Source organism: Meriones unguiculatus, chromosome 3, assembly GCF_030254825.1.
Source record: "Meriones unguiculatus strain TT.TT164.6M chromosome 3, Bangor_MerUng_6.1, whole genome shotgun sequence".
Lineage (NCBI taxonomy): Eukaryota > Metazoa > Chordata > Mammalia > Rodentia > Muridae > Meriones > Meriones unguiculatus.
Genome location: NC_083351.1, coordinates 126,392,316 through 126,617,324, shown reverse-complemented (window position 1 = coordinate 126,617,324; position 225,009 = coordinate 126,392,316). Strand labels below are relative to the sequence as shown.

Sequence of the window (225,009 nt, the reverse complement as noted above, 5' to 3'; positions counted from 1 at the left end):
TCGTGCCCTCACTGGGGCAGGCATGCGCTGCTGACACCGGGATCCTCCACCTTTCCTGGCTGGCTCTCTCTCCTGAGAGAGAGACAGACAGAGATAGAGAGAGAGAGATCGATCGAGAAAGAGAGCACCATTTCTTTCCCGTCCATCCCCCAAAAGAAAACCCTCGCATTTTCAGCTCGTCTGTGGTGTCCGATTTCCAGGGAATCCAGACCGAGCATAGTAGAGTTAAAAGATTATTAAAATTTGTATCTTCACCCTGAGATAAACTGATTCAAAAAACTGGGAGAGTGATTTTGGAAGGCGTTTGTAAGTAACCCTAAATACGAATCCGAAGCGGCGTTTGAGAGTTCCTCACCCCGTTCATCCTTTCTCAAGTTCGCAAAATACACTCAGGCTCCAGATTGCCCCAGCTTGGCTTCTGCCAGGATCACTTTAAAGTCATTTCTATGTGCTGTCCAAAAAGAGCCTTGTAGTAATTAATCTTCAATTTCAGCTGGATGGGGTTTGGAATCACCTAGTATGGGAGACACACCTCTTTCAGAAAAGATTAAGGAGGAAAGACACACCCTAAATGTGGGTAACACTCTCCCTGAGGCCTCAGACTGAAGGGAAGGAGAGAGCCAGCCGAGCACCCTTCTCTCTCCACTTCCTGACCGTGGAAACCAATGAGAGGACACTTCACCCTTCTGCAGCCCTGCCTTGCCCACATGGTGGACGGTAAGTGCTTCCGTCAGGGTTCTATTGCTGCGAAGAGACTCCCTGGCCAGGGCAACTCTTAAAGGAAAACGAACCTTTAGCTGGAGCTGGCTTACAGTTCGGAGGTTTAGTCCGACATCGTGGAATACAGGTAGACTTGGTGCCAGTGAAGTAGCTGAGAGTTCTACATCTGGATCCATAGGCGGAAGGAAGAGAAAGACACTGGGCCAGGCACTGAGCATTGAAATCCCAATGTCCACCCCATGGACACACTTCCTCCAACAAAGACCACGTGTCCTAAAGGTGTCATTCGCTATGACTCTATGGGGGCCATTCTGGTTTTTTGTTTTGTTTTGTTTTTTTGATACAGGGTTTCTCTGTGCAGCCTTGACTGTCCTGGATTTGCTATGTAGACCAGGCTAGCCTTGAACTCACAGCGATCTGCCTGCCTCTGCCTCTCTCTCTCAAGCTGTGGGGCTAAACATACCTTTTTTTCCTTCAGATTTTTTAATTAGATATTTTGTCACAACAATGAGAAAAATATCTAATGTCGATCTCATAGGACGCCAGATGGGAGTCACCCTCTGACCCCAATTGATTAGGCTTCCTCTACATCCTTTCTCATTAGCATCCTACTATCCCACCACCCACGCCTGAGTCCCAAGAACTAGGGTCTACTCTTTATCTTCTGTGTCCAGCGAGACACAGAGCTTCAGGAAAACAAGGACTCTTGCCTGATTTGCTTTTATATCTTTGCATAAAGTGGTATTTGAAGCTATTACTAATATACTTGATAATGGAAGAGTCAGCAGGTCACGTGTCTGTAGGAATGTGTTAAATCTGTAGGCTGCCACTGTTTTTAATTACTATTTCAAATGCCGTAACAGATTCAATGAACTGAAGGACTAGCTCAGCTATATCTATTATACTCCCCAAAACATAGGTTACTGCTGAATTTAGATTCACTGAAGTGATCATTGGCAAGGTCAAGACGATCACAATAGTGGTCCAAGCTGGGATTTCTGGAAACAGATGGTAGGACGGGGTATATCTTACCACTTGTCCCTTAAGGACTGGTATCCATGAAAGGAAGAGGCAGCAAAACTGAGCAAAGAAAATGGTTGCATGTGATACAGGCTTGGCAAAGCTTGGAGCAAGCAGAGAAGGCTCTGGGTAAATGCTTCACCTGTCGTCTCCCTTTAGACAAAGTGGCAGACCTTTTAACAAGACCCCCTCAGACTCATCACTGTGCGAGGCTCCTCACGCCAGGGGAGGCATAGTCTTGTGAAAGATGAGTGCAACCGCAGCAGACTTGGTAGTGACAGATAGCTGGCTGTCAGCATACCCCTCTCACTTACTTAAGAGGATCGGCTAAGTTGTACAACCTTAAATAAGATTCTGCGCCTGGCAAGAGGTCTCAAGATCTTTTATTTCTAAAATATGAAATTATATACTTAGAGTTAAAATTAATTGTAACAAAATTCCTAATTTTAAAAGTATGGATATATGAGGTATGCACATATGTGTACATGGGTTCAGGTATATGAGCAGGCCAGAGATGTTTGATCCCCATGGAACTGGATTATAGGCAGAATTATAGGGTATGACTCTACCACTAAGGGTAGGTGTGGGAACCGAGCTTGGGTCATCTGTAAGAGCAGCAAGTACTCTTAACTACTGAGCCTTTTTTCTGGTCCCCAAATTAGTTTTAAAAGGAAATCAGAATGTATTTTGTTTACATATTAAGCTCAAAAATGTATTTCTCCTACATATTCTTCCTCCTTTTTTCTCAATAAGTATGGTCCTCCTATATCCTCTGCTCACTTTGGGTAGATCTGTCAATGATTAAATGATTGTGTCTGATGAAAACCACTGGTGTTTATGATTCCACAATGGCAGCTTGGTATTCAGCTTCTGGTCTGGGCGTGGTACAGAACAGTGAAGGCTGTGGCAAACTATAGAACACAAACCCTGGGCACAGGAGTAAGTTGCTAATTGTTGTAGATATTTTCCATTCAGCTCTCCAGATGCCCCATTCCAGCCTTCTTGCTGCTGTACTGTGCCCTTTGAGCCTAACCTTTATCAGCTCCCTCCAGAGGCTCACATGACTTCTAGCTTCCAGTTTCATGTGGCCCACAGGCAATGGCTACAGAGCTACAGAGAGGAAGGTTTCTTCAGAACCATTTTGGGGGAGTCACCTTAGATGGTTGTGCCCTCACCTCCCTGAAATTCCAACTCTCTCAGACAGACCTTTCCACAAAGTACTGGCTCTCTGATTTCATCTCTTCCCTCTCACCTGGCTCCTTCAGGATTGAAGGCACACCCAGTGTCAGCTGCAGGAGATTTCTCTTTATTTGGTAGTTTCCACTCACTGCCTCCACATTTGTAAACAAGCCCTTTGTTGTTTCCTTTGACTTCTTGGTTAACCATTTGTTCTCCACCTAAACCCTAAGGATACATGACTCAATTCCAATGGCTTATGAGTCTCCCATGTCACCAAGCTTTTCTAGATTCTAGATTTCCATGCATTTTAGTCATGCCAGAAGTAATTATAGACAAATGGGTGTTAAAAAGTAAAAGTGTGGGAACTGCGATGAGGGCTCAGGGGTTACAAGCACTTACTGTTTTTGCCAAGGGCCCAACTTCAGCTCCAAGCATCTGTAACTCCAGTTCTGTGGGACCTGACACCTTCTGGCCTTTCTCAGTATCTGAACTCACATGCACATGCACACACACACACACACACACACACACACAATTAAAAATAAGAAAATCTGTTTTAGAAAGTACATTTAGTGCGCTCACATTCTTCAATGTCCAAGACATTGCAAATACTATGATTTAAAACCAAATAGAATTCACAAGCCTTTAATCCCATTGCTCAGACGCAGAGGCAGAGGTGAATCTCTGTGAGTTTAAGGCCAGCCGGGTTTATGTAGTGAGTTGCAGTATACCTAGGAACTGAGAGACAGTGTCTCTGTGAGTTCAGACATGCTCTACTGAACATAATACTCAGAAGCTAATGGGCAGGTTCTTAACAAAAAAGACAGGTTCTATGACACCAGTATCAACTCATTCACCTCAGTTCCTGGAAATGGGACTTTGAGACATTGTGATATTTTTTCAAACGCTTTCAGATAAGTTAGCAAGTTTTATTTAGACATGTAAACCACATCATCTTTTTTAACCAACTGATCTTACATATGTAATCAGTTAGGAAGTATTGCTCTATCATGTCCCTAACAGCACTTCTTAAAGCAACCCTTTCTAAAGTCAGGATGGAATTCAGTTATAATAGTTCGGTGAATACAATGCACTTGCTGAGCCTCGCCCTAAGTGGGAGCAGCTATGTTAAGTGAGCCACTGCTGCCTCCTACACACCTCAGGGGACCAGAATTTTCTCATTTTTAATATGTAAAAATCTCAAAGAGATGTGCTAAACTGTAGTGGTTACCTAACCTCCAAGATATAAATAAATATGCAATGCCAGAAAACCAGACCACACAGTAACAATAGGCACAGAAAGCTTGTTGTACATTCATTTAGAAGAGAAACAACAGGGAAAAATTATCTTTTCTTTGGAGAAATAGACATTAGGAAGAAATCTTGAGATGTGTTGGTTATTTTCCTTGTTGTGAAAAAAAAAAAAAATCTAACAGGCCAGGCAGTGGTGGTGCACGCCTTTAATCCTAGCACTCAGGAGGCAGAGGTAGGTGGACCTCTGATTTCAAGGTCATCTGGTCTATAAGTTCTAGTGAGTGAGCAGAGCAAGTTCTAGGACAGCCAGAGCTACACAGAAATTTTTGAAAAACTCTTGAAAAACAAACAAACAAAAGAATAAAAATAACCTAAAAAAACCAAAAAAAAAAAAAGGAAAAGAAAAAATATCCAACGAGAGTAACTTAAGGAAAAAAAGATGTATTTAGACTTGTTGTGGAGTGTTCACCAGAGAAGACTGCTTGGACATGGGTTTAAGCCAATAGAAAATCCCTACAGGAGGTGTGCAGCTACACTGAATGTTCAGGATCAGTGTTAGCACCTTTCTCAGGGTGAGCTCTTAAGCACAAAAACCATGTTGTGGGTTGACATACTTCAGCTAACAAAAACAATTATCCAGAAATGGAACTACAGAAGCCAGAAAGCAAGGTTGGTACATTTAGACACTTTTTCAGAACTAGAAACGTTGACAGATTAGGTGTTTGTTTTCATTTTGACAAGTGGTGCTGTCTATGTGTTGAATTTTATGGCCTGAATGGAACTTTTATCGTGGAGTTGGTTATGCTCTGCTGTGGGGACCTGTTACAGACTCACAGTTTGAGGGTGTAATCTGTCATGATAAGACAGTCATGGCACAGTGGCATGCAATAGTTAGTTGTTCACACTGAATCCATGACCAAGAGCAGATGAATGCTATTGTCTCCTAAAATTACCCCTGCCAAACTAAATAGCCTATTACTTTTAAATTCAGCCTTACTCAAGTTCTGAGGAAATGCAAAGAATTAAATCGAATTCTTTAGCAGAATATAATGAGTGAACCTTAGTCCAGTTCCTGAGAGAGTTCTTGTTCAACAGCTGTAATCAAGAAGCAGAAAGCTCACTTTCTCTCCTTTTTTATTCAGTCTGAGAGCCCAGCCTGTGGAATGATGCCAAATTTAGGGTCCATCATCCCACCTCAGCTAATTCAGTAGAGTCACTCCCTCACAGATTTTATATCTGGTCAATATAACGATCAATGGTAAGCATTTAGTCAGTATTTTAGTTCAAGTTGCTATGATAAAACACCATTGACTGAATATTATGTATGCCATAAATTACTCTCTCTCTCTCTTTCTCTCTTTCTCTGACTACTCCTCATAAAGTAATCTCTAATCCTCTTTGTCAAGCTCTACCTTCATGACCTAGTCATCTCTCAAAGGCCCCCATTTCCAAAAGCCATCCCATTTAGGATTCTAGTTCTGCATCAGAATTTGGAGGGCAACACTCAAACCATACCATAGAAGCAGAGTTTCATGCAGGAATTAATTAATTAATTAATGGTGTGACTGACTGCTTGAGAGAGTGCTCTCAGGAACAATTTCCAAGGATCAGGAAATGGAGGACACGGGGGAAAGTTGAACAAAAACATGAGTTCAGCTGCCACTCAGCATCAGCTTCCTCCTGGAGCAACAACAGCACTGACTACGGCAGCCTGAGCTCGCGGAGCTGGGTCTTTGCTCCATCTCAGCCACCAGCTGGTAGAGGTTCTCCTCTCCAACCTCAGTTCCCGTGGATTGCTCGGCCTGTGTTGCTCCTTTGGACTCAAAATACAGCTCCTGAACATCTGCAGGTACAACAGACTTAGAAGCCAAATCATGCAGCCACCGAGGCATGAGTTCCCCTGCCAGGGACATCACAGGGAGGACAAGGATAATTGCCAGGAATAGATCTGCAAATTTCTGCAAGGATAGTGATTCACTCAGAATAAAACCGGTCATAAAAGTGTGTGTTTCATGAACCAGACTCTACAGCCATCCTTCTCCACATCACCTGGCTTGGCTAGATCCTGTCAGCATCCCTAATAATTTCAGCTGCAACATCACCTCAGTAACAAAAATTTGGACTGAGTCAGTTTCGGGAGCACTCTCAATTGAACACTTCATTCACCCTTGCATAGGCCCCAAATCCTGTTTCTTGAATTACTCTTAAGGCACAAGCCTCAACAGCATGTGGTTTTGTAATTTCTGCACTCAGAGGGCTGAGGCAGGGAAATTAAGAGTTTGAGGACAACCTCAGATACCTAGTAAAACCCTAACTTAAGAAACAAAAGGTCCAAAAGCAAACCATAAAGTAATAAAAAAATGCACACACAAGCAAAAGCAAGCAAACAGCCAAATGCAAAAGCTGAGTGTGGAGGGGAAGTGCCTACTGTGCCAGCTACTCAAGCTGAGGCAAGGGGGCCGTTCAAGCTCAGAAACAGGCAACATGGCAGCCGAGGCAATGTGGCAAAAGCCTATCTCAAAACATAACACAGTTACAAAAAGAGAGAGTGAGAGAACCAAACAAATAAACAGTAGCGAGTGTAAAGGGCAATTGTATTGGAGGCTTATTGCCTTCTTCTGCTAACCTAGGCCTAGTGCTAGAAGCTTCTGGCCTCAGTACAATCTAATCCATGCCTAGAATGTTTTCATCTTCTGAGACTTACTGTTTAATAAGCTCACTCTTTCCTGTTCTTACTGTGCTCTGGGCAGACTTGTTCAATTCAGCTGTTTTGGCTCAAACTCTTCTCCCAGCTTAATTTATGCAGTCTGGCTTCTTTCTTGGCCACTGAGTTGCTCTGCTTGGCCTCAAACTAACTCCAGCAACCTGCTCTTATCTATTGGCTCCTTCTGGTTCATTTGGTCTTCACCTGAGTTCTCTCTTTGCAACCTGTCTCTATTACTGTTCCAGTAAAACTGCTTCTCCTCTCTCTCTGCATTGGCCCTTAAGTAACTTTCCTTTCCTCTACTCCACAGAATTGGGAAAACCCTATTCTGTCAAGTCTTTCTTTGATTTGTCACCATTTCTGCCACTCAGTTAAAGCATCACTTTCAAACATGGATACTTCCTTCTACAATCTTTACTGACATTGTTTGGGATTAAAGGCCTGTACCACCATACTTGGATCTAAGCTTTTCTTTACCTGAAGCTTGCTCTATACCAGGCTGGCCTTGAACTCAGACCTGCTTGCCTCTGTCTCCTGAATTAAAGACATGTTTGTATTCCAGCTGGGTCACACAAACCTAGCAGGTTGTATGATATCATCTCTTGCCAGATCAGCCATGTTCTGAATTAAAATTCCTCTATAAGCAAAACCCTATGGAAGTGTCAGGCAGATGAGTATTGTCCAATGACCTTGAGAAATCAAGTGAGCTGCAACTAACCATTTTACTTTCCACCTTTGGCCCCAGAGGATTCCAAACTCTGCTCCCCTCTCCCCTGCCTTTTGTGAGATCAGTTATGCCTTTAAAAGAAAAGCTTATGGACCCTGCGGTGGTTTTAATAAATATCTATAGGATCATATGCTTGAATGCTTGGTCCCTAGTTGGTGGAACTGTTTGGGCAAGATTAGGGAAGCATGGCCTTATTAAAAGAAGTATGTCACTGGGCTTGGGCTTGCAGGTTTCAAAAGCCCACACTATTCACAGTAAGCTCTCTCTTTCTGTTTCTCCTCTTCCTTCTCCTCTTCTCTCCCTATCTCTTTCATGCTATAGATCAAATGTAAGCTCTCAGCTGCTGTTCCAGGACTGTGCTCTCCGCCATGATTGTCATGGACTCTAACCCTCTGAAAGTGTGAGCCTCAATTAAATCTTTTCTTATAAGTTGTCTTGGTCACGGTGCCTCTTCACAGCAGTAGAAATGTAAGTAAGGTTGTCTCATATCTTGAATTATTAGGATTTTGTTGTTTTCTTTTTGTTTATTTTGGTTTTGTTTTGTTTTGGTTTTAATAGCAGAAAGTCTTTTAGATAACCTTCACACCAAAGAACACAACTTGGAAGCCTGAATAGCTCCTTCTGGGAGCTTATCTTACAGGTGTTTAACATGCAACTCTGATAAGACCATGAGCGTTCATCACAGTCTGTCTGCCCATATAGAACTAATCCCATTTTAGAATAAGATCCAAGCCTGGACTTCTTACACTCATTGTTTTGATACTTTTATATCTGTTTTCATGGAATTAGTTAATATTTATGGACCTTTTTTTAAAGCAGCAATTGTCACTTCAAAAATATTTTTAAACTGACTTTTATTTTCCAAGGAAATAAAATAAAGGGCAATTTTCAAACAAATCAAGCCCCACCAGGAGTAAAAATTGTAAGGCAAAAAAACAATTATTTATGAAAGACATTTTTAAAAAGGGCAGGACTCTACCACAAGAATATAGCAAATTGTGATCTGTGAGCTTTGTATTCATCAAAGAACCTGGGTTTTTTTTGTTTTTTTCACTTCAAGACTTGAAAAAATTTTAAATAGCCCTCATATTTTTTTTTTAAAAAAGGTATTTTAGAGCTTATTCCATAATATAAGATAAGTTAGGTAGGCAAGGAACTTGGTACAAAATGACTACAGAAACTGCAGCTGTAGCCTGGCCCCTTTGTTTCCTGATCATCAGACTGTGCTTTTGTGGTTTAACTCCTTGAAGCAGCTTTTAGGCTCTTCCCATTATATCAGAAACGAAGGTCCTGATGAATGTCCCCAACAGCCACACCTGCACAGTCTCATTTTCAAAAAACATTGACTGCATTATAATATTTACACCATGGTTAAAACTCTCCCCTGGCCGCATAGACTTTTTAAGAGGATCATGGAAATAAATACCCTAAAAGAGTTCTGGTGTGCTATGGTGTTAGAAGAGAAAAGCGGCATTTCCCTCGTGAATATTATACCAAGCTCATAAATATTCATAAAATGTATTTAAAATCTCTATCAGGATACACTGTGAGCTGCTAGCTCCCTCCCTCCATTCCCACACCTGAGTGAACCTTCTCAGATCTCCCTCTGGAGTGGAGTATACTATCCTTTGCTTTGTTAAATAAACTTCTGCTTAAGGTGTCTGTGTCTCTGCTGATTTCTTTCCTTCAAGATGATGAGAAGCAACAGCACAAACAACAAAATAAACGGAAATGGTTGGTCCAGCAGATAAAGGCACTTGTCACCAAATCTGACCACCTCAGTTCAAAAAGAAAAGGAGATAAGAACCACACAGAAACCTTCACCTGGAAACAGCACCCATCTTGGTATTATCAAAGTGGCATTACTTCTCATAATATTACTAAAGCAAAGTTGAGCCAGACATTTTTTGATGACTTAGCCCCACCTTCCTGGTTGGGCTGACATGTCTTAGTTTGGGTTTCTATCATTGTGAAGAGACACTATGAACACGGCAACTCTTACAAAGGAAATCACTTCATTGAGGGTGGCTTACAGTTCAGAGGTTTAGCCCACTATCATCATGGCGAAGTGCAGGCAGACATGGTGCTGGAGAGGGGCTGAGAGTTCTACATCTGTATCCCTGAGCAACAGGGAGGAAGAGTGAACCACTGTGCTAAGGTTGAGCTTTTGAAACCTCAAAGCCCACCCCAGGTGATACACTTCCTCCAACAAGGCCACACCTCCTAATTGGGCTATTTTCATTCAACCCACAGTACACGAAACTCATGATGTGTGTGGCTTACCAGCACACCGCTGTGCCCTGCAAAGAGTTGATTTTAATCAGACACTGAGATGAGAAGGGCAGCTACGGATTCTGTTGCCTCAACCTTTCTTCTCCCAATAACTCTAAATTCTGTCTTCTATCCTTGTGGGCAGACAAGAAGATAGAAAGTATGTCTCCTCCTGAATATGATGTACATTTTATAACCTTGAGGAGAAATGGTGGCATCCAGCCAATGGTGGAAACTAAGCAGGTATATAACCACCCCTGTAAAGACTGGTAAAGATGTCACTGTAAAGATGACATTAGTCATCTGAGCAACTTCGACGGTTAACCTTAATTTTCCACGAACTCAGAATCAGTATGAAACGGAGCTTCTGTGAGAGACTGTGTACATCTATGAGCCTGTGGGTGTGCCTGAGGAGTTTCTAGATTGGATTCATTTAAGTGAAAAAGCACACGATAGGTGTAGGCAGTTTCATGAACTGGGTCCTGGATGGAATGCAATGGAGAGGGGGAACTGACAGAGGCAAGGGCTGACCTGTTCCTCAACTGCAGGTGAGAAGTGACCACCTGACTCCAGCTCCAGCACTGCCACCCACCCCCTGCCCTCCGCCTTTGAACTGTGAGAAAAAAAAAAAGCCTTCCTTCCTAACTTGCTTTGGTTGGGATATATTCACCACAGCTGTGAGAAGATTAGTGACTGCAGCATCCTATCACTCTTTCTTAGCACCACAACTGCTCTAGGTTTGGCAATAAAACACCAGTTAAGGCTGTGTATAGAAAAGAGTTCCAAGAATAGGCCTGAGAGCACTGCGTGCTGGTGGGGAAGGTGACTTGGGGCTGGCGCTGGGGTTTTGATTTGGAGAGAGTTGTAGAACCCTTTTCCAGAAGCATCACTTACTATGCCCACATCCACTGTATGAGCAATATGATTTATGAGCATTTGTTACCCTCTGGAGGTTTGGAATTTTGGTATGGCAAGGACAAATAGAAATAGTCCTTAATAAAGAAATCTTGGAGACTGAGCTTTTAGCAAACTTTCCTACTGAACTTCTTTTCACATGTGTCATCACAAAGCATTGCTGGGGGCCTGGCACATAACTCCAATTCCATAGGATTCTTTACAGTGCAGATTTCATCCAGAGGGAAGAGGGATGAACGTGAGCATTCACCCCTCATTTTATGCACATTTTCTGGAAGTTTCAGACAACCTCGGTTCTTAAGTACCCCAGCGATCAGAATACAGTTGATCACATTCATATGCAAGAAAGGCTAGAAAGCCGGGTGTGGTGGTGCATACCTTTAGTCCCCGCACTCATGAGGAAGAGGCAGGTGGATCTCTGTGAGTTCAAGCCCAGCCTGGTCTACAAAGTGAGTCCAGAACAAGCAGGGTTATTACACAGAGAAACCCTGTCTCAAAAAAAACAAACAAACCGAACCAAAAACAACAACAACAAAAGGCTGGTAAATACAGTGTCACATAAACTTAGCTAAAAGGGAAACATCTGTTATTGCCAGGTTATTGGCTATTGGAGCTCATTTTTGCATTTGAGATGAGCAATTACTACAGATCTCATTAAGATGATATAAACTGAGGACCAGGTCTGAAATATTTAAGTACGATTCACTACTATGAGTCTTTGAACAGCAGGAGATTAACAGGGAAGCCTGCTCACTGCTTCACTGGAAACAAGAAACCAAGGGCAGGTATACCATACCTTGAGCACTTGGAGATGCAGGCAAGAAGCCTCAGGAGTTCAAGGCCATCCTTAGCTATATAGGGAATTTGAGGGAGTAAGGGGAGAGCTTAGGTGGGAGGAGGAAGCTAGTGGAGTACACGTACCATGTTCACGTGGGGGCTCCTGTTCATGAGTTCTCCTCCCCTGCTCTTCACTCTCATATTATCCTGGAGGTTGGTTTATTTCTCCATTAGAGAAATTCGCCCTACTCTCCCCTTACTTATAGGCAAATTCTACAAGCCATTTCTTCTGTTGATGCTTAGCCTTGCATTTTTCTCTTCCTGTTTCACAAAATCTGAGGTTGATCAGCTATCTAACCCTTCCCTCAAAACAATGAAAGAACATAACTATGATTACTGACTCCTGTATAAGGTACAGTGTGGTGTTTTGAGTGAGAATGTTCCCCCCACACACACACACACCATAGGCTAATATATGTGTTTGTTTGGTCTGGAATTGGTGGAACAGTTGGGGAAGGATTTCGAGGTGTGGCTCATTGAAAGAGGTATGTCGTTGGCAGTGGGCTTGGAGGTTTCAAAGTTTCCCAGTTAGCTCTGTCTGTATTGTGGTTGTTGTCTTAACATGTAATCCTCCACCTTCTGCTCCAGTGCCTGCCTGTCTGCTGCCATGTTTTCCACCATGGCAGTCATGGACTCACCCTCTGAAACTATAACCATGCCCCAAGTAGATGCTTTTTTTAAAAAAAGTTGTCTTGGTCAGGTGTCTTTCACAGCAACAGAAAAGTAACTAAGATGCTATGATTATCTGGAATTGCATTTCTGTTCTTTTAATTTCTAAAATTAAAAAATATTAAGCAAAAACTGTGTGTCTAAATTTCCCAACATGTTTTTTTTTATCAGTTTCTTTGCTAGTCTTTCTTGCTTGTATTTTGTGCTATCCATCCAAAGATCTTTCTTCTTTACATTTTATTTGCTGAGGTGTGGCAGCAACCCTATCTTTTAATTATTTAGATGTTTATTTTCCCAAGAATGGATTTTTTAATATAATCCTTTAGTCATCATTGTGTATGTGGGTGGGTTCCTGTGAGGACAATGCATGTGTGGGTACATGAACCAGGCATAGAGCGGGGTATCAGAGCACATCTGTGTGTTGTTGGCTCTCTCCTTCACCCACATGTAGGTTCTGGTAACTGAACTAAGGCCCCCAGGTTTGTACAGCAAGTCCTTGACAATCATCTCATGGGCCTCAAAGACATGAGTGGTGGTTGTTTTGTTTAACATTTAAAGATATTTTCCCTTTGTCTCCTCACTCTTCTTTTTTTCTTCTGAGAAAACTACAATGATTCTAATTGTACATTCTGTGGATTCTTTATCTCTTCTTTCAACTTCTCTAAGATGTTTGATGATCTGTAATTTCACTTTAAGGTACTAGGTATAGTATTTCATTATAGTTATCCTGATTGGCTTATATTACTCTTCCCATGTTTATTAAATTGTGTCTTTCATATGTCTAAGCAAACATAACATGTAGTCTCTTAAGGTACCACATTTTGTTTGTTGAATTTGTCTTTTTCCTAGGTAACCCAGCCTGCCTTTGGACTGAAGGTATTCCTCCTGCATAGCATCAAAAGTTCTGGGATTGCTCGATGAGTCATCCCGTCTAGCTCTGCATTTTCTTTGTTCTTAGTATTTTCCCTGTCAATGCTCAGTGTTCCCATACTCACACCAGCTCTTTTCATTCTTTGCATTAATGATTTTCATTATTTTTAATTTTTTACTTATACAACTTACATTTAGAAGAATTCTAACATACAGCTCTGTAAATGTAACAAAAGCAGTCCTATCACCACCACTGTGAACAAAATCCAGAGCATTTCATTTCTCTTAAAATAGATGCCGTGCTGTAGTTGGTTCCTCTTCTCAACGGCTAGTCCTACCTTCCCAGAATGTCAATAAATAAAATCATAACTAGATATCAATTATTTCACTTAGAAGAATGTATTTGAAATTTGTACATATTGATTTATGATTTACTAATGCAGTCCTCTCTAATGATGAATAGTTTTCAATTGAACACTATCTATTTGCCAATCAAAGGATTATTGGGCTATTTCTAAATTTTGTTGGCTTATTTGGCAATTACAAATAAAGCCACTGTAGACATCCACACAGAGAATTTTTGTTGAAAGTTAAGCTATGGTTTCACTTGGGCAAACATCTAGGCACAGTGTTGCCTGATTTTATGTAAAAAATGTGTAACTACAAGAAACAAACCAACTGGTTTCCCAAGTCACCAGATCATTTTCTATCCCTATCCAACTAATGATGTAAGAGACTTCTAGCTACTCCACACAGTCACCATTACTTAAATCATTGTATTAAGCATGCAGTGGTAGCTTAGGACGCTTTAATGAGCATTTTTCAATTAACTCATTTTATTGTCTAATTGCTGGCGTACTTATTTTCTATAGATTTTTTTCTCTTTTAAACAATTAAGCATTGAGCATTCTCTAGTTATCTTGTATACAAGTACTTTATCAAACATATGATTACAAATATTTTCCCAGGCTGGGAATATAGCTCAAATCATGTGATGTCCCAGGCTCAATCTCCAGTACTACAAAGAAGACACACCACAAAGGACCTCAATATTTTCTTTAGGTCTTTGGCTACTTCTTTATTACAGCAGTGTCCTTCCTAAGGATATTCTGCCTACTGATAAAATCACTCAGTTTTTCATTTTTTTCCTGTACTGATCATTCTTCTGATATCATGTCTCAGAAATGCTTATCATAGGCAACATCATGAAGATTTTTTCTACTGTTTCCTTCTGGACATTCACAGCTTTAGGTTTATGATCCATTTTGACTGAGTTTTTGTGTAAGCTTTGAGGTATAGATCAAGATCCATTGATTATGGGTGAAAATCCAGTCAAGCCAGCACTGCTTGTTAATAAGGCTCTTCTCTTTACAATGGTTTGCTCCATCATATTCATCAAAGCTTATAATTTTTTGAGTTTTTTATTTCCATGCTAATAATTTTATATGCTTTTTCGTCCTCTAAAATTGTCTGGTAGCTTTAAATAAGTCTTGAAATCAGAAATTGCGATGTCTCTAAATTTGTTTTTCCTCTGCACTGTGCTTGCTATTGTGGGACCTTTTTCTTGATGTGATATGAGAGTCATTTGATCTTGAAAGCAAGCGTTAGCATTATCTGTCTTTCAATGAATTGACTCATTTAATATAGTCAAAATCACTGGCATGAAATTAATATTTCCTTCCCTGCTTTTAGTATTTATTATGTGATAAAACCTTTTGTTTCATTGCTGTTGTTTTTAACTGGTAACTTCTCTATTTTCTTTATCAGTCTGATGAGATTTATCAATTTTAGGGGTTTTTTTCCAGAAAGTTTTTTTGTTTTGTTTTGTTTTGTTTTTTAATTTGTGAATGGGGCCGAATGGGGATAAGCCTGTGAGGGCAGGCGCCTCTGGAGCTCCCAACAGTCAGGTCCCCGTGGAGCTGGGCTTCCTGGAAGCAGTGGGGTAGCCACTGTGGGTGTGGCACAGTGCAGGGCTCCTAAAAGTGGAACCATCTCTCCAACCCTAGTGAAACAGATTTTGATTTTACTGTTTTCCACTGTTTTTTTTTTCTCAATTTATGCACTTACTTTTATTATTAACTTCGTTCTGCTTGGTTTTGATTCAGTTTTCTGTTCTTTCACTGAGACAGAACCATAAACCATTGATTTTAGACCTTTCTTCTTTTAAAAAGAGAAAGCACTGAATTGATTATATAATGCTTAGAGCCGTTCCATCAGCTTTGGTATGCTATTTTTTATTTATATTTAATTCCAAATATGCTCTAGTCTGCCCATTGGTTTCTATTTTATGTGTTATTTGAGTGCTGGTTGCTGTTTAATTTCTAATATCTGGAAATTTATCAGGCTTTAAAACTAATTTTGATTGCTAATTTAATTTTGTTATTATAGGGCATACACACATGCTTCTTATTATTTTAATTTGTTAGTTTGTTTTATAGTCCAGCTTACTCTCTACCTTGGAGAACAATGTATGGGTGTTTGAAAGGAATGTGCAGTCATTCTCTGCCAAATTGCCCTCTGAATGTCATTTAGTCATGTGGTTGATGATGTTGTTAATGTTTTCTATGTCCTGGGTAATAGTTTTCTATTGCTGTGATAGAGCACCTTGACAAAGGCAACTTATAAAAGAAAACATTTACAGTTTTACAGTTCCAAAGGGTTAGAGTCCATGGCTGTAGACTGCAGGCTTGGAGGCAGGAACAGCGGACAGCTTACATCTGGAACGTGCAGGAAGAAGGAAGAGAGCAACGGGCTTTGAAGCCTCAATGTCTGCCCCTGGGACACACCTCCTCTGCTAAGACCACACCTCCTAAACCTTCTCAAATAGTTCCACCAACTTGGGACCAAGCATTCAAACATATGAGTCTATAGAGACCATTGTTTTTTCATTCACACTATCACACTTTGACTGATTTTTAAGATTCTTTTTATGAATTACTGACAAAAAGAAGTTGATGTTTTCAACTATATTAAATATTTGTCCTTACTTCTTTGCAGTTTTATTATTTTGTGATTTGGAAAATTTTGTTATTGCACATACATTAAGACTGACTTTGTCTCAGTAGTGAACTGATCATCTTATTGACATACCACTTCTCTATGTCCCGCACTATTGTCCTTCTGAATCCTGTCTGATATTAATACAGTCATGTCAGCCTTCATTTGATTAGGGGTCACAGTGTATCTATCTCCTTCTGTTTACGTGTTTACAAACATGAGTTACTTATAAGTATAGATAAGGCCATGGTAGTAATTCAACACAGGCATACTACATGCACTGGTCAGACCCTGCTTCTCTCGATCTTCCTTCCTAATCTCCAGTAAGCACTATTCTACATTTAAAATGAAATTAGAGGGCTGGAGAGTTGGCTCTTAACAGCACTTGCTGCCCAATTATAAGTGCACACTCTCACACAGACATATACATGCAAACACACACATAGTAAAATTCAATTAAAATGTCAGATGATTGTGGTGTGCACCTTTAATCCCAGCACTCAGGAGGGAGAGGATGAGTTTAAGGGCCGCCTGTTCTATGGAAAGCGAGTTCTGGAACAGCCAAGGTTACACAAAGAAACCCTGTCTTGAAAAAAAAATTAAGACAAATTAAATTGAAATAAAAAACAAACCATATCGTTCCCACATAGATAAGTCATTGAACATTGCTTTCTTAGAACAGATTCTTTCTTTGAACATGGCAATTTACCTCATCTCCCCACAACATGCCATGACATTAGATATAAAAATCCATCAAACAAAGATAATAGTAAACCATGCCAAGTGTCCCAGAGCCTTGCCCAAAGCCTGTTAAATTCTAAACCTAAGTAGCTAAGCAAGAAACTCCACGTGCAGATTTCTGAGTCTCTTGCATAGTAGAGGTTTCCCAGTCCTGGTACTCTGCTCATCAAATGTAAAGGTTTCATAGAGCTCAACCTCAGTCATTTTAGTTCCTAGCCAGAAAGACTTCTGATGTGTTAGTTTTCACAACTTTGTGCTACGTTAAAAAAAAACAAATTCCCAGGCAGAAGACAGAGGGAATGTGGAGTACTTTGTTTCTTTTATCTCAAGGTCACAGCATCATGCGTGCATTGTCCAAACCTAAGAACAGTTGCTTTACCTTTCTTTCTAGAACAACAATTATGCACTGTGGGGAGGAAAGTCCAACGCTCACTCCTCCATCAAGGGTGGAGCCAAAAAACAAAACAAAACAACAACAAAAAAAAACCAGTTCATTGTACAATGAGTTCTTTATATCGTTTCTGATAGTCACTGCCTAAAGCCAACTATCACTCGACTTTAAGTGTAAATTTTTTTTCCAAAAATAATAGAGTTTTTCCAGTTCCCTGTGGTTTTCATAATATAAATTATTCTTTATCGGATCACTATTTTGATGATTCAAGTTTTCAGTACATGCCAGAATTTTCTCCCGAAAGAACTTGTAGTTGCGCTGATGGAGGGCAGGGGGCACTACCAACCTGGGTTCACGTTGGTCGGTCTCCTAATTCTGAGCACAAGGATAATTCTGCCTCTTCTACCCAGCATACTACTTTAGTCTGACCTCCAAGACGCCAAAGCCAACGGTGTTTACTCTCTAGATCGTCCACTCACCACTTTTCCTCTTTTCTATCTGTGACTGCTCTTTATTCTGAGATCAGTGTACTGTGCCCCCTATTCCCTGCTGAGATCAACCTCAGGCTTTTGGTTCTTCTAGAAAGCACTGTACCACTGAGCCGTGTATCTTGAATCCCTTATTTTGGTTTTATGTTTTGCTTTGTTCTGTTTTGTGTGGGTGGAGGAATTTTGAGAGGTTTTGAAGCTTCCTTCCTCCAAGAAAGACAGAGTGGTATTCTGCAGTTTACCTGATGCTTGGTGAGCATGCTACATCGGCATAAAGTATCCCAGTGGAGGGAAGAATTAGGAATTCTACAGATCACAAGAATTCCCAGAGAAGCCTTCGATTTTAGCATATGCCTATACACTAAGTTAAGCGAATCTAAGGAGAATGATATTAAAGCATCATTCACAAAATGTATATGGTCTAAATAGTCGTACACAGCCAGATGCAGTAGCCCGTGCCCGTAATCCCAGCACTGAGGACGCTGGGAAAGAAGGACTGCAGATACAAAGGCAGCCTGGGCTACATAGAACACATATATAAATCAAGAAACTATGTATATAAGTAACAGAATAATGAAAGCAAACACAGAGCTTCCAGACTCTGGCAGATCTGATGGTTCTGATTTTAGCATTTTAAAAGCTTCCTTATAAGAAAACAAAAATGACGATGCAATTAGAGGTAATGTCTAAAAACTGAAATTATTACCATTACGTGAAATAGAAATTTACACGCACTAACCACTATTGCTCAACTCTTAAATATAAATTGTCCCATGAAATGTTAGCCAATGATGCTACAAAGCTACCTGATTAGTAAAATATTTTTAAAAATTAGCAAATTATGAGTATACTATCCATATATTTTTAGTGATGTTACCAGTTGCACAATATTGAATTCAGTACTTTTCAAACAGAAAAAAAATTTTTTTCTAGCCTGAATACATGGTACTTTCTGCTACAGTTTAAAAAAAAATAGGTAAAACAAGCACACAAACAAAAGATCTGTTGATGAAGCTAAAGCTCAGCTCCATTGGTAAACCAGGGCAGAACATTTATAGCAATTATGGAATTTTTTTTTTCATGCAGTTGGCAAGAAGCTTAGGTGCTTCAAAACATGCCATCTTATGGTGTCAGTGAAATTCTCTTCAGAACCAAAATATCTAAGTAATTCTTCCTCTCAGTCCCATGTCACCAAAGCAAAAAATGTTTCCAAGAACAAGTATCCTTATCAGCTGATAACTTCCTTCATAAGAGCAATGCTCCATGGAAGTCAATAAAGCGCTTCCTGTAAATGAAATTTTAAAAGAACAAGATTCAAACAAGCACAGAGATGGCTTAGCCTCTGATCATTTTGTAGAACAAGACTTTCACTACAGTTTAGTTTCTTCAGTTTGAGATGAGAAGGGGAGTGACTATAAAAATACTTGTGCCAACCAAACATTTGGAGTTTGCTCTCCTGTGATGGCTAGTGGCTTCCCAAAGCATGCTACCTATGAGATTGTTAAAATTTACTCTTTCCCTTCTGGACAAATGTGGTAACAGTAACGAAGCACATTATTACTATCAACAGAGACTTGGGTTAAAGGCTGTGATTTTCTTTTTCTAAAAACGATTAAATGTAAGTATGTCACAATTTTTTATATTTCACTCTTAGAAATGATGGAAATAGAATCTTCCTATCTGGTAATGTCTTTTAGATGAATTGTTCTGAAACCATGTTGTTACTTTTCACTGAAATTTTCTAAATGTTCTCTCTTCTAGTTTCCTGGGGAAACTGGTCAAAACAAAAAAAGATGGACATTTATTAGTGAACTTACTTTTTCAAAATCTTGATATAAGTTCTGATGGAACTGGAAAACAGGGTTTTGAGTTTAAAAACTGTAGGCAATAGAATGGTTCTCTGCTATTAGCTTTAATTGTTGTGAGATTTTGTTTCTATTAAATTTCACTTTTAGAACCAGAATTTTGAATCACTTTATGACAAGGTTCAACAAGAAAAATATAGAAAAATATTAGCCATATTTTGGCCCAATTGCTATTATCTCTACCACTAGTAAAGCAGTAAGTTTTAATATTTTTTATTTCATTTGTTTTATTTATAACTTAATAAAAAGGTACATATGTATGTATTGTGATATGTATATGAATGTTTTTCTTTTTAATGACAATGATAAAAAACAATTTTGACATGTTCAGTGCTCATCAAATTAGTATTATAAACAAGTGTTTGTGATTTGACTTTAAAATAATAGCCAAGAAAAGTTCTCTAGTTTACCCTACAAGAGATTATCCAAGGAAAAATTTGTTTTAAAATAAAGTGAGAAAAACAAAGAAAAATAGCACTCAGATTTCTATCAACCCCCCCCCAACCACTAATGAAATCACAGTGAGGTTGGCATGGCAGCACACGCCTGTAATCCCAGCACTCAGGGAGGCAGAGGCAGGCAGATCTCTGTGAGTTCGAGCCCAGCCTGGTCTACAGAGTGAGCTACAGAACAGCCAGGAATACATTGAAACCCTGTCTCAAAAACAAAACAAACAAACAAACAAAACAAAACAAAAAACAAAAGAAGAAATCACAATGTATATGCTTCCAGATGATGGTATGAATGTACAGATATTTCTCTTTCAATTTCTCTTTCATTAACATAGGTTTATTCTTCATTTAAAACTGTTTTGTGAGAAAAACAAAGAAAAATAGCACTCAGATTTCTATCAACCCCCCCCCAACCACTAATGAAATCACAGTGAGGTTGTGGGGGATCTTTATGTCTTACAGAATTGCTTAAAATAAAATTTAAATAATTATTTTTGGTCAGAATAAATGTAAAAGGAACCCTCAAAGTGCTTAAATACTCCTTAAATCTAACTTCATTTTGATGGATCTTCACCGTCCACTCGGAGAACGGTGGTACCACTGGTCTGACCGTCTCCATGGTCTTGTCATTTTAACAGCCTTTATCTATATATAAAATGTGAGGCTTGACAACAAAGAGAAGTTACCAAGACAGTCTCGCCAAACTGTGGTTTTCAGTTGGTTTTCTCTCCATATGGCCTATGTAGCAGAGCAGATAGATTAAAGGGAACCAAGAGTTTGGCAAGGAGGCTTTTGTTTCTGTTCAGCATTATAACTGTGCCTCAAACTGATCAAACACAGTTTTAGAATTGTTAACTGTGTGTAAGAGGAGAGAGAACTGAACCCAGACAGTGACTGGCAATGAAGTCACGGCATCTTCAAAACCACGTAAGCTGTCATTCAGAGGTGTGGTCTTGGACTCCACCTAACAGAACATTTTTTATCAATGACTAATATTAGGGAAAAAAAAAAAAAACAACCATTCATTGACACAGTAAATGAAACCTAACTGGGAAATGAGAACTAAGAAGAGGAAGAACTCATATTCACAGTGGCTGGATTAGAGGCAAAATAAAATTACAGAAGTAGTAAGAAGTAAACAAAGTGAGTAAGTCTTTGGGGTGAGTTAAAACAAACAAGGGGGAAAAACAAGTCTCAAGGGAAACTTTTAACAAGTATCACAGAAAAAAATAAGTAGCTTATGTTCGGGGGTCAGTTATGATTGATATTGTTTAAAAATCAAACATATTATTGTATAATGTATTTCTTATTGTAATTCACCTAAACTCCTCATTCCTATTTGAATGTCATTGCAAACATTAAGACTTTGTTCTTTTGATCAGGAAGCTATCCACTTTAAGAGCAAATGTGAAGAACCTAGCTCACCTAAATGTCTGAAATAGGAGCCAAAGGAACGAAATAGTATCATTGCTAGATTAAAAATCTTATGTGTGTGTGCACGTGGGTATGTGTGTCTACTTGTTTCCCCTCCTCAAAGAGATGGAGTAAGTAAATAGTGGTCTTTAGATAAGAACACAGAGTCATGATGATAAAAGGTTCAGAAGTTCCCTAATTCAAAGTCCATCGGCTGCACTCACTCTCAGGAAAGACTGGAACTTAAAACATTTTAGGAAAGAATTTAAATAGGTGAGGATAAACAATAGCATCAAAAGGATCATTTGAAAATCTGGTAAAAAAAAAAAACTCATGGGCAGGTTTCTACTCTATCGTATTTATTGATGGTGACTTGTGGCAGGATGAAAGATAAACTTTTTAAAGTCCTGGCCAGACCTCAAGCTTTGTGGTTATCATCTGAGGCAGGAAATAGAGCAAATGACTTCCACTGAGACTTAAAGCTATAAAAAAAAAAGGAAGCAAGTTTGTTATTTACCAAAGCTGTACTGACAGTGTCAGGAAATATTTCTTCAAAGCGCTGTAGTTGTGTTGGATCCTTAGATCTTACTGCAATAGCAGGAGCAGACGCCAGAATGCAGACCTCATCCTGAGGGACCAGGGACATGTAGACGTGGGGTGGCACCCGAAGAACTCAGGGATCCACGTTTATTTTCCTAGTGTTTTTACTTTTTCTACCATTGTCATAGGTCAACTATCACTTAGGAGGTGCAGGTGACAAGCGAGAACAGAAAGTGCAGGAGGGAGATAGTGGTTAACGTTCAGATACACACCTTGGATTGTTTTCCACGTACATGTCTATAAAAGTATTTTATAATGGGTCTTTTGAACTTTATATGTACTCAGACATTTACAAATACATGAATCTTGTAGTAGCTTAGTATCATAACCTGTTAATATACTGGATCAACATAGTCACTTTAAATGGCTACTACATTTATTTAATTTCTACCTTTGGGCTTTTAAGTTTGCAACTGTTCACTATTATGAACAAGGGGAGTATCTCCAATATTTCTTGTGTTTTTGTGTTTCTAGAGAAGTTTTGGTTTGCTTTTTTTTTTTTTCATTAAAACATTACATTCAGCTTCAGAGGAGCTGAAGGTGTTTATTCCAAGAGATACTTGTCTTTGTTTGACATTTGTAGCAAAAGAGAAGTGGTTAAAGGCAAGACCTCCCCCAACCCCCCTTCAACAACCTTTAAGTTTGGAATGGAGAAATGAGGAATTGGAGGAGACAAAATACCCTGCCCTTAAAGTAATCTGGTTTAAAAGAGTTGCCGGGTGAAGGGCCAAAAGAGTGCGTAAAGCACAGAAACCCGCAGAACCCATAACCGCGCGCATTAACAACAAAAACAAAACATCTCTCCACCTCTGCATGAGCCAGTGATGCAGGAGTCAGAGCGAGCCAGGACGAGGCGCCCAACCTCCTCCCCGGCTCCGGGCGGAGAGGAAACCCTCCCGTGGCCTCACGGCGCTGACACGCGCCGGGGACGAGTCCCGCGCGGGGACGACCGCCCCGCTCGCCCCGCTGCTGCACTGGTCGCACGGCCGAGGCCGGCGGACCCGCAGCCAACCCCCGCCCGCCCCCGGCAGCCTCCCGGCCCAGAGCGGCTAAGCCCGAGCTCAGGCGCGAAGCCGCTTAGCTCTACAGCCCGAGCGTGGGCGCAAAGCAAACTTCGCTACGTGTCCAGCCGGAGCACCGCCGTCCCGGGAGCGGATCGGAGCGCCATTCCTAACTGTGCGCGGCGCGGCGCGCCCCCGCCCCTCTCCACCCTTAATAAAAAATAATTTTAGCCGATGAGTAAGGGCGCGGGCTTCCCGGCCACGCGGGGCGGCTCAGCAGGTGGCCAGCCGCCCGCGGCCCGGGCTCCGTCAATGGGGATCCCCCGTGGGAAACGCGCCTCCCGCCGCGCCCGCGCCCCGCGTGCGGCCCGCCCCGGCCGGGTCCGCGCCGACCAGCCTCCGCGCCGAGGGGCGGGGGCGCTGCCGCGGGGCGGGTGGGGGGGGGGCGGAGGGCGGGGAAGGAGGGACGGGAGCGGCGCCCGGGGAGGGGAAGGGGTTCTCGCGCGATTGGGCGAGGTTTCCGGTGTTGTGACTGAAACCCGTCAATATGGCGGCGATCGGCCGCGGCCGCTCGCTCAAGAACCTCCGAATACGAGGTAAAGCCCGCCGCCGCCGTCGCTGGCCGCGCCGGGGGAGCGCCGCGGCGGCGCTCGGCCTTCCCCCGGGGCTTGGGTCTGGGGGGAAGCGAGGTGGAGTCGGGGCGCCGCCGGCCCGCGATGGTTCCTGACTGGGCTTGTGTGTTTGTCTCGCGCAGGGCGGAATGACAGCGGCGAGGAGAACGTCCCGCTGGACCTGACCCGAGGTAACGCGGGGCGCCGCCGGGCAGGCGGGAGCGCGAGCGGGGCCGGGGGCCCAGCGGGGCAGCGAGGGCCGAGCCCATCCCCCGGCCCCGCGCCCGCGTCCCCGGGCCGAGCCCCCTCCGGGCCTCGGGCGGCTGCGGGAGCGCGGGAGCGCGGGAGCGCGGGGCGGACCCGGGGGCAGCCCGCGACCCGGCTCTCCCGATCCCCGCGGGAGCGTGTTTGCGCGCACCCTCCGCTCCCGGGCCTCCGAATTCCGGGGGCGGACGAGGGGGTGTGGGAGGAGAGGTAGACGTTGTTGTTTAGGCGACTGGAGGATGTTTGAGGGAAGGGCGACCACATCCTGCTCCCCCCACCCCCCACCCGCAGCAGATGCTGGACCTGCCGGGTTCTTGTGGACAGCGTGACCGTTTCGCTCTGCCCGCTCGGCCCTCCGGGGTCCCCCGCAGCTTTGAGAAGCCGGCGGGGAATCGGGGGGCGGTGATTGCCGCGCAGGGTCTGGGTTCTGCGGCGTGACCCTGCCGCTTCCCTCTCCCGGGCCCCGCTGGGTCTGTAGTTGGCTAGAGACCGCCTCCTCACCCTGCCGCAGGTTCATTGTGTACCTTCTGCAGTGGAGATGGGTTTGTTTACACCTTCTCAGCAGGGCCTGCCCGGGCTGTGTTTTTAAGAACTGTCCGCCTAACGATCGCTATGTCTTCGCTCACCGGTCACCGTACTGGTGTTTATTGCAGAATATCTCGCCGAAGCGTTAGTGGTTATGTGCAGGATTCCTTTCTTTTCCTCCATAAACAGGATTTGGTCTACAGATTCCTACAGTCATACTCCACAGCGCTGTAGTTTATAGAGCTGTAACTAACCAGTTCTGCTGTACGTAATCACTTCTTGAGATCAGTGAAACGCCTTAGAAAGTTAAAAAAAAGAAACAGTCGTAAACATTCTACATGACCTGAGTTTGTTTTTTTTTTTTACCGTAGATTGGGCTCAGTGTAATGACCGTCATATAAAGTATTTGGTGGATGTGGAATTTTGCTGACCCATCTCTGTATTTACAGCACGATTCATTCTCAGTTTTGTTTCAGTTTTTGTATTGTAAGAATCCTGTTTAGACTGAAAGGCCAGTTTTAATTTAGATACATGAGTACATGTTTGTTATTGAGTATTTGGTTCTGATAGTTTAGGGAGTTGTTTTGAGTAAACCTTTTCAAAGGCAGCAGCTTTTAAAAGAAATGGTAATTAATTAAATAGTGATTTGGAACATTTTCTTCAAAAGCTAGGTTTTAGAAACTGTATAGAAAATGGTCAGGCTTTTAACTTTTATCTGTCAGCTTAATAAAACATAGACATGAGAAATTTATACGAAGTACGTAAAGCAAGTGCTTTAATGAGGATCATAGTATAGACCTGAGATTTGCCATTGCATTTTTCTAACCATGTCGTAGGTCAGTGATTTAATTTGTATACAAGTAATTGTGAGAAAAGAGCACTTAGGTGAACTTGAACCTGGTATCTACAGTAAAAACGTGTTTGGATGTGGTGGTGGAAATAAATTGTAATTGTATAGTATGTGACTTTATTAAGCTGTTTTATATACTTGTGTGGTTTCTGTCAAAATTTGGGATTATAGAAAAACTCATACAAGTTTATTTGAAACTTGACTCACTTTAGTCTTAGTTCAGGAAGACAAATCTTTGTGTATTATTGAAAATAATCAGTTCTCTGAGTCTTTAGTAAACACCTCTGTAATAAAAGTAGCTGTTTCTGGGATTATATAAAATGATCAGAACATGTTATTTTACTTGCCCTGATAAAATGTACTAGAGTTCCAGATAAGTTTACGCAGCCATTTGAAGCTAATTGCAGAAGCAATGCACAGCAAGAGAAGTTACATGGTAACTGTAGCTCTAATTCAGAAAGAAGTCTAGCAGAAAAAAACGTTAGGAGTTAGAGTCATTATGTAGTGAAACAGTTGATTAGAGAAAATGGGATTTTGACAAACATTTCATTGTTTAAAGGCTTGTGAATCACACGTGAAGAACGTTCATGAGGAATTAAACTTGAGTAATAATTGGAGACCCAAGGGGCAGTCTGGGTTGCAGTGAAGGACAGCTGCATATGGATTCGATTACAGTACGGAAAAAGATAAAGTTTGAGCAACCAGATTTTTGTTGTGCTTATTTGCTCTTACTCGGGTTGTTGTGAGAAGGTCATTGTGTAGGTGGACAACCATGCTCCTTCTACATAGAGGTTATGGTCAAAGTAACCCCTAAAAGAAACATCCATGTGTATAAGAGTACTGACTGTAAAGTCAGATAATTCTGGATTGTAATCTCAGGGGCAATGACAGTTGGGGCATTTGGGACAAGTTATTTGACTTTGCTTAACTCCTGGTTTCTCTAACTGAAAACAAACAAACAAACAAAAACAACCTAATTTTAAAGTATTAGAATGTGAAAGGTAAATGAAGGTGGTTCTTAATTACTCAGTATAAAATCTTATCATTTATATGCAATGTTTAGTGTTAGTTGCTTCCCTACATTGGGAAATTGGATTCTTTAAATCCTGTTGAGAGTGATTATGTGTGTGTGGGCGGTGCATGTGTGTGTGCGTGTGCATGCCAGAGGACGACCTCGAGTACTGCAACTCAGGAGCATACCCTTTTGGGACAGCAATCACTTTGTTTTAAAATCACTCAGTGGCCTGGACCTTACCAATTAGGCTAGACTGGCTAGCCAGTGGACCGAGGCATCTCCTTGTCTTTAGCTCCTCAGTGCTGGGATCAAAGTTTATGCCCCTACTACATCCAGCTATTTCACAAGGGCTCTGGGTATTGAACTCAGGTCCTTATGCTTTCAGCAAGCACTTTTCTGACTGAGGTATTTTCCCAAGCTCCAAATTACTGTTTAGACTATTACAAATTTACTCAAGGAATCAGAGTTCGTTTTGAGATAGTCTACTTTATTGACTAGGTATGTCTGAAGTGGAGTATGTAGTAATAGTTTGTTTTTGAAAAAAAAATTTATTTCATTTAAAAGATTACCAACTGAGGAAGGTGGCCCATGCTCGTAGTGCTAGCACTTAGGAGGTTGAGACAGAATTATGAATTGGAGGCCAGCCTGGGCTACATGAAACCTGTCTCAAAAAAAAAAAAAAAAAAAAAAAAAAGATTGCTAACTAACTTTAACCAAAAGTACAGCTTGTTGTATGTACTTAGGGTAAGGGTGACATATTTTGTGAATCTTAGAATTTTTCTCCCTGACATCAGAAAGTTTTTGGTTTCAATGATTCACTTGCATTATGAATCTCCTGAGGCCCAGGAGAGTCTGGTTTTGGTACTGGTGATATTGCTTTGGCTCATAGAGAATGCCAGTGTTAAAAATTGTTGATGGATTAATTTTGACCTAGGAGCCCATTTAATAAATCTTAGAGTTAATTTATTAGTAATTATTGCTTTCAATTTTGTTCAGAAGCCTGCTCTACTTAATTTGTGTAAGTCCCCAATTTGCCACTGACACCGTTAAATAATCCCTATATTTCACACCAAATGTGTTTAAAAAAATACAAACACCTAAATGCTTCTTTTAGCTACTTCCGTAACAAGCAGGGACTTTTCTTTCTTTCTTTCTTTCTTTCTTTCTTTCTTTCTTTCTTTCTTTCTTTCTTTCTTTCTTTCTTTCTTCCTTCCTTCCTTCCTTCCTTCCTTTCTTCCTTTCTTCCTTTCTTTCTTCCTTTCTTTCCCCCCCTTTCTCTCTTTCTCTCTCTCTCTTTCTTTCTTATAGTACATACCTTTCTGGTACTGACGCAGGCTTGAAAAGACACAATATTCTTCCAGGGTAAGCCTCTGTTAGTGTATGTTAAAATTGTATTTCCAGAAAATGGACATTTCTGTATTAGATATTTGTTAGAATGTAATTTGTTAAAGCTGCTGCTAAGTTTTTCAATTTTTAATTATTGAATCCCTTTATTTTTCCATTAGTAAGAATGAAATGTTGATTGCCCAGCTTGCTGCTTAGTATTTAGAAGAGCAGTAGGGTTATCTGAAATAGTACAAATTTGAACATTTTTTTGTTTTCTGATTTCTCTTAGTTAGGAGGTTACTCATTTGTTTAATTGCTCACTTCATTTAAACCAAACATTGACAGAAATCTATTATCTATATCAGAAACTAAATTAAATGCTGGAGGAGTAGGAGTGAGAAAGATGTTGTTCCTTTTAAGTTTATTGGAGCTGAATAAAGAAGTGATTGTGGTATGAAACAATAAGTAATCAGACTGTTCAAGGAACAGAATTAGTGCAGCAGCAGCCAGAGGAGAATATGATTATCTGCTGGGTTGGTGATAAAAAGCTTCTGAAAGGGCTAGGCTTCTCATAAAAACTGGTAACATGGAAGGAAATGTGGCCTGAGTAGAGACTAAAACACATATTTGGAAAGGGAAAGTCAGTAGCTAGAAGAGCTATTCTAATACAGTCTGAGAAGTCATGAAAGTTAGATGGGGGTTCCAGCCACAGAAATGGAATCAGAGATATATTAGAACGAGAAATCAGCTGATTTGCTGTCTCCCATTGAAAACCAACTTTAATTCTGTTAACTTGTCTGTCTCTCGTAACGGAGACAGTCTTGCTGTGTATCCCTAGCTGTTTTGGTACTGACTGTGTGGCCCAGGCTTGCTTTGAACGTGGAATAATCCTGCTTTGGTCTCAGTGCTGGGGTTATAATCATGTATTATTAGTTCACCCAACTTCCTTCCTTGCTTTTTTTCTTTCTTGAGAATGTGGATACTGACAAATCTGAATTCTGCATTCCTCTTCACTTTAGACTCACTTGTCTCACTGGAGTCAGGCTGAAAAGCAGTTCCTTCCCAGGACTGACTCGATCCTCCTGACGAGGTTTCGTTCAAGGAGCCTTTGTACAACTCTTTCCTTTCTTTTAGTTTCTTCCAGCCTGTTGGCTCGGTTTCCACACGCTTAGCAAACGTTTGCAGTGGATAGGTTACTAGAGTTGGCATGGGCCAAGACTGAGAGTAGAAAGAGATAAAGATTGGAAAGGGCTTCTATGAAGACATTAAGCAGATGAGGATATCTTTATTCTGCAGCTGCCTTCACTACAGTGGCTCTCTCCCTCCAGTGAAAATGCTTTCTTCATTGATGTGAATAGTCTCTCATGAAACTCACTGTCATTTGAAGTTCTACATTGTACTTTTGCTATAACTACTATTTTAATAGTGTTGGCCAGGCAGTAAATTATTTCAGTTTACAGTTTGCCATTCTTGTTCCTATTCAAGGAATAACAGCTTTGAAATTCTAAAGCAACAAGACTTAGAGAGATGTACTTCAGTATCACAGGGCCAGTGAGTGCTGTGTATCTAATACTCATTTTAAAGTTAGAATGTGTAATACTTGGCACCTGGAAGTTTATCTACTTTCTGCTTTCTGGGTACTACCAATATCTTGTGTTGATCAAACTACAGACCCACTCTTCATCCATTTTGTTGATAAACTCCCCCAGGTTACCTCTGAAATATCTACTTGATAGTCTGTTCCCATCATCATTGATGCTGTTCATTCACATTCTCACTATCCCTGTTGAGTAACAAAAAGACTGCATTTCTGCTTTTACCTCTTTATTTTATTTTATTTATTTTATTTTATTTCTGCTGTACTACTACAGGATCATTTTATTGTAAATCGGTATTTGATCTTGCCATTCACATGAAAATAAATAGCAGCAAAACAAGGCTTACTTTTGCTTACAGAATAAAGTCCAAATTCCTTAGCTTGGCATCCAAGGCTGTTTATAATTTATTTACATATTTTCTTCTGTGCTTCTACAGCTGTATTGGTCAAGATACACCTGCCTGTTTTTGCATAGCTCATGTGTGTAGCACACTTCTTCATATACAGAGCACTTCTCATAGGAGTTTAGTGTTCTTTATTCCTGTTCTCTCTCCTTGGAAACTGTGTACCTATTTGAGAGTAATTGCTTGTGTCAGAGAAGAATGCTGTTCCTTACGTGTGGCGTGCCTTCTCATATGTACTTAAGTAGTTGTTTCCTTTAGCTAGGAATGCATTCTCCGTACTCTTTAATCAATAAAAATCCCAATTCTCTAAAGCTACAGGCTAGAACTGAAGTGCCTTACACATGCTAGCCCAGAAGTCTATCAGTGAGCTTGTTTCCAGCCCCTGAAGCAGTTTTTTGAATGAAAGAATGGAGAAAGAAATGAGCAAAAGAATAGTATAGTATTAAAGAGCATAGAGTAAAACAATGCTTTGAAGTTTGCAGTCCTGTGGGACTCTGTAAAATAGAGAAGTCTTTCTGATGGGGAAGTTGCGAATTCAGTGTTGGATTTCAAATTTCATGTGATTGCTGGTACCAGCTACATAGAAGTACTAAATGGAGTGGATGTCTAGTACTTGTTACTCTGAGTCTATGATTTGAGTACTTTGTAGGGAAGGAGGGAGGGAAAGAGAGTGTGTGTATTGGGATTGAATATAGGACCTTATGCATGCTAGGCGTGTTCACTACTACTGAACTGTATCCTCATCTCCTAACTGGAGAGTTAAAGACTTGAGCATCCCAAGATAGTATAAGATTGCATATCACGTATAAGACTCTTAAGGAAGAGGCCAACAGGTGAAAAATGAAGGCTATATTCTGAGAGCTTTCTTAGTTGAAGAGGCTGGAAGTGGAGTCTGCAGAAGTTACTTCTACTGTTACTGTGGGGATGATTGGAGTAGGCTGTTTAACCTCTGGGCTTGAGCTGCCTTACCTCTATGATGCATAATGCTTTCTGTGTACAGCACTTTCACCTTCCATCTTTGTGATTCTCAGATAATCGCTACTGGCTATTGAAAGGTTAAAAAGAAAGCACTCAGAACCTTGTTAAAATCATGGTGAGATGTAGTCCCATAAATAATAATGAATACGTGTTGGAGTGGTGGTGTTTCATAGCACTTTGAATGTACGTTACAGTCAAGTGATCCATCTGCTGTGACTTGCTACCTTGCCTCCCAGGTCTCATGCTATAGAAAATAGAGCTGTGAAAAGCACAGTGGGGCAAGAGAGTGCTTCGCATGCCTATGCCTTAGCACTGTCTAATTACAATGTACTCTCACCTGTACTTAGAAAGGTGATGATAGGAGAGCGCTAAATACATAATCCTAATACTTATTTTTATGTGTAGTTTGGACAGATTACATGTTCTTTTTCTCTCTAGTAGGGTTTTGTTTGTTTGTATTTTTATTTCCTAACAAAATCAGAGTAGTGAGGATAGCAAACAGGTTAAAATGTTTAGCAGATAACCAATCTATGAATGAGTGAGAGGTAACTGTTAAGCTTTTTGGATCATTCGTTGTTTTAATAACATTATACTTTTTTGTTAGTGTGGCCATGTTAAACAAAGTTGACCCCTGTACAGTGAGTGACATATAGAATTACGCGATGCCAAAGTAAATGCAAATAATATGTACCAGCTAAAAATAACATTCATATGTTCAGTGTAATGGGATTGACAAAGACTCCAAACATGAGTACATTCTTTGTGTCCATCTAGACTCATGCACTGTGCTGTGTAGCTAATAATGATGAAATTGATATAAAATAACATCGAGGAAAATACAATACTTTAAAGAGACTTTTTAACAAAATAACTTGGATTTTAAGACTTTCCCCTTAAATGTTGAAAACTGATTGTATTTCATACTTACTTTCAAAGTAAGTAATACTGGACTGGATTGTGAGATTTGAAGCATATTGTGAAATAAGTGCATACTTGTGAGATGAGTATGCAATTGCGCATATTTCAGGCCCAGTCATTAATGATTTTTCTCCTGTTACTATGTAGTGTATATGACCTTCCTCTTCACTAGTATGTTATTGACAAAGGGTACTGTGCAAGTTGAGGGGGTTCTGTAAATTGAGCAAACAATTCTCAATACCTGGAAACTGAAAATAAGAGACTCAAGTAGAGTGGCTAGCACTTTTGTTATTTTTTACGCCGAATATTTAAGCATATAACCTAATAATGGGATGATTTGAAATTAATATCCTGAAGGCCTGGAGAAATTGCTCAGTGGATCAGAGCACTTGATGACAAGCCTGATGGTCCAAGTTCCGTCCTTGGAACCTGCATGAAGGAAGAAGAGGGCTGACTCCAACAATTCTCTGCTCTCCACACGTGCTGTAGCATGTACGCGCATACACCCCAACACACAAAATCAGTAAATGAATACATGTAAGAAACATTTATCTTGAAAGTGTTTCGTTGCCAAGTCCCGAGATCCTGATTAGCCCTATGAAATGATAAATAATACTCAGTAGAATCACTGCTATGTTGGGGTTGCAAAACAAGATTTGAGATGTCACTTGTAGGGATTTTAATAATCTTGCTCTGAATTCAGTTCAATTTTATGTGTTTCTCAGAATGAATAAAGAGTGAAGAGGCACAGGAGCTGTAAACAAAGGAGATTGCCAAGTCACTCAGTTACTTAAAAGGAGCAGTTTGCCAGAGAAAAGGATATTTAACTGCTTTAAATGTGGGCATGTATATGTTTTTTCAGCAGCTACATAGATCTCACATCTTGAAATAGTAGTGCTAATTATTTCCGTGCTTGGTTCATCCCTGGTGTACTAAAACTTTTAATTGCCCTGTTTTTTTTATCCACTCACAATCCTCTAATGTACTCCTAACATTGTCCCATCCCCACCACCTGCCTCCTGCTAGAGGGGAGGGAAAAAGTCAAGAGTCGAGTGGAGAAGACTTGAGTGGTGGAAACATGTTTTGGGTGGCGTGAGCTCCAACATTGTGCTGTGTTTCTGTTTGTGGCCAAAGGGAATAGAATATTGTGGACCTTAGTAGTCCACATATCTGTTGTAAGAATTTGTTCTGTTTTGTTTTTATCACCTTTGTCTCCTCTGTGATACTGGTTTAACTCCATGGTGATGGAGTGTCTGAGTACTGAATCTGTGATACTGTTTGCTGAGAATGGCCTGTGGTTTTATTACGAGACTGCTACTGGTGGTGTTTGTAAATGGTACAAAGGAAGTCAGGTGACTGCTCATGCTAAACAACTTTCATATGCTATATCGAATTCTTATATACAATTTTAGTTATGTTTGATAAGTTAAATCTAAGATCACTTTCCTGTTAAAATGGCTGTTACTGTATGTACTTGTCACCCCTTTTTGTCCTTCTTATAGGGGGATTTAGCATTAGCTGTTAATGTTTCAGCCTTGTTTTCTTCCTAGCAAAAAGACAGAAATTACTTGAAAAAAGAAAATCTGATTTTCAGAAGGAAACAGATGTTGAAAGCTTGGGTTATAACATTTAAATTTGCTATCGTTTTTTTCTAATGGTTTTATTTATTTTTTAATTCTGTGTTTGATTATTTAGGAATATTTTACATACATCAGTAATTGTTTTCATATTAGAAAAGTGCCACAGAGAAAAGGTATAATTTCTTTTTTCTATTTTGAGATGGGAGCTAACCTCAGACTTGGACTTCTGTAATATGGTGGCCCAATATCCATCTTCATGTACTTTTGCCACATGTTGGAGCACCGAGTGTAATAATTAGCCATTTAAACTATTTAATATTTATACCAATAAAGACACAGGAGGCATAAATTGAGGTAAAAACCTGCTAGCTCAGCAGGGTAATTTTATTTTCTGATCTATATACAAAATATTTACAAGCCTGATTGTACAGCTAAACTGCTAGCTCTTTAAAAAGCTCTTTCTATTTGTGTCCTTTTACCTAGCTAGTCTACCTTTCTATTGAGCTCCTGCAGACCCGTGAGAGCTCCTTAACTCTTTCCTAGAACACAGTTTTTCCTGTGTCTTGCCAGATGTTTTTGTTTTGTTACTACAAGCTCAGAGAGAAAATCCCAGTATCCTACCCAGAGCTCCTGCCATGAGGGCTCTTATAAGCCAGAAAGAGAGCTCTCAGAGGCCCAGGTGCTATAAAATGTCTCTAGCTCATCACTGTCATGGTTGGGGTGTGCCAAGTCAGTAGGGGCTGAACCATTTCATCTTTATGGTTTGTGGGGGGGCGTAGCACGGGGCCACCCAGCTGACTTTGCCTTGGGTCATAAAGACCACAAGACCTCTCCTTTAGCAGTCTAGTCTAAGGAGGCCTTCAGAGGCACACCCAAACTGCATCTTTTCAAGACATCCATAACTGCATCTGACATCTATTTAAGCTTTTATAGTTTGTTAACAATTAGGTTTTCTATGTATAATAATCAAATATCCTGCAGCAGACTTCTGTCTTAGCTTCCAGCAGTGCTGGGATACAGGTATGTGCGACTCCCCACCTTTACATTGTAAACAAATGATAATTTGTTATGAAATGTATGCTTGGGGTATTGGCATACACCTGGGTTGAAGGAAGTATGTTTTATCTATGAATTTAATGTTTAATTAGTTTTCGTGGTGTAGGAACTTGAACCCAGGGTCTTGTTCATGGTAGGCAAGCATTCAAATACTGAGCTACATGTCCACTGTTCTTTTTTTTTTTTTAAGTGTGCATATTTTAATAACAATAAACACGTTCATACATACTAATTTCATTGCACAGTCTTATAAGATATAGATGACTTACATAATGCCAGCTAGTCATAATATGTAGGGTATATGCTGAAACCATTATGAACTGATGAGGGGAACTTCTATCAGAAAAGTGATTGCAAAACAAGGAAAATGAAGATATAGTTCACTGGTTGAGTACTAGGTACTCTTGCAAAGGACATGGGAGTGCTTAGTCACGAGGGAGTGACACTGTTGGAAAGGATTAGAAGAATTAGGAGGTGTGGCTATGTTGGAAAAATTGTGTTGCTGGGAATGGGCTTTAAGGTTTCAAAGGCCCATATCACCCAGTCTGTCTGTCTGTCAACTCCCTTTCCTCCTCCCTTCCTCTCTTGCTGACTATGGATCAGGATGTAGGTCTCATCTACTGTTACAGCACCATGCCTGTCTGCTTCCTGCTGTGATGTTAATGAACTAAACCTCCAGAACTGTAAGCAAGTCCCAGTTAAATGCCTTTTTTTTTTTTTTTTTTTTTTGGTAAGTATTACCTTGGTCATGGTGTCCCTTTACAGCACTAAACAGACTGAGATGTCAAGAACACATCAATACATGATGTTGAATATCATCAACAAGTCTTGATGATAGTCACTTTGATGAATGTAGGGGCAAAGAACCTTTTCTTTCCCTTTGGGAGGTTTAATAATTGAGTGTTGTGAAATTCACAGCCTGACTTGGTGGCACATACCTTTAATCCCAGCACACAGCAGGTTGTAGGCCAGCCTGGGCAACAGAGTGATACCCTGTCTCAAAAGTTAAAACAAACGGACAAGAGACAGATTATCAGGGAGAAAAGACATTCAAAGTCCTGCAAGAATAGTATTTCTAGAGAGGAGTAGCTGGCAAGGCGTCGTAGGATATGTACCCTGTGCAGGAGGGACAGGAGGTGGGTGTAGACACTTCTACAGTAGAGCACATCCTTACAAGGGAGGGAGGCAGACAGTACTCTATGCAAGTTTTCCTGGGCCCTGAGTGTGACGTGTCGGTGTTGGGCTTCCTTCCTGCCTGTTTTTATAGTTCTCTGCTGCAGTCCTCCTTGAGATAGCTGAAGGGTTGTCCTGCACGATTAGGCCTTTAAGATAGGCCAACACCAGAGAAAATCAAAACACTTCACTCATTTGCTGCGAGTCAGGTGCTTTCAACCCAAATCTAAAGCTGCATAGTTTGGAGTAGCATTTTCTGATCCTCCACAGATTTTATTTGATTAAAGTGCTTTGAGTTCCTGGTATATTCTGGTTATAGTCCACTTACTGCCTCATAACATAATTTGAAATAGGTGAAGTATATGTTGATTAGAGTTTCTGTGAGTGAATATGAACCATGGGGATATATGTAGACAGGTCATAAGGTAAAAACTAGGACTCCCAGACAAAATAAAGTCTCCTCTGCTGACTTCACAGTATGGAGAAGAGCATCTTTTGTGTGTATGTGGAGCTAGGCAGGTGAAAATTTGACTCATGATTCCACCTCGAATAAGGTTGGACAAGTTTTTCTTTTCTTTTTTAACTTGTAGTTTTTCTTGACAATTTATTCATTATATATCCCAATTGAAGGCCTCTCCTTCAACTCCCCCAGCCTCACCCTCCTTCTGCCCCTTGTCCCCTTCCCTTAGTCCACTGAAATAAGGAATTTATTGCCACCTGCCCATAGCTTGTTAAGTCTCATCAGGACTGCTTGGATCCTCTTCCTCCATGGCCTGGCAAGGCTGCATCATCAGGAGTGAGTGATCAGAGAGCAGTCAGCTGAGTTCATGGTAGAGGCAGCTCCTGCTCCCCTCACTCAGAGATCCACATGGAGACTGAGCTGCCAGTCGACCACATCTGAGCAGGGGGACTAGGTCCTCTCCATGCATGGTCCTCCGTTGGAGCATCAATCTCTGCAGGACCCCCTGGCTCAAATCTTTTAGTTTTGTTGGTCTTCATGTGGGGCTCTTGTCCCCTCCATGTGCCTCTAATTCTACCCCTCTCTTCCTGCATAAGACTTCCTGTGCTCTGCCCAAAGTTTGGCCCTGATTCTCAGCATAAACATACTTCTACATTAACATTGGTGTCTGAGACTTATTTGAGGAGTAAACTCTATGTAAAATACTGTAGTTTTGGGCATATAAATATTAGTAAATAGACTGTAAATTTTCTTATTGAATAGTTAATAAAAGAAAAAGAGATGGCCATTTCTGGGAAAAAATCAAATGGCGTCATTTCAGTTTTGGAAAGGTTTAATAAACCGAATCAAGAGAAAATAAGCTGTGAATAATGTCATGAGACACAACTGAAAGAGGACCAATAGGATAGAGAAGTAGCTCTCCTGTTTCAATGGATTTTTAATTTAATAAGACTTTTAACAGGTTTTAGCCCATTAACATAACTCAATAGATGAGCCTATGCATGCATGCACGCACACACTTTTACATGACTGTAAAGAAAAAGGATCAGATTGCCTAGAAAATTGAACAATTTGAATTTCATCATATCCTAATCAAATTGGTAGGTGAATTACCAAAATCACCTTAGTATTTCCACAGAGAAAAAAGGAAAGATAATAAACATTATTTGATCTTCAGGTCAGTAGCACCCTCGTGTGGCACTGGTTGTAGTACACTCCTGTCATTCTAGCATTGAGACAGGAAGATTATACATATCAGGTCAACCTGGGCTACATAGTAATATCCTGACTCTCTCCCAAGTGGTGTTTCTTTGGAGATCTCAATATATGCTAGCATGCTAGATTTATAGCATTTGGTTGTAATTGATCATCAAAATTGAGAAGTTGTTAAGGCGCTTCCCCTTATTACATGATTAAATGTTTTATCCCGTTCTCCTTCTTGAGGTCTCAAAGAAACCCCAGTGTTCATTCCAGGAAGTCATGAAGTGATGTCCCATTTGTCTCACCTAGTAGCTTGGGCTGGCTTTAGACTTGTGACCACCCAAGGGCATGGATTACAGGTTAATCAAGCCTGGTATTTTTGTTTGTTTGTTTTTTATGATTTCTAATAGACATATTAGAACTTTATGAAAATGAAAGTGCCTAAAGTCAGATTGGTAGTTAACACCCGATCTTATATTCTGTTCATTTATTCTCTTGTTTCTTCCTTTGCCTTTCATTGGTTTCTGTTCCACTTTTGCTATTTTTCATTTTTCTGGTGTTTCTGGTAGAATATTTACAAGAGATAGATTGCATTTTTCATTAGCTATATTTGACAGTTTTTATCAAAAAAATTTAAATTGTTAAAGTCCTTTTAAATTTGTTTTATGTAGATCTTCATTAATTCTCCACAAGTTGGTGGTTAAAATTTCGCTAGCTACCATTTGATACCTGTCCCACCATATTAGAGCCAAATATTTCATAGATAATTGCTTAAACATTTGAGGCATTATGGCAAGGCATGGTCAACTTAGTTTTCTAGAATAAAGAAAATTTTCTTTATTTCATCATGTAAAAGCAATAGATGTAATGTGCAATGCTACAAAATATTGGACTCCACTATAGGTGAGTTTTTAATTAAATGCATATCTAAATGTTATAATTCTGCCATGTCTGTTTCCCTCTCTTTTCTCTTTTCCCTCTTCCCTCTCCCCCCTCTTCCCTTTCTCTCTTTCCCTCCCTCCCTCCCTTGTTCCTTTCCTCTTTCTCTCCCTTCCTTCTTCAGTCTTCTTCCTCCTCTGTCCTTTCCCCCCTCCCTCCTCTTTCTTCTCTTTTTTCCCAAGATAGAGTTTTTTTTTCTGTGTACAGTCCTGGAACTCACTCTGTAGACCAGACTGGCCTCAAACTCAGAGATCCACCTGTCTCTGCCCCTGTGTTCTGGGATTAAAGGTGTGTGCCACCATGCAGCGCAGGTGTTAAGAACTGTTGGACTTTCCTAATGATGGAAGCAGTAACCTTGAAAGACCCCTGCTGCTTGTGACTCTGTAATGCTTTGAGCAAGTGTAAGTGCAGTGTAGATCAGCAGCACCCAAAGGGCAGTTGTTCTTAGAGATGAATTTTAAGTGATAGATGCTGTTAAGAGTGATACCCTGCAGTAAATCTATTTTTAACCAGCACTGTCTTGTTTCAAGAGATGGCACTGTTTGTTCTGGTGTGCAGTTAGCATGTCTCCCTTCCCCCACCTGCTGTCATTGAGTTCTTGGGGCTTATTGTCCAACATAATCAGAACTTGGTCCAGAACAATACACCTGACACCTTATCCTGAGTACACACGACTGTACTTTTACATAAACTTATTTGGTAATTGTTCTTGAGATAGGTCTCATGTAGCCCAGGCTGGCCTCCAGTTCACAATCCTGTCTCAGCCTCCTAAGTGTTGGCACTACTGGCATGGACCACCTTGCTCAGCCTTGCCTTTTTAATATTAATATTAAAATTGTTGATTGTTTTAATACTGTTGATTGTTTTCTTCCCCCTTCCCTCCCTTCGCCTCCTTTACTTTTTCTTGTCTCTTCTTACCTCTGCTATCCTATCACTTTTCTTTTTTTCTTTGTTTCTTTTTGTTTGGCTAGGAATGAACCTAGGACTTAACTTATGGTAAGCAGATGTTCTGTTATAACACATGTTTTTCATAGGCATTGTCATTGGTGACATTATAGTATATACTTATTGTTTGTCTTCCTGCAGTGTGAGTTTTGTGAGCATACGTATTTTGCTCTGCTTATTATTGTATTGACAACTGGAAGAGCTCTGGCATGCTAATATCCCTAATTTATTCACTAAGTAAGTGACCATCAGGTTATGTTTCAGTTTGAGAGCTTCAGAGCAGTTTTGCATTGTTTCCAGCATCTTAACTGTGTAGGCAAGTACACCAAAATTATTCTAAAGTCTTTCATATTTCTCATCTGGGTTAAGAACAGTACTTTAATTGGGCCAAATCATATGCCCTAGAGCCATCATAACCTTGTGTCCTGTCCTTATTCCACAAATCAAATCTTCAGTGGGATGGTGGTACAGTTTCTATTTCTGAAGTCCATGTAAAGTCTGATGTTTCACGTCCGCCGCTGTAACTGCTTTTTTGTTAGGTAGTTCCATGGCCTTTCTAACTACTCTCGCGAAGCTCTGTCTTTTCCTAGTCTGTTCTCTCTGTTGTAACCAGCACGTTTCCTGAAAGTCAGTAGTGACTTCCCAGACAGGGCTGAGTTCTTACTTTTGGGAGTCCATAACAATAATTACCTTATCATATATTTTAATTATGTCTGTCTTACGTAATCAAAATTAGCAAATATTGATTGACATTTACTATATACTGGATACTGATCTTTTACAGTTCCTAAATCAGTGATGATAGCATGGGTCCCTGTTCTTGAGGTACACAAACTATAAACAGGTGAACGTGGAATTTTCGGTATTGTTAAATGCTGTTAAGTCATAGTTTGGTATGTGAAAGAATGTTGACTGGGGCAACAGGGATTCAGAGAAATGTTCTCCGGCTGTAGTATTTAGGAGACAACACAGGTCAGCTGGAAATCTTCCAACTAGAAGAACCGACTAGTACAAATGCCCAGAGATAGTGAAGAACCGGAATGTCTGGTGCATGATGAATGAGAGAAAGAGCAGAGGAATGTGAAATTAGAGAAGAGAGGCAGACAAGTATTAACTTGGATAAGATGATACAATTGAGGGAGTCATGTGACCTGACTCAGAAAGATCACTGTTTGAAATGTACTTGCCCTTGGAACAAACTCTGGATAACACGTATCGCTAAATCATTACTGATTGAATTAATTAATCCTTTCATTTTAGACACAAGTCAGGCAAGATTTTTTAGTTTGAATCATTTGAGACTTCACATTGTCTTTCAAGAAAACAAATGAAAATGACTTTGGAATGATGGTTGCAGTAGTAAGCAATGGATTTGTAAACCTGTGTATTTTAATATTTTTAGTTACCAAGAAATATCTGAAACATTAATTTCAGTGAAATTTTTCTGTTGTAGGTAGTGCTGCATTTATTCATTCACTCATTCATTTATTCAGGTAGCTATTGTGTAGAATACTATAGGATGCCAGCTTCTGGTTGAGATAATGCTGACCATACTTTTTTTTTTCTCATTTACTAGTTTTTGTTTATTTAAATGTACATGGATGAATGGCTTCTTACAGTAATCAATGGCTCCTTTTCTTTTTTAATTAAGTTTTTATTTTTTTATATTAATTACAGTTTATTCACTTTGTATCCCAGCTGTAGCCCCCTCTCTTATTCCCTCCCAATCCCACCCTTACTCCTTCATCTCCTCCCATTCCCCTTTCCAAGTCCACTGGTAAAGAAGATTAAGTGTTATATAATTGTTTATTAAAGTAATGTTGAAAGGCTAGTCGGGTTAGATTGACAAAGCAGGGGCCTTGAAGTGCATTGGCTAGCTCTCTTTCCCCTTCTGTAAACACACACACACAAACACACACACAAGCATACATGCATATGCATACGCATGCGTGCACACATACCCGTAAAGTCTGATTCTATTCATGTGATCCCTTTTGCTGTGTCGCTGTTTCTAGTTACTTTCATCTCGATGTTAAAACTAGCCTTGGGAATATAGTAAAATAGGCCCAGTAGAAGTCGGTGAAATTAATGCTTTTGTTCTCTTAAACAGTTTTATTCTGAGTAAAGCTCTGAATATTTTTCCTTCTGCTGGCAGTCTTGGCTGCACAGCCGCTGCCCACCTTGGACCTGTCCTGCACCCACTGTGCACTGCTGTACTTGGAATACAGCTGTTTTCCTGGAGCCCAAGCAGAATGTGTCACACACAATGGTTGAAGAAAATCCTTCTTTCATTTTTACATATTTTATTTATGTATTTTTGTGGCAGAAAGAAGTTCCAGAGCTGTAATGTGGTAGCTCATGATCACGTTACAACCTTAGAAACCCCAAATCTCTGAAAATTATTATTTTTTTTCTCTGTCAATAACCTGATAAAACTATACCTGGCTCAAACTGATCAGTTTTGAGTCTGACTGGAATTTTATTATTAATGTTGCTATCCCATAGTGTATCTAGTTACATGTTTTACCTAAAACAGAAAATTATAACTTGTGAGTAAGCAGGGCTGTCCCTAATAATATTTTGGAATACTCTGATAAACTATATTTTAAAATAGGAAATTAATTTTTAAACCTTTCTAATCATTAAAATTCAGTTGAGAGATTACAGCCAACATGAAGTATGGGAAACAAATGTAGTGTCAGAATGTATACATGTAAAAATGTTAACAGTGTTTCTTAGCTACTTTTTTATTGCTGTCATAAAGTACCATGACCAAAGTAACTTAGAAGGAAGGATTTATTTGGAGCTTGTGGTTCCAGAAGGATAGGGGTCTATCACCATCATGGTAGGGAATGTGGCAGCAGGCAGGGCAGCATGGGCCTTGGAGTAGCAGCAGAGACTTCACATCTTGATTCACAAACGGGAAGCAGAGAGAGCCAACTGGGAGTGCAGGTGGCTTTTGTGACCTCAAAGCTCTTCCCCAGTGAGACATCCTCTGCAAGGCCATATCTCCTATGACTGTTAATATAATACCACCAACTAGGGATCAGGTATTCAAATGCTTGAGATTATGGGAGCCATCTCATTTAAACCACCTCACAGTATCATGTTCTAACCTCTTATTCTTGGAAGATATATGTAAATAGATCATACTGATTTTACTTATAACAGTCCAAAGCTTTTGGCTTCTTAAAAGTTCGGATTTTTTATAATTAATCCGTTAAGTTGTTAGGAATGTCCAAGTGAAATGTAGGAACGGAAAAACAGTAATTGAAAAGTAAAGTGGATGGACTTGCATTCATACTATACAAAATAATTTTGAAGTAACACTTTCGTTTTTAAACTGACTTAAGACTGTCATGAAAAGGCTTAATTTAACATTTTTCCTTGTGCTTGGGGCTTGAGATATTTTTTTTTTGTGTGATAATTTTGAGCATGCTATATCTTTTTTGATGTGTGTTAGTAATTATACTTAACCAAAAGAAATCAAGTGAATACTGAATAGAAAAGTATCTACAAGGCAAAAACTTAGAATATGAAGAGAAGACATAGTTATGGCACAAGCTGACTTAACGGTGATTAATACATACATAGTAAGGTGTGTCAATGGTGCTTACAAACCACATGCATAGATCTAAGTAGACCGGAGTCTAGAATTTCCAGTAGGTCATATTATATAAGGAAAAAAATTTTGGAAAGCTCTTTTGTTCTTTTAAGATGAATTATTTTGATCATAGCAGTTTTATTAACATTGATAGATCCTGCAATTTTAATACCTGAGGTACATTTCTTTAATTGAAAATTCAGTTTAGGAGATGAACTGAGAGAAGCAATAGGTGTGGAGAGAACTTCAGGAAAGATGTATGTGAGCAGCATGAGCAGTACAACAAAGTCACAGTAGTGAAAAGCCAGGGGGAAGCAAGCACACAGCCTTTGGTTAGGTAGATGATGTGGTCAGGGTCCTTCAGTAGGTGGACAGAGGGCGTGGGCTGCTGAGATTCAGGAGCTGAGAGGAAGAGAAGCCATTCAGTTGTGTCTGAGGAGAGCAAAAGAGACTGAAGATCTGTGACAAAGTATGAAAGTGAGATTAAATTAGGAGTTAATGCATGGAAATAGTAGACTGTAGCATGGTGATAACATTTCGTTAGGTTTGAAACCATACCCAGATGAAGTAAACTGTGTAGCTGAGGTGTATGTATCTCTAGCCTGTTCTTAGATTAGAGAGGGGTGCACCCCTCTATATTCATACATGCCACTCTTCAGACTCATGATCTGAATGGCAGCCTTGTTCCACAGAGAAAAACAAATGTGAAAGTAGGTGTGTATGTATGCAAGATGTGCACACAGCTGCTAAGGTATTCTAGAGGATTTAGAATCAGTTTCATTAGGTGTAGAATTAATCTCATTATTGGGGTGTGTATCACAGCTAATTGTTCTTGCTGTTAGACACAGATGTTCTATTCTTGTGTGTGGTTCATCTAAATAATGAGTTACTTCAAAGGCAAACAACTTTTCTCTTATAATAAAAGGTTCCTAATTAGAGGACTGTGGATGCCTAATTACCCTGCAGTTATCATTATAAGATATAATAGGTTGACACAGAAATGATAGCAGGACATGCAGTAATTGTAATCTTTAAGCAAAATTGCATCTATTTTTTCATATTTTCTTGAAAAAAATTATTAAAACCAGCGTGTTTGCTCAACCATGTTTGTAGCAGCTTTATTCATAATAGCCAGAACCTGGAAACAACCCAGATGTCCATCTATGGAGATAAAGAAATTGTGGTACTTTTACGCAATGGAATACTACTCAGCAATTAACAACAAGAAAATCATGAAATTTGCAGGCAAATGGTGGGATCTAGAAAAGATCATCCTGAGTGAAGTATCCCAGGAGAAAGAGACACACAGTATATACTCACTTATAAGTGGGTACAAGACCTATAAGATAGGATAAACATACTAAAATCTGTACACCTAAAGAAGATAAACAAGAAAGAGGACTCTGGGTAAGATGATCAACTTTCACTTACACAAATGGGATGGACACTGGATGTAGGAGAAAACAAGAAACAGGACAGGAGCCTACCATAGAGGGCCTCTGAAAGACTATCCAGCAGTGTATCAAAGCAAATGCTGAGACTCATAACCAAACCTTCAGCAGAGTACAAGGAATCATATGAAAGAAGGGGGAGTTAGTAAGACCTGGAGAGGACAGGAGCTCCACAAGGACCAAATATATCTGGGCATAGGGGTCTTTTGTGAGACTGGATCAAGGATACATGCCAAGGACCATACATGCCAAGGACCATGTATGGATATAACCTAGAAGCCCTGCTTGGATGTAGCCCACGGTAGCTCAGTATCCGAGTGGGTACCCTAGTAAGGGGAACAGGGACTATTTCTGACATGAACTCAGTGGCTGGCTCTTTGCCTCCCCCCTCCCCACTGAGGGAGGAGCAGCCCTGCTAGGCCACAGAGGAGGACTTTGCAGCCAGGCCTGAAGATACCTGATAAGCTAGGGTCAGATGAAAGGGGAGGAGGTCCTCCCCTAGCAGTGGACTTGGAACGGGGTAGAGAGAAGATGAGGGAGAGAGAGGGTGGGGTTGGGAGGGAATGAGGGAATTGGATACAGCTGGGATACAAAGTTAATTAACTAATATTTTAAAAAAATTAAAAAAAAAAACAGTGTGTTGCCAACATTTCTCTGAATGACAGCAATTTCTGTAGCCTGAAAATTGGCCTTTGTAAATTTCTTAGTATCTCCTTGTGCACAAAGTTAAAAGTAAAATTCTTGGTGCATTCGGTTCAATTCTGTTTCAGTTGTCTTTATTTTGTTTTAAAACTGGGTCTCATGTAGTCCTCCGTGGTTGGAACTTACTATGTAGCCATGGTTGATCTTAAACACCTACACCTTCTTTCCCAAGGACTGGAATTATAGGCATATCATAGCAATCTCTAGAAATACAAAAAAGAAAGAAAAAGACTAAGGCTTTTTGCCTGTTACCACCAGAATACAATACCATACATACATGCCATTTCTCATTAAGATTGAGTGGTTAGTGGTGTTAACCCATTATATTTTTAGCTGTTTCTTATTTCCTTGTTTGTTTGCGTTTTGGGATGAGGTGGTCTTTGTTTTGCCCATGATGTTTCTTTGTAGACAGTTTCAGTGTGTAACTTAAGCCACCCTGCAGCCCACTGTGTGGCTTCTGAATTGTGATCAGTTAGTCTTCCTTCCTTTGTCTCCCAAGTGCTGCAATTACAGGTGTGTGGGATGAAAAGAAGGAATGAAAGTCAGAAACTTTGAAAAGGGGCAAAAAGCACAACTCTGGTCATTTGAAGGTGAAAGATCTGTTAAGTGAAGAAGTGGAAAATACGTTAACGGACTAGAATCATTCAGTTGCATCTAACTTTTTTTTTTTTTTTACTCTTTAGAGCCATTGTATTCCAGCTTGTTCTGCATTTAACTAAAATAATTACTGTTTTTAAAGAGTTATAGATTGAGGAGATAAAAGGAGATGTAATTAGAAAATTGGTTTAGGATTCTGGTCAGCCTCCAACTAGTGAAAAAACACCTTATTAATAATTTAATTAGAAGGAGCCCATGGATGTATAGAGCTTTGCATGGTACCTTTAGCATTAGAGACACTGGGAGGCATTAAAGTGTTCTTGGGTTTGTTTGTTTAAGATTTATTTATTTGTACAATATTCTGCCTGCACACCAGAAGAGGGCACCAGATCTCGTTATAGATGATTGTGAGCCACCATGTGGTTACTGGGAATTGAACTCAGGACCTTTGAAAGAACAGCCAGTGCTCTTAACACTCCAAGCTATCTCTCCAGCCCATTAAAACTTTCTCAAGTCTTTGCTACCTTGTGCACTATTACTGCGTTACCTTCCTTCATAAACTGCTTCCCACAGCCCTGTTCTTTGACTGGCTTGCTTCATAGGGCATAAAATATGCATATATGAGCAGATATAAATAGTGGTCAGAGCCACCAGTGCCACGAGTTCTTTTACCAACAACAACCTTGTTTTATAAAAAATATTTAATGTATTCCTATTTCCTCTTCCCTTTCCTCATTCCATGTGTCTTTCCGTTTGACATTTTCTTTTGTCTTAACTTTCCCCTCTTTCAGCAGGGTGTCTGTAACCCAGGCATTTCTCATTATGTAACGAGGATTGCAGTTTACATGTGTGAGTCACTATGCTCAGCTGTTCTGTAACATAGAATAATTCTTGAAAACCTACGATGTGGTTGCGACTCTACTTGGCGATGATGTAGTGTTAAATAAGATGTTATTGACCTTGTGAAATGGGCCTTTCTAAAATCTTGTCATATGTGTAAATATAACCATTTACACACACAGATAATGGTCTAGTACATACAGCAACCCATCTAAAAGAACATTGAGAAATTAAAGACAAGGATAAACTGTAAGATAGTAGATTAAAAATTGTATCTGGAAAGTGTTGTTGATGCTGCTGAATGTAGTCAAGGATACCGTTACTGTCAGCACTGTGCTCACCCTGTTCAGCAGCATTACATTTATCTTAGTTTATTATAGTTTATTCTCCTAACAGATGAAGTTTCCTTAGAGGTTTATTTGAGACTTTATTATATAATTACTATTTTAGATAGATTTATTAATATAATTGCTGTATTAATAGAAGGAGCTGTTTCTTCCTTGCTAAACAGTGAGTTCAAGGCATTCACACTAAATAGAGAAAAAAATATAATTTTCCAATATTCATATAGCATTGTGATTTTATTTTACTGTTTCTGTATGAGCTGTATAATCACTAATAAAGCTTTGAAAGTAAATTGTTTCTCCTTTAAATATGATCAAATCTTGGATCATGAAAGTAATGCATCAAAGAACTCTATAATAAAATCCATCACTTTAAACAGACATGGATGAAACATTTGCTTGGGCTAACCACATAATTTTCATATGATTGGTCCATAAAAGTTGTTATTGCTAAGCAAATAACTTTTAATTATAGTTAGTATTTATTGAATTGCTGTTATTATTTTCACTGTAGATAAAAGTTAAGTGATTTAACCAAGACTACATTGTTTGTGAGTACATAAGCTAGATTTGAGTGTAGTTAATTTTTATTCCAAAGTTCATTTAAAAGTAAGACTAGCATGGTTAATTGCAGCAAGTTATAATGGAATGTAAAACAACTTAAACATTAAATGTTTACTCATTGAGCAAATAAATGATTGTACAAATGAGTGACTGTTTTATTATCGTTTTCTCCCAATGGTTTTGTGTAACTTTTCATACAGTGTGTGTGTGTGTGTGTGTGTGTGTGTGTGTGTGTGTGTGTACAGAACCAAGGATAACTGAATTGTTTGTTTTGGTTTTGCTAGTTTAATTTTATTTTTTTTAGGTATAGATTGAGCTTTCCTAATCTGGAAATTTGAAATGGAAATTACTACGTCTGACCTCACGTGACAGATTCTGGTTAGAATACAGGTAGTGGAATATGATTATCTTTATGCTGAGTTAATAAGGTGTGATGACAAGTGAATTTCATGTTTACATCAGAGCTCTCCTGCCAAAAAGATCCCATTTTTATTCATTCAAATATTCTAGAAACTGAAGACATGTGGAATACAGGCCACTTTGAGTCCCAGGTACTTCAGATGAGGATATTCAGTCTGGGATTTATTTATGGTACAGAAAGAACTTTATGCTACAATTAGTACAAAGCAGAATGTACCTGTCATACTTGGGGTTTCTAGTGTGTGATAAAACACCATAGAGAGCTGAGAGCGAAGTGCTGCTTACTGGCTGCTCAGTCTGCTCTTTTCTGCTAGCGAGGACCACCTGCCTAGGGGTAGCCCCCATCCACTGAGCTGGGCCCTCCGTATCAGTCATCAGTCAAAGTGTTCCAGCAGGCTTGTCCACAGGCTAACCTGATGGAAGGCATTTTCTCAATTGAAATCCTTTTCTCAAATGACTCTAGATGCTGTCAATCTGACTTCAGACTAGCCCGCACAGTAGTTATTTCAAGTATATCCTTAAATTTGATTTTTGTACGCTCCACCAGATTAGATAAAAATTTCCATTCCTACCCAAACCTTTTCACCTGTTTTCTGTTGATTATTTTATCTTCTAGCAGTCACTGTATAAGTCCTCCCACTATTATATTACTTTAATCCATGCTTTAGCCACATATAAATGGAGCAACACAGTGTGTACTTTGGCTTCCTGTAAGAATTTGAATCTCATCAATATTATTCTAGGTGTTTTGTTTTTGTTGATTAGTGTTTCAGTGTCTAACATACAACTCAATAGTGGAACTTTTGGATCAAGTTATAGTAGTTTTACCAGTAGCTCTCTAACAGGAATTAGTTTTTTATACAGCACCCCCCCCTTCTCCTCCAGTGTATGAGGCTCCTTTCTCTCCAGCATTTGGTGGTGCCAGACTTCTTAATTTTTGCCCTCTTGTAAGTGAATTTAATTTTATGTCTCTTCAGTTTTTGTTTTTGCTCAGTGGTTGGTTGGGGCTCCTGTCATGCTGGGAGCAGCTCTTCCCCAGCTAGTCTAATCAGACTCACATGCCAGTGTGGATATGTGTGTGGGTATGATGCAGACCTTCACATTTGTACAGTCAAGCTCTGCTGCTCCTCTACGTCTTTAACTTAGTTAGAATGGCAACTAAAATTAGTTACCACAGCAACTTTTAGTAATTTTTGTATCCTCTTTTGTAGTGGAAGTTTTGGTTTCTTTAAAAACTCAGTTATGTTATATAAAAAGGTTTTTGTTTTTATCCTAAGTGTGGGATATGGGATTGCCTTAGTTGCTCCACAGCTGATAATTGCCTCATACAGCTCGGAGAGGGGTGTGATCTTTGCCAGCTGGAAATAGTCGTAATTCTGAGAACTCTGAGAGGGTATAAATACCAGAGCCCAGAGAGAGAAAAAGGAGGCTTTGGGGAGACGGTTGGAGGAGGAAAGAATGCTGCTGGTTGGACTCTGGATATCCTGACAACTGAGATTGTTATTTTCCCAAAGAACCCAGCAACCCTAAATAGCAGGAACTAAATATAAAGAGGTCTATGTCTCCTTCCTTTCTAACCTTTCTCTCCTACCAAGGGTCGGGTGGAGGGTTGGAAGGGAAGTAGAGGCATTAAGAAACCCCAAATAAAGTAGCTTAAAAGTAGTGCCTACCCTCTTGTTGTTTCTGAAGTTTTTTCTTTGCCAAAAGTTACTTTTATATTCAGAAGTATTCTACAAAGTAAACATCAACATAAATAAACATGATTTATAGTGACAAAAATATGTGATACTCTGGCCAAAGCTGTGTGTGTATACTGTGATTCCTCTATAGCACAATAAAATATATAGCACATATTTATTATATTTAGGTATGTTTGGTTCTTTTTTTTTTGAGACGGGTTTTCTGTGTAACACCTTGGCTGTCCTGGACTCAACTTGGACTCACTTTGTAGATCAGGCTGTTCTCAAACTCACAAGAGATCCACCTGCCTCTGCCTCCCCAGGTGCTGGTATTACAGGTGTGTGTGACTGTACCTCGCTCCATATTTAGTTTTTTAAAACTACCTTTTCTCTTTTTTACTTATAAAAACAATGTGAAAAAGCTGGACATGTACTTAGAAGCTGAGATTGGAGGATTGCTAATTTGAGGCCAGCTTTGGGCTAAATAGTGATACTGTTAGCAAAAGCAGACGAGACAGAAGCAGGAGGATTACCTTGAGTTCAAGGATATCCAGGGATGCCTTTCAAGATCCTGTCTAAAAAGCAAAACAAAAATGGGCATGCAGTTATGTTGTTCTCTTCACAGGCATGTAATATATATTAAGTTTTAAAAAATCATTTATATCCTCTTACTTTCACTGTGTGGCCCGTGCAGCTTTGAATTCCTGATCTGTTGTTAGACATCTCTGATTACAGGTGTTTTGCGTTTACCCCAAATCTGTCTGTTAAGATATAGTCTAGTGAATGAAATGTTTGTATCCATCACCAATTTGTATGTTTAAATTCTAGTCCCTGGTAGGAGAAGGGACTTTACTCATTTACTCAGGCCTTAAGCTTGAGACATCCAGAGCCATGAGAATAAACCTACTAGTCTGTATCCTGTTTCATAGCAGTCTGGATTAAACACAAACCTTTATTCATTTACATGGTTTCTATAGTTTCTTAGTACAATAATAGAATCAAGTGTATACAAATGACTGTATGATCTCTAAAGTCTAAGCTACTTTGGCCTTTACTGAGACTTTTACAGAAAAAGTTTACCACATCTCAATGTAACACAGAAAGAAGAGACAAGCAATTTCTCCTTTCATTACCAAGGGAACTTTGGCCCAATATATATCAGAGTTTCCCGATTGCAACATTGTAGCACGTGAGTGTTAGATAGTATCTCGGTGTCAGAAAAGGGCTTCTTAATGTTTTGAGTTTGCCTAGGAAGTAATATGATGTGTAATGGAAATGTGTTTTCAGCAGCTGTTTACAAAGAAACTGAATTTGTTTAGTTTGAGGCCCTTCTTGTCAGCCTTTTCAGCTCTTACGTGGAAATTATGTGTTTGAGAGACTTGCCTCTGTACATGCTATGTCCCCAGTGCCCAAGAAAGAACCTAAAGAAAATGAACGCTTGGTTGATTCTTGTTGAGTGAGTAAACTCAGAGATTTTGCTTTTAACAACGGATTGTATTTTTTAAATGTCAACAGTTTCAACCTAGGAAGTTGGTGAAGACTCTAAAGCAATCTCCTAAGTCTTAACCTTGTAAGTTAATGCATGTAGGAGTAACATCTTATCACCTGAGGAATTCTTTGGTTTCTAAGGTTTGTTTTTTGTTTGTTTGTTTGTTTGTTTTGTTTTGTTTTTTGTTTTTTTAATGGACTTGATTCTGCAAACTGCATAGGTTCTAAATTTTATTATTTTAAGGGTTATTAATGACATTTTATGAACTTCTCAAATATTGTTACATCATTAACATGTTTCCTCTCTCATTCTGTGTAGATACAATTTCCAACAACAGAGTGGTATTACAAAGTCGCAACAGTGACTTACATTAGGCCTTCATAATTATTTTTTAAGGATCTGATTTTTCTAAATGCCAAGCTTTCATTCTACTTTTAAGGTAGATTGTAAGCCACTAATGTAGACCTTTACCAGCCCACTTAAAACGAAGTTGAATTTCATTCATATAGAACTTGCATTTTACAAAGATGAAGATAGAAAAGAAGAGGATGGTTTCAGCAGGTGTCAGCTTCAAAGCAAAGGGAAATTAAAACTAACAGGTTTTGGTACTGTGCTTTCTGGCCAGTCAGCACTGTCATGGCCAACCCAGGTATTGCAGTGAAGTTAAGTAGAATAGAAGGTAAATGCAGAACAGGACAGTTTCATTTCATAAGGAAAACACTAATTACAAAAAATAGTTGAAGTCTTTTTAAAAATCTCAAACGAAGTTATAATGGCTCTTAAAATATTAGCAAAATTGTAATTTTAAAGATTCTGCTTTTGTTTTAATATTTAACACAATGCTGAAAATATTAGTAGCTGGAGAAATTCTCTGTTGTTTTCAGGGGATTGATAAAGTATTGATTGTGATTGATAATGCAGAACCCAATATGGCTATTGACACCCTCTTGTAAACAAGTGATAGGTTTTTCTATTATAGACTTTCAGTGGAGTTTTGTTATTATGTGCACACTTGGCTGTTTATGCTGTAGCACATACATGGAGATCAGAAAACAGGTTGGTGAAATTTGTTTTCTCCAACCTTTACATGGCTTTGGGGATCAAACTGAGGTCGTCATCAGGCTTGTATGAGTTGCCTGCTGAGCCGTCTTGCAGGCCTCTTTCAGGGGTATTGAGCAATTTAATTATGATATGCCTTTGTATAGTTTCCATGTTCACTCTGCTTGGAATCTTGGACTTCTGACTTACTGTTTTTATTACATTGGTAATACTCAGCAGTACTTTGGGTCACATAGTGTGTTTTAACCTGACTGAAGGGAAGGGTGTTCGTCGCTAATTGCATATAGCCTTCTATTCCTAAGCCATGGCTTGTTTCCTTACACCCATGCCATGCTTGTTGCTCTGCTGAATGTCCCACACAACACTTTTGCAAGATCTTCAGAGTACTCTTTTTGGTCAGTGTCCGGCTTCTGTAGTATCCGTGGTCTCTTTGGACTTTTAGCTTTGTGTCTTTAACTTAGTATGTTGGATTTTCCCTCCCCATTACAGTGCCAGTGTTTAAGGCAGTTAGTACAAGTATAGGGGATGCACGCGTGCTTTTCATTTTCCAGGTGCCATTCTTTACTGCGTAAGTTCACTGTTGTAAAAACTATACCTACAAATGTTTTATCTAAGATTTTGATTAATTAAATCTGGACGCTATAGTTGGTCTTTGTTGCGACCTAATAACACAAAATAAAAGTTGTGATTTATGATTTCATGGTTGAATAACCCTCAGTGATACTCAGTGTTGGGCTATAGGCATATGTGAACGCAGTGGGAATGTGAAGGGAGTTGAACCTAGAAGTCAGCTAACCGTGTGTATTTGGAATGAAGGACTAGACTGTAAACTGAGAATCAGTATTGTGGAAGTTTGAATCCGCATATTTTTATGTGTTTGATAATGATAATACTCTTACATTTATGTTAAATTGTTTTGTATTTTCTACCAGAACCTTCTGATAACTTAAGAGAGATTCTCCAAAATGTGGCCAAATTGCAAGGAGTATCAAATATGAGAAAGCTGGGCCATCTGAATAACTTCACTAAAGTAAGTAGCTTGAAACTATACTCTCACATTCTTTTACTCAACTTAGTAAATATTTCCTACTGATCATTAAGAAGAAATTTTTAAATGTTTACTTATTATTGATATATTTCTGTTTTTTTCTCATTGCTTTCATCCTGTTTTAAGTTTCTGAGGATTCTTGCTATGTTGTCGAGGCTGGTTTCAGGATCCCTGAGCGTTTGCTATCTTCCTGAGGAATTGGAACTGTAGTTTCACATCACTATGCATACCTGTCAAATGCTTTTAAATAATAGGAATATGTATCTGTTGTAGAAAATTAGTTAGGTTCAGAAAGGAAGGTAGAAGGAAGTCACTGAGAAGCCTATAATCCAATCTTCTATTGGCACATTTATGTAGGCAACATACAAATATTAATCTGTTAGTGTTTTAGAAAATATACATAATTCTCAGAGATCTGTTTGTATTTCCTTTCCCTTACTCTTATTGCTTATTTCTGTCATCTTTATCTAAATTAGAGCCCAAGTGAAATGCATTTTCTGATTTTATTTCATTTAATTAAATATCAATCTTATTTTGGTGATGTTCATGAAACTAAAAAAAAGCCCAACTTGCCTAAGTTAAACTGTTAAAAACCATTTTATTAGGCTTAGAAATGCTCTCATAACTGGCTTTGGACACCTCAGTATGTAGCTCTACTTGTCTTGGTGTAGCTTGAAAACTAGGGCTAATTGTAATGATGTCTCTGACAACTATTAACAACTCTGGCACCAGCCTTAGTCTAAAGCAATCTAAAACAGTGCACTGTCTAATAGAAATAGATGTGAACTCTATAGAAGAAGCATGTGAGCTTAATTTTTATAGCTTTCCTACAGCTATCTTAAAATAAAATGTCAAATGTAAAACGTTAAATATCATTTAACTCTTTATACAAGTTAAATGAGTATTTTAATAATAGATGCCTCAGTTCATGCTAGCTATGTTTCTGGTCTTCATAGCCAACTGTAGCTGACACTGCCAGTGGATGCTACCAAGATGGGACCCTTTTTTTTTTTTTTTTAAACCTGTGTCTAGGCTTTGTCTCCTCCCTCTCCTTTTCTTCCCTGGCTTTATCTAAATTTCTTTCAGAACATTTCCCCAAGTCTCTATCTGGTCTATGCTTCTTAGTCTGTATTCTCAAATTCTCTTCTCCCTTTCTTACTCTCTTTGAGCTGCCTCCACTCCCATTCCCTGTCCTTCCCTTGTACCCCATTGTTCCCTTCTCTCCTTCCTAATTGTTTGCTTTATGTCATTTCTTCCTGCATGTAGACTGTGCAGTGACTTCTATAATGAAGTCCCAAGACTCTGTATTTCATATTTTAAAACATGTTAAAAATAACTTTTGCCTATTCTTCTCATCTTGGAGCCAGATTCTTGATTGCTGTCTTCAGGTTCTTGTGGGTTGGAAAACCAGATGGTCAGACTTGGTAGAAAATGTCTACAATAAGAAGGATTAAGTCCTGAGTTACATTCTAAAAATCTGTCACATAAATAAACTTATTAACTTTAGACTTGATAAAATGTCCTTTGACTATTTACTGATATGGGAGAAAGCATGAAGCTTTGTTTCATTCAGTCAGCCCCAACTAACTAGCAAAGCAGTCCTGGGGAAATCTCACAGTAGTGTTAGCATCTTTAGATGTAGGGTAGTGCTGGCTGTAAAACAGCTCTGTAGCAGAGTGCATGGCTTGTTTTTAGGAGCTTGTTTTATTTTTATTTATACTTTTTACCTTTTTGCTAGTTTTTCCACTTTTTGTTGTTGTTTGTTTGTTTTTTTTCAAGAGAGGGTTTCTCTGTGTAGCGTTGGCTGTCCTAGACTCACTTTGTAGACCATGCTGGCCTTGAACTCACAGCAATCTGCCTTCCTCTGTCTCCCTGTCATACCTGGCTTCCACTAACTCTTAGGGAGATAAGCCTACTTAATGGTTGTGTGGTAGACTGTAGATCAGGGTTTTTCAGTATTAATATTCTTAACAGAGTAGGAAGGCTGATCCTTGTTTCTGGCTCTACTTACTATACGACAGGAACATTTACTTAATACACCCCAGTTGTGATAAGAAAAATGTCCCCAGGAAGCCAACTGTTCCCTGGGAGATAAAATGTCCCTATGTAAGAACCACTGCTGCTCCAAGTAAATGTGTGCTCATTTTGTTATAATATTCACTCATTTACCAAGCTCTTGCACATACTGAATGTTATTGTAATAGTAAGCCTCTGAAATCCATATTGTTAGAAAGCTGGTGTAAAAGTGTTTATTGAGCTGGCGTATCCGTAAAATCTATATGTACATGTTCTTAGTGTAATTTACAGATTCTTAAAAATCTCTTAAGAATAGGTTGATTGGCTGAGAAAATGAAAAGGTAAAAATTATAATGCTAGAAGGCTAAAAGCTAGTTGGACGTTTTTTTGTTTGCACTAGAACACACACATACACACATACACACTGAACTTTAGCTGTTACTTCTAAGCTAGAGGGTACTATCCCTTTAAACTAAGCTTCTCAAACCCATGAAGTATTTTGTGGATTTCTACTTTCCTACTTCCCTTTAACCCAAAGTCTATCTCGTACCAGATTTTTAATCATCATATTTTAAATTGGTAAGATTTTTCATTTTAAGCATGGGCTTTTGTTACAACCAGCTTTTGCTTTACTATCAAGTATAACTCTAGCCATTGGTGAACTTCTTTCCTGTGCATCCTCATAAACCATGAAGAGAGCAAGCTAGTGATCATTTACTCATATGATTGCCACACACCATGCTTGCCCTCTGACATCATCTCACTAGATACAGCAGTGTGTCTAGCAGACTGATGATGAATACAAATTTGGTGTTCTATTTTTACGATAGACCACATGTTCACAGTCAAATGACCTGCCTTCGAAAGATGATATTTTAGGCCCTTCCCATTTTAAAGCTCTGAAAACATCTGTATTTCCTTTTTTTTTTAATTAAGGGATGTATGTGTGAGGTAATTATAAAATGTGAAAATGGTATAGAAGAATTTTACAATAAAAAGTGAAATTCTTCTCTCATTTGCTGCCCTCCCCCTCCAAAGCTCTCTAGCAGAGGTTACAGATAGAAGATACCCTTTTTTTGGTAACAAATGTGTGAATGTGTTTATGTGAGGGTTTATGTTATAGGAATTAAATGAATTAAATAGTGTTTTATAAAGTGCCCAGTTTATTTATAATTTATTATGTATATACAAAGTATTTTTAGATGACTTTAAGATATAAATGTCTACCGGCACTCAGGGAGGCAGAGGCATGCAGACTGCTGTGAGTTTGAGACCAGCCTGGTTTACAAAGCAAGTCTAAGGTGGCCTAGGCTACACAGAGAAACCTTGTCTTGAAAATAACAAAAAAGATGTAAACGTGTGTAAATACAGGTTTGTATGTGCCTGTATATATACATATATATTTATTTGCAGCTAGCATTTTTCATATTGCAGGATACCACAGAATGTTTTCTTTTTCTAAGTATACTGTTGTTTTTTTTTTATCTTCACCTCTGTGTTTTCTGTGTATGTGAACATTATCTTCTAAAGAGTTAGGCTTAGTGGTGTAGTCTATAATCCCAGCTACTTTAAAGGCTGAGGCAAAAGGACCTAGGGCTAGTGAGATGCCTCAGTGATAAAAGCATTGCTGCCAAGCCTAATGGCCTGAGTTCAATCCTAGGAACCATAGTATAAGGAGAGAACTGAATTCTACAAGTTGTCCTCTGACCTACACACTCACTGGTGGTGCACGTGTGTATACATACACACATAGTATAAATTAAACAAGACATATACATGTAATTCAAATTGAAGAGCCCCTTAGTCAGATCCTGTCTCACAAAGTTAGAGTGGGGAAGAAGTGATGGGTAATATAGCTCTTGCCTAGCATGTAAGGCTCTGGTCCAGTCCTGCAAAACAATAAATAAGGGCTAGAAGGATTGTCTTCGTTACCATCTGTTGCTGTGATAAATGCTGCGACCAAGGCAAGTTACAGAAGGAAGAACTTTGGCAGGTGGGGGGTTGGGGGAGCTAGGGTGAGTTCAGGTTACAGAGGGAGATGAATCTACCCTTCTGTAGGGACATGAGTGTATTTTCTGGCAGGGCAGCATGGCAACAGCAGACATGTTGACTGGAGTAGCAGCTGAGAGCCCCCATCTCAAACTGCTCACTCTAAATGGTGAGGCTTTTGAAACCTCAGAGTCCACCAGCAGTGACAGACTTCCTCTAGCAAGGCTCCTAATCCTTTTCAAACAACCATCAATTGGGGACCAAATATTCAGATGCCCAAGATTTGTGGGGGCCATCTGATTCAAACCACCACAGATGGCTCAGTGTTCAAGATCACCGGCTGTTCTTCTGGAGGACTCAAGTTTGACTTCCAGCACCCACAGGTCAGAAGCTTACAACCTCCTGTTACTCCAGTTCCTTGGATCAAATATCCGCTTGTGGCTTCTGCAGGCACCGGGCATGTACATGGTGTGTGCGTGTGTGTGTGTGTGTGTGTGTGTGTGTATTCATAAACTGTTCTCATACATTAAACAAATAAATGCCTTTGATGACAATTCTATGTGTGATAATTTTTTTTAATGTGGGTTATTCTGTGTTCCTTGCTATAAATAGGGCAAATATTTATTCAACCTTAGTTCTGGATTATTATACTTTAAAAAATTGGCTATGCTAATAAGGAAACTGTATTCAGGGCTGGAGAAATGGCTGTGTTAAGAATGTGTGCTGCTCTTCGATGGAACCCAGGTTTAGTTCCCAACACTGATGCTAGCGACGTCCTCTACCTCCAGCTCCAAAGTAGCTGAGGCTTCCGGCCTCTGCCGTCACCTGTGCATATTCACATGCAGTACGTACACCTTCATGTAATTAGAAGTAACAAAAATAAAATTGTAAATCAAAAAGATATTTAAAGGAAAAGTTAACATTCCTTGGAGATGATTTGCAAGTCTGTTTTCACTTTTTCAGAAGTAGTCCTTTGTGCGTAGCGATTATGTGAGGAGGTCATATTAATGAGACATAACAAACAGGTTGGTGCACTGGTGATGGTATTGGATATTTTAGGCTGGTAAATCAGTGACATGGAATTCTTACCTTTTTTGAAGATTTATGTAACGTTTACTTTCCTTATATAACAATTGACAGATTTATGACAGGACTATAAACTTCTAATCAAAATTAACTTACTTTATTATAAGTAGGTAGCAAATTTAACAAAGTAACGATTAAAGTTATTCTCTTATATAATTATGAAGATGAAATGTCGGTTCCTAATTTCAGGCAAAACAATTCATGTTGAAAATTCGTCACTGATTCTCCTTTTTTTCTCTCTCTCTTTTTGTTTTAGATTTACTTGTGTGTATGAATATTTGCATGAATATGTGTACGTGTACCATGTACCTGCACATAACCAGAAGGGGGACATCAAATCCCCCAGAACTGGACTTATGGACAGTTTTGAGCTGCTATGTTGGTGTGAATTGAATTTAGGTCTGCTAGAGCACAACCAGTGCTCTTAACTTCTGAGTCTTTCTCCAGCTCTACTGAACTCCCCATCCATTGTTCAGGGCTGACCATTTGTTACTGGAAAAACAATTGCTGTGCTCTTCCCTGGCCAGCTATTTCTCTGCCTTGTAGCAGTCCTTAGTGTACAGTTCTTTGTCTAGGGATGGGGCCTCCTGAGCTTTCTTTTTCCCTCCAAAGCATATCTGTGGGTGTCCTTGTTCAAGTCATATTTAGGCAACCATATTTGTTAGCCTTCCTGGGTGTAGTTTCTTTGGCATTCCTAAGAGAAACAATCTTACAGCAAACTGCCTGTTCATTTAGCTCTTAGAATTTTCCACCTCTGTGCCTTGGGTGCAGGAGATGTGCTGTAGATGTGTCTGTTGGGACAGGTCTCCATAACTGCATTTGATCCCTTGTGGTTTTCTGTGTGGTCTGCATTTGTAGCCAAGAGCAGTCCTTGATGAAGGGGCAGTTATTTAGTATTAAACTAGTAGCATAGGTGTAATCCTTATAAATTTATAAATCTACAAAAAGAGATTTTTCTAAATTTTGCCAACTATTTTTAGTTTATATCCTTTTCAGCAATAACTCTTACATGATATTATCATGTTTAAAAAAGAAGTCTTTGCACAATTGATTTTAAATGGAATTTTTATGTCTTTTCATGTTTTAGAAAACAATATTGTATTTGTCAGTTTTATTTATTTCTTCAGTAAATTTCTTGTATATTTTCTTTACTACTTTTTTACTTTACAGTTTTCTCCATTTTATAAGCATCTATATCAACTTGCCAGGTGAAACTAGAGTTCTCAATTTTGTCCTCTCTAAATGTTTGAAATTCTAATCCTTGGGAGATTAAAGTAGAAGTATATTTGGCGATTGGGGCTATCAGAAAAGGTGTGGGTGGATCTAATGCAGTATGATTGCTGTCCTCAGAAGACATGAGGACACAGATGTGTCCTCTTAAACTATGCAGAGGAAAGACCATGTAAAGATGTAAACACAGCATCTACAAGCTAATGAGAAAGCCTTTTCAGGCAACGCTTCTGCCCACATCATCTGAGTTTAGGGCCTATAAATCATGAGAAAGTAACCTTTTTTTGTTGTGTATGTTTAGGTACCCTTGCAAACTATAAAGGAGTCTTTGTTTTTTTGTTTTGTTTTGTTTTGTTTTATTATATTTGCTGTAATTTCTCTTCTCTCTCTGTCTTTCTCTTTTTTTTTCTTTCTTGAAAATAGAGTCTCATATAGACCAAGGTGGCCTCTGGATCCTGCTTTGTAGTGCCTATGAAGACTTCTGGCCTCTGCCTCCCCAGTACTGGGATTCCAGATAGGCTACCACTATGTCCACCTCTTGTAAATAATGTTGACTGATTTGTTACTTTCACTTTTATATTAGCTTTTCAAGGTACAAAATATTTTCCTGTGGCCTTAAAAACATAAAACAAAACAAACCCCCAAAACTTACTGTTTTTAAGTATTTGTGTATTTAAAAATCACTCTTCTTTAGTTTTAAGTTCTTACAAAACAAAAAAATTATAGAAAAGTGTTCTTATTCTTTTGAAAGCGTGAAACTTCTGTCCACCATATATCAAAATTAAGGGTTTTAATATTGTTTTTTCTTTTTTTTTGTTTTTTTTGGGTTTTAATATTGTAATACCTGAAAATAGCTATTCTATTACTATCCTCACCTATTCTGTCTCACTTGAGACAAGTGAGAAATCTCACTTGGGAGTCTACACCAGCCTGTCTTCTCTAAAGAAATTGTGAGGGTGTTTTGCGCATTTGCTCTCAAAAGGATAGCAAACTTGCCAGTTTGCTCTTAGGGTCTGTTCTTTTCCGGTGACAGATACCAGCATTACCTAGGATTTCACTCTTTGGCCTCAAAGTGTGAAAGATTAATGACACTTTGGGTACCTTTTTGCAGTGTTAGTATAAAAGAGTTTACTTTCTCTTTAATCCATTTCTGTTAGTCCCAATATATGAGAAAGTTTTATTTAACCTTTGAATAGAAACTAGTTTTCTAATTTTATACTTAAATTAGAACCACATGTCACCTGTGTAGGTGGCTTGTAGCCCAGTGCTCTCAATAAAAACAACTAGAAACAAACAAACAAACAAACAAAAAACCTACTAGTGGTACACACCTTTAATCACAGCACTCAGAGGCAAACAGATCTCTATGAGTTCAAGACCAGCCTGGTCTGCAGAGTGAGTTCCAGGATAGTCAGGGCTACACAGAAACCCTGTTTCTGAAAACAAGCAAACAAAAAGCTAGAAGGTGGTGCCCTACACCTTTAATTCCCATCAATAAAGAGAGTTTCAGGACAGCTAAGGCGACACAGAGAAACCTTGTTAGAAAAGGCTTTCCTGCAAAAAACAAACAGCAAAAACAAAGTGACAAACAACTGGAGAGGCTTATTGAAGACAGCAAGCTGCTTGACCATCAAGAAATACAAAGCATTTGCATGTGGTGACGCATGCCTTTATTCTCAGGACTGGGAGCTAGAGGCAGGTGGATCTCTGTAAGTTCAAGGCCCAGCCTGGTCTACAAAGCAAGTCCAGGACAGCCAATGCTACAGAGAAACCCCGTCTTGAAAAGAAAGAGAGAGAGAAAGGAAGAAAGAGAGAAAGAAAAGACAAAGTGAGGGTTAAGAGTAAATGAAGTCAGAGTACTGTAAGATTCCAACATGGAGGACCTGGGGAAGAAATCACATCTGTCAGATTCATCAGTAATACTTGGAAACACAGTGGCAAGCATTAAGAGCAGTGAATTAGACAGTACTGTTGAGGGAGAGAGAAATAGAATAAGCGACAGTATTTCAAAAAGGGTAAGAGTTAAATCTAAAATTGTAGTTAACTAAAAGTAAGATGAAAGCTCTCTCTCTCCCTCTGGCTGTTTCTCTCTGACTTTTTCTGTTTCCTTTGCTTTTTCTTGGGCTCCCTTCCTTTTCCCCCCTTTCATAATAAACTTCTTTCCTATTTAAAAAAAAAAGTAAGATAGAGATAATGCAGCATATTTTTGTTATAAAATTATATACTTTTCAGAAATTTATTAAAGAAAAATGTCCTAAGTTGAGCCTAAAATTTTATATATAAATAAATATGTAAATCTAAACTCATGCAAAGTATTTTATGTTTCCTCTAACAGCTTCTTTGTGATATTGGCCACAGTGAAGAAAAACTGGGCTTTAATTATGAAGACATCATAATTTGGTAAGTCTAGTTCAGTCTTTCCTTTCATCCCCTATTTTAGTGATTTCTACTGTAACAATTTAAGTTGGAAGTAGAGTAGCAAGCAGCACCACATAGAAACGGTGGTTGGCTGAAAGAAAAATTCAGTATCAGTGACTGTTATTTCAGTTGAGCATTTGTGATTGCTGCATACAAATAATTAGAGCTTATGCTCAAAAATACCTCTACTTCTTTAAAGGTTAAAATTGCATATTAAATTTTCTGACTGCATTTCTCTCATTCTTTCCAGGAACAAATATGAAGCAACAAACTAGATTTTTACCTAAGAAAGAAAGAATGTACCTGTTCCAAACTTGATTGCTAATAGGTTATTGATCAAGCAGTTAAGATTAATATAGTGATGTGTGTCTGCTACTATTAAATGTCTTGTTTAACTAAAGTAATCATGATTTAGGATATAAGGAAGCACAGATCCAAATAAGGGATACATTACATTATAGAAACATATCTAAAGATACAGTTTGAAAAGATAATGTGAATTCTCCTTCCATTTATACAATATGCCAGAACATGTATAAAACTCAACATTGGCTGGATAAGTAAGACTGTTTGAAGGAAGCACAGAAGACATCACCAATTGAAATTCTTTACTTTGTAGTGTTTTTGTTGTTTGTTTTTATAGAAGTAATTGTACATAAGTGAAAGTTTGGGATACCTCAGCCAAGAAAAAACTTGGTATGGGAGACTATCCTGAAGGATGAAAAATCTGAAATGCTCCAAAATTTGAGACTTTGTTAGAGTCCTTTCAAGTGTTCCAAAAGTTTGGGATTCTAGATTCTCAGATAAGAGATACTCGGTTTGGCCTAGTCTTTAAAGTAGCCTCAGTCTAAAAGTACAAAGAATCAGAAACACTTCTCATTCCAAGCATTTTAGATGAGGGCTAGGTAAACTGCATTGAAATTTTTATGTCTTGAAACTCATGTAACCAAACTTTCTTTGTCTTCATACAGTTTGCGCTTAGCTTTATTAAATGAAGCAAAAGAAGTGAGAGCAGCAGGGTTGCGAGCACTGCGATATCTCATCCAGGATTCCAGTATTCTGCAGAAGGTGTTAAAATTGAAAGTGGACTATTTAATAGCTAGGTAACTTTCCCAGAGTTGCTTATGTTACGCATGCTTTTAAAGTTTTGTGTTGAGTTTAGCATATAATAAAAACGTATATGGGTTTTTGGTAACACTTGATAATTTTTGCAAACATACATGATACATGACTAAGGCTGTTTTTAGCATAACAGCAAGGCTCTATTATACTTTCAGGCAATTGTAAAATAGTTTTCTCCTTTTAAACTAGTTTCTTGTCCTTGCATTTTACATTACATAGTAACATAAAATCAACATACATAAGTATACATTATTTCTTTTCTCGTTATTTGTAAGGTTCTCCCATGTTTTTTTTTTTTTTTTCTTTTTTCTGTGAAGTATTTGGTTTTAGGAATTAGAGCACAATATTATCTATTCATTTAGAATAGTTTTTCAGTGTTGAGCTATTTTGAACCAATCTGCCCTGAAATTTTTGTGTAAGTCTGTGAGGTTCTCATTTCTTCTAAATGTGTATACAGATAGAAATGTTGGAACATGATGCATGTGTGTTTAGCCTTGGAGATATTGCTGTATGTTTTTGTTTGTTTGTTTGTTTGTTTGTTTGTTTGTTTGTTTTTAGAAGTGTCACTTCTGAGGTCTTGACCAGGTTGTGGAGTTTATTCATATTCACTAAATTTGGAGCTTTGGTTGTTGTTGTGAGTTTATTTATTTGTTCATGTTGTTGTATTTTTTTGCTTTGACAGGGTCCAGGCTGGCTTCAAACTTAATGATTTTCCTTCCTCAACCTCCTGGGTGCTAGGGTTTTAGACATGCACTGTCATCATTGGCTTAGATTTTATAATGGTATCAGTAATTAATGTCATTTTTTTCCCTGTCTTTAGCTGCTGATATATAGAAAACAGGTCGTATTTTCTTCTTTCATAGCAGTCTTGGTAAAGTCACTGTACAGTGTTACTAGTTTATGGGTTCTGTTGGGCTTCCTATGCACATAAGTATTAACAGTAAATGATTCGTCCTTTCCAGTACTTTTTTTTTTATTGCAAGGTAACTTTATTATAATCAATAATGTTAGTTTACAGAAAAAAATTAACACAGTGGTTCCCCCTACAGTAACTGTCTGGGAATTTTTTTAATTAAATTTTTATTTTTTAATATTAATTACAGTTTATTCACTTTGTATCCTAGCTGTAGCTCTCTCCCTTCCAAACCTCATCCTCCCTCCCTCATCTCCTCCCATTCCCTTCTCTTAAGTCCACTGACAGGGGAGGTCCTCCTCCCCTTCCATCTGACTGCTAGCTTATCTGGCTGCATTGTTGTCCTCTGTGGCCTGGCAAGGCTGCTCCTCCCTCTGGGGTGGGGGGTCAAAGAGCCAGCCACTGAGTTCATGTCAGAGACAGTCCCTGTTGCCCTTACTAGGGAACCCACTTGGATACTGAGCTGCCATGGGCTACATCTGTGCAGGAGTTCTAGTCCATACATAGTCCTTGGTTGTAGTATCAGTCTCAGAAAAGACCCCTGGGCCCAGATTTTTTGGTTCTGTTGCTCTCCTTGTGGATCTCCTGTCCTCTCCAGGTCCCACTATCTACTCCCCCTTCTTTCATAGGATTCCCTGCACTCTCTTTTCCAGTACTACTTTTATGCTTCTTAATATTGCTTTCCTACTCTGCTGAGAACTATACTGATGGCTTGTCATTTTTATGTAAGCTGAAAGCACTGGCATTAATTTTTCAGTTCCACTAATATATTTTTCTGGTTTGGGCATCAGGAGCATATTTTATGAAACAACTAAGTTGTTGCCTTCTTTATTCTTTGAAAGATATTTTGTAAATCTTGTAAAGTGGGTTAGTGTTTTCCCCTATATGATTAAAATAGACCAGAGAACCTTACAGGGTTAGTTTTTTGTTTTTTTTTTTAAATTGTGGCTGACCTCTGTTGGTGGGGACAGCACCGTGCAGACACTCAGTTTTCTGTATTGGCTGTTTGGAACTCACTGAGGCTAGATTTGAGCTCGGCCTTTGGTGATTTTGAAAGATCTGTCTTAGCACAGCCTCTCTCTTGAGTGCTGCTCTTGTCTGCTCCTGTAGCGTCAGCTTTTCTCTTGCTGCACATTTCCTGTCATTGCTTTTCTCAGTGTTTGTAAATTCAAGCTTGTCATCTTTCCATATATAGTGCTTCTGTCACATCTGTTCTTTGTATTTTTCTTTTCTGGTGTTTTTTTTTTTTTGTTAGGTTTGTGTTTTCAAGACAAGGTCTCAAGTAGCTCATGCTGGACTTGCTTCCTGACCCTTGTCACTTCTAACTGTCCTGCTCTGCTGAGTCTGCCATTGTTACTGCCAATCAGAACAGTATAATAAACCTTCTGCACTTTTCTGCTTTTGTTTGTTGTTACGACTTAACGCCTTACATGCTTCTTAATTCTACCAAGGGTTAATTACTTGCTCCAGTAAGTGTTTACAGGTGAGAGTCTGCTTACCAGGTTTTGCACCTCATACTTCCTTGGATTGCTATTTAATTGATGAATCTCTTACTGTTTTTTTTGTTGTTGTTGTTGTACATGCCTACAAAAGGCGAATTTTTTCATCTTTTATTTGTTCATAAACATTTTCATTTTGATTTAATATTTGAAGGTTAGTTTGCCACTAGGAATGCTTATTTTTTTAAAAGAAATACTTATTAATAAACTATATATATGAGTATTTTGTCTGCATGTATGTCTATGCACCATATCTGCCTGGTGCCTAAAGAGGTTAGAAGAAGGTACCAGATCCTCTAGAACTTTAGTTACCGATGGCTGTGAACCACCATGTGACAGGTGCTAGGAACTGAACCTGAGTCCTGTGTAAGAACAGCAACAGCTCTTGAGCCATCTCTCCAGTCCCATCTACTAGTTACTATTCAGTGTGTGAATGTTGGTGTCTTCTGGCTGTTTCTTACTGTCAGTCAATACTTTCTCTTCCTTCTCTCTTTTTGTACTCTACCATCACCATAGGAAAGCTGCTGGGTTTTGCGTGTTATATTTTACCCTTCCAAGGCACTCTGTCTGTACTACACTGATCATCTTTGTGTGTGTGTTTAGATTTTTAAAATCTTTTACAATTTATTCATTATATATCTCCATTGAAGCTCCCTCCCTGTTCTCCCCATCTCCTTCCCCCTAGTCCGCTGAAAGGTGGAGTTTTCCTCTGCCGTCTACCCATAGCTTATCAAGTCTAATCAGGATTGCCTGGATCCTCTTCCTCTGTGTCCTTTCCAGGCCACATCACCAGGGGAAAGTGATCAAAGAACAGGTAATCAAGTTCATGACAGAGCCATCCCCTGCTTCCCTTACTCAGGAACCCATATGGAGACTAAGATGACAATCTGCTACATTGGAGTAGTAGGGGGTCTAGGTCCTTTTCATGCATGGTTCTTGGTTGGTACGTCAGTCTCTGCAGGACCTCTGGGCTCATGTTTTTTAGCTTTGTTGAGCTCCTTGTGGGGCTTCTGGCCTCTTTGTGTCCTTCTGTCCACCACCACCCCATAAGACTGTGCTCTGCCAAAGTTTGACTGTGAATCTCACCCTCTATAATAGGCTCGGATCCTGTTTGCTCTCTTCCACCACTTCTGCTGTCTATCCTGTTTGCCATTCAGAATGAGATTTGAGCATCCTCCCTAGAGTCCTCCTTGTTGTTTAGCTTCTTTAGGTCTCTAGCTTTTAGTATGGCTGTCCTATATTATATGCCTAATATCCGCTTATGAGTGAATATATACCATACCTGTCTTTGTTTCACCTCACTCAGGATGGTCCATCCATTTTCCTGGAAATTTCATTATTTCCTTGTTTTTAAAAGCTGAGCACTATTCCATTGTGTAAATGTGCCCCAATTTCTGTATCCTTTTTCTGTTGAGGAACATCTAGGTTGTTTCCAGGTTCTGGCTATTACAAATGAAGCTGCTATGAGTAAATGTCATCGCTAAATGGTGGGGCACCTTTGGTTATATACTCAGTAGTGCCATTCCTAATTTTCTGAGAAAGCACCAGATTGATTTCCAGAGTGGTTGTACAAGTTTGCACTCCCACCAGCAGTGGAGGAGGGTTCCCCTTTCTCCACATCCTCTCCAGCATGAGTCACTTGAGTTTTTGATCTTAGCTATTCTGATGGGTATAAGGTGTAACCTCAGGGTCATTTTGATTTGCATTTCCCAAATGACTAAGGACATTGAGCATTTCATTAAGTGTTTCTCTGCTATTTAATATTCCTCTGTTGAGAATTCCCTGTTTAGCTCTGTACCTCATTTTTAATTGGGTTACTTGTTTTGTTGGTGTTTAACTTCTTCAGTTCTTTTTTTTTTCACCTTTTAAAAATTGATTTATATTTTTATAAATTACAGTTTATTCACTTTGTAGCCCCACTGTAGCCCCCTCCCTCATCCCCTCCCAATCCCTCCTCCCTCTCTCATCTTCTCCCATGCCACTCCCAAGTCCACTGATAGGGGAGGTCCTCCTTCCCTTCCATCTGACCCTAGCCTATCAGGTCTCATCAGGACTATCTACATTGTCCTCCTCTGTGGCCTGGTAAGGCTGTACTCCCCTCGGGGGGGGGGGGGGGTTGACCAAATGCCAGCCACTGAGTTCATGTCAGAGACAGTTTCTGTTCTCATTACTAGGGAACCCACCTGGAGACTGAGCTGCCCTGGGCTACATCAGGTTATCTCCATTCATGGTCCTTGATTGGAGTATCAGTCTATGAAAAGACCCCTGTGCCCAGAATTTTTTGATCTGTTGCTCTCTTTTTGGAGCTCCTGTCATCTCCAGGTCTTCCTATCTCCACTTTCTTTCATAAGATTCCCTGCACTCTGCCCAAAGTTTGGCTATAAGTCCCAGCATCTGTTTTGATACCTTGCTGGTTAAAGTCTTTCAGCAGGCCTCTTTGGTAGGCTCCTGTCATGTTGCCTGTTTTCTCCCTCTTGCGATGTCCATCCCCTTTGCCTTTCTGCATGAGGATTTTACCCAGAATCCTCCTCCTTGCTTAGCTTCATTAGGTATACAGATTTTAGTATGATAATCCTATATTATATGTCTAATATCTACTTATAAGTGAGTATATACCAAGTGTGTCTTTCTGCTTCTGGGATAACTCATTCAGGGTGATCTTTTCTAGTTCCCACCATTTGCCTGCAAATTTCATCATTCCCTTGTTTTTAACACTGAGTAGTATTTCACTGTGTAAATCTGCCATGGTTTCTTTTTTAATTTTTACTTTTTTATATTAATTTCAGTTTATTTATTTTGTATCCCAGGTGTAGCCCCCTCACTCATTCCCTCCTAATCTCACCCTCCATCCCTCATTTTCTCCTTGCCCCTCTCTTAAGTCCAATGATAGGGGAGGTCCTCCTCCCTTTCCATCTGACCCTAGCTTATCAGGTCTCATCAGGACTGGCTGCAGTGTCCTCCTCTGTGGCCTAGCAAGGCTACTCCTTCCTCAGGGGGTGGGAGGTCAAAGAGCCAGCCACTGAGTTCATGTCAGAGACAGTCCCTGTTCCCTTTACTTGGGAAACCTACTTGGATACTGAGCTGCCATGGGTTACGTCTGACCAGGGGTTCTAGGTTATATCCATGCATGGTCCTTGGTTGGAGAATCAGTCTCAGAAAGACCCCTGTGCTCATATATATTTGGTCCTTGTGGTGCTCCTGTCCTCTCCAGGTCTTAGTAATTCCCCCTTCTTTTATAAGATTCCCTGCACTCTGCCCAAGGTTTGGTTATGAGTCTCAGCATCTGCTTCGATACACTGCTAGGTAGAGTCTTTCAGATGCCCTCTGCGGTAGGCTCCTGTCCTATTTCTTGTTTTCTCCTACTTCCAATGTTGATCCCATTTGTCTTTCTAAGTGAAGGTTGATCCTCTTACTCCAGGTCCTCCTCCTCGTTTAGCTTCTTTAGGTATACAGATTTTAGTATGTTTATCCTATCTTATAGGTCTAGTATCCACTTATAAGTGAGTATATACTGTGTGTGTCCTTCTGCTTCTGGGATGCCTCACTCAGGATGATCTTTTCTAGTTCCCATCATTTGCCTGCAAATATCATGGTTTACTTGTTTTTAATTGCTGCGTAGTATTCCATTGTGTAAAAGTACCACAATTTCTCCATCCATTCCTCTGTTGAGGGACATCTGGGTTGTTTTCAGAATATGTCTATTACAGATAAAGCCCCTACGACCATGGTTGATCAAATGTCCTGGTTGTATATTTGAGCCTCTTTTGGATATATGTCTTGGAGTGCTATAGCTGGATCTTGAGGAAGCGCTTCTGCTACAAAGATAAACACTACATCAGAATAAGGGGCTAGCAAAGGGTTTTTTTTATGATTAATAATTTTTTAACTTTTATTAATTACACTTTATTTACTTTGTATCCCCCCATAAGCCCCTCCTCCCCTCCCAATCCTACCCTTCCTCCCCCTTCTTCATGCCTGCCCCTCCCCAAGTCCACTGATAGGGGAGGTCCTCCTCTCTTTCCTTCTGATCTTAGTCTATCAGATGTCATCAGGAAGGGCTGCATTGTCATCTTCTGGGGCCTGGTAAGGCTGCTCCCCCCTCAGGGGGAGGTGATCAAAAAGCAGGCCAATCAGATTATGTCAGAGGCAGTCCCTCTTCCCATTACTATGGAACCCACTTGGCACTAAACTGCTGTGGCTGCATCTGTGCAGGGGTTCTAGGTTATCTCCATGAATGATACTTGGTTGGAGTATGAGTCTCAGGGAAGATACCTGTGTTCAAATTTTCTGGTTCTGTTGCTCTCCTTCTGGGGTCCCTGTCCTCTCCAGATCTTACTATTTCCCACTTCTTACATAAGATTTCATGCACTCTGCCCAACAGTTGGCCATAAGTCTCAGCGTTTGCTTTGATAGTCTGCAGGGCAGAGACTTTCAGAGGCCCCCCCGTGGCAGGTTCCTAACTTGTTTCCTGTTTTCTTCTTCTTCTTCTGATGTCCATCCTCTTTGCCTTTCAGGATGGGGATTGACCGTTTTAGTCAGGGTCCTCTCTCTTGATTAGTTTCTTTAGATGTACAGATTTTAGTAGGTTTATCCTATATTATATGTCTATATGAGTGAGCATATACTGTGTGTGTCTTTCTGCTTCTGGGACAGCTCCCTCAGGATGATCCTTTCCAGATCCCACCATTTACCTGCAAATTTCATGATTTCCTTATTTTTCATTGCTGAGTAATACTCCCTTGTGTAGATGTACCACAATTTCTGTATCTATTCTTCAGTTAAGGGGCATCTGGGCTGTTTCCAGCTTCTGGCTATTACAAATAAGGCTGCTACAAACATGGTTGAGCAAATGTCCTTATTGTGTACTTGAGCCTCTTTTGGATATATGCCTAGGAGTGCTATAGCTGGATCTTGAGGAAGCGCTATTCCTAGTTGTCTGAGAAAGCGCCAGATTGATTTCCAGAGTGGTTGTACAAGTTTACATTCCCACCAGCAGTGGAGGAGGGTTCCCCTTTCTCCACAACCTCTCCAGCATGTGTTGTCACTTGAGTTTTTGATCTTGGCCATTCTGATGGGTGTAAGGTGAAATCTCAGGGTGGTTTTGATTTGCATTTCCCTAATGGCTAATGACGTTGAACATTTCTTTAAGTGTTTCTCTAGCAAAGTGTTTTTCAAGCAAACGGACCAAGAAAACAATCTGGGGTAGCTATATTAATATTGAATAAAATTGACTTTCAACCAAAATAAGTTAAAGATGAGGAGGGGCATTTCAGTCTCATCAAAGGAAAAATCCATCAGGAGGACATCATGATCCTGAACATCTATGCCCGGAATACAAGAGCACCTGCATTGGTAAACAGAACATTATTAAAGCTCAAGTCACACAGTGATCCCAACACCTTAATAGTGGGAGACTTCAACACTCCACTCTCACCAAGGCACAGGTCATCTAAACAGAAGCTAAATAGGGAAATAGTGACACTTAAGGAGGTACTCTAAGTCAAATGGACTTAAACTTCTACAGAACTTTTCACCCAAACTCAAAAGAATATACCTTCTTTTCAGCTCCTCATAGAACCTTCTGAGAAATTGACCATATAGTTGGGCACAAAGGAAGCCTCAATAGATACAAGAAGATGGACATAATTCCTTGTGACCTGTCAGACGATCATGGCCTAAAAGTAGACCTCAACAGCAACAGAAATAACAAAAGGCAACATACACATGTAGGAAGCTAAACAACTATTTACTCAATGACAGCTGGGTCAGGGAAGAAATGAAAAAAGAATTTAGAGACTTCTTAAAATTCAATGAAAATGAAGGCACAACTTACCCAAACCTGTGGGACAGTGAAAGCAGTGCTAAGAGGAAAGTTCACAGCACTAAGTGCCTCCAGAAAGAAGTTGGAGACATCTCATACAAGCGTGTCCCAAAAGCCCTGGGTAAAAAAGAAGCAGACGAGTACTCAAACTCAGAGCTGAAATCAATGAATTAGATACAAAGAAAACAATTCAAAGAATCAGTGAGACTAAGAGCTGGTTCCTCCAGAATATCAATAAGATAGACAAACCCTTAGCTAAACTTCTTCAGTTCTTTATATATTTTCTGGATATTAACCCTTTGTCAGATACAGGGTTGGTGAAGATCCTTTCCCAGTCTGTAGCCTGTTGTTTTGTTCTGATGACAGTATCCTTTGCTTTACAGAAGCTTTTCAGTTTCCTAACGTGCCATTTATTGATTGTTGAACTTAGAGTCTGTGCTGTTGGTATTCTGTTCCGGAAGTTGGCTCCTGCCAATGAGTCCAGGCTCTTCCTCACTTTTTCTTCCAACAGATTTAGTTTATGTTGAGGTCTTTGATGTACGTGGACTTTAATTTTGTGCACAGTGATTGATACGGGTTTATTTGCATTTTTCTACATGTGGACATTCAGTTTGATCAGCACCATTTGTTGAAGATGTTGTCTTTTTTTTCCATTGTATGGTTTTGGCATACAGATCAGGTGTCTGTAGGTATGTGAGTTTATTTCTGTGTCTTCAATTCAATTCCATTGATCCACCATTTTGTTTCTGTGCTAGTACCATACAGTTTTTATTGCTGTTCCTCTATATTACAGCTTGAGATCAGGGATACCTCTAGAAGATCTTTTATTGTAGAAGATTGTTCCAGCTATTTTGTTTTTATTTGTTGTTGTTGTTTATTTGTTTTTCCATATGAAGTTGAGAATTTTTCAAGTTTTGTAAAGAATTGTGTTGGTAATTTAATGGCAATTACATTCAATCTGTAGTTTTATTTTGCTAGAATGGCCTGTTTATCTACGTTAATCCTACCACCTATGGGCATGGGAGATCTTTCCATCTTCTGGTATCTTCTTCAATTTCTTTCTTTAGAGTCTTGAAGTTTTCTCTTACAAGTCTTTCAATTGCTTGGTTAAAGTTACACCAAGATTATAATTTTTTTTTTCTTTTATTTCTTCTTCTTTTTTTAAATTTTTATTATTGGTTACATTTTATTAAGTGTATCCCAGCTGTATCCCACCTTCCCTCCCTCATCTCCTCTCTGCCCCTTTCCAAGTCCACTGATAGGGGAGGACCTCCTCCCCTTTCATCTGACCCTGTTTTATCAGGTATCTTAAGGACTGGCTGCAAAGTCTTCCTCTATGGCCTAGCAGGGTTTTTTTTTTTTTTTTTTTTTGTTTGTTTTTTGTTTTGTTTTGTTTTGTTTTGTTTTTTGTGGCTATTGTGAAAGGTGTTTCCCCAATTTCTTTCTCAGCCCTTTTGTCTTTTGTATACAGGAGGGCTACTGGTTTTTTCTGGATTTAATTTTGTATCTAGCCACTTTGTTGAAGGTGGTTATCAGCTGTAGGAGTTCTCTGGTAGAATTTTTGGGTTACTCATGTATACTATCATATCATCCGCAAATAGTGATAATTTGACTTCTTCCTTTCCAATTTGTATCCCCTTGATCTCCTTTAACGAAAGGTCTTATTGCTCTAGCCAGGAATTCAAGTGCTATGTTGAAGAGATATGGAAAGAGTGGGCAGCCTTGCCTTATACCTGATTTCAATGAAATTAATTTAAGTTTCTCTCCATTTAGTTTGATGTTGGCTACAGTCTTGCTGAATATTGCCTTTACTATGTTTCAGTATGTGCCTTGTGTCCCTGATCTCTCTAAGACTTTAAACATGAATGGGTGTTGGATCTTATCAAGTGCTTTTGAGCATCTAAGGAGATGATCATGTGTGTATGTGTGTGTGTGTTCTTTCAGTTTGTTTGTATGGTGGATTACATTGATGGATTTCTGTATATTGAACCTGCAGAGGGATGAAGCCTACTTGGTCATAGTGGATGATATCTCTGTTGTCTTCCTGGATTCATTTTGAGAGTATTTTATTGAGTATTTTTGTATCAATGTTCATAAGAGAAAATAGTCTGAAATTTTCTTTTTTTGTTGTGTCTTTGTGAGGTTTAGGTGTCTAGGTGACTGGCTTCATAGAATGAGTTTGGTAGTGTTCCTTCTGTTTCTATTTTGTGGAACAGTTTGAAGAGTATTGGTGTTAGCTCTTCTTTGAAGGGATGGTAGAATTCTGCCCTGAAACCATTTGGCTTTGGGCATTTTTGGGCTTTTGATCATTGCCTATTTTTCCTTAGGGGATGCAGGACTATTTAATTTATTTACCTGATTTTGATTCAGCCTTGGTTAAGTGGAATCAATAAAAAAAATGTCCATTTCATTTAGATTTGCAAATTTTGTAGCATATAGGCTTTTGAAGTAAGACCTAATGATTGTCAGGATTTTTTTCAGTGTCTGTTATGTCCCCCCTTTACAGTTGTGATTTTGTTGATTTGGATAGTGTTTCTCTGCCTTTTAGTCTTTTGGCAAAGGGTTTGTCTTATTTTGTTGACTTTCTCAAAGAATGAGCTCTTGGTTTTGTTTATTCTTTGAATTGTTCTCTGTTTCTAATTTATTGATTTCAGCCCTGAGTTTGATTATTTCCAGCAGTCCACATTTCTCTTGTGTGTCTGCTTCTTTGTTCCCTATGGCTATTAAATGAGCTGTTAAGTTGTTTGTATGAGATGTTTCTTTCTCTTTTTTTTTTTTTTTTTTTTTTTTTATGAATGCACTAAGTGCTATGCACTTTCCTCTTAGCACTGCTTTCATTGTGTCCCATAAATTTAGGTATCTTGTGCCTTCATTTGCATTGAAATCTAAGAAGCCTTCAGTTTTTTTTATTTCTACTCTGACCTGGCTGTCATTGAATAGAGAGTTGTTGAGTTTCCATGTGTGTGTATGCTTTTTGTCATTTTTTGTTGTTGTTGTTGAGGTCTAGCTTTAGTCCATGGTGGTCTGATAGGATATTAGGGATTATTTCAGTCTTATTTTATTTGTTGATTCTTGCTTCGTGACCAACTATATGGTCTATTTTGGAGAAGGTTCCTTGAAGTGCTGATAAGAAGGTAAATTCTTTTGTGTTTGGGTGAAAAGTTTTGTAGATGTCTTTTAGGTCCATTTGATTCATGACATCTGTTAGTGTCATTGTTTCTTTGTTTCTTATCTGTTTGGTTGACTTACCCTTTGATGAGAATGGGGTGTTAAAGTCTCCCACTATTAATATGTGAGGATCTATGTGTGGTTTATGTTTTATTAATGTTTCTTTTACAGATGTGGGTGCCCTTGTATTTGGGGCGTAGATGTTCAGAATTGAGATGTCTTTTTGGTGGAATTTTTTGTTGATGAGTATGAAGTGACCTTCTCCATCTCTGGATTAATTTTTGGTTAAAAGTCTATTTTATTAGATATTAGAATGGCTACTCCTGCTTGGTTCTTGGGTCCGTTAGCTTGCAAAATCATCTTTTAGCCCTTTATGCTCAGGTAATATCTGTCTTTATGACTGAGGTTTGTTTCTTTTATGCAGCAGGATATTGGGTTTTGTTCATACATCCATTCTGTTTGTGTCTTTTTATTGGAGAGTTGAGTCCTTTGACCTTGAGAGATTAGTGACCAATGTCTGTTATATCCTTTTATTTTGATGTTTGTTGTGGCAGTGTGTTTGTGTACTTGGCTACTTTTAGTTTTGCTGTGGTGAGGTTTTTGGTTTTTTATTTCCTGTGTTTTTAGGTATTCTTAGCCGTCTTGGGTTGCTTTTTTTTTTTTTTTTCTAGTATCTTCTGTAAGGCTGGATTTGTGGTTATGTACTATTTAAGTTTGTGATTGTTATTGAAGATCTTGTTTTCTCAATCTATGATGGTTGAGAGTTTTGCTGGGTATAATACTCTGGGCTGACATCTATGTTCTCTTAGGGTCTTCATGATACCTGTCCGTCCAGGCCCTTCTGGTTTCATAGTCTCTGTTGAGAAGTCAGGTGTGATTCTGATGGGTTTGCCATTAAATGTTACTTGGCCTTTTTCCCTTGCAGCTTTTAGTATTTTTTCCTTTGTTCTGTGTATTTAGTGTTTTGATTATTATGTGATGGGAGGATTTTCTTTTCTAGTCTAATCTGTTAGGTGTTCTGTAGGCCTCTTTTATACTTGTAGGCCTCTTCTTTAAATTGGGGAAATTTTCTTCTGTGATTTTGTTGAAAATAATTTCTGGGTCTTAGAGACAGGAATCTGCTTTTTCCTCTATTCCTGTTATTCTTAGGTTTCGCCTTTTCATATTGTCTTTGATTTCTTAGATGGTTTGTGCCAGCAATTTTTTACATTTAACATTTCTTTTAACATTTTCTTTGACTGATGCATTGATTTCTTCCATTTCCATTCCATTTCTTCAACACCTGAGATTCTTTCTTCCATCTCTTGTAGTCTGTTAGATATGCTTACCTCTGTAGTTCCTGTTTTCTTTCCTAAGTTCTTCCTCTCCATGGTTTCCTCTGTTTGTGTTTTCTTTAATGTTTCCATTTCCATCTTCAGATCTTTGAACCATTTTGTTGAATTCATTTACCTGTTTATTTGTATTTTCCTGCTTTTCCTTCAATTCCTTCATCTGTTTGTTTGAACTTTCCTCTATTTCTTTCAGTAATTTAATTATTTCCTCTCTAAAGGCCACAAACTGTTTGACTTTATCTCCCTGTATTTCTTTATGTATTTTATTAATTTCCTCCATTATCATCTTCATAAACATAGATTTAAGGTCATCTTCTTGAATTTTACTTATGTTAGGGATCCAGGACTGGTTGAGCTTATATAACTGGGTTCTGGAGATGCCATACTGCTTTGGCTTTTGTTGATGTGCTTTTATGCTGGCCTTTACCGGCTGTCTCAGGTGTTGGCTGTTAGTTTCACGTGCCTGCTGGAGTCATGGGGATGGCAGGGTGGTGGGGCAAATCCCCTTGGTAGGAAGATGGTTGCTCCTGAAGGAGGCCTCCTCAGTTTTTTGGGTATGGTCACTGCATGACCGGTGCTTCTCAGTGAATTATCATAGCTCTTCTCAGGTGTATATCCTGTGGGCTAACTGGGCTCTTTCAGAGCCGGGGTTTTCCTCTGACCAGAGGAGATAGCTGCCCTGCCACTGGCTTTCTTGCTCTAAATTTAGTGAGCTGCTTCTGCTCATACATTGTTTTTGCTGGGCACAGGCCTCTTGAAGAACCAGGGAACCCTGAGGTTTGGTCTGTTTCACTAGGGAGACAGATTGAACTTTGGAGCAGCATCTGGGCCTGATCCCATGGGTCCCAGGGTTTTTGTAGGTCTGAGGTTGGAGGTGATTAGTGGCCAGTAAGCATAGCACAGAGGAGTGTGGCTGGAGACTAGAGCCCCCGAGCCTGTGGGAACTCCGGAAATTTTCCTGGGATTAGCAAGGTGTCCTAAGGTTAGACCTGATGTTTCTGTGGGGTTTCCTTACAACTAGGAAAACCAGTCTCTGGTGTTTGGGGCTCACAGTTCTGTCTGGGACGGTGAGTAGTGCTCACAGGCATGTGGCTCTGGGCTGATGACTGGATGTCTGCTGGAACCTGGGAACTTTCCTGGGGGTTGGCTGTGTGACCTGAGATCGGAACCAATTGCTTCCTCCACTATGGAATTTCCTCTCACCTGGGGAACAATCGATGGGGCCTACAGTTTGGTCTGTTGGTTGCTATGCAGTCACTGCTGACCTGCTAATCAGACAGAGTGTGCTCTTGGCGCCACCATTTTGGATCCTCCCATCTACACTGATCATAGTGCCACCCATGTGTATGGCATCCTTATTGTATTTTTTAACCTTTGGTGGGTTTGGTTTTGTTTTGATCATCATAGTTAAAGGCTTACTGTTTACTTCTTTTATTCCAGTCTATTCTGCTTGTAAGTCAGTCAGTCTCTTTAATATTTTATTTCAGTTATTGCCTTATGAATTATATTACTCCTTAAAAAATTGTTTCTGCTTTATTTCTCTTTATTGTCATGAACACAGGCCAGTTATTTTTGAAGTCTGACAGTTCTTTATGTAAATCTGTATTCTTTTTTCTGTTCTAATTTTCTTCTGATTTGAAGGTCTTCAGACTTTTGTTTGGGTATTTGTTTTAAATCATGGCTTATCACTAGTTATGTACAAACATTTGTGTTTAAAATTGCCAGCAATGGGTCATGTTATCATTTTTCTTTGAAGAGAGAGTTATTCAAGAGTCTTGCCATATTGCACTAGTTTTGATTTTGCTGATGTCCAAGGAAGTAGCAATTTGGGGTCTGAAGCTAAAAGTGTGGCCATTTAGCAGATCCTCTTTGGCCAGCTCTGGCCCAAGCATCTTTCTTAGTCAGTTCTGTATTGCTGCATCTCTGTCCTGTGCTTCTCAGAGTAGGCTTCTTGAACCCCATTCCTGCCTTTGCACAGCATAGATCCTGACCAGTGTTCGGTGAGAACATTGTATGCAGATTTTTTTTTAACTCACATTCCTTTGGTTACTTACCTGCCTTGAGGTTAAATCACTTTCCAGTCATGCAGGACTCTCACTGCCCTACTGCTGGGGCTGACAGACGTTCCCAGTACAAATGGCTGATTGAAGGTGGAGCTCCTTTTCCTTGTCTTGTCAGGTTTTTCTCCATTTTTCTTTGAGTAGTAGTTGTCTGAAGGAAAATTTTCAATGTTTATAGTTGGTTTTGGCATGAGGATTGGTTATTATCCAAGCTTCTTGGTAATAGCCAGAAATGCAAATTTCATCTGCATGATTGTGTTACGTGTGAGAGTGTTTGCCGAACTCGAACCTCAAGCAGACACTGTATCTCTTTCCTATTTTTTATTTACATTTAGACAAAACAGAAATGTTTTTGAATAGTAGCTTACTTCACTATAAAATATTGGTTAAAATACTAAACTGCCTAACAAACATTTTTGAAAAGCAATTTTGTTACTACGTAAAACGAATACTCTTTTTTCAAATTTTACACTTACAATTTATAAGAAAATATCAACTAAGTGAAATTTTTATCAAATGTTATTGAAAATAATTCTAAATATAAATTATTTAGTAAAATAAAATTTTATTTGGTTTGGGTTTTGGTTTTTCCAGATAGGGTTTCTCTGTGTAGCCTTGGTTGTCCTGGACTTGCTTTGTAAAGCAGGCTGGCCTCGAACCCACAGAGATCCACTTTCGCCTCTGCCTCCCTGAATGGTGGGATTTCCATTGCCCTCAGCTTGTTTTGTTTGTGGGTTTTTGTTGTTGTTGTTTGTTATGTTTTGTTTTGAGCCAGGATTTCACTGTGTAGCTCTGGTGGTCCTGGAACTCATTATATAGTGGGGTAGCTTCTATATAATGATCCACCTGCACCTACTTCCCAAGTGCTGAGATTAAAGGCGAATCAGTATGCCTAGTTAAAGTACAATATTCCATTGAATAAGAGTCATTGTAGATAGAATTTCAACTTTGATTAAAATCACAAACTAAAACAACCTGGAGATACTCCCTTTATAGTCTATGTACAGTGCTGAGATTTTTTGTTTCGTGTTTTATCATGTTGGTGAAACCTTCTGTATGTCTTTGGTCCTTTGATTATTTCCATGTTGTGTTTCTTTCTTTGTAGATGTGTCACCCTTTTTTTCCTTGCAATTTTAACTGATATTTAAATATTTGTGGTTACTAGAAAAGCATTACTACTGTTTCTTGAAGTTTTAATACTCTGTTGGATTATTCTGTAAGGTATTGTTACACAGGATTTCCCAATGACTAATGCTTTATATGTTATTAGGTGCATTGACATACAGCAGAGCAACGAGGTGGAGAGGACACAAGCCCTTCGCTTGGTCAGAAAGGTACGCTCTGCAGGAGAGAGAGGAGAGTGCTTCCATCTTAAATGCTTCTGTATTTAGATTGCTGGAGAATGTTTTCATTCAAATTTAAAGAATGAATTTTTATTAAACATTTTAATTTTGTTGTGAAGTTTTATGAAGTAAGTAGATGGCTGAAGCGTGAATATTTGTGTAATCAGTCTATGTGACTTGAGGATAGCTAGAACATGATTCTTAAAAAATGATGATGTTGAGTATTTTTGTCTGTAGTGGACATGTGTTACGGTTTGTTATTAGAGAATGGACTTTTTGCTCCCAGCCATCTTCATCTTTCTGTAATGTGTGGTTCGTCCTAGCTAATAGGATAATCAAATGGATGTTAAAACACATGCTCACTGCTTTCAAGACAAATTTGGACATAGCCCATGGGCACTTGTGATTAACAGTTCCAGCTGGTGGCTTTACTGTTTAAACTGAGAAACGGATTTGATTAAAGGGGATCCACAAAGCTTCTGGGTTTCTTCCACAGAAGTTACTGTCAGCTGTTGTTGATGTGATAGCCTCATAACTAACCAAGAGTGTGGAGGGAAAGTAGATTTGACTGGAACACATTCTAAGACTAGTGTTGTGTCTGTCCCTTTGAGGGAAGCTAATTCATAAAATTAATGTGTATGTTTGTGGGTGTGAAAGTGTCTAATATTACTGATGCTTTAAAACCGGGGTTTTTTATGTGGCTCTAGCTGGGTGAAATACACTATGTAGCCCAGGTTGGCCTCAAACTTGATCCTCCTGCCTCAGCCTCCATAATGCTAGAATTGCAGGCATATACCACTAGACCCAACTTTAAATTATTTAATTGTTGAATTTATTTACTGGTTTTTTTTCAATGTTTAAAAACATTGCATTTCTAGATAGTGGAGTGCAGAGTTAGTATACGGATTTGTTTCCTCCTTTTCCTCTTTTTTTTTTTTTTTCCAGTTGTCTGCCTTAATAGTTCAGTAAGGGTCCCCACGTTCATCATAGTAAAGAATAAGGAAAGGGAGTGGTTTCTTTAAAGAAGATTGAAATTCCAGTGAAAGTGATATTGGGGGATGGGCATGGAAACTTGTTTTAAGAAAACTGTTAGTTCAGGACTGTAATTCAGCCTTTCATATTTAAATTTTAAAATGTTTATACTTTGTTTGTTCATAAATTCTTCCTAATGCTATGAATACTCATGACAAGAAACAAAAATTTGTTCTCACAGAACTCTTTGGTGTTGGGGTTATATTTTAAACATATCTTGCATTAAAAACTAATATGTATTAATATGCTAAAAATACTAACACCTTTGGAAAAAAAAAAACCTAGGCCAGGTGTGGTGGTGGAAACCTGTAATCCCAGCACTCAGGGAGGTAGAGGTAGGCAGATCTCTGTGAGTTTGAGGCCAGTGTGGTCGAAACCCTGTCGGGGGGGGAGGGGGGGAGGAGACACTTTGGGGGAACTGAAGACATAGCTTAGTCAGTCAAACGTCTACTGTGCAGGTATGAAGCCCTGAGTTTGAATCCCCCACGACAGGTGCAGTGTAGCCCATTTCTAACAACTGTGAAGGGTCCCTAGAATATTTTTAGAGGTTCTGCAAGCCTGTCATTATTTTTTAAGTAACAGAAAGTTATTTTGCTTTTTTTTTTTTGTCTCTGCTTGCTTTTACTTATTCTGTATACATTCAAGCTTTCCAATGGTTTCTCTGTATGGGACAGCACAGTGTAGTGACGTAGAAGCAAATATAACATAGCTATCTTTTATTAAACTTAAGTTTTTTTAAAAAGTGTAAAACAATAGCACTCTCCTCACTATTTTTCTCTCTTGGAAAATACAGGGCCAAGTTATTAATTTTAATTTATTATTTTTATTATTAATTTTTATTATTTTTTTAAGTTAGTGCATTTATTTACGGTGTGTGTGTTGGGGAGGAGGGACATGTGCCAGTTTAGCCGAGTCGGTGAATTCCTGGTCCAGTGAGAGACCCTGTCTCAGACATAAGATGGAGTGGAACTGAGGAAGGCATCCAATGTTGACTTCTGGTTTCGATACACTGGGACATGTGCACACATACACACACCTACACACTCACTCCAGAAAATACTTTACTTTTCAACATGCAATGTTAACATTATTATATTCATATGAAATTTTTTATTCTTAAAGTAGGAATTAATATTACCAGGGTTGTTTTCTTTGTACCTATAAGAATTTCATTCGGTGGAACCACATGCCCTTGATATTACACAAGATAGTGGGAAAGCCAGAGTGAGAATCCAGTGTCCAGATTTCCAAAGCTACATTGGCTAATGAATGTTAAGTATAACCTGCCTATTGTTGGAGTACTTTTTAACTATTTTATTTTCTTTTTTTAATGCCTCTATCCCAAGCCCTACTTCTGGGCTCTACCTGTTAGCATACTTTTTAAACTATTTTATTTGGGTTTCTCAAAACTTCTTCCTTTCTTCCATCACCACCCCAACCCCTTCCAACACCCCAGTACTGGGTAGAAGAGGAAGGAGGTTAGTGGGGAAAGGGCGTAGTTATCTTAGGCTACTTCCTGCTGGTTAGGGCCCTTGAGTCCCTCGTGGAAAGCGCAGTCTTTGTTTCACGATATCGACAACTTCTCTTCAAACTGTATCAACAGCCATCAGGAGCAGCAGTAGCCTTCCTTCTGCAAGCCTCTTTCTCTCCCTGGACCCTGACATTTATTCCCTCTCCAGAGTCCTCAGAGTTAAACTATCTGCAGCTGGCAAAGAGCGCTCCTCAGAGCCTGCACCAAGCATATAGTTAGCTGCTGTGGACAATCTGAATCATATCTCACACCTGGGATTAAAACAAAAACATGTTTGCGTCCACAACATTTCTCTCTTTGTTTTAAAAAAATGGCTTTTTTTTTTTTTTTTTTTTTTTAATATGAATGAGACTTGTTGTTGCTTTTTTAAAAGGAGATGATTAAGGAACCAAACTCTTTTTGGATAACTCTTGTCTGTTCTTGTCTGGAATGGCTAGTACTTTTCTTTCACTGTTGAGCCTTGAGCTAGGACTCCAAAGCTGTTTCCTGACAGCAAGAAGTTACCTTTTTATGTCCCTCTTGGACATGGATTCAGTAGTCAAGTGACCTTTTTATTACAGCATCTACAAACTTTAAGAAACTTAAACATTCTTGCTGAGAATCCAGTACTGCCAGAAACGACTTACTTGCTTCTCTGGCGGAACATGCCATATTTTCCAGATTTAACACACCAGCCATTTTGAGCTCTGAAGCTTTTAGTAGCTTGGTCACAGTTTCTTTTCAAGTGATGAAGCACCGAGCATTTTGATATCAAAGGTTTTTGGTGGCTACTGGGAAAGTGAATAGTGGTAATCTCATTACCAGAGGCTGCTCCTCTGGCAGCTTAGTTCGCCCAAGATTAACTTTTTTTTTCTTGAAACAGGCTGTTTCTCTTTAAACCTTTTGCCCTGCACAGCCTTCTGCTCCTCCCAGCTCCACAGCCTACCTGGAGGCTGTGGGAACGTGATTCAGAAAGTTCTTGGGCAGGGTGGCAATATTGGGAAACTCCTGCTCTCAGTTACCAGATCTGAACTCTTTTTTTTTTCTCTCTCTCTCTCTCCCTTTTCCAGCAGCGATATTCGTTTCCCAATTGCTTCCATCTCCACCTGCAAACTCTCTAGTTGCACAGCCTACTCTGCAATCCTTTGAAAAGTGAGAGAATTCAGTGACACTTCTGATTTTCTTACTCATCCACTTTTTGTTTCTTACATCCCTCCATATTCACTCGCAACTTTTCCAGTTGTTCAGCCATTCCCACAACCCTATTTAAAATGGAAGACAAAGAAGCAAAACCAGAAAATCCTTTGTGGGATCAAAGCGGGAGAGAGCCCAGCAGCAGTAGCCACAGTAAACCTTTTCCTCATATCATGAAACAGTATATACATTTCTCCATACCCTCTGTCTCCTCTAGGTCATTAAAAACCAGACTTTCCATTATTCTAAGCCCCACATTGGGCACCATTTGTTGGCAAATTTTTTAACTATTTTATTTTCATTTCTTAATGCCTCTATTCCAAGCTCCAGGTAGGGAATCACTTGTTGGTGTACTTTTTTTCAGTATTTTATTTTGTTTTCTTAATGCCTCTTTCTCCCTTTTCTACCCCAATCCCTTCCATCACCACAGTACCTGGTAGGAGAGAAAGGAGTTAGTGGGGATAGGGAGTAGAGTTCTCTTTGCCTGTTCCTTGCTGGTTAGGGCCATCGGTTTCCTTGTGGAAAGTCCAGTCTTTGTTTCAGGATATCTCCAACTTCTTCTCATCCAGCTGCATAAGTAGCAGTCAAGAGCAGCAGGGGGAGTACCTGCAGCTTTCTTTTTTCTTGGCGCTCCCGATTCTCTCTTGGCCCTGACATTTGTTCCTTCTCCAGGGTCCTCATATTTGAATTATCTACAGCTGGCAAATGGCTCCTCTCGAGCCTGCACTAGGCAGGCTCTGGTGAACAATCAGAATCAGACCCATATCCCACACCTGGGATAAAAACAAAAGCATGTTTACATCCACAGCAGCCTACCTTGGGTCTGCCAGCCATTTCTGTTCAAACTGTCATTTTATGACATCATTCATGCGGGCAGAGAACTACCATTATCTCAGTTATTGCTTGCTTCTCATTTAATTTCCTCTTCCTTCTACTCTTGATTCAACCTTCCAACCACAGCACAAATTTCAGATGTTGTGGAACTGCTTTGTGTCACTTGTGCATATAATTGCATCTTAATCTTTGCTTTATATGTCCGTTCCTGCCAGAAAAGATGATTGTAATAGTGTCCACAAAGCATAAACATTTTATGTTTTTTCTTTTATTAAGTATTCATACATGAGTGAGGAGAGCATCCTTTGATCTCATTGACTTTAAGAATTTCTTGGCATTTATCTCCCTGGAAAATAAATTATGATTTCATTTATAAACATTTAATTTTATGTATTTGGTCCATAATATAATCTATTGAATAAATAAGTATGTGTTTAGCATATTAATTTTTAGAGTAGAATTTCTTACTGTACTTGAAATTGTTGGAACTTTTTTATTGTTTATATCTTCATTTTCCATATAAGAAGTCTCATTCAAAAAGAAGATTGATTTGGCAAAGTTAACTACTTTATTAATTAGTAGTCTATTAATTGGGAAAGCTAAATTGTCTTAGTCAACTCAGAATCTATTACATAAATTTTATTTGTACAATTTTTAAAAATTTATTAAACTTATTTTTTTTATTATGCATATATAGGGCAGGTGATATTTTTTTTTTCAATGCAGTTTATTCAGAAACCTTGAACAATCCTCGGACCCTGGGGAAAGCCAGCCCACAGCTTAAATAGCCTCTGGGTAGCCAACCCAGGCGTGCCACGTGGGCAATGCAGATAGGTCCACATACATGGAAGCAAGCCAGATCCTCAGCCTTAGCCAAATTTGGAATTGTTCGTGACAGAGAGCACTCACCATCGGGAAGGTGGAAGGCGGAAACCAGCTCCATCTTTAAGGCATAGCATTCCGCAGCTCTCTACAGTTCCCCCTTTTTGTTTTAGATGCATCAGGCAAGAGTAGAGGTCTGATCTCTGATATTAGAAATAAATTGGGACTTTGTACCGATGTTCGTTTAGGTGTCATCCACCCAAAGAGCATCAGACCAGTGGGGCATCAACCCGCATGCAACCAGACATGCTCTTCTCTGGGTCCAAAGCGGCTGACCCTGAGTGCAGTGCTTAGCCTCGCATCCTGAGCATAACATTTTAGCTTTTTATGGTATCCAACCATGCTTGGGGAGAATGTCTGGGCAGGTGATATTTGCACATGGTTGCAGATGCAGAAGCCAGAGGTGCTGGATCCCCTAGCTGGTTGCAAATTTGGCTTCTCTGGAAGAGGATCTGTACTCCTAACTCCTAATCCATCTTCCAGTCCTGTGGTGGACATTTTCTCATGAGCACAAAAACTGTGAACACCATACTAATACCCTAGTGAATTAAAATCTAAGAGGTTAGATTCCTCCTTCCCAAGAAGATCACTTTCTTCTACCCTGCTACATTCATCCTCCTTTATTTGATTAGTAGAAAGAATTGATTAAGAAACAGTTATGAAACCTTTCTTAGAGTTTGGTGATTGGAAATAAATTATTTTATGATTGTGAAATTGTATTATTTAATTTCACTTGACCCATGTATTATTACTGCTGCTTAAATGATATAAGCCACCTGTGGTACGGTCAGGCTGTCCAGCACAGTTTATTCCTTTGATCCTCCTATACTTTACCTGGTGTCTTTCTTTAGTCATCTTTTATTCTGTGTCAGACACTAATCTTAACTCTTCCAATAGCTTTCTAACTCCAGTAACATCTAGGAGAAGTTACTTTTCTCCCTTTCAAATAAAACCTCCTGTCCTGCTTTACGGTGTTATTTTGAAATAGGTGACCGACCAGATAGTCTATCTTAAACAATAGTTTGTCACCTGCTTTATTTTCTTCCTGCTTTCTGCATCAGAGGTAGACACTTTTGACCTATTTCCAGAGTTTCAGTTATTTTATCGCCAATTTGACCTTGACATGAGGTTCATTCAAAATTTTATCACGAAGTGTATATACGGTCTACCTTAGAATTGTTTAAATATCAAGAAAATATTCTGGATTAGCCAGTCTGCCTTCTGGCATAGCAACAAGTAACAGTAGCTAAGGGAGGAGCAGAGGTAAGTGGTGATGGAGCAGCACAGTTGTCTATTCACCACTGCTCATGTCACTGAGCAATGTTGTGTGCACTGAGGAGCTGTTTAAGATGCCACTTTTATTCTGGAGGAACTTAAAATCTTAGAAATGGGAAGTCTTGTTTATCAGTTAGTTTAGTTTTAGATTATTAGAAGAAAAAAAACCAGAACCATCCCCGTAGTAAGTATTGTTAATATTTATTAGTTACAGTAATAGAAATCCATATATATACAAAGCTGAATGTTAAAATTGGTGCCTCAATCTTACAAGAGCTTTGTGCCCTTAACTACCTCCCTCTCAACAAACTAAATTTTAAAATGTGCTAAGAATTAAATTACTTATTTTCTGATTCTTCTCTGTTACAGATGATTACTGTGAATGCTTCCTTGTTTCCTAGTTCTTTGGCCAACTCGCTGATCGCAGTTGGAAATGATGGACTTCAAGAAAGAGACAGAATGGTTCGGGCATGCATTGCCATTATCTGTGAACTAGGTCAGAATTTTCTTTGAATAATGGAGTGATTTATAAAGTACATGTAATATTTCCTAATGTTTTTTTATTGCTACAAAAATATGAAAGTACTCATTTGTGATAGAAAAGTAGATGTGTCATTTATCAAATAATTCAAATTCATATATGTTTTCAAATTTCATGATATTCCAATAATAATAAAATCTAAAGTCTAGCCTTCTGACATTGATGATACGGTATCTTGAGATGGTTTAAAGATAATAGTCTACAGTGCACAAAATGAATTCTAATAAACCTTCATTTTTAGGGATCAGAGATTAGAGTGAAAAAAAGTGAGAATAAAAACATGTATCTTGGCACTGGGTGAAAAGAAGACTTTGAATTATCAAATGAATCAGACAGAGATTTTAGTAGACAGAGTTTATTATATGGAATTTTAAAAATGCTTGTTGGCAGAGCAATAAGCAAAATAACAAATGTTAAGTAAAATAGTAAAAACAAATAATTTTCAAATACCTACATGGCTAATTAGCTACATTTTTTAAAACGCATTTATTATCAATTTAACCTCATTTATTATCAATGAAATATAATTTTAAGTACCAAGAAAATGATGGTTGGAATCTTCTTTTTTTTTTTTGTGGTGTTCCCAAAATGTAGAAATTATGGAGATCATATTTCGTCTTGTAGTGATAAATAATAAAGTTTGAGTTAAAAATGAAGAGCCATTGTACTCCTGAAGACTCAGTGTATTGTCCATAGTACCTATTGTGAAAGCAGGATCAGAAATATAATTATGAAAATTGCAAAAAAAATTTAATACACCAGTGTCTGGAACTAGAAAAGTATATTGATTTATGTGTATTATAAAGTGAAGCAAAATGTAAGTGGGTAACCAAACCAGAGTAGGAAAGAAGAGAAATACTCAATTCTATGATAAGCAGGGTGAAAACAATGGTATAGTTAAAATTTGTTATTAGGTAACAAGACAGATTGCTCAGCCTTAATTTATATTAGTTGGAAGAAGAAAATATTTACTCTTAATTCCTTAATAAGGGAGAAAAATGTAATAGGAGTTCTTTTAACTAGAAGATGTTTTAACCTATATGCTTAAAAACTCAATGAAATAAATGGGTCTTTAAAATAAATACTAAAATCCAATTGCATGAAAGTATTACACATGGTAGATCAAAAACCACAGGAGTGATTGCAAACATTGAGGAAATTATGGTTCTAAAAAGGCTTATTAACGTACCTTTGTGAAATAATAAAGAAGCAAGTAATTACATCCAGAAATATATTTAGATAATTAGAAGGCTACTTTTTTGGTATTCTAGAATGGAAATCATACACATTTTACAGAAAAAAAAATTTTTTTTGCTGCATGCCAATGCCTGGAATACCTGAACAGCTATACTTAGAGTAATGTAATGTGTAGTTACACAGTGCTGCTGAAGACAGAAGGAACTAATCTTACAGGTTGCTCATGCTCAACAGAGGAACCAGAACATTTAGGGAAAAAGTAATGGAAGAGGGGGGAACTTCTATTAAATCAACACTTAGTGTTCACTTCTTAATATGGCTGTGCATGATGTGTGTACACATTCATGTGACGGCCGGAGGTCGACATTCCATATTTCCTCTGTCAGTTTGCACCTTATGTTTTGAGACAATACTCTTACATTGTTTAAAATGTTTAACCACATTGGTGAAGTAGGAAATGAAGTTTCAGTATTGGAAAACAGTTAGTTGTCACTATAAACATACATAGAGAGAACTGAATCAAGTGAAGACAATGACCTAAATGGTTGCAACTGCGAAATCGTGAAAATTTGAATTTGGTATAGTTGAGCACTAATAATCAGACTAGAATAAATAAGCGTAAGAAGTATGTAGGAAAGATAGATGAAGTATATAGGGAAAGTGTCTAAGTCAAATTGAGTTTCAGGAGGAGAGAACTAATCCAATTCAGAGAATAAGAACAGTGAGTACAGCGGAGGGAGCACTTTGAAACTTTGTGGACAGTGAGGTTCTGAATGGAGCCTGCTTGGGCAGTTGGTGGAACTGTCCAGACATCACTCATCTGTAAGGTCTGTACATTGCGCCTCTATGTGATTCTACCTAATTTCAGAAAACCTAATTCTGAAATCATCCAGGAGACTAAACATGACAGAAGAAACCAGGAAACGTTTTGGGAGAAAAAAGTGGAGGAGAAAGGAAACTTTGTCTTTCGTATTTTAAAAACTTAGTATTATTCATTATTTTTAGAAAAACTTAAAAACAAGTTACAGATCCTATGTTGAAAAACATGTTGGCATATCATTACATATAAAAATCAAAGCTGAGCATGATAACATGTAACTGTCATCTCAGAAACTCTTGGGAGACAGACAGCGAGATACCAAATTCAAAGGCAGCTTGCAAATAGAGCTCTGCCTCCCCCCCCCAAAAAAAAGAAAGAAAAAAAATATAAAAATCAATTTGAGAAACATGCTGGGATAGTTAATAAAATATTCATGAGGGAAAATTGAGATTATAATCTCAATGATACCATTTATCTTAAAAAATTTTAACTTCATGACAGAGTGACATGTATCATTAAGATGCATACATGTCAGGCGTGGTGATAGACACCTGTTATCCCAGCACTCAGGACACAGACAGAACAGAGCATCTGAGGCCTGCCTGAACTCTGTGCTGACTTCTGGGCCCTGTTTCAAAACAGAAGTTCCACAACAAAATCCACAAATTACATGCAAGGAACAGTTTTGGTCTTCAGAGTAAGAAAGAAATTTTTCATTTTAAAGTTATAGAAGCTCTTGTGTGTGTTTCTGTGTGTGTTTGCATGATTGTGTGCATCTTCATAAAATTACACTATTTGAAGCAAAATTGAAAATGACAAATTCTATAAAATACTTGAAAAAAAGACCATATGGCTAATGTCTTCACAGTATAATGAACCCTGAAATTATTTGAAGAAAAAATATCCAGTAAAATATGTTCAAAAAATATGACAAAATTGTTCAAAGGCATTTTAAACTCAGGCTTTGGGAAAAGATCGTAAGTGATATTAAATTTAAATAAAGATACTAAGGCAGATATAACTTGCTATCTTTTACTTGTAAATATAGTTAATTAGAAAGTTTCAAATCCAAAGGGGAACTTAAGATTTAAGATAAAAGGAGGTTTTAAATACTCAGTACTCTGAATATAATTAGTTTTTCTTTCATTTTAGCACTTCAGAACCCAGAGGTGGTAGCCCTTCGAGGCGGACTAAACACCATCCTGAAAAATGTGATTGATTGCCAATTAAGTCGAATAAATGAGGCCCTCATTACTACAATTTTGCACCTTCTTAATCATCCAAAGACCCGACAGTATGTGCGAGCCGATGTAGAATTAGAGGTAGGCACTTTTTAGTTTGTTTTAATTTAAAATTTAATTAAAAATATTTTTATTTAATGTGTATGAGTGTTTAACCTTCATGTATGTCTGTGTACCATACATGTGCAGTTCCCACAGAGGCTAGAAGAGGGCGTCGGAACCCAAAGAACTGGAGTTACGGATGGTTGTTAAGATAATCATGTGGGTGCTGGGGATCGAACTTTGGTCCTCTGGAAGAGCAGCCAATGCTTTTAACAATGGATCCTTCTCTCTAGCCCTAATATACAAATTTAAATACATAACCTTACTTAGAAATTTTGAAATAGGCTCAAATGCTACATTAATTGTATAAACTAGTTTAGTTTGTTTTTCTTGTTCCTTAGAGTTACTTGATTGAGACTAAATTATAAATGTTATTCTGAAGAACATTTCAGCACTATGCATAATAGTTCCCCTAAGACATTTCTTGAACAAACTTAAAAGGTGAATAAGATTACACCAAGACCTGTGCCTATGTAAGAAATTCACTATAATATTGTCTATCTTCAGCTAGCAATACTAAGATTCTCTTAAAAATTTAAGGACTGGGGGCTGAAAAGATGGTTCAGAGGGTAAAGCTCTTACTGTAAATGACAACCTGAGTTTTATCCTGGAACCTCATAAATGCTAGGTGTAGTTCAATTCTGTGATCTCAGCATTTTTGGAAAAGCACAAGAATTGGCTGGAAGCTCCAGTGGGAACCTCAGAGGCAGAAACAGCAGAGGGATTCTGTCTCAGTAATAAAGTGGAAGAGAACAGACTCCCCAAAGGGTGGCCTCCGGCTTCCACATGCACCCTGTGACATGTGAGCACCCATACTTAACAAATATCACTCACACACTAAATTAATAACAAATAACAACAATGAAGAATCAAACACCTTGCACTATCTTTAATTGAACATGCATGTATCGTTTAAGAAAATGTCACGTATATTTTTTTTTTACTAATTGAGGTAGAGTGTTTTATAGTTAATTTGAAGTAGTAAGATCACTATATACTCCTTACTACTGGGTGGTACTAACTGAGGCTGGTGGCACATGACTGTAATCCCAGCTTTCATGAGACAGAGGAGGAGTAATGGGTGTTGGGAGGCCAGCCAGGGCTGCTAGTGAGACTGTGTCAGACAGCACAGTTATCACACTGTTAATCTTATCAGTTTGTTTTGGGAAACGAACTACATTGTCTATTGAAGATAGCATCCAAAATAAGTTTAACTCAAGGATTTAAGTACTAAATTATAAATTATCTAGGATTTAAGATGTTTAAGGAGCCTTAAATGTGGTAGTTGTGATTTTATTAGGATTTCTTTTTCTTTTTTTTTTTCTTTTTTTTTTTTTTTGGCGTGTGTGTGTGTGTGTGTGTGTGTGTGTGTGTGTGTGTGGTGGGTCTTATGTTTTCTGGGCTAGTCTCCAGATTGTAGGCTCGTACCTCACTCTATCATGTAGGTGGGATTATAGGCAGCACCAACAATCTTGGCATTAGGACTATTTTTAAGAACATTGCAGATATTACAGTTTTCATCAGACTATTATTACTAACAAATGTAATAAGTACAGTAGTTTCTTAGTGATTTTTTTAACGCATTGTTTATTAGACTCCTGTGCCAGCAACATTCTTAGCTTTGATTTTTATCAAGTAGAATGATTAATATCAAAACTGAAGATTTTTATATGAAAAGTCAAGAGATAGGAAAAGAAGGTAGGCGCATAGGCTTTTTATTCCTGTGCATTATAAAGCAAACTAGCAGCCCTTTATGTAAATGAAAATAGCCTGCAAAGACTATGGTAGATTTTTAAGTAAACTACGGTAGTATGTGCTTACAGCCATAAACATCTCTCTGTTTTAAGATGTCACCCCAGCGGCACCAAAGCCTGAGAGGAGGGTGACTTTAGGCTGTACAGGTTCTGTCTGCGTGCTGGAGTGTAGCTCATTGCGGAGAGCGCCAGTGTAGTACACTAGAGTAGTATCAATTCATCCTGTGGCCTTGCTAACTTCATGGCTTTAGGCAAGTCTCCTTTAGACTTAGATTTTTCATAGGTAAAGTGAAGGTCATGGTTTTCAAAGTTAGAATTATTTTGAAAGTTAAATGCTCTAATAACAACTCTTCTCTCCCCCTCTCCCACCTCCCTGCCTTGATTATTTTTTGAGACAAGGTGTCCTGGCTGTCCTGGATTTGCTTTGTAGACTGGGCTGGCCATGAACTCACAGCAGTCTACCTGCCTCTGCCTCCCTAGTGCTAGGATTAAAGGCGTGCAATACCACACCTGGCCTAACAGATCTTAACAATAGTGACTGCAGTACTTGGCAACCATACAAGCTAACCCGTAGTTGCATGCATTCCCCTCTATTCTACTCTACCTAAAAATGTGTTGCGTAATTCTTCACATTTAATAAATGCTGGCTTCCTTGGCTGTTTATCACTGTCTTCATCATCATATCTTCATTGTGGAGTCAGTTAAGAGAATGTAATTTTTTATTACACCATACCAATTTGTTTTCATTCTAAACGAATATCTTTTTTTTTTCCATAAAGAACTGTTTGTGGTGTGTTTATCTTTGCTGCCAGACATCACTTTCCTTCTGCTAAAAATAGATGTGTGATAAAGTTTTGTGTCTCGATTTTTATTTTACCCTGGTATTCATTTGTAGTGAATTTATACAAGTCATTGTGTAACCGCTTACTCTCCCCCCACCCCCGATAATTTACTGCTAGGGGTGTGTTGTAGGGAAAACTCACAAGTTCCCTCATGATTAGAAAAATTGAGAGCTTTTTTTGGGGGGGAGGGTAGTGCTAAAATAACAAACTGGATACTTTTTAACTAATCTCTTTGACATTTACCAGGTTCTTAAAGTTGTCTAAATGGATAAAGGTCTCAGTTTAAACATACAAAACATAGTATTTAAAATTCTTGGCATGGTGGGTACCTTTTAATCCTAGCACTTGGGAGGCAGAGACAGGCATATCTCTCTGAGTTCAAGACCATGCTGTTCTATATAGTTAATTCCATGGCAATATAGTGAGACATCAGTGGACTAGGGGAGGGGCATACAGGGAGAAGAGGAAGGAAGGGTGAGGGTGGAAGGAAATGTGAGAGGGGACCCAGCTGGATTACAAATTGAATAAATTGTAATAAATGATAATAATAAAAAATTAAAAAAAAAGAAATTTGGGACTAGAAAGATGGCTTAGTGGTTAAGGCCAGTCTCTGAGCGTCCAGAGTACCCCAGTTTGAATCCCAGCACCACCCATGTCAGACAGCTCACAGTCGCCTCTAACTTCAGCTCCAGGGATATCCACCTCTTCTAGTCTCTCTGGACATGTGCACCATGTGCATTTAATACACATAATTTAAAATAATAAAAGGAAATCTTATTAAAAGTCTTATTCTCACTGCTAAGGAGACAGAAACCATCTAAGTTGTATTTAAAAACACTGGCAGAACATACTAGGATATCAGAACAGACAGGTATACTCAGTGTTACTATAACTGTATTGGAACTTCTGGCTGACACAGTCATTGTAGTCAAATGGATACCTGCTTTCATTTACCTTCATAGAAGAGAGATGAACCACTTCTGGTGGAAGATAACATTTTGTAAAATGACTGTCAGACTTTCAGTGAGAAATTTCTAATCGTGGGCTGGCTAGTGGGTTTGGTGTATACAGTGCTTAGTGTAAGCACAAGGACCCGAGTTGGCATCTCCAGCACCCACATGAACAAATGGGGTATGGTGAAATGTGCAGAACAAGACAGACGGATCCTGGGGGCTCATCGGACGCCTTCAATCTAGCCTCCACATTTGTCTCTAGGTTCATTGAGAGGCTGTCTCAGAAAGTGAAGGAAAGTGCTTGTACAGGCAAATCAGCCCCCAACACACATGTGCACACATATGATTCTGTTCATGCAAAAAGACATGATCATAGCTATAAGTGAAAATATGAAGAATTTTATTAGATAAGTAGACATACAAAATGAATAATGGAATTTCTAGTGTGCAAAAAAGTATATCTAGAATTCAGAATTCTATGAAATTAAAATGTCATTGTGGATAAGGAGCTACCACTGAAAGAAGAGTCAATAAAAAGACCAGAGTAAATTACAGATGGGGGTGAGGAGCACATAGGACACAGCACATGGAAGAAAGCAGCTTTAGTCCTTGGAAATAAGAGATTAGCAAAAATCTAGAGAAACAATGGCTAAAATTTAGTTTTTAGATTTAACTGTATTTTGCAAAGAATAAGAACATGAAATAAGTTGTTAGGCACTCCATTGTAAGAATTCTAAATCCAGATCACTTAATTCTTAAGAACAACTTGAAAAGAAAAAAAAAAACAAAACAACAGGAAGACACACTACTTTTAAAAAACCAGGTCTGACAGTTATTTCCCAGTGGAAGAAATGGAATCCAGGTATAATTTTTAGGAATCATAGTGAATGCTGAAGGAAGATGGCTGTCAACCCATTCCAGAAATACCTTTATGCCTGTGTCTGCTTTGTTTTAGATGCACGTTATACCTGAATTTATGAATTAAAAATTTAGTTTGTATTTAAAATCATGTATTCTCTGAATGATTTTGAAGAACAAATATATGAAACAGTCAATCTACTTAAAGATACAGAAATGGAATTAATTTTGTGTTACAGAAAGAATGCTTTTATAATAAAAATTCTTTGTGTTTCTCTTTATTTTTCTTATTAGCGAATTTTAGCACCCTATACTGATTTCCACTACAGACACAGTCCAGATACAGCTGAAGGACAGCTCAAGTAAGCACCATGAATTCCTGTCAGGGTGGGGGTAATCTGTGTGCTTACAGTACTCACTGTTCACACTGTACAGAGCCTATTCTGTGGCTTACACTGTGCATCTCTCCCAGTTACGTAGTACAAAAAAAAGAAAGAAAGTTTTGAGAAATTTAAAAGTTAATTTGTGATTTTCTAACCAATATGTTATTGGATTTCTCTTCTTTTTATTTTTACTTTAGAATGTTATCCCTGGCTAGCCAGGAACCTGTTCTGTAGCCCAGTCTGACCTTGAGCCTATAGCCGCTCTCCTGTCTCTTTCTCTTTAGCGCTGAGATTGTAGGTGTGCACTCAAACCTGGCTTACAGTGTCAGTTTAAAATTGAAGATCAGTTTATACTAAAAGCCTAATAATTTTATTTAAAGTAGATCTGTTTTTTTTCAAAATATCTTGTTTTGATTTCAAATGTAAATACTTAACATTGATGATAGATTTTTTTCCTGATATATTATCAGTAAAAAACTCATTTCAGTTTAAATTTGTGTCTTTACAAATTTCCTGTTCCCACTCTGCAACAGAGAAGACAGAGAAGCACGATTTCTAGCCAGTAAAATGGGAATCATTGCGACATTCCGCTCATGGGCAGGTATGTTCTGTCTATTGCTAAGTGACATAAAAACTAAACCTTACTTGGTTTTTCAAGTGTTTAATTGTTGTAGCATCTAATTTAAATATGATGTAGTTTTCCGTTATGGTATTATAACCAAGGAGATTTCCACAAAATTACTAATAGACAGTGAAGAAAATGTATAGTAAGTAGAATACTGTATTCTGTATATACATAATCATTACATTTGCAAGTCAACTGTGTTAAAAACCTGGACTTTTTTTCTTCACAATTTATTGATTATATATCCTGATTGAAGCCTCCTTCCTCAACTCCCTCAGTCCCACCCTTCCTCCCACTTCCCTTCTTCCCCTTGCCCTAGTCCACTGAAAGGGGGAGTTCTCTACTATTGCCATCTGCCTATAGCATGGTTAAGTCTCATCAGGACTGCTTGGATCCTCTTCCTCTGTAGTCTGGCAAGGCTGCATCATCAGGGCTGAGTGATCAGAGAGTAGTCAGCTCAGTTCAGGATAGAGGCAGCCCCTGCTCCTCTCACTCAGAGATCCACATGGAGACTGAGCTGCCAATCAGCTACATCTGAGCAGGGGGTCTAGATCCTCTCCATGCATGGTGTTCTGTTGGTACATCAGTCTCTGCAGGACCCCCTGGGCTCAGATCTTTTAGTTTTGTTGGTCTCCTTGTGGGGCCCCTGTCGTCGTCGTCCCCCCCCCCCCCCCATGTGCCTCTAATCTCACTCCTCTCTTCCTCTATAAGACTCCCTGAGCTCTACCCAAAGTTTGGCTGTGAGTCTCAGCATCTGCCCTGATCCCCTCTTGGGTGAATACTTTCAGAGGACGCTCCATCATAGGCTCCCATCTTGTTTCCTCTCTTCCACTGCTTCTGGAGTCTATCCCGTTTGCCATTCGAATTAGATTTAAGCATCCTCCCTACGGTCCTCCTTAGTGTTTAGCTTCTTTAGGTCTGTAGATGGCTAAAATCCCCTTATAAGTGAATATATACCATGTCTGTCTTTCTGTTTCTGGGTTACCTCACTCAGGATGATCCATTCATTTACCTGCAAATTTCATAATTTCCTTGTTTTTAATTGCTGAGTAGTATTCCATTGTGTAGATGTACCACAACTTCTGTATCCATTCCTCTGTTGAGGGACATCTAGGTTGTTTCCAGATTCTGGCTATTACAAATAAAGCTGCTATGAACATAGTTGAGCAAATGTCCTTAATGAATGGTGGGGCATCTTTTAGGTATATGTCCAGGAATGATAGAGCTGGATCTTGAAAACCTAGATATTTTAAGAAAAATCCAGCATGATCTACCATTCTTCCCCTAAGATTTCCAAAGTAAAAGGTAAAACTTGTAGGTTTTATGTATTGCTGAAGCTTGTTTCTTAAAAATGGTGGTGTGATGGCATAAATAGTATGTTAAGCAGGGGGTTAGGAGTCTCAGACTTCTTTGTAATTTTTTTTTAATTTAGTTTATTTGTTTTGCACCAGGGCTTTATGCATGATAAGCCAGAGCTTACTCTGAAGCCATGTATCCAGCTCACCAGATTTCCTAAGTATAGGGATTATACATGCTTCATCTTTCTGTGGAGTAAATACTTAGTTTCATGCTATTACTGCAGAGAGAGCTTAGAAAGGAAGTTAGCCATAAGCAGAACAAAGAAACTTACTTAAACATAGCTGTGTACTTAAGTAAGCCTACCTTACACATATCCTTTCCATATAGGTACTTATCCTAGAATGTTCCAGTATGCTTCCTCTGCCCTTTTGGTACTGCAGTAAAAACCCTGCCCTGTCTATTTCACTTACCTTCATGTACAACCGAAGGTTATATGTGGACCTAAGAGTAAATATAACAGTTTGTATAGTTGTTGTAACTCATTTTCTGTTCCCACTTGTGGAGTTGGAAGTGTTCAGGAACATGGCATCAGCATCATGTGGTGAGAAAGCTAGCCTGCTAGCTCCAATCTTTCCTTTCATAGTATTAGCTTGGGGATTTGTTACGATGCCTCATCTGGTCCCAGTCACCTCCCTGAGACCATCAATGTGCATTTGGCGACCTTGTTTCTGACATACAATCATTGAGGTCCCCAAAGCTGAAAGTGTAGAGCTGTGCATCACTAACCCCCTTGTCTTCTAACATGGATACAACTTAGGTCATCCTGGCAAGTTCAACCACCTTCACCCGCACTCCAAGATGAAAACACACTGTGCCGTGTTTTAACACCAAGATATCCTGACTGCTCCCTCTGCCTTTCTTATAGCCTCCACTTACTGTCGCTGTGTCTCTCGTGAAAGTGTACCTCATACACTGTTACTAACTCCTTTTTCCTGATGCCTTATATAGTGATTTGTGACTAGAAACTAAGATGCTTTCTACCCTCTACTGAACTAGAAAAAAAATAATAGCATTTCAGTGAGAACCTTGAAAATACTGTTGTAACAGAAGTGGTTTCCTAAATAGTGTTTAGATTCTGTGGCACTATTTATGAATCACAGGCAGCTTTACTACAACAGCTGTCAAGTTCCATGTCATTAATAGAGCGGCAGCTTCAGTAGCACAGATTTTCCACAAGTGTCAAGAATCTTTTAACTGTGTTAGCACAGGGGATGATTTGTATCCTGTATCATAGCCTCTGATTCCTCATTCTACTGTCAGATATCAAAGTTTAAGTAGTGCATTGCAGGGACTTGAGCACTTAGTTCTTCTTACTGTGATTAACTTGAATTTTCATTCTAAGTTCAAAGAGATTATTTGTATGGCACCTATATAGCCATACAATTGATCATCCTTAATATGAAACCCAAAATGCTACAATATCTGAGGGTTTTTGAGTGGTGTCATAAAATAGACTTTATACGTGACCTCCTGTGACTCATAACGCAAGAACATTGAATTTAGTCCCCAGGATATGTATATATGAAACATAAATGAATTTATACTGGGTCCATATATGAGTTGTCCCATGACATAAATGTAGGATTCTGAAGTTGGAGAAAAAAAAATCAGGATCTGAAACACATATCTAAGGATGTTTGATAATGATACTCAGCCGTTGGAGTGGTGACAGGAGTTTCAGAGTCCTGTGTGATATTCAAAAACATTTTTCCTAGCATTTTAATACAAAGCATTTCAGAGGAAGAATTTTTAAAGCCATGTGGTGGTTAGCATGTACTCCCACTGTGTAGATTTTGTTATCCATCTCCACTGTCAGTCTCTCTCTGGGTCATCGTCATTCCAAGTTTCTAATGTACCATGAAGAAGCTTGCAGATGCCAGCATTGTTTAGTCCTGAAGGAGGTGCTCATGCACAGTGTTTGTTGTTGCGCTTTTGCTGTTCGCTATTTTAGTGTAGTGTAAAAGTCTTTCACTTACACAATTTACATTTCATCATAATCAATAATATTGCACATCGTGTGCTTGCTTGCACCTGTTCACTTTTTGGTTTTTCGAGACATTTCTTTGTATAGCCTTGGCTATCCTAGACTTTGTAGACCAAGCTGACCTTGAACTCACAGCTGAGTGCTGGGACTAAAGGCTTGCACCACCAGGACCAGCTTATTTATATATTTTTTGTGACTTCAAATTTTAGTATTTTCAAAGTTCTATAACTTAAGCTCTCTGATAGGTGGATTTTATTTATAATCTCTCTTATTTTCAATTGTGCATTTAGGAGATTTTAGAACTAAATTTGACAGTGCCATGTATTTTTTTTTCACTGTTGTCTAAGTATGGTAGGGAAAATACCGTTGTTTTTTTCTTTCAGGTTTTTACTTCCTGAGAGGTATTCATTTATAGCCACCTTGGTATTCATATTAAATAGAAGTTGATAATAAATTTAGATGATGAAATTAATGGCAATTTTCAATTACCAGGAAAATTCTGACATGTTGTGTTCTTTACTTATAGGATATCAATTACAATAACCAAATGGTTTGACTTGGAAAAATCAGATTTTTTTTATTCTGACACATTATTGTAGAATTTCTTTGTGTAAATTTTGTTTTAACTTTTATCCTTCTTAGGTATTATTAATTTATGCAAACCTGGAAACTCTGGAATCCAGTCTCTAATTGGAGTACTTTGCATACCAAATATGGAAATAAGGGTAGGTAATAGTTACTCAATTCTTAGATGCCTGGACCTTTACAAGTCACATGAGTAGCTGAAGAGTGGGCTCATTAGTAAGCTTGTCTCCTGCTCTGGCAGTGGACTCAGGCCAAGCTCCCAGTAAGTATGTCTTAGCTCACTGCAGTTTCAAGGGAATCCAATGCCTCCAGTTTCTGTAGTCATCTGTACTCACATGAACGCAAATACAAGCATACACACAAATGCACAGGTTTTTCTAGTAATGATTTCAGGTGACGTTTTTTTCTTCAATTTGGTAATTTTTAGTTTAGAGCGTTTTTTCAGTACGTGAATACTTAATAGTAATATATAAACTACCTAAAACACTGTTAGGAGTGACCATTTCATTAAAACTTGAGTTAAAATATAAATTAAATTATAGTTTATTATACAATGCAAGTAAAACAGAAGGCTATTTTTATATTGAAAGAGTCAAACATGGAAATACATTTACCAAAAAGTAGTTGTTATATTTAATCTAATCATGTTTTGTAGTTTATATATATTTTCGATACCATGTTATCACATTTTTATCTTGAAGATGGTGGTTTTCATTAAAACTGTTACTTATGTGAGATATCTTAGCTATATTTCTAAATTGTTATAATTAAGAAATTTATATTAAATAGCTAAACCAAAATGAATGGAGAAAAATATTGAGGTTTTTTTTCCTTAAATATATTTTTTTTAATTTTGTTTCTCCTTTTTACTTTAAATGAACTGTACCTGTAATTGGAAAAACAGTTTGAAATCATTGACTAGGTGTTCCCTGCTTAAAGTGCAAAGTAAAAAGCACTAGGTCATGGAAAAGGGAGGGTATGCTTCTAAACTGAACAAAAGGAGCAGTTTTGTTGACTCTGGATGTGTTGAAAATCAAACCTTGGAATGTTGGCAAGAAGTTTGCCACTGGGACACACCACTGGCCCAAACTTGGAAAGAACTGAAATCTGTTTCCAAATTTGCACAATGGATATAAGGAAAGATTTTTAAAAATATTAAGTGACATACATGTTAAATATTTATCCCTTCCCTAGTATAGTCATGATAGAATGTGCTCGCTATAGGTATGCCTTCATAATTTTGCTATTTTGTAAGCATCATCTTAAAGACTTTTTTGTAGACATAAGTGAACTGTATTTGTTGTTTCAGCGAGGTCTGCTTGAAGTGCTCTATGATATATTTCGTCTCCCTCTACCTGTTGTGACAGATGAGTTCATAGAAGCCCTGCTCAGTGTAGGTAAGTATGTTCTGAAGTGCCCTGGAAGATGTTGCTTACATTTTTAAGTGACTTCATGCAAACAGGTTACCACAAAGTGAAATGCAAATTGAACATTTTCTTTTCTTTCTGGTAATGAGAGGATTGTCTGATTCATAGTTAAAACTATGCATTTTTTGTAAACAATTGTGTTGGTGTAGCATGTGGGTGTGTTGGTATGCTTACTCCCTTATGCTTCTGTCATAGCACCCACACCACATGACAAGTATCTGCATTAGAGAGGCATTCCTCATGACAGGCCCAGGCAGTCACCCTTGCCAGTCGTGACACAATCTCTACCACTCCCCAAGTGGATTATTTTAGAAACCGCTTGTAGGCTGGATAGGTGACAGTCTGACGTTCATCTGTTTCAGTACTGCCCAATCTGGTAACTACCTGATTTTAACTCTCGTAGATCCAGGAAGGTTCCAGGACAGTTGGAGGCTTTCAGATGGCTTTGTGGCAGCTGAGGCAAAAACTATTCTTCCCCATCGTGCTAGATCCAGGTAGACTTCAGAGATAAAAATGACTGCCATTTATTACTTTTCCTTTTATGTTATGTGACACATTTAAATTGTTTCTGTGCTTTTATTTCCAGACCAGATCTCATGGACAATTATTTGGCACTGATACTCTCTGCATTTATTCGTAATGGGCTTTTAGAGGTAATATTTTCAAACCTTTATTTTATACTGTCTGTTCCTAAGATTCTTAGAAAAAACAGATCTGATGCAGGAATGTGTTCATATGCACTGCTGTGCAACAGTGATGCTTCTTCTTGCCTTCCTAGGGCTTGGTTGAAGTGATAACCAACAGTGACGACCACATCTCAGTTAGGGCGACCATCCTTTTAGGAGAGCTCTTACATATGGTAAGTAAAATGACTTTTGCTTATGCTGTTGGAACTTGTAAGATTTAAATGATAAAACAGGTTAAGTGAGTGGTGTTGCTTTAGGATAGCTCAGACAATATGCTTTCATTTTACCAAAGCCTTTTCTACCTATTCCTGATAGAGATCTGTGTGTCTCTATATTAACTGCTTTTGTAAATGTAACAAGTGTGGAAAATATAAAATACTGAATGATGTATTTTTTTGAGCCGCTTATGAGGTAGGCATTTTGATCCTGTGAATCTTGATTTCACTCAGAAAGGCATTCTACTAAAGAAAGCAAGAAATAAAAAATGTAAAACCATGAATTTTATTTTAGTCTTCTAGGAATGTACTCCATTCATTGTAGTGACTCCTTGACCTTCATAAAGTTTTTTTATAAAAATTATGAATATAGTTGTCTTTCCTGAATGTTAGTGATTTTTATAAACTGATAGTCTTAGGTTCACAGAATGAGACTGAGGATAGGTCTCCGGTAACTCCATGATTTTAAGACCTTTCTAATGACTGGAAACCAGCAGCCATGGAAGGTCTTTGACCTTTCTGTACTTAGTAAACTAAGGGAATTCTGCATTGTAGAAATTTATGCTTGTTTGTCACTACAAGTTGATAAAATATTAAATAAAAGTTACTTAAATCTTGTTTAGGAAGAATTAATTTTTTGGCACATTTTTTCATACACATCAGTGGCTTGCTTTTGTTGGAACGAGGTGGCTTCCTTTTTCCCCCTTAAGTGTTTCTGGTTGGGCATTGGTGGCATGTGACTTTAATCTTAGTCCTAGCACTTAGGAAGCAGAGGCAAGTGGATCTCTGAGTTTGAGGACAGCCTGGTCTATGTAGTGAATGTTAGAACAGCCAGGGCTACATAATAGATACTGTCTCAAAAACCAAAACTCAGAATCCTTTCTCCTTCCCATCTCTTTTCTCCCAACATAGTCACTGAGCTGTGCATGTGACATCAAGAATTAACAATATACAGAGTTTGTCTTTTTTATCAATAACTTAGTCTCTTGTTCCAATTTCACTGAGCTGACCTGTAAAATCATTAAACAATACTGCAAGTTTTCAGATCAGATGAGCTGTGTGTTAGTTCTCAAGAAACCATTTTCTATAAAGACGCAGGTATTCCTTTCTTTTGTATGAAGGATTCTTTTGATAGAAATTTAATCATTTTCCTCAAGCTCAGGAATTCTGTGATTCTCATGAAAGATAAAAGCTGGCCAGATTAAAGGGTAGCGGTATTCACTACTTTTTAATAATATCTTCTATCTTTAATATTGAATAAATGTACTTATTGGTAGGAAGCTGGTTGAGTAGTGAAATTTTGCCTGGCATCAGGCAATTTAAGGATTGCTGCTCTGTGGGATCAGTGTGTTGTGAGAAGGGAGATACAGTGCAGCCTCAGTACTTTTCTCAAATACAGCGCCTTGCTACATAATTCTCCAGGTCACTTAAGTGAGTATGGTGCCTTTTAGAAGCTATATGTAATAATAACAGATAAATGAAAATCTGTTTTATTAATTTTTGAAAAAAAATAAAGTATATGGATGTATCTTTATATTCATATGTGCAATAGTGCCATGGTGAATCGGGGGTCAGGGGCCAACTTTGGAAGAGTTGATTGTCTTTTTCTACTATGAAGGTCCTGGGATAAAACTCAGGCCCTCGTGTTTAGTGACAAATTCTCTGTTCTGCAGAGCCATCTCACTGGATCCAGCCTATCTTTCTTATTGAAATCCAGTGGGATTAAAAATTATAATTATATGTAGACAAATGATTAAGTTAACTTCATACATACTATATTATGTCTGTAAATGACTGTATTTGTTTCTAAAAATCTCATAAAACATCATATTCCATATAGGCAAACACAATTCTTCCTCATTCGCATAGCCATCATTTGCACTGCTTGCCGACCCTTATGAATATGGCTGCGTCCTTTGATATTCCCAAAGAAAAGAGACTGTAAGTATTAGAACCTTAGCTAAGTGTGCTTGATGTATTTACTGTCTGCTTAGATAACTTTCTCTGTAAGCAGGGAGAGAAAACAAGCAGTATGGACAGGTTGTGCTTGGAATTCCCTTTGGAAACCTCGAGGAGGGAAAGTTATAGTTCTCAAAATAGTAATAATTTGTATTTGAGGCTATAAAGTGTTAGTAAATGGTAGATTTACGTTATTTTTTCTCATGTTTCTGAGCAGAGCTTTACTGTATGACTGAAATGGCAAGTTTCTATCATTGTTTTAATTTGTTTGCTTTCGTGATCTGGAAAAAGTTATATATCTCAAACACATTTTCTTTCCCCTTGATAATGTAAGAGAAATGCAGTTCACTAGCTCTTTGGAACCATGAACTTTTCTTTAAAGTACACATTCTTCAAAAGTTTGTTTAACATTAGTAATACAAATGTTCACAGATGGGCCTAACTGTCAATAACAATTGCTCCTTTTAATTTTCGCAGTAAATAGACTGGAGACAATATTGTTCAGCAGAGGCATTAGCAGAACATCATGGCTCCGGTTGTAGGCTTACAATATAATGTAGCTTTCAGTTTTATCCTAGTGAATGCTTTCTTAAAACCTGGTACTGTTCACATTCTGCTTCTTCGCCTATGACCCAGTGGATTCTGACAGGGAGAAGTGAAGCAGAGTGGCCAGGAGTAGAAGACACCTCAGGCAGCTGTGAGCTTGAACAGACTCTCAGGAGAGTCTTCAGTGAGACAGTGCATTTAATGGGGGAACAAAGCTACTTAAACCTTGGGGGTGGGTAGCGATATTTGGGATAAGTGTACATCATTGGCCAGGGCCAAGGTGCTAGGGTTGCTTCATTGGCACAAGGAGGAATTTCAGGTGCTTGCTGGACATAGCCTTACAAGGGCAGAGGACCTGTCTACGAGGCTGTGCGACCTCTGGGGGCAAAGGTGGGGCGACAGGGTTACATGGGTCAGGACACACATGTGCAGGGCAAGGGGGAAGATTTCTGGGGTTCAGACACACCTCAACCCCACTCTTGCTCCTAGCCAGCTTCTCCCAGGCCCATAGCTCCCCTGCCCCACAACCTAGTAGTTTTAAACTCTGTCAAATTAAGGTCACAGGTCTTAGAGATCATTAGGAATTAAAAATTATGCTTAAAATAACTGAAATAGTAGTACTCAATTTTTTTTCATTTTTTATTTTCTAAGTTGTCTTTACTGATTAAATATTTGCCAATCTAACTGCATCTTAAGGGTTTTAATTATCAGAGGCTCTAAAGTTGAGTGGGTTGCTGCTAAATTCTTGAATACTATAGTTTTACGTATAACAAAGAAGTAATTAAAATAATTTTAAAAGATTCTAACTATGGTTATCAATACAGAAGATGGAGACAATTCACTTGATACTAGGATCATTGAGTATATTGATGGACAGTGAAGTTTTATTCGAACTTCATATAAACAAAAATCATATTTAACTAGAGTAAAGACTTACATATGAAGAATAAAACCTTTAAAACTTTAATAAGAAAACTGTGTTCTTGGCTTTATGTAAATACGTGTTTGTGTATCTGATTGTGTAGAGGGGAGAGGAGGTGCACTTGGCATACATGGAGAAGCCAGAGATTGAAGTCAGATGTCTTCTATTTCTCTCTACCTCACTTTATGAGCACAGGAGCTCAACTCACCCTTCTGGTTAGGCTGGCTAAGCAGCCAATAGTTCTCAAACTTGAGACTTGGTAGACCTCACCTCAAACACTGGGATTACAGGTGCACACTGCGTTGCGAACATTTTATAGGTACTAGGCCATCAGGTACCTCTCATGCTGGCAAAGCACATGCCTTATCCACTCAGTTGTCTCCCTAGTGCTGCAGAAGGAATTTTCAAAACCCATACAAAAAATGGACCTACCGTAGAAAAAAACGTACATAAAATGGACCTACCGTAGAAAAACCCATACACAAAACGGAACCATAGAAAAAAGACCAGGAAGTCAAAGCTTAAACCAGAATAGGTTTCTTCGAAATCAGCAGTGTTGTTGATGTGTTGTCATTATGCTCCCATGCTTAACTAAATATTTCTCTTTGCTTGGTAATCTCCACTCTTGAATTATGTAAGCTTAAGTAACTTAGCAGCCATTACTTGAAAAGTGTGATAGCGTTGCTACAGTATTGATTTTTCTTTCCTCATTAGGCGAGCCAGTGCGGCCCTGAACTGTTTAAAACGCTTCCATGAAATGAAGAAACGAGGACCTAAGCCTTATAGCCTTCATTTAGATCACATTATTCAGAAAGCAATTGCAACACACCAGAAACGGGATCAATATCTCCGAGTTCAGAAAGATATATTTGTTCTTAAGGTATTGACATGAAAAATGAACATAGTTTAATTTAGTTTTCCAATCTCAGCAGCTGTATTGTAGTGTAGTTGTCTGCGTGTTCAGTTTTATTCAGGCAGATAAGTTCACAAATGACTAGTTTTACCATGAAGAGGAATTCCTGGAGCTGGGTTTAGGTGTATGTTAGGGTAGAATGTGTTGCAGGCTAAGTGTGTGGAGACCAGAGAAAAACATTGTGCTGTTTCTCAGACAACACGTACCTGAGTTCTTTGTTTTTGCTTTTGAGACAGGGTCTGTCACTGACCAAACACAGTGGCTAGGCCCAGCCCAGCATTCTCCTTATATCTTTCACAGTGCTGGGATAACAAGTGTGTGTCATCAGTCTTAGTATGTGTAGTAGGTTCTGGGACTTGAGCTCAAGTCCTTATTCTTGTAAGGCAAGTGCTTTATTAACTGAACCATCACTCACCCTAGTTTTTGTTTTCTTTTAACTAACTTTTTGAAAATAATTACTGAGGACCAATTAGTTTTCTGATGTAAACATAGATTGCCTAATTATCCTTATTATCTGGTGATTTTAGGATACAGAGGAAGCTCTTTTAATAAACCTTAGGGATAGTCAAGTCCTTCAACATAAAGAGAATCTTGAATGGAATTGGAATCTCATTGGGACCATTCTTAAGGTATGATAGAGTACTTCATATTTCATGGATATTGCCAAATGTCTTCATTTTATTATTATTATTAAATTATACTTGTATGCTTAGGAATTGTCAAATGTACTTATATAATATAACATTGTGTTTTCCTAGTGGCCAAATGTAAATCTGAGAAACTATAAAGATGAACAGTTGCACAGGTATGTAAATTTGAAGAACCGAAATTTATATTATGGCTAAAAGTAATCAATTTTTTAAAGGTGCATACATTTTATGTGCAGTCTTATAATCAGAATGCATCAGCTAATTTTTGTGTTACTTGTTCTGCTTCTAGCTTTGATCTTTATGATAAGTTATTTACTTTGGGGTAGTATTATCTATGTTGTGGTGCTAACCCTGACACAAGAATGGAATTAAGAAAGGTGTGTGTTTTTATTAGACCTCTTCTGATTATACCCAAATCATCCTCTGAGGGTTATCGCTTCTTCCTAAGTCCATAACCCCACTGTCTATAAAGCCTGTTGGCATCACAGCACACAGAGCACAGAAAGTATGTGTTCTCTCCTGGACCTGTGTGCTTTTACTTAAGTAATTGAGCAACCACTGTTAGCAATCTCCTTGGATGAGAAGGCCTTACAGAGTCTTAGACAATCCCTTATCACTAACATTTATTATGCTGTTGTTATATTTAATGATTTGTAACTTAGTGTTTATATCAGGTTTTGAGAAATATATGGAACAGACATGTTATAGTGAAATTAAGAAGCATGGTACAGTTGATATTCTTTTAGAATAAAAGGCTTTCTTCTAAAAAAAAAAAAAAAGGCTTTCTTCTTAATAAATTAGGTTTGTAACTCCTGCAGTAGCTACCTCTCCAGGTTGTGTTGTAGTGCATGAAATTAAGCTTAACTGTAGTGAGCAAGCACAACATTGGAAGTTACTAACATATGTTCATACATTGAGTTAAATAGATGTCTGTAAAGGCTTCCTTTTGTCTCTGCAGCATTACAGTCTACACATCTCTCTGCTGTGTGGAGTTTTATGTTGTTGGGGGGTGAGATGAGGGTTTTTTGTTTTGTTCCTTTTGGTATTTGAGACAAGATCTTGCTATGTAGCCCAGGCTAGCCTGAAACCCATTTTGTGGCCTAACCTGGCTTTGAGCTACTGCTCTTTCTGCCTTTACTTCCTGAGTGCAGAGGACTTAAAATACGTGCTCCATGCCTGGCCACATCTGCACTGTCCCTACTAGGGCTTATTATAAAATTCTTACTCAACCATAAAGTGCTGTGAAATATACTAACATGCTTACTAAGTTTCCTAACCTATGCTCAAGATTCTTAATAATTGTTTAGTTTTCTGCTTTATTACTAATTTCATCTTGATTTTAGGTTTGTACGCAGACTTCTTTATTTTTACAAGCCCAGCAGTAAGCTGTATGCCAGTCTGGATTTGGACTTTGCCAAGTCCAAGCAGCTCACAGTTGTGGGTTGTCAATTTACAGAATTTCTTCTTGAGTCTGAAGAGGTAAGCCTTCCAAAGATGTTTACAGTGAGTATTTTTTTGTTGAGTCTGCCCCCCCCTCTCTTTCTCTCTCTCTCTTTCTGTTTTGTTTTGTTTTGTTTTTAAGACCGGTTATGCTATGTAGCTCTGGCTGGCCTGGAATTTATTTAGTATGCCACACTGGCTTAGAGGCAATGATCTGTCTGCCTAGAGTGCTGGGATTAAAGTGTATGCCACCATATCAGCCTTTATGGTTTACTTTCATTTCCTAGCTGTTATCAGCTCTGTTTGAAATATAACCTTAGACCTGTATTAGAATCCTGACTTAGTCCCTACTTATAGTTAGGAAATTTTAGGGAATTACCTGCCCTCTATGTAGCCTAATTTACTCTCAGATAAGATGGGAAAATGGAAAATAAAGAGTATCTCCAGATGAGTTTTTTTTTTTCTTTTATTGAAAGGGATTAAAGTTCATACTCAGTGATCCTGTCTGTTATTAGTGAGGTAACATCACTAAGTTTTTTTTTTATGGTTATTAAAGGTGATTTTTAATTACAGGATGGGCAGGGATACTTAGAAGATCTCGTGAAAGATATTGTTCAGTGGCTCAATGCTTCATCTGGGATGAAACCTGAAAGAAGTCTTCAGAATAATGGTTTGCTGACCACCCTTAGTCAACACTACTTTTTATTTATTGGAACACTGTCTTGTCATCCCCATGGTGTCAAAATGCTGGAAAAATGCAGTGTCTTTCAGTGGTGAGCATTCTCCAATTCTGTTGCAGTGTAAACCTAAGCTTTAATTTCAATGAGTCCAGATACACAATATGCTTTTTAGTCTTATATACGTGTGTTTGGTAAATAATCTTTATCAGAAAGATTTGTTTATATAGGATTTTAAAAATGTATGTTGAATTATTTTCACATGCCCATCCCTTAAAATAGTAGTCATCCATGCTAATGGATTCATTAATGCATTTATTACATGACAGGTAACTGGTATATCTTAACAGATTGTCTGCTTTGAATGTGCATAATTTTTTACATCATATTTTTTGCATCATATTTCAATAAAGCTGGCGAAAAACATTACTGAGTTAATGAATGAACACAGTAATTTAAAATAATTCTTATTTTCTAGTCTCCTTAATCTTTGCTCCTTGAAAAACCAAGATCACCTGCTGAAGCTCACCGTTTCTAGCCTGGATTATAGCAGGGATGGGTTAGCTCGGGTCATTCTTTCAAAGATCCTCACAGCAGCTACTGACGTGAGTACAACACAGAAGACAAAGCTTACTTTATAACCAATCCATTTCAATGCTTGGGAGACTGTAGATTGAGTCACAGTAAATTTTAGGCTAATAAGCTTTAAACTAAGGTGGAAATTGAGTTAACTTAACTTTTAGTGTCTATATGTATCTGGCAGGGGACATTCTTTGATCACAAAGGTGCTTTTTCCAGGGTCCATCATACTCCACATATGTTGACCCCTGTGGTTTCCCCAAGTACAAGAAATTTGATGCATAATTTATGGTAGTTGGGGATTGCATTCACATGTTCTCTTCGGTAAACATTTCTAAATGTTAGTCGCTGAGGAATTCCATATAAAAGTTAAAAGGATGAGGCTGCTAGTCAGAAGGAGTATGTTCATACGCGATACTAACTAACCCTCAATTCCTGTCCTTCTGGTCAGATAGAAGGGCGTTGGCAAAATGATAGCAGGTAGGCTCTCTATGATGACTTTTAATGTGTTTCTTTATCTCTACAGGCCTGCAGGCTGTATGCAACAAAACACTTAAGGGTTTTATTGAGAGCTAATGTTGAATTCTTCAACAATTGGGGAATTGAGTTGCTAGTAACTCAGCTACATGATAAAAACAAAACAATTTCTTCCGAAGCTCTGGACATCCTTGATGAAGCTTGTGAAGACAAGGTAAAGTTGAGTTTTATTGTTGTGATAATGAAACACCACATTTTATTAAAATACTACATTTTAATTGACAGTATTCTAAAAGCACAGTGTGCACAGTGTTTTGGAGTAGAGAATACACTATCTTTGCATAATTGTTAACTTGATCATCCTTTAGGCCAATCTTCATGCTCTTATTCAGATGAAACCAGCCTTATCCCACCTTGGAGACAAGGGCTTGCTTCTCCTCCTGAGGTAAGTATTAAGTACATTATCCTGTGGTGATGTTCTATGTTGTGCCTCTTGGTCATGTATGTTAGTCAGATCCAAATCTGACTAGGCAGTGTGAATTGACATTAAACTTCTGAACCATGACTATTTTAGAATTGAGCTGTTGCTTATTTTGTTTGTATGCTTGTGGTTAGTATTTGTCTTACGCTTTTCATGAAGTTTTCCTTGTTTTTATCGGGTTCAGTCTTTTTGCAAATATTGTGAAAGTTTATCTGCAATTGAAAAAAAGTGGGAAGTCAAGGACAGTTTTGTTACAGTTTAAAAGAAAAAAAACCCCAAGGCAGACAAACTCAGTTGCCCAGAGGAAGCCAGGGGAGGAGAAGAGGACAAAAGGCCATGCCCTTGGCTGGCATGGAGGTCAGACGCATGGCAGACAAGCAGCCACATGGTGGGGAGGGAAGCTTTAGAGAAAGTAGGGAAGCCCAGAATGTTGTAGGCCATCCCAACGTTTTAAGGAAGATGTGCTTATTAAAGAGATGGAAGAAGGGGAAGTTGGGCTTTTCTGAATTGGGTAGACATAAAAGCTACGTGGTTGCAGGGCTGTGGTCCTGAGACCCAGTGATGTATCAGGGCAATAGCTGATCTGGCTTCTTGGAGCTGAATGGGGCAATCAGGTGTGGTGGTCAGGGTGTCCCTCCAGAATGCCTATCCAAAAAAGGTTCCAAAACTGTCAGTGGTGTTATTTTTACAACTGTCAGATGCAGTCTGATGGAAGTCCTTGTGTTTGAAATTTTAATAAATTGTAGTTAACGTTTTTATTATAGATAAGTTCTGTTTGTTTATTAAGCATATTCTCTGTATTATTTTTAGATAATTTTTTGGACTAATGTTCACCTATGATTGTTGTAATTTACAGATTTCTCTCCATTCCAAAAGGATTTTCCTACCTGAATGAAAGAGGTTATGTAGCGAAACAATTGGAAAAATGGCATAAGGTAACTTCTTATTAGATAATAAGATTTAATTTGTATACTTTTTTTCCTAGACATTTAGACCAGCCTGCTCTACATGAGACCCTATCTACAAAAACAAACAAAATCATTCATATGTAATCCTAAATTATATTAATTTTATATTGATGTGCATTATCTACTTCCTGTTATTTTTAATGTTACGTTTATGGGTCTTTTTAATTTGTTTATGTTATGTGATCATACATGTCATGGACATCAGGAGACAAGGTGTGGAAACTGGTCCTCTCCTTCCATCCTGTAGATCTTAGACTCAAGCTCAGACCATTTGGAAGAGGGGGAAGAAGGGGTCAAGAACAGTTTTTTCTCACGTGGTATAATCATATGGGCTTGTTGGCGCTAAACGTGTTGGTTCATAATGTTGAGTCTTTCTTGGGGGCTACTTTCATGGATTTGTCATTTATAGCTCCTGACAAGGGCAGTGTTTCCCATCTTCTCTCTGCTTTATGCATCTCCTAGTATCTGTAGGTCCACACTTGAGATGAAGGAGTATGTGTCCTTGTTTTCCATCTGTCCTCTGCCTGCCTCTTTCATCTCCTAGTAGTACATGCCCACACTGGGATGGAGGAATGTGTCTCCTTGCCCTTCTACATCAATATTTTTGGAACAGATCTTCAAGATAACCCTTATCAGAAATTCGGTACATTTGCTAGTATTTTTCAGTTTTTATTGATAAGAGATCACTGACTATATATCCCCCCATCTGGTATAAGGATAATAACTAATCCTGTAAAAAGTTCAAATACTTGTCTTATTGAATTTTTTTGTTCTGACATTTTTTTTGACACATAACTGACTTTATTCTAGGGCATGACAGCAGGAAACGAATGAATGAATGAATGAATGAATGAATGAATGAATGAATGAATGAAACAAACAAGCCAGCCAGTCGGGTGTGGTGGCACAGGTCTTTAATCCCTGTACCCGGAAGACAGGAAGCCAGATTATCTTGAGTTTGGGGCCAGCCTGGTCTACACAGTATGACGCTGTCTAGGGGGAAAATTTTTTTAAGTGTAATAGGCACAGTCCCTTTGCTGGAAGAGTCGTTTCCTTAATCCAAGTGACCTGACACTGTCCCGTCACCTGAGGGGCTGGATCCAAACCTGGTAATCTCCAGGACCCGGCTGGTGGTCCAGGAGAGGAGCTGGGAGAATTCAGAGGCCCCATGCCAGCAGATGCCTGGTCCCCATGCTGCCCCATCCCTCTACAGAGCAGAGCCCAGGTTCTGGAGCAGCCAGGGGTGTCCCTTGCGCCTCTCTCACCTGGGAGGTGCAACAGCTGCACACGCATCCCCATCCTGCACCAGCAGTGCTTGTTTTGACATTTTTATTTGAAGCGAGTATAGTGATAATATTTAATTAAATCTTTGTTACTATTGTAGAGTAAATGTAAAACCTAATGACTAGGAAGAGCTTCCAGTGTACTTGGAGGCCACTAAAAGTGACTGATGTAAGTCTATTAGGTTAAAATGCAAACAGGTTTCTCCACCCTGTACTGTCTTCTCTGAAGAGGCTGTTCTTTTACAGTTTGTTTGCATGAACTTGAATGTTGTATATATATCTATGATTTAAAATACAAAGGAATTTTTGTGGTACATCTACACAATGGAATATTGCTCAGCAATAAAAAAAAACAAGGAAATCATGAAATTTGCAGGTAAATGGTGGGAACTGGAAAAGATCCTCCTGAGTTAGGTATCCCAGAAGCAGAAAGACACACATGATATATACTCACTCATAAGTGGATATTAGACATATAATATAGGATAAACATACTAAAATCTGTACACCTAAGGAAGCTAATCAAAAAAGGAGGATTCTGGCTAAGATGCTCAATCCCCATTCAGAAAAGCAAAGGGGATGGACATCAGAAGAAGGAGAAGACAGGGAACAGGACAGGAGCCTACCACAGAGGGTCTCTGAAAGCTTCTACTCTGCAGGGTACCAAAACAGATCCTAAGATTCATAGCCAAACTTTGGGCAGAGTGTGGGGAATCTTATGAAAGAAGAAGGATATAGAAAGACCCGAGGGGACAGGAGCTCCACAAGGAGAGCAACAGAACCAAAAAATCTGGGCACAGGGATCTTTTCTGAGACTGATACTCCAGCCAAAGACATGGAAATGGCCTGGAACCCTTGCACAGATGTAGTCTATGGCAGTTCAGTGTCCAAGTGTGTTCATAGTAATGGGGACAGGGACTGTCTGTGACAGAAACTGATTTGCCTGCTCTTTGATCATCTCCCCCTGAGGGGGGAGCAGCCTTACCAGGCCCCAGAGGAAGACAATACAGCCACTCCTGATGAGACCTGATAGACTAGGACCAGAGGGAAGGGGAGGAGGACCTCCCTTATCAGTGGACTGGGGGAGGAGCCCCAGTGGAGAAGAGGGAAGAAAAGTGGAATTGGGAGGGGGGAGGGAGGGAGGGAACTACAGGGGAGATAAAAAGTGAATAAACTATAATTGATGAAAAGAAAAAATACAGTGGATTCAAATGTAAGTAAAGCTTATTTTTAATTTAATAATTAATCTTAAAGAATTTTCCAGAGAGGTATATTTAGATCTACCTCTTCTTTTAAACATTTAGTTATGTGTGTTTATGTTTTAAGCAGAGATATGTATGTACATACATAGATACATACACGCCTACTCGCACACACACACACACACACACACACATATGAATATGCTATGACTCCTTGTAGGAGTCATTTATATGCTTTTACCAATCTATAGATTGAACTGGTAGTCTGATTTGGCAGCAAGTATTTTACCTGTTGAGCTATCTCACTGGCTACTACCTCATTATTTTAATCACTGTATAATTTTGCCAGTACTATTACTAACATATATTTAGATTATGCCCAACGCAACCTAATTTTTAAATGATATTTGCTTAATACTCTTCTTTGCTTGTAGGAGCCTGCACTGTGTTCATCACATCATTGTATTGACATTTACTATAAATGGAAAAAAAGTAAAGAGGAGAATGTAGAATACAAAACAGTTCATGAGAAAGGCTAACAGTTGTTTTAAATTTTTGCTTTTGCCTCATAATATGTGCAAGTGTTATTTTTCCTGAATTAACTAATGTTTTCACTTTTTTCTACATAAGTTTGCAAATGTGGGGAACATAGGTGCAAAGCAATATATTCAAAAGGAATGGATAAAAAATAAATAGTATGTGATAGCTAAAAAAAAATACTATTATATCTAGTTATGAAAAGATTTGTATTTCATAGTTCTGAAAGTATATAAATTAGATTAAGTTCTTAAAATATATTAAGACAAAAAGAAATTAGAATTTAATTGCTAGTATATACTGCTGAGTTGCCTTCCAAATTGGGTTTACCAAGTTTTGCTGACAGCTTGAAATGGAAAGCTTTTGTAATAGAGATAGTATGGAAGACTCAGCCTAAAACATTAAGATAGAATTTTTTTCCAAGAGTACGTATGAAATAAATTTTGATTTTGATTTAAGTCAGTATAATATTTCGTTTAAAAATATTGAAATTGTTTCCCACTTCTTTCGTAAGATTCCCTGCACTTTACCCAAAGGTTGCCCATAAGTCTCAGCATCTGCATTGATAGTCTGCAGGGCAGAGCCTTTCAGAGGTCCTCTGTGTCAGGCTCCTGACTTGTTTCCTCTTTTCTTCTTCTGATGTCCATCCTCTTTGCATTTCTTGATAGGAATTGAGTATTTTAGCAGGAGTCCTCCATCTTGATTAGTTTCTTGATTAGTTTCTTTAGGTGTACAGATTTTAGTAGGTTTATCCTATATTATATGTCTATATGAGTGAGTATTTACCGTGTGCATCTTTCTGCTTCTGGGATAGCTCACTGGAGAGGACAGGAACTCCACAAGGAGAGCCACAGAACCAAAAAAATCTGTGCACAGGGGTCTTTCCTGAGACTGATACTTCAACCAAGGACTATGCATGAAGATAACCTAAGACCCCTGCACAGATGTAGCCCATGGCAGTTCAGTATCCAAGTGGGTTCCATTGTAATAGGAACAGGGACTGTCTCTGACATGAACTGATTGGCCTGCTCTTTAATTACCTCCCCCTGAGGGGGAAGCAGCATTACCAGGCCACAGAAGAAGACATTGCAGCCACTCCTGATGAGACCTAATTCACTAGGGTCAAAGGAAGGAAAAGAAGACCTCCCCTATCAGTGGACTTGGGGAGGGGCATGCATGCAGAGGGTAGAGGAAGGGAGGGATTGGGACTGGAGGAGGGAGGGAACCACAGGGGAGATACAAAGTGAATAAAGTGTAATTAATAAAAAATTTTAAAAAATTAAAAAATACTGAAATTATAAATTCAGTTAATTTTCTTTTTAAAATTTATACTGAATATCTTCAGAGTTTAATGTTAAGAAGGCAACTTTTTAAATTAAATTTTATTTTATATTAATTACAGTTTATTCACTTTGTATCCCAGCTGTAGCCCCCTCCCTCATGCTCTCCCAATTCCATCTTCCCTCCCTCATCTCCTCCTACGCCCCTTTCCAAGTCCACTGATAGGGGAGGTCCTCCTCCCCTTCCATCTGACCTTAGCTTATCAGGTCTCATCAAGACTGGCTGCATTGTCTTCCTCTGCCACCTGGTTAGGCTGCTCCTTGGTCAGGGGGACGAGCTCAAAGAGCTAGCCACTGAGTTCATGTCAGAGACAGTCCTTGTTCCCCTTCCTAGGGCACGCACTTGGATACTGAGTCTATGGGCTACATCTGAGCAGGGGTTCTAGATTATATCCATCAATGGTCCTTGGTTGGAGTATCAGTCTCTTTTATAAAAGACTCCTGTGCCCAGATATTTTGGTTCTGTTGCTCTCCTTGTGGAGCTCCTGTCCTCTCCGGGTCTTATTATCTCCCCTTCTTTCTTAAGTTTCCCTGCACTCTGCCCAAAGTTTGTTTATGAGTCTCAGTATCTACTTTAATACATTGCTGGGTAGAGTCTTTCAGAGGCCCTCTGTAGTAGGCTCCTGTCCTATTTCCTGTTTTCTCCTTCTTCCAATGTCTGTCCTGTTTGCCTTTCTGAGTAAGGATTGATCATCTTAACCCAGGGTCCTCTTCTAGTTCAGCAAGAAAGCAGCTTTTTAATGGAAATGAGATTCAGATACAACAGAAACAATTATTTGTTCACTTATTTGGAAAGAGGGAGAAGCTAAGCAGAACAGTTTTAGATGGGGGATGACATTTGCCTTCATGACTCATGCTTTTCCTTGTCCAAAAACTCATGAATATAGTTCTGTTTTTTTCATTTGTATGCCTCTAAGATTTGCTAAATATCTTAGATGATGTGGTGACAGTCATTACGAAAATATATAGAATTAAAACAACACTATCTTCTAGGAATATAATTCAAAGTATGTTGACTTGATTGAGGAACAACTTAATGAAGCACTAACTACATACAGGAAGCCTATTGATGGTGATAACTACGTTCGTCGAAGTAATCAAAGGTATGGTCCAGTCAGTGGATCCATGTACTACTACCTTAAATGCCAAATTTAAAATCAGCTTTAGTAGAATATTTTTTTTTAAATGGATTTGAGGACTTCTGTACTCTGATACAGGAAAAATCGTGGCAGAGCAATGCTTGCTCCAAGTTTCCAGTGGGATACATTGCATGTAAACATGCTTCGCCTGGGCACACTCTATGATCTCAACCCAGTTTGCTTTCTAGCTCCTGCTATGTCACTGTTCAACTTGGAGACCTGAAAAATGACTAGTTTTTCAGAGCAGTCCTCCTTGTTTCATACCTTTATAGTTTTGTTAGGAATTATATCCAGCTTATTAATAGTTATTTACTAACTTTTAAGTATACTATTAACTTCCTCAGTCATCTTTTATCTTACTAGATTACAGCGACCTCATGTCTATTTGCCAGTACACCTTTATGGACAATTGGTACACCACAAAACAGGCTGCCATTTACTGGAAGTACAGGTAAAAACATAATTTGCATTTTAAATTGTAAAAAGAGTAAAAGAACAATCTTTTTTTTTTAAGATTTTTTTCAATATATATGTATGAGTGCTCTGTGTACATGACTACCTGCATGCCAGAGAGGGCATCAAATCACATTATAACGACATGAGCTATCATGTCATTAATGGAAACTGATCTTAGGACCTCTGGAAGAGCAGCCAGTGTTATTAACTGCTGAGCCATCTCTTTAACCCCTTAAAAGAAGAATCTTAATAGTGCTGAAATAATTATCTTTGCCAAGGTTTCTCAAAAGCTGTTTTGTAACTGACTTAGCCAGTGTATTGTTTGGTGTCATAATTGTATATTATGAAAAATCTAAACACTAATTTTAAGGCGATGTTTATTTTCTAATTAAAAGAAACAAGGTCCAGACGGGGCCCAGTGGGTACTAAGACACCTGTTGTCTAGCTTGATAATTCAGTTTGATCCCCAAGAGCCATGTTGTAGAAGGTAAGGTCCAACTTGTGTGGGTTTTCCTCTGACATCTACAAGTGTGCTGTCGTGCGCGCACACACACACACACACAAAATGTTTTAAAAAATGTAATTATGACTTACAATACTAGGTACCAAGTACTTCAGTAAGTACTTCATATGTGAAAGATTCACTGACTCATGAGACCTTGAGACAGATGTGTTATCCCTTAGAGATTAGAAATTCAAGGCATGGAACTTTTGAATGGCTGGTTGGTTGTGCAGTGATGGTGTGAATCTATTTTCATGACTTACTGAAGAAATTATAATCACATGTGAAAAAAAAACTCAGTTTCTTTTTTATTTGCATTGGAGGCTGAGCTGAACGTAATGAAGATTAGTTAGTGACAAGTCCAGAACATGAGCTGAGAACCCAAGCACTAACGTGGCTCCTCAAAAAGCTGTCTGTGGGGGCTGGAGAGATGGCTCAGTAGTTAAGAGAAGAACACTGGCTGTTCTTCCAAAGGACCTGGGTTAAATTCCCAGCACCCACATGGCAACTCACAACTGTTTGTAAAATTCCAGTTTCAGAAGTTCTAATGCCCTCACACATACAAGCAGGCAGAATACCAATACACATTTTTTTTTTTTAAAGCTATCTGTGAAGTCACTCTTGGAGTTCCCAATGTGCAGAAATGGCCAAAGCACACCTTTGGTTGCTTTGTGCCAAGGGATAGGAAAAAACCTGAGAAGCAGAATACATTGTTACTCTCGTGGTACTTCTCTTTTCCAGAGTATCATCACGGAACTGTGTCACAATGTTCGCACTCCAGACCTAGATAAATGGGAAGAAATTAAAAAGCTGAAAGCCTCTCTTTGGGCCTTGGTTTGTAATAAACATTTTTGGTCTTTGCAGAGTTTATGGATTTTGTCTTTTAAATTTCTCCCACTGATACTAAGTAAATTAAAATTTTACTTTAAAGTTATTCTGAGATTAATATTTAAAGACCAGGACTATTCCTACCAATTTAAAGATTATTTTTATGCCAAAGAAATAGATGGTTAAACTATTAGTCTTGTGCCCTTTATTTTTCTTCTAAAATAAATAGATAATTTGCTTACTCCTAGCACACCTTATTTAAGGTTTTGTGTTTTTCTTGCATGGACTTTTTTTTTTCCTTCTCTCATAGTTAGATTTAAATTTGTTTGTTGATAGTTTTTAAAGTTTCTTCAAAATATTAGTCTCATAAGTATTTGATATTGCTTCTTTCAGGGAAATATTGGCTCATCGAATTGGGGCCTTAACTTGCTACAGGAAGAAAATGTGATTCCAGATATACTAAAACTTGCAAAACAGTGTGAGGTTCTTTCCATCAGAGGGTATGTTACATACATACATATTCTTTCTAGTGAATATATTTTTATTCACAAAGTAGTTCATGATTTGTAATTCTTCATTTAAATGGGCTTGCTAGGGTCTTGCTGTACTTCCTTCATTTTGTTTTAATTATTTTTATTACGGAGACATATTTTTCATTGTGGTTCACCTATTCCTAAGTAGATTTAATGTATTGCTTTTTAAAAGGCAATTTTAAATGCCTTTTCAAGGAAAATGTAAATACCCATATAGCATATTATTTTATAGTTGTTTAGGAAATCTCACTTTGGAGTTATAAACTGTTTTTACTACATTGTTTTACATACAGGACCTGTGTATATGTTCTTGGGCTCATAGCTAAAACCAAGCAAGGCTGTGATATTCTGAAATGCCACAGCTGGGATTCTGTGAGGCACAGTCGCAAGCATCTGTGGCCAGTGGTTCCTGATGATGTGGAACAGCTCTGCAATGAGCTCTCCTCTGTCCCAAGCACCCTCAGCTTGAACTCTGAGTCTACCAGCTCCAGACATAACAGTGAAAGTGAGTCTGCACCATCAAGTGAGTGCTGTGATGGGATCACACGAAGTTCATCAATGTTGGCATTTCTGTTTGTGATTTCAGAGCTTAACTGTTTACATTTCTTTTTAGTTTGTGGGCTCTTGCGGGACAAACAGAGCCCTATATGACCTGGAACTTGCTAGTCAAGGATGATTTTATATTCCCGATCTGCCTGCCTCCATCTCTTGATTTCTGGGATTATAGGCGTGTATCCACACCCAAGCCCGATGTTATGGTTTTCAAAGATGACTTGATGGTTATACCCTATTGAAGGCTGCATAACTTTTCACAATAGCCACCAGCCTAACTCATCCTCTCCCTAGCTCTTGGGAACTGTGTGCTAAGAGGTGGTGATAAATATATACCAGAGAAAACCAGCTCTGTTTAGGTTTCAGAACAGACAGACCAAGCAGGGTTTACCTACCTTCATTTACTTAATCCTTTTCCTCCTTTCTCATACGTATACATAATTGAACTAGAGTATATTTGTTAAGAGAGTCATAGCTCTTATTATGCCTTGCTTTTCTTCTAAAACAAATAGGTTGTTTGCCTACTCTTGCTACGCCTTATTTAAAGTTTTTTTGTTTTTTTTTTTTTTCCGTGCACGGACTTTTTATTTCTCCTTTAGTACCAGTGAGGAAAGAAAGAAAAGGAGAGAGGCTAGGTCTGCATGTACACCATAAAATAATCTGCTTTAATTAATCAATCTAAAAATTATATTTATAATCTTCATTTGGTGTTAAAATGGTGTGGGAGCCACAGGTGTAGCTAAATAGTAGAGCACTCTTCTGTTCCATGAAGTCCAGAACTGGGGAGGAAAAAGGAAATGGGTGGAACTGTTAAAAGATAAGATATCAGAAATAAATGATGTGTAAAACAGATAATGGATTCAAAATCTGTACTGGGTGCTATCAATTTTACACAGTTGAAAGCGTATTTCTTTAAGATATTATAGGCAGGTATGGTGACACATACATTAATCCCAGCACTTGGTGGGCAGAGGCAGGTGGATATCCATGAGTTGTAGGCTATCCTGGTCTACAAAGTTAGTTGTAAGACAGTCAGGACTGTTACACAAAGAAACCCTGTCTCAAAACAACAACAAAGATGATAATACAGAGTAGTCCTGATTTCACAAGCTTATAATTGCAGCTTCTCAGGAGACTCATGCCAGAGGATCAAAAGGCCTGTCTGACTACAGGATAAGTCCAAGCCTAACTTGGGCAACTATATGAAGTTTGTGTTCAGTCACCAGTGAGGAAAGGAGAGAGATTGGGTCTACAAGTTCACCTTTCTAATGCTAGCACTTAAGCCTGAGGTCAGAAGACTGTTGAAAGGTTAACACTAGTTGTACTCATAATGAACTCAAGGCCAGCCTAAGCTTTAGTGTCACCTCAAAAAAACACAAAAGATAATCTAACATTTATTGAACATTTCACCCCAAGTCCATGATGCCCTGAATGATAAGTTCTACTAATATTTATATTCCACGAAGAAATAAGAAAAAATTCTTGCCCATTACACTTCTCCATACTCTCTATTACACGGTGAAACTTTTGAGTTGGAGAGAGTCCATGTGAAAAAGTACATCTTAGTGTTGACAAAATATACAAAGCCAATGTAATCTGCAAGTTCATTTAGGATTTTACTTTCTTTTCAAAATATATTTAAAGTTCTTAATGATTATTCAACAGAACAGTTAAAATAGAATAAATTTAACAGGTACCATTAGACAGACACCTGGGTTCAATAATCTGTTAGAATTAGACAGTAAGATGATTGTCTTAGCACATCAGGCAAAATGGACAGTAAACATAATGGGTTTAACTATGAAGCCTCTATGTATGCCTTTGTTTTCTATATGTGCAGCTAACCTTTCGCATCTGCAAGACATCCCAGAAGCCCGCCTGTGTACCAAAATCCATTGATGCTCAAACCTTTCGCATTAAGTGACATGGCTTTGTATTTAACTTATTTTAAAACTTCCTAAATACTTTGTATCATCTTTAGGTCCTTTAGAATGTAATCTGAATGCTCAGTAACAAGTTTTATCCTTAAGTGCTTAAGAAATAATAGCAAGAAAAAATATATGTATATATTTAATATTAGTACCTTTTCATGAATATTTTTGGTCTCTTGTTAGTTGAACCCATGTATGCATAACTCATTGATGTGGAGAGCTGCAGTATATTTTAAGTTTAGAAATTCATTGTAAGATGAGTGTCCTGCCACTGTAATGTGAAGAATAAGCCATGCTGGTTCTATCTTGACAGAATGAGCATCCATGTTCAAGCGTCCTGCTTTTCCTTTAGTTTTATGCTGACTATTTAGAAACACCAAAAGAAACTCCATATATGCTGTACCAGGGTGAGTCTGTAGTTTTTCCTCAGGAATGACAGGTCCTCACCGTGGTACAATTTACAATTTTATTCATATCCTAACCTGAGCTTCAGAAAAGCACTTTTATTTCTTAATTCCCCCCAGATGTCTGCTTAAAAGATGTGTTAGCACTTAGCGGTGTGGTAGATTCTTCATGTTTGCTTGCTTTGATTGCTGCTTCTTCAATCATAGGCATGTTCATACTGGAGGATGACCGGTTCGGTAGCAGCTCGACTAGTACATTTTTTCTTGACATCAGTGAAGATGCCGAGCCAGCATTTTATGACCGACCTGGACCCATAAAGGATAAAAATTCATTTCCTTTTTTTGCTTCTAGCAAACTTGTAAAGAATCGTATCTTAAATTCACTTACTTTGCCTAATAAAAAACACCGCAGTAGCAGTGATCCAAAAGGTGGAAAACTGTCATCTGAAAATAAGACAAGCAACCGGCGAATCAGAACACTTACAGAGCCCAGTGTTGACTTTAATCACAGTGATGACTTCACACCTATCTCCACAGCACAGAAATCATTACAGCTTGAAACTTCCTTTGTTGGGAATAAGCACCTTGAAGACACTGGCAGCACGCCAAGTATTGGAGAGAATGACCTGAAATTCCCCAAGAGTTTTGGTACAGAGAATCACAGAGAAAACACAAGCCGAGAAAGGTTGGTTGTAGAAAACTCAACAAGCTCACACATGAAGATCCGCAGCCAAAGCTTTAACACAGACACTACAACAAGTGGCATAAGTTCAATGAGCTCGAGCCCCTCCCGGGAGACAGTTGGGGTAGACGCTACAACTATGGACACAGACTGTGGAAGTATGAGTACTGTGGTAAGTACTAAAACTGTTAAGACAGGCCACTACTTGACACCACAGTCTAACCATCTGTCTCTCTCCAAATCGAACTCAGTGTCCCTGGTGCCACCAGGTTCTTCTCATACACTTCCTAGAAGAGCACAGTCCCTTAAAGCGCCCTCCATTGCAACAATAAAAAGTCTAGCAGATTGCAACTTTAGCTACACAAGTTCTAGAGATGCCTTTGGCTATGCTACATTGAAAAGATTACAGCAGCAAAGAATGCATCCATCCTTATCTCACTCTGAAGCTTTGGCGTCGCCAGCAAAAGATGTGCTGTTCACTGATACCATCACCATGAAGGCCAACAGTTTTGAGTCCAGACTAACACCAAGCAGGTGAGCAGTACATGCTTAAAAATGAATGAAAGTGGTTCAGTTTTAACAGATTGAAAGACAAGACAGCAGTCAGGTCCACAGAAACCAAGTCTGAGAACTGACCCATTTACCACAGTAGGCTGTGAGCTCCTTGTTACCTGATATGATTTGAAATGGATTCTTGCAGCTGCGAGGGGGGAAATAAACTCCATTAGGACCTGAAAATAAACATGTTTTGCAAGGTTACACAAGTCACAACAAGCTTTTTTTAATTTATTTCTCGCTTCTGCAAGGATCGATTTTAAAAAGAAGCATGTCGGGGGAATCAGGAGCTTAAGACCTACAATAACAAACAACCTTTTCAGGTAGGTCAATTTAAAGCTCCAAAAGTTGACCTCTTACTATTTTTTCAAATAACTGAAATATTCAGTTAATTATTTTAATTTGTTTTAAGTACATGTAATTATTAAATAGGAACCTAATGAACACTAAAAGAATTCCTGGGTCCTCAAGACTAAACAAGAGTTTCTATTTATATATTAAATATTCCATATTTAGATTATATCAAACTTTTAATAGTATACAGTTCAGGTTTGTTATTTATAAAAGTACATTTTGAAATTTGATTGTTGTAAAAAGTTCCCCACCTGGTTTGTTGAAGTTCTTATAGATCACTTATATCCATTTAAAGATGTATATCCTTTGAAACAGATTACTAGGTGTCAAGTAGTTGGTCCACTATCTGGTAAAAAGTAAATGCTCCTTTGCAGGATATCAGAATTGGGAGGTACTTATGTAATCCATCAGTGCATCACATCTTAATTTTTAGCAACATTTTTAATAATGAAGGTCCTGGTAGCAGATAGGGGATTTTCTTCCCCTCTTTAAAAATGGTACAATAATAGTTGTTGTAACTAGAAGTCACTGACCCTGTCCATCTCGTGAATCTAGAACAGTGCCACAAGCCGTGGATGCAGGGCTACAGCCACGCAACACAGAGCTGGTGTGTTAGGTTGTCTAGGCCTCCATAAGCTCAGCTGCTGGAGGCTAGGCTAGACCAGTTATTTTAAACTTGGAAAATTTTTCCTTCTAAGCAGAAAAAAACAGAACAGTTTAAAATGGAGCTTCAGATGATTGAAATAGAATGAGAAAATGAAACACCCCCATAATTTCCCTGACTCCAGTAATCCTTGAAGAATTTTGTAGAATCAAAGAGATACAGCTATACCATTTGAAAAACATTGACCTCTTTCATAAAATTCATACATTTAAGAAATGAATGTTTATTTTGCAAACTAGGAATTGTTTTTTTCCTCTATATTCTTAGTGGCTACTATTTCAAACACACATTTCTTGATGTGTATGTTGTGTGAAGTAATTCTTTGATTTGTATATGTACATTTTATAAGACTTGGCTTTCTAGCCAATAATATGGGACTCTAGTGTCTCATATATTTAAGGGTGTATACAGATGAGCAGTGTATCTGCTGTATGAGTGGCAATCTGTATGGCAGATTTTATTTTCTGGAGATGTCCATGTGCCATTCTGTCGGAATCATTTGTGAAGAGTGCTCTCTAGAGAAAGACTAGTATTCTGTGAGATATCCTTTGTAATATTTACACATGATAGGGTTTTACTATGGTATGTGTAACTTCTGTGTTCCACAAATCTTGTGGGGTAATAAAAGCATTAATTAGCACATTAGATTGATAATCAACTAATCTCACTTTTGTAAAGATATTACTTGCTATTAGGACATACATCTTTAGTTATATAATATAGCAAGTCCAACATCTCTGCTCCCTGCAAATGCAGTCTTTGAGCTGCACCTATCTGCAGGTTAGTTTGTTATTACTTCTGCATATTGGTATGTTCTGTTTGCCCACCTTTTCAGCTTTACTTGGGGGGAACATAACAGATGTTCTTTTGGTGACATTCAGAGTTACTGGTAACCTGTTTATTGGCCAGTAGCAGCTAATGTTAAAGTGCTATGTGTTCCCAGTAGATTGAGATGGCACAGCTTGCTGTTTGATTACCTATTTTGACATTAGTATAAATTAGAGATGTTGTTGTTATTGTTTTTAATATACTTACAAGTACAAATCAAAAAGGCTAATGCAAGGTTTTTTGTGATGTTATAGGTTTATGAAAGCTTTAAGTTATGCATCATTAGATAAAGAAGATTTATTAAGTCCTATTAATCAAAATACCCTGCAGCGATCCTCCTCGGTTAGGTCCATGGTATCCAGTGCTACATATGGAGGCTCTGATGACTACATTGGACTTGCTCTTCCAGTAGACATCAATGATATATTCCAGGTATCATCCACAGTGCTACTGTTTCCTATGGGCTGACTTCTTGTTTTTTGTTGTTTTGTTTTTTTAATGTTCTGCAACTGCTTATTAGAAACTGTAATTTGTAGTGGATGCACTTATAGGAACGATGAAGGTTTTTGAGATTTTTTTCTCATCAAAAATGTGTTAAGATGAGAACTCCATGTTCTCAGCTTTTCTGTACTCTTAATCTGTCTTCTGTGCTCCTGTTTAAGAGTCTCTGGTCTCTAGAATATTAGCCTTTTCTGACCCTAATAAATGAACATCTTGTTTGACTTATCTGTAGTCTATAGAAGTTCAATAAATTCCTAATCATCTTTTTTAGACTCATGTAATGTCTTGTTATTTAGTCTTTGATCCTTTTTCTCAGAGCAGCCACATGTGTCCATAAACAGTAGCCCTGCTCCTGTGAGATAATACACAATTTCTAGTGCGATGTAATAGTACTGAAAAATACGTATTTTCTTAGATGACTAAGTATTATTTCTTCAATCTGTTTTTCTTTGTATGTGTAGTAGAAGTGTGTATGGTATGGGTGCATATGTGTGTGTCATCCACACACCTGCAGAAACCAGAGAAGCTTGTCCATCATCCTGCTTTAAGACTCTTGAGACGGGATTGCTTCTTGAGTCTGTAGCGAGGCTGGCAGCCAGCAAGTCCCAGCAATCATTCTGTGTCCGTCCCTCACAGCCTTGTTTTGTCAGCACACCCACACGGCATTGCCTAGCATTGTATGTGGATGGTGGAGGTTGAAACTCCTGTTCTCAGGCTTGTATAACAAGCACTCTCAACCTGCTGAGGCGTCCGCAGCCCTTAGTACTTTAGAGAAACACTAAATTATTTGAATACTCTCTTAATTTTGCCAAGAACATGGTTAAGAGAGAGATTAGTTATTTGATTATGTTTTGGTAACTTTAATCTTCTTTCGTAAACTTTGCCTTATAGATTTGTATGCTATAGTAATTCTACTTCTGTTGCATTTACCTGAAATTTTAAATATTCATAAGATGAATTTCTTTGTATGATGAAACTATGATTTGTATTCATTTTAGGTAAAGGATATTCCTTACTTTCAATCAAAGCATGTACCTCCACCAGATGACCGAGGAACAAGAATGTTCTCCCATGATGGAGGAGGTACTGTGAGCTTTTTGCTCTCCTGAAACGCCTTACCTTAAAAATGGAATTCTCTTTTTAGTGAGATAAACTAAACATTAGGTGCCTGAAACTTTGGGGTTTATTTAAACACTAAACTGAAGTAATTCAATCAACTAAAAATTAAAGCATGCTTTTTTTAAGAAAATATTTTTCTGCTGAGGGTCCCAGTCCCTCAAGTTGGTAAAACCCAGAATAGTTCTTTTTTTGTTTTAAGTTCAAAATAAATGTTGAAAAAAATGAAGGAGGGTGAGGATTTGCGTATGAGCTATTGCGCTCGGAACTGTTTCTTTGTGGTGAATATGTGCATGAAGCACGGATGGATCTGCTTTCTCATCTCGTTTAACATACACCTCCTAGAATTACTGATTTTGTTTAGGCAAGTATCAGCGTTAACTGAATATTGCGTTAATAATAATCCATTTTTCATTTGTATTTTTTATTTTAGAACCTTATATTGAAATAAAGTATGTGTGCTGTTTTAATTTTTGTAACTTAAATTATTCTGTTTTCCTAATTAAAATTAGATGTAGGGTCATAGAGTGTCCTACATATCTTTAAAAAGTGCTATTTTAAGACATCATGAGAAAGATGCCAATGGTGTCTTTATCGGACTGTGTTTTATTTACTTAAACATGCAGGTCTACCCTCTGGACCCGGTGGTCTTGTAAAGAACTCTTTTCACTTGCTGCGGCAGCAGATGAGTCTCACAGAAATAATGAACTCCGTCCATTCGGATGCTTCTCTCTTTTTAGAAAGCACAGAAGACACTGGACTGCAGGAGCACACAGACGACAATTGTCTTTACTGTGTCTGCATTGAAATCCTGGGCTTCCAGCCCAGTAACCAGCTAAGTTCAATATGTAGTCACTCAGGTGAGTGACAGTGTTCCTTGAGTAGACTCTGCCCCATTCTCAAGCCGTCCAGCATCCTCCCTCTCACTACCTGCGACATAGCTGTCCTTCATCAGCTTCCTGTTGCACTTAGTATTTCAGCCTCTGATTTTCAATTCCTCCACTTTCTCTAATAATAGTGATTAAGATTAACCTGTTTTTAATTCTTTACTGACTCTGTAGCCCAACACATAAGAGTGCTCTGTTGTTTTCATCATTCTCATTTCTTAAAATTGGTAGAACATGCCTAAGTTTTTAGCACCTGCCTCATCTTAAGTGTCATGTCTGAGAAGTATCTGGATTCCTAAGCCAGGTGTGGAAGCTCCTTCCGTTTTGTACTTCACTGCCCTTTATACATAGATTATAATTACTCAGTTATAGCTGGGCATGGTGGCTCATGCCTGTATTCTCAGCACTTGGGGAGGCAGAGGCAGGCAGAGCTCTGTGAGTTCGAGGACAGTCTGGTCTATAAAGCGAGCCCAGGACAGCCCAGGCTACACAGAGAAACCCTGTTTCCAAATAACAAACAAACAAACAAACAAAAAATGATTCAGTTGTTTTCTCACCTTCCCATGGTGACTTTCGTAGGACTGTGATCTGTTGTCTCCTCATTTTCTTGTCTCTGATAGTAGCTGCAGTCTTGTACACTCAATATACATTTATTAGAGAGGAATGAAGTGGACACAAGTGGTCAGTTCAATATCAATCACCCACATGTGTATATATTAACAGTTTCAGTTTGTGTTTAAAGTGCTCGTATGTATGCCTTTTCTTGGTAAATACTACTTAGCTGCCCTCAGAAGTCTGATGATGACAGAGTTCTCTGGATGACTCTGCTTAGGTTCTACCTAGGATGCCATAACTTCCCAGCTTGTGACTTTGGCAGCTGGTGGTGCTGGGAAATTCTAGTCAGCGCTGTGCTTCCTGTGATTTGCCACACATAGGTTGAGATTGTGCATTGAAACCGATTCATCCTTTTAGTATTTCAATGTCCTAATCTGGGCCTGAATTTGCTAGATCCCTAAATTAGGCTTTTTTACACTCTGAACCCTTCAGGGCCTCTGTATGCGGGGATGGGTTTTTGTTTTTATAAACTTATGATCATTTTCTGGGCATTTGTAAAATGTTAGATGTACTACTCACCATAGAAAAGAGGCCATTTAGCTGGGTGGTGGTGGCAAACGCCTTTAATCCTAGCACTGAGGAAGAGAAGCAGGTGAATCTTTAAGTTACGGACAGCCTAGTTTCCAGAATGAATGCCCGGACAGCCAGGGATGCGAAGTGAAACCCTGTCTCAAAAAACAAAAAACAAAAAACAAAAAAAAACAAAAAAAAAAAAAAAAAAAAGAAGAAGAAGAAGAAGAAAGAGGGTATCTTATGGTTTTTGGCAACATTTTTATGTTGCCTTCAGGTTCTTTCAGTTATTCACTCAAGAGTGTTTGAAGCACTTACTGTGGAGCTCTAGTTATAAACAACACACACCTAAAACTGTCTTCACCAAAAAGAACACAATCAGAATTACCCACCTGACTTCAGAATCCTTGCAGAGATGTCATAATCAAAGCCTCATGAGATCATCATTAAGCACAGACATACAGACTGATCGCACAGAACAGAGAAGCAGAAATAAATCTGTACGTCTTCAGCTAACTGATACTCAGCAGAGGGGCAAAGAACACCTATTGGAGAGAAGACAGTATTTTTGATAAAGGGAAAACTGGATGTCCTCCTGGAAATAAATGAGACTAGATGTCTCTCGTTCTGAACAAAAGTCAACTCAACATGGATTAAAGCCTTCATTGTGAGCTTGAAACTGAAAGCACTGAAGTGCTTCATAGTTTTCACACGGGCAAGGATTTTTTGGAATCCCACCTACCACCCACTGCACTACAAAAAAGTGAAAATGCCCAAAGGTGTAGTAAAACATTTTTATAGAGTAAAATAAATGAATGAAAGAACCTGTACAAATTCAGCTAATACTTGCAAACTATATATCTGATGAGAAATTAATGTACAAGTTGGGTGTGATGGCATACTTTATTCCCAGTCCTCGGGAGGCAGAGGCATATGGACCTTTGAGTTTGAGGCCAACCTGGTTGGTCTACAGAGTGAGTTTCAGAATAGCTAGGGTAATACAGAGAAACCCTGTCTCAAAAAGAATATATATATTTATAAACCATATTTATATTTATATGTATAATATATATTTTATAAATATGTATGTATTGTATATTATGAATATATATTATATATGTATATTATATTTACACACTATAGGATTAAAACAGAAATAGGCACAAATACACTTCTTAGGACAAAAAGGCAGTCAGTCAAATATAAATTAGAGTAATTGTGAGCAATAGCTTACAATAACTAGAATACTTGTCAAAATGCCCTGTGTAACAAATGCTGGCAAGGATGGAAACAGGAAATCCTTGCACATTTTTGGTTGAAATGCAAACTGCTCTAGCTACTGAAGAAAGAAGCAAGGAACAGTCTCAGAAAAGCAAAATTAAACTAACCATATGACCCAGCAGTCCCATCACTTAAGATAGAGATAAAGGAAGTGAAATGGTTATGTCAAAGATGCGTGCTGCCTCTTGTGAACAGTAGTACTAGTCACAGCAGCCAAGACGTGCAAACAAGTACATAGTTGATGAAGAAATGGATAGAGAATATGTGGTATGTATACACATACTAACTGTGTAGCCAGGGCTACACAGAGTAACCCTGTAGGCCACTCCACCCATCCCCCCCCAAAAAAAAAAGGAATGGTAGGACCAGATAATAAGTTCATAGACTAGAGGAATATCTAAGACTGCAAGTGGAAAACGGGTCAAAAGACTGAGGTGGGTTTCAGCTTGTTTTTATCTCAGAATTAAATGCTTTAAGTTTGTTCAGAAGGTAGTACTGTATGAATGAGGGTATTGAGGAATCATGAAGCAGAGCCCCTCCCCTTGATCTTCCTAAAGTTAGAACCTGTGATAAAATACCAGGAAGTCCACGACATCTAGCCAATAAGAGCACAGGGGTAAACAGCAGAGAAACTGGATTTCAAGCATCAGGGGGACTTCGATATAAAATCCACGCTATTGTCCTTGTTGGACAGAGAAAGCCCATGAGGCCTTAATCCTACACAAAGAACTCCAAGCAACTAAGGATTGCTGAGATCTGGAGAAATCTTCTACCCTAGGGAGAGCACACCGAATGGTTGTTATCTGATAACAAATGATTGATCCTGAAAAAAAAGAAAAATATATATATATATACACACACACACACTGTGTGTGTGTGTGTGTGTGTAGCAATTAATGAAAAATAGAGGACGGACATGAATTTGAAGGTGAGTGGGGAGGACTATATGAGAGGGGTATAAGGGAAGGAGAAAATGATAAAATTATAGTCTCAAAAATATAAAAGAAATTCTAAAAAAAAAAAAAAAAAAAACAAAAACTGAGTTGTCAGTGCCAAAGTCTGGACTTTAGGATTCAAGAAGTGCTAACAGTCACAAACACTTAAAAATAGCCATGTTCATAGCAGCATTATTCATAATTGCCAGAATCTGTAAACAACCCAGATGTACCTCAACCAGAGAATAAATACAGAAATTGTGGTATATTTACACAATGGACTACTACTCAGCAATTAAAAACAAGGAAATCATGAAATTTGCAGGCAAATGGTGGGAACTAGAAAAGGTCATCCTGAGTGAGGTAACCCAGAAGTAGAAAGACACATGATATATATTCACTTATAAGTGGATATCAGATATATAGGATAAACATACTAAAATCTGTACATCTAAAGCTAAGCAAGAAGGAGGACCCTGGGTAAGATGTTCAATCCCCATTCAGAAAGGCAAAGGTGATATACATCGGTAGAGGGAGAAAACGGAACAGGACAGAAGTCTACCACAGAGGGCTCTGAAAGGCTCTACCCAGCAGTCATGTTCTTGTTTAAAACATTATCCCTGTGATTCAGCACATTTCACAAGTGACATTTTACAGTAAGAGCACAAAGTACATCTTTAGAAACCAGTGCACTATTTTTAAACCTCAGTTACCTAGAGTAAGGAATATTTAATGAAAATCATTGAAATCTTTAAAAGTAGGATGCAGTTCCAACAAGGTAAAGGGTTAGGACTTGTCACTGGTTGAAGATAAGGCTGAGCTAAATTCGTTTATTAATTTTCAGAAATATGTCAGCTACAGAAAGTGTTACTTTTTTACTGTTATTTATACAGAAGTACTTTGCCTTTACTCCCTAGGTTAATTCATCAAGTGAGCCTAAAATAACCATTTATCTTACATATGATTATTTTCATTGGGACTGAGGAAAGCAACATTGTTTTAAATGATATCTTTGATTCCAAAATATTTTCCTAATAGTTTTATTTTTAAAATTGTTGGAAATTTTAAGTAGAGTGATTATAGGCTTAGCAAATATTAGTTAGGGTTATCGTTGCTGTGATAAAACAGCATGGGGAGAAAAAGGGTTATTTTTGGCCCATACTTGTACATCATTGTTCATCATCAAATTAAGTCAGGACAGGAACTCAAACATGGCAGTAGCTGATGCAGAGGCCTTGGATATTGCCTTGTTCCTCATGGCTTGGTCAGCCTGCTTTCTTAAAGAACCCAGCATCACCAGCCCAGGGATGGCACCATCCACAATGGGCTGGGCCTTCCTGCACCAAGCACTAATTATGAAAACTGCCTCACAGCCCAGTCTTATGGAGGAATTTTTTTAAATTGAGGTTCTCTCCTCTCAGATGATTTTAGTTTCTATCAAGTTAACATAAAACTGTCAAGGGCACAGACATGATGGAAATAGTAATCTTATAAGCTCTTGGGGGTGGAATAAAATGTAGTGCAAAGTTTATTTTGTGGGAACCGTGGTTGGATGACGTTGAACATCCTTTCTTCCACATTGGTATTATGAAGAAGGAAAACAGGCCAGCTTTTAGGTCTTTCTTTCGAGCTGAGCTTCTGTCTTTCCTGTCTAACTCACTTGCAGAATACTTAGCTAATTTTCATTGTGAATAGTGCCAAGCTTGTGTTTTTTTGTAGGATGTCTGATGTTCCTGTGAAAAGATGACCATCAATTTTCTATTTGTTTTCACCTTCTTTTGTTCCTGGAAAACTTGTTTCATGTTTTATTTGTTCTTGGTGTGTTTGTCACCACACATGCACATGTGTGCCAGCGTGCATGTGCCACAGGGCCCACTGAAGATCAGAGGGCAGGTGGTTGGAGTCAGTTTCTTCCTTTCACCCTGTGGGGCCTGGAGGTGAACTTGAGTAATAAGGTTTAGCAGTGTGTACCTTTTTGAACCATCTAACTGGTTCATGTCCAGGATGTTATTTTCTTTTAAACCAAAAAAGCATTTTAGCTTATGTGTTTGCTTGACTGTAAAAATTGTACTGTAGGGGCCATAGCAATGCTTGGAGAGAAGAACAAGAAAGAAAAATTAAAATAGGAAGAAATCTCAAGTAACTTTATGCTTTTAATTGCATAAAATTACTGTTGGATAAGGCATTCAGATAGAGGTAGAACAAATGGGAGAGGAGAGAAGATACGGTGTGTTCACTTTTTATACATATTTGCTTGAATTTTATTCATGAACATGTTCCTACAGTGTTTTGTTAGGAAAATCAGCTTTTTAGATCATAACAGGTTCTTTTGTTTGAATACTCAACTGAGCAATTTAGAATTGCTTTGAAAATCTTCCTGAAGAGAGATTGTTGCAAATGGGCAAAGAATTCTTTTAAAGTGTGCAGTACTAGTGCAAGAATGGAACTTTAATCCAAACGCTTTTTTTCTTCAGACCTTGAAGATATTCCATATTCTGATTGGTGTGAGCAAACAATCCACAATCCCTTAGAAGTTGTTCCCTCTAAGTTCTCGGGGATTTCTGGATGCAGTGATGGTGCGTCTCAAGAAGGTTCTGCTAGTAGCACAAAAAGCACCGAGCTGTTACTGGGTGAGTCTTGAAGTTCAGTTTCCTGCATCCTTAATAAAACTTTCTTTAGGTGGGTATTAGACATATAATATAGGATAAACATACTAAAATCTATACACCTAAAGAAGCTAAGCAAGGAGGAGGACCCTGGGTAAGATGATCAATCCTCATGCAGGAAGGCAAAGGGGGGTGGACATCAGAAGAGAGAAAAACAGGGAACAGGACAGGAGCCTACCACAAAGGGCCGTTGAAAGGCTCTACCCAGCAAGGTAGCAAAGCAGATGCTGAGACTCATAACCAAACTTTGGGCAGAGTGCAGGGAATCTTATAAAAGAAGAGGGAGATAGGAAGTCCTGGAGGGGATAGGAGCTCCACAAGGAGAGCAACAGATCAAAGAATTCTGGGCCCAGGGGTCTTTCCTGAGACTGATACTCGAGCCAAGGACCATGCATGGAGATAACTAGAACCCCTAGAACCGTTCCCTGCACAGATGTAGCCATGGCAGCTCAGTGTCCAAGTGGGTTCCCTAGTAATGGGAACAGGGACTGTCTCTGACATGAAGTCATGGCTACGTCTGATGGGAGAGCAGCCTCACCAGGCCACAGAGGGAAACAAGGCAGCCAGTCCTGATGAGACCTGATAGGCTAGGGTCAGATGGAAGAGGAGGAGGACCTCCCCTATCAGCGGACTTGGGCAGGGCCTTGGGAGGAGATGAGGGAGGGAGGATGGGATTGGGAGGTGATGAGGGAGGCAGCGATAGTGGGGATACAGAGTCAATAAACTATAATTTATAAAAATATAAATAAAATTTTTAAAAATGAAAAACTGTCTTCAGTTGATTTTGCTATTGGAGTTATCTGGGAACTATGCAGGTCAGGGTTAGTGGAGGCATTTAGCAGACTCTTTAAATATTGCACCTGTCAGCCATTCACTGGCTCGCTCTCAGTGTTCTGCTTCTATTAGAACTTTGCTCCAAAGTCATTGGCAGATAATATGCAGTTGATTCCAATGTAGTCATTTACGGAGTTTGAAAACAAATTCCATGAACTCGAATCATTCTACATTGTAATACAATAAATGACCTCACACTGACCTCTTCATTCCAGGTGTTAAAACCATTCCAGATGATACACCAATGTGCCGTATTCTGCTTCGTAAAGAAGTGCTGAGATTAGTCGTCAACTTGAGTAGTTCAGTTTCTACCAAGTGTCACGAAACAGGGCTTTTGACGTGAGTAACTGCATGAAGGTTGTCCACTTGTTCTACTCTGTAGGTTGCAGGAAGATACTGGCGCTGCTTGGAGTTGCCCTAGTTACAGGCTGCCTTCCCACCTGTGGGCAGGGCTTACAGGTGCTCCTCTCTGGTACCTCAGTCTGTAGAGGAGATTGAAGGCTAAAGTGAGTGAGAATTCACTCACACTTTCAAACAAATCTGTAAAAATGAAAAACTATTTAAAAGCAGGGCCATTCTTGTTTCTTTTTTGTTTTGGTAAAACTTGGGATTTTTAAATAAATAACTTATTATTTATAGAACCTATAAAATATTTTTAAAAGTTCTAAATTCCAGTTCTCGAAATAATTATTGGTAGCTATAACTTTTTAGATTTTTCAGTGGAAATAAGGAAGTCTTAAGACCAAATGCTTGGTAAGCAAGCTTAAGAAATAAACTGGTGGAATTTCCTAATTATTTTTCTCTTTTTCTTCTTTAAAGAAAAATTGTAGGGTTTTTTTTTTTTTTTCTAAGTCAAAGCAGCCTGATAAGTGAAAATTTTGAGCAAATTGTCTTTATTTGCACTACTAAAAGTAGTGGTTTTCAGAAGAAGTAGACTTTTGTATGCTGGCTGTGTGGGCCAGTGCTGCAGGAATGAGCCTTCCACTCAGCCTCCCACCTGTGTGGCTACTCACAGAGAGATACAGACCTCAGAGATAACAAATCACTTCAAATGCACTTCAAATGCCTTACAATTTGATGTGAGCATATTTGCAGGTGGGTTAGTCTAATAAATTCACAATTTAAGATTTTGATGATCTTTGAAAAGTAAAAACTTGGAATATACAAAGTGTGAAATAGAAACACTTTGTAATAAACCAGGTATGATTTCATAAGCCTGTAGTCCTGGCACTTTGAGGTAGAGGCAGAAGGATCTGGAGTTCTTGCAGCACATGAAGGCATAATCAAGGCTTACGTGGGCTACATGAAACCCTGTGAAAAAAGGAGGAAGCGAGACAGATTGACTGACTGACTGTTTATATTAGTAAGCCATCACTCCTAACATTCCATCTAATCAATATGTGGAGAGAAAAAAATTATCAGAAAGTGTCAATAAATGGAGGATTAAATGAATATATTATGTTATAATTTTTTTCAAACATACGTTTCTCTTTTCATTTTAGCATTAAAGAGAAGTATCCTCAAACATTTGATGACATATGCCTTTATTCTGAAGTTTCTCTTTTGTTGTCACACTGCACGTTTAGACTTCAATGCCGGAGGTTCATACAAGAGTTATTTCAGGATGTCCAGTTTTTACAAGTAAGTAAGACTATTTCTGAAATTTCTCTCCCAGAATTATTCTGTATTTCAAGTAAGTTGTGAGAGTATATCTATCTATAATGTATTCCATGTTTATTTTTAAAAAATAACAATTTATCACTTATTTCTAGATGCATGAAGAAGCAGAGGCTGTGTTGGCAATTCCACCAAAACAACCTGTTGTTGATGAATCTACCGAATCCTGACCTCATATTTATAGTGTTTATATCTAGATTCTATATCTCCATAGTCATGGATTTCTTAAAAGCCTCACAAAACACTGACTGGCTGGCAGCAAGGAAGGAGTATCTTCTGACACTGTCCCAGCAGTAATTGGTACAGAACAGCTGGGACTGCTGACATCCCTAGCCAAGCCAACTTCTCTCCCCTGTTGGGCCCTTCTCAGGGTTCATCATTCATTACTACGGTTGTAATTCAGTTACCATCATATGCAAGAGCCAAGCACTGAATACCTACATAGGTTTTCTATTTTTTTATTTTAAAAGCATAATGGCAGTGGAACAAAAACAAGACATGAAGAAGCACCCTTCACGCAGTTATTTCTGAATGCATTTTAATCAAGGGTAAATACAAAAGATGCCTTGTTTGTTAACTAATTTGTGGAAACCAGGAGTCACTGTCTCTGAGGCTGCATCCTGTTCTCCCACGGGCTGTGCTGTAACTGCTGGTATCAGAGGGACACGTTGGCCTTTCCACATTTCCTTAATGTTTGTAACACTACTTCAGAGGTATATAACCTCAAAGCAAAAGAAGAGCCTCAATATTTGGAACTTAAGTTATTTTATGTTGCTAGACTGCATAAAAATGCTTATTTGTTCTCCATCTCTTCAGGTTTGTTGCAGTGTGTTGCTAAAGGCTGTTTGTACCAATTAAGGTTTTTCACTACAGTTGTTGATTAAAATAGTTTATTTGAAATACTTCCCATGTCTAGGATGTATACATATGCCCAGTGGATTTCCAACCTCATCAGCTTGTCTCATCACTTTAAACGGATTGAGCAAGCATTAGTAGTCTGGACTCGGAGCAAAGGAGAGCATTAAATGATACTTCTCATCTCTCAAGGAAAAGACAAGTTTGCCTGCATTTTACACATTCCATGAATAAAGAAGAGCCATATTTCCTTCTAAAAAGTCATTTAAGACTCATTATTAAGATTAAAAATTGTGGTGAAAAGCCTTAATTACAAAGTTTTAAAGCACCAATAATTTAATTTTTGTTCATGTTCTTGTTTTGCACAAAATAATTGCAGTTATAAATGAGTTAATGAATACAGTCATTGCCTTTATCACATTTGTGAAGTTGATGAAGGCAAGGTTTTTTTCTGTCTGTCTAGTTTGTGTATGTATAAAGATACTTGGAAGTCTTTACAGGAATTAAACATATATGCAAATTTGTACATAAAGTAGCATGAACATCATTATTAGAATGCTTATACGTGAAAGGGTTATCTTTTTTGAAATCATAAATACAGAGCAAAAACATCCAGCTGGACTGACTAGGACCCTTTTGTAATTCCTTTGTGTAGCCCATTTTGACAACTACACATCAGCTTTAACACCATCATATACATTGGTCTGTATTTTCCCATGTTGTATACCCTTTTTGTAATGGGCTTGTTTGCAAGATTGCTGTAAAATACCCTGTGAACTAGGAAACAACTCACGGAGATTTCTCTTTTCATTTATTGGCACTGAAAGTTCCCACTGGGATGAAGCATTTCATCTCCCTTCCTGACGCCTCTTCGACTGCACTTCAGCAAGTTGTTCTTACATGCACTGTGTAGCAACTTCATGATAACAGAGCAGACAAGGGCTCAAGCTGCTGCTCACGTTACAACACAGTTCTTCTCATTTTCTCAGACCATCCAGTGAGGGGACAACCTTCTTTTTACCTTCATCACTGAACCCAAGTGTTTATTTAAATGTCAACAGTACTTCTAAGAGCAATGCCTGTCACCTTGGTCTTTGGTCTTGGATAATAAAATTGCCTTTCCAGAGAACCAAATGTCAGTGATACTAGACCAAATAGTGGTTACAATTCCAAAGGAAGTAACGTAGTCTTATTCATAATGGGATTAACATTGTAGACATTCATTTTAAACACTACCTCAGTTAACAGAGTATAAAATCTGTGGTTTCGTCCCTCAAAAGTTAATGATAACCATTCTTGTTTGTTTTTCATCACACAATACTATCCCTGTCCTTGCGCACCTGAGTCAGCCATCCTGAAATTAAGGCTGTGCCTAATGTCCTAAGCAAGTGTTGTGTTTTGTTTTGTTTAGACTTTTGACTGTTACTTTGAAAGATGTGTGTATGTGTCATCATATCTGCCTATAGCACTTATTTTGGAAAGATACCAGAGCTTTGTGATTGTCAGTATATTGGGGAAATTTGTCTTTTCTTCAGTTTATAGTGCTATTGGTTTAACTATGGTTTCACCAACAGGTGTAATACATTTTCTTTAAGTACTTGTATAAAAGTAGACTTTTATGATGAAAACTACATGCAGTGCCAAGTGATTAGCATAGATGTTTAAGACTATTAAATTATAGCAGAAAAGGTTATGAATGATGTCAATGGTAATAGAAATCATTGAGAAAATTGTCTATAAATAATACATATTACCAAAATAATGTCAATACTGTAGTTTTTCAAGAGTTTAGAATTAACCTTAGGCATATAAATTTGTACTATTGTTAATTATTTAATAATTTGGAGGAGTTTGAACAGTTAAGCTGGTTGTAAGCTGTGAATTTCTAATTGTAAATTGTCATTTTTAATTGAGGTTTTGTTTTTTTTTCAAGAACGGATTTCAGCTTCACATACTAAGTAAATACTGACAAATAAGAAAATGAGAAATTTAGTATTTATAAGAAAATAGGCTCTAAAATTTCTCATACTTTTATTTTCTGTTTGTGTTTAGGGTATATTGGAGGAGGAATGTGTTTCTCCTGACTTAAGTGTTTCTAATAAAGAGTAAGGGTAGAGACATCCTAAGACAGTGATACCACAAGGCTGTTAGGAAGTGCGTGCATTGTTGCTGTGGCGATTTATCCAAGTCACTGGGGCCTATGTCCTCAGTAGTGTTCCACTCGCATCCAGAGCTTGCAATGTTTAGTTAAAGCCGAATTCCATGTCACCATGGCCATGTGTTCAAAATGGGATATCAGTGTTTATTTAGATCTGTCTAGTGCTATTTATATACATTTTTATTTCTTTCCTTTCAGAGGATGCCTTTTTATCCCCCATATCAAAGCACAGATCATTAAGCAATAAGAAACAAAATTGTCTGTCATTCAAATTACAATTGCAGTTATTCTTGTGTGATGAGAGTAAGGTGCTAATTCTGTGTGAGAAGAACTTGTGACCACTTTGAAAATGTATTTTTGGAAGGATGGTTTTTTTCCTCTCCTACTTTTACTTCCACTTTGTCTCAAACTCACTCACAATCCATGAAAGAAAATCATTTGAGAGACTTCTAAGAAGAGCTGCTTGCAATGAACATTGCAGATTTTCCCAAGTGTGTGTTGGGAAAGGTCCCACTTTCTCCTTACTAACTAAGCCTGTTGTTCCCATCTTAACTTGGAGAGTGTCACTGCACTGAGTCTCACTTCCAGGCCTACCAGTGACCTTGAGGGCAGTGCTCATGAAGGACACACAAGTCTGCGCATGTCTTCCCAGGAGCCCTTTTCTTTTAATTCCAGGTCCCCAGGGGGGTTACTTCTATACATTTGTATGACTCACAGAGTGTGGGATTTCTCCCCTTTGGAGTATTTTTATAGTTAGGTGGATAACTCTGCCACAGATGCATGAATTGCACATTTTGACTCTATAAGATACTTAGTATGAAAAATTAATTTATGCCAAAAAAGGAAACATACCTTACAATTTTCCCACTTAACTAGGTTGATCCAGCACAAAATGCAAAGTCTTGGGGCAGAGCGGGAGTGGTGAAAATTTTTGATGTATGATTGTTGAAAAATGTTCCATTACTGGCCTGTCAGAAACCCTAAAGATGCATTGTGAAACAAATGATGTAAATTAAATTAGCTTTGAAAAGTGGTAAGGGATCTTAAAGAGAATCTCAGACTTAATGATCTCTGCCACATGATCTTTTTTATTTAGTAATACGCTGCTACATTTTTTGGAGGTTCTGGTGTTTGTAGGTCACTGAACAGACATTGAAATCTGATTTATATTATATAACTGTAACATAGAAAGAAAAAGTATTTATATATTTTCCTTAAGAATATTTCATTGAGTTGTGTATAATTTAAATAAGATTTGTCCCCAAATGGTTTTGCTCACCTTGATTTTTGTTGTTGTGGTTGTATTGTTTTTGTATAATGTGTACAGTTTATGTTAAGGGCATTAAAGCCTCCTGACGCATAATCTTATCAAAGGGATTCATTGTTAATAAAATGTACTTAAAATTCTTAAACTTGTGATGTTGGCTTGATTTGAGAACTTAATGTGTGTGTTACTCCACCTTGACTTGAATCACCTGATACTGATGTTGACAGGTGTGTTTCCAGTAAATGGCTTTTTGATCCTACAGATGGTGATGGACGACTTGTACCATGAAAAAGGGCTTCTCCCAATTTTAAAATAATTGTACTTCCCTGGCATTCTTCAGAACTTAATGTAACATACTTAACTCAATAAAGCTCAGATCATTATTGTGAAGAATTTGGAACTAGCAATGTCTTTAGCTAGAACATCTCTCTGAGTAGTAGGGCAGTGGATGTGAGTGGTATGGTGCTCAGGAGTCGGCACACTGGCCCAGCAGATTCTGCCACACCACAGGCAAAGAGCCAACCGAGAACTTCAGTGTGAAAGCCAAGGTCTCTTAAAAGCTGCTAAAGTCTGTTTCCCCACCTTACACAAAGTTGTTGAGGGTATTTGGACTGTGTACACCTGTGTGTTCGTGTCATTGTTCTCACCTTATATGTTACCACTAGTCTAGTTAGCACCCAAATGAAAAACGTGCCTAATATTATCATAGTTGATTAGGAAAATGATACTCTTTATTTTTAAGGCTTTAACCATATAAAAATATTCAAAGAGCACTGGCTCTTCTTTCGGAGGATGCGGGTTCAATTCCCAGCACCCACATGGTGGTTCATAACCATCTGTAATGTTAGTTCCCTCTTCTGGCCCCTACGCATCAGCTGTGCAATCAAGTACAGACATGGCTGGTTGTGGACTTTAAGATAAAGTTCCTTAGGGCAAGTCCACTCTTTGTTGTCCAGATTATCAGCAGTCCAGTCCAAAATTCAACACCAAACAGCAGCATGGTTTCAGCAGAAACAGCAAGACTCCACCAAATCTGAGTCGGCGGGCGGGAGTCACAAGATGCAATTGGATTGTTAAAAGTTCTCTGCTCTAGAGCCAGAGCATTTCTCTCCAAGTGAAGTGCAGAAAAACAAAGACCAACAAAGGGATGTGCACCTTACAAAGAGCAGCAAAGCAAAAGCTCCTCCCTGTCCTTGGGCCTCTATTTATCTGAGTCCTCTCAAGGCTGTTTTTTCCAGCTGGCAAAACCACGCCCTTCTTACAGGACAGCTTCCAGCCAAACATCAAGTACTCATGTGTCTGTTGTCACCTTACCAAGATAATGTGCCCTCTTCTGAGTTTGTTTTCAACTGAGAATGAACTAAAGACATTTCACTACACTTTGTTTAAAAGTTAAGATCTTTCACTTCTCTGGTTGGATCTATTTTAAGAAGAATTTTTAAAAGCTAGTTGTGAATGAGTTTTTTCTGATTTTTTCTACAAGTTCATTATTGGAATATAGAAAGGCTGCTGGATTTTTAGATGTTTTGTATGCTGCAACTTGTTGAATGTATTTATTGGATCTATTATTTTTTGTGGAGTCTTTAGGGATAGCTATAAGAAACTTCAAGAAATTAAATCATCTAGTCAATAAAGGGGCTGAGTAGACACTTTTAAAGGAGGAAAAAAAAAAATCCTGAAAAGAGTGTGCAACCACCTTACCCGTCAGTGCAAGGCAAATTAAAAGCTTTGAATCCCAGCTCAACCTAGGTGAATCCATGTTTGTAGCAGCTTTATTCATAATAGCCAGAATCGGGAAACAACCCAGATGTCCCTCAAGCAGAGAATGAATACAGAAATTGTCGTACATTTATACAATGGAATACTACTCAACAATTAAAAACAAGGAAATCACGAAATTTGCAGGCAAATGATCATCCTGAGTTAAGTATCCCAGAAGCAGAAAGACACACATGGTATATACTCACTTATAAGTGGATAATAGACCTATAAGATAAAACAGCATAAACATACTAAACTCTGTACACCTAAAGAAGCTAAACGAAGGAAGACACAGGGTAAGATCAATCCTTACTTAGAAAGACAAATAGGATGGACATTGGAAGTAGGAGAAAACGAGAAACAGGATAGGAGCCTACCATAGAGGGCCTCTGAAAGACTACATAGCAGTATAGCAAAGCAGATGCTGAGACTCATAACCAAACTTTGGGCAGAGTGCAGGGAATCATATGAAAGAAGAGAGAATAGGAGCTCTACAAGGACCAAATATATCTGGGCACAGGGGTTTGTCTGAGACTGATTAGGGACCATGCATGGTTATAACCTAGAACCCCTGCTTGGATGTAGCCTATGGCAGCTCAGTATCCAAGTGGGTACCCTAGTAAGGGGAACAGGAACTGTGACATGAACTCTATGGTTACCTCCTTGACCTCCCCAGCTCCCTGTGGGAGGAGCAGCCTCACTAGGCCACAGAGGAGGACATTGTAGCCAGTCCTGGTGAGACCTGATAAGCTAGGATCAGATGGAAGGGGAGGAAGACCTCCCCTATAAGTGGACTTAGAGAGGGGCAAGGAGGAAATGAAGGAGGAGGGTGGGATTGGGAGGGAATGAGAGGGGGCTACAGCTGAGACACAAAGTAAATAAATTAATATAAAAATATTAAAAAAAAAGAAAACATGTTGGTGGGGGTGTGGGGAAAGAGGAGCCTTTTGCACTCTATAGGAACTATGGCTGTCAGTGTGGTGGTTCCTGAAACTGAAAATAGACCTGCCCTGTGACTCTTAAATCAGCACAGCACAGAGATACTTGCATATCCATGTTCATAGCTGCTCTGTTTGTAATAGCTAAGCTATGGGACTAGCCTAAAGAACCATCAACAGATGGATAAAGAAAATGTGACATGTTCACGTTGCAATTTATTCAACTCTAAAGACATTTGCAGGAAAATGGATGGAACTGGGAGGCTATTATGTTACAGGAAATAAGCCAGACTCAGCAGAGTATATCACCTGGCCTCTCAGAGTCTAGTTTGAATTCTGTTCCTGTTGGAGGTTCCTGTTAGGAAGGGGACTGTGAGAGGGAAGGAAGAACCCTTAGAGTGTGGTATGTATTTGAACATCTAGGAACTGCTGAAATATGGGATTCCACAGTGCTGAAAAGACCCTTTTTAGGTTGAAAAGTTCACTTTACATTTTTGTAAAATTCAATAACTGAGAAGTTTTCATTCTGTTAAGGGAATTAAAACAATATGATCATGAAATGTTTTAATTTGAACTTTATTGAAACAGCAAAAAATAATGTTTTGTGGATTATTTTTTAAACAAAATTGAAATGAAACAGTATTTACTAATGAATGTCACTAACTGGGTGCAAGTTTCCAGTGAGAAATACATTGACAGAAAAACTTAAACCGGCTATTTGCAATACTGACCAACAACTTCTCCCAACTTGACTATTTAAGATACTGTCTGGTCCTAGGTTAGGTCATAGCCATGGTTTCTAGCAAAGGCTTGCTTAGATGTAAAGAAAAGATTGGACAGCTTGAACTGAACACTCACAATTGCTGTTACTACAATCTGAGGCCACATGCCCTGTGGATATCGCTACAGTGTTGGAAACAGCCATATGAGTGCACAGTCATCGCTCCCATCACACTTAAAGCAAACAAGACAAAAGACACACTTCTTCACCTTATTTTGCAATGTGACAAGCATTAGAGGAAGAAACTAATATACTGAGCACCTGTACATGTTTGCCTGTTGAATAGACTCGTTCTTCCTTGGCGCCTTCCAGGAACTGATGACAGGAGCTATGCTGCCACCAAGATCTCTGGAAGTTCAGGCCTTATCTGAAAGTGTATGCAGTGGTTATTTTTGCATGCTGTGCCCTAATACTTGATGCATTTAAGTGCTATGGAAATTATTAATACTCTATAAGGAATAACAGAAAAAGTCTATGGGTTTGGTACAGACATTATTTTCTGCATATCTTCTTTCTGAAGTTGGTTGAATCTTAATGTGAAACCCACAGATAGGACCAAGTGTATTTTGTTAAAAGACGTGCTTTGGGGCCAACACAAAACTAACTTCTCACTCCTGGAACATTTTAAAGTTAAAGCTATATTATAACCAATACTGAGGCTTTAGGATTTTAGCATGACAGGAATGTAAATGAGATAGAATTCCCTTGAACCTTACAAGAGTTCAAAGATAAGTATGTGGAACTAGGTCATTTAGATACAGCCTTGGGGGGGCATTATATGTGAAAGGAATCACTGAATGAAATGCCCCCCCCTTCTTTTTAAATTCTGAGCTATTCAAAAACTAAGGAAGAAGATTGAAGTCTTGTAGACTCCAAGTCTGGAGCTCTTGGCAATCTCGTTTTACTGCAGCAAGCTAGACAGCAAGAGACCTATGAAGATTCTTCTTTCCCATTTGGACATCTTAAACTGTTAGGTTCAGTGTAGACACCAAGACAGTTATTTTTACTTTATCAGTGACTACAAATTCTCATTTCAAGGTAAGGCCAAAATCTAGTTTGTAACCTCCTCCACTAAATGTGATAAATCTACACAATAAAAGTGACAAATCTCTTGTGGCACTCATCAAAAATCTGATCCAGTTGCTTTACTCTTAATATTCTAAGCTTGAGGTTAAATTTACATGAAGATGTTTTCTCACTGCAAACCAAAATCCTAGGACCACAGTAGGTAGGGTCTGTGAAATGGCTGGTGCATACCCTTTGTCAGGGTCAGGGTTACTGTGATAAGGGTGAACCTGGAACAAATAACAAGGTCAGCATGCTCCACGATCCTGCTATTTCGGGGCAAATGCCAGATTGTTCGGTTCTGGTCTTTAGTCTGTCAGTCCGTAGTGATTGTTCATAAATCAGTGCTGCAGATAATGAGTGCTCCTGGAATAAAGGGCCTGGGCATGTAGTGTTGGCATGGTACCAGCTACATCCCCAAAAGGGCCTGTAGTGGATGAACTAAGTCGATGCTAGTTGGTGTTTACTGTTCATCTTGGCCTAAAAGGATCGTTGAGGTCAGGCTGTTATTCTCCTTCAGGGAAGGTGGTATGAGGCTCCCTGGGACTGCCATTTGCCTTTTATACTGTGAACAGTGCACTGGCAAAGATGGATTTGTGGCAAGCCTGTCCTTGTCTCCGCATATGGGCGAAGCCAGCTGGGACACATAAATCAAGCTGGTTTCTTCAGTTGGGCTTTCAACCAGGGACTTGATGTAGTCTTTCTCTAATACATTCAGTAACTTGTCAGGTGTGGCCAACAGTCCAAGTTGATGTGGTGTGTCTTTTAGGGGTTCTGGAATGAGGCCATGGGAAACAGAATCGAAAGCTGTCTGATCATAAGTAAAATTCTCAAAAAAGACGCAGGGCACAGGGCCAGAGGAATCCTTTTCTGGAGGCATGGAGGGAGTCTTAGTGGGTGCATCCTCTGTGTGTAGTTTCCCAGAGTCTACACACTGTGTCTTGCTTCCTTCTGCCTTGTTTATAACTTCAAGGATGTCTGGAATACAGTCTTTGACACTCATTATTAAGTGAGGGCTCTTCTGCAAAGGAATCAAACATATGGAACATAAATGAGATCTTCCCATTCCTTCCTGGCCATGTGTGAACTTGAAGGTTGTGACAAAGGCCAGATAGGAGTTTGTTTCTGACTCCCAGTGGGATAAAGCCTTCCCATTGCACCACTGACTTTTCTAGTAGCCCGCAATGAATAACATGCAATCACATCTGTTTGTTTGGCTAAGGCTTGTTTGTATCAAAACCAGGGCTTCACTCATGCTAGGCAAGCATTCTGCCACTGAGCTGTACCCTAATCCAGCCAATTGCTTGTCTCATGACTATGTTTGTGCTTTTAATTTATCTTTTCCTGAAGAGGTATAAGAAAGCTTGAGCAATATAGCCTCAAACCAAGATTAGTCCTTTTCTGTCTGGTCGGTCTGTCTGTCTGTCTCTCTATCACATATGTGCGCACACACACACACACACACACACACACACTTTGGATTTTTTTGAAGGGGACTCTCACTATGTAGCCTGGAAGGCATTACAACTAACTATATAGACCAGACTGGGCTCAGACTCAACAGAGAGCCACTTAACCCTTTGTGTCTCAAAGGTAGGGATTGCAGGCATGTACCACCATGCCCGGCTGGATTAGTCCTTCACAGGTATGTTCCACATACAACATCCTCACATTTACCTTGGATTTTATCAGTGACAGGATGCTGCTCTTGTATGGATTTGGAATGTCAGGAAAGCATGTCTCCTTCACCCTAGAAGAACAAATAACAATAAGTGAAAAATAAGACTGAATGCACAATTCCATGTAATGGTTAAAAGTGAGAGCTCTCAAGTATCTTCTATGAAGCAAATGTAACTCTTTCTTGCTTTAATTACCCCATAGTATACATAAACATAACTATAGTACTTACTGTATTATGGTAGGCATTCCAAAGTTCATTCTATATAAACATACTATGGCTATGGAGCGACTTTTGAAATGGTTCTTTTTCCCTTCTACTGACCCAGAAGATAAAATTGTCAACTAAATTACATTTGCTTACACTTTGATCTTTTCCTTTCCATCATTCTTTCCCCATATTATTCCATATCATTTCTGTCATATGGTTTGTTTCTAACTCTTGAATAAAGGCTTCCTCTCCACTTACCACTGGCTTTTCCAGTAGCACAGAGTGATGAGGAGCAAGACGCAGAAGGTCATGGGCAATATGATCTGCAGCAGCATGAAGGCTAAAGAAGAAAGAAGAAAGGAATCTTTTTCACACATGCATTGGCCTCCTTAAAGAAATAAAAGGTTATAAGGGTGAAGAATTTTCTTTGTTTACTGCTCGCTCTCTCTCTCTCTCTCTCTCTCTCTATATATATATATATATATATACACATATATAGCCAAGACTCAATATGAGCTTTTTTTAAATAAGTTTAATTCTGAAAAAAAAACACTTTTTCACAAAATAGATCTTATTTATCATATTTATACAAATTTAATTGGGTGGAACTTCTAGGGAAAATTTAATCTGAGTACTGCCTGAGTAGAAAGAGAAAACAGCAACCAAGCTAGGTATGGCAATGCATACCTGCAACACTCCAAACACACAGGAGGTAGAGCAGAAGCAGCAGGTGTTCAAGGACATCCTCCATTACATAGAGAGTTCAAGGCCAGACTGGGCTATATGAGACACCAGCCATTGCAGGGAGCACTTTGCTATCAGTCAACAAACACTCTGTAGTTCAAACTCATCAAGTCTAATAGAATCGATCATGACTACCCAGCTCCTCACGCCCTACCCTAGCTATGTGGTAGGTGGGAGTATTTTCCTGCCTCTTGCCTGAGGGCTTGACCACATGCCTTAGTTTGGCTCACAGCTATGGTCTAGGTAAGGGCTTTAAATAGACTTACATAGTCATCCTCTTCCTTTATCAACCATGAAAAGAACATACCCATTGTATTCCTGCCCTTCAACCTGAGCACAGATGACTTTACAGGAGATACCCCTGAGCCAGACCCAAGCCCAGAGGTCAGTGTGGCCCAGTCATCCAAGCCATGATGGGACCCCCTGATCAAAAAACAAATACCTCTCCACCACTGAGATTGCTTATTATACATTAAAAACTAGCTAGGCCCAGAAGTGTCTGGACTTTTGACATTATAACAGCATTGTCGCCAATAAAGTTCACACTCCGGAACTGTGCAATGGAATCACCAAATTTTACGTTGGGCCACATTCGGAATTGTCCTGGGGTACATGTGACCAGTGGGCTGCAGCCTGGACATGAAGACGAGCCTTCTACTTAGCCTTACATAACTTACCTCTGTACCTCCTATAATAATTCTGCTTTATTTCCCAAATGTGTCAAACACTACTATTTGTAAAATACTCTCCTTGTTCCCATTGCTTGTAATTCAGTGAACCAACCACTCAGCTGTGTGTAAACAGTCTCCTAAATAAAGACTTGGAAAGCTCTGAGGACAATGTGCATGAACATATGGTCCTGCTCTATCTGTGTGCTTCTCTTTCCTTCCTCACTCCTCACCCAGTAACTTCCTGGACTAGAAAAAAAAAAAAGAGCTTGTTTTAGGGGACAGTGGGTACTGCATGGGGCTAGAGTTTTGGAAGGGAGCCTGCCCTTCCATTCTCACCAGTGTGCAGAGAATACTTGCTCTCAAGAGAGTGCTGCAAATCAGTTTTAAAATTTGGTAAAATTATGGATTCAGATACATTTTATTGAATGCTAAAGAGAGGATGAATACCCATTATCACAAATGTTTGGAGCCAGAGGTTTTTAGGATTTCGGATTGCTTTGGATTGAGGAATATTTGCGTGTTCATAGTGACACGTATGAAGAAAGTCTAATTACAAAATTCATACAAGATTCATCTGCACTGTATAGAATGAAGGTAATTTTGTGCAGTGCATTCAGTGTGCCCATCTGTTTGATTTCAACTACCTTCAGGACAGTTTTAAAAACAAACTTTCAAAATATAACCTACTTCTCTACTGAGGACTAAAAAGTTAATCACGGGTGCTCCTTGGCTAGGAAAGGACTACATCCTGACAAACTCCAAGATCTATGCCCTGCAGGACGGTGTATCCCGCACACCTAGCCTGCCAACAGCCCTGCAACATGGCAGCCACTGCGGACTGCCACAGACTCCCCTCAGGGTGGCTGGCTGTCGGCGCTGCGGCTGGGGCCAGCATCCCATAGTTCAACAGGCAGGGTAAAGATCAAAATGCAAAGAACATCTTCTGGGTATGTCCTGCTCTCATATCTTATCACTCCAAAGGAATCTTAAGTTGAACCATCATTTGGGAGAGAGCCATCTGAACCCAGCTTGTAACATCGACATAGTTCAAATGTCGAGAAGCAGAAATAGAAATGGTAGTAAGGACCAGCACTCCGGAGACTGCTGTCCAGACTTCCTGAGCTCTCCATCTCGTGATGTCTATTTGCTAACATTGGTCTCTGTTCAAAGTAAAAGCACCAACTCACAAAGAAAGGGACCCGCTGTTAAAAAGCACAACTACACTGAGCTTCTATAAGCATTGCATCTTTTGGTATTTTTATTGGTTTATCATACCAGTCTCCTCCTAGCAAATGCAAGCATTTCCCATTCCCGATTAACAAGGTCTGAGGTATAGTTAGCAGGGTCACATGACATTCTGTTTAAAAAATGTACAAAGTGTCTGTCAGAGAAGTTGCAAGGAATTGAAATACCTTCTTTTCCTTTCTTTCTTTTCTCTCTCTCTCTCTCTCTTTTTTTTTTTGTTTTTGATTTTTTTAGTCAGGGTTTTTCTGTGTAGCCTTGGCTGTCCTGGACTCCTTTTGTAGACCAGGCTGGCATGGAACTCACAGAGATCTGCTTGCCTCTGCCTCCCCGAGTGCTGGGATTACAGGCGAGCACCACTACACCCGGCTGAAATACTTTCTTATTAGCAACAATATAACTGATAATGGCAAAGTCATAAGGTTTACTGCAAGGATTAATGAAATCTTGAAAATATATAGTTACCATTTTATGTACATGTATGTGCATATGTATTCACACAAAATAAGTTCAAAAGGTGGAAGAAAAATAATACAGAAATAAATTTAAAATGGAAGTGGGGGGGACAGGGAGGAGAGGGGGAGGGGGCACCCTTGGGATGTAAAGTATATAAACTGAAAAAAAGAAAAAGAAAAAAAAAGACTCACTCTAAGAGTTGGTCATGGTAATGCATGCCTGCAGTTCCAACACTGGGGAGGTGAAGGCAGAAGAAGCATGAGTTCAAGTTCATCCTCAGATATGTAGCCTGGGCTACATGACACCCCATCTCAAAAAAGAAATTATCTCCCCATCCAGTGAAATTACTTCAAAGTGACAAGAGTGCTCAAATAATGTAAACCATTGGCTCAAATCCTGCTCTGATTTGAATTCTCGACATGGGCGTGGAGGCATCTCTCAGGCACCACTACCGTCTGCCGCTGAAGCTGGCTGTGACTTTGGCATCATTTACGGTGCTCCAGGACAACCATTTATCTAGTATGACTGTCCCTTTCCAACAGCTCAGATTTCAGTGACTAGATGCTGCGTGGAGGAAGCTGGGACTTCCAGCGGGAGCCTACTTCTTTTTCAAAGACAAGTGTCTTTAAGGTTTCTTTACCCTTCTGTGAATTCGCCAATGGAAACCCCACCCTCAACACACTTGTAAAATGCTGCAAATCTTACTGTCACCTGTGGTGCAGCAAGGGCTGGCCTCCAGTTGCCTCCTGCAAGACTTCCTTGATCATGTAGGGACCACTCAAAACTGGGTCTGATTACATCAGAAAAGATTTTCAGAATGGGCCAGTTGAGGCTGAATTGAACCTTATCTAGCAATCTTATTATAGGTTTTAAGAATTAGGATTAAGGAGGGGCAAGATGGCGGCGCCGGGAGGACTCTCATTCTGAGCAGCAGCACAGCAGGATCAGCACAGCGAACAGCAATCAGAACTCTCGGCCATAAAACACAGTCATTGTGTTTCCCAGGTGAGAGGATACCCCACGGTGGGGGATTCAATCAGCTTTTAACTCACCTGGCTAAACCGCGGAAGAGATCCCGGTTCCGCCAGACGCTTGGCTGCTGGCCGCCAGCCCCAGCCCCAGCCCAGAGCCACAAGCCAGTGTCTCTGGTCACGGTCCCAGACTGAACCTTGGGCACCACACTATCAGAGACTGGAATTTTCAGTCGAGAGATAACCCCAGGGTACAGGAAACGATTGGGACTGGCCTTAGGTCACCCAGACATCCCCTGGAAAAGACTCGGGCGGGTTCCACGGGCACCCCAGGAGCCAGCCCGGAGCCAGAGCCGGGGACCCAGGTTCCGGCACTGAGCCCTGCCTGCCTGCGCGCCTGATTTGCCGCCAGAGATAGAAACGGTGGGTCTGATCTCAGAGCACTCAGCTCACCCCCAACCTGAAAAGGTCCCCGGAAAATTACCCAGCTTAGGGAGCCACTCAGACTCCCAAAAGCCACAAAGGCAGACACAGGCAGTTTCTGTGCACCAGACAGCTGGCAGAGACTGAGCCGCCATCACATAGCTGTGCTCCAGGCACAGGCAAATTTCTGTGGCCAGCCAGCTGGCGGACACTGAGCAGTGTGCACCAGGGCAAAAAAGGACACTAGGAGTCCGTGTCTCCAGAGAATCCACGGGGAAGGAAGGAAACTGTACTGATCTAAATCACCCAATCCTTCCCTAGAAAAAGTCTAGTAGTCTAGTGGGGCCGAGGCGCCAGCACTCAGCTGTGCTCCAGACACAAGCACAAACAGTTGAGGCGCGCCTGATGTCCAACTGGGTCACAGCAGCTGATCATTAAATTTGCAACAAGAAACCCAGAAACAGGGCAGCTGCCCTCAGGACTTCCCTGGGTGAGAGGAGAACCCTCTCGACTAACAAAGACCACAGTTACCACTCAGGTCTATATCCCTGAGGTGAGCAACTCCTGAAAAAACACCAGCCATCCAGGGACTATACCCAAAAAGCTGAGAAGACATCCTTCAGGAAAATCCAGCTTTCTGCAAAGGGGATTCTCTCCACCACAGGATCCCCAGGAACCACCAGAAAATAACCCCAAACTCCTAAGATAACACAATGGGTAGAGGCCAGCGTAAAAGCTCAAGCAACAAAAGACAGAGCAATATGGCATCTCCAGAACCCAGTTACCCAGGGGCAAGTAGCCCTGGACACCCCACCATAACTGAAATCCAAGAAGATGACCTAACAAGTATGCTCATGAAGATGATAACAGAGGAAACAAATAAGATTCGTAAAGACATAGAGGAAGATAAACTCAAACAGAATATTGCCATCCGTAAAGAAATAGAGGAAGCTGCAGCCAAACAGTTTATGGCCTTTAGAAAGGAAATGCTTAAAACACTGAATGAAATGAAAGAAACAGAGTTGAAGGAACTAAAAGAAAAACAGGAAAGTACAATCAGATAGGTGAAGGAAGTAAACAAAACAACTCAAGACCTGAAGATAGAATTGGAAAAATTAAAGAAAACACAAATGGAAGAAATAATGGAAAGGAAGAATCTAGGGAAGAAAACAGGAACTACAGAGGTAAGCATAACCAACAGACTACAAGAGATGGAAGAAAGAATCTCAGGTGTAGAAGATACAATGGAAGAAATCGATGTATCTGTCAAAGAAAATGTTAAATCTGAAAAATTCCTGACACAGACCGTCCAAGAAATGCAAGACAATATGAAAAGACAAAACCTAAGAATAATAGGTATAGAGGAAAAAGAAGACTCCCTTCTCCAAGGCCCAGAAAATATTTTCAACAAAATCATTGAAGAAAATTTCCCCAAGCTAAAGGAGAGGCCAATTAGAATACATGAGGCCTACAGAACACCCAGCAAATTTGACCAGAAAAGAAAATCCTCCCGCCACATAATAATCAAAACAGTAAGTATACAGAACAAAGAAAAAATACTAAAAGCTGCAAGGGAAAAAGGCCAAGTAACATATAATGGCAAACCCATTAGAATCACACCTGACTTTTCAACAGAGACTATGAAAGCCAGAAGGGCCTGGACAGATATCATGCAGACCCTAAGAGAACACAGATGTCAGCCCAGGCTACTATACCCAGCAAAACTCTCAGTCCTCATAGATGGAGAAAACAAGATATTCAATGACAAAAACAAATTTCAACAATACCTACAAACAAATCCAGCATTACAGAAGACACTGGAAGGGAAAATACAACCCAAGAAAGCTAGCTACATTCAAGAAAACACAGGAAATAAATAACCTCACTTCAGTAAAACAAAAAGCAACCAAGCACACAACCTGATGACCACAGCCAACATCAAAATCAAGAGATCTAACAGCCACTGGTCATTAATCTCTCTCAACATCAATGGACTCAACTCTCCAATAAAAAGACACAGATTAACAGAATGGATACGTAAACAAAACCCAGCAATCTGTTGCATACAAGAAACACACCTAAGACACAAAGATAGACATTACCTGAGGGTAAAGGGTTGGAAGACGACTTTCCAAGCAAACGGACCCAAGAAGCAAGCAGGAGTAGCCATTCTAATATCTGATAAAATAGACTTTCAACCAAAATTAATCAAAAGAGATGGGGAAGGACACTTCATACTCATCAAGGGAAAATTCCACCAGGAAGACATCACAATCCTGAACATCTATGCCCCAAATACAAGGGCACCCACATTTGTGAAAGAAACATTGATAAAATTTAAAGCACATATAGATCCACACACATTAATAGTGGGAGACTTCAACACCCCACTCTCAACAAAGGACAGGTCAACCAAACAGAAATTAAACAAAGAAACAATGTCTCTGACAGAGGTCATGAATCAAATGGACCTAACAGACATTTACAGAACTTTACACCCAAACACAAAAGAATTTACCTTCTTCTCAGCACCTCATGGAACCTTCTCCAAAATAGACCACATAGTGGGTCACAAAGCGAGCCTCAACAGATACAAGAAGATTGAAATAATCCCATGTATCTTGTCTGATCACCATGGAATAAAGCTGGACCTCAACAATAACAGAAATAACAAAAAGCCTACACACACATGGAAACTGAACAACTTGTTACTAAATGACAGCTGGGTCAGGGAAGAAATAAAGAAAGAAATTAAAGTCTTTCTAGAAATCAATGAAAATGAAGACACAACATACCCGAACTTGTGGGACACAATGAAAGCAGTGCTAAGAGGAAAGTTCATAGCACTAAGTGCTTTCAAGAAGAAATTCGAGACAGCTCATTCAAGCACCCTAATGGCTCACTTAAAAACCCTAGAAAAAAGAAGAAGCAGACACACCAAGAAGGAGTAGACGGCTGGAAATAATCAAACTCAGGGCTGAAATCAATCAATTGGAAACAAATAAAACAATTCAAAGAATCAATGAAACCAAGAGCTGGTTCTTTGAGAAAATCAACAAGATCGACAAACCCTTAGCCAGGCTAACTAAAAGGCAGAGAGACACCACCCAAATCAACAAAATCAGAAATGAAAAGGGGGATATAACTACAGACACTGAGGAAATCCAAACAATCATTAGGACTTACTTCAAAAGTCTATTTGCCACAAAATTTGAAAATCTAAATGAAATGGACAATGTTCTTGATCGATTTGACTTACCAAAGCTGAACCAGGACCAGGTAAATCAACTAAATAGACCTATATCCCCCAAAGAAATAGAAGCGGTCATCAAAAGTCTCCCATCCAAAAAAAGCCCAGGACCAGATGGCTTCAGCGCAGAATTCTACCAGACCTTCAAAGAAGAGCTAACACCAATTCTCTTCAAACTATTCCACAAAATAGAAACAGAAGGAATATTACCAAATTCATTCTATGAAGCCACAGTCACCTTGGTACCTAAACCTCACAAAGACTCAACAAAGAAAGAGAATTTCCGGCCAATCTCCCTTATGAACATTGATGCAAAAATACTTAATAAAATACTTGCAAACCGAATCCAAGAACACATCAAAGATATTATCCACTATGACCAAGTAGGCTTCATCCCAGGTATGCAGGGGTGGTTCAATATACGGAAATCCATCAATGTGATCCACCATATTAACAAACTGAAAGAAAAAAACCACATGATAATCTCCCTAGATGCTGAAAAAGCCTTTGACAAAATCCAACATCCATTCATGTTCAAAGTATTGGAGAGATCAGGGATACAAGGCACATATCTAAACATAGTAAAGGCGATATACAGCAAGCCTATAGCCAACATCAAACTGAATGGAGAGAAACTTAAAGCAATCCCACTGAAATCAGGGACAAGACAAGGCTGCCCACTCTCTCCATATCTCTTCAACATAGTGTTGGAAGTCCTTGCTAGAGCAATAAGACAGTTGAAGGAGATCAAGGGGATACAAATTGGAAAGGAAGAAGTCAAATTATCACTATTTGCAGATGATATGATAGTATACGTGAGTGACCCCAAAAACTCTACCAGGGAACTCCTACAGCTGATAAACACCTTCAGCAAAGTGGCAGGATACAAAATTAACTCAAAAAAATCAGTAGCCCTCCTGTATACAAAAGACAAAAGGGCTGAGAAAGAAATTAAGGAAACAACACCCTTCACAATAGCCACAAATGACATAAGGTACCTCGGAGTAACCCTAACCAAGGAAGTCAAAGACTTGTATGAAAAAAATTTCAAATCTCTGAAGAAAGAATTAGAAGAAGATATGAGAAGATGGAAAGATCTCCCATGCTCATGGCTTGGCAGGATTAACATAGTAAAAATGGCCATCTTACCAAAAGCAATCTACAGATTCAATGCAATTCCCATCAAATTACCAACACAATTCTTTACAGACCTGGAAAGGAAAATTCTCAACTTCATATGGAATAACAAGAAACCCAGAATTGCTAAAACAATCCTCTACAATAAAAGATCTTCTGGAGGTATCTCCATCCCTGATCTTAAGTTGTACTATAGAGCAACAGTTTTAAAAACTGCATGGTACTGGCATAGAAACAGAATGGTGGATCAATGGAACCGAACAGAGGACCCAGAAATAAACCCACACACTTATGGACACCTGATCTTTGACAAAGACGCCAAAACCATACAATGGAAAAAAGATAGCATCTTCAACAAATGGTGCTGGTCTAACTGGATGTCTACATGTAGAAAAATGAAAATAGATCCATACTTGTCACCCTGCACAAAACTGAAGTCCAAGTGGATCAAAGACCTCAACATAAAACCAGACACATTAAATCAGCTTGAAAAAAAAGTGGGAAATACCCTAGAACTCATTGGTACAGGGGGAAACTTCCTGAACAGAACACCAACAGCACAGGCTCTAAGAGCAACAACCAATAAATGGGACCTCATGAAACTGAAAAGCTTCTGTAAAGCAAAGGACACCGTCATCAAAACAAAGTGACCACCTACAGATTGGGAAAGAATCTTCACCAACCCTTTATCTGACAGAGGACTCATATCCAGTATATATAAAGAACTAAAGAAGCTGAAAAGCAGCAAACCAAGTAATCCACTTAAAAAATGGGGAACAGAGCTAAACAGAGAATTCTCTGTAGAGGAATACCGAATGGCAGAGAAGCACTTAAAGAAATGCTCAACCTCATTAGCCATTAGGGAAATGCAAATCAAAACAACCCTGAGATTTCACCTTACACCCATGAGAATGGCCAAGATCAAAAACTCAAGTGACAACACATGCTGGAGAGGTTGCGGAGAAAGGGGAACCCTTCTCCACTGCTGGTGGGAATGTAAACTTGTACAACCACTCTGGAAATCAATCTGGCGCTTTCTCAGACAACTAGGAATAGCGCTTCCTCAAGATCCAGCCATACCACTACTGGGCATATATCCAAAAGAGGCTCAAGTACACAAAAAGGACATTTGCTCAACCATGTTTGTAGCAGCTTTATTTGTAATAGCCAGAAGCTGGAAACAACCCAGATGCCCCTCAATTGAAGAATGGATGCAGAAATTGTGGTACATCTACACAATGGAATATTACTCAGCAATGAAAAATAAGGAAATCATGAAATTTGCAGGTAAATGGTGGGATCTGGAAAGGATCATCCTGAGTGAGTTGTCTCAGAAGCAAAAAGACACACATGGTATATACTCACTCATATAGACATACAACATAGGACAAACCCACTAAAACCTGTGCATCTAAAGAAACTAAGCAAGAGAGAGGACCCTAACTAAAACGTCCAATCCCCATCCAGAAAGGCAAAGAGGATGGACATCAGAAGAAGAAGAAAACAGGAAACAACCTAGGAACCTACCACAGAGGGCCTCTGAAAGCCTCTGCCCTTCAGACTATCAAAGTAGATGCTGAGCCTGATAGGCAACTGTTGGGCAGAGTGAACGGAATTTTAGGTAAGAACTGGGAAATAGTAAGAGCTGGAGAGGACAGGGTCTCCACAAGGAGAGCAACAGAACAAGAAAATTTGAACATAGGAAACTTCCCAGAGACTCATACTCCAACCAAGGACTATTCATGGAGATAACCTAGAACCCCTGCACAGATGTAGCCCAGGGCAGTTCAGAGTCCAATTGAGTTACATAGTAATGTGAAGAGGGACTGCCTCTGACATACTCTGATTGGCCTGCTCTTTGATCACCTCCCTCTGGGGGGGGGGGAGCAGCCTTACCAGGCCACAGTAGAGGACAATACAGCCACTTTTGATGAGAACTGATAGACTAAGATCAGAAAGGAGAGGAGAACCTCCCCTATTAGTGGACTTGGGGAGTGGCATGCAAGCAGAGGGAGGAGGGAGGGTGGGATTGGGATGGGAGGAGGGAGGGGCTTATGGGGGGATGCAGAATGAATAAAGTGTAATTGATGAAAAATTTAAGAAAAAAGGGAAAAAATAATTTAAGAACCTTAAATGACTTTCAAAATTGGAGGAAAACATGGAGTTAGTCAATTGGCATGGAGCACGTCTCGCCCCTGGGGGCAATGGTCTCCTGAACCTACTCAGACCTCGGACACCACCACTGCTAGTTCTAGAACTGACGCAGGATGTTCCAACGAGGGGTTAAGGCTTCTCATAATATTTCCTATAAGCCCACACCTGTTTGTCTATATCCCCCATTTTTATTCATTATTAGCCAGATAGAGCCAAGTAATTGTGGTAATGATACTTGCTTTTTTGCCCAATGCTGGAATGCTAGTAAAGTTAGGTATGCCCTGGTTACTCGCATGCCTCACTGGGTGCCTATGCCCATTGATGCCCCTCACGCTATGACTCTCTTCAGACAGAAAAGGGATCTTGGAACTACAGCCACCATTGATACTACCATCTCATTGACAGCTGTTGGAGCTACCACCAGGGCATTAGCCATGAGTCATACTGGGCAGACTGCTCAGACCCTGAATAATCATTTAGCCAATGTAGCTCATGCCTTAGTTGTACATAAAAGAATTAATGCTCAACTACAAGGAAGCTTGATGGTGTTCAATCAGAGGATTGACCTCTTGCAGGAGCAAATTGATACCCTATGGCAAATTGCTCAACCTGGCTGTCAATGAAAGTATGCTGGACTTTGTGTCACTAGCATACAACATGAGAATTTTTCCTTTGCTGCAAATCTGTCTAAACAATTGTCGAGCTATATTTTAGGTAATTGGACTGGAGAATTCGATACTACGATGGAGCAGCTGAGAGTGGCCATTGTCACAGTAAATTCTACCGGAGTGGACGCAGGACTAGCCACAGGATTATCAACATGGATTGCTGCAGCCATGAATCATCTGAAGGAATGGGCGGGCATGGGAGTGTTAGCAGGCCTTCTGGTGTTGGTCTCCTTGGTTTGCCTGTGGTATATATGCAAGATTAGAGTCTCACAACAGTGTGATGCAGCCATGATCATTCAGGCCTTTACAGCCATTGAAGCAGGACATTCTCCCCAAGCATGGTTGGATACCATAAAAAGCTAAAATGATACGCTCAGGATGCGAGGCTAAGCACTGCACTCAGGGTCAGCCGCTTTGGACCCAGAGAAGAGCATGTCTGATTGCATGCGGGTTGATGCCCCAGGTCCCGCCTCTGAGAAAAAGGTATTGGACGGGTCTGATGCTCTTTGGGTGGATGACACCTAAATGAACATCTGTACAAAGTCCCAATTTATTTCTAATATCAGAGATCAGACCTCTACTCTTGCCTGATGCGTCTAAAACAAAAAGGGGGAACTGTAGAGAGCTGCAGAATGCTATGCCTTAAAGATGGAGCTGGTTTCCGCCTTCCACCTTCCCGATGGTGAGTGCTCTCTGTCAAGAACAACTCCACATTTGGCTAAGGCCGAGGATCTGGCTTGCTTCCATGTATGTGGACCTATCTGCATTGCCCCCGTGGCACGCCTGGGTTGGCTACCCAGAGGCTATTTAAGCTGTGGGCTGGCTTTCCCCGGGGTCCGAGGATTGTTCAATGTTCCTGAATAAACTGCATTGAAAAAAAAAAAAATAAATCAAAATGTAAAAAAAAAAAAAAAAAAAAAAAAAAAAAAAAATTGTAGCTTTGAAGGCATAGATACTTTTCAAATAATTTTCTTAGACATTTAAAAAAAAAAGAATTAGGATTAAAAGAATGAAAGATGTTCATAAGGAAAGAAAGACACATTCAAGAATGTGGGTGTGGGCCTCTCTAGGGAAAGCCATCGCAAAGCTTTCTCCCCTGCATCCTCTCTCCAGGGGATATTTCCTCCCACCTTTCTGGCTGGCAGAGTTTGAGATGGAAGTACAGTCCCTACTTTGTCCCTTCCTTTTTTCTTCCTCTAACTCTGATGCCAAATGCATTTTAGAAAGACATATCTCTTCACGTTTTCCCCCATAGAATCCACAACCACAGAGCTGGTAACATGCCGGTCTGAGCTACTGCACATTGCCAGGCTCTCACCATCCCCAGCAGAGCAGAGCCTCCGGTCAGGTCGGAAACCCAGCCAGAGGGAAGGCTGGGGAAGAAGGCTACCCACCACCATCCAGGGCCTGTTGGAGAGAAGTCAGTAGCGCTTCTAATGTCAACTCTAAAATATGCTGTAAATTTTCAAGTCCCCCTGAGGCTGACTCCCAGAGCCAGACATCCCCAGGGTCAGGGAGAAAGGTGAGAAGAAGGTTCTAGATCATAATAGGTCAGGGTACTACCTCTTTGACCTGGGGTCTGGAACAGGATTCTGAATAGCATTTATGTGTGCAGGAGAGTAAAGGAATAATTACTGAAAGTTCCTGATCTATGCAAAGCAATGAAACTTAACCTTGAGAGAAACAGAGGATTTGGGAAAACTCACAGCGTTCGTCTGTAGTCCTGACTTTGGTGAATGTTTCATTGGGTCCGTGGCCAGCGCTGTTATACTGAGTGACCAGAAACTCATAGAGGGATTCTGGCTGAAGGTTTTCCACAGTCAATGTCTTTTTCTCCGGGTCGTTGATGTCATATATACAGAGCACTGAATCACCTGTGTTTGAAAAACAATGTTGTCATCAAAATCAATATTCAGAGTGTTGCAGGGGCCCGTGTGTGGCCAGTTAGTAGGGGGCTTGCCTAGCATGCAGAGGCCATTGGTTCAATTCCCAGCAGGACACAGAGTGGACATGACGACACATGCCTGTAGTCCCAGTGGGAAGAACAGAAGTTCAAGATCATCTTCAACTACAGAGTGAGTGCAAGCCAGCCTGGGATGCATGGAACCCTGACTTATTAAAAAGAAAGAAAAAAGTACAGCAGAGACCTTGGGAGAGCCAGGCAGAGCTACCCCAGCTGTCTCAGAACCATCAACATTCTTAAACCAACTTCAGATCAGATTATAATTTCACTCATTTTCAACATGTGCCCACAATAAGCAAAGTATCCACTCAGCAGAGAATGGCAAGAGCATGGGGAGAGAGTTCTGCCAGGCGTAATAAGCACACACAGGGCAAGTAAAATAAGCTGGTGCCCAGAGACGTGGCTTACAGACAGACTCCTTACTCATAGTGTGTGCAAGGCCCTGGGTCTGGTCCTCAGCGCCACAGACAGGTAAGTAAACCAAAATTAAAACCAAAAACATTGATGGAGTTTCTTTTTTCTTTTTTCTTTTTTTTTTAAGGAGGGGCTGGAGAAACAAGCAGGTTTTCTGAAGGGAAGGATTTCCTTAGGGGCTAATTGATGGTCAGGTCTGTGTTACTCTTGAAGTGAATTAAAATACCTCTCCCTCCATTCACACCCCTTTTTGTTTAGCCCACTGATTCTAAAACAACATGGGAAGAGCATCAGCCTGGTCTCCAGCCTACCCCTGGCACATAGGAGCCTTTTCTGTGCCTTTTTTCTAACTTTGGGGACAGACTCAGCAGCAGTTTCATTGTTTTCCAGATGGTGAGATCTTGCAAGTCTCAGTAGATACCCAAGAGTAAGCATCACCTGGAAGAAGATGCCGTTCCCAATTTTGGTGGCACTGCAGCTCCTTGGATTTCAAATACACAGTGTATCCCTTTATAAAACCAGGCTGGGAGTCACTGGAATAATTTTGCCAGCTCAGAATGAAGGAGTTTGAAGTCAAGTTTATAATTTTCACATTCGGATTCTCCAAAGGAGCTAGGAAAGGAAAGTGGACAAGAACAAGTCACAATCTGGGAATGGTCTCAGAACATGTATGCACACTAAACACAGAGCACAGGCATCTCTGGACACTAAGAGCTTGAGTCAAGTTAAGGAATCTTATCTCTTTCCCTGGGTAATATCCTCCGAGACACAGGCACGAGTTCCGGGAAGGAGCTGAACAATGCTCTCGTGCAAACCTTCCACATGAAGAATTAAATACCCAGAGAGCATAAATAATCTGCAGAAAAGTCACGGGGGGAGGGGGGAAAAGTAAAAAATAAAAGTCATATCTTAGACTTGATTCTGGCCTTGGCACCTCAACAGTATTTTCTGAACCATAGAAACTACAGGCATGAAGAGGAAGGGACAGAAGAGGCAAGCTGTGCTCAAAGACATGAGATGGGTTTTAAAGAATGGAATTCCCAGGACAGACAATGCACCACGGAATGACAGGTCTCCTGTCACTTCCCCGTGTCTCTCTCTCTCTCTCTCTCTCTCTCTCTCTCTCTCTCTCTCACACACACACACACACACACACACACACACACACGTGCACATTTATACACAGTGTCAGCACACAGAGACACAAATGGCAAGCCTCCTCCTTTCCTCTCTGCCTGCCATGAATACTGGATCAGGTCCCCAAAGTAAAAGCTTTAGAATCTGATTGGTGGGACAACCAGGAGCCCACTTAAGCGTTCAGTGGGAAGAGCAAACATCCCATTCTGGTAGTGGGAAGGGGTAAAGTTTACAGGGGGCAATTTCACAACAATTCTTAAGGGAGAGAGAGAGAAGCTTATTTCAGAAGGTGAGGCCCTTTGACTCAAGGACTCTTCTTCCCAGATTCAATCAGAAAAACCTCATCGCAGACATGAAGGGATAGCTCACTTGGTAAAGTGCTTGCTTTTAGGCATGACAACCCGAGTCTGATTTTCAGAACAAATACAGAAAGCTGAGAGTGGTGGTGTTTGCTTGAAACACAGTGTGTGAGAAAGGGGAGACAGTGATTTCTGGGGCTTGCTGCTAATCATCCTAGCCCACCTGGTGAGCTCCGGGCCAATGCAAGACAGTCTCAAAAAGCATGGTATATGGCACCTGAAGAACAATAGTGACATTCTCTGGGCTCCACGTGCACCTGCACACACACACACACACACACACACACACACACACACACACACACACACACACGTGTGTTTATGGATACAGATAAAGACTTTGCTAAAAATGAAAGCAATTCAGACTGGGCACAAGAGAGTGGACAGCAAAAGAGAGATTTACAAGTTGGAGCTACAAGATACTTGAAGATAAATTTTACAGTTTCTAAGTAAAAGTCCTAGCTTTCATTCTAAATTATCCAAGAATAGGTGATTTGGCATGTGCAGAGAGGGGGTACCTTTCAATCACAGAAGTAGCACTGTGGTCAAATAATACTTAGTGGCATTAATCAAGAAAGAGGTTAACAAACTGTAGAGTATGAGCCCATTTTTATTTAAAGGTGTGTACCAGTAGAGAGAAATGTGTATCCGTGTACAATAAAATTAATTAGATATTGCTCTTTGGGTATAAAAATTAGCAATGATTTCATTCTTTTTCATGAAGCATTTTATAAATCTCCTTTAAATGAAGATATTTCATTTATATGATTTTAAAAAACTTAATGCAAATTCTAAAATAAATGGGACCAGAAAATTAAGTTCAGGAATGGGATCTTCTTAAACACAAAGCCATGGGTATTTGGCTGGCCCAGAACCAGTCTTCATGAGGCAAGCCAAATGCCTTCCACTTACCCAGTTCCTGGGTGTATCCTGTTTGTCGCTCTATCAACTGAGCATTCTGTTGCATAGATAGTTCAAAAACTCTGAAGTCGTAACGGACCCCTGGTTCAAAAGTGTCTGGAGAAGAGAATTCAGAGGGTTTTAACAAGACGGAGAATATCATCTGAGTCAAAGGGGACAGATAGTGAGCGAGCACTCACTAGTAGTTTCTTTCTCAAGATCTTTCCATTTTGTCCCTCTACGACTTTCTTCCTTCCTTTAGGTCTCAGAACCCTCCCTGTTGCAAACACAGTGCTGTCTCAAAAGCCTGCTGTATGCATACAGGCTACCGTGTGCTCTGAGTCAGGATCTCAACCTGCTCTCATCTCTGTGCATAAACAGGGAGCAGAGTCAGGGCAGACTCATTCTACTCCAACGCCACTTTTGACATCAACCATCCTTAAGTATTTGCCCTTGGTGCTCCCATTAAAACCCGGGGTCAAGAAAGCCTGGCTTCCTTCCCTTTCTTCCTCTTTCACCTGCAGCCCTACAACCTGTGTGCAAGCCTCACAGGTCCCTGACTCTTGCAGGGGCCTCCACCACTACTCCTGGATATAGACGGTTACCGCTTCAGTCCATCAGCCCCAGAGACGGTCACCTATGCCTCCTGCGTAAGCCACTCTCTTGAGTTCCTTTGACTTCCCTAAAACAGCAGGCACCTCCAAGTTGTAGATTTGGTGTCGGAGGGGAGAGTTCATGCCTGCAACTTTGGTGAAACTGAATACTGATTTTCTTGTTTCCATCGACTCTATACCCTAAACTCCCCAAGTATGCACTGTCGTCTGTATCTGTAAGGCTTTCTGCAAACAGTTCCAATGCCCTTCTCATTCAGAGGGAAAAAAAAAAATTATTAAAATCTGTACTATGGGCCTACATTTACATACTCTGCTGTCGTAGATTTTGAGCCCGGAGGTCAAAAATTCATTCTCAGGAAACCTGATTTCCAAGCAACCAAGCTGGAATTGTCACTTCGAAATTGTTAGCCTAGATCAAAGGATCTGCAGGTCAGAACTGACGTCTAAGCTGATGTTTCTGCAAGGGCGGTAAGCAAGGAGGAGTGCTGCGAGCTCTCACCGGACGTGATGACGGTGCTGGTGGTATTAGGGCCTAGCTTCTTCCACTGAAGATTACAGTACTGGCCCCGAGAATGTTCACACCAGTCCACAACATAGCCCAAAGCGTCTCCGGATATCGGCTCCCAAGAAATACGGAATCCATCCTTTGTACCGTGAATTCTTTTTTCCCAGACCTTTTCTGTGCAGAAACAAATAGGAAAATATTTCTGATTCACATTGTGGTATTTCTTTTACGATTTCCAAAGAAAATAGAACCAGTACTTGCACCACCTGTCTATACTTTTGGTTTAAAATGTCTCTCAATGACATCTGTGCCTAAAGCCTTAGTGCCTAGTTTGTGGCACTAAGTGGTGAAACTTGTCAGATGCTGATACCAGAAGACAAAAATTAGACTACTAGGCATATTTAAAATAAGACATTGGGGCCCTGGCTCTGTCCTCTCTTTGCTTCCCAAGCACCATGAGGTGAGTGGCTTTTGCTTTATCACAAAAGGATCCCATTCATCTTCCCACAGCCCCCAAGCACCAGGCCAACTGACCACGCTATAGTCTCTACAACTGTGACCCAGAACACACTTTATCTCCAAGTTGTTTCCCTCAGGTGCTTTGACAAAGCAGCGGCAAGCTGACCAACACAGTACCGCACAGGGAAGGACTTCTAGCTGCGGCAGAGGATGGAGGGCAGGGCGTACCTCACTGGCTTTATTCTTCAAATCACGTTCTGTAGCTCCAAAGAAGCCGCTTGCTAAGCGTGGGGACCCTGTTTGGAATGTCGATTGTACATGGTTCATTTGTAATGGTTCCTTTTCAAAAGTGGATCCAGCTGGCTTAGTTGCAGCTACAAATGAACCTGGCTGACAGTTTGCTAAGGACATGCCCTCGCCACCACCAGACAAGCTATAATCATAGAGCAGCAAATTACTAACAGCCAAGCTTGCCTGCTAGGCCATCCACCTGATCCTCTTAGCTGTTTTTCTTGCCCCATCAATGGCCTTTCTGGGTTCACAACCAGTTTTGTAGAGTCATGACATAAACCTTCTTGTTCCCACTACTCTGAGTGTGCAGCCTGCTTCTTGAAAAGTGAGGGTCCACATTTCTCAAATTTATGAGTAAATGAACGGGGAATGCCATTTAGGGGTGAAACAGATTCATTTCCTTGGTGGAGGAAGAAGAGGAAGCCATGTGTCTAAGCCAGCTGGGAACTAGCCCAATGAAGAAACAATCTCAAGGACTTTCACAGTGTGCTTACAGCTGTACACCCTAATGGTTGCTTCTGATGTAGAACAATTTCATGACCCAGAAAGATGAACAGCACCTTACTTTCATGCCAATAGTAACTAGTAATTAAAACTGTCAGGTGAGGCAGGAGGCTCAGAGTAATGTGAACTGCAGGTTTTAGTGCAATTTTGTGGAAATGGGTAAAATTCTTCAGTCTCAAGATCAAAGTGTGGCTCTACCTACACCAGAGCAATAGTAGTACAGATTTCACATGGAACAGTTCTTAAAAAAACAAACCCAAAAACCTTCTAATATGGCTCACTTAGCCTAAACTTAAACTGAATTGGAATGGAACCATACAATCTTTCCTAGCCCCATGAGCAGATCCTGGCACGTTTAACTGCAAGACCCAAAGGATGGCATTGTTGCACAGTACATTAATGATCTCAACATGTCAACTCCTTTTTGCCTCTTGTCCACATGAGCACTGTCTCATAGCAGGTGACGGGGACTTAGCATGCCCGGATTGTCTATGGCTCAGTCAAGAAGGCCATTAAAGTAACTCTTGGATTTAGATGTACAATCACTTCCACTTAGCTCACTCTTTAGTTGGCTGAAGGATTGGTACATAATCATCTGTTGTTACTCTACAAACTTGGACAAATTACAAAGTCTCCTGAAAGAGTATATCAGCTCTCCTTACGATGTCCATGGGCTCTTTTGCCCCTACCCCTGTTCTCACTCAACATGGTCTCACTGCGTAGCAGAGGCTGGCCTCAAACTCATGATCCTCCTGTCTCAATCTCCCGAGTGTTGTGGATAGAGACATTCCCCATCAGCATGGCCGTTCCGTAAACTCTCTATAGGCGTCAGTGGTGGGCAAATACTGGTTACAGCACTGTAAATGCAGTCCATACTGCAAAAGCTAAAATCTCTAGGACACCACTGTCATGACTCTCAGGGATTGCTGGGGGACTGCATACTGGATTTTAGAGCAAATGAACTTTAGATGATCCTTAAGTGTGCTGAAGATTCCAGGACAGATGGTGCTGGGTTGCTGTGAAGGCATTGTCACACGGCAACCTGCTGATACACCCAGCTCTGGAGGAGTGCCTAACAGCACATGGTTCCTTCAAGTTATGGTTTTATTTGTCTGTCACTACTTGGAAATATCATCAACGTTTTTCTCAAGAGTGGAAGCCAAATTTGCTGATGCTGACTCACCATGTCCGGAATCATTGGAGATGACCATCACTGACTCAGGTGATGCACCCGCGCTGTTGTTGGCTGTGATGTTAATCTTGTAAGGACTCGGATCAAGGTTCAGTTTTATGTTAGTGGATGGTGCTCGGATAGAGTAGTGTTCTGGCTTAGCTGGTTTGTCTTGATTTTCTACAACTATATTATAGAATTTGATTTTGCCATTGGCCTGTGAATTTGATAGTGGCTGAAAAAAAAATGATAATCCTTTCAAAATGGGCTTTACTCTGAGATTACTTTTTCATTTCTGTCCACTCCACATACATATAAGACCGTATCCACTCATATACGCACATCCCTGTATGCACACACATGTGCACACACACATACTAGCACATTCACCCATACACACATATAAACATATTAAGATACACATGTCTGTCTGTGTGTGTGCATGTGCACACATAGATGCACATATGTTTAGAATCAGGCCTTTCAGTCTAACTAAAGAAATCAGAAAAAAAATCATTCAGAGATTCTAGTAAAGATTTATGCCCCAGGTGTGGCGGCACATGCCTGGAATCCCAGCACTCAGGAGGCAGAGGCAGGCAGATCTCTGTGAGTTCAAGGCTAGCCTGGTCAACAAAGCAAGTCCAGGACAACCAAGGCTACACAGAGAAAACTTGTCTCAAAACAAAACAAATGTACAGTTTATCCAGAAAGAACGATCTGAGTCAAAAGTCAAGAGGAATACAGACTCTTAGCTCTGGAGGAAGTAAGAGCAGAAGGCAGCTGAGAGAAAATAAAGGAACCAGCACCCACAGGCCCTTTCTAGAAGAGCCTTAGTCCTGGCCTCTTTTTACCTAGTCTTGGCTCACCCTGACTTCTGCCATCTAGCCCACACTCTCTCTTGTGGAAGATGCTCATGATTATGGAGAAGACCTTGCCCTCACGGTCCCAGCTTAGCACTCATCCAGGCTTCATGAGGTCTGCCTTTCCTGGGACAGCTGTGTCTTGCTCTGTGTACCCCTAGATCTCAGAGCAAGCAGCAGCTGTCCCATCAGGGTGTGGATGGAACTCAGACATAGGCTGAGCAGAGACAGATATGTGTATGCAGAGCCTGGAGGACTGTGCCAAACTTGAGGGGAGAAGAAAAGCTGGTGAGGCTGTGACCACTTGCCAATCATCTCCTATCACCAGGTTTTGGTATGAGACATTGAGGCATCTCAGCGCTCTAAATACAAAGCTGGCTTGCAGGTTGCCGCACAGTGTATCAGGTCGTGTAGAAGGATAATGCTGGTCTTCTATTATAATTTTATAGCATGATTTGAAACCTCTGCATTTACGTATTCCTTGTTTAGAAGTAGGGTCTGTGCCTCTAGATGTAGCTCCCTGTATTCAGCCTTGCGAAAGTTATGGTAGGCCTGAGTGGAACATACAGAAAAGGTTCTAGCAATCAAAATCATCCTCACCCATCAGTTGGGCTCAAGGAAATTGTAGAACAAGCACTAGGACATGGCTATGGAATGGGTCCTTCTACCTGATAACCAGCCGGGAGAGACTGACACCAAGGTTTCTCCTGGCTGGGGAGGGCACTGCTCTTCAGAAGCAGCAAGTCACACCTTCTGAGGCTACACTCCTTACCTTCCAGAAGAGGGCCACAGCATTTGTTCCATTCTCTGGCCACACTTGTCTCCACACATCAAGAGGTTGTGAGGGGGCTGAAATTAACCAAAGAAAGGTTCGTGGGTCACATTTGTGTGCAAAGCAGGCCATAATTCCCATGTTCTTCTGAGCCAGTGGTTCTCAACCATCCCAATGCTGAGACCCTTAAATACAGTTTCTCATGTTGTGGTGACCCCCAGCCATAAAAATATTCCTGTGTGTTCAACTCAGGCCTACTATAACATTTTTCAAGGCTCAAGACACGAAACTACATCTAGAGTTACATATTATAGTTTTAAATCATGGATAGGTAAATACAAAAGTTTCAAATCTATTAGCTTATAATATAAGATCAACATTATGCTATTTATAACTGTAATTTTGCTGCTGTTATGAATCATAATGTAAATGCCTGATATGCAGGATAGCTGATATGCTACTCTCTGGGGGTTGTGGCCCCAGGTTGAGAACTGCTTTTCTAAGCCATGAGGATTACCTATCCTCCTCAGGGCCTGCCAGCCAGCCCTCTCACTTTCTGTGACTTCTATCCATGGGTCCACAGCCACACTGTTCACAAAGCACTCATAGTTTGGGCTTTAAGTATTTTCACTGTCTATATTCATTGTATATGAATACCGAGCTACATTAAGAACATTTCCACATAAGTTTACAGAAGGTGCTTTAATGACAAGGATTAACAATATGAAACTCAACACCTACAAGTCCGCCCTAGAGCCTCTGGATGCCACACTAACTCCAGAATTGTCTGTGTAAACATAAAAATGTGCTATGTAAGCATAAAATTATGTTGCCAGATGGAAGATACGTTTCCTACAGGAATCAGCTTCCTGGAAGTCACTGGCAAGAACCCTAACATGGCCACCTAAGCCAAAAAGACGTATTCTGAAAGTCCCACGCTTACTCGGTTGCAAGATTGGATTGATGAGCTTTTTTGCTGTTTCTCTATGATTCTTGAAACAGCACAGTTAACTATTCAAGGAAACACATTTCTTTTTTTTTTTAATTTTATTTTTCTCATTAGTTACATTTTGTTAATTCGGTATCCCAGCTGTATCCTTCATTCCCTCCCCAATCCCACCCTCCCTCCCTCATCTCCTCCCTGCGCCTTTCCAAATCCACTGATTGGGGAGGACCTCCTCCCCTTTCATATGACTCCATTTTGTCAGGTATTTTCAGGACTGGCTGCAAAGTCCTCCTCTGTGGCCTAACAGTACTGCTCCTCCCTTGGGAGGTGGGGAGGTCAAAGAGCCAGTCATTGAGTTCCTGTTAGAAATAGTCCTTGTTCCCCTTACTATGGGAAACCAATTGATTACTGAGCTATCACGGGTCACATCCGAGCAGAGGTTCTAGGTTTTATCCTCTCATGGTCTTTGGTTGAGTGTCCATCTCTGAAAAGACCCTGTGCCCAGATATGTTTGGTCCTTGTGGAGCTCCTATCCTTTCCACATCAAACTCTCCTTCTGTACTCTGCCGAAGGTCTGGTTATGAGTCTTAGTATCTACTTTGGAACACTGCTAGGTAGAGTCTTTCAGATGCTTTCTGCGGTAGACTCCTGTCATACGTTCAATGCATATCCCATTTGTCTTTCTAAATGAGGATTGATCATCATACCCCATGTCCGCTTTCTTGATTATCTTCTTTAGGTGTATAGATTTCATTATGTTTATCCTATCTTTTAGGTCTATAGAAGTGAGTATATTCTATATTTGTCTTTCTCCTTCTGGGATACTTCACTCAGAATGATCTTTTCTAGATCCCACCATTTGCCTGCAAATTTCATGATTTCCTCTTTTTTGATTGCTGAGTAGTATTCCATTGTGTAAAAATACCACAATTTCTGTACCCATTCCTTCATTGATGGACATCTGGGTTGTTTCCAGGTTCTGGCTATTACAAATAAAGCTGTTACAAACATGGTTGAGCAAATGTCCTTATTGTGTACTTGAGCAAATTTTGGGTATATGCCTAGCAGTGGTATAGCTGGGTCTTGAGGAAGCACTATTCCTAATTGTCTGAGAAAGCGCCAGATTGACTTCCAAAGTGGTTGTACCAGTTTACATTCCCACCAGCAATGGAGGAGGGTTTCCCTTTCTCCACAACCTCTCCAGCATGTGTTGTCACTTGAGTTTTTCATCTTGGCCATTCTGATGGGTGTAAGGTGAAATATCAGGGTTGTTTTGATTTGCATTTCCCTAATGGCTAATGACACTGAGCATTTCTTTAAGTGTTTCTCTGCCATTGTATATTCCTCTACAGAGAATTCTCTGTTTAGCTCTGTTCCCCATTTTTTAATTGGATTACTTGGTTTGTTGCTTTTCAGCTTCTTTAGTTCTTTATATATACTGGATATTAGCCCTCTGTCAGATAAAGGGTTGGTGAAGATTCTTTCCCAATCTGTAGGCAGTCGTTTTGTTTTGATGACGCGGTGTCCTTTGCTTTACAGAAGCTCTTCAGTTTCATGAGGTCCCATTTATTGATTGTTGCTCTTAGAGCCTGTGCTGTTGGAGTTCTGTTCAGGAAGTTGTCTCCTGTGTCAATGAGTTCTAGGCTGTTCCCCACTTTTTCTTCTAACAGATTTAGCATATCTGGTTTTATGCTGAGGTCTTTGATCCACTTAGACTTTAGTTTTGTGCAGGGTGATAAATGTGGATCTATTTTCATTTTTCTGCATGTAGACATCCAATTAGACCAGCACCATCTGTTGAAGATGCTATCTTTTTTCCATTGAATGGTTTTGGCTTCTTTGTCAAAAATCGAGTATTCATAAGTACATGGGTTTATTTCTGGGTCTTCTATTCGGTTCCATTGATCCTCCTTTCTATTTCTATGCCAATACCATGCAGTTTTTATTACTATTGCTCTGTAGTACAGCTTGAGATAGAGGATGGAGATACCTCCAGATGATCTGTTGTTGTACAGGGTTGTTTTGGAGATTTTGGGTTTTTTGTTTCTCCATATGAAGCTGAGAATCTTTTTTTCAAGGTCTGAAAAGAATTGAGTTGGTATTTTGATGGGAATTGCGTTGAATCTGTAGATTGCTTTTGCCCGGATGGCCATTTTCACAATGTTAATCCTACCAATCCATGAGCATGGGAGATCTTTCCATCTTCTGAGATCTTCTTCAATTTCTTTCTTCAGAGACTTGAAGTTTTTCTCAAACAGGTCTTTTACTTGTTTGGTTAATGTCATCCCAAGGTACTTTATGTTATTAGTGCCTATTGTGAAGGGTGTTGAGCAAACACATTTCTAATAGATTACTAAAAGCTTTAGTAAATAAGAGTAGAAGGAAAATAAAATTTTAGGAGAGGTAATAAATCAGATTCAGCATCAGGAATTGCTTGTGGAAAAACCAAACATTGTAGGTAGTAAAGGGACAAGAGTTTTAGGGCTTTCTAAAGAAAATGTTTAATTAGGATCTCTTAGGATAAACACTCTGGATATTCCCACTGCAGTAAAACTACTACAAAACCATTACCAAACACAGGTGTTTATGATGAGGCAAAAAGAAGATAGGCAAACATAGGAGGTCAGAGAGTTTTATATTATACTATGAGTTTTACGGACAGGCTTTCTCAAGCATCTTATCTCTAAGAAAAGATTGTAAATCCTTAGCAAGACAACCAGGAGGAATTCCCCTCAATGCTTATCTCTGGGGGGGGGGGGGGGGTTGTAAATCTTTAGCCGACTTAGCTCAACAGCCCCTGGCCCTCTAATCACTAAATTAGCAGCAATAATGCTAGTTCTATGTTTGCTCTGCTTAAGAGGCTTTTAGGCCAAGATTTTTGAAGACACTGCCTTTTACCAGATCGCCTTCAGTTAAAATATAAACTTTGTAAATGTTCCGGGAAATATGTCAACTTCAGGTGCTTCTTTATGCAATCACTATATAAGTGTTGGCTTGACTTCAGTAAAGTGCAGCTGATCCAAACCAACATTACTTGGTGTGGTCTCTGTCATTTTGCCTATCTGTGCCTAACCTGATATCTGAACGCCTGATTTTCCCGTGGGTGCGGAACTCCGACTGGGCCGGTCCGTGGCATCTGGAAGCCACTAAGTGACTTTTATTTATCAGGACAATTCTACCAGAAGTTAGGGAAGGTTTCCATTTTTATTTTTCTAGACAGCAACCTATTGCCACGTGCAAGGCTAAGGTAGAGACACAACACATTAACCTTGGCCCTTGGGGCAATAAGCTCAGGGGCCTTTCAGGGCTTTCCTTCACCTGACCCCTCACTGGAGTCACAACCTGGAAAGACTTCTTTATCCCCTATGCTCCCTGTCATCTATCTCCTATGGGCATACAGTGGACCTGAGGCATGCTCCCCAAGTCATGGCCCCATGTTCTGCTTCCAAGAGTTCACTGTATGGTGGAAGACGGAATCACTGCAGCCAGGGTTTGGCTCATCTGATTTCCAAACCTAGCTTCAAGATCTGGGCCTGGGTCTTAGGGCAAGCTCCAGACACACTTTCTAGAGAGTTAAAAGGAAAATAAAAGCCCAGAAACAACCTGTTTAAATGTTCCAGTCTTTCCTCTCTGACCTTAATGCAGAAATTTACGGAAACTGAGAATTGATTTGCATCGTATTTGTGCTCACTCCATTGATATATGGAGGAATCACTCTCTGTGTCTGTCTCCTGTCTGTCTATCTATCTATCTATCTATCTATCTATCTATCTATCTATCTATCATCTCTATACTTAATCACCTGTATTGTACACTCTCTGTATTTTTTCAGTACTAGGAATTGAACCCAGATCCTTGAACCTCCAGCCAGCTGAACTAGTCTATTAACCCAAGACCACTCTGGGTACCTACCTTTAAAACTATTTGGGAGTAGATTTAGTGCATATAAAATAGTAGGTAAAATTTATAGGATGGTAATTAGGTGCCATGCCCATTTCAACCATTTTACATAGTTACTCATTTGCTCTCTTACAGTACAGCCATTCTTATTTACTCCATTTTCTCAATAAGGGAAATAAGGTTCAGAGAGACTAAGCTAATTGTTCAAAACATGCAGAAGACAAAATAAAGCCACTGCACTCATGATTGACAATTTCTCAGCCCTGACCTATTCAGGAAATTGATGGTCACTTTCAGGCTCACGTTGCTGGCCTAAGTTCAATGAAATGCTCATAAGCAAGCTTCTGTGATGCAAAAATGAAAGTATCAATGTGATTTCTTTTAAACTTCTAAAATGTATTTTTCATGGTTGACTTTTACTTTTAAAAAAATGGATGGAAGTACTACTAAAACAGGTGTGTAGTGTTTAATTTGCAATTTGTTTTGCTTGATACCTATATGATACTGTGTGTCATAGAACCAAAATTTCCATCGTATTTTTATGGTCATATTTTGATGTGAATGGGAGAACAGCATAGAGAAAATGCGGGTTTCCTCAGCTACAGGTGAGGTGAGTCTGCTGAGAGCGCAGCTGGCATTCTTTTTCCAGGTCGTGGAGACTCACAGGTGTGGCTTCATTCTACAGTGAGGTCCTGAGGGCACAACTCAGACTCAAACTCAAAGTCTCTACAGTCAGCCTGTGAATGTGCAGAAATCCAGTCTCAGCTGAGCCGGGCGTAAAACTACAGCTACTCTCGTCGGACTTCAGCTTTTTCGAAGAAGGTCTTCTTCAAAATATTGTCTATTTGTAACATGAACATGTTACATCAACTGTTATAAATTTAACAAGATAAACCTGCTTCACCCTTTTATGTTCCATCCTTTTCTTTTTCTTTCTTTCTTTCTTTCTTTCTTTCTTTCTTTCTTTCTTTCCTTCTTTCTTTTGAGAGGACAGTGATGTGATTTGCAACATTTTTATGAAATATTGCAAATATTTCATGGGCCATGAGGAGGCACAGCACACAAAAATCTATCCTTGTGTTAGAAAACAGTGACCAGCTGCAATCAATAAGCAGCTCATTCATTTCTTTCAGTTCCTGACACTTCACACAAATCTTCACACAAATCTTCTGCCTTTAAAACATGAGAGCAGATTTTAACTTGCTAAACAAAGCTTGGGAAATAAGGACAGCATCAGATCCCACCTCAAATCTTGAGCTGGTCTATAAATCATTACTAAAAAAAAAAAAAAAAAAAGGTTGTTTGTACAGTTTGTAGTGCTATATGTTTAAATACACTAGGCTTCTACTATGCTGTCATTTAACTCCATGCATACTATTTTACGTTGTTAAAATCCACTTAAACACTGGAGTCCCCAGCACTTGGAAGGAGATAAGAGGACAGTGGAGATTAGATTCACTGTTAGTAGATTCAACTCATTTCCTTTTAAAAATTTGTATTTGGTTACTTCTTTGTGTGTGCTTGTGTTTGTGTTTATGTGTATGGGTCCTAGTGTCTTGCTGCCCGTATGGACAGAGGAAAACATGATGAGGCTGCTTCTTTTTTCCCACCTTGTGGTTTCAGGGACCAAACTCAGGTATGAAATGGGAGGAAAGTGAGGTTAGGCTTGGTGGCATCCACATTTACCCACTGAGTCATCTTCTCCCACCCTCACCTCATACAAAGCAGGCATACATCTTCTTATATTTGCTGTATTATAATCCAAAGATAGTCTTCTCCTTTGCTGTTTTCTCCTTACACAACACTTTAGTCATAACATTGATAAAATGTGCACAGATATAAAGCAAGCTGACAGCATTAAAATTAGTTATTTAATAATTCAACAGCTGAGGTGAATACCACTACAGCTTTTCTTGGGAAGTCTGCACATCCTACAAAATGACCATATTTTTTGGTGGGTGTGAGCTAGGAAGCATCCACAGGGTGAAAGTGGGAAGCTGACCCCTAGCATGGCCATCTCATTTAGAGGCTGAATACTTGCCTTTGTTTTTCTCCTTTTTTAAAACGGTATTTCTAGGATGCCACAAAAGCTCACCTGTCTACACGCAGACAGCAAGAAGGGACGAAAAACTGCACATACAGCCTTTCCTTTGACAGTAACAAAGCTAGGGCCTGAGTCCTCATGATATCAAGGCTGCAATGACACAACAGAGGGAGAGTGAGGGGGAGGATGCAGAGCCTCACTGCAGCCCTGGTGCTCTGGGGCCAGGCTGCTGGCGGGGACTCCCAGTGCGGACACTTGCTGGGCCTCTCTGCCTTAGTGGTCTCCTCTACGGTAGGAGAATAGGAACAGTTGCTGCGTATGTGATAAAAAGTTCAAGGTGTCACGATCAGAGATGAGCTGCTCCTGCTTTATCACGTATCCGCTGTTCATTGGCAGTACAAGCTCAGCAAGTTCCTTCAACCCTTGCCTACAGGTTGCCTCATCTAGGAAATGGATGGCAGCCATGACTTCTTATCTTGAAATGGAAAGGGTTGAGAGCTGGGCCGGGCCAGCTCATCTCCTGACACCCATCTAAGTCCTGGGGCATAGTTCTCATGCACACTCAGGCCTGAAGAAACCTTAAGTACCAAAGACAATTGGAGAGGGCCCCAGAGTACCAGCACCAAAAGCATCACTTACTAATAAGGATGACTGTCCCAGAAACCATGGCATTCCCAGGGACAGCCTGGCGCTGTGTGGTATCAGGCCAGTACTTTCCAAGGCACTAACATCCTTTTGTCCCCAGTCCTGAGTGATCCACACCCAAATCCAAAGCAAACGCAGCAATCGTAAAGAGATGACTTGAGGACACATACACTGGAAGGAACAGCATTGCCAAATGCCTCGCTCATTAGGCATTTTCATCCAGCCTTAAAGTATGACACACGTTGTTTTAACAGTTTCCTCTCAGCATTTGACACAAATGAAAGCTCTGAGACTTAGACCTGTGAGTTCAACGGCAGGGAGCCACACATACCAGCCTCAGGTGTGCTGAACGTTTCCTGAGCCCAGTCACTCCATTTCCAGAAGCGGTTGGCGCCTGCACAGCGAACACGAGCCTTGTACTCCGTGGCCGGCTCCAGATCACTCAAGAGCTGGTTTGCGCTCATGTGGACGGAAACATTGTGCTCCTGAGTTAAGAAAGTGAAGGAAAAACAAAGACTAGAGCTGCCTTTGTGTTGCAAAGTCAAATCACAGCATGCAATCTCTAATTTGGATTAAGACCAGATCTTCTTCAAGGGGAAAGTTTTTCCCTGTCTTTTTTTTCATGCTAAATGTTTAAATCAATTTCAGAGGCCCCTTTCAACAGATCATCTATGAACCAATGTTGGAATAAAGGCCTGATTGGTTGGTTTTTCTTATTGTTGGGTTCTTTCTGTTTGGGGGTAAGGTCTTACAATGCAGCCCTGCCTGGCTTGGAACTTACTGTGTGCATAAGGCTGGCCTTCAACTTGTAATAATCCTCCTGATTCTGCCTCTCAAATTACAGGTGTGCACACCAGTGTGGTCTGAAGCAAGGCAATTTTTGTTTGCCTTTTGGTTGTTTTTGCAGATAGAGCCTCACTGTGTAGCTAAAGGCAACTTTAAACTTGGGATGTCTTGAGTTAGCCTCCTAGCTGGTAGAATTATAGGTGTGTGCCTCCTGAATGGTAGGATTACAGGTATGTGCCATCTAAACTGAAAAAAATAAAATCTTATCTCTGCTACCTTTCTGTTTAGGTAAATCAAGGATTTTTAAATAGTAAACAAAGAAAGCTCTTACATATATCACTTCTCCTTCATGTCGGAGTTCAACCTGACACAAAAGTGTGTATTTGTCTCCATAGGGCTGAACTTTCCAAGTCATGTTGGCTTTTGTAGCACTTATAGTTTTAATGGTAACATCTTGGGGAGCTTTTGGATGAACTGTCAATAAAAGAAAAAGAAACAAAAGAGAACTCAAGCATAACCAAAACAGAGTTCAGTAAATAAGCAGTTCATTTCATCACTTATTTGTTCACCATTGCTTTTTGCTTATGTTTAAAAAAAATGCAAACATCCCTGGGCTTGCTGTCAACATGTATTATGTCAAGTATACAATCTTTTTCACTCACTAATTGCTTTATATGTTAATACTATATTAATTATATAAATATAAAACTATATTAATCACTGAAATAAAATACAAAAAGCAACTACACACAGACTCTTAAAATTAAATATAATCAGTCAGGTAGTACAGGAGAGTCAAAACTTCAAGACCGCAGCCTGTAGAGAAAGGTTACAATATGGTCTAAGTGTAACTAAAGTAACGTTAACAACGTCAAGAAATAACTCCAAACAAGTTAAATGCAAAACATTCCAGAATTATGTCACCAGTTGCCAAGGGAAAAAGATCATTAACAAATGTCAGCCTCCAAATGACCCATATGATAGAACTGCTACATGAGAGTTTGAGAAAAGTCGGTGAGCCAAAGCCAAACCGTTCAAAAAACTGAAACTAGCAACAGGAAAAAAGAAAGGGGAACAATGCAGAGGTAGGTTTCAGGAAGAAGAGGTATGACTGAGGATGAAGAGGTATGACTGAGGAAGAAGAGGTATGACTGAGGATGAAGAGGAATGACTGAGGATGAAGAGGAATGACTGAGGATGGGAGGGGCCTGAAGAGATACCTAACACCAAGGATGTTTGAAAAGCCACATAAGGGTGGGGATGGGAGGGGAGGAGGGAGGGGCTTATGGGGGGATAGAAAGTGACTAAACTGTAATTAATAAAAATAAAAAAAGATAAAAAAAAGAAAAGCCACATAGAAAACAACTAGTCATAAGCACTGTATATGGATTTTTTTTTTTCATTTTAAAGTTCAGTTGGAGTTACCCTATGCTCATCCCAGGTGCCATACATTGGCAAACAAACAAAAACAAAAACAAAAACCCAGCAGATTCCCACAAGTTGTTGATCAGAGATGTCCTAGAGCATCTTAAAATAGTGCTGGCTCCCACCAGTGCTCTTGGTTGCCCTGTAGACCTTTATGGTAAGACCATATCACTGAAGATGCAACACACATTAGTGACAGGACATGGGGCAATCAAGTCAGTCGTCACAGCAGAAAGCTTCCTGCTGCTAGATAGCTTTCTGGGAGGTGCCATGCTGACTGCTGTGTGTGTGTGTGGGGGGGTGTGAGTCAATGAACACCTTACCACCAGTGATCCCAGTGGACAGTAATAAAGCCCAGTGCAGTGAGATGTTTGCAGATGTGACAGTGGTAACATCATAGTGGTCACCAAAAACTTTATGCTTGGATTTATGGCCCACCAGAGAGGAAAACACATGCTTGGGACCACCAGTCTGGCAAGAATCATTCTGTGAGATGAGCAGAGTATCAAACTGCCCTTTAAATTTCTACCTCTCTGCTCATAGAATAGCGTGTAGAATGAAGGGTAAACTAAATAATAATATGAGCAAAAAAAAAAAAAAAAAAAAAAAAAAGAACCAATTGAGAATTTTAGAACCAGAAAGTACAGTATGGGAAATGAAACCCTGGTTGGGAGTCGCATGGGAAAGATGGAGAATGGGTATAGGCTATAAACATCACATGGAAAAATCAGAGAATTCAGACTTTTCTGTGGTTTTGGATAGTGGAGCCTACAACAGAGTATTTCCTAGTTGCTTGAAGAAAAATAATAAAGCTAATGACCTCAAGCAGTTGAAGGACAAAAAGTGACCCCAGCACTCATCTGCTAATCTGCTTCTGGGTTAGGCCCTTTCGTTATCAGGTGCAGTACAGACAGAGAAATATGGACCACCCTTAGCATACAATGTTACCTCTGTCTGGGGAGCGTCCCCCTCCCAGATGAGACTTTCACCTACACAGTGGACATGTCCATTTGTGCCTGTCACCTGAGTTCTAGGTTACTCAACAACCGCTGTCCTGCATAAGGAATAGAGAACAGGACACGACCTTGTTTATATGGGACTTGACACAGATTAAAGAAAATGTTTCACACAACCCTGTCACCATGTGACACCCAAGTTGACTGTTCAAAAAGCTCTTCTGAGGATGAAGACAGATAGCAGACTTCTTATAGCATGCCAAATTCCAGGGTCATAGGAGCCAAAAGCCAAGAGTCTCCCGTTTTAAAAAAGTGGTTGGTTGGCCTGATTAATCCTAATAAAAAGGAGTTAAGGAACACTTGAGTTTCTCCCCAGAAGCATTACACACAATCTCCATGTCATTTTGGCCCTCCTCAACAAGGTGTGAAACCTCCTGGAGCCTCGTGCAGCAGGATGCTTCGCAAGCCATTCAGCAAGTTATGGCCCAACCCTCACACTCTCACTCTCAAAACCTTTAGAGTCTGCAAGCCTTATGGTGTCACAGATGTCCAGAGCCTCCAAGTGTGACGAGGAGAGAGTATGACAACCGAAAACTGCCACAAGGTATATAAAACTTTCATATTTGGGACATGTGCATTGACCCCCAAACTGTGCTCCACTCTTTTTTGTTTTGTCCTTCATGTCAGGGTCTCAATGTATTTATTACAAAGGCTAGGCTCAAACTCATGATCGTCCACCTCAGCTTCCCAAGTTCCTGGGACTGCCGGCATTGTCAAGTTCCTTGATTGCTGCTGGACACATCTCTTAGACCAGACATCAGATAACCAGAGCATTACATGTGCCACTGTCGTGTGAACTACCAGTTCTTAGTTGGTTACATGCAAATGCCACCAGTGAAATGAAACAGGATTCACAGAGCTTAATTATTCAATGAAATTTAAGATGGGGACCAATTACCCCCAATGAACAAACGTCTTGGTTACCAGAAGGGCTAAGTCACCCATCAAGATGCTTAAGCTCTTCCTAGGTCTATGTGGAGAATCTAAAACCTACAGATAGACCGTTGAGCAAGGCTGACTGATAGCTTTGTCAAACCAAAACCAGAGTGAGGGCCACAGCAGCCATCCGGCCAGTAGATGGCAATCTTTTGACTAAAATTAGGCGTGGAGAATCCAAGCTGCTCTTAAACCAAACTACAAGCTGTGGAGCTGTGGTGATGGTTACATGATCTGTCCCTGTCCTCCTTTCTTGCTTGATGGTGATGGAAGGACTGGGGCTGAGATGGAAACCTAATCTGAGGGTCTGTTTGTTACAGGGAAGAGTGGTTAATTACAGTCCTCTGGGGTGTCTAGACTCAGATTTTTTACACTTTAGGATTTGAGCTACTGAGACTGGGTTGTTCTCTCATCCATCTTCTGACATCTGTGACCCAGTAACACAATAGATGCTTGCAGAGGAACTCAAATTCATGTGCTAAAGTATGAAGTACCCGAGCCATTCATAACTTGTCAACAGAAAGTCCGCAGAGTGACTTGCAAAGCAAAGCAGCAGTCTTTTAGAGCAACCAGACCACAGACTTTCAATAACCACAAGTTTCAGGAAGATATAGGAAGTCTTGCTGTTAGCATACTGAATATACAGAAATGTTAGATGCAAACCTGATTTTAAAATTTCTCAAGATATATTAAGCAAAAGTTTGTGGAAATACAATGAGAAATCAAACAATAGTGTGGAAGGGAGGACTGAGTAGCACCCTGAACTAACACGTGCTCAGCCCTGATGCAGCGTCATTATTCAGTCTCGCTAAACATGCGTAAGGAGAGCAAAGACAGAACACAAACTGAGAAAGGGCCACAGGAGTGAGGGTGCACAATGGCTAGATTCTTAAGCAAATGGAGCAAAAGGAATGAGTTTCTAAAGTAGAAAGCATCCAGAAGAAAGTGGCACCCACTGAAGCTGTAAATTATCAGTGCCATCCTAGATTATGCATGCCAAGGCTTTAGGGGGAGGATGTTTTATTCACCAGTAAGCTGCTGACAGCCAGGTCCAAGACCCCCAACCTAACCTCAGAAAGTTCAATGAACACAGATGGCACAGACATCTATGATTAAAATGAAGTTCTGTCCAAAATTACTACCCAAAAATGTCATCCGTTTGAGATTTTTTAAAGAACCCTAATAATTTGTGGATTAGTTTGTGGATTGAGTGGGGAACATCCATAGTTCATAGAGAAAGCATTAAAATATCAAAACTTCCTGGTTTGTTTCGGGTGTCCCAAACCGACTTTTCATTGAGAGTTTTTGGTTTTATTTCTTATTTGTAGGATGGTCAGGAAATAAAAGGAGCAGCAGACCAAATTCAAAAAAAGCAAAGAAAATTAGGTTACGAGGGTAGAGTGAAAATTCAACAACAGACAAGGGATATGTTATCAGAACAAGGCACATTAAAAGGCAAAAAACACATTTAATGATAGCCAAAATTTGGCTTTAAAAATAGTCAAGATAGTTGAACTTTTGACAAAATTGAATCATAGAAGCAGAGAACCAAGAAAGAACTTCGGGAGTGAGGAGGATGCACAGCGAGTAGATTTTTAGGCGAACAGGAGGTAAAAGGAATGATCTTCTAAAGTAAGGAGAATTCGAGAGAAAGTGGTACCCATTACAGATATAATGAATAGATAATTGCACTTTCTGAGGAGCATTCAGGAAAGGAGGTAACAAGACTGATTCAGCCTTTAATCTTCCTTAATGCTCATTGTCTGGCAATAGGACAGATTCTTGAGCAAATATGGAACACTGTAACTCAAAGATATATTTTAAAAAACATCTATAACTCCATGCTGAAAGAACATACCATCTTACTGAAAATATCTACCTAAAATAGACAAACTCCACTACAATTGCTGTACTTTAAAGGAAAAAAAAATCTGTGGCAACTAGGCAAAAAGATCTAGTGTTTAATAATGGGGAAATGCACAAGGCCAGTACCTTTGAGCATCCACTAGCCTTCTTTATGTCAGTAGGGAGTGGAGCAACGAAGTTTATCAAACTCATGGGCTAAGAGACCACAGCAATAAGACCTGTGCTAACACATCATGCCAACTTAATATATAAAAATTACTAGATTGCTGTAGATGGCTTGATATACAATAAGGCCCAAACTTCTCAGATCCTTAGAACAAATAGGAAATGAAAACACACATCCACATTCCTACACACAATTTAAAGCAATAGACAATTTTAGTGGAAGAGTAGAGAGAGGTTCTGGGATAGACCATGCAATAAAGTATATGCCAGAATGCTAGCTGTAAAGTTTGTCAGAGAGCTCACTGATACTTGAGACATGATCAAAGCAAGGGCATCGGAATACATACATCAGTGAAGATAAGTGTGAGCAAATGGAAGCACAAAGATTAGTTTCACTTGGTTTGTGAACGGGGTTAGCATCTACTGCACAGGTAGCACAGTATAAAATGGTATATTAGGTGGCCACCATGGGCTGTGGCGTCCCTGTCTCACCTCTATGGGTCAGGTTGAAGATGAGGTTGACACTTCTTTTTCTTAGGTTGTTTTCAGTGGTGAGTGTGAAGTTATAAGTTTCCTGTGACTTTTCAGTGATTTGCCAGTCATGTGAGTTTCTATGGTTAGAAAGCTCACGTCTCCCAGAGAACCTTCAAAAACGGAACAAAACAAGACAGAAAAGACAGGGTTTCAATAATTCCATCAAAGCAAATGTATCCTGATTTCTTGGGACTTTTAAACTGTAAATTCAGTGACTTTCACCAATGGATGCCACTAACGAAAATATCTCAGTGAATTTCTATATGTGATGAAATTTCCTTGTGAGTGGTATATCGATTAATCTAGTTGAGTCTTCTTAAAAATTTAGAAAAAAATGGGGCAACTCATGCCAACAGATAAGACTATTTTAATATAAAGATACACAATTGATTATTTTAATTTTTATTGTACATGTTCTTTCAGAGCACATCAGATAGAAGATTCTATAGCCCTGTGGAGACAAAAAGAAATATGTACACACATTTTCTGCAGTGTCTGGGTGTAGCTCTGCTTGTGCTCTGTTTTTCTGTTTTTTTATGAAGTAGAGTTGGGCACTTCCTAAAGACACTTTAAGGGCATGCGCTTCTCTAAGAGAGAATCGCTTGTCATGTAACTATGAAACAAGGAAGAACCTTAAGATGATGTAGCCAGAGCAGACTCACGATTCATATAAAGTGTAGCTTTGGGGATGTTGTTGAGACCAAGCCAATGCAGTGTCTACCCCAGGTTCCCATGAACATTTCAAAGTCTTAAAGTCTTGGGTTTCACAGGAAAAATTCTTGGGCTCCTCAAGCACTTCTGTACATACAAAGGAAAAGACAAAAGATCTAATTAAGTCCTTTCATTGAATGACAAGTCAAAGGAGAGTTCTGTTTTTGGCCTGAAGTCACAGTCCCCCCAAACAATTAAAGGATCAAGAGATGAAAATCAGCAGATCAAGAGCCGCAGAGAGGCTCATTTCAGCTGCGTCCTCAAGTTTGTCTCTCTCCATTCTGGGGTATCTTGGGGATGAGTGGTCAATATTGTACATGAGGTTGGCACTGTGTCTATCTGAAGGAGGGTTGGCGCTCCTTTTCGGTTTTATGGCTTCCATTAAAGCCTAGAATGTCAGCCAGACTACGAATGGTTCACTTCTACACACTGTGTGTGTGTGGGGTGGGTGGGTAGAGAGTTCCAGGAATGGCAATGCTCCTCAAAAATGTAGAAACACTTCTATTCCCAGAGCCTACAGTAGGGGACTCAGATGGCAGAAGCATCCAGACCTGGAATTACCTCCTCTAGCAATAGAGAGAGGTGTCTGAGATACTGTCCTATGGTCAAGAACACACACAGGCACGTTGCGACCTCCAGAAAAGTCAGCATGCTCTCACTCCACCAAAATACACCACTTGGTAAAGACCACTATTGGCCACCATTGTCAAACTCACACCTTGGGGCTAGAATCCACCCATATTCATGGATTCTCTAAACCATCACCATGCCATTCACAGAAATGACCAAGAAGACAGGCTTAGCCAGGAGAAAAGATCAACATAGGTCTTTGGTCCTCTGTGTATCACCTTTTCATGGTTGGCTGGCCTGCAGAGCCACCCCACCCTCCATCAATCTCTACCTGTGTGTCACGAAGCCCACAGGGGTCACATATCAGATATCCTGCATATCAGATATTTACATTGTGATGCATAAGAGTAGCAAAATTACAGTTACAAAGTAGCAAAGAAAATAATTTTATAGGTGGAAGGTCAGCAGAGCATGATAAACTGTATTAAAGGTTTGCAGCATTAGGAAGGTTGAAAACCAGTGATTTAATACTTACTTGAGACAAAGAGAACATCACCAAATGATTTTGTAGGTCCTTTCATGATGTGGCAATTGATGTTTGTCCCTGTGCTGCTGAGGAAAGCTACATTATTCAACTTCATTAGTAACACGTGTGAATCAAGTTGTTCTCCATGGATTGGCTCTTCTTGCAACTTACAGGATACATTATTCAGATTCTGTCCATACATTAAACAGATGGTGACATTGGAGCCTTCTTCAAACAGTTTTTTTTCAGGATACATCAATAATGTATCAGGTTTAACTGAAACGTGTTCTGCAAGGTAAAAGGCCTTGGTTAGAATCTTACTCAGATTTCAAGACACAAACCCTCTCGTTCTCTACAGGTAATATCATTTTATTCTACCTTCTGAGGAAAAGAGATACCTAAACTTTCACATGATTCCTGGGCCTCTTGGTGGGGGCAAACCAATCCTTTCCACCATGGTACCTTTTGTCAGAGTGTCCCAGCTAAAATAACATCACCATCATTACTTTTTATTGTGGTGGTGCTGTGGTTTGTGGCTGCCCTCACCATGCAGAAAGCTCTCTATGAGGCATTTGTGTTCCTTATCTCGGCCATTCTCAGGACCACTCAACATCAGGATAGGCAGCAACTCTGAGCTAAGTTTGCTCAACTTGTCAATAGTAAAATCATATTCAGGTGTTACTCCTAGGCCTCTGTGATTGTCAGTTTGAGATTCAGAATCCCTGGGAGATCCTCTATTATTGTCAGCTTGAGCCAGTGGGCATGTCTATGAGTGATGATGGCAATTAGGTTGATGGAGATGAGAAGACCTTTTCACTGTGGGGCATGAGTCCCTTGCTGGGGTCCTGGGCTGTAGGAGATGGGGAATGCGAGCTGAGCACCAGCATTTCTGTTTCCTGCTTGTAGTGAGATGCGATCAGCTGCTGCAAGCCCCTGACAACCCAACCGCCTCTGCCATCATGGACTGCACCCCTGAACTATGCTCCAGAACAAGCTCTCCCTTAAACTGCTTAAACACAACTGAAACTTGCCCAGCTCCAAAGCCATGGCTCCCTTCATCATAGTGGAGCATCTCTCCTCCCCGTTCCCAGAGATGTGCTCACCCAACCCATCTCCTTTTTCTCCAGTCTTGTCTTCTGTGCCACCTCTGATGTATCAAAATCCATAGGACTCTTGGAGAAACTTCCACCCTGCTGCACCTTCTTTAGTGTCTTCCTCTAGGTGGCCTTCTGCCAGAAACTTCCTCCCTTCCTGCCACTCAGGCATCATTACCTCACCCCTCTCTTGAGCCTGATGTAGCTGGTCACCTATCAGGCCACTCGATACTGCTATCACTGACCTCAACTGTGCTAAGTGCCCTGTGCATAGCTTTTCTAGAGAGATTTAAAAAAACCTCTAAATGATTCTACTGAACAACCACGGATGTGAAACAGCCCTGTAAGAGTCAGGATTTCCAATTACTCTTGTATAAGTTTTATAGTTATGGTTTTGGGAAGTCTAGTCCGCTTTACCAAAGTTGTTTATAACATGTTTATGTCTTTTCCTCACTGTTGTTTGTGTGTTCTGAGATGGGATCTCACTGTTTATTCTTGTCCAGCCTTGAACTCACTACATAGTCCACCCAAGCTGACCTTGAAATCTACGTTAACCCATGGCTCAGCCTTCTGAGCACCAATATTATGTGCCAAAATGCTTGGATTTCTTGCTCTCATTCTACATATTTCAGCCGTAAGACACGGTTGTGAAGTGCATGGTTTATGCAGTCTCTTTACTTTCCCTGAACTTCATTTTATGTATCTGTGAAGTGGAAATAAAAACAAAGCCTGTTCCTTAGTGTCAATGTAATAGCTAAACCAATGTGTAGTGTTTAAAACTGTAGACTGTAGACTTGAACACAGCTGAAACTTGCCCAGATCCAAAGTCATGGCTTCCTCCATCATAGTGGAGCACCTCTCCTCAATCAACGTGTGCACTAAACTATTATTGGGTTAATAGGTTGTCAGTAGGAGTTAATAACTTTGCATCAATGCTTGACAAAGGAATGATTATATTGGTAGAATTTCATACAATATAATGAGGAATAGAAATGCTATTGCTATAGATCTGGCCTGCAGCCAAATAGAACATGAGACGCTATGGCAAAGCCTGATCTAAATTTTACCTACAACAATGTTCAGTGATTAAAAAAATAAGGGGTTCATTCAGGGTCAGCTGCTTTCGACCCAGAGAAGAGCATGTCTGATTGCATGCGGGTTGATGCCCCAGGTCCCGCCTCTGAGAAAAAGGTATCGGACGGGTCTGATGCTCTTTGGGTGGATGACACCTAAGTGAACATCAGTACAAAGTCCCAATTTATTTCTAATATCAGAGATCAGACCTCTACTCTTGCCTGATGCGTCTAAAACAAAAAGGGGGAACTGTAGAGAGCTGCGGAATGCTATGCCTTAAAGATGGAGCTGGTTTCTGCCTTCCACCTTCCCGATGGTGAGTGCTCTCTGTCACGAACAACTCCACATTTGGCTAAGGCCGAGGATCTGGCTTGCTTCCATGTATGTGGACCTATCTGCATTGCCCGCGTGGCACGCTGGGGTTGGCTACCCAGAGACTATTTAAGCTGTGGGCTGGCTTTCCCCAGGGTCAGATGATTGTTCAAAGTTCCTGAATAAACTGCATTGAAAAAAAAAAAAACTAAGGGGTTGTTAATGTTATTTGTTCACAATTCTGTCACTGCAATGAAAAGCTGCTTTCCTTCTCCCCATATTGCTCCTGCCTCCTCTAAATCAAGGATTGGTGAATCACAAGACATGAGCTATGTCAAGCCTGCCATCTGTTTTTATAAATAAAGTTTTATTGACACACAATTTCCCTCATTTGTATACACATTTTCTAGGGCTGCTTTCTGAAGACATAAGTGTTAAAATCACAAAGAGAATATTGGGTCCTTTACAGAAACTTTCCTAATATCTGTTCCAAATGCATATATATGTATTTGTGCTGCTTTAATAAAAACACATGCACAACTTTAAAGTAAACATGTTTTGCATATTTGGAATATAAATACAAAATTATATGAATCACATAATTACCTCCATGAAATTTCAGACGTCTAGATCTCCACGGGAATTTTGAGTCAAGTTTTTAGTTTTATTATGACCAAATGAAAATAATGCCAGTGTCAACTCGGGGTCTTTTAAAGGGAATGAAATATTACTGATCTTTGAGTTATACTAAATTGTGGGGCCAAAATTGAGGAGCCAATCCAAAGCAAGAGTGAGGTCAAACCGTGTCCAAACCCCCAAAATCTTGTCCTAAGATCAGAAGCAGAAGGAGGACTGTTCATTCCTTGCTCTGGGCCTGCACGTGTTCTGTATGACCCCACCTCTGCCGCCCTTGAGGGTGGTCATATAGCCTGGTGGGCCAAGATTTAGGTTAAACCTACTTCTCCTTATAAGGACATGTCCAGCTAGTATTCCATGGAGCTTGGCCTCAGCCAATGATGTACACTCACTCCGAATACCTCTACCCACTACCCATAGCCCTTATTCATCCCCAATAAAAAGAGCTATTTCACTGAAAAACATCGTGAAATAGGCTGTTTCTTCTGAACTCACCAACCAAGATTCTACTAATCTACCCACCTGGCTAAACTTCATTTCTTCCAGGCTGGCCTGGTGTACATTGGTGCCTGAATACCTCAAGGGCAGGAGCAGACCTGGACTGAAACTAACTCTGATTATTCTTGTGACCACTTCACTTGTAACCATTTCACTTCATACCTCTAACTTCTCTCCAGGGACTCCAGCTGCTCCAGGAACTCTGTGGTGGGTACCTGACATCATCTACCATAGCCCTTATTCTTACGAAATGTGTTACACATTCCAGTGGGATATCAGACTTCCAGTGCCAATGAAGAGTTTGATTCTGCTTCACAGTGGCGTTATAGTTCTCCTAAAAATAAAGGAAGTATTTAAAAATATACAGTCATTACAATCCTGAAAATCAGGTCAACCTGAATTATTCCAAAGTACAAGCTTCTACCCCATTTTAACTCCACCTTCTTCTAAGTTAAGTCCATTCCTAATCCATCAGTCCCTTGTTCTGATATCTTTGCAGTGGCAGCTATGGCCCCCTTTCTCATCAACAACTGTCACATTCTCTAGGGGGCTCATAGAGATCAAGAGAGAGGAGAGAGAAATCATTAAAGCCTTGCATCAAAGATCTGAGACAGATACGCAACCATGCTGGTCATACAAAGATTACTAAGACAATTTTAGAAATCTAGTTAGTTGAGTACTTATTTTTAGAAGTAAGCGATATCTATTGGTATTTTTAAATATTTATTTTGGCCAAGGTTAGGACAGACTAGCTAAATTTGACAGAACGGGTTAATCCTTCATGGCAACCTGGGAACACCAACATTGTTGGAAGTGTCCCTTGTTTTTCTCTCTTGTGTTTTTTAGATGTGGTGGCCAGATAGACCACAGACCTCCACTAAGCTCCAGGTTTCAGACCTTAGGTTCAATCAAACAGCATTCCTCGTACTGCTCTTCGAGGACCCTACTCAAGGTGAACTGAGCCTTAATCTTTCTAACACACTGGACTCTCTAGTTTCAAATTTGATCAACTTCAGTGGTAACATGATATCTTCCTCTACCTTTCTAGGCTTCCATAGTCTAAGTACCACTAACTTGAAGTTATCTTGTCTTTAAAGACTGGACACTTTTGAGGTTTTTTGAGCATCCCAGTATCTATTCATGAGGCATTGCTGGCTCAGTGTCCTATACTTGCCTCTGCATTAGGAATTATCTTCATTATTGAAGCCCAGATCATACTCCATCTCCTTCAGGAAGCCATCTTAAAAGATCTCAGTATTGAAGATGGAACCCAGTGCCTCACGCATGCTCAGAGAGAGCTCTCCTGTAGAGCTGCACAGGTTCCTAGATTCTCAGGTTCTTAGATAATCTCCTGCCCTTTCCTTTACGTTCTTCTCATCTCCACCCATACCAAAGCCCTCCTGGAATTAATATGTGATACAGGCATGGACCCAAGGGAGCAGAGAGCACTATTTATTCTTTGAAGCCCCCAGAGCTCCAGGAACTAGCTTTCTTCAGTGTGGCCATCCAGAACCCTTGCCCTCTGTGCTGGATAGTGTTATGTCAACTTGACACAAGCTAGAGTCATCTGAAGAGAACCTCAATTGAGAAGATTACCCCATAAGATCAGGCTGTAGGCAAACCTGTAGGACATTTTCTTAATTAGTGATTAATGGGGAGGACCCATCCATTGTGGATGGTGCCATTTCTGGGCTGGTGGTCCTGGGTTCTATATAAAGCAGTCTGAACAAGTTATGAGGAGCAAGCCAGTAAGCTGTGTGTTCTACCCCTAGCTTTGGGTGGTCTTGCCCTGCACCTGCCTGCCCTAACCTGTGTCCATATGCACTGAGCCCACACACTGTATCCTGCCTTCAAATCTGGCAGCTTGATCTGGCAGTGCTCCTGTATCCCTCTCTCATGGCCTCTGATTGTTCCCATTGAGTTTTTCCAGAGATCGTGTTCTCATCTTTCATGCTAAATTAACTTCAACTCCTCTTTTATATCTTGGCTCGAAGAATCTTTCATCTAAATTGTGGGAGAAAATTAGGCCTAACCTAGTGACCCTTACACCCCTCACACATTTAGAACATCCCATTTGTGCAGTCATCTTTTAAATCCCCACCTCTTGCACAATACCTGATGCAAGCCCACAGTCCAGTACTCTTTGAGGAGTAATTTAATCACTTGATTAATATGCAGTGGGTCATGTTTCCCTAGACACTGTGTGACTTTTATCTAACCTCAATTTATGCTCTGTAGTCTTTATAGCCTTGTCAATGAAGAAGATAAACTTTGACTACATCAGTCAATTTAGTGATTTAAAAAGAGGTGATGAAGTTTCTTTGTTTTGCTTTCACGCATTGAAGTGGCAACTTGAATATAGCCCTTGCAGACCTTGGTAGGTCACAGCAATTGGCATACAAATAGTCACAGAAATATATCCGAGGCCACTGACTCATTGCTGAGGCATGAGTCTTACCCCTAATGACTCACGCCACAGTCTTCTCTTGCTGTTGACAAGAGAATACAGAAAATGTCCTAGAAGGAAGAGCAGAAGCTTGGCCCAGGGCAGCGCCATGGACTGTGGCTGTCAGCAGGGCTCTGTGTGGCCAGCACTCTCAGGGAGGTGTCCTAGTCTAACTATGGGCACCTAGGTCAATATGCTTTTTTTTTCTGGCTTGTTGGAAGTACAACAAAGGATGAGACTGTAAGTTGTCCCCACAGTGTAAGTGGCAATGGGGCTCCTAGTTTGCACAACTAGCAACTTCCCAAGCAAAGAAGAATTTCCAGAAGGAAGTGTGTCCTCTTCCTTAACTGAAGGAAGGTCTCGTGTCTCTCGGAGCCATGCAAGGGCACCTTTTGGCTGTGGTACATGACCATCTTCTCTGTCTGGCCGTGGAGCTGAAGAATGGGGACATCTCCCTGTGACACTGAGCCTGAGATGCACACAAATATCCCTGTTCTGGTTTTGGTCACTGTGTACTGAGGCTGTGGCGGCGGGTTTTTGAGTTCAGTGAAATAAACAGATGGTGTAATGGTCCACCCTTTGGGATCCTATCCCTTCATAAATTACAGAAATAATTTCCATATGCTGCTTTCCCATTCAAAGAGATGGTGTTTTGTGAAGCTAGTAGGAACTCAGATTTGAGAAAACAAAGAATGGGATCCACCTGTTCCATGACTAACACTCCTTGTTTTTCTTAATATGAGAACTAATGTGAATTGTCTTTTAGAGAAATACAGAACTACATTACATTAATGTAGTTCTTTTTTTTATTAATCTAGTTCTTGATCTACATTAATGCTATTCTGTTTTGGTGATAAGCGTTAATGCTCCAAAATTTCTTCAGCCCTTCTCCCCCAAACCTTCTGTTTTTGGACAATTCTTTGTCCAATAAGAGTTTTATTGAGTGTTCCCACCAACCAATACTCATCAGAACCACAACGCTCAGGTTCCTCCATTTTAGGGAAGGTGGTTGGAAGATATGCTGATAGTGGAAAATGGACAACTAGTTATGACACGTATGCAGTGCTACGGTGACATCACACACTCCACAGCTGCCACTGTGGAAAAATGCCCTTTGAAAAGGTAGCAAGACCTGCTCTAAGCCCTAAGAAACTGAGTCAGATTTTATTTATCTTAGCCACTTGTTTAGGCTTCATATGCAATACTGGATATAGAGAAGGAATAAAGATTTAAATGTTAGTGACAGGCTTAACTGCAAGGATAGGCATTCTTGATCTCTACATGCTAAGCATTTGCTGCCCAAGAGAAGGGGGACCTCAGTGGGACTAATGGGTCTTCATCTCAGTCCTCTGTGTCCTTTACTCAAGTAGAGTTCTAAGGTGCCTTGACAAATTGTACTTAAAATTCTCATAACAATATCTAATGCCTGTGACTAATGTGCTCTTAGATAAGACTGTGTTAGAAGTAATAGACACATCCATTATATGAATGAAGATGAGTGAAAATATACCACAAATAATACAAAGCAAAAAAAAAAAGTTGAAAGATTGTCTTTCATTTGTTTTGATGCAAAGACTCATGTAGTCCAAGTTGGCCCTGAATTTACTCTGTAGCCCAGGGTGTCTTGAACTCCTGACCCTCTGGCCTCCATCTCTAAGGAAGGATTGAATCAGTTACTTCATTTATTAGCAAACTCACATCCCAGGGAACACAGGACACCTAGTTACTGTCCCGTGCAGTCCATTAGCACCTTGTGTTGGCAGATACTAAGTGCGGGGACTTGCGCCTCAGCGCACACAGCACAGGCCAAGTAAAGAGCCTCCTAAGAAGGCTCCCCATGAGAAAAGAACTTTTAAGATATTAAGTCAAAAAGTACTCACCACCCATATGACATTGGACTTTTTAATTCTGCTGATCTCTATCTGAAATACCCCATTTACTTCTTGATGAGTAAGGCCTGTGACGGTCCACTGTAAATTCACTTGCTGAAGCTTAGGCTGAAGAGAAACAGTAAGTCCAGCAGGAGTCAACTGGAAAGACTCACCCAAGACTGAAAGACCAAAAACAGGAATAAAATAACTCTCAATGGGGGCATGACTGAATAGCCACACAGCAGATAGAGATGCTGTTCAGTGTGTTCAGTAGCTTTGGAAAGCACCTTTGTGTACACATCCTAGCATCCAATACTGAGAGCGGCTGGGAAGGAATTAGAAGTTACATCTGCAGAGGGAGACACTAAGACACCACCGACGCAGAGCTTGCTGGGCAACGCACAGTGTGTTAACAAGCTGGTAAGCTGCTGCACAAAAAAGAAGGATCTTTTTTGGGGAGGTAATCTGATCATAATCTATAATGGAGACAAAGAGGGTTTTTTTTCCCCCAAAATCTCATATTCAAAAATAAAAAAAATTACTTTTTGGAAATTCAGGGGTCCACAGCTTCTTAGAAGGCTAGGAAATGGAAGCGCCTCATATATAGACATGGCTCCGTGTATTTCAATGGACTCAGCTAAAACAGCTCCAACAAGAATTACCTGGACTTTCTGGATGAGACACTACATTTTAGGCGCTAAATGGGAAGCAGAATGCTTGTGACAAAGAGCTTAATGGGAGAGACTCAGTAAAGCCATAGACATAGTTGAGATCATGAGCTTAGAGCAGTGAGCGGTGGAATGCACCTGTGAAAGAACAGAGATTCCAACACAAACAGATTTGTGCAGGCCACTGACCATCAGATGTGGCCAGTGTCTCTCAGACAGTCTCTAAGCCCAAACTAGCACCACAGCCATAGCTGCACAGAGACGCATCAGCAGATAGATCCACTCTGCTGGGAGAGAGAGGGTGGGCCTGGACCCACTTGGGTTACTGCAGATAATGAGAATACATCGTGACTCTCACTTAAGAAAGAAAAACACCATATAGGATTGAAAGAAACCATGTGTTGCTAATTCAACTATTCCAACAGTTGTACTGAGGGGGTCTGACATAAATGGGGATGTTACAAAGGTCTTAAAAATATAAAGACTAGCTTATAAAATCAGCTGCTTTCTGCTGACCCATATGTAAGAGACATCTGCTTCTCGGCCTCTGTTTTCCTACTTTCATAGAAACTGGTGACCTGAAAGCCTCTCATACCACATTTGAAAACAAGGAATTGTTTAGGGAAAGAGTGGCTTGGAAGCAAAACACATACTTCGCATGAATAAAGCCCTGAGTTCAATCCCCTGCAGCCCTTCTCCTCTACAAAGGCAAAAGGAATGTCTTCTTAATAAAGATGTTTGTTAGCAATCTGCAAAAGTTGAAGGGTCTCCCAATTGCCATTGCACATGAGCTTCCCCCCGCCCCACTCCTGTGGAGGAAAGCAGCAACACTCCTGAGCATGGCTTTGTTTCCTAGGCGTGGTGGAAGCTGCTTTCCTTAACAGCGTCATGTAACTATAAAGCCATAATGCAAGGGTTGGTACCCGTGGGGGACCTCCCCCTTCTCTGAGGAGAAGGAGAGGGGAGAATGGGGGTAGAGGTGAGCAAAGGGGGGCTGAGAGGAGAGGAGGGGGGCTACAATCAGCATGTAAAGTGAACAAATAAATAAAATCTAAAAACGAAGTACGAAGAAGCAAGATAAAACACCCCCCCCAAAAAAAAAGCCACAAGGCAGTTTTTATTACATATTAGGAAACCAAAACTCTGTGAGATTAAATAAATAACTCATGAAAGCTCTGTGAAGCGTAGTAGTAATCTCTCTCATATCAAAACGTGCTCTTTTTTGTCTCACATCTGATAAGATGGGCTCCGTTGTCTAATCCATGGTCTCCTGGGAGGGAATGCCTGAGACACAGGCTTCCTGTGAACAACAGAATGAGATTCTGGGTGGAGTTAAAGTAAGAAAGAAGTGCCGTCGTATGACTCTTCTCCACAGTGGAAGACTTTCCAACCAGACACAGCATTGCCCTCAGGTTTCAGATACAGATTCTTCGGATGTGAGGCTAATCAGAGCACCCATAAAATGAAATACAGTACTACTTACAGATTGCCTATCCTGTGTGACTTTTTTTTTTCAAATACAGTGTGGGAAGGATAAATGTGCTTAATGTGGGCACCTCGATACCTCGACTTTGGATTTGGCATGGGTCCTCTCATATGACATGAAAATCATGAGCAACAGTTGAAAAAAAAAACAAATAAATCGAACTTCATCAAAATTAGAATTTGCCCATTGAAGAGTGTTATCAAGAAAATAAAAAGACTGCAAAATGGGAGAAATTATTTGTAAGTCATGTGTTAGATAAGTCTCAAGCATTTACCCTGTAAATGCTACATATAATATATACCGTATATAAACTATATACTACATATATGTTATATACAGAACTCTTACACATCCACAACAGAGAAGCAACACACCGAGTTTAAAAACAGGCATAGAGCAAAGAGCAGTCAACTTGCTCCTGATGATGCAGCCTTACCAGGCCACAGAGGAACAGAATCCACACAGTCCGGATGAGACTTGACAAGCTATGGGCAGATGGCAATGGTGGAAAACTCTCCCTATCAGTGGACTAGGGGAAGGGGATGGAAGTAAGAGGGAGGGAGGGTGAGACTAGAGGGAGTTGAGGAAGGAGGCTTCAATTGGGATATATAATGAATAAATTTTGAAAAAAATAAAAATAGGCATAGAACTTGTATATTTCCCCAAATAAAATAAACATATGGCCAAAAAGTAACATGAATAGATCCTCATTTTCAGTTGTCATTAAGAAAATGCAGATGAGGCTATAACCTAGAACCCCTGCTCAGATGTAGCCCATGGCAGCTCAGTATACAAGTGGGTTCCCTAGTAAGGGACATGAACTCTGTGGCTGTTTCTTTGATCACCTCCCCCAAAGGGGGGAGCAACGTTGCCAGGCCACAAAGGAAGACAATGCAGCCAGTCCTCATGATACCGGATAGGCTAGGGTCAGATAGAAGGGGAGGAGGACCTCCCCTGTCCATGGACTTGGAGAGGTGCATGGGAGGAGATGGGGGAGAGAGGGTGGAATTGGGAGGGAATGAGGGAAGGGGCTACAAAGTGAATAAACTGTAATTAATAAAAAAATAAAAAATGAAAATGCAGATGAAACCAATGACAGCATATCAAATAAGATACTACTTTCACACTCTCAAGGAAGGCTTCAGTAATAATTAAAAACATGCAAAGTAACATGTACAGGCGAAGGTGTGGGGAAATTTGCAGTTCTTGTGCATTGCAAGTGAAATGTAAAATGACCCATCACTGTGGAAAACGTTTTGATAATTTTTCAGAAAGTTACAATAAAATTATAGTAAGACCCAATTATATTCCTAGATCTATATCCCACTCAGCCCCAAACAAAACCAGGGATTCAAGCAAACATCTGCATTTGAATGCCTGGAGCATCATCATTTACAATCATCAGAGGGTAGAAAAAGTTCAAACATCATCAGTGGGGGACACTCACATTTAAATTTGTGATTTCTAGATATAAAGGACTATTATCCTTCAGTAGTAAAAAGGAACAGAGTGGTGAGCAATGCTATAAACTGAATGGTACTCAAAAATGTTATTATAAGTAAGGAATCCAGAGTTCCATATTGTATGGTTTCATTCATGTGGATTATCCAGAAAAGGTAAATCCACAGAAACAATACGCGGTCTGGTAGTTGCCAGCATTGGAGAGAGAAGAATCAGGAAACATTGCTGTTTCCAGCAGCCAGAGGCTGTGTTTCTGGAGTTGTTAGGCTGCTGGGCTCTGGCAGTTATGAAGAAGTATTTATCTCCAATAAGCCAAGTAAAGACAGGAGACAGGAATAATCGTGCACAGCAGAGAACGCAGGTTTACTCAGTTTGTCAACGTTGGAAGAGAAACAAAGAGGACCTTTGAAGCTCTAAGCCTATCTTGAAATGAGGTGTAGATTTCAATAGAAGGCGGGAGGCATGCATCATCATAACTAAGCAGGGTGTGGTCCCGGCGTCCTTGTCTCAGCTCCAGTCTTTCCTGCAAGGTGGTCTAACAAGTTATTAGACCTGGGAAATCTCTTCTTGGGAAATAAACCCATCCTCTGGCACACACTGAGCTTCAGCCTTTTTATTTTTGTATTTTTTCTTCTGCACTGTGACTTGACTTCTAGGGAAATTCCAATTCCTTGGGGAATAAATAACCTCACAGATAAAGGGAGAGGCACAAATTTGGAATATCTTCACTCCCACAAGGATGGTTACAGCAATATTATGAAGTATTAAATGATGACTACCTCACTGTAACCGGAAGGAAACTTAATTTTATGTTATGCGACTGTTACTCAATAGAAAGTGTCAAGATACATTATTACAAACAAAAAGTTGAGCTTCTAGACTCTTGTCAACTCCACTGTTCTCACCCTCTCAAGCTTAAGTCATGTGCTTTGACTTAACTTCTTCCATATTGCTATGCTTTGAGCGTCCAACCAACAGCTGTCTGATCAGACATAAGGCCCACTCGAAATGAGAAAATTCACACCTGGTACTAGAAACCTAGCCAGCTTCCAGTGCTAATGAGGTCATGGACATTAGAAAAGATTCTATTACAGCCTCTTTGCTAGACCCGTGCAATTCTTTATTATATTTTAGATAGTAGCTTTATATCCACAGATAAATGTAGCTACTACCCTGTATCTAAGAAGCCTCTTTCTACAGCAAATAGAGACCATCTCACACACACACACACACACACACACACACACACTACATCCTGGGGAGCCCAGCCCTGATGATACATCTGTCTCACATCTGCATCTATGGTTCCAAGAACATCTCAGAAGAAGGAGTAGACTGATTGTAAGAGACAGAACACCACCAGGAAGTCTAGGGTGAAACACTCCCTCCTAGAAATGACTGCATGATCAACAGTGGTAACAACGGATATATTAACATGGGAGGGGGAACTTTCATGGGATTCTCCCCCTAGACCAAGAATTATAGGCAACTGATGATTGCTAGGAGAAGGAGAATTAGCCTTTTCCAGGGAACTAGCCTCCCCTAGGAATGAGCACTCTTTTTGGTGGTCAGCCCCGAAACAGTACACACAAACAACAAAAATGTACTCAACACATTGTATTTGTGTGTTTACATATATACACACACATGTATGTATGCGCGTATGTGTGTCTGTAACATAGTAATTAAAGAAAAAGAGGCTATCAACTTGAGAGTGGAGGCATGAGAGGGGTTAAACAAAGGGAACCTGGGAGGGCTTGGAGGGAAGGAAAAGGGACAGGGGCGGGTGGTGATGCAATTCTAGTTCAATTAAAAACATATTATAGGTAGAGAGATAAGTGATAGATAGATAGATAGATAGAGAGAGATAGATAGATAGATAGATAGATAGATAGATAAAAAGAGGTAAGGCCTAGCGAAAGATAGTCATTGCCACGGCTGCGCTTGGACAGGATCAATTACTAACCCTGGTTAATTTTGTCAGTTTGCCTAGATTTAGAACCAACATGGAAACACAGCATTGAGTATGTTGATGAGGGTGTTTTCATAAAGGTTTAACTGAGGAGGGGAAACCCACCATAAATCTGGGCAGTAACATCAACGAGGCTGTAGTTCAGACTGAATAAAAAGGACAATGTCTGCTGACCACAGTCCTGCCTCCATGCCTTCTCCACCATGGTGGACTGTGTCTCAAACAGTGAGACAAAACAAATTCTTCCTTGCGCTGCCTTTTTCAAGTATTTTGTCACAGCATCTTGAAAGCAAATGATTCGCATGCTCTCTCTGTGTCTTCCTGATCCACAGCTTTTCTCACCCGTGATCATAGCAGACTGTAACAAGCTGCTTTTCTGATGTGGGTTGTGACTGAAACAAGAGTGTGACTAAGTCTGACTTTAGCTCAGGGAAATCAGGATTAACAACACAGAGTGAGTATAAACACTATACAACTGATTGGCAAGTGAATGAGCCAGCTCCCTGTCTAACCTTATTTCTGGAAACTACCCGGTTGTCCCATGTTGCTTCAATGAAGGCGAAGCTCTGTAAGCTAGCACATGTTATCAGCAAGTGTGGAATGACTCAGGTGCTTGAGTAACATCAGTTAGAAATAATGTGTGTGTGTGGCGGGAGAGAAAGAAAACCCCAAGGTGAAGCCAGAGAGATCACTGGGACCATGGAGATAAATAAAGCCAATCCTGTCAATATTTCAGAGAAGCTGGCTGAGTGGGGATGGATGACTGTTCCAAGCTTTAGAGCAGAGCAGGTCCAGAGCTTCTGGTTTCCAGGCCAGCCCTCATGCCATGAAACTAGATGTGATTAAAGAGGCCATCTGGGGACTCCATCCTGGGATTAGTCACCAGCACCCTCCGCTTTCCCCGTAGTTCCTCTAAGCAGCCCCAATACTGCTAGAGGAAATAATATAAGGCTGATTCCCAGAATGGGATTCCATTTAACAATACTAAAAACAATGTGATTCCAAGAACTTTCATCATTGAAAGGAAACAGTCACCCTTCTTAATTACTTAGATTAAAAAAAAAGTTCCTGGAGACTGGTACAGATTCTTTTCTGTTTGTATGTACATGTATGTGCCCTTATGGTTTTTCTCTATATACCATGATTTAACCTTTAGTAGAATGTATTGGAGGAGAGCAACGTGGCTCCGTGTGTAAAGGTACCTGCTGCCAAGCTTGACAATGTGAGTCCCATCCCTGAAACCCACATGGTGGAAAAAGAGAATCAACTCCCACAGTCTGCCTTCTGACCTTCACACATGTACTGTGAACACGTGTATGCACATAAACCTACACACATACTAAATGAATTGCACAATATAATTTCAAAATTACCGCATATTTACAACTGTTTCTACACATACCCAAAAGACAGAAATGTACATCAAAATGCTAACCTCAGTTGGCTGATATTAATATGCCCAGGGCTATTTGAAGGGCCTTACATATGCCCTATGCTTGGAAAAAGTTAGGCCAGGTTATCTGAAATACAGAGTCTGACCTGAACCCGGTTAGCTGAGTAAGTGGTGAGCCAGCAGGCTCGAATGGAGGTTTAGTAGGCAGCAGAAATTGGAAATAGTCCCCCGCAGTTCAGGTGAAAACAGACCTACCAACAAAGCCCTGTTTCATAAAGAAAGCTGGAAGAAGAAATGGAAAACTGGTTGCCAGGAAATTAGGGAAACGTGTTTGATCTAAACAATAGAAACCAAGCCGACTCAGAGGCTGATCTGAGAAGCAGAAAGTTTCACCTGCAGAAGATACACCTCGGACAGTCAGTTCACATCGTGCCGCTCTGCTAGGGGAGCAAGCTGTGGCAAAAGCTGTGAATGCTTGGGATGGCCCCAGGATGAAGTCTCCCTCTATGAGGCTGTCTCAGAATCAGGGGCTCTGATCTGGCCCACAAGAGTCTCCATGCTCAACCTCCCTAGTCAGGACACTCAGTCTAAGTACACTCCAGCAGGTGAGGCAGACGGAGGGAGCTATACGCACCACCCGTGAGAAAGCCCAGCCACCTCACAGCCCCAGCTTAGGGAAGAGCTTAATTAACTGATTCTTAAGAAGCCATTAAAAAAATGGTGTATTCCCACTTGCCAAAACCAAACCTAGATCTAAAAAAAGATGGAACTTGAGCTATTCACAGAACAAAATCTCCTTTCCCCACATATCTTTCCTTGCAGTTTTAAGAGATAAATGAGGAATTCTATGCATATTCATTGCAAATACCATTTTCACAAATCCATGCATGAAACTTGAGTGGGTCATTCTGAAAGGCAGAGATATCTGTAAGCTTTGATAAAAAGCAAATACAGCAAAGAATAAATACAGGAAGAAAAAAACTGTAAAGTTTTGTAAAATACAGACTAATGCAGGAAAACTTCATAAGCCAATAGAAACTCTTTAAAATCTAAGAATCTGTTTAAATAAGTTCAAAGTAATAAAGTATCCATACACATTTGATAAAGCTTCCACATAAGTGTGCATTTACCAAGTAGATTTATTCCAAGCTGCCAAAATTGTCTGCTGGGAGAGCTAAGAGACAAACATTACTTGTCTGGAAACAGATTTCCGTATTTAAGATAGTGTCTTGCACATACTCGAAAGAGTTTCTCCTGCCTTGCACACTTCGGTTGCTTTCAGTCATATTTTATAATCCTAACAGCTCACAGGAAGTGTGGCTAAGGGGCATTGGAACTTGTTCTAACTCAGCAGCCAGAACGAGTCTGGGCTGTTCCATCTTGTCCAGCAGGGTTTGGAAGGAAATAGCTTGGCAACGGTCTAGATAAAACAGAGCAATCATGAAGTTCTGTGGTCTCAGGTCCAGTCACAATCACACCAAGGAGCAGGAAGGCAGGCCTAAGGAGTGGGCTAATTACACGTGCCACCAGTATGAGGGAGGCCACGCCCAGGGAAATTGTGGCTTCCAGAGATTTACCACATCTATTTACCACATTTATTCACATCTCATGTGAACCAGCTCTGAGAGAAGGGAAATTGCTTCACTTTCTCCAAAGCACCAGTTGGGTCATCTTTGTATGTTCTTTTCTCCCATTTCCACTTCTTACCTTCACTTTGGGATGCCCTCAGGGACAGTACTGCCAAGAGAAAGGTTTGATGAAGGACCACAGAGAGAGCCATTGGTCTGACTATCTGAAAAAAAAAAAAATGAATCACAAGAAAGAGATTTTTATTTAGTTTTAACTCCAGGTAGGTTTCTTGGGACAGCTGTGGTCAGTGGTGAAATTAAAGTCTCCCATTCTTCTCCTCCCCTTGTAGCCACATCTTGTGTCATCTGCCTTTGGAGGTAGAATTTGCATTTTCCCACCCCTCGAAATGTTCCTCAGGTCATAAATGAGGTCCAGCTGACTGCACAAGTCAGAAACCTAGGCTTCAAGGGACCTTGTGTCAGCCATGAAGGCTTCCTGCTCTGGATCACTGACACTTGGGGGCAAGAGCCCAGGGATTATCCAGTTCATTTGATTCATCCAAGCAAAGCTGGTAAGGCAAAAATCAAAGTTAAAAAATGAAAACTGAAACTAAACAAAAGCTGATTAGAAAAAGGACAAAAACAGTTTCAAAAGGGCTCAGTTTAAATCAATCACTTGACATGCTGGAGAGATGTTTCAGAGAATGGGAGTCATCGATGCCCTTGCAGAGGACCTGGGTTCCATTTCCAGCATCCACTCAGCTCCTGAAAACCATCGGTAACTCTAGCTCTGACCATCTGACACACTGCTCTGATGTCTGCAGACACCAGGCACAAATCTGGTACACATACATACATGCAGGCAAAAAACTACACCAACAGTAAAATAAATAATTTAAAACTTTTAAATAAATGAATTAAAAAATAATCACCCAAGCCATCTCCACTCTGCCTTTTCCTTTGTGCTGACACTCAACCTGGGAAAAGTTGGCATATTCCAGGAAACAGTTATGTTCATTGTTTAATATAATTTTTTTTTGTTTGATTTTTTTCCCCTGAAGAGAACTGCAAATAGCAAGCCAAAAGAGTTCCACTGATTCATAAGGTACTTTGCTCAGAGAACAATCAAAGGGCAGAGAGAATAAGACTGGATGATCTCAAAAAGACCAGTTCATTCTTATTTAAATAGCAAGCCCATTAGTCAGGGGAAACAGTGTCCATCTTCACTTTTCTCTGTAGGCCTGACCAGAGATTCAGAGAAAGCTGATTTTTGCCTTTACCCCGCTGCCCAGATTTCATCCAGAGCTAGAAATTTTGTGAGCCTGTTTATGAGTTCGCACTGTCACACTCTCTGTTTATTTTCAAATCATTATTTTACAGGTAAATTGGAACCATACCAAGACAAGAACTGGGTAAAGCAAATGACTCTATCGTGGTCAACAGTGCCTGTGCTGAAGCAGCGGACAGCCTTTCTCCACACTTCTTGGCAGCACTGTTTTCTACTCTTGGCAAACACATCATTCCATTCATAACTGATCCTGCTACAACTGCCCGGTCTGACTGAATGCCAGAACCAGAGGGAGGGCTGAGTCAAGGAGAAACTGTGTGCACAGAACAAAGGAGGAGGCCTCATGGGAAGGGGCTGGTAGTCTATTGAGACTGACGTCACTCCTGGGTCCACTGTCTCCTCACACTCCCTCTCGGAACACAAAGGGGCCACCGTGGAAAGGAAATCTCACATCACAGATTTGAAAACAGAAAGCTCTGGAGCTGGTATGCACATCAAATTGATTGTTTATGACAGGGCTATTTAACATGTTTCTAAACACGTGAGTTAAAGCCATAAGCACGGAAATACTCTGCAGAGAAACTCAGAAGTAATGGTAAGTAGAAATCAGAGATTAAAGGTCGCCAAGGAACTAGAAAACACAAGTATTCAAAAAAGACCACCACGTAGGTCTCATAGGAACACTTTAGGAACTCTAAAGACAGAAGTGTCCACAGCCTCTGCCCTGTGCTCTCTCATAGCTGCTGGACTGAGAAACCTGGGGAAGAACAACAGCAGTGTTTCTGATTTCTTGCCATCTACCTGAGGCTCGCCACTTTTTTTATTCACTTTACTTCCCATCGTAGCCCCCCCCTCTCCTTCAGGTCCCACCCTCCCTCTTTCTCCTATTCCCTTCCCCTGCTCCTCAGAAAATGGGAGCCCATCTGCCTCAACTCACCCCAGCACATTAAGTTGTATCAGGACTGGGCAAAATCTCCTCCCCAGTAGTCTGGCATGGCGGTGCCCCCAGGGGGAAGTGATCTAAAAGCAGGCAAGAGTCCATGTCAGACATAGCCTCTGCTCCCCTTACTAGGAAACCCACATGAAGCCAGAGCTGCCCATCTGCTACATATGTGTAGGGGGCCTACGTCCAGTCCACGCATAGTCCTTGGTTGATGCTTCAGTCTTTGTAAGCCTCTCCCTGCCCCTGGGTCTAGGTTAGTTGGCTCTGTTGGTCTTCTTATGGAGCTTCTGTTTCTTCTGAGTCCTTCTAACCTTCCTCCCCCACTCTTCCACAAGACTCCCTGAGCTCTGTCCAGTGTTTGCCTATGTGTCTCAGCATCTGTTTCCATCCACTGATGGGTGGAGACTCTCAGAGGACAGCTATGCTAGACTCCTTTCTGCAAGCATAGCAGAGTATTTTTCATAGTGTCAGGGGATGGCTCTCTCCCATGGGGTGGGTCTCAGGTTGGGTCAGGCATTGGTTGGATATTCCCTCAATTTCTGCTTTATTTTTGTTCCTGCACATCTTGTAGGCAGGGTAAATTTTGGGCCAAAGTTTTTGTTGGTGCTTCCCTTCCTCTGCTATAAGTCCTGACTAGTTAAGGGGTGGCCTCTTCAGTCTCTATGACCTCTGCAGCAAGGAGTCTTGGCTGAGTCACCCACATATTCTCTCAGGAGCCTACCCTGTTATAAGTCTCCATCTTGTCACAGAGATGAGTGACACCACTTTATGCGCACCAGACAGGTATCAATTGTGACCCAGCAGTCACTGTCCTCACCTGAGTTCAGTGGCTACAGTAATACCCCTTTCTACTGTTTTACTGTCCTCACATTTGGTTCTCATCAACCAGCCACAGTCTGACGATACAATTGGGGAAATTAACATTTCTTTAACATTTATTTATTGTGTGCATGTGTGTGTGTGTGTGTGTGTGTGTGTGTGTGTGTGTGTGTGTGCATGCGTGCATGCGCGCGCGCATGCCTGTGCATATGCATTCTCATGCTATGATGTACAAGTGGAGGTCAGACAAGCAGCCTGTACCATGTGGACTCAAGATCAACTTCAGGCTGCTGGGCTTGACCCCTGAGCTAATAAGTTTTAAATGGCTGCTCCTTTGGTCTGTTACTACACTTGTTTTGTACTATTGCTGCTCTCTTACTGTACAATCATGTAGAGTATAGGAGAAAACGTACAGAGTGTGGCTCTACCACTGCTTTGGGTTAGCCACTGGGAATCTTAGAATGTGTTCTCTGCATTGTTTGCAGTGATGTAGCTGGACCACCACCATCCACCCAAGGATCATGGGCAGCAGGACTATGAATCCCTCACTGCCGCCTGGAATCCTCCTGGCAAAAATCTATAAAGCTTTTGAAAATGGATAGACCGGAGATTGGTAGCTGCAACACCTCAGTGACTCCATGGAGCGTTTCTTCAGAAACCACATCGGGATAGCTGTCCAGCAGCTAGAGGCTGACAGCCTGTGGACAAATAGACACCACTTACTAGCAAATCCTGGGGACAACCTTATCAATGTAAGACAGCCTCTGAGGCTGTCACCCTGCTTCTTGATGGGACTGTGAGAAGGCAGAGAGCCCAGAGGATTCAAACACCAGTCAGAGGAAGATGTGGCTGAGGGGAGGGGGTGGGCAGCGAAGGAAGCCCAGGCATGAGATTGAGGGTTTGTGGAGAGCAGATGAGAAAGAGCAGGCATAAGATTTGGGTAATTCGGGCTGCCACAGTGAAGCACTGGAAAGCACAGAGATATCCTGGGTTGATGTCCACAGAACAGAGAGCAGAGACACGCAGGAAAAAAATGGAGAGCAAGAGTGGAAGGAGAGATGGTGCTGTGGTCAACAGTCCAGGTGAACGTAGAGGACAGGGTTTGGACTGTGGAGTGGTGAGGCATGCTGCGGTTAGAAGTTTTTAAAGGGAGAGCTGACAAGCTATGAGGTGGTGGCCAAATAAAACATCAGGGCTTTTGGCTCAGGGCCTATGGATAACAGAGTCACCGTTAAGCAAGGCAGAAGACTGAGATGGGTGGATTGGGAGTCTATCAAAAGCTCAGCTCCAGTAAAATGTTAGGCACTTATTGGACTAAAACAGAAGATCTTAAGCCACCAGTTAAATATACAGAATTCCTGTCTAGCAGTAGGAGAGTCAGGTAGGTACACATGGGACAACATGGTAGCCAAGGCAGAAATTTTCCACTACTCAGCGTACATCATGTTCAGGAACCCAGTCTCAAATTCACCCAGCAGGCTCAGAGCTCAACGGCAAAAGCAGGGGGATGTGTCTTTCTGCACCACTGAGTCCTTTCCCCAAACCTGTTCCTTCTTGCCTCTTATATTATTGAATGGACTTGTGCCACTAGAGAAAAAAGATCTGAGGCACTATGCACCAGAGTCCCAGGACATGGCTGCCATCCAGGAAACACCAGGGAAGATAAGAAAAATGGATATTACTTTTCTCCCACTCTTTCTTTGCTTTCAACTTATTTTAATGAAAACACCAATTAATTCCTTTTCAGGTCTTTTTTTTTTTTTCTTTTTCTGTCACCAAACATCATCCAGTTCACTACCTTTGGCATACATGGGGTTGGGGAACCAGAAAGAACTGATACTTGTTTTATAATTTATGCTCCACCCCTCTATTTTCTCCTGCCTCTCCATTTCTTTCCTCATCTCGAGGCTCCATTCTGTGTATTTCTCTGTGAAGATCTTGCTTGCTTCGCTGTGTTCTTTGAATGTCATGCATGCTCTTTATATCTTATCTGCAAAGTTTGGTTATCACTGCAGGTCCTCTGGGTATCCTTCCACCTGAATGCTTCATGAGAGTAAGAAGCACAGCTAGAGAATGTAGTCAGTCTTCCCTTACCAGAATTTCTTGTTTGCTCATGATGAAAATATTTATTCCTGGGAAGCTTCTACCACAGGTAATCCTCATGAGATGCAGCAGTGACAACAGTCATTTGCTTCCCCAAACCTGGGTGTGTTGCCAAATTCCTAAAAACTGGCTGGGTGACAGGGGGCTATCATACGCAAATGCCTTTTTAAAGAAGCAAGTTGTTTGTGATGGGATCATGTCTCTCTGTAAGTTCTTTTCAGAACTGAACAGTCTCCAGGGGAGGTTATATGGTAGACCACATGTCTCAACAGATTTCTAAAAATTGAAATCATAGCAAGAATCATTTCCTCATTTCAATGAGAAAAAACTGGAAATCGGTAAGAGTTCGCACTGCAGTGCAGAGTGGCATGTGTTTGGGAGCAGGTCTTCGTCACCTCCTTTTTCAGGGTACTGCCATTAAGTATTGGGGAGACCCTTCGAAGTGTTCCCATTGTTTCTCTATAAAACTGATGATCCACACTTTGCCTCTGTTTCCCTTCTGCTCAGGCTCCACCACCAGGACAAGTGCCCCCTGAAGGTTCCAGCATCTCTTTCCCATCCCCTCTTTGCATCTCTGCAGTGGATAACATCTGTCCACCAGGTTCATGAAGCAAATCCTGATATAAGGAGTTGAATTAGTTCCTGTGCGACTGACTTTAGTTGAAAACAACATTCAGTTAAACATTTCTGGGATGTGTGACCTATCTTCAATTAAAGTTTAGTCTCTGTGTGGTAGGTGAAGAAAAGAAAAAAAAGAAATGAAAAACCCAAATCCAAGGAATATTCTTGATCAAAAGAGACACAGACATTCAGAATATGCTAACAGTGGTGTGGAAGTGGTTTGTGAAGAGCCGCACTGCTCCTATAAATGATACTGGAACAATGACATTGGGGAAAGGATGTCTAACATGCACTGGACTGTGAGAGGGGACTAAGAGGACAAAGCACAACTCTGGCAGTCAGTTGCTGCATGACCAAGTAGTAGCTATTTAACTTGCCTCTTCTGCAAAAGGGAACAAAAGATCCTATATCAGTATGAAGACAGGAAGATTAATTGGGATGAAGAGAGACCTCACATAGTAAATCCAGTGAGGTATATTATTGCTGTTGCTTTATTCCTTCCAGCAAAACACATTCCAGATAGATAAAAATACAATATGCAAATCCTGACTACATACACATTTTTAAGATTGAATATATGGCAAAGAGTTACTTTTTCCCAATACATAAAAATCAGATTAAAAGGCAAACAGCTCTAGAAAAACATGAGTACGTAATTCAGGAAAAGAAGAAGGTGCACCTACTAAAAAAAGAAAGAGAAATTAAGAAAGATTACTGCGAGTTAATAAAAATCAGCTTAAAAGGGATATGTGGTACACACCTGCTATCCAGCACTTGGGGGGCCGAGGCAGTAGGATCACTGTAAGTTTGAGGCCGGCTTGATCTACATAAGGAGTTCCATGACAGCCATGGCTGTGCAGTGAGAGCTCTTCTCAGAGAAGCTACAACAGACAAGCCAAAGCCGTAATTGTACATGTGAATGTCTGTGCAACGTCAAATTGTTGGAAATAAAGAAAGCTCTCAACACCACCAATACCACTCACCGGTAAGAGTCCATAAAATAAACATCACCAGTCACTAGGAAGCAAAGATGGCAACCCTACAGAAATGTGTTTGACTGTATCTACTAAGTTTTAGTGCGTGTTTTATTTGATTCAGAACTAATTACAGTTCTATTGTTAGGGTTTTCCCCTACAGATAATACAAATATATCAAATGCCCATTCAAAGGAACCAAAATTTTAATTATTATGCATTCCCACAAAGAGAAAGTACACAGTATTTGAGGAGAATAAAGCAGACATATGTGTTGACATGAGGAGTGTTTTTGAAGTACATGGTGGAAAACGGAGTTTCAGAATAGGGTTTTCAGGGGAGCATCTCTGCAGAAAAAGCAGGGCGCCTGTGCCACAGAGCTGCTCCTTCCTAAAGGACCTGGCAAGTGGACACCATGATTGACAGCATCCTCATAGTCCAGTGATGAAGCTAAGCCTCTCCCCTGAGATGGACTCGTCTGATAAGCAACTTCAACAGGTTTCCCCTGTTCTAGCCAAAGCTTTCTGGGAAGTACACTATGATGGGAAGCACTCCTCCACACTTTTCTGTTTGCTGTCTACACAGATGTCAGGGGAGCATTGGACTGACAGCTCCTGTCACCGCCCTCTTCATTCTGCTCTGTCACTCATAAGTGCCTCTGTACACCCTTTTTGTCTTTTGGTTTTCTAACCAAACAATTCAAACGCTCCCCTGGAAGGAAAGACCCATCTACTCACACTTAGCAATGTAGGGCTTGGATGGAAGGAAGAAGGTGGGGAGATGGAGAAAATTACAAACATCTTTTTCTAATTACATTGTCCTGTAACAAAGCATTCTTTAAAGTGTATATATTTCTGTACCTTCATGCTTTCACATGCATGTATTCATACTTGCAAATGCAGTTGGAATTCTATTATTTTTACATTTGCACCATACACTCCAGGAGAACCAACTCGCTAGAATTGTTTTCTGATTCTATTCTAACCCATGGCAACTGAGCAGATCTGAAACAGGTTAACAATCTTTAGGACCTGAGTAAGCCTAGGAGAGTGTCGTTTGTTTGGTTTAGAACCTGTGAGCTCCTGGGCCCTCAGTGCAGATACTAAATACATTCCAATTGCAATAAGTAACCAGCATCCTGACTGGAATAACATATTGCCATCCTTCTGACGAATAAATGATAAATGTATATATGAGGTTAAATTAATCCAAACTAGTTCTTTAGCATGTGTGTGTGTGTGTGTGTGTGTGCGCGTGTTTTCATGACTACATATGTGACTGTTGGAGGCCAGTGGGTGACCTTAGATAATGTTCCTTAGGATGTGTCTACCTTTTTGTTTTGAGACAGGGTCTCTGCTTAGGACCAGATGATTTAGGTGCTAGATGATTTAGGCTAGGATAGCTGGCCAGTGAGTCCCAGGGAGCTGCCTGATTCTACCTCCCCAGTAGTAGAGCTAGAAGCCTTTGCCAAGGAGCCTGGGCTTTTTTGTTTGTTTGTTTGTTTGTTTGATATCATGCAGGGATTGAAGATGAAACTCGGGCACTCACTCTCTCAGCAAGCATGTTCTTCCCTGAGCTATGTCATCAGCACCTACCATGTAATGTTAAAAAAAAAAAAACAGCTTATACATCACTTCAATTACCCATATTACAAACAGGAAGCACAATTACTTGCAATGTAATTTTAGATGGCATTGAAAGACTGTATGCTCGAAAGTATGGCCTGACATAAGCTGATATCTTGTTAGAAATCATGGAGCCATGTGATTACTTGTTAGGAGTGAAAAACCCAGGCCACAATTTAGACTTAGTAGAAAAATATGCAAATTAACCATATCCTCAGGGGACTGAAGAGCATGCGGATATTTGAGGTGCAGCAGTACGTCCCCCACTCATTATCCGTGCTTCCTAGAACACTGTCAATAAACAAAGGTGAGGCTGGTGAAGGCAAGGAAACAACCCAAAGAAGGACATCCAGGGAAATGGGACCGGGTTACACGTAGTGTGTACTGAGGTTAATTTCTGCCTGGTACCATGTTAAGTGTCCTTTTAACCTTATAGCAGAGGCTGAATTTTCCAAAGCCCTGTGAAGGGATCTACTATCCCCAGAGGCACATGAGGATGTGCAGGGTAAAACAGGTCGACGGGAACTTGTTCTGCGACACAGCTAACCTGCTACAAGGTCAGTCCCTGAAACCAGGTGAGTCGCTCACGAAAGGCCAACCCCTTCCGGTATGCCATTGCCCCCTTTGTGCTTGGTGCTCATATAAAATTGGACAGCGAGGGAAGCACCATTGTTGATAGCTACGACTCAGTTACAAATTCTGAGAGAACTTTATTAAGGCAGACAAGTTAGAAACTTTGCAAGAAAATTAAAAATGTGGGAGAAGCATTTTTAAAATTTGGTTTGATAAAAAAAGCATACATACATATTTTAGATCTAAAAACATACAATTAAAGCTCCAGTACTTAACATCATGGCATTGACAAGAAAGAGGTCCAAAGATCAATGGAAAGGACACAGGCCAGAGACAGGCCTGTTATGAAGAGGAGCTGATTTTATGATGAGGACCAAATTTCATCTTCGGTGATGGTACATGCTTGTAATCCCAGCACTCAGGAAGGCAAGAGAGTTGTGGGTTCAAGGCTAGTCTAGGTTACATAGTGAGTCCTGGTTTTATATACCCCTTCTCAAAAAGCATAAACTGAGTTTCAAATTATAAACCATTAAAGAAATGGATGAGATCAATCATTTAAAAATTTAGGAAAAAATTAACTTGCATCCTTACCTTCACTTTGTTTTTTCAGAAATATGTTGTCTGATATTATGCTGTTAAAACCAAAATAGTAACAAGTATTAGCAGAAATAAGACAATTTAAGTTTCAAATCACCAAAAATTTCCAAAATTAGGCAAAGCCCAGAAATGATGAAATCTGCTGATGACAGAACTACTTAACGTTTCTGTGCAACAAAGAATAGTAAGCATGTGAGTAAGGAGACAGGTAGGGCGTTTAGACTGTGGAATGCCTGCCAGTCACAAAAATGCAGAGATGACTAATGGCTGTCACAATTGGTTCTTTTTTTAAAATTTTTTTCTTCACAATTTATTCATTATATATCCTGATTGAAGCCTCCTTCCTCAACTCCCCCAATCTCACCTTCCTCCCACTTCCCTTCTTCCCCTTCCCCTAGTCCACTGAAAGGGGGAGTTCTCTACTATTGCCATCTGCCTATAGCATGGTTAAGTCTCATCAGGACTGCTTGGATCCTCTTCCTCTGTAGTCTGGCAAGGCTGCATCATCAGAGGTGAGTGATCAGAGAGTAGTCAGCTCAGTTCAGGATAGAGGCAGCCCCTGCTCCTCTCACTCAGAGATCCACATGGAGACTGAGCTGCCAATCGGCTACATCTGAGCAGGGGGTCTAGATCCTCTCCATGCATGGTGTTCTGTTGATGCATCAGTCTCTGCAGGACCCCCTGGGCTCAGATCTTTTAGTTTTGTTGGTCTCTGTGTGGGGCTCCTGTCCCCTCCATGTACCTCTAATCCCACCCCTCTCTTGCTCCATAGGACTCCCTGTGCTCTGCCCAAAGTTTGGCCCTGAGTCTCAGCATCTGCTTCCATCCCCTGTTGGTGAATCCTTTCAGAGGACCCTCTATAGTAGACTCCCATCCTGTTTCCTCTCTTCCACCACTTCTGGTGTCTATCCTGTTTGCCATTCTGAATGAGATTTAAGCATCTTCCCTAAGGCTTTCTTTAGTGTTTACTTCTTTAGGTCTGTAGCTGACTGTCCTATATTATATGGCTAATATCCACTTAATAGTGAATGTATAATAAAAACTGCATTGGTACTGGCATAGAAACAGACTGGTGGATCAATGAAATCAAAGAAGATCCAGAAATAAACCCACACACCTATGAACACCTGATTTTTGATGAAGAAGCCAAAACCGTACAATGAAAAAAAGATAGCAACTTCAACATATGGTGCTGGAAGTCCATCGGTAAAAAAATGCAAATAGACCCATATCTATCACCTTTGCACAACCTTAAAGTCCAAGTGGATCAAGACCGCAACATAAAACCAGACACACTAAATTTGTTGGAAGAAAAAGTAGGGAAGACCCAATGGGTTTGTTTTTTTTTTTTAATATTATACTGTGAGACAGTCACAGAGACACAAATAGTGTGTGATTCCATTCACATGAAGAGCCTTCATCAGTCCACTTTAAAAGACAGAGAGTAGCTCGGCTGATGTAGAGAATGGGAGAGGGAAACTGGTAACTACTGTACAGTTCTGCAAAGGGGAGAGAGTGCCAGAGCCATGGGCTGGAGAGCTGTGAGCACTGAGCTTTGTAAGTACAGCAGTTAAGATGGTAACTACTGCGATATGCGTCTCATTCCACGATTTAAAAAAGAGAGAGAGAAAGTCGTAGATGTGATTGACTTATCTGTTGCACACATAGTATCCTGATGCGAGACAGCACAGAGCCTCTACCATGCACAAAACCTGAGCCAGAGACATAGGACCCATGTAGTAGAAGGAGGGCAAAGTCTTCCTTTGACCTTCACCTGCCCACTGTAGCATAAACAACCCCTCACAAGTCAATACATCAATGTAACAAAAAATTACATAAGAGAAAACAACTCCATGTAAGAATGATCCAAGGCATGAACTAGCTATTAGAGAACACAAATGATTCATAAATAACTAGAGATGTTAAATTGCAGTAGTAATTAATGAAATGCAAATTAAAATGCTATACTGTATCTCATCCACTTACAAGCGTGAAAATATATGTATATACATATGTATTTGTATGAGCTGTGGTGAGGAGTGTCAGAATTGCATACATTGACTTGACTGCTTGTCTATGAAACAGAGGTGTGTGATAAGTCCTCTGCTCCCGGGACGGCTCTTCTGGGATTCTACTCCACAGCTACTCACATTTAAGTGCAAGGACCAATACATTATCTTCCCTGAGGCACGGCTGCTAATTCTAAGTAGTTTCTCAATCCACAATAGCCATCAATAAGGGGAAGAGCAAACAGGAAGCCCTCGACAGAAGATCTATCTACAAATACGGAACAAGCTGTCCACCTTGGATTGTAAAGAAGGAAATTCAAATAACAAACATAATTTTAAAGCTTGTTTGCAAGTGAGAGACACGGAAAAAAAGATCTGAGTTAGCAGCAGCAGTTGCCTGTGATGTTATTTAATTTACATTCGACTGAAATCACAAAAAAGGAGGGAAAAGGATAAGAAACAATTAGACTTGAGATGAGGTTTGTTTTTGTTTTTTTTTTTTTACAAATTTAATAATAACTGTAAATTTAGAGATCTGAGAAGTTCAGCAAGCCCTAAATTGAATAGAATAAATCTAAATAAAACTCTTGTCAGCAAATTTAAAAAAGAAAATTTTAGCAACCATAGAAAGTAGACTCCCTACAATGCATTTTAACAAAACATTTAAAGGTCAAAGGTAAAAATTACAATCAGCTGATCACTAGAAACTCTCCAGGCAAGAAAAGAGTGGTGGAAACAGCTTTGAACACTGAAAAGTACTGTGAGGCTAGGGTGTAGGTCATTTGTGAACACTAGTCCTGAGTTAGAGCCCAGCACAAAATAGGGAGGAAGGAAACAGAGAGAGGAGAGAGGAAGTAGGGGTGGGTTAGCAAAATTGTAACTGCTGCTGATCCCAAGTGTTGACAGTCCTGGATAACTAGGCATTCTACCATTGTCTCTCAGACAACTAACTAGTGCAAACAAAGTGTCTGTTCTCTAGTAACACCTAACAAAATGACAGTGGTGTGGTGAGGGGTTGGCAGTTAAGAGCATTTGCTGCTCTTTCAGAAGACCGGATTTCAGCCCAGCAACCACACCTGGCTTACAGTCACCTATAATCCCAGCTCCAGGGGATCCAATTCCCTCTTCTAGCCTCCAAGGGCACCTGAACACACATGCCATAAACACACACACACACACACACACACACACACATGTACACACAGAAAGAGAGAAACACATACAGAGAGAAATGTATAAATAAAATAAAATAAACCTTTAAAGAAACTTGCGTGTATATGCATGTTCTTCAAATCTTTATAAATGAAAGCATCTGATGGTGATATTCATCATATGTTATGATCATCATATATCATGTGGAGTAGCCAGCGGCTAAGTGGTAAACTCTTGATAGTTAATCAGCACTGCCAACCTGACTGAACTCAGAACCACTTAGAAGATGCTTCTCTGGGCGTGTCTGGTACAGGAGGAAGCACCTGATGAGGGATGACTCATCCTTCATGTGGGTAATACTGTCCCAAGGGCTGGTATCCCATACGGAATGAAAACGGCGGTGGGCTGGGGAGAGTTAGTGGAGCACCAGCACCATCTCTCTCTCTCCTCTCCCTCCTAATTGGCAACACAACGTGCATGGCTGCCTCACGGTGAGCTACACCTTCTCAAAGCACGAGCCAAAAGCAACCTTTCTTCCCTTAAGTTGCTTCTTGTTCAGTGTTTGTCACCAGGAAGAGAAAAATAATGCACCACACTGCATGTTCACGCTTGACTGGTCGCAGCTGATGCCGTAAGACTGTGTTTCCTTGCATCCGCTTCCCCGTTAGAAGAACAGCAGTCGGTTGTTGGTCCTGTCACTTCAAAGTGACACAAGTCAAATGGAGTGTGAAGTAACTAAAACCTGGGGAAGCGGGAGGATACAATGTGGACTGAGGAAGACCGTGGGAAGCCAGGATCAGCCATGGGGAAATAAACCCTCAGCTGGGGAAAAGGGAGGTTGCTTCAGGGAGGGCTTTCCCTAGAAAGAGACTGATAGGCTGTGCATTCTATTTCGCACTTCACACGGTGTGCTGTTTGTTTTGCTCCCCCTCACACACACCTCCCCCCCTTGCAATTCATGTCCTCTCTAAGAAAGGTTTCCTGTCCGGCAGGAGAATGCACAGTGTGATTTCCTTTCAGAGTCAGCAAACAAACACTCAGCCCGGCTCGCACAGGGAAAGCACAAACCTTCCTCTTGTCGAAGGCCGTATGGACAGCCACTCTTTCAGAACCACAGCACTATTTGTAGTGGTCATTTTTAGACTCTATTTTATTTGGGGTTCCTTAAAGCCTTTCCCTCCCAGTCCCCTACCCTACCTAAGTAGGAGGGAGAAGGTTAATGGGGAGAGGAGGCGCAGACCCATTTACTCCTCCCGGCTGTTGAGGGTCAATGGGTCCTTTTAGGGCTATATCAGTCTCTGTCAAGAGCAACTCAGCCAGCGGTCTCCTCCAAATACATGTATACATAATGTAACCGATTTTACAGAGAAACCAAAACTTCCATTACAACTGTTTCTGGCTGGGTTCTTTTCTCAGGCCAAAGGGGTCTGAAACATCAACACCCATGGACTTTCTGTCCACTGGGGATGGGGTTGGGGAAGGTGACAGTGGGGTAGGTGTAGGGAGTGGAGGGATGGGCAGACTCTGAGAGAAGGAAAACTGTCCACGGTGAGTGTTCTTCATGTGGCTCAGTGTCATTCTGGATGCTCAGCACCAGCCCCGTTCTCTCACAGCCGCCTTTTGAGGAAAGAACTTAGACAAGAGACAGATCCGCCATCAAGGCGCAGCCCCAAAGAGGCCGGTGGTGGCGTAGATCTAGCTGCGCAGCTGAGCTCTCCATCTCGGGAGTATGGCTCACCATGCTTATGCAGCCCCAGGAGAAGCTGGAGGTAGGTGTGGTTGGATGTAGGGTGTGGTTGGAAGATGCCGAGGATGATTCTCACACGCAGGTCAGCTGGGAAACCCCTGTGACTCACCCCAGGCAAAAGAGAGCAGTAGAGAGACAGGGTAGGATCATCTACCCCAGCCCAACTCCAAAACAACCCTAGCATTGGCAATATAGTGGAGAGGCTGTGAGACTCAGAGGTGAAATCCTAACTCTGTCGCCTAGCTGCTTGACCATCATCCAGTCACTTTACCTCTCCCGACATCTGTTTTCCTCATTGATAAAAATGAAGCACACAGTTCCTGGTCAGAAGTAATAGGAACCATTATTATTATGTAAACAAGAAAACTGAAAGTAAGACAGAAAAAGTAACCTGACCCGGGTTCCAAGTCTGTTGGCATCAGGGTTAGGACCAATGGCTGGCCTTGCTGCTCCCCCTCCCTCCCCCGCCCCCAGGAGTGGTGCCTTTGGCCTGCACCTCATTTCCACCTTTCAATTCTATTTTTCTCCGCCTACATTGCGACCAGGTGTCCGGAGCTGGAAACAGCTTGATCTCAAAGCGCTTTCACAAAATGTTGCAGGCAGCTTGTGGCATCTAGCCTGTGTCTGAAAGCTATCTTTACGCCTCTGCCCACTCACCAGCCAGGCAGGGCAGGTGGAAGCTCCTATGGGCAAGCGGGTGGACAAGGGGCCGCACAAGAACTGTGAAAGGAGGTCTATGTATTCACGCTCTGATTTCTCCACCGCGCGGCTAGCTCTCTACTCTCGGATGCACCCATCCTTATAGCGGGGAGTCCAAGCGACTTGAGAAGAAGTACCTGCTCTCTCTACCTGTGCAGAAGCCCGCGCATGTCTCAGGCTAGTGCTCTCCTCTGAGTGGAGGGGGAAGCACCTCCTCCCAAAGAAATGGCAGGGCTGGGTGGGAGTTAAGGATTGGAAAGCAAGAGGATAGGGGCAGCCATCAACTCCCACGGAGTACTGGGAGAGGAAAAACCAAAGTGGTCCAAAGGGAATCCCAACTCAGCAAACATCTCTCCAACCACTGGAGAGAGGTCAGAGGATGGTGAGCCGCAAAGCAGGCCTGGGCTTGCTGGTGCCCCAGCGACGTGCGCTCGGAGAGCATCTGGTCTTTCAGAGTTACCCACCGGACAGGCGGTACTTCTTTGAGAGTTAAAACCAAAGCAGGACAGAGCAGGAGCCGCGCGGAGCTGCAGCCAGGAGGAAGCAGAAGGCGGCGAGGCTCGGGCAGCGCGGGCGCGCGGGTGGTCCCGTACTCACCCGCCTGGCGACCTGCTCCGGAGCTCGGCCTGTCTTCGGCCTCGCAGGGCCGCGGGTGAGGACGTCTGTCCCGGCGTGTGGAGGCGGCTCCGCGCCCCGGCTATGAATCAGCTGCGGGGCAAATGTCCAGGGGCGGGAGTTACGGGAAGGCGCCAAGGGAGGGCCGAGGGGCCAGCGCTGTTGCAATTTCCCGTCTCGCTGAGCACTTTTGGCACTCCTGGGACCCGCAGGAATTCGCGTCCTGGTCCCAGGGGTATCAAGGGGGAACAACTAGCGCGGTTCCTGGGACGCGGCGGGTGGGACTGGTGGGAAGGGAAGTGGGAGAGGCCTGGCAGGGAAAACTGCGCCCAGGGCATGCCGCTGTTCCTGGAGGGACAGGGGAGGAGCAGAGACCCGGGGCCCGGTCCGGTGCCCGGTGCACGCAGCAACTTGTGATGCCGGGAGAGCCAACCCCGCGCTCTGTTGGAAAGCTGCTTGAAATGACAAACTCTTGGGTCAAATTTGTGATCGTGTTAACTTTCGGCTTTCAGAGTAAGGCAAACGTTTTAGAACAGAAGTCTACGGACCGGGTCCCCCCCCACCCCCCGTGAGACCTGGAAATGCCCTGTCTGACCACGCCCCCAGCCCCCAGCCACACACCTGAGTCCTTTGTCCACCAAGAGCCAATTTGCTTTCTCTCCTTAAAATGGCATCCGATCTTTACGACTTTTGAAAGATAGTTTTGGCCTCTCCTTGTGGCTGCATGGTGAAATGTCCACAGCCACTGAGAACTGGCATGAAGCTTCCGCGGCCGGGCCTGGAAGCCAGGTGAACCGCCCACCTGCACACCACCCTTTGCGCCAGGCCAGCTAACACTAGCTCAGTTCGTATTTGGAAACCACCTAAAAGTCACGAACGGAAGGGAGCCGAGGGGAATCATGATAGATCAGGACTTGAGGATCCACAGATCTGTCTCAGAATCAGTAACTGGGACATCAGTAATGGGACATCTCAAAAACAATGTCAGAAATATTAGTTATTACGGAGCCTCATGTTCATGCCTGTGCATGCTTTTTCTTCCTCCCTAATGACATTTCAGGGAAAGATTTTTTTTTTTTTAAAGACACTAATCCTCTCAATATTTAATACCCAATGGTGCCCCAATGGTGCACGGTAAGTATTTGAAGAGAATTAGGAAAAGGTACATCGTGTCCAGTGAATAGATGCGGGGTCCTTTGCCACACCTTTCATTACTTAGTTTTAAAGAGTCCATTAGTGTGGCTGTGTGAGCAGCCTCGGGGACACGGTGGAGGCAAGTTCTCATCCCCTAGAAAGGCTTTCTGGTTCTGTTTAATTAAGAAAATGGCGTGTGGGTGTGTAGTATCTCCTTTATGGGAACGGTTGGGAGAGGTGTCTCTCAGGGCAGACCATAGTCAACAAGAGTCATCGGTGAGAGTAACGCTTTTAGTTTTCATGCCTGTACTGGACCTTTTCACCCCCAGATCCACCTCCTTTCCCATCCACCAGTGTCTCCCAAGCCAGCTCTCATTCCACTGCAGTGTCGTATATGAAAGCATAATTTTAAGTATCAATATAAAATCTAGAAACAGCAAATAAGAAAAAAAAAACCTGGTGATATTCGTCTTCCTGAGTTTGGATATATATATATATGTATATATATATCTTCATTTGTATTCATTGTCCTATAAGTAATAGGATTTCTTTTTCCTCTGCATCAGAAAAGAAGTTTGCTTGTGTGCACACATATGTTTTCCTCTTCCATTCCTGTACTGTTGGACATCTGTGCTGGTTCCATAACTCAGCTACTGTGAACAGTGCTGCTACCAACACTGACGTACAAGCATTTCTGTGGAATGTTGACTTTGAGTTCTTTGGGGGAAACACCCACTTAATTTCGGCTTTTATTAATTATTATTGTTGAAAGAGACTGAAATGTCAAAATGTAGTAGTATACTTTTAATCCCAGTACTTGGGAGACAGGCAGGTCTGTTAGTTCCAGGTCAGCCTGGTCTATGTGACAATCCTCCCCTCCCCCCCCAAGTGAGTCCATATCATTCTTTTACTTTTGTACTATTCTATCTTCTTGAATGTGTTCCTTTATTCGACATTCTAAATATACACATTGCACAACTGTGCTCTCACCCAGAGAATGGGTGAAGAGATTTGAATACTATCCTCCCCAATTCATACCAAATCCCAGAATGTGACCATACTTGGAGACAGAGGTCTCTCTGCGTTAGCTGAATTAAGTCAAGGTCACTGTGGATTAACACAGTGATAGCCATGCTTACAAGAGGTTGCAAATCTGGACATGCGTCCCAGGATGAACACTGTATACCTGTGAAGACACATTCTAAACCTGCTCTGTCCATGCTGAAGACAGACAGGGCAGGGACCACTGACACCCACCGGAGGCCGAGAGAAGGTAAAGGTTCTTCTGTGAGCTCCTTAGAAGAAGCCTATGCCAGCAACAGGCTGGCTTCACCCTCCTGGCCAGGAGATGTGAGAAGACGGACCTCTGCTGTTAAACGCTATCAAGTTTGTGATGCTCTAGCAGCTTAGGAAACTCGATCATGGGTTTCATGCCAAAGTTTTTTTTTTTTTTAAGTGGCCTGAAAATACCTGCAACAAGAAGATGAAACATGCCAGTGACTTGCTAAGCTAAAGGTTCAAATCTCCATCCTTGCTCAACGCTGATATATATAACTGTACTGCAGGAACACAAATTTATTCTTCTCTTGCCCTCCTCCTTGCTCCTCTGGCTGCCTCTGTTATTGTTGTAGAAAAACCCTCGATGATCTTCATTTCCAGTGTCCTTGACCATCTTATCCCTTTTTGGTTTTTTGAGACAGGGTTTCTCTTGTGTAGCGTTGGCTGTACTAAAACTTACTTTGTAGACGAGGTTGGCCTTGAACTCAGAGATCCACCTCCCTCTGCTGGGACTTAAGGCATGTGTCACCATTCCCCGGTTCTTTTCTATCACCTTGTTGGGCTTCTTATTCTCACTTGCCCCCAAGAATTTGATCCTTCCCACCACTGGCATTGTCTTCTTCCTCCATAGTTTCCTAAAAGATCATGTTCTTCTATGTCATCAGCAATCACTTGTGTACAGTGAATGTGGAGTATTATTTTTGTCTACTGTGATTTCCTTCATCCACACCCCAGACCAATTTGTTTCCACTTCTCAATCAGTGTGCTCAAGTTCAAATTCTGCATCATCTCTCACTTGGTTCTTTTACTTTGAATGTTCCAACTTTCAGTCATTATTAAAGTAATAGTCCAGCCTAAATTCAGTGTCTTTTGAAGCCAAAATCCCTACAATGGCTCTTGAACCATTGTCTGTCTCCATTAGAGTCACATATGAGGAACTGTTATGCAGGAAGCATATGCTTGGAATGGATGGCTACTGTATTCAGTTTCCCAGAGGAAAAGTACATCTACTGCTTTCAAGTCATAGCAGAGATATGTGTATTTTTTAGATATATAAAATATATAATATTAAAAATCTATGTAAATTCTGAAATGCAGCTGTTTTTCAACTGTTATAAATACATACAATTGCATATTGGGTGATATTTGTTACCAAACTGATAAATTTGAAGGAATTTAGAGTTTTCTGAAGAAAGTGTCTTCATAACTATCTTCATAACTCAGCAATAGATGATGGTTGATAATTTCTTTCAACTATAAAAGTTCTTTATTTTCATATTTGACATCTCATAGCTTATCTTTAAGCCTTCAATGAAGCATTCTTATATGATCATGGCTAGTGGTAATCTTGACTTTTTTTTGTAACAAAGCTTAATGGAACTTAAAATATGATTTTATCAATGTATCTTTCTACTCCTGACCAGTAGTAATCGTGATTTTTTTTTGGTAATAAAAGTTAACGGAACTTAAAATATGCTTTTTTTTCAATATCTTTTTACTTCTGTGAAAAAACAATTGGGTTTTCTCCAAATCTTCAAATCGTAATATATACCATAAAATTTAGCTAAGGGACACCTACCCCTTCTAAATATCTAAATGAGGAGCTTCACAATGATAAGAGAAACTGTTGGAGGGGAGAAGGCCATGTGGAACCTCTTAGACTTTCTTCCAAAATTTTCACACAGAAACCAAGAGGCTGTCAGAGGACCAAGCCTGAGGGCTGAACAGAGCAAGCGTGGATCTACATGAGGGAGAGCATTGCGTTGTGATTCTCAGAGAGTACCTGCTGTAATAATGCTCACATCTTGTTTTAGAGATCACTGGAAACAAGATAATATAGAGGGATTTTTGGCTAGATTTATTTTCTTCTCCCATGACCTTTAGGAAAAATGTTGACTATATGTTTGTTTAGATAGCAGCTTTCGTGCTCTTGGTCTATGATCATGAGACTTAATACATTTCAGTTTAGCAGCTGATGCTAAAAGACAGATCATTGGTACAAAGAGAGAAGTACTTTTGAGAGAATTAAGATGGGAACTATGGGGACTTAGGACTTTTAAAAGTTATTTACAGTTGGTCAATGTGTGTGTGTGTGTGTGTGTGTGTATGTGTGTGTGTGTGTGCGTGTGTGTGTGTGTTGCTGTGGTTTTGGACCTTAGCTATTCTTCCAGGGACTGTGTGTTGAAGACTTGCCAGCTGGTGCTGCTATTGGGATGGCGGAAGCTTTAGGGAGTGGGAATCAGCAGAAGGAAATGAAGTCACTGGTGCATTCCTCTCTGTCTGTCTGTCTGTCTGTCTGTCTCAGCTTTTCAGTCACTAAGAAATGAACACAGTACCATAATGCACTGTGCCATCAGAGCCTCAAAGTTAGCAGAGCCAAGCCATGACTGAGCTCTCCAAGATCTCAAACTAAAATGAATGTTTCTCCCATTTGAGTTGTTGATTTTACATATTTTGTACCAGCAAGAGAAAAGCTGACAAACACAGGTCTATAATTGAAAAATTTAAAATCTGCCCTTCTTATAGTTGTTAGTTATAAGTTTCATCTTATAGCATGTAGATGGGACTTTTACAAACATCTGTTCTAATAATCCATGCAATTTAATTTGATGAAGATTTTATTACTCTTATATTTAAGTCAATCATAGGTATGCTTATATTTTGTCCGCTAGTCATTATGTGTTTCTTTTATTTAACTTTTTTGTTTTCTTTTGTTCCCTCTAGTTTTGTTTTCCTATTCTGTTTTCTTCTCTTGGATTTTAATATTGTTTTTAGAATTCCACTATAATATTTTTTCTATATGCCTAGTTACATAATGTTTTAATGTTTCCCTATAGATAATTACATACAGTCTTCATGTTCACTGTTTACTTGGCATAGTATTTTATTGTTTCACATGAAAAATACATTTATTCATACTCTTTAACCTTTACACTGCAGTTTTAAAGTGTGTTACATCTATAGACAAGATAAAACACAACATGATAAATTTTTAAAGAAATTAAAGGAGCTAGGCAGAATGGTTCAGGGGTAAAGATGCTTACCGTGAAGGCTTACCATCTAAGTTAGGTCTCTAGGACCCACATAATAGAAGGAGAAAAATTACTTCTGCACGTTAGCCTCAGACCTTCACATACATACATGAACACACACACACACACACACACACACACACACACACTAAATTGTAATAAAATTGAAAGGAAAATTGGTTCTTTGTATTTACTCATAGACTAGCCTTTAAGAATAATTTTAAATCCTTTCCAAAGATCTGCATTTCTCTCTGGCACCATTTTCTTAAGGAAGTCTTTGTATCTGTTGTTTAGAACAGATCTGTTGGCGCACATATGCTGAAATGGTTTTGTTTCCCTTCATCCTTGAGGAATATCTTTGATTTCTTTAGAATTCTGAGTTGATAGTGCTTATCTTTCAGTTATTTACAGACATTTCACAGTTTTCTGGCCTGTGTTGCTTCTAAGGAGAAGCCAGATAGGACTGGAATCTTCTTTTCAGAGTAAAAAATGTCTCAGTGCTGGAGAAACTGCTCTGTGGTTGAAAGTCCTGGACATGCAGCCTGAGTTCAAAGCCTGCAACCCACATCTAAAAGCTGGATGTGGCTGCACACATCTGTAATCCCAGCTTTCCTACAGTTTGTTGTGGGGCAGAAATAGAATTATCTAGAAGCTTGATGCCATAGAGTGAGTACTCAGCAGAAACAAGAGACCCTGCCTCAAAACAAGGTGGAGGGAGAGGACTTCCAAAAACTGTCATCTTGTGCATCATGGCAGTTACATCTTGCTGTGTTCACACTTGCTCTCTCTCTCTCACACACACACATACACACTTTACACAAATAATAAATAATATTTAAAAAGGAAATGTGTCCTATTATTTCCTGATTACTGTCATTATTTTCTTTGCATGTTTGGTTGTCATTAGTTGTCACTGATGAACTTAAAGGTTTAAAAAGCATTGCTTTTATTTAATTCATCCTGGCTGACATGTACTCATCTTCTTAAGTTTATAAGTTTATGTATTTTTTTTAAATCAAGCTTGAGAAATTTCAGTCAAGGTATCTTCAAATGTACCTTGTACATGCTTGTCTCTCTTATCTCTTTCTGAAACTCCCATTATAAGTTTAGGAGGCTCCTTGATATAGATTCAGATAACCATAAAGTTTCATTGTTCCACCTTTGCTCTATGCTCTTCAGCTTGGAAAAATTCTATTGAGTTATCATTAAGTTTACTCATTTCTGCTGTCATCTTCATTCTCTCGTTAAATGCATCTTGTGAATCTAGTGTCACAGAGAGGTCCTATTGTTTCAGCTTCTGGAAATTCAGACTTTTAGAAAATATATTTCATACTTGCTTACTGGTTCCGTTCTTTTAATCTCTTTTTTATTTCATATTTATATAAAATAATATTATATATATATCCCAATTGAAGCCCCCTCCCTCAACTCTTCCCAGTCAGTCCCACACTCCCTACCTCTTCCCTACTCCCATCTCCTTCCCCTAGTCCACTGAAAGGGGGAGTTCTCCTCTGCCTTCTGCCCATAGCTTGTTAAGTCTCATCAGGACCGCCTGGATCTTCTTCCTCTGTGGCCTGGCAAGGCCGCATCACCAGGGGCAAATGATCAAAGAGCAGTCAATCGAGTTCATGACAGAGGCAGTCCTTGCTTACTCCTCCCCATTCAGGTACCCACATGGAGACTATTCTGACAAGTGTCTACATCTGAGCAGGGGGTCTAGGTCCTCTCCATGCATAGTCCTTGGTTGGTGCATCAGTCTCTGCAGAATCCCATGGGCCCAGTTTTTTTTTTTTTTTTTTTTTTTTTTTTGCTTTGTTGGTTTTCTTGTGGAGCTCCTGCTCCCTCCATGTCCTTCAATCCTCCCCCATTCTTCCATAAGACTCCCTGTACCCTGCTCAAAGTTTGGTCATGAGTCTAAGCATTTGCTTCAATCTCCTGTTGGGCGGCAGAGCCTTTCAGAGGACCCTCTATAGCGGGCTTCCATCCTGTTCCCTCTCTTCTACTGCTTCTGGTATGTATCCTGTTTGCCATTCTGAATGAGATTTAAGCATCCTTCCTAGGTTTCTCCTTGTTGTTTAGTTTCTTTTAGGTCTGTAGATTTAATTATGGCTAGCCTATATTATACAGCTAATATCCACTTATATGTGAGTATATACCATGAGTGTCTTTCTGTTTCTGGGTTACCTCACTCAGGATAATCTTTTCTAATTCCATCCATTTGCCTGCAAATATCATGATTTCGTTGTTTTTAATAGCGCAGTATTAAATTCCATTACTTTAATTCCATTGTGTAAATGTGCCACAATTTCTGCCTCCGTTCCTCTGTTGAGGGACATCTAGGTTGTTTCGGGCTATTACAAATACAGCTGCTATCAACATAGTTGAATAAATATCCTTGTTGAATGGTGGGGCATCTTTTGGATATATGCCCAGGAGTGGTATAGCTGGGTCTTGAGATAGCACTATTCCCAATTTTCTGAGAAAGCGCCAGATTAATTTCCAAAGTGGTTGTACAAGTTTGCACTCCCATCAGCAATGGAGGAGGGTTCTCCTTTCTCCACATCCTCTCCAGCAAGTGTTGTCACTGGAGTTTTTTATCTTGGCCATTCTGATGGGTATAAGATAGAATCTTAGGGTCATTTTGATTTGCATTTCCCTGATGACTAAGGACATTGAGCATTTCTTTAAGTGTTTCTCTGCCATTCGAGACTCCTCTGTTGAGAATTCTCTGCTTAGCTCTGTACCCCATTTTTTAATCGGATTATTTGGTTTGTTGGTATCTAAGTTCTTGAGTTCTTTATATATTCTGAATATTAGCTCTCTGTCAGATATAGGGTTGGTGAAGATCCTTTCCCAGTCTGTAGGCTGTCATTTTGTTCTGTTGGCAATGTCCTTTGCTTTACAGAAGCTTTTCAGTTTCATGAGGTCCCATTTATTGATTGTTGATCTTAGAGTCTGAGCTGTTGTAGCCACAGTCACCTTGATACCTAAACCTCAAAGAGATTCAACAAAGAAAGAGAATTTCAGACCAATTTCCCTAATGAACACTGGTACAAATGTACTCAACAAAATACTCACAAACCGAATCCATGAACACATCAAAGATATCATCCACTATGACCAAGTAGGCTTCATCCCAGGTATGTAGGGGTGGTTCATTATACCAAAATCCGGCAATGTAATCCATCATATAAACAAACTAAAAGAAAAAAAACCCACATGATCTTCTCCTTAGATGCTGAAAAAGCATTTGATAAAGCCTAACGTCCGTTCATGTTTAAAGTCTTGTTTCTGTTCTTTCACTCACTATGTACATATATTCCTTTAGTTCCTTAAGCACAGTTATTGTAACTATTGCTTTTAAAAGATTGTCTTGTTATTCTAACATTTATATCATTTGGG

At 40.0% G+C, this 225,009-nt stretch overlaps 2 protein-coding genes across 13 annotated transcripts; one reads left to right on the top strand and one right to left on the bottom strand.

The window, feature by feature from the left end:
* The first annotated feature begins 23,596 nt into the window (after positions 1-23,596).
* Positions 23,597-139,896, top strand: Rictor (RPTOR independent companion of MTOR complex 2). Of its 6 annotated transcripts, none has more exons than XM_021660781.2 (39): positions 23,597-23,710; positions 23,869-23,916; positions 52,637-52,734; positions 61,409-61,473; positions 62,463-62,594; positions 78,676-78,739; positions 85,845-85,971; positions 89,186-89,355; positions 94,078-94,145; positions 94,700-94,767; positions 98,777-98,859; positions 100,029-100,116; positions 100,550-100,640; positions 100,733-100,799; positions 100,925-101,005; positions 102,888-102,988; positions 105,189-105,354; positions 105,915-106,016; positions 106,146-106,192; positions 107,381-107,516; positions 108,051-108,250; positions 108,633-108,759; positions 109,260-109,424; positions 109,579-109,655; positions 110,548-110,626; positions 116,015-116,124; positions 116,524-116,611; positions 117,860-117,952; positions 118,340-118,446; positions 118,773-118,984; positions 121,574-122,582; positions 122,855-122,926; positions 124,704-124,881; positions 125,949-126,033; positions 126,693-126,926; positions 132,769-132,924; positions 134,010-134,133; positions 135,297-135,435; positions 135,567-139,896. In XM_021660781.2, exons 1-39 carry the CDS (start codon positions 23,662-23,664, stop codon positions 135,639-135,641), a joined length of 5,181 nt encoding a protein of 1,726 aa, XP_021516456.1. In that variant the 5' UTR covers positions 23,597-23,661; the 3' UTR covers positions 135,642-139,896. The 6 variants fall into 6 exon arrangements, with proteins under 6 accessions (XP_021516456.1, XP_021516458.1, XP_021516455.1 ...); XM_021660783.2 differs by having other exon boundaries at positions 118,773-119,002; positions 126,807-126,926; XM_021660780.2 differs by having other exon boundaries at positions 118,773-119,002.
* A 3,114-nt stretch (positions 139,897-143,010) lies between these two features.
* Positions 143,011-216,442, bottom strand: Osmr (oncostatin M receptor). 7 transcript variants are annotated; one of them, XM_060380507.1, is made up of 20 exons: positions 216,146-216,435; positions 209,936-209,976; positions 206,933-207,053; positions 200,538-200,622; positions 191,860-192,029; positions 187,696-187,867; positions 183,929-184,207; positions 182,775-182,910; positions 182,071-182,222; positions 176,502-176,644; positions 175,716-175,869; positions 167,850-167,926; positions 166,230-166,452; positions 163,787-163,966; positions 162,686-162,790; positions 160,716-160,889; positions 159,607-159,774; positions 146,443-146,524; positions 145,974-146,046; positions 143,011-145,317 (listed from the first exon to the last, which is right to left on the bottom strand). In XM_060380507.1, the coding sequence occupies exons 4-20, from the start codon at positions 200,608-200,610 to the stop codon at positions 144,760-144,762; spliced, it is 2,919 nt and encodes a 972-aa protein (XP_060236490.1). In that variant the 5' UTR covers positions 200,611-200,622; positions 206,933-207,053; positions 209,936-209,976; positions 216,146-216,435; the 3' UTR covers positions 143,011-144,759. The 7 variants fall into 7 exon arrangements, with proteins under 7 accessions (XP_060236490.1, XP_060236488.1, XP_060236489.1 ...); XM_060380511.1 differs by lacking the exon at positions 206,933-207,053 and adding an exon at positions 150,009-150,087 and having other exon boundaries at positions 145,181-145,317; positions 216,146-216,442; XM_060380505.1 differs by lacking the exon at positions 206,933-207,053.
* Positions 216,443-225,009: the final 8,567 nt, after the last annotated feature.

Coding starts and splice junctions, on each gene's coding strand:
- Rictor (XM_021660780.2), top strand. CDS start 23,662: ATGGCGGCGATCGGCCGCGGCCGCTCGCTCAAGAACCTCCGAATACGA. Junction 106,193..107,380: donor AAAGATGAACAGTTGCACAG/GTATGTAAATTT, acceptor TCTTGATTTTAG/GTTTGTACGCAGACTTCTTT. Junction 124,882..125,948: donor ACATCAATGATATATTCCAG/GTATCATCCACA, acceptor TATTCATTTTAG/GTAAAGGATATTCCTTACTT.
- Osmr (XM_060380507.1), bottom strand. CDS start 200,610: ATGGCTCTCTCTGTGGTCCTTCATCAAACCTTTCTCTTGGCAGTACTG. Junction 184,208..187,695: donor TCCCTGGAGAGAAGTTAGAG/GTATGAAGTGAA, acceptor TTTACCTTGCAG/AACACGTTTCAGTTAAACCT. Junction 163,967..166,229: donor CTCCAATGATTCCGGACATG/GTGAGTCAGCAT, acceptor GTTTCTGCACAG/AAAAGGTCTGGGAAAAAAGA.